This window comes from Neofelis nebulosa, chromosome 7, assembly GCF_028018385.1.
Source record: "Neofelis nebulosa isolate mNeoNeb1 chromosome 7, mNeoNeb1.pri, whole genome shotgun sequence".
Classification (NCBI taxonomy): Eukaryota; Metazoa; Chordata; class Mammalia; order Carnivora; family Felidae; genus Neofelis; species Neofelis nebulosa.
This window is the reverse complement of record NC_080788.1, coordinates 37,799,801-38,088,158: the sequence shown is the minus strand read 5'-3', so window position 1 is coordinate 38,088,158 and position 288,358 is coordinate 37,799,801. Positions and strand designations below refer to the sequence as shown.

Here is a 288,358-nt window from a genome sequence, read left to right as displayed (position 1 = left end):
CATAACAAAAATTCTTTGGGATATCCTCGTTAATTTATAAGAATATAAAAAAGCCCGGAGGCCAAAAAGTTTGAGAACTGTACCTGTACAGATTGTTCCATACTTGATCTTTCTTGCACGTCAGTAAGCACAGGTCTGCCTCACTCTTTTTAACAATTGCATGTTTGGGGCGCCTGGGTGGCTCAGTCGGTTGAGCAACCAACTTCAGCTTAGGTCATGATGTCACGGTCCGTGAGTTCGAGCCCTGCGTCGGGCTCTGTGCTGACAGCTTGGAGCCTGGAGCCTGCTTCGGATTCTGTGTCTCCCTCTCTCTCTGCACACCGCCCCCCCCCACTCTCTCTCTGTCTCAGAAATAAATACACATTAAAAAGAAAAGCGATGGCATGTTTTCTTGTAATTCACTTAACCCACTGCACTGTTGATGGACATTTATATTGATTACAAATTTTCACCAGTATTTGTAATGAACAATGAATTCCTTTTGTACTATATCTTACACATGTTTGAAGGTATTTTTATAAGTCAAGTTCCTAGAATATGTGTTGAATCCAAGACACGTACAAGATTAGTAGACACTGAACAAATTATATTCTGAAAAGAATTTTAAACTTTTATCAAAAACATGCAAGTACCCTTTCTTGCATTTTATGTATTTTATGTTTATTCCTTCTCTTCTTTTTTTTTTTTTTTTAAGTGTTATTTATTTAAGTAATCTTTACACCCAACATGGGACTTGAACTCATGACCCAGAGATCAAGAGTCACATGCTCTACCAACTGAGCCAGCCAGGGGCCCCACATTCGCTTCTTTTTTGACTATTTCTGCCTCAGAAGGGATTAGAGTGGGCCTACACTGAAAGCCAGAAAGAAGGATAAATTAAACAAAAGCTAGGCAAGCAGTGGCCCTGGACTGAGTAGAAGACAGGGGTGGATTTATACTAGAAATCTATATAAGAGAAAGACACTGTAGCAAAGCACTAAGTTTTGCCCTGCTCTATCAGGCAACTGGGGCAAAAAAGAAACATAGTAATTTATACATCTTGCCTTATCCAATAGCAGGAAGTCAATGAGTACCCAAAGAGACAGATATCCATTCTCAATGCTCAACGCTGAATATTTCCTCACAGGGATGTTGTTTTCCCTTTTTCATCTTTAAAGTTTTGTTTTGCTTTGGTTTATTCTATTTTATTGGGTAGACAGTACATTTGTATGGCTTGAAAATCTAAATGATATAAAAAAGTACACACTGCAAAGTGTTACTTTCATTCCATCCCCATCCACCCTTTCCCCCTTAACCAAGAAGTACCCGTGTTTATTTATCGTTTCACCAGGTTTCTGTAAATTCATGCACATTTTTTCATTCTCTTTCAATCACAAGAAATAACATACTTGGTACACCCGTCTACATGTCCTGCATCTTGTTTTCTCCCTAAGGAAGATCATTTAGTCCAAATTGTCAGTCTGTACCCTCCGTGTACAGAAACACTCACGGTGCCTATTGAGGTTGTATTTCCGGATCAGACCGTGCTGGTTTGAGCAGATGCCACACAAGCAAGGACTCCGGCTGAATTTTCACACGTGGCTCCAGTAACGCTACTGGTGATCATCTTGCTTTCAGGGGTGCAAGGAAGCAAAAGGGACATGAATTTTTATAGAAGGGTCCCTGCAAGAACAAAAGCAAGGCGAGATATGGGTGTCATGCAAGGCGGTGATTACCCTGCAGCAAGGATCTCTCCTTTCATGGGTCTATTTAGTCCTCAGTTTTGCAGGTCTGGAAATGCCCAGGCCCATCTCACGTTAGCCACTCTCAGAGGACACTGATGGGCATCCAAAATTAGCAATTAATTGACATTAAATGAAAGTGATTCTTGGACCCACAATTATATGGTCGACTAATCTTCGACAAAGCAGGAAAAAACGTCCGATGGAAGAAAGTCTCTTGGACAAATGGTGTTGGGGAGACTGGACAGCAACATGCAGAAGAATGACACGGGCCCACTTTCTTACACCATACCCAAAAATAAATTCAAAATAGATGAAAGACCTAACTGTGAGACAGGAAACTGCCAAAATCCTAGAGGAGAACACACACAGTAACCTCTTTGACTTTGGCCACAGCAATGTCTTACTAGACACATCACCAGAGGCAAGGGAAACAAAACCAAAAATGAACTCTTGGAACCTCATCAAGATAAAAACTTCTGCACAGTGAAGGAAACAATCAACAAAACTGAAAGGCAGCCTGTGGAATGGGAGAAGATGTTTGCAAAAGACATATCTAATAAAGGGTTAGTATCCAAAACCTGTAAAGAACTTATCAAACTCAACACCCCCAAAACAAGTAATCCAGTTAAGAAATAGGCAGAAAACATGAATAGACATTTTTCCAAAGAAGACATCCCAATGGCTAGCAGACATGAAACGATGCTTAACGTCACTCATCATCAGGGAAATACAAATCAAAACCATGATGAGATACCACTCACACCTGGCTAAAATTAACAACACAAGAAACAACTGTTGGTGAGGATGCAAAGAAAGGGGAACCCTCTTGTACTTTTGGGGAATGCAAACTGGTGCCGCTGCCTGGAGAACAGTACAGAAGTTCCTCAAAAAGTTAAAAGTAGAATTACCCTATGATCCAGCAATTGCACTACTAGGTATTTACCCAAAGGATACAGAAATACGGATTCAAAGGGGTACATATACCCTGATATTTATAGCAGCATTATCAACAATAGCCAAACCTTGGAAAGAGCCCAAATGTCCATCAACTGATAAAGAAGATGTGGTATATATATAATGGAATATTACTCAGCCATCAAAAGGAATGAAATCTTGCCATTTGCAATGATGTGGATGGAGCTAGAGTGTATTATGCTAAGTGAAATAAGTCAGTTAGAGAAAGACAAATACTAATATGATTTCACTCATATGTGGAATTTAAGAAACAAAACAGATAAACATATGGGAGGGGGAAATAGAAGAGAAAGAGAGGGAAACAAACCATAAGAGGCTCTTTACGATAGAGAACAAATTGAGGGTTGGGGCACCTGGGTGACTCAGTTAGTTGAATGTCTGACTTCAGCTCAGGTCATGATCTCGTGGTTCGTGAGTTCGAGCCCCACATTGGGCTCTGTGCTGACCGCTCAGAGCCTGGAGCCTGCTTCACATTCTGTGTCTCCCCTTCTCTGCCCCATCCCTGCTCACACTCTGTCTCTGTCTCTCAAAAATGAATAAACATTAAAAATATTTAAAAACAGGGGCGCCTGGGTGGCTCAGTCGGTTAAGCGGCCGACTTCGGCTCAGGTCACGATCTCACGATCCGTGAGTTCGAGCCCCGCGTCGGTCTCTGTGCTGACAGCTCAGAGCCTGGAGCCCGTTTCAGATTCTGTGTCTCCCTCTCTCTCTGCCCCTCCCCTGTTCATGCTCTGTCTCTCTCTGTCTCAAAAATAAATAAACGTTAAAAAAAATTAAAAAAATATTTAAAAACAAAAACAAATTGAGGGTTGATGGAGGGAGGTGGATGGGGGGTAGGCAAATGGGTGATGGGTATTAAGGAGGGCACTTATGTTGAGCACTGGGTGTTATATGTAAGTGACGAATCACTAAATTCTTCTCCTGAAAACAGTATTACAACATAATGTATGTTAACTAACTAGAATTTAAATAAAAATGTGAAGAAAAAAAAGGAAGTGATTCTTTACATTTACTGAAATACTCACACTCATTTACTGAAATACAACTAGCTGGGATACTGCTTTCCCAGAAGGCATTTCCTACCCAGGGGAAAGAGATAACGCTGACAGATGTTTCATCCAGACCTGATCGTTTCCTTTCCCCCAACCAAGTATGTCTCTCCTTTTATCAGATAACTTGAGTCCACTGGCTTTACCATTGTCTGCACAGTATTTACCCCTCTGAGCTATCTTTTCATAGATGCCTTGGAAACAAGCTCCCTTCTTGTTAACATGCTGTCTTCAGACAGAGCACAGCATGCTTGGGAGATTTCACCATGTTTGGTGGTCGAGTCCTCCTCAGGGTCTTCCATTATATAACCAGAGTATCTTGGATGTTGTTATTGTGATCAACAGCGGTTTTAAAATATGTCCCCCAATGTTTGACTAATGTTCTCTTTAAGAGATGGATTTGCATCGCCCCCCCCCCCCCACCTTCTGCCTTGTGACTTGTTTCTGATGAGTAGTGGTGGCAAGTGATCGATGTTGCCGAAATGTGTCAAAATGTTAATAAATATTGGTTGATTAGTAACGTTTGACTCCAGGGTGGGCCCCACCCCCATCAGCATTATTGGTGGTCCTGGGACAACCCTGTAGCTCAAGAATCAGGATTTTCAAGAAGAACCAGTTCTCCGTGGACGTGGCTGTGAAGACTGCTCTAATTTGGTCACTCACTTCCTCAGCAAGCTGGGAGGGGCTCAGTTTGACACTGACCTGCCCAACAAGAAGGTCTGAATTGACTCTGAGCACAGGGGAGCCGCTGCTGGAGCCGCTGGGGAAAACAGGAAAGGCCATTCCTACCTTGACCTTAGTGGAGGCCTGGGTCCCAGCCCGCAGGATGGACCGAAGGGGCCAGGATGCTGGTCCTCCCCTGGCTTCCGGAGCAACGGGAAACCCAGTAGCCCTGCTCAGCGGTGGGAGTTCGTGTGGAAACCCTCACTGGCTCTGTTCCTCCCTAGCTTCCCGGCAATAAAATCGAGCTGCCAACACAATAATAAATATAAATTATGTTTGGCTAGTGATCGTGAGTGATTTCTCGTCTTCCATTTCCCTTCACTATTAACTGCTGCTCGTCTGCTGTACACTGGGCGGCCAGAGGTCAAGGCTTGCAGCGGGGCGTGCTGCTAGGAGTCAGTCTGGGGAAGCAGCTTACTTTTATTCTTGAGGCTTTAATGCCCATGTGGGGCTCCTTTTGGGGAAAGCTGGCTACTTGAGCCCGCCACTATGGAGGAAAAGCGGGCAGCAAACCCAAGGACAGCCAGCTGTGGGTTGACCAGCAGCCCCAGAAGGACACCTGTAACTAACTGAACCCTTCAGCCCCCCTCTCTCTCGGAGTATTCGAATGTGAGTCTCAAGAGGGCTCCTTCTGCGGATGAAGCAGGGGAGGAGGCAGAAGCCTACAGAGGTGCTGAGAGAGGGTAGGGGGCAGAAGCCCACTTGCTACAGAGCAAGGTTGTAGGAACGGTAATGGCAGAGGCAGAGACTAGCTTTGTCGCCAGAGTCTGAGCAACAGATGCCAGGGGCCTTTTGGCAGGGCTCCAGGCATCAGAGCTGCATGATCCCCTAAACCAAGCCCCGTTTACCTCCAGGACTTTTTAAGGAGAGAGAGTAGGGGGCGCCTGGGTGGATCAGTCGGTTATGCGTCCGACTGCAGCTCAGGTCATGATCTCGTGGTTCGTGGGTTTGAGCCCCACATCGGGCTCTGTGCCGACAGCTCAGAGCCTGGAGCCTGTTTCAGATTCTGTGTCTCCCTCTCTGTCTGCCCCTCCCCCATCCACGCTCTGTCTCTCTCAAAAATAAATAAACATTAAAAAAAAATTTTTTTTTTTTTCAAAAAGGGGAGACAGTAGTGCTCTCGTGTAAGTGGCTGCCTAGCCTGTTTCTGTTTGCTTATTTAGCAAGGTGAACTGTGGGGAGGTAAGGAACTCAGGCTCGCCCTCACCGAAGTATCCTGACTTTCTTGACCTTGATCTTTTTAAAATGTAAGCATTTGATCTGCGGAGCCTGGAATATACATTAAAATTCATGGAAGAGGAGACATATTTTTGAACTGAGGTCCTGTTTTCCAATTTCTTTTCCTTTCACTTCGGGTCTGGCAGGAGGTTTTTATATTGCCTCTCAGGTGTGGGAACCAGCCACTCCGTGGTGCTTGTAAAGAATGGAATAGCTTTTGGGGAAAAAAAAAAAAAAAAGTTAAACGAAATTCCTTTCCAGGATGCTGTTGGCTCTAAAAGTCCTTCTCAGGGTATCAGCTAGCATGACTCAGGTGCTCGGGCCACGGTTATGGGGTTCGTACTCATCTCTGCTCCTCAAACATTCACCGTCTCTCCCTACTTCTTTCGCGGCCTTCTCAGCCTGTCTTGGCTCCTCCGCTCTTTCCTTTCTCCCTGTTCTTCTGGCACGATGTAATACTTCCCGGCACCAGACATTATGACACCGTGTTGATAGATAAGGAGCCCAAAGGGCTGGCATGAGGGAGGAACAGGGCTCAGTGAGGGCAGTCATTGCCAGCTGTCACTGGGGAATGGATGGAGAACATAGCTGTGGGCCCAGGAAAGCCAAAAAAGGAGGGCTTTCTAAACAGCCCCCAAAGAAATCCAGAAACCATAAAGGAAAAATGAATCTATCCAACTACACAAAATATTTTAAATTGTGAGGGGCGCCTGGGTGGCTCAGTCGGTTGGGCATCCAACTTTGGCTCAAGTCATGATCTCGCTGTCCATGAGTTCGAGCCCCGCGTCGGGCTCTGTGCCGACAGCTCAGAGCCTGGAGCCTGCTTTGGATTCTGTGTGTGTGTCTCTCTCTCTGCTCCCCCACTCTCCACCCCCGGTCACACTCTGCCTTTCTTCCTCTCGAGAATAAATAAACATTAAAAAATATGTATCTAAAATTATGCAGTGGTAAAAGATACCATCAATAAAGTCAGCGAGCACATGACAGAGTAGGGAAAATAATACATGTGACAGACAAAAGGTAAATGTCCTTCCTATACAAAGAACACTCTACAACTGAATAAGGAAAAATATGAAAAGCCCAACAGAAAAATAGGTTAAAGGGGCGTCTGGGTGGCTCAGTCGGTTGAGCGTCCGACTTCAGCTCAGGTCACGATCTCGTGGTTCGTGAGTTCGAGCCCCGCGTCGGGCTCTGGGCTGACGGCTCAGAGCCTGGAGCTTGCTTCCGATTCTGTGTCTCCCTCTCTCTCTGCCCCTCCCCCATTCATGCTGTGTCTCTCTCTGTCTCAAAAATAAATAAACGTTAAAAAAAAATTAAAAAAAAAAAAGAAAAATAGGTTAAGGTGTGAATAGGCAATTCACAAAAGAGAAAACACAAACCTCCAAAAGACATAAGATGATGCTTGACCTTTCTTTTAGTCAGAGAAATGCAACATATAATAATGACATGCTACCTTTTGCCCATCGGATTGGGAAAAAACAAAAAAGATGTGCAGAGTGAGGAAATGCTGCACCCATACACTGTTCATGACATATTAAGTGAAAAAAGCAAGTTGAAAATTTAGACAAATAGATAGCATGAATCAGTTTCTGTATTCTAAAAAAACCATGGAGACGGGGTGCCTGGGTGGCTCAGTTGTTTAGTGTCTGACTTCGGCTCAGGTCATGATCTCGCAGTCTGTGGGTTCGAGCCCCGCGTCAGGCTCCGTGCTGACAACTCAGAGCCTGGAGCCTGCTTCGGATTCTGTGTCTTCCTCTCTCTCTACCCCTTCCCTGCTCATGCTCTGTCTCTCTCAAAAAATAATTTAAAAAAACATTAAAATTTTTTTAAATAAGTAGGAGATAACTAATTAAGCGGCACCTGGGTGGCTCAGTCGGTTAAGTGTCCAACTTCAGTCAGGTTACGATGTTGCCGTCCATGAGTTCAAGCCCCGCGTCGGGCTCTGGGCTGACAGCTCAGAGCCTGGAGTCTGCTTCGGATTCTGTGTCTCCCTCTCTCTCTGACCCTCCCCTGCTCATTCTCTCTCTCTCTCTTTCTCTCAAAAATAATTAAGCATTTACAAAATGTTCTTAAAAAGCATGGAGAGAGAGAATGATCAGTGGGTGGGTCCCTTTAAACTTGAAGGAAAAAAATGAGAAATACACAGCAAACTGTTAATCTGGGAAGTGGAAAGTGGGGTCTTGTAAGTCTTAGTGTAGTTTCCTTTTTAAGCATAGTTGGTTTACGGGTGGTTTCACTTTGCGTGTTTTCACTGATATTTCAACCCAATTATAAACTGTGATATCGTAAGGATGTTTGTGGTAGCTGGTCATGAGGCATGCTTATTTTGCTTTAGTCACTGTACTAGGGTGTTTCTACATGTTAGTTTATTTTATCCTTGCAATCCCCAGCGAAAGACACGATTAGAACCATTTTGCGGGTGAAGAAGATGGAACTTGAGTGGCCAAAGTGCCTGGTCCACAGACTTCGGCTGCAGTCATGCCTTACAGGCAGTTGAAAGCAAAGTTGCAGTCAACGTGGGTGACACTCATGTCGTTATAAAGACAGAATGTAAAGCCTCCGATTTGATGAACCCTCTATGAGGCACATGGATGATCTTTAAAAACTGAGTCTCAAATAATACCCTTCCCCAGCTGAGGTCAAGTCTCCTTCCTTTTGACTTTTGATGTCCTGGCTTTGTAGAATTGCGGGGCTCCAGCCAGGGACCCGAGTGAGGGTGGAGTGAGGGCAGAGGTTTGCAGCCCCAAGCGCTAGAAGGCAGCTTCACCCCCGCTCATTTAATCCTGGATTAACCAATGCTAAATGGCAGTCTAGGTGTATCATGTGCTCACATTTTCAACAACACTTCCAACTCTTCCTCCACCCCTTTCTCAGGATACATCCCCAGCTGTGAAGTCTCCAGAAGCCCCCTTCCACAAAGCTGGCAGCTCTTGGCCAGAACTATGGCAATGATTCCAGACCTCTGAAGAGTGTAAACCCCCTCTCCTAAGTTAGTATGTAGAGAGGGGGTGCTAGTCGTCCATGCTGGAGTGGGGGGTAGGAGGTGTGGGGGAGGGGAGGCTGCAGAGGGGTCAAAGCTGCCAGGAGGAACCAGAGCCAGTGGAGCACTTCATACCTGGGAGGGGAGGGAGTAAAGAGAGCAGGAAAGCCAGTGGTTCTGGAGTGAGTCTGCATGGGTCATTTAAAAAGTGGGAGGTGGGGGGTACTTCTGTGGCCACAAAACAGTTCTGGGGAATACGGTAGCCTGGAAAATACAAAATGTTATGAAAGAGACAGCTAGGGGCACCTGGGTGGCTCCGTGGGTTAAGTGTCTGACTTTTGATTTCAGGTCAGGTCATGATCTCATGGTTCATGAATCTGAGCCCCACATCAGGCTCAGTGCTGACAGGGCGGGGCTTGCTTGGGATTCTCTCTCCCTCTCCCTGCCCCTCCCCTGCTCATGCTCTCTGTCTCTCTCTCTCTCAAAATAAAAGAAAAAAAAAAAAGAAAAAGAAAAGAGACAGGTGAACACCTTGGTCTGTGCTTAAATGATCCCAGTGTGTGTTTGGGGGGTGGGAGTGAGCAGTGTGGGAGTCTTCCCAAGTTCTGATGACTTAATTCAAGTATCAGGCCACCTTTCCTGCCCTTGGAATCTCCCCACCTTTCCGTTAAAGAATCTTCCCTCTTTCCTGACTGCAGCCCCCAGCGCAGGTCACAGTTCCAGCTTCGCTGGGGGATGGGCAGATTGCCTGGTTCTGTCCACCGAATCAGATCTACTGCCCTAAGAATAGGAGGCCCTTGGCTCAGCTCAGGGGCTTTCAGAAAGTCCTTGGGGGTTATTAAGCCTTCAAACTTTTTAAACTGCAACCCTTAGTAAGAAATACACATTGCAACCTAGTACACAAGTGCTCACTAGCACGTGCACACACGCACACAGCAGCAAACTTCAACAAACAATACTTAATACTTAACCCTAATTATCCATGGTGCACTTAGATTGTTTTCCGTTCTATTCTTTCCTTTCTTCGGTTTTTGAAATGTTTGTAACTGCTCACAACACTCTCCGTTAATTTCAAGACCAGTGAGTTAAGAAACACAATCAAACAATGCAGTTTGAAACACAATCAAAACAATGGAATTATGCAGACATTTTGGAGAGAATCCGTCAGTTTGCCTCAGCCACGTGTGCTATAGGAGAAACCCGGACGGAGGGCGAGTTGTGGTCCAAGGCCATCTCTCAGGCCCTTCTGGGTGAGACATTCTCAGTCACCATTGGCTTGACTGTGTTGAGTCAGATGGTGAAACGGACCACTACAGTTCTAGAATGAAAATAAGATTAATTACTGAGAGCTTTCTATGTGTTGGACATTGTTCTAAGCCCTTTACTCCAATTAATGCACTTAATTTTCATACCACCATCATGCCATTCATAATATTATTTATTTCTGATGGACAGTTTGGGAACTTAACCTCCTGGAAATGGCTGATAAGTGTTGATGGAGGAATCAAAGCCCATTGGTTCCAGAGCCCCTGACTCTTAAAGCATCACACCTAACTACTCCCTACCCAGACCTTCTCTGGGATTTCACTACCAGTTCATTTTGCCATCTTTTCAAAGCATGCCATCCAGTGCTGAGTTCAGCAGGCTCTGGCCAGAACCCCACAGTGGACTTAGATCAGAGCTGAGACCCCGGCATGGTCACCAATCCAGGAGCCTTTAATCCTGGTGGCTTCAGCAGAGTGTTCTTTCAATACACATTTACCAAGTCCCTCCAGCTGAGAAGATCGAGGCTGGAAGGCATCTCCGAAACTGTCCTTTTGCTGAGGGACTTTCATATGAGATAAAAGGGGCACAGGCTTCCCTCTGCCCCAGGCCTCCACTTTTGTCTGTTTTAGATGTGGAGTTTCTGCATAAGCTCATACTTGAACAAAATAGCTTGCTATTAAAACAAATTGTTGGTTTTCGGAGAGGTGAACAAAAATTTTAGGGAGTTGGTTTTCTTTTGGAAACTAATTCATTGAATGGTTTATTATTATGGTAAAATACATACAGCATAAAATTTACCATTAGTGACGTTGAGTACATTCACAATGTTGTGCAATACTCACCACTATATAGTGCCAGAACGTTCTCATCACCCCAACAGGAGACTTCATGTCCACTAAACAATCACTTATTACCCTGTTTCCCAAGCCCTTGGCAACCACCAATCTACTTTCTGTGTCAGTGGATTTGCATATTCTGGATATTTCCTAAAAATGAAATCATACAATACATTGTCTTTTGTGGCTGGCTTCTTTCACTTAGCATAATGTTTTCAAGGTTCCGTCTTGAAGTAGCATAATATCAGTGCTTCATTCCTTTTTATGGATGAATAATATTTCATGTGTGGATATGCCACAGTTTGTTTATCCATTTATCAGTGGATGGCTATTTGAGCTATTTGAACCTTTCTGCTATTGTGAATAATACCGCCGTGGGCAATTGTGTACAAAGTTTCTGTTTGAACACCTCTTTTCAATTCTTTTGAGTAAACACCCAGCAGAGGAATGGTTGAGTCACAAGTTATTGAGAAACTGCCAAAGTGTTTTCTATAGTGGCTGCGCCATTTTCCTGCCCACCAGCAATGGACAGAGGGTTCCGGTTTTTCCGCATCCTTGTCAATACTTATTTTTTATTTTTAAAAAATTAGAGCTACCCTATAGGGTATAAAGTGGTATCTTACTATGGTTTTGATTTGCATTCCCAAATGACTAGCCATCTTGAGTATCTTTTCATGTGTTTATTGGCCACTGTATATTTTCTTTAGAGAAATGTCTATTCAAATCCTTTGTCCATTTTTCAATTGGGTTGCTTGGCTTTTTGCTGATGAGTTGTAGGAGTTTTTAATATATTCTGGATATGAGTCCCTTCTCAGATATATGATTCACAAATATTTTGTCTCCTTCTATGTGTTGTCGTTGCATTCTCTTTATAGTATCTTTTGATGCACGTAAGTTTTTAATGTTCACAAAATCCAATTTATCACTTTTTTGTTTTATTCCTTGTGTCTTTGGTGTCATTTAAAAAAAAAAAAAAAAAAACCACTCCTGAATCTGAGGTCATGGATATTTACCCATATGTTCTCCTAAGAGTGTTATGTTTTAGCTCTCACATTTAGGTCTTTGATTCATTTTGAGCTAATTCTTTAATATGGTATGAGGTAGGATTCAAACTTCATTCTTTTGCATGTGGATATTTGGTTTTCCCACCACAATTTTCCCATTGAATGCAATTCACATCTTTTAAAAATCAATTGACCCTAGATGTATGCATTTTGTCCTGGACTCACACATCTATTCCACTAATTTATATGTCTACCCTTATGTCAGTTCCACAGTTTTCTTTCCTTTCTTTTTTTTCCCTTAAGTAAGCTCTATGCCCAACGTGAGGCTTGAACTCATGACCTTGAGATCAAGCATTGTATGCTCTACCAACTGAGCTAGCCAGGTGTCCCAGTCCCACTATTTTGATTACTGTAGCTTTATGTAAGTTTTGAAATCACGAAGGGTGAGTCCTCCAATTCAGTTCTTTTTCTTTTTGTTTTTAAATGTTTATTTATTTTGAGAGACAGAAGGACAGAGAATCCCAAGCAGGCTCTGCACTGTCAGTGCAGAGCTCGATGTGGGGCTCAAACTCACCAACCGTGAGATCATGACCTGAGCCAAAATCAAAAGTCAAATGCTTAACTGACTACGCCACCCAGGTGCCCCTGGTTCTTTTTCAAGATTGTTTTGGCTACTTTCAGTCCTTTACAATTCCATGTGAATTTTTGGGTAGCCTGGTCCATTTCTGCAAAACAGCCTTTCAGATTTTTATGGGGATGACGTGGGATCCATAGATTGCTTTGCATAGTATTGCTATCTTAACAATATTAAGTCTTCAGATTCATGAAGCTGAAATGTTTTTCCGTTTATTTAGATCTTTATTTTCTTTCAGCAATGTTTACAGTGTGTGCCTTGCATCTCCTTGGTTATAATTTATTCCTGAAAAATTTTAAATTAATGAACTGTTTTGTGGGGCAGTTTTAGTTTTATGGAAAAATTGAGCAGAAGGTACAGAGAGTTCCAACATACTCTCTAATTTTTTTTTTCTTTGATGCTATTATAAATGGAATTGGGGTTGTTTTTTTTAAATTTCCTTTCGGTGTTGTTAATTGCTAGTGTATAGAAATAAAACTGATTTTTAGGGGCGCCTGAGTGGCTCAGTTGGTTAAGTGTCCGACTTTGGCTCAGGTCATGATCTCATGGTTTGTGGGTTCGAGCCCCACATCGGGCTCTGTGCCAACAGCTCAGAGCCTGGAGCCTGCTTCAGATTCTGTGTGTGTGTCTCTCTCTGCCCCTCCCCCACTCATGCTCTGTCTCTGTCTCTCAAAAACAAATAAACATTGAAAAACATTAAAAAAAAAAAAAGAAATAAAACTGATTTTGGGGCATTGATCTTGTACCCTGCAACTTGCTGAATTTTTTAGCTCCAATTCCTATGGATACCTGACCTTTGCTCTAGTCCACACACTTTCTCCACATTTAACTGTTGATGACACTCAGTAGCTGGGATTTGCTAGGGTCCTGCTGCCCTTTATACCTGAGCTTTGGTCCAGCTTAGTGCTTTCCCTTTAGTATTCAGAACACCAGCTCACTCCCAGAATTGAACCCCGGACTTTTCTGGGTAATTTACAGGCACAAATCTCATCAAGATGCCTCTACAAAGCCTCCTATCTCTGTCTCTCCCTTCCAACTCCCCAATCTCCCCCCCCCCCCCACCCCATTTGCTCCCATTTAACTATTATCTTGAGCTGGGCTGGACTCCCACCCCGACCCAGCCCCAGTTCTGGCAGGTTGGAGGCAAAGATAACTTGGGGTAAGTTAAACCCCAGGACCCTTTGTCCCTGACCTCCCACCTGGAGCAGAGAAGCACCAGGGGCAACCCCTCTGTTCCGCCCCCACTCCCTGGGCCTGGTCTCCCCCCACCCCACCCCACCCCTCACCCTGTCCCAATGAGCCCTTGTCTCAGACCTCCCAGAGCTCTGCACAGGCTGCCTTGGCAAGGTCAGATCCTTTGCCTGCAAGATGCCTGCCAGGAAAACAGTCAAATTCAGCATGCAAACCAGGATTATTTTAGGAGTTAGGGGCCTCCTGCTTGGAATCTGGTTTCCATGCTCACAAAAGGCAGCCCTAGAGGTGGAACTTTCCTCTCCAGACCCAGAGAATCTGTGGGCAGAGACAGTGGGGTGGGAATGCGGCCTGCAGATTGAGTGGGTGAGAGGGAGGGGGAAGGAGGAACTGCAGGCCCAGTGCCCCGCCTGGTTGCCTAGGTGACGGAAAGAGAAGTTGGTGGGGGGGGGGGGGGGTGTGGAGAAGTGGCCGGGTAGGCTGAGTTATTTGAGCATCTCGATCTTAACACCATCTAGAAGTATCCATCTTTGCTTCTCCTGCTCCCAATAGCTCAGCCCCTGCTGGGGAAGCAGGGCTGCCAGAGCCCAGGGGACTCTTCCCCACTCTTTTACCCTGGTACCCAGCGTTCTGCTGCTCTATTTCTTGGAGAAATAGAATGTCAGTCCTGGAAAAGGAATTGCAGAGTCTCCTGGCCCAGTGGTTTTCAAATAGGCTTGTAGCAACACATCCTTGTTTCAGAAGAAATCTTACCCAGAACCCCAATATGCAAAACAGACACGTGGAGAGCTGCTCACCCTCCCCTCCCCTCCCCAGGACTCTAGGGCCGCATCACCCAGAATGTGAAAATCTGTGGTCTGGGCCCAAACCCTCATTGTACACATGGGAAAACAGATCCCCAGACAGCACTGACTTGCTTAAGGACACCCAAAAGATGAGTTCACGGCAGAACCGGGGTGGGAACTGGCCTCCCTAGGGCCATAACAGAAAGAAGCAGACCCTTGAGGTGGTAGGGAGAAGAACAGGGACCACAGGTGTCTTAAGAACCTGGAATCTGCTGGGACAACCCAGTGCCCTCCTTTCACAGAGAAGGAAACTGAGGCCCGGAGAGGGGGCAGTAGCTTGTTAGTGGAGTGATTCTAAAAGGGAGTAATATTCCCTTAGAAAGAAGATGAATTTGAACATTTGGCTTTTTGGCTAGCTCGTGCAGTCTTTAATGAAATTCCGAGGTGCCAGATGGTGTAGGGGGAGGAGCACTGGCCTGGGAGTTTCATCCCCCTCTGTTACAGACAAGCCCCATGACCTTGGGAGATTTATTTTAAAGAGCCAAAAGGATCATCCCCTGGTTTGTGAGAGGTCCAGGAGAGTAATAGGATTAAATGGTGCTTCAGAGTGTTTTATATTGTTTCTAAACGTCAGGCGAGAGGGGAGTAGGCACATTGTTCTTTAAAGATTGAATCTGACAGTGGGTTTTTAAAAGGACCTTTATATCTCTTTTCCATTTTTCATGGCTAATTATAAAGTAACACATGGCATTTCCAGAAAATGTGTAAAGTACAGAAAATGAAAAAAAAGCTGAAAATAAAATCACCCATAAACACATCACTCAGAGCAACCATTGTTCAACAGCATTGTACATATTTCCTTTCAGTCTTTTTTCTATACCTTTTTTCCCTTGTACAGAGTATATCACATTAAAATTTAAAAACTAATTTTGTTTAAGGACTAATAAAACCCTGCCTTTCACCCGGTATATCATGTCCAGCTATTAAGAAAACATTACGAAGCACACCAAAAGGCAAAAAACACACTCTGAAGAGACAAAGCAAGCTTCAGAATCAGACATGGCAGGGGTGTTGGAATGATCAGACTGGGAATTTAAAACAACTATGATTAATATGCTAAGGGCTCTAATAGATAAAGGAGACAGCCTACAAGAACAGATGGGCAGTGTAAGCAGAGAAATGGAAATCCTAAGAAAGAACCAAACAGAAATGCTAAAGATAAAAAATAATAATAACAAAAACAAACAAACAAACCACTGTAACAGACATAAAAAATATCTTTAATGGGATCATTAGGAGACCAGGCATGGCCGAAGAAACAATCTCTGAGGTAGAGGATATATCAGGAGAATCCTTGAAACCTAAAAAGCGAGGAGAAAAAAGGAAAAAAAAAACAGAGTATCTAAGGACTGTGGGCCAATTACATAAAGTATAACATACTTATAATGGGAATATCAGAAGGAGAAGAAAGAGAGAAACAGAGGAGATATTTGAAATGATAGTGACTGAGGATTTCCCTAAACTAATGTCAGGCACCAGGCCATAGACTCAGGAAGCTCAAAGAACACCATGCCAAAAAACTACCTCAGCATATCACTTTCAATTATAAAGGAAAAAAACCAAAACTGCATGGGACGCCTGGGTGGCCCAGTGGGTTAAGCTCCCAACTTTGTCACAGGTCATGATCTCATGGTTTGTGAGTATGAGCCCCTCCTTGGGCTCTCTCCTGTCAGCACAGAGCCCTCTTTGGATCCTCTGTCCCACTCTCTCCATCCCTCCCCAATTTGTGCAAAAATAAAGTCTCTCTCTCTCAAAAATAAACTTTTAAAAAATTAAAAAAAAAACCAAAGATTAAAAAATCCCAGAAGAAGCCAAAGGACAAAACACCTTGCCAATAGATGAACAGAGATAAAAATTACATCTGACTTCTCAGAAACCATGAAATCAAGAAGAGAGTGGAGTAAAATATTTAAAGTGTTGAGAGAGAAAAAAAAAAAAACACGAAAAACCCTAGCCACCTACAATTCTGTACTCTGCAAGCTTATCCTTCAAAAGTGAAGGAGAAATAAAGACTTTCTCAGGTAACAAAAATTGAGGGAATTTGTTGCCGGTAGAACAGCCTTGCAGAAAGAAAAAAAATTTTTTTAAGTTTACTCGTTTGTTTATTTATTTTTAAGTAATCTCTACCCCCAACATTGGGCTTGAACTCTCGACCCCGAGATCAAGAGTCACATGCTCTACCTCATGAGACTGCCGGGTGCCCCTGCCTTCCAAAATATGTTTTTAGAAGTTCTCTAGAGAGAAGGAAAATCATATGGGTCAAAAACTCAGATCTGCATAAAGAAAATAAGAGTGTTGAAGAAGGAGTAAATGAAGGTAAAATAAAACTTACCTTCCTTATTCTTAATTGATGAAACAGATAATAGTTTACTCAAAATAATAACAGCAACAATGTATTTAATTATGTATGTGTATGTATATACCACATATGCATATTTTCTTACGTATGCTTACATGTAAGTGAAATGAATGACGGAAATGATACAAGGGACAAGATGAAGGAATTAGAATTCTTTTGTTATTACAAGGCACGCACACGACCTAGACAGTAATAGAGTGTTATTTGAAAGTGAATTTGGATTAGTTATAAATTTATATTGCAACCTCTAGGGCAAACCACTAAAAAGAAGTATAACTGATATGTTAAGAAAGGAGAGAAAATGGAAGCGTATGAAGTGTTCAACTGAAACCACAAAAGGCAGAGACAGTGGAAGACGAAAATAGGTATAAAGAACAAAGACAACAAATAGAAAACAGTGACAAATGTGGTAGTTGTTAACCCAACTATGTCAATGATCACTTTGAATGTCATTGGTTGAAATATACCAATTAGAAGCCAGATAGTGTCAGAGTAGATCAAAAAAACATAATCCAATTACATGTTGTCACAAGGAACCCACTTTAAACATAAAGACACATACAGTTTAAAAGGCAATGGATAGAGGGGCGCCTGGGTGGCTCGGTTGGTTAAGCGTCCGACTTCGGCTCAGGTCATGATCTCACGGTCCGTGAGTTCGAGCCCCACATCGGGCTCTGTGCTGACAGCTCAGAGCCTGGAGTCTGTTTCAGATTCTGTGTCTCCCTCTCTCTCTGCCCCTCCCCTGTTCATGCTCTGTCTCTCTCTGTCTCAAAAATAAATAAACATTAAAAAAAATTTTTTTTTAAAAAGTCAATGGACAGAGGGAAAATATACCATGCTAACACTAATCAAAAGAAAGCAAGAGTATCTACATAAATTTCAGACAGAGCTGACTTCAAAGTAAGAAGGTTATCAGAGATAAAGAGGGGCGTTATGTAATGATGAAATGGTCAATTCTCCAAGAAGACATAACAGTTCCTGACATGTATGTGTCTAACAATACAGCATCAAGTTACAGGACGCAGAAACTGAGAGAACTGCAAGGAGAAATAGATGAATCCATTGTCATAGGTATTTCAACACTCCTCTGTCAGAAATGGACAGATTGAGCAGGCAGAAAATCAATAAGGACACACCGGAACTCAACAACACCATCCATCAATTGGGTACAATTGACATCTGTAAACGACTTCATCCAACAAATAGCAGAATAACATTTTTCTCAAGTCCACACAGAACATTCACCAAGAAGATAAGAGGAGTAGCTTTCCTTATTTTTCTTGTCTCTGAAAGAGTTTACAGAAGATAGGAATTCCCTCTGTTATTTAGAAAAGTTCACTTATGGTGAAACTCTCCCATAGAACTACCTGGACCACGTATCTTCTTAGCAGATAGATTTTTGACTAATTGTTTCCATTTCTTTTAAGGTTGAGAATTTATGTTTTCCTGTTTCTCTTTCATCTGGGTTTCATATTTTTTTTTGAATCATGTTGTTTTTTATAAATGTAAAATCTCTTATGAGTTAGAAGTCTGTAGCTTTTCCATTTTGTCAATCTATATAATGTTAATTTTGCCTCCCTGTGCTTCACTTGATATACTTTGGAAAAGCTTACCTATTTCTTTCTTTCTTTAAGTGTTTTCATGGAATCATTTTTTTATTTATTAATTAACATTTTTTCTATTTTATGGCTTTTTACTTCAGTCTTTACCATTCTTCTTTAGTCTACTTTCTTTATATTTTGTAGGGTTTTTTTTTTCTATTTATTTGTTTTTTTAAAGTTTGTTTATTTAAAAGTTTATTTATTTGAGAGAAAGAGCGCACACACCCATACATGCCATGGTTGAATACAAGCAAGGGAGGGGCAGAGAGAGAATGGGAGACAGAGAATCCCAAACAGGCTCCCCATTATCAGTGCAGAGCCCGAGGTGGGGCTTGATCCTACAAACACAGGAGATCATGACCTGAGCTGAGATCAAGAGTCTGAAGCCCAACCAACTGAGCCACCCAGGAGCCCCAGAAGTTTACTTATCTAAGTAATCTCTACACCCAATATGGGGCTTGCACTCATGACTCCACGATCAAGAGGCCCATGCTGTTCCCACTGAGCCAGCCAGGAGCCCCTCAGTTTATTTATTTTTTTGGAAGCTGGACAGGGTTCAATAGTGTCCCTGCAAAACTGATGTCCAGCCTATAAATGTGACCTTATTTAGAAATAATTTCTGGGGCACCTGGGTGGCTCAGTCAGTTAAGCACCCGACCCTTGATTTCAGCTCAGGCTGCGATCTCACAGTCGTGGGATTGAGCCCCAAGCGCTAGGCATGGAACCTGCTTAAGACTCTTTCTCTTCCTTGGCCCCTCCTCTGGTTATGCTCATGAGTGCTTGTGCTTTCTCTCTCTCTCTCTCTCACTCTCTCTCAAAAAAGAAAAAACTATCTTAGCAGTTGTAATCAAGTTAGGATGAGTCATACTGGATTAGGATGGGCCCTAAATCTAATATGACTGGTGTCCTACAAGAAAAAAGGAACTTGGACCCAGAGGCAGACACACAGGGAGAAGTCCATGTGATAATGGAGGCATAGAGTGGAGTGATGTGACTACAAGCCAAGGCGTGTTAACGATCGCCTCCAATTACTAAAGGTTAGCAAGAGGCAAGGGAGGATTCTCTGCCGGGGCCTTCAGAGAGACCATAGCCCTGCCAACACCTGTATTTCCATCTTCTATCCTCTGGAACTATGACACAATAAATTACTGTTGAAGCCAGTCTGTTTGAGGTCATTTGTTATGGCTGCCCTACTACAAAAGCTGGGTTCAGTCATCATTAGTCTTTCTTATTTTATAATAACTACGTGAGCAGCACCTGGCTGGCTCAGTCAGTAGAACATAAAACTCAGGATCTCAGGACTTTGAGTTCCATCTTCACGTTGATTGTAGAGATTATTTAAAACTAAAATCTTAGGGGCGCCTGGGTGGCTTAGTCGGTTAAGCGTCTGACTTCGGCTCAGGTCATGATCTCACAGTTCGTGGGTTCAAGCCCCACGTCGGGCTCTGTGCTGATGGCTCAGAGCCTGGAGCCTGTTTCAGATTCTGTGTCTCCCTCTCTCCCTGACCCTCCCCCGTTCATGCTGTCTCTCTCTGTCTCAAAAATAAATGAACATTAAAAAAATAAATAAAAATAAAAATAAAATCTTAAAAAATAATAATAACAATAACTACATGTAAGTCTATATATTTCCCTGAAAACCACTTTGCTTCCCAAAGTAGTACTTCATTTAATTCTCACTCTGTTGTGATTTTTCTTCCATCCATTCTTATTAAGACCTCTGTTTTGAATTTCCAGATGTATGTAAGTTTCTACCGTCTCTATACATCTAATTTCATGTCTGGGTCATCAATAAATGTTTTGTATTACACTAACTTTTAAAAATTTTGGAGACTCGCTGTGCAGCCTAATACTTCAGACAATTTTTGTAAATGTTCTATCGTGTCTGAAAAAAATGTACATTCTCTGCCGGGTTCAAAGTTCTACATGTATCCATTAAATTCACAGTTTGTTAATTTCTGTGTGAAAGGCTGATAAACAGACCAGTTTCTGCCTTCCTCCTGGGTACATAACAAGGCTACATTTCTTGGTCTTTGTAGCCATTAGATATGGCCCTATGACAGAGCTTTGGCCGGTTGAATGTGAGCAGAAATCATAGGTGTCAGTCACTTCCAGAACTGGCTCACATGTGATTCTCCATTCTGTCTCTTGCCATGACTGTCAGCCGGATCTCAATAGCCATTTTTATTTTTTTGTAGTAGGTAATTTTTTTTTTTTAATTTTTTTTTTTCAACGTTTTTTTATTTATTTTTGGGACAGAGAGAGACAGAGCATGAACAGGGGAGGGGCAGAGAGAGAGGGAGACACAGAATCGGAAACAGGCTCCAGGCTCCGAGCCATCAGCCCAGAGCCTGATGCGGGGCTCGAACTCACGGACCGCGAGATCGTGACCTGGCTGAAGTCGGACGCTTAACCGACTACGCCACCCAGGCGCCCCAGTAGGTAATTTTTTTTTTTATGAGCATTTAATTTTTTCTTTATCCTTGATATTCTGAAATTTCACTATGATGAGTAGATGTGGATTAAAAAATTATCTTATTGGTACCTGGTGGACCCTTTTGTTATGAAGATACACTTTTTTTTTTTTTTTAATTCTGGGAAATCGCTGTTTATTATTTCTTTAAATACTATGTCCTATTATCTCTGCCACCTACTTCCGGAACTCTTATTAGGCAATATTGGCACTTCTAAGTCTATTCCCATTATTTTTAACTTTTCTTTTTACCATCCACCTCTATTACTTCAGGCTGTATTCTATAAAAGAATTCCTAGACCTCATCTTCAGGTTCCCTGATTCATTCTTTAACTGTGTTCATCATGCTATCAGCCCCTCTATCTTTTGGTTTCAATAAGTCTTTCTTTTATTACAAGAACTCTAATTGTTTCTTTTTGTTACAACCAGCCATGCCTGTTGCATGAATGAAATACTCTTCCTTATCCCTCTGAGCATTTAGAATTACATTTTTTAATTTTTTTAAAGATTTTATATTTATGTAACCTCTACACTCAATGTGGGGCTTGAACTTACAATGCCAAGATCAAGAGTCATGTGCTCTGCCAACTGAGCCGTCCACACGCCCCAAAGTACATTTATTTTTCAGTCTCATTCGGGTTACCGTATTAACTCTCTTTCTTCAGATGTGTATTTATCTGCTTATTACCTCTACGATCTGTTGTTTGTAATATCGCACACCTCAAGCATTTAGTGATTCTTGACTACGTGTGCATTCTTGCGGTTGTGGCACCTCAGAAGGCCGATGGCTGCCTCTGGTTGAACAGTTTGCTTATAGGGAGTGACAAAACAGCTGCTGGAACTTGTCCTCTATACTATTTTGACGGGCAGGGCCTGCTGCTGGGTGGGAACCTCGGCAGCTGGTCTTCTAGGCCTGGATGTTTCTCATTCCTTCCAGACTTCGACAGCCACTCAGTGCATGGTCTTTTCTCCTTAATCCAAATACTTACCCCCAAGTTCATACACACAGGATACGTGGAGAAATGTGAGTTGGTAGGGCCTGGCTGCTCCTGCTACAGTTCTGCAAATAATACCCCTATCAACTTTCCCTAGACACCCTCTTGTTTACAGCTCTCTCCCATCACCTCTGGACATGGAATGTCTTGATATTTCTCCTTTCTTCTGGGAGGTTCACTTCCACTGTGGCTATTGCTGTACCCCCTTCAAGTCCAATCCTGTCCACTTTCAGTCTTGCACAGATTCCTCACACTTTTGGACCATAAAGAAAGCCCCTACTCATTGTTGAACATACATGTCTTGTCCCACTGTCTTTTCTAAGATTGGGTGTGGACTCAGTCTGCCACAGACATATAATTCTGTGTTTTTCCACTTGATATTGTATTAAAAATATTTTTTCATATTTTTGAGTATAAATGTGCACATGCATGTGTGTGTGTGTGTGTGTGTGTGTGTGTGTGTGTGTGTGTTTCCTGGCTGTAACAGGGCCTAAAGGCAATGATGCTTTATCAGCAGAGAATACACTTATGGCCCAAATCTTGGTTTCTGAATACTATTATCCACTAAAAGTAACCAAAACTGCTTTGGAGAAATGACTGACTCCAGGACTAAAGCATGGACAGTACAAGATAAGCCTGGAACATACTATTGCACAAAACAGTATGGAAGTGCCAAAAACAAAACAAAACAAAACAAAACAACAAAAAATAAAAAACCCAATGGGGTTATGTCAAAAGGACATAGGAGTCAGTTGAAGGGGCTTCCACTGGCCTAATCTGGGACAATTTGAGCATGCAAATAAATAATTATATAACAAATAATAACTCATAAAAATAAAATAAGAATTGATGCTGATATGAAAAATGAACAAATAAATAAGAGGTGGAGAAGGGAAGGAAGGATTGATGGGATCAGAAAACCACCGTTCACTGGGGCACCTGGGTGGCCCAGTCAGTTAAGCATCTGACTCTTGATTTCAGCTCAGGTCGAGATTTCATGTTCGTTGAGACTGAGCCCCTCATCGGCTCTGCAATGAGTGTGGAACCTGCCTGAGATACTCCCCCTTCTTCTCCCTCTGCCCTTCCCCTTCATGCTTTCTCTTTCTGAAAAATAAATAAATAAATAAATAAATAAATAAATAAATAAATAGTAAAATTAAAAAAATTAGTAAACCACCATTCAGCAACCACCATAGTAATAGTTGTCAAACAAGAGTCACCAACAGAGGCTAAACCAGTGGGTACAAATTTAACAAGAAACAGGGTACTTACGTTGTCCCAAAGCACCTCCCCACAAGATGCTGATTAATGATAAAGGGAAAAAGAGACACCACGTACCTCTTGATTTGATAAGGACACGCCATTATCCCTGTCATGCTGCCGACAGAATGCATAACCAGAATCTAATCATGAGGAAACATCAGACCAACCCACACTGAGGGATATTCTACTGAGCTGTACTGTTCGAAGTTACCAGAATCCTAAAAGACAAGAAAAGAGTGAAGTATCAGTTCCAGGCTGAAGCCAACTAAAGAGATGGGACAGTCAAATGCCATGTGTGATCCTGGACGACGTCCTAGACCAGAAGAAACATTCTTCCCTTTTGCTCTAAGGGATTTTACTGGGACAAGAGAGAAATATTTATGTCTGTGGATTAAGTAATGGCATCATATCATTATTAATTTCCTGATTTTGATTATTGTTATGGAAAAAAGTCTTTGTTTTTAGGGAAAAAAACACAGAGGTATTTAGGGATAAACAAAGCAACACATACACACACACACACATTCACAGTGACACGCACACATGCACATACATGTATTTTTATGCCATTATGCACATACATGTATTTTTATGCCACTCTTCCGTGAAGACATCCGATGTAAGGCCTGTATGATACTCTGCCAGCCGGGTACATTGTATTTTACTTTATCATAGACTTCAAGTCAGACATTTCTATTAGTTCTAATTTTCCCCAATGATAAATAATACCGAACTAAACACCCTTCTATTTAGTCCTCTGTCTACTTTACAGATTTCTTCCTTTGGATAAGTCCATAGAAGTGTTGATCACTGTCCAGGGGTCTGAGCATTTTAAGATCCTTTTAAGAAAAATCTGTTTTAATGTTTATTTACTTTTGAGAGAAAGAGAGAGACAGGTGTGAGCGGGGGAGGGGCAGAGAGAGAGGGAGACACAGAATCTGAAGCGGGCTCCAGGCACTGAGCTGTCAGAGCCCAAAGCAGGGCTCGAATTCACAGACCGCGAGATCGTGACCTGAGCTGAAGTCGGACACTTAGCCAACTGAGCCACCCAGGTGCCCCATGATTCTTAAAGCACGTTTGTTTCATAGGAATTGGAACAACTCAATCATGTTCATGCATATTCTCATTCATTTAAAAGTTGTGCTAATTTGAGAGAGAAGAGGGATATTTCATATTGTTCTAATTGTCATTAAGCATTAGACAGGATGTTTTCTCCCCATTATGAATAGTGATTTTTGTGTTTGTTCCTCGTGCCTGAGGGGATTTGTGACAGTCACACATTCCTCTTGGGGGTGAGAATAGCAAAGCTGTTTGTAACTTCTAAGAAGTAATAAATAGTGATTACCATACTAGAGCACGCAGTCAAATCACTTGTGACACAAGCACATTACCATACAAGATTGAATCGACAATTTATTTAGACTCCTAGAAGGAAGAAACGCAATGTCCCCAGGGAAGGGTAAAGAGTGGGTGACAGGAGGAGGGAATTTCCTGGCCTGTTTGTTTGCTTACTCCCTGCTTTCCCTCCTCACGTCTCCCTCCTCTCTCCCTTCTAAGTGTGTGTGTGTGTGTGTGTGTGTGTGTATAATATATAATATATATGTATGTATATATATTATATATACATATGTATATATATTATATATGTATGTATATATATTATATATACATATGTATATATATTATATATGTATGTATATATATTATATATGTATGTATATATATAATATATGTATGTATATATAATACATGGCATGTGTATATATATATACATATAATGTATACATTTAATGTAATGGGGTATATTCTCACTATTAATGTAATATAATATAATCCATCATAATATAATGTATGCATGACTTTGCCAGGCATCAAAAGGATTCAGAGATATGAGACCAGCTGTCTTTCCTCTGGGGGCACCTACTCTCATGAAGGCAACAAGATATGTGCCTCATGATTCCAAGGGAGGGGAGATCAACTTAAGCCCCAGCACCCTTTGTAAGAATCCTCACACTGCCCAGCATCCTGAGCTCTGCCTTTTCCTTGAAAACCTCCGTGCTGGGATGCCTGGGTGGCTCAGTTAAGCGTCTGACTCTTGGTTTCGGCCCAGGTCATGATCTCACGGTTCGTGGGCTTCAAGTCCCGTGTCGGGCTCCACACTGACAGTACGGAGCCTGCTTGGGATCCTCTCTCCTCCCCTGTTCATGCTCTCTCTTTCTCTCTCTCTCTCTCAAAATAAATAAATAAACTTAAAATTTTTTTCTAAAAAAAAAAGGAGAAAAGAAAACCTCCATGTCCTTCTTTCTCAGTATTTTGCTATGCCTGCAGTTTCTTTCACTTATTGCCCTCATTGAACATAACCAGCCTTCAAGGCCCACTCAGATGCCACCTCCTCCAAGAGGCCTTCTTGGATTCCCCACTCTCAGATGCAATGGCATCTGAGCTCTCTCTGCATTCTCCACCTCTCCCATGGCACTTGGCACTTAAGATGTGACACTTCAGCTATTATTGTACTTGTCATATGTCCTCGATCAGGCTGTGAGCTCCTGAAGGACAGGACCAGCTCTGGCACATCTCTGTACCCCAATGTCACCTATCACAGCTCTTGGCATAGGGAAGGTGCTCTGTGAACATTGGGATAAGTGAATGAATGAACACATCCACAGAAAATCCTTCAATTTCACAGTTTCCCATGTCAGCTGCAATGGGCAGTGTGTGTACAAGAGTGGACTTTCAAGTTATCACTTCTGAGAGATTGCACATAGGTCCGTCTGTGGGCAAGTTCCTAAAGGGAAAGCAGGAACTGGGCATGAGTGTGGATAGGGCACTGGACGGGAATCTGGAAGCCTGGGTCTCTACCACTACTGAGTTGTGTGATATTAGAAGTTCATTTCTGGGGCTGGGTGGCTCAGTTCGTTAAGCATTCAACTCTTGGTTTTGGCTCAGGTCATGATCTCATGGTCGTGAGTTTAAGCCCTGAATTGGGCTCTACACTGCTTGGGATTCTCTCTCTCCCTCTCTCTCTCTCTCTCTCTCTGCCCCTTCCCCACTTGTGCTCTCTCTCTCTCTCTCAAAATAAATAAATAAACATCAAAAAATTAAAAAAAAAAAAGAATTTAATTTCTTCCTCTCTGGGCCTTGATATACCCATCAGTAAAATGGCAGTTGGGAGTGATCTCCAAGGATCTTTCCTTTTTGCACATTCACCCTTCTGGCACAAAGCGTGTGGACTGCCCTGGCAGATCCTGAAAGCCCTTGGTACTCAGAGACTTAACTAGAAAAGAGAAAGTAGCTGGAAGCTATTTGGGAACTATGAGCTCTCTGTTTGCTTAAAGGCTGTGCAGTTTTTATAAAGTTTATTTATGTATTTTGAGAGAGAGAGAGCATGGGGGGGGGGGGGGCAGAGAGAGAGAGAATCCCAGGCAGGCTCCACAGTGTGTCAGTGTGGAGTCTGACGCAGGGCTTTATCCCACAAACCGCGAGATCATGACCTAAGTTGAAATCAAGAGTCAGATGCTTAACCGATTGAACCACCCAGGCGCCCTAAGGCTGTGCATTTTAAGTATATTTCCCATGTGATACCTTTTCTCTCTTAGGTTTCATAAATTACTTCACATACTCATACACACATGAGTACACACATGTATGATCAGAGAGGCTGACACATCAAAGCGATAATAATGATTTCCCCTCGGGAGGTGAAGAGGGTACTGAGTTCAGGAGCTCCAAAAGGACTTCAGCCTTACCAGCAACGTTCAATTTAGAGAACAAAATATATGCAGTCAGATGCCAAACTGTGTGGTTTAAATTCTGAGCGTTGACAAGGAAAAGAGGGGTGAGATCCTTGTGGTCAGGGGATGCCAGAGGAGGCTTTAGGGACCCGAATGGTGGGTTCCACAATATGTTTTATGCAACAGTGTTGCTTGTCAAACAAGTTGAAGAGAGGCTGAGTCTTTGATACTTTGATGGGTAGAATGAATCTTCATGGGATCCTGGCATCTTAGACTTTTTCTGACTGGTAAGAAGGATAAGAAAAATTGTTCTCCTGAACCAGAGGGGGAAGGGAGGCCCAGAGAAAATTAGCTTCCGTTCATTTCGACCAATGTCCTTTATGTAAAATTTAATTTGTTAGAAGCTCAGTGTATTTTTAAATGTTTAAAGTACCTTAATGCATGATTAGAATTTTAATAATTAATAACTTTAATAGCTATGATTGAGAGTTAAAATTTGATAAGCTATTTAATTTCTAAACCTGATACCTTTATTTTCTCATGAAGTGAAATGTGATGGGATTACTTGCAGGACAGGCACACCCTCGTTGGCTTGTCATTGAGAAAGTCACCATGGTCGTAATTGTCTCCTCTTTGACGTGCTATTGTCCAACTGAGACACTTCCTGAAACGCTTTGTACTTGTCCGAGGTTTCTAGGCCTGTCAATGTCAGTTGCTTTTGCTTTTACACTAACACATGTTGTCACATGAAAACATGTAGCCCTTCTCGTGAAGGTGACGGAAGTGATTAGGGGTGCCTGCCAAGACTTTGAGAATAAGGTAGCCTGTGGAATGGCCAGGGTCATAGCAGGAAGTAGAATTCACCCCCAGAGAATTCCAATGAAGACACTAGACACAAGGAGATACTTACAGAGAGACCAGCAGAGTTTAGGGAACAACAAGGGATACTGAGGCACTCAGAGGCTAGCATCCGAAGAGGGAGGGAAGCTGTTACGACCTTCAGGCCTGGAGGGACAAGAGAAGTAAGTGGTGTCACTGAAGCCCAGCATTGGCTCAACCTGAAAGAAGGGACTGCCCAAAAGGAGCCATGGAGGGAAACAGCCACTGCCAAAGACAGGCCATCACTTCAGGGAAATCCAGGGAAAGAAAAAGATCTGACCCATATCTCTTCCTGTCCCCAGTGTCCTGCCAACCAGAAGCGAACTGGCAAAAGAGGCTGGGAGGTACATCCACAGAGGAAGGCTTTAGGGCATGGAGCAGGGCAGAGAATAGATGTGGGTGGGGTATGTGCAGTTGTCAGGGATCAGGGGGTAGCAAGCCAACACGCTCCCTCAGAGCCAAACTAGAAAACCCTACACATGATGGATGCCATCGGCCACTCTCAGGCAAGCCTTAGTAGGTGATGGAAAGGGTTGAGTGTCCCCAGGACTCCAGCCACAGTGCCTTTATGTCATTCCCAGGGAGCAGAGCTGGAATGCGTTTCAGTTAAGGGACTTAACTGAAAATTGATTGCATCCTACTCAATCTTGGAGTTGTAAGAACTCCCGCTTGGGGTACGGACAGCCAGGGGTGAGAAAACTCAGAGAACAGAATTTGACCATGTGTCTCAATACTGGTCAGGAGAGAAAGTAGGCTCACCCGAAATCTCCCTGTGAGCCTGCCCCCCAAAGGGGATGGATACATCCGACTCTCATGGCTCCGTGACACCTGCCAAGAAGGCCACCGGCTCCCTCCCAGGGCTCTGCATCCAGACTCCCCAAACAGCCCTGTGTTTAGCATTTGACTTCCCATAGAGCCTACCTGTACAGAGAGAATGTGCTGATCAGCCCATGAAGAGGACAATGACAGCTCGTTGTAAATGAACAAATTAGCCTCTGGTGTATCTGATGCACTTGGGGATTCTGCTTCAGGGCCCCTTCCACGTCTCCCCAAACACCTTCCTCTCTATTTCCAGGGCCCAGTCACACCCAGATTCAATAGCCAGGTGTCCAAAGCTCTGGTGCCGAGGTCCAGATTCTGGACCTGCCCCCGGGCCTTGCCTCTCTGGACAACCAGCCAGCCTCACGAGAGCTCATCTTTAGTTCAGTCCTGCAGCCGTGGTGGGCTTCTGACAGCGAAAACTCCACCTGCCCTTTCAACCCTTGCTCTTATTAGAGTTCAGAACCCAAGGCAGGCAGGGGTCTGTAAGGCCAGCCATTCCCCGTTCTTTCTCCCCCCCCCCCTTTTTTTTTCCAGAGAAGAAGGCATTTGCTAGCAAGAGGGAATGACTTGCCCAGGGTCTTAGCACGTGTTGGTGACTCACCTCAAATCCTTTTTTTTTTTTTTTTTTAATTTTTTCAATGTTTTTATTTACTTTTGAAGGAGAGAGAGACAGAGCATGAGCAGGGGAGGAGCAGAGAGAGAGGGAGACATAGAATTTGAAGCAGGCTCCAGGCTCTAAGCCATCAGCACAGAGCCTGATGTGGGGCTCGAACCCACGAACTGTGAGATCGTGACCTGAGCCGCAGTCGGACGCTCAACCGACCGAACCACCCAGGCGCCCCTCGAATCCTTTTTTATAATAGGATCACATGAATGGATGGATGGAGAAATAAATGGGTGCATAGATGCATGCACAGATGCACGGATGGGTGTTATGGGAAAGACTACTCTTTCATACATACTCTGTCGTGCTTGTGACCGCAGCTCTGGGTATCCTGTGCCACCACTGCAGCCACGATGAATATTTCCACGCACATCTACAATGCTCAGCCGTCTCACCACTCTTTCTGCCAAAACTCTTCCTCCAAAGCTGCAGAAACTCATTCAACCTAATTGCAGGGCAGTCTCAAAGTGCATAGAAGTCAACATCGTGAGGGGTAATCCTTTGCCACAAAGGATGAAAATCGGGGCTTAAATGCCCCCAGCCTCTCATCCTTCGAAGGAGCAATTCTGAACTGCATCCTGTATGATTTCTCAGACATTTGCTAGCAGGATCGAAGCTGGCCGCAGTAACTGACTACCACCCTTTAATAGCTTTCCCCCCTTCCCTGTCTTGCTCTGCTCATTCCCTTACTCCTGCTTCCTGGAATCATCTCCCCCCAAAACTACCTCCACTCAGCTCCTTATCTCAGGCTCTGCTTTTGGGAGAATACAAATTAAGACACTGGTTAAACTGGCTCACTTCTTCTCCCCTGGAAGGAAGATGTCTCTATTTATTCACACATGTGTGCATTCCTTCCCTCCAGATGAGAAACTTAAGGCTCAGAGTGGTTAAGGAGGCTTCCTAAATTCACAAGACATAAATGCCATCACTATGCTTGGTGAATACCAACTCACAGGACAATTCTCCATCATGGCCTCGCACAATCTCATAGCTGCAAAGACTCTTAGAATCATTTAGTGCAATATTTCCAACGTGTTATTACCCTTCCAAAAGCCTTTTCGGACTTTTTTTTTTTTTTTTTGCTAATCACTGCCCCCATGGAATTTTTTTTTTTAATTTTTTTTTTCAACGTTTTTTATTTTTATTTTTGAGACAGAGAGAGACAGAGCATGAACGGGGGAGGGGCAGAGAGAGAGGGCGACACAGAATCGGAAACAGGCTCCAGGCTCCGAGCCATCAGCCCAGAGCCTGACGCGGGGCTCGAACTCACGGACCGGACCGTGAGATCGTGACCTGGCTGAAGTCGGACGCTTAACCGACTGCGCCACCCAGGCACCCCTGCCCCCATGGAATTTTAATACCACAGACATATTGTATATCCATTTATGCAGTGTGTGTGTGTGTGTGTGTGTGTGTGCGCGCGCGCGTGCCCCGGGCTAAAGATTCTTTCCGATATTGTTGACATTTTTTTCTTTTCAGCACCTGACATAATTATTGATGGACTGAATAACTTGGTAGAACGAAACAGTAAAAAATAAACTATTTTTATTTAAATCTCAAAGCCTAAGTCATACACAAAAGCTCTGAAATCAGCATAATCAATACCCACAAGGCAGCTAATGGCAGCCGGTAAGCACACACAGACCATCTCTTATGACAGCACTTCCTGATGGGGCAGGTGACAGACAGAAAGCCCCCCAATCACAGCCATCTGTTCGCCGTACTTTTGCCACACCGATCTTGCATGCGTTTTGTGCATCTTCCCTGAACTTAATGTCCGTGCCGCTCATTTGATACCAAAGAAAATCCGATGAGATAAATCAATTGAACGCTAAGGGATGAGATTTTGCCTGATAGGACTGCGCTTTTGGGGGGGGCGGGTGCCCAAACCCTTGTCGTATCTAGATTTCTTTACCTCTCCCAAAACCAGTCTCCACCCTTCTAGGTGTCATGAGAATGCATGAGTTAGAGTGACGCCATCATTGTACAGATTGGAAGGACGTCTAGAGGAGGTCACATGATGGGATCAGGCCCAACTGGAATGAAAACCAGTTCTTCTGATGCGTAGCCCGGGGTCTATGTTACATCGCCCAAGAACCTGGCTCACCCGTCGGTATGAATTGGCCCTAGACACAGCCAGTTTCGGTGCTCTCTGGCCCTCAATTTTTCTTGGGAACAAAGTCTTCATTTTGCTGTGGAACGTACCGTGATTATTAAACTGCATTTCAGTTGCTCCGCGACCCAGTTTCCGCTGGGGCATATAAAAGCAGAAAGCTAATTATATGATAGTAATTACCTGGAAATTATATGTTTATTGGTTTTTCCACCAGTGGATACTACTATTTTTGAACTTTTCATTGTCCCGCTCAGTGACAGGAGTCACACTGTCTCTGCTCCAAATGTTCCCTCCAATCTCATGATTAGCAGACTTTTTAAATGGAGCCACCGCTGGCAGCACGGAAAGCCTCCGGGTAGGGACGGGAGCACGGTGACTTGGTCCACGCAGGAGGCACCGGAAGTCCTCATTGCCCACGTTCATATGCACCTCTCTTCTTGACAGGAGCCTTTAATGACAAAGTGCTCGACATCTCTGGTCTAAATGAAGCACGTTCCTATCTTTGCTCTCGGGTACTGGGAATAGTATCCAATAGGAAGGGGTTTCATCTGCCACCGGATATATTTATCTACCCTTCAATTATGTGCCTTGGTTAATTGTCCCTTTTCTACCAGCTCTTCTTACGACACAGAGCCTGCGCCTCGCCTATAATTACAGTGAGGAAATGTATCTATGCGCTTTTAAAAGAGAAGCCTAAACTGGGTCGAAACACTGAAGGTGGGAAGGTCAGGGAGCAAGGGTCAGTGTCGGCTTTCCTCTCATGAGCCGGTTTCCAGAGGCTTTCAGTACTTTCTGCCACTTGGGGACTGTCGCCTGCAATTCCACCCATCGTGTGGCTCTTATCGTTACAATCGTGATTGACAGACAACATCTACGGAGGATTTTACAGCTTACAAAATGCCTTTTGCGTCAAGTGCCTCGCTTACCTTCTCCACAAATGCTGCGAGTGGTCAGGTGACTTGGCTGCACTCACTCACTCATCAAAATGCGTGTCCTCAGCCCTCCGGAGGGGCCACAGGGCAAGCCGCCTCCAGTCCTCTCTCTGCTTAGGCCAGCTTACAGCCCTACAGCTCTGCCTGTGTCTTCTATTCACAGCAGGATCTCAGCACCTACAACGATGCCCGACACATGGGCAGATACAGGGAGTGTCTATTGAGAGAGTGAACGCGTGCATCCAGCACAGAAGCGATGAGACTATTATTCATTCATGGGTCCTGCACCCCCACCCCTGCCCCATTCAGTCCATTCTCCCCTCCTTGCCTTTACTGATTAGGCCTGCTTGGAACACCCTCCTGCATATCTCAGCCTGGCCATCAGCTTTGGCATGAATCCTGCTAACTTCGAGACCCTCTCAGGGGTCCCCTTCCTTTTTCCTACTGTTCCAGCCCTCCCCACCCAAACCGTCCCTCCACTCAGCCTTGACCGGAAGTTGGAAACCAATTAATCACCTGTCCAACCACTTCATTTAACAGATGAAGAAACAGGTCTATGGGGGTGAACGGCCTTGCCCAAGCCCCAGATCTTCCGGTGAATCAAGGGCAGGGTTGAAACCAGAACCCAGGTCCTTGGACTAGCTGTCCAACACACTTGCCATCACACCAAGGATAGGAAATAGGTTTCATCACAATTGTTCTGCTCGAGCTGTGGCGGCTGCCCAGAGAGGTGGACTGAGCAGGCCTGTGTGGGAGTAGCCTGGCTTGGTGAGGAAGAGTGCTGTGATTGTTTAGTCATGTCTGCCAGGCAGGAGAGGGGGAGAAGGAGGAGCGTGTGGGACAGTCAAGGGCTCACCTTGCAGCATCAGGGGACTGCACTGAACCTGACCAGGGGCGTCCACTGCAGCCGGGGTTGTCTCCAAGGCTTAGCAAAGTGATGAGTTGACTCAGGGCAACTCCATTCTGCTCACACTGAAAAGAGCGGCGCAGTCCGAAGGCCAGTGTCAGGACCAAGTGAGGACCTCTCTCCTGCTCGGCTTCACGGCTGAGATATGGTGGTATTGCCCACCCTTCCCCACCATCTTGTCCCAACCCCAGAGACAGCTCCAAAGCTTTGGCTGTGTTTGTGTAATCAGAAGAGCAGCGCTTAAGAGACAAGCCGCTCAATAATGGGATTTTTGCATTCCAACAGAGCCGAGGAAGCCTGCTTGGAAGGAGGAAGGGGGCTTCCGGAAAAGGTCAAGGATGATGCCATTGATGATGTGCAGCGCCGACTCCACTGAGAGAGACGCGGGTTTGCAAATTAGGGGACAATCAGGAAAATGTTCCTCTTCTTCCTTGTGGGCTTGGGAGAACAGTTGTGGGCACACAGGCCCGTGGGGCCACACACAACATGAGTGAGCGAATCAGCCTGGTGTGTAGGACAGTGGGGAACAGTGGGGACTGTAACTAATTGAGAAGCCACACATACCCTAGCCAAAGGAGTTCAAATTCGCAAACATTTTTGAAAACACAGCACTGACCACATTAGAAGATGTTTGTGGGTTTCCCTTAGCTTTAGGGCTTTAGATTGAAAACTGTTCTCTGGAGATGTGTGTGCATCTGACCTAACAGTTAACCACTGGTCAATCAGAAAAATAGAGAAGCAGGGTTGTGGGGGGCAGGGCGGTGTTCTAGAGATGACCGGTGAAGTGCCCCCCGACCTCTCTATTTTGTGGAACTGTGCGCCACGACCCTCTGTGGTCTGCCCTAAGGACCATCTAGATATCGTTCCAGATCAAACTAAAGAACTGGGACTTAAGGAATTGCACTGCTGGGGGAGGGAATGCCATGGGGGTGAGGTTGAGCCCTGAGGGTTGGGGTTGGGATTTCCTAAAAAGCGGGAGAAGATTTGTAAGGCAGGGTGGAAAGATTTACAACTCAGTTCTGCAAAATAGAAGTAAAAAGAAGGAAGCTTTCTCGGAGAAGCGGGGGGTGGGGTGGGGGAGTGGGGTTAGGAACTGGTCAGGGCCCAGGTAGGGCTGAGCTGCTCAATGCAGCAATCCTGAGGGCTTGCGGTTCCCACAGACATGCCTGGGATGAAGGGCTTAACTTCTCGGCGCTCTCTCTCAGTCTATGGGGGGGGGGGGGGATCCCATATTTAGTATGCATGCTTAAAAATGTTTCCATTGCTTCATGGAGATTCCCCCCACTCAGCCTACCCGCCTCCCTGGTTTAGCCTCATAGGACGATGGCGGGAGAAAGAGAGAAGGCCTGCTCCTCCGGTTTGGAGGAAGCATCTTGCTGTCAAGGGGGCCACGAGGAAGCTTCCAGGAAGCCCCAGTGAGCTGTCGGGAAGGAATGGGTGGTGCTGGAAGGCCTCTGCCACGGAAACCCTCTCCTCTCTAGTACATAGTGAAAGACTGTAACCCCCAAGAGAGAAGCTGCTGAAGTTCAAGCACCTGCCTGGTCTCTGCCCAAACCTTGGAAGGAGCAGGTGGTAATGAATGTTTAGGCATTTTCCTCCCTCACTGGAGGCCCATGTGACTCAGTGTGGCGGAAACTGTAAAAGGCTTGGGAAAACAGAGAGTCCTATAGATGCAAAATATTATCATGCACCCTTCCTCCCCACACACTTTTCAGCTTCACGAGATGTCTTTAAGGCCCAGTAAGAATGAGTTGAATTATAAGATTATTAAACAGGGGGCGCCTGGGTGTCTCAGTCGATTGAGCATCAGACTCTTAATTTCAGCTCAGGTCATGACCTCACCATTTGTGGGTTCGAGCCCCATGTCAGGCTCCACGTGACAAAGCAGAAACTGCTTGGGATCCTCTCCCGTTCTCTCTGCCCTCCCCCTGCTTGCACACGCTTTCTCTCAAAATAAATAAAGTTAAAAAAAATAAGATTATTAAATGCCCCTGGCCTCACAAGCGAGCATCCGCAGAAACTCCAGGTCCCTGGAGATAGCAGCTCTTGCATTGGTCTTGCCTCTCTTCCCTTGGAGAGAGAGAATGTGGGCCAGTGAGAAGTGCATGGCATGGGGCTTCTGGCAAGCCTGGGCTTGAATCTCAGCTTCATGACTGGTAGGACTTACCCTCCTTGAGCCTCAGTTTCCTCACCTGTAGGAGGAGGTGATGATGACTGACACTGGAATGCTGTGAGGCTGGGGGGGGTGGGGATCATCTTTTTTTTTTTTTAATGTTTGTTTTGAGAGAAAGGGAGAAAGAGAGCAAACAGGGCAGGGGCAGAGAGAGAAGGAGACACAGAACGTGAAACAGGCTCCAGGCTCTGAGCTGTCAGCACAGAGCCTGACACGGAGCTTGAACCCACGAATTATCAGATCATGACCTGAGCTGAACTCAGACGCTCAGCTGACCCAGCCACCCAGGTGCCCTTGGGGGGAATCGTCTTTGAGTCCTTGAAACTTTGAGCAACATAAAATGGTGTAACAGGTGAATTTATACATGGATGGGAAGAAAAGAAGATCTGTTAGATTCTCAGTTGATGTTTATACTTTGGATATAATCCAGCTCTTTCCCCCAGGGACAGACCAGGGACAAATGAGCTGTGTCCCTAATAAGATAACATTCTTTCACTATGAGGATGTAGTGTTTGCCTGTGGCACAGGGCCCTGGGAGTATACCCACGAGGGCAGTTATAGGCTCTGCTGCCCTCAAGTGCCTGAGAGGTCAAAGGTCAAGGCCCAGATAAATGCCTGCGTCCCAGGATTGGGGCAGTGAGACGGCTTACCCTCCCCAGGCACCCTTGATGTGGTCCCCGGATGTTGCTGACGTCTGCACCCCTTTGGCACGCAAAGCTTTCCTGTGACTGGAACACCTGCAGCCCTACTTGGCCCAAGGTGGTGACGTCTGTTCTCCAGTAGCTTAGTCTCTGGGACGTAGACAAGAGCGTAGTGACCGTCACCATTCAGGCCTACCTGGGAACCTGAGGGTTCGGCACCACCCCTCCTCATTTGAAGAGAAGGTCTCCTCTTTGCTTATGGGATAAAGTTAAAGCCCTGGAGCCTGCACCCAAGGCTTCCCCTAATGGCCCAGGCTCATGGTCACGGCAGCCATGACCCTCTATCCCATTGCCCAGCCCAAAACACGCTTCCTGCCTTTGCACACATGTCTCCCTCACTCCCTGTCTCCACCAGCTCAACACCTTTCTATTTATCCATGTCTCTAAGAAAACTTCCCTCCCCCACGCCCCCCAAAAGAGTAATGTACTCCTTTTATCACACCCTTAACCTTCAAACTTGACTGATCCACCCACATATCAGTGCCCCCAACAAGTACATAAAAATCAAAACAGAAGGAGGCTGGAGCGCCTGGGTGGCTCAATTGGTTAAGTGTCCAACCTCGCCTCAGGTCATGATTTCACAGTTCACGAGTTCGAGTCCTGCAACGGGCTCCACACTGACAGTGTGGCACCTGCTTGGGATTCTCCCTCTCTCTCTGCTCCTTTCCCACCTCCCCTCTCAAAATAAATAAGTAAACTTAAAAAAAAAAAAAGAAGCAGACTGAGTGTGCAGCTCCATTCTGGGGGCTCCTGGTGGGCCATCTCTGGCTTCCCAGACCTGGGGCTCTGTGCTCCAACAGTGAGAGTTGCCTCTGAGCCCTTTGTCCTGTCCAGCCTATTTTTGTCTTGTCCACCCTATGACTTTCTGGCTCTGGGCTTTGGCTCTGTGCGTGGATCCTGGCCTTGGTTCAAACTGTGTATGATGGTCGGTCTGGTGGCCCAACTATACCTATGACAGGAAACTCCCTGCCCCAGCCCCGGATTCTCAGGTCCTCACCCAGCTTTCCAACCCTAAAGGAGGAGTCAGGCTGCTCCATCACCAGTGCTCCCCATCCTCTTGTTCTGTAACTTATCAGTTTGTCTTGTAACTATTTGTCTTTGTGACTGAGCCCCTCCCTGGTCTGTGAGTGGTTTGAGGGCAGAAATATGGGACCTTGGGTGTGTAAACATACTTTGTAAATGAATGCATATTCATTACAGAGTTATGGTCACTCTCTTGTATTTTAATATTTGTGTGATATTACTACAAATGATATTTTAGTACAACGAATTCTATAGAAATCATTTTTATTGTCCATGACTTCCATTTCAAGCCCTCTCAAGAGGGAGGAAAAATAATCTCTGCCTCTCTGGCCCCACTTGGAGTCAAAGGAATATTTTAGGCTTTTTCCTTGTATTTCTCTAAAGCCACTACTTTCTTTGAGGCTTGTCTACCTTAGTACCTACAGTTTGACATGTTTTCAGTTTTTACAACATATTTTCTTAAGATATGAGGGAAAAACTGATACTGTAATTTTTTTCATTATCTACAAGATTAAAATTTGACTTTAACACTAGATACTCTGAGCCAGGAAAAAATGGGAATTGTTTCTTCCCTTTCTTCTCACTCTTTGAAAGCAAAACTTTTTTTTTTTTATGAATATGATTCATTGTCAAATTGGCTTACATACAGCACCCAGTGCTCTTCCCAACAAGTGTCCTCCTCAGTGCCCATCACCCATTTTCCCCTCTCCCCCACCTCCAATCCCCCCTCAGTTTGTTCTCTGTATTTAAGAGTCTCTTATGGTTTGCCTCCCTCTCTGTTTGTAACTACTTTTCCCCCATGATCTTGTTAAGTTTCTCAAGATCCGTATATGAGTGAAAACATATGATATCTGTCCTCTGACTGACTTATTTCACTCAACATAATACCTTCCAGTTCCATCCACGTTGCTGCAAATGGCATGATTTCATTCTTTCTCATTGCCAAGTAGTATTCCATTGTGTATATAAACCACAACTTCTTTATCCATTCATCCGTTGATGGACATGTAGGCTCTTTCCATAATTTGGCTATTGTTGAGAGTGCTGCTATAAACATTGGGGTACAAGTGCCCCCATGCATCAGCACTCCTGTGTCCCTTGGGTCAATTCCTAGCAGTGCTATTGCTGGGTCACAGGGTAGATCTATTTTTAATTTTTTGAGGAACCTCCACCCTGTTTTCCAGAGAGGCTGTACCAGTTTGTATTCCCACCAGCAGCACAAGAGGGTTCCCGCTTCTCCATGTCCCCACCAGCATCCCTACAGTTTGAATTTAGATGAAGCCTGTGGCTCAGTTTTCTACTTTGAACTTCATCTCTAAATTGGTCATGGCTCATTGCTATTGCTTCACATCTCACCGTTGTGTTTCTTCTTCTCCTACTTCTATAGGTTGTGAGTTAGGATAATCGAGTCCAGATAAAATCACCCCAAGCCATTTGTAGCTCTGGGAAGCTGGCACCAGGCTGTCAGAAGCTGGCCGGGTGCCATCAAGAGGAGGAAATGTTCTTCCTTTATCGGGACTCCTTAACAGTTTCTTGCCAAAATTCTAGGAAAACGATGATACTCTTCCCTGGAGCTATTCTGTATGTTTCTATAGGTGGGGAATCTTTCAACGAATAGTTTGGCTATAAATGCCTCTCATGGTTTTTCATTGGATTAAGCGTGTAACTTGAGCTCCAGATTGTGAAATACTGACACAGAGATATGAATCATTGTGCATAGTTGAGATATAATTGTCATCAGCGCCAGCCACTCACGTTAACGGAAGGTTTATAGTGTATGGAAACCTGTTCAGGATGTGCTCGTGGAAGAACAATTAGAGACTTTTTTTTTTAAACCATGAAAATGTTCTTTTCTGCGGGGATGAGAAGCAGAGAGAATGGGAAGAGCTTATGAAAAGCTGGTAGGTAATCACAACTCTCTTCATTTGTATATTTACTCTCTCTTAGATGCCCATTCAGATAATGACTCAATGCCGATCGTCAATTTATTTGAACATGTGTGTGTTTTTCTTATTTGGTGGAGGACTTTGTCTCTCTGGCATAGACCAACTGAATTTCAAATTCATGTTTAAGTGTTGAAAAGATACGGCCATAAGCATGTCTTTACTCAAGTCAGTCAATGTATCATCAATCGACAGTGTTTGCTGAGCCCTGACTACATGCCCAGGCCTGTGTTTGGAAGGATCCAGAGAGGAATAAGGCACTGTTTCTTCCTTCTCTTTATGAATTAACAGGCTAATCAGGTAGCCCTCAGTTCAAGTCCTAGTTCTGTAACTTAGTAGCAAAGTGGAATTTTAGCGAGTTGTGTAATACCCTCGGAGCTTCTGTTTCTGTCAAGACGGGGGTGATGGTGGCATCTACCTCACAAGGCTGCTATAGGAATTGAAGGAGATAGAGGGTGTGTGTTGCAGGATGCATCTCTAAGTGTTGCCTTTCTTCCCCTTCCTTGAGTCTGTAGCCTGAAGAAGCTCCAGCAGAAAGGGTAGTCCTAGAAGCCCAGTGTGAGGGCCTTTTTCTCAAGGCCAAGGGACATTACTTCCATGGTCACATGAAAGCAGAGGCTGCACACTGGCTGCCTGCTGGCCAAAGCCAACCTTAGACCCTTCCAATTTGTCCCATGTGATGTTGAAGTTGCCAATGTTTAAATATCATAAAATATCCATAAAACCCAGAATTCAGGGATTCTCTTGAAAATCAGAGATTCTTGGGGGCACCCGGGGGGCTCAGTCAGTTAAACGTGCGACTTCGGCTCAGGTCACGATCTCATGATTCGTGGGGTCAAGCCCGGCATTGGGCTCTGTGCTGACAGCTCAGATCCTGGAGCCTGCTTTGGATTCTGGATCTCCCTCTCTCTCTACCCCTTACCCGCTCACACTCTGTCTGTCTGTCTCTTTCTCTCAAAAATAAATAAACATTTTAAACAAAAATTTTTAAATGACACATTAATGTAATTAAGAAGCATTGCTTGGGGTACCTGGGTGGCTCAGTCGGTTAAACGTCCAACTTTGGCTCAGGTCATGATCTCACGGTTCAAGAGTTTGAGCCCCGCATCAGGCTCTGTGCTGACAGCTCAGAGCCTGGAGCCTGCTTTGGATTCTGCTGTCTCCCTCTCTGTCTGCCCCTCCCCCACTCGCATTCTGTCTCTCTAAAAAATAAAAAAAATAAAATATTTTTTGAAAAAGAAGCATTGCTTGTTAGTTTTTTTCCTTTTTTGTGTTGTGATATTTATTTAGTTTTCCCTGATATGAGTGTCCGTATGAAGTTGAATAAAGGAAAGCTTTTACTGACTGTTTTTTTTTTTTCTGCCCACTAATATTATTTGCTTTACTTAATTACTATTACTGAAAAGATTTTTGTCAAATAGAGGAGGAGAGTGTTAAAATGATCAAGGGTGCCTGGGTGGCTCAGTCAGTTAAGTGTCTTGACTTCGGCTCAGGTCACGATCTCGCGGTCCGTGAGTTCGAGCCCCGCGTCGGGCTCTGTGCTGACGGCTCAGAGCCCGGAGCCTGTTTCAGATTCTGTGTCTCCCTCTCTCTGACCCTCCCCCGTTCATGCTCTGTCTCTCTCTGTCTCAAAAATAAATAAACGTTAAAAATAATAATAATAATAATAATAATAATAATAATAATGTATCAATATTGGTTCATTATTTGTAACAAGTATTCTATAGTAATGTCAAATGTTAAACTGGATTTGCAGTATATGGGAACTCTCAATTTCTGTGCACCTAAAACAGTTTTGAAATTAAAAGCTTACCGGGGCACCTGAGTGGCTCAATCTGTGAAGCGTCCGACTTCTGTGCCTCGGATTCTGTGTCTTCCTCTCTCTCTGCCCCTCCCCTGCTCTCTCTCTCTCTGTCTCAAAAATAAATAAACATTAAAAAAAAAGACACGTAAACCTTTCCAAAAAAAGAAATTAAAAGCTTACTAAAAAAACTAAAGGATCACCTCCAGAGTCAAATATGCCGGGTACATCAAAGATGTATCAAATCCTTAGTTTTGAAATCAGCCAACCCTAGGGGGTCTTCTGTATTCTCTTCCTCCTCTGTCCTCATGCCTCCTTTGTGGCTCCCTAAATTCTCCCTCTAGGCCATAACCCTTTGAGTTATGACGTATCTTATTTTTTTCTCAATCTCTTTCCTCTGGTCCAGCTGTGGTACCATTATGTACTCTCAGAAAAAAAGCCAGATTCCCTTAAGAATGTCCCTAATAAGGGGTGCCTGGGTGGCTCAGCCGGTTGTCTCCCACTTCAGCTCAGGTTTGTGGGTTCAAGGCCCGAGTTGGGCTCTGTGCTGACAGCTCCAAGCCTGGAGCCTGCTTCAGATTCTATGTCTCCCTCTCTCTCTGTCTCTCCCCTGCTTGCACTCTCTCTCTCTCTCTCAAAAATAAATAAACGTTGGGGCGCCTGGGTGGCGCAGTCGGTTAAGCGTCCGACTTCAGCCAGGTCACGATCTCGCGGTCCGTGAGTTCGGGCCCCGCGTCAGGCTCTGGGCTGATGGCTCGGAGCCTGGAGCCTGTTTCCGATTCTGTGTCTCCCTCTCTCTCTGCCCCTCCCCCGTTCATGCTCTGTCTCTCTCTGTCCCAAAAATAAATAAAAAACGTTGAAAAAAAAATTAAAAAAATAAATAAATAAACGTTAAAAAATTAAAAAAAAAAAAAGAATGTCCCTAATGAAGCCATAAAAGTATCCATTTTATTAGATTTTGACTCTTCAGTACACGTCTTTTTAAACTATCCTGTAGGATGAAATGGAAACTATAAGTGATGCACTTCTACTGAGGAATAGCTGAGGAATAGCGATGGTTATCTTGGGAAGCTTTTCTGAAATTGTTTTGCGTTGCAGAGTGAAATCCCCGTTTCCTGAAATGCCGTTTTTACTTGAAAGAACTCAAGACTCACAAAGCGTGGTGATTCAGACTTGAATATTTGGCAGATATTCTCTTAAATATAAACGAAGTGAGCCGTTCGTTTTAAGGAAAACAACTGATAGTAATTTTTGCCAGTGATAAAATTCAAATTTTTAACTGAAAACCAGGACTTTGGAAAACTTCTATTTGCCATTGGGAACTTGGCAGCTTTCCCATACTTAAAGACTTTCTGATGAGTTTGGTGGTGAAGAAAAAGGACTTTGCTGCCTCCATTTTGACCTCGGACTTTTTGGTTGGGTTCTTCTTTACGGATTGTCTCTGGGCTCAGGCTGAAGCCCTCACAGGCAAAGCATCCCCTGATGGAAACAGAAACTCCCACCTCGAAAAACAAAGACCACCCTGAGCCAGCAAGAGCCCGCCCGCAATGGACTCCAAGAGGACTATGGATTTGACCTTCACTGCTCTCCCGCAAGTACACACCCACCTTAGCCCCACATTTTCCTCCTATAAACCTGGAAGTGTTTTCGGAACTTTGGAAACAGGCTTGGAGCGGCTAGTCCCCTGTCTTCTGGGTGTTGGCCTCGCTGAAGTAAATTCCTTTCCTGTTCGGCCACCACACATCTCTTGGCCTCTGGATTTTGTCAAGCAGCCGGTCCTGCTGTTTGGGACCCCTGCGCCCAGGCTACAGCGATATTAATAAATGTGACTTTTTGATATTCTGTAATGAACGATGTCCACGTCTGGAAGGTGTGTATAACTCCGTGAGCCACTATTTTCCAAAGGACCAAAGCATAATGTTACAATAACCATACATGAGTAAAACGATCCGTTCAAAGCACATGGATTTTAACATAAACAGAGTGGGAAAAGTTCACCAATGTGGTTCCATAGTCAAATTTGCAACTAACCTTTAAGGAACTATCACTAATGAGTTTTACAGCGGTAGCAAGAGGAACATCCACAATTATCTGAAAAGGCTATTAAAATACTCCTCCTGGGACACCTGGCCGTGGCCCCGTTGGTGGCCATCGATTCTTGATCTCGGAGTCACGACGTCAAGCCCCACGTTGCACATAGAGTTTACGTACTGGAAAAAAAACAAAAAAAACAAAAAAAAACCTCCTCTTTTGTCCAACCATATATCTGTGTGAGGCTGGGTTTTCTACATGTACTTTGACCAAAACAACATATCATAACATACTGAATACAGAAGTAGATAGTGATGCTGGCAGGCCACGTCTGAGGACCAAGAGAGTCCTAGGGGCGCCTGGAGGGCTCAGTCGGTAGAGCGTGCCACTCTTGATCTTGGGGTTGTGAGTTTGAGCCCCGTGTTGGGTGTACAGATTACTTAAAAATAAAAATTAAACAGGGGCGCCTGGGTGGCTCAGTCGGTTGAGTGTCCGAGTTCAGCTCAGATCATGATCTCACGGTTCATGAGTTCAAGCCCCACATCAGGGCTCACTGCTGTAAGCACAGAGCCTGCTTCAGATTCTCTGTCCCCCCTCTCTGCCCCTCCCCTCTGCTTGTGTGTGCATGCTCACGTGCTCGCTCTCTCTCTCTCTCTCTCTCTCACTCTCTCAAAAGTAAACATTAAAAAAAATTAAAAAATTAAAATAAAAAAAATCAGTCCATATCCATTATTGGCTCCATTTCACAAAGCGTCTTAATTGGGAGAGCAGTTGGGAGCTATCAGACTAAGAAACCACAGGAGTCTTAAGAAAGGGACCAGTAAGGAGAGTGGAAGAAGAATTGATTTGAGAAGCATTTACTTTGGTGGCCAATGGAATGTGGAGGGGGCCAAAAAAAAAAAAAAAAAAAAAAGGAGAGAGAGAGAGAAAAGGAAGAGTGTGGGTGCTTTTGTGAGTGGGAGGATGTTAGTCCCAAGAGGCAAAAGAGAAAGTCAAGAAGAGGGGCCGGACTGGACGTGGGGCAGGTATGGCGACTCCAGTGTGCCTTGTGCTGGCAGGTGCTCCCAGAGCCCCTGGCTTCTTTCAGGCCTTCCTCATGTCAGAACTCAATGCTTCTTCTTCTTCTTTTTTTAATGTTCATTTTTGAGAGAGAGAGAGAGACAGACAGACAGACAGACAGAGGGCGAGTGGGGGAGGGGCAGAGAGAGAGGGAGACCCAGAATCCGAAGCAGGCTCCAGGATCCCAGCTGTCAGCACAGAGCCCATCGCAGGGCTCAAATCCATGTTTGATTATGACCTGAGCCAAAGTCAGACACTTAACTGACTGAGCCTTCCAGGTGCCCCTGGAATCCAGTGCTTCTAAACAACCTTCCTCCCTCCAGAACAAGGGTGTGCTCCCTACTCCACTCTCCACCCCCATGCCCCGGCAAAATTTAATAATTCCATTCTTCTATATCTAATCCTTCAGCCCAAAGATCCCTCATTCCCTGTAACCTGAGACTTCAATTCTGTTCATTCATTTATTTAATCATTTATTCCTATAAACATTTCAACCAGAATTTTTAGAATGGCCACTGTGTTCTAGATTCGGGAATACAGGGGCACCTAGGTGGCTCAGTTGGTTAAGCATCAGACTCTTGATTTTGGCTCAGGTCATGATCTCATTGTTCATAGGCTCAAGCTCCGAGTCCTGCTCTGTGCTGGTAGTGTGGAGCCTGCTTGGGATTCTATTTCTCCCTGTCTCTCTCACTACCCTACCTCTGCTCATACATGCTCTCTCTCTCTCTCTCTCTCTCTCTCTCTCTCTCAAAATAAATAAACATTAAAAAAAATAGATACTGGAATACAAAGATAATGAAGGAATCCTGTCCCTAGGTCACAATCTAACAGGACAATTATTATTATTATTTTCTAACAGGACAATTAAACCAGTTATGGTAAAATGATGCACAAAGACAGAAAAACACACAAATCATAAATACCTATCTTGATGAATTTTCACAAAGTGAGCACATCCATGTAACCAAGAACCTAAATCAAGAAACAGAGCAAGATCAGCATCCCAGAAGTCCCTTTTGGTCATCACCCCTTCCATGGAACACAGATGCATTTGCAAAGGCCCTCTCTAACTGCAGCTGGAAAGGTGGGTCAGGGGAATTGAAACTGAAGGCTGTGAAATTTGTCAGGAAGCAACCTCTAGAAATGGTGAGGCCTGACCCACAATGGTGATGGTGGAAAAGGAGAGGAGGGGTCAGACTAGAAGGGCAGTGAATGTGATAGAATTGACAACGCCCTCTCTGCGGGAATTCACAATATGCATGGAGCCCTCCAGTCAATTGTGAGCTGACCTTGAGAATTTCCAATGGCTTGCCTTCTCATTTAAAAGTACCCAAGGCCTGGGGCACCTGGCTGGCTCTGTCAGAAGAGCGTGTGACTCTTGATCTCAAGGTCGTGAGTTCAAGTCCCACATTGGGTGTAAAGATTACTTAAATAAATAAAACTTTAAAAATATGTAAAAAAAAAAAACAAAAAAAAAACAAAAAACCCAAGGCCTGGTAAGTATAAGCAAATACCTCCAACCTCAAAGAGAGTTGCATCTCAATGCACTGTGGCTTTTAAAGGAAGGGAGTGCTTTGGTCAGCTTCCTGGATTGTTTAAAAACAACAAAAGCCAAATTGGACCTTATAACAAGAGACCACAGATACTTCCTGAGGATCTTCAGCATGGAAGAGTCTTGAGGCCCGTTGGCAGAGCTCTGCGGCACCGACACAAGCAGTTTAATTTCACAAACACCCACACAATATTATAGGGCAAAAAAATTTTTAAGCAATAAAAAAAAACCACAGTATAATTGGAATACATGTTTCTACAATCCTGACACAGTAATAACTTGCCTGTAAACACCTTCCTTGAAGAATTGGTTAATAGGATATATAATACATGGCAAAGGAAATCGTTTATTCCAGAAAGGCTTTAAAAATGGGTCATTGATGCCTCTTGTGAGCCTGTGATGATTCTAGAAGATGATGGTGATGATTCTAGACTAGAATAAAGCAACAACGTTCCAAAGATGTGGGATTGGAGTAGATTTATGCAAAATAGAAATCTGGCCATGGTTGCCTCATCGGCAAAATGAAGGCATTGGGCAAAATCTGTGGTTTTTGATTTTGACTTGTGCAGGCGGGTCTATGGACCTCTCTCGACACCGCGTCTCCTCTGCTTTAACTACAGCCTCTCTGCTCTCACCTATTTAAATATTGGGTCTTCTGTGTAAGATTTTGTTTGAAATAAAGGGATCGTATAACTAAAGCAGAGTTGGAAAACCGCTGGATGAGATGATCTCAATTGTCCCTTTTGGCTCTAACTTTCTAGAAATCCAGCCAACATGTGCCTGACTTGTGAAAGGTGATGAAGACACAAAGATTAAAAAGAAAAACCCTAGAGGCGCTGGCTGGCTCAGTGACTAGAGCATGTGACTTAATCTCAGGGTCGTGAGTTTAAGCTCCAGGTTGAGCATAGAGCCTACTTAAAAACAAAAACAAAGCCCGAAACCAGCCCCTCAAAACTCTCCAATTCCTATCTGTAAGAAATTCACCAGTATAACATGTGCAAGTGGGTATGCAGCTGAGGGTGTGTGTAAAATGCCACGTACAGGGGTGCCTGGGTGGCTCAGTCAGTTGACCATCGGACTCACGGTTCGTGAGTTTGAGCTCCTCATTGGGCTCACTGCTGTCAGTGCAGAGCCTGTTTGAAGCCCCTGTCCCTCTTTCTTTCTGCCCTTCTCCCTCTCATGTTCTCTCTCTCTCTCTCAAAAATAAATAAACATTTTTTAAAAAATACCACATAGGGGGGCCTGCGTGGCTCAGTGGGTTAAGCATCCAGTCTCAGCTCAGGTCATGATCTCCCACTTCGTGAGTTCAAGCCCTGCACCAGGCTCTGTGCTGCTAGCTGAGCCTGGAGCCTGCTTCGGATTCTGTGTGTGTCTCTCTCTCTCTCTGCCCCTCCCTGCTCACTCTCTGGCTCTCTCTCTCTCTCTCCCAAAAATAAATAAACATCAAAAAAAATTTTAATACCATGTAGAATATTAAAAATAGTAACATGATAAGGTCTAAAATGAAGGCATGGATCAAATGTTTGAGAGATGATTTGGGAAGTTGTTTTTAGAGAGGTGACATGTAAGTGAACGTTAACGGAGGGGAGGTGTTAAAGCCAGAGAGATCAGCATGAGCAAGGTTATGGAGGCCACAGAAGGGTTATGGCTGGGGAACTACAGGCAGCTCATTATGTTCCCTGCAAACCCGGAGAGACAGCTAGAAGAGGCCAAGAAGGATGCTGAGGGACCAGTCCCAAACTCAGCTCCTAGGAGTTCTTTTTGCCTTAATGCTGCATTCTGAAAGCACCTGGCCACCTAACAATAAGGTTGTTTAATCATTGACCACACCACTCCTTCCTTCTATGTTGTGTAACTCCAGGGGGTTAAGGAAAGGAGGAACGTGTAGACAAGACCAAGTCTATAACAAAAGGCTAGAACAGGGAGAGTCATAGCTACCTGCAGGCACCGAGGAAAAGGGAGACCCAGCCCAGGGAGGTGACCTGCTCAGACCAGGCCAGGGCCAGGATTCTCCTCTATGCCAGATGAAATGCTCCAGGCTGTCGAGCCAGGTGCCCTGCAGCCGGCAGGATTTTGTGTTGAACTCTGAAACAGGTTCCTTTGGGAGAAGGAAGACTTCCAGGGTTGAGGAGGTAGTCCGTTTCCCCAAGACAGGGAAGGGACTAAGTGTTCAGAGGTAGGAGGCCCATGGGTGGTTCAACCCCTAGGCACCCAGGGGCACTCAGTGCCCCAGATTGCGAATGGCTGTTTGCTATGTCCAGGGAAGCCAGACCCCAGACCCTATGGCGTGGAAGTCTAGAGGAAAGACCTTTGTGACCTGCTTGAATGGAAAGGAATGGAACTGTACCTCACAAGATGGACAAAGGACGTCCCAGCAGTGACAAAAATGGAGCTAGAAGGGTTTTCCCCACACTCCCTGGCCCTTTAAGACTCCTGGGAGTCTTGTCCAATTCTAGGAAAGAAAACTCTCAATAATAAGCCGCTCCCCTGGAAAATGGATGCTCAGAGTGACTTTAATTTGATTCAGAAAGAGAATGAGATGCTACATTTCTGGCATCCAGATATTGTGGTGCAAATGCTTGTCACTCTAATGGCTTTTCAGTGGGTGTTGAGACACGACCAGACCTGCAGTTTGGAAAAATCACTCGGGTGATTGCAAGCGGATGTACTAAAACAGAGATTGTGGGAGGAGAGGTCAAGATGCCGCGGTGGTAATCCATGTGAGGTGGTGATGGAGCAAGGACAATAGAAGTGGAGATGTGCAATAGGTTTAGGAAACATTTTGGAGGCAGAATTGACTGGTCTTTGGCAGCCAGTCAAAATAAATAAATAAATACATGCTGAGAGATCGGGTAAGGATGGGACTACAGTGCCGTGGTTTGCACTTGGCTGCACATCAGAATCATGCGGGGATCTTGTAAGCCCCCCTCCTCCCCCGGTGCTCAGGCCACACCTCAGACTAACGAAGTCTAGAACTGTGGCCCTAGTGCCTGGGCACAGGTATCTTAGAATACGGCCAAGGTGGAGAACGACCGTACTGAGTTGCAGCTTGGTAGGCAGAATGAATTGGGGTGGCGTTAAATGAGATAGGGACAAATCGTTCTTTGTGGTTAGGGTGTAAAATAGGTGGAGAAGGGGGAGGAAGAGCAAGTTCAGGCAGAAACTAATGAGTTTGGTTTGGGATGTGCTGACTGCAATTAATGGCCTGATGTCCCAGAGGAGGTGTGGGAGAGCAGGAGCGTGGGGTGGGGGTGGGGAGCCTTGGAGAGGGTGGGGCATTGCTTCCTCTGGAAGAAGGGTGGGTAAAGATTTAGAACCGCTTCCACGGGAAATGAGAAGGTTCTGAGTTAGGAAGAACAACAACACAAGAATGCACGTGCCAGGCCCTAGCACTGGGGGTTTAGGTGAGGTTACTCTGTATTAGCTATCGTATTAATCGGATAATCGACCTGTTTTTGAATTTGACCAACAAACATTCATCCCAGTTAGTAGTGTGCTGAAACCAACTGGTGCCAGTTTGCAAAAGCAGATAACCAAATTTACAGGAGCTTTGCCAGTTACGAAACACGGCCATTATTCACATTAGCATTTGAATATCCTAAATAAATTACATGAAAACAAGACTAATAAATATTCATTCAGTACTCACCATTTCCTAATACTTCGACTGCATGCTGCTATCATCCATGCTCTGGAGGTGATTTACACCTGTCGTGTGTATATGGTAGAAATACTGTAGGATGGTGTATTACTGTGCGTCTTTTTCTAACTGTGCATTTGCCGACTTCACAGTGATAGCTTGAAATTGGCCATGGATAGAGTATCTACACCTTGGAAATTGGCAAAGGCTGCAAATCAGGGCTCACCTCCCTGTGCCTCGACCCCCCCAACAAGGCCAATAGTTAAACATGTACCAGCATATCACCGATCTTAATTCATCCCACAAGTATTTCTTGACAACATCCTAGACCGTGGTATCCTCTGGACAAAATCAAAGAAGTGTAAGGGTTCAATGTAGCAGTGAGGTGGGAGAATCGTTGAACGACACGCCTGTAGGCCCCGCTGCACCTGGGTTCTAGTGCTGACCAGTGGTGTTAATAATGCCTCCTCTTTCCAAATTCCTATTGCAGTTTATATTTGCCACAACGCGGCCACTGTATTAGTTATGCATCTTTTGACTACTAGATTAAAGAAGATTGGTAGTAGAAAAAATTCGTAGCCAGCACACAGGGGTGTAGGAGCACCTCGCTCCAGGGGTCCCAAACAGACCGGGTCCGGCCCCTGGCCGCTGACAAAATCCAAAGGCAGAGAAATGAGTGGAGATGTTGGAAACAAGAAATATATTTATTTCAGTGAGGCCAACACTGAGAAGACGGTGGACTAGTGGACTAGCGTCTCAAGGACTATCTCTAAAGCGCCAAAAATATTTCCAGGTTTATGTAAGGAAAATGTGGTCAAATCCATCATTGTCTTGGAGTCAGTCGTGGGTGGGGTTTTGTTGGCTCAGCGCAGCCCTTGTCGGTGGAGGGGGTAGTTTCTGTTCCCATCAGGGGACCTTTACACTCTCAGGGTCTTTCACCTGAGCCCAGAGACAAGCTGGAAAGAAGAACCCCAGTAGGATGTTCGGGGTCTAAATGGAGGCAGCTGAAGTCCTCTTTCAAACTGGTAATTTTTTCTAACTGCATTCTGGCTTTATTTGTTCCACAGACCAAATAAATGTGGCAGAAATCACCCCTCCCAGTTCTGCATTTATACGTGCTGTCTGTAAACCAGTCACACTGAAAATGGAATCTCTTAGCCTGGATTGTAGATTCCCAGGGAAGAAACTTATTGGCTCAGCGTGCTCCAATCTCCAGGTCTGGACCCATCAGTCAAAGTCTCATCTCCTATAAAATAAGGCTGAGGGAGATATGAAAGCCAGACAAGAAAAAAAAAAGTCTACACCTCCTTATGAGGAAATACATCATTTGTACCCAGAGTCCACTGGGTGCTGTGAAAAATGACAGCTGTGTCCTAAGACCAGCCATCCAAAACTTTATAGGAGACCTCATTGTTCTTACTGCAGTCTAAGATAAACACCGAGATAATCACATATCTGTGTCATCTCTGGCAGAGAGATGTACAGCTCCAGAGGGCATCAGGCAAACAAAATACATTAGCTTAAGTGGCCATTTGTAATTTTAATGGCCCAACTGCTTGTCATGGTATTGTGGGAGACATTTTAATCTAGCACGGTTTGCTGTGAGTAAGACTGATTTTCCCCCCATCATTCATTGTGAAATGTCTGTGTCTGATCAGTCTAGTCAATGTTTAGGACAGTTGTTCGTTTAGGGCTTGGCTGACGCCTTAGTTCATTAACTTCTCGTTAACCAGCTTGAGGTACAAGGAGAGCAGAATACAAATCTGTGAACTTGAGCAGAAGCCCCGGTGAAGTTTGGGAATGGTGTGCTGCTCATTATCTTCTGGTATTAGACTGTAAACAACTGAAGGCAGGGCTGTCTAGAATCCAGCCTCTAGATTCTCACAGCCGTCTTGAAGTTGCTGCATCTGGCCTCACATATATACTGGGTTCTGGTATGTTTTTAGGAGGAAAAGACCTGTTCCAGCTCCTATAATTTATGAAACATAGAACACCCCTCAGCTCTGAGTCATGGTAAACAATAGGAATTTACGCAGTTAATTCTGTCCCCACAGTAGTCAGGGAGAGATGTATTATGTTTACCAATTACTCAGCTAATGTTTTTCAAGAATTTACTTAGGGGCAATGAGACAAGCCAAAGAATTATCGAGCCCTTCAAGGAGGAATGACGATCTGCTTGTGGGTGGGTGGTGACCAGCTATATTATATTCGAGCTGTATTTGGATTGCCAATTTTCAAGAAATTCAATTATAATAAGACATGCTTGGCACTGAAATTCTCGGGGCCGTAAATGAATCTGTCTTTGATGACTCAGAGGGCATATTTGTACCTCGCTTTATTTAACAGATATTCAAATACTGAGTATCTATTGTGTGTGAGGCCCTGTTCTAGACCTTAGAAATACAACGATAAGCAAGACACAGCCCCTACTCTCCAGGAGCTTGCTAGCTTAGTTAGAGGTAGGGGCTGTAGGGAAGGAGGAGTAGGCTGATGGGCTGGTGAATGGGGGGGGGGGGGTTGCACTTTAGCACTAAAGGGCCAGAGCATGCTTGTTGAGATTGTCCAGAGAAGGAATGTGTCACCCAAATGTTTGTGTGAGGTGTGTTCCAGAAAGAGTCTCCAGAGGAGATGACATCTTACTTTGAGACCAGAAGATCGATAGGAGTTTGCAAATGGAAGGTGGGGAGGTGGGGGGAAGAGTTGGGCAAGATGTTTCAGGAGAAGGGAACAGGCTGTGCCCAGGCTGAGACACCAGCGAGCTCAGCCTTCAGGAGCAGAACTGTCCTTGAAGTCCCAGTAGGGCCTCAGGGCTGGATTATTACATATGAAAGTGCCCTTTGTTAGTGTTCTTCCCAATATTATCCCTAAACCAGACGTTTGTATAGTACAGGTTTTTTTTTAATGTTTATTTATTTATTTTTGAGAGAGAGAGAAAGAGGCAGAGAGAGGGAGAGAGAGGGGGAGCTGGAAGGGAGCCAGGGAGGGGCAGAGAAAGGGGGAGACAGAGCATCTGAAGCAGGCTCTGTGCTGACAGTGCTGAGCCCGATGTGGGGCTTGAACTCACCAACCCTGAGATCATGACCCAAGCTGAAGTCAGATGCTTAACTGACTCAGCCCCCCGGGTGCCCCCCGTATAGTACAGTTTATTTCATCTCCAATTTCTTTCTTTCTTTTTCCTTTTCTTTCTTTCTTTCTTTCTTTCTTTCTTTCTTTGTTTTTTATTTTTGAGAGAGACAGAGTGCGAGCAGGGGAGGGGCAGAGAGAGGAGACACAGAATCCGAAGCGGGCTCCAGGCTCCGAGCTGTCCAAACCAGTTGTGCCACGTGTTAGCAGGTGTATGAACTTAGACAAGTTACGAAAGTGACTCCAAGACAATCCCCCGGGAGACTTGACCTGAGATCTTCCCCACCTCACCAGCAGGGGTGGTGCCACACAGCCCCAGAGTCTCACCCAGTGTCAAGATGGGGGTGGACAGCAATGTGCTCTTCATCAGACGTTTGGTACCACTGAGAAAACCACTGGCTCTCCTCCCTCCGGGCCCAGCCGCTCTCCGTAACCTTTGTGCCACATTGGGGATCGGGGCATCTCTTGCGAGTCTGTTTATGGTCACCCAACCTAGATGTAGCCAGCAGCCATGCCTCTGTGGGAACTTGCTGCCTCCAGAAAGCAGAACCAGGCTCCCCCCTTGACAGGGACTCCCCCCACCAAGAAATTCTATTTTTGCCTCTAAACACTATCTACACCTGCAAATAGCCTTCTTCCCTTCTCTCCTTTGCAAACCCTCTAATTTTCCCTCAAGCTCCTTGGGTTTGGGGAAAACAAAAGCCAGAGAGTTTTGCCTGCTTCTGCCTCCTGTTCTGCTTCAGACCTTCTCAAGGTCTCATCGTTCAGAGTTCACCGTCTGCTTGAATGGGAGGGAAGGAGAGAAGCAAATACGGGGTGGGGTGTGGGGCAGACAACAGATTAAAATCTGAAAATGTAAAATCTAGTTACACAGGCAAGAGACTAGTGAGGATCCAAAACCATAAAAGTAGGATAGGGGCGCCTGGGTGGGTCAGTCGGTTGAGCGTCCAACTCTTGGTTTCAGCTCAGGTCATGATCTCAAGGTTCCTGAGCTCGAGCCCCCACTGGGCTCTTTACTGACAGGGAGGAGCCTGCTTGGGATTCTCTGTCTCTCCCTCTCTCTCTGCCCCTCTCCTGCTCGCTCTCTCTCTCTCTCTCTCTCTCTCTCTCTCAAAGATAAATAAACATTAAAAAAAGAAATATTTTTTAAAAAGTAGGATGGAGGTAGAAAGGATGGATTCCAGAGGTTTATAGGGCTGCCTGGGTGGTTTAGTCGGTTAAGCAACTGACTTCGGCTCAGGTCATGATCTCACAGTTTGTGAATTCAAGTCCCGCATTAGGCCCTGTGCTGACAGCTCAGAGCCTAGAACCTGCTTTGGAGTCTGTGTCTCCCTCTCTCTCTGCCCCTCCCTGCTTCCCCCACTCACTCTCTGTTTCACTCTCTCTCTCAAAAATAAACAAACATTAAAAAATTTTTAAAATACAGATCTATAGAAAAAACCATTCATTTTTGCCTGCCAATTCCCTGTAGGGGTCATGGAAATGCATGTCTGAAGGAGCACAATGACTCAGGTCAATCACACAATGTGATCAGTAGTTGTCATTTTAAGGTGACCTTCAGTTACCTGCAGGTAAATTTGTTGATTCATTATCTATGGATTGCACTCATTTCAGCTGAGCACAGTAGAAATAAATATGTACGTTTTAGATCACTTAGGCTGGGGGCGCCTGTGTGGCTCGGTCGGTTAAGCGTCCGACTTCAGCTCAGGTCATGATCTCACAGTTGGTGGGTTCAAGCCCCTCGTCAGGCTCTGTGCTGACAGCTCAGAGCCTGGAGCCTGCTTCAGATTCTGTGTCTTCCTCTCTCTCTGCCCCTCCCCTGCTCACACTCTGTCTCTGTCTCTCAAAAATGAATAAACGTTAAAAAAAATTATATAGATTAGACTGGATAATGGGTATGTGAGGGTTCATCATATGATTTCTTTGTGTATGTTTAAAAGTTTACACACTAACATTTTTCTGAAAATAAGTACATGAACCCATTTGAAAAGTAACTTTTTATGATCCATCACCTTGTATATTATTACAAGAAATAGTTGAACTCATATTTCAGCCTCAATGTGAAAACTTCATTCTACTAGTTAGATGTTCTCCACAAACCTTAGTTCTGACCTAATGAATTCTTAAAAAAAATTTTTTTTAATGCTTATTTATTTTTGAGAGAGAGAGAGAGAGAGAGAGAGAGAGAGAGAGACAGATCATGAGCAGGGGAGGGCGGAGAGAAAGGGAGACACAGAATCCGAAGCGGGCTCCAGGCTCTGAGCTGTAAGCACAGAACCCGACTCGGGGCCCGAACCCACGAACCAAGAGACTATGACCTGAGCTGAAGTCAGACAGTTAACCGACTGAGCCACCCAGGGGCCCCTGACCTAATGAATTCTTAAAGCTTAAAGACGTCTCTTGCTGAAGAGTGAAACGTGCAAACCAAGAGAACAAGAAACGAGGGGGAAAAGCCTAAAATTGCAAGGAGCCCTGTCTGCACTTTCTTAGAGGGGAAACTAAAGCCAATAAGTAATGGAGATCATTAGAACATGAAAGTACTTGGCTGTACCCTCAACATCATGGGTTAATGGAGGGAGAAGAAGAGCCAGAGCCAGAGGGGATAGAGCTAGAGAAAATGATCCTGCCGTCAGACTAGCCCCCAGAGGAGCCGGCAGCAGTCCAAGGCAGCATCCAGAGGGACATGCCGTACTCAGAATCAGACGGGCAGTAGCACCTTTGTTCTGGGTCATCAGTTGATTCGGAACGAGACTGCAGCCACAAGTTAGGGTTAGAGAACATTGGCCAGTTCCTCAAAGGGAGAGGCTGACAAATGTGGGCAGCGTGTTCCAGTCATGTGGTCCCAGGATCACGGCAGGAAGTGGAAAGACGAGAAGGACGCAAGGCAGATGCTCAGCTGAGTATGGCCCTGAGAGATTCTTTTTTGGTTGGAAGGGAGACAACTCAAGTTACTTCAGCTGATTTTAAGGATGCATTGAGAAAGTGATTTGACCTCTCTCTACTTTTCTTCTCTCTTTTTAATTATGGCACCTGACTTACGAAAAGTTTCTGTAAGGCTGTGGTGTCTGCTACCTCATGGCTTTTGTTCACAGTCTTCTCTCATGGTCTGTAGGCACGCTTCTCGCTCTGTCTTAGGATGGATTCTGTAGCAAAAAGGCTCTTGAGGTGGATATTGGTAGGCAGGAAGTTAATTGGGGAGAACTCTCAGGATCAACATCTGTGAGGAGTGAGGGCTGAGGGAGAAGTTGGACTTTGATGTAGTCAATACAAAGGCTTCAGCCAACCCCTTGGGGAATTCTGGAGCTGGGGTGGCCTTTCAGAGTTTCTCCAAATTGAGATGGTGGGGTCAGGCCTTTGTATGCTCACTACGTATTGGATGCTGGCCACTCTTGGGAAAGGATTACCACTTGGCTGAGGGCAGTTCTAGAAGAGGGACTCAGCAGTGGGTTGCCAACAGCCAATAAAGCCAGCAGCAGAAGAAATGAGTGCCTCAGTACTGAAGGGGAGTGTGGTGGCCCATCACAGCATCCCCTACATCTTCTGTCTGTCCCCTAAGGGTAGTTCTGGTGGGTCCACTGCCTGTCTGTCAGTGTTCTTTCCAGTTTATCAAGATGGCCACAATTGACTTGGACCTGATCCTCCATCTAATCAGTTGGGGGATAGGTTGGAGACCTGACTTAGACCAAGACAACTTTCCCAGAAGGGCCTATAAAAATGGCGTCATGTACCGCCAGTAAGACAGGTGTTGGGGAAGTGTGTAACTGGTGCCCAGAGGTCCCAACAAAGTTGAACGGGCTCACTTAATCCCAAACCCACTTGCTTGAAGGATCTGTGGCTGCTAACACTCTCTCTTCCATGGTCAGTATTGGCCTGGTTCCCGCACACAGGAGGCTGGATGGTCTCCAGCTGAGAAGGCCAGAGGAAGAGTTCTAACCCCACAACTCGCTAATTTTAAGCAAGCCATCGGCCCAAATTGCATCAGTTGGCAAATATTTAGCTAGTACCTATATGCCAGGAATTGTACTTAGCACTGGTAAGTCCCTCTCTGGGTCTCACCTTCTTCTTTGCAAAGTAAGGGTATGGGAATAGATGATCCCAGTGAAGTAAAATGGTGGCTGTATTTTCAGAAACAAAAACCCAAAACACACTGTCTGCCAAGCCAGACTATTTTTTAAAGGATTTTTTAATAATAAAAAATGTTTATTTACTTTGTGTGTGAGAGAGAGAGAGAGAGTGTGTGTGTGTGTGAGCAGGGGAAAGGGAGAGAGAAAAATCCCAAGGAGTCTCCATATGGTCAGCACAGAGCCCGATGCGGGGCTCAATCCTACAAACTGAAATTATGACCTGAGCCGAGATCAAGAGTCAGTCACTTAACCTACTGAGCCACCCAGGTGCCCCCAATACAATATTTTATATTGAGCCTGACCCTAGAAAACCCAGGATGTATGATCTCATTATATACCTACACATGGATTCCATCTCCCCTCCCCACATTTGTTCCCCCCAGACATGCTGTATAGAATGACTTGATCCTCAGGATGAAGGAAGGAGGTTACATAAATTATATATGACTATACAACTTATATAACCTCTTATCTTGCAAATCTTTAAAGTCATTTAAGTGTTTACCCTTACTTTTTGAATTCTTTAGAGTTTACATGGTCTGAGTTTAAATAATCCTGAACACATTCCTCAAACACTCTTATTTAAACAAAGCCCAGCTATGGTGATTACACAGCCAGGTTTTTTCCAACCCTTGGAGGCTTTATAACAATTTTATTTTAGGGCCAAGCATCCTTACCTTCTGAGTCTTTTGCATTTGAATAGCCTTTCAAAGGTTGACAGCAGAGCTGGAGTCCTTCACAGAACAGCCCATAGCAGTTCAGCCAAATCTGGTAAGGTGAGGCCATTAACATCACCTTAATCACGTGCATACCCTCCCCCTAGTCACAGAGACCCAGAGTCACAGAGCTGAATGTTGTCGCGGGTGGAGAGGGCTAAGGATCAGAGACCCAGTATTTGGCTTGCCACTGTGAACAGTGCTCCTTATGACAGGGAAGGGCATGGAGGTGAGAGAGGAGAGTGCTTGTACATGTGAGGCACCTGTCCTAAGTGCTGTAAGAGATATACAGGGAAAGGAAGGAGGAGAGAGACCCATGTAGTGAGCCCCACGTGGGGCTTGAACTCGAGAACTGTGAGATCATGACCTGAGCCAAAATCGGAAGCTTAACCAACTGAGCCACCCAGGCGCATCCCCCAAGGCCCTTGTTCTTCATGACCACACCTCTACAGTCATGTCACATGGACCTTATTATCCCAAATTGCAGATGAGAATACTGAGAGTCCAAGGGGGCAAGAAACTTGCCCAAGATCATGTAGGTCTTAATGACTCCTAACTACTACTCTTATTACTAACCTAGACTAATTCTCAACCTAAAATGGGACTCCTGTCCAGGAGGCGCTTCTGTTGTAGGTGGGCACAATTCTTTCATAATGAGTGCCTCTAAAGTGCCTAGTACTTTCAGAGGAGGCAACAGGCCATTCGCTTGAAGTGACAGAAGACTGACAGAAGGTTTGCTATTTTCCTTTTTTTTTCTTTAGTTTATTTATTTATTTTGAGTGAGACAGAGAGAGAATCCCAAACATGCTCAGTGTTCTGTGCTGAGCCCTGTGCGGGGCTGGATTGCTGGCTGGATCCCAGGGCTCAATGTCACCGGAGCCGAAATCAAGAGTCAGATGTGTAACTGACTGGCCACCCAGGCACCCCTGCTGTCTGCCATTTAGACCTTAAAGAATAGCTAGCTTGCTCTTGGGAAATTCTTACTAAGATCAGGACAGGACTGCTGGTTGGTTCTTCTGAGAACTATTTTGTTTGTTGGAATGAAGGAATGTAGTAACTTAGGAATTGTATCATTTCTCTGTAGCTGAAGAGTCACATGCGAAAAAGCAGTGGAACCCCTCAAGAATATCTCAAAGATAGATATTCTGAAATTTTTTTTTTAACGTTTATTTATCTTTGAGACAGAGAGAGACAGAGCATGAATGGGGGAGGGTCAGAGAGAGAGGGAGACACAGAATCGGAAGCAGGCTCCAGGCTCTGAGCTGTCAGCACAGACCTCGATGCGGGGCTCAAACTCATGAACCACAAGATCGTGACCTGAGCCGAAGTCGGACACTTAACCGACTGAGCCACCCAGGCGCCCCACAAAGATAGATATTCTAATTTTTATCTTTAAAAATAAAAGAAAATTAAATTTTAAAATAAAAACTTACTCAAAATCTCATACTCTGAGATAACCACTGTTTAATATACCAAAGTATACCCCCCAAAAATATATATGTATATCAGAGTATATCTGTCCATATTTTTTCCATGTATAAACACAACTTTTGAAAATTAAATTATAGGGTATATATTACCTTATCGTGGGATTCTTTTCACTTAATATATCTTGAACATTTTTCCACATGATTAAATGTGGAAAGTTAATTCTATAAAATCATTTTTAATGGTTGCAAAGTATTCCATTATTCACTTACTCAGTAAGTAATGATTGAGCACTACTACGTGAGAGGTATTGTCCTGAGCTCTTAGGATACATCAATTCACAAAAATGAGAAAAATCCTCATCCTCGTGTAACTTACATTTTAGCAGGAGGAGATAGACATTTAAAAAAAGAGGTAATAGATAAATAAACGTAGGGCCTTATAGGCTATTGTAAGGATTTTTATTTTTAGTGTGAGTGAAATGGGGAACCACTGCACTGGCCAGTGTGTAAATATGTCATTCATCCAAGCACTGCAGACATTGGTTAGACATTTAGTTGATTTCCAATATTTTGGTATTGTAAAGAACATTTTTATATATAGATAAGATCATACAGTCCATACATTTTTGTTTATTGGATATTTGGTATTTTATTTAATTATTATTATTGTTTTTAATGTTTATTTATTTTTGAGAGAGACAGAGACAAAGTGTGAGCGGGGGTGGGGCAGAGAGAGAGGGAGACACAGAATCCAAAGTGGGCTCCAGGCCTCCAGCTGCCAGCACAGAGACCGACGCGGGGCTCGAACTCGAACTGTGAGATCATGACCTGAGCTGAAGTCAGACGCTTAACCAACTGAGCCACCCAGGCGCCCCAGATATTTGGTATTTAATCATAAAAGTAATATATTGTAATCGTGACAAGCCAAACAGTACTCTATATATATCTAGTATATATCTCTATATATACAGAAAATGTAATAGTCTCCTCACTACCCTCTTCAATTTCACCCTCTTGAGGTAATGAAAGTGAGAAATCAGTCACTAAATGACTAAATCAGTCAGAAAAACAGAAAATACATCAGTATTTTAACAGACAAAAGTTTTATTTAGGACGGACTGGGCACATTGAGGCCCACAGGCCAAATCCTTCCCAGCTCATATTTGTAAATAAAGTCTTACTGGAACACAGCCAAGTTCATCCCTTGCTGCCCCATCTATGGCTGCTTTCATTCTATGATAGCAGAGGTGAATAGTTGTGACAGACACCATATGGTCTGCATAGCTTAGAATATTTACTGTCTAGTCTTTTACAGTAAAAGTTTACGAAATTCTGATCTAGGGGTTTGGGAGAGTAGACAGAATAATAGTCCCTAAAGATGTCCATCTCCTAGTCTCTAGAACTTGGTCACCATGTTACTTGACATGGTGAAAGGGACTTTGCCGATGTGATTACATTAATGGTCTTGAGAATGGGAGATTATCGTAGATCATCTGTGTGAGTCCAATGTAATCCCAGGGTCCTTATAAGGGATAGAGGAGGCAGGAAAGTCAGAGAAGGATTTGAAGGTGCTACATGGCTGGCTTCGAAGGTGGAGGAAGGGGCCATGAACCAAAGAAGGCAGGCAGTTTCTTGAGTGGAAAAGACAAAGAAGTAGATTTCTCCAGGGCTTCCAGAAGGAATAAAGCTTTGTTGACCCTTTGATTTTAACCCGATGAGACCCACTTTGGACTCTGACATCCAGAAGTGTGTAAGATAATACATTTATGTTGTTTTAAACCCCTATGTTTGTAATGATCTGTTACAGCAGCAATAACAAACTTGATAATTGACTGAACAGGTAGTGGAGGACTGAGGGATAAAGGGACCACTGAGGTAAGAGAGTAGCTGCAGGAGGTGGTTCCCACCTCTACATCTGGGGAACAAAGGGAACTGGCTAAGTTATTTGAACCCAGAAACTTGGAGAAGGGGCTTGTGGAGCTGGTACCCAAGACCTCTGAGGAGTGGGCACTCCTAAGCTCATTCTGGGCATGTGGAAAATACTGGAAACTGGAACCAGGTGTTGCTGCCAGGGTGAAAAATTAGTGGGGATACTCTGATAGGAACAGGAAGGGGGCGCCTGGGTGGCTCAGTCAGTTAAGCATCCAACTCTTGATTTCAGCTCAGGTCATGATCTTACAAACAGGGAACCTGCTTGGAATTCTCTCTCTCCCTCTCTCTCTGCCCCTCCCCCACTCACGCTTGCTCTCCACTCCCCTCTCTCTCAAAATAAATGAATAAACTTTAGGGAAAAAAAAAAGAGAAAGGAATAGGAAGCTCTTAGGAAGCAAACAGGAAGTTCCTCCTCCAGCCTTTTGGAACCCCTTATTACTGTTCTGTCACCAGAGTGAAGCAGAGCACCCAACGCTGACGTGTAGTTTGTGGAGTCTCAGCCCTAGTCTCACGAAAGAGAATTAAAGCATTGGTTTGGACCTGAGACAAGAGCCCAATCACAAACACACGGTGTTAACAATTCGGTGTGCAGCATTACACACTTTTCTCTACGCTCATGCAAAGATACAGTCACATTTAATTAGAGGCTCTTCCCCTCTTTCCTATTTAGAAAAAAAAAATGTGGTCCTGTTATACACCCAGAAACTTGCCTGTTTCATTCAACAATATATATGATGCACGTCTTTTCGTGCAAGCATAGTAGAGTATCTCATTTTTAAAAATGGCTCAGTAAAATGAATGAATGAATGCATACATACATAGATACATACATACATATTGCTCAGTAATATCTCATGGAAATGCCAAAATTGACCCAATCATTCCGAAGCTCAATGATTGGCTCAGGGTTTTGGCATGTGACTCAGGTTTGCCAGTCTTGGCACTCTGGACCCCTGCAGCTGCGGGTGTGGTCAAGCTCCTCAAATCACATGCCTGAGAACGGGAGAGGGGCAGTTCCCCCAAAGAAAATCTAGGTGCTTTTGGCAGGAGAAAGACACAGCTGGAGAAGGAAACAGCAAATGTCCACAACTTCCTCATATCCTTTGCCCTATTGTTTCCATTGGCTTGTTTTGTTATCAGTTTATGGATGGCCTTTGAATGTAGCTCAAGTTAACCCTTTGTGTATGTATGGCAAATGTTTTCCCCAGCATATAATTTCTTTATAGTGTCTTTGACCATGTGAAAGTTAAAATTAGAATATTGTCTGATGTAACTCTCTTTCTCTTTCTGGCTTGTGGATTTCCTTTCTTGCTTCATAATGGTTTCCTCCTACAAAGATAAGCACATTTGGTCACTAGATTGGTCAGGATAGGTTAAGGATGCTGTGGGAAGAAAGAAAAACACTCTAAAATTTCAGTGGAGTAACTCAAATCAAGTATTTCTTGCTCACACTGCATGGTAGGTTAAAAGAAAGCTCTCTACTGGTTACAGTCACTCAGGGACCCGGGCTGATAAAGGGGAGGCTCCAGCCCAAGAAATGATTGGTAAGCACTAGCTCTTTTTTTTTTTTTTTTTTTTTTAACATTTATTTATTTTTGAGACAGAGAGAGACAGAACATACACGGGGGAGGGGCAGAGAGAGGGAGACACAGAATCGGAAGCAGGCTCCAGGCTCTGAGCTGTCAGCCCAGAGCCCGACACGGGGCTCGAACTCACGGACCGTGAGATCGTGTTGTGAGCTGAGGTCGGACACTCAACCGACTGAGCCACCCAGGCGCCCCTGGTAAGCACTAGCTCTTAAAGTTTCTGCCCCAGGGGCACCTGGGTCGCTCAGTCGGTTAAGCATCTGACTTTGGCTCAGGTCATGATCTCACAGTTCATGAGTTCGAGCCCCACGTCAGGCTCTGTGCAGATGGCTCAGAGCCTGGGGCCTGCTTTGGATTCTGTCTTCCTCTCTCTGCCTGCCCCTTCCCCTCTCATTCTCTGTCTCTGTCTCTCTCTCAAAAATTAATAAACATTAAAAACAAAATTAAATTAAAAAGTTTCTACCCCCAAAATGATATACATGATTTCCTTTCACATTTTATTGAAAAAATGTAGTCACATGGTCAGAACTAATTTCAAAAGGATTGGGGAAGTACAATCCTACCATTGGGTAGGAGAAGAGAATCAAAATATCTGTGAACAGCCACCACGTAAACAGAAAGAGTTAGGGGTCCCTGGAAAAAGAAAGACAGGCACAGCTTTCTCGACATAAGAAAAATCATTTTAGGACCCTGGCTATCTTCTGAAGGAATGTACGAACAAACAGCCACTATCAGGCCAGGAGGTAGCCTAATCATATCAGGGACAATAAATCAGTGGTAAAATTCCCAGTGCTGATTCAAAAGTAAAGATTGACCTGACACACATTCTTGACTTATCCTTGCAGGATCTAAACCCCCTTGAGCATTCAGATACCCGACCAGCTGGAGCCCAAGAACTGTTGATGCTGACCCCTGCCAGCCTTATGACTTTAACCTGGACTTAGTCACCTAAAGGTGACTTGTGCTTCAATTCTGTGCTGTATTCCTCATTGTGCAAGCCCCTTCATGAATATGTATGCACTCTCAGCTTGAAACTCCCCCCAGTTTTGCTCTTCAGGAAATTTCCCCGGTGTTCTCCTTTACTTGTTGTTCTCCTTCCTTTTCCTATTCTTTGGCTTGATTGGGTCTTTTGTTTGACACCTACCAAGAGGCAAACCCAGTTTCAGGTGACATTAAGGACTAGTATACAGATTTTCCTCACCTTGTGATGAGGTTACCTCCTGATAAACCCATCCTAAGTTTAAAACATCATAAATCAAAAATGCAAATACCAATCCTAACCTACCAGACATCATAGCTCAGCCTAGCCTACCTTTCACTTGCTCAGAACACTTACATTAGCCTATATACTTGGGCAGAATCCTCTAACACAAAGCCTATTTTACAAGAAAGTGCTGAGTACCTCATGTAACTTGTTGAATCCTGTCCTGAAAGTGAAAGGTCTAGAGTGGATGTCCGAGTATGGGATGGTTGTAAATGCACTGGTGGTTTACCCTCATGATGGCGTGGCTGCCTGGGAGCTGCGGGCCCCTGCCCCTGCCTGGTGTCACCAGAAAGGATCACACCACACATCGCTAGCCTGGGAAAAGATCCAAATTCATAATTGAGGGGCAGCTGGGCTCAGGTGGTTAAGCGTATGACTCTTGAATTCTGCTCAGGTCACAATTTCAGAGTTCATGAGTTTGAGCCCCAGGTAGGGCTCCCCAGTTTAGGATTCTCTCTCTCCCTCTCTTTCTGCCCCTCCTCTGCTCACACACATACTCTCTCTCAAAATAAATAAGTAAACTTTTAAAAAAAATGAAATTCATAACTGGAAGTACAGTTTCTATTGAATGCTTTTGCACCATAATAAAGTCAGAAAATCATTAAGTCCAACCATTAAGTCAGAAACCATCTATAATCCACATTTCTGACCACCAAATGCCTTCCCCACAAACCAAATACCCTCACTCACCCTTTCTGTGGCAGTTAACCTCAAAGTCTCATTCTAGTTGAACCTTTAGTCTGACACTTAATCCAGTCAGAAGTTTAATTATTCATTCATTCATTTATTTATTTTAAAAATAGGCTCCATGCCCAATGTGGGGCTTGAACTCACAACCCTGAGATCAAGAGTCACACACTCTACCAACTGAGCCAGGCAGGTGCCCCTCTCAAATTTCAAACATGGATGTAAGGGCAATACTTTCTATTAAATCCTTGTTGCAATGCTGAGTTTTCACTTTTTTAAAAAAATTTTTTATTAAAGTATTCTTGAGAGAGAGAGAGAGAGAGAGAGAGAGCAAGGGGAGGGAAAGAGAGAGAGGGAGACAGAGAATCTGAAGCAGGCTCCAGGCTCTGAGCTGTCAGCACAGAGCCCAACACAGGGCTCAAACCCACGAGCCATGAGATCATGACCTGAACCTAAATCAGACGCTTAACTGACTAAGCCCCCCGGGCACCCCTCACTGTTTTATCTTGTAGCTAATTTGTAATGAGAAGCAGTCTGTCTTCCAACTCTGCAAATCTCTGAATTTGTGGACTCTTTCTTTTGCTTTTCATTTCTACTTGCAAACAAGCCAGTTCCTCTTCCTCCCCTCCCCCCATCTCTTTCTCTTTCCCTCTATCTTTCTATTTCCATCTCTCTCTGATATCTTGTCAAATACAGCCAAGGCACACCATTAATACCATGTTTTCTTTTTTTATTTTTAAGTAATCTCTGCATACAACGTGGGGCTCGAACTCACAACTCTGATATTGAGAGTCCCATGCTCTACCGACTGAGCCCCAGCCGGTACTGGCTCAGTATTAGTATACTATGTTTTCTAATTGTTTCTTCTGGAGCTACAAGTTCATTAGGTACATAACCTACCTTCCAAGTAACTTCGGGCAATACCTTTATCAAATGTTTCACTATTGTGTAATATGGCTCACCATCCTTATCGCTGCCAGTAACACTTTTTCAGGTTTTTGTTCTGACTGCATCTCATATGAGGGATCAATCATGATAAGATAGGCTATGGTGTAGTAACAAACTCCAAAATCTCAATCACTAAAAATGGTACAAGTTTATTTCTTGCCTAGGTACATATCCAGCATGGATCAGCAGGGACATCTGCTCATGGTGGCCACTCAGAAGCCTTAGCTGATGGGAGCCCCACTTCATCATATGCTTCCACAATCATCTCAAAAGGGAGAAAGGGGGACATGTCACAGATCCACGGTGCTGCCTAGAAATGACACATCTTCCTTCTCCTAATACTGTCTCATTCAAAGCAAATCACACAAGTATGCCTATCTTCAAAAGGTTCAGAAAAGTGTCCATCTTATCAGGTTCACAGAAAACAGAACCTGTGGGTTTGTGAACAATCTTAATGGCTATCACAGGGATTTTGTGTTGAGAGTTTATTGCAGTGAAATAAACTGTAGGTAACAATAACAGCCTTTCATTTTCCATATACCTGGGTCTAGTTTTGTAACTCTGCTACTCTATTTTTGTGGTTGTGATGGTAGGCCATCATATTCCAAGTCCACCTTCAAGTACAATTTAATTTTGCTTTAAACCTGAATAAAAATACCTGATCCTTAAGACAGTTCTTTCATGGGGCACCAGGGTGGCTCAGTTGGTTGAGCATCCAAGTCTTGATTTCAGTTCAGGTCATGATCTCATGGTTGTGGGATCAAGCCACTCATTGGGTTCCGTGTTAAGCATGCAGCTGCTTGGGATTCTCTATCTCTCTCCCTCTCTCTCTCTCTCTCTCTCTCTCTGCCCCTCTCCCCAGCTCACTCTTTCTCTCTCTAAAAAAAAAAAAATCTGAATTCCTTCCACAGCCACTTAAGTCACACTCACTCAACATAAGTTATAATTCAGATATTTCCTTATTCTGTCCTCCCTTCCCTACCTGATAATTCCACTCTGCAGTTCTGTCAGAGACTGAAAACCAAAAAATAATAATTTTTTTTTGCAAGAGGGTCAATGCAGAAAAATTACAAATGCTTGTTTTTATTCAAAATGAAGGTTTTGTTTTTGTTTTTAGTCAAAATTTTTAAAATGCCTTGGTTCTAAGATGATGGATATTCTTAAGGTTAATTATCTACTTTGCTGAATGGAAGAATGTTAGTGAGAAAGAAAATAGAGCCGTTGTTTAGCAACTAATATAAATATCTAGGCATATTTGAGAACTTCAGTAGCAACATGAGGCAGCTTTCTAATCTTTCATCCTGAAATTAGATCCCAGGCCTGTCTTGAAGCTAGTCTTACTGAATAGTGACTCTCAAACCATTGGTTGAAAATGCCCTGACAGAAACTATGTCAAGTTAAACATTTTGGTAAAGATGGCTGCTGAAAACCCCTTTCTGTGAATAAGCACACAAGGATGCAAGGTAGTAAAAAAAAAAAAAAAAAAAAAAAAAAAAAAAAGAGACATCCTTTCAACCAGCATTCATTGATTGAGTCCTTGGGTCAGGCCTTATTCTGAGTGCAGGAGGTACCGTGGAAAACAACACAGGTAGGAATTCTGACCTTTGGAACTTACTCTTAGGTATGGGTCAGCACCAAGGAGACAAACAAATGAATTAAATAATTATACACTGTGATAAATGCAATGAAAAAGTGAACAAGAAAATGATGCATCAGTCAGGATTCTTGATTACAAACAGGGAAATCCATTGAAGGTAAAAAAAAAAAAAAAAAGAAAAGAAAAGAAAAAAGAAAAAAGAGGGGGCCTGGCTGACTCAGTTGGTAGAACATGTGACTCTTGACCCTCAAGTGGTGAGTTTGAGCCCCATGTGGGGCACAGAGATTACTAAATTAAAAAAAAAAAAGCAAAGGAAAAAAAAAGGAAGAAAATCGGGAAATTTTAGGATCAAAGGGAGCCTAAATGGGTAGACTTGGAAAGTAAACTAGAACCCTGAGAGATTGGGGGGCAGGCAGCAGGAACCCTGAGAAGGTCATGTTATAAGCTGTTTGCTGCATCTCTGCCCTGGTGTCCCTATGTCTCCACAGAGAATCAGGGCACCTGCATTGAGGCTTGGCTCACACACCTGTCCCTTAGCTGAACCATGAAGCTGTTCTCTCTCAGCTTCTGGCCTCCAGGCTGGGTGGCTGGCTCTCCGCACTCTCCTCCCACCAAACTCCCACAGTGGGGAATTTCCTCTGTGAGGTCTATTCTAGTTGAGGTGACTTAGATGTAGGTCAGCCAGAAATAGGGCAAATGGCGACTCTGGTTGAAATAAAATCTACCACCTACCTTCTTTAGATAAGAAGGCATCCCAGAGAAAGTAACATTTAAGCTGAGCCAAGCCTGTTCCTTTCTTCTTCCCAAATTTGTCACACCATGGTTTTAATGAGTGTTTCCCTGGTGACTGATGAAGTTGAACATCTTTTCACGTATCTATTGGCCATTTGGAATATGCTCTTGAGTGAAGTGCCAACTCAAGTCTCTTGTCTATTTGCTTTATTGGACTGCATGCTTTGTATTTTGTTAAATTGCTGTGAAGTTTTATAAACTTCTAGTATAATATCCCTGGTGATCTCTTTTGTTGGATACATGTATTTCAAATATATTCTCCCACTACTGGCTCACTTTTTCTCTCTCTTAATAGTGTCTTATGATGAAGAGAAAGTTTTAAATATTAACATGCTCTAATTTATTAATGTTTTCCTTTGTGGTTGGCACTTTTTGTATCCTGTTTAAGAGATTTCTGCCTACCTTAAGGTCATAAAGATATTCCCCTGTGTTAACTTATAAAAGATTTATTTATGTTTTTACATTTCATATTTAGATTTATAATCTATCTGGAATTGCTTTCTATGTGTGATTGGAGATAGGGGTCAAGATTCATTTTTTGCTAAGTGATGTCCAATTGACCTGCATCTTTTATTGAAAAGATCATGCTTTCCCCAAGTGTCTGTGAACTATAGCATCTGTTCTTTGCTCTGCTTATCTATCGTCGTGCTAATACTCATGATTCAGTCACTTTAGGTTGATAGCATGTTTTAATTTCTGGTACTATGAGACATCCACTTAGGTTGTTTCCTTTGAGATTGTGTTTGCTATTTCTGAATCATTGCATTCCTGTTGTACTGAAATCAGTTTATTAGTATTTACAACAAATATGCTAGTGTTCTGATTGCAATTACGCTGAATATATTCCAATGAAATATGTATCAACTGGGAGCAAACTGACATCTTTACAATGTTGAGTAGTCAAATCTATGAAAAGAATATAATCCTTCTAGGTATTTGGGTCTTTAATTTCAGTGGCATTTTAATAGTTTTCAATATAGAGGCCTTTTTATTTTTATTTATTTTTTAAATTTTATTTTAAGTGGGCTCCGCACCCATTGTGAGGCTTGAATTTGCAAGTCTGAGATCAAGAGTCACGTGCTCCGCTGACTGAGCAAGCTAGGCACCCTGTAGAGGCCTTTTTTTGAAGGCGTGTTCCAAGATATTTTTTGTTATTCTAAAAATATTATTATAGGGATGCCTGGCTGGCTCAGTCGGTAAAGCATGAAACTCTTGATCTTGGGGCATGATTTTAAGCCCCGCATTAAGTATGTAGCTTACTTGAAAAAAAACAAAAATAAGAGTGTTATTACAATTGGTATCTTTTCAAGAATTATATTATATATTTGTTTACTGCTGATATTTAGAAATAGAATTGATTTTTTTTAATTCACCTTGTATCAAGTGAGTTGACAAATTCACTCACTAATTCTAATATCTAATAGTTTTTCTTAGAATCTTTTAGATGTTCTTCAGGCACAATTATTTTCCCTGTACATGACAATTTAATTACTTCTTTCTAATTCTGATATTTTCATCCACTTACCTTATCACTTTTATCATTCCCATTATCAAAAGGGGTATTTTCAATATTTTACCATTAACTATGTTTTCTGTACATTTTTGGTAGATACTTGTAATCCATTATATGGAGCTCTCTTCTATGACTAGTTCATTAAAGCTGATATGATGAATGGGTGTTAAATTTTTTTGTTAATGCTTTTTCTGCGTCTATCAACATGATCTATGCACTTTCACTCTGTGTCTATTAATGTGGTCGATTAAAATGGCTGGTTTTTATGAGACTGACACATTGCCCACTGCGCTAAGAGGGCAATTAAAATGGCTGGTTTTTAAATGGTAAACAACTTTTTGTGTTCCTAGAACAAGTGCTTCTTGGTTATATTCTATTTTGCTTTTATATATTGCTGGATTCAATTGGCTAATATTTTGCTTAAGAGTCTTGCTCCTATGGGAATGAGAGAGAATTGTCTATACTTTTTCTTTCTCACAGTATCCCTGTCAGGTTTTGTTTTCAAGGTCCTGGACCCAAAGAGTTGAGTCTATCTTTCTCTATCCTTGGGTAGATTCTGTGTAAGATTGATTATTGTTTCTTCCTTAATTGTCTGGAAAATTCACTGGTGAAATCATCTGTGTCTGGAGTTTTCTTTGTAAGAAGGTTTTAAATAATGGATTCAATATCTTTGATAGATGTAGGACTATTCTTATTTTCTATTTCTTCTTGAGTCAGTTTTCTGAGTTATATGTTTTATAGAATTTGTTTATTTTATTTAAATCATCAGCTGTATTGCAGCAGGCTGTTCGTAGTATTCTCTTATAATCTTTTTTAGTATCTACAGTATCTTTAGTGATCGTTTGTTCATACGTGGTAGTGATAATCTCTCTTTTTCTTTAAAGTTTATTTATTGTTGAGAGAGAGAGAGAGAGAGAGAGCAACATGAGTGGGGGAGGGACAAAGAGAGAGGAAGACAGAGAATCCCATGCGGGCTCTGAGCTGTCAGCACAGAGCCTGATGTGGGGCTCAAACCTACAAACCATGAGATCATGACCTTAGCCGAAATCAAGAGTTGGACACTTAACTGACTGAGCCACCCAGGTGTCCCTCGCTTTTTTGCTTCCTGATCAGTCTTATTAAGGGTAACCAATTTTATTAAAAACGTTAAATAGCTGGGGTGCCGGTGTGGTTCAGTGGGTTAAGTGTCCAACTTCAGCTCAGGTCATGATCTTGCAGTTCATGGGTTCGAGACCCATGTGGGACTATGTGCTGACAGCTCAGAGCCTGGAGCCTGCTTTGAATTCTGTGTGTCCCTCTCTCTCTGCCCCTCCCTCACTGATGCTCTATCTCTCTCTCTCAAAAATAAATAAACATTAAAAGCATTTTAAAAAAATGTTAAATTGCCAACTTTCAGCTTTGTTGACCTTTTGTATTTTGTATTTGTTATAAATTTTATTTCTGCTGCCATTTCTATTATTTCCTCACTGCTAGTCTGAATTTGATTTGCTGTTCTCCTAATATCTTTCTGAGATGGAAACTTACATAACTGATTTTCAACCTAAAACATTTTCTAATATAGGCATATTTGACTACAAATTTCTCTCTAAGTTTGTTTGTTACACTATTTTAAAACTTGTGGTAAGGGCACCTGGGTGGCTTAGTTGGTTAAGCGTCTGACCTCCGCTCAGGTCATGATCTCACAGTTAGTGAGTTCAAGCCCTGCACTGGGCTCTCTGTTGTCAGTGCAGATCCCGCTTCTAATCCTCTGTGTGTCTCTCTCTCTCTGGCCCTCCCCCATTTGTGCACTCTCTCTCAAAATAAATAAATAAACTTGAAAAATTAAAAAAAAATTATAGTAAATGATACAAAACAAAATTTGCCACTTGCAAGTGGCAAATTAAACAAATTCAGCAAAGGTGTCAAATATAAAGCCAACACACAAAAATCAGTTGTATTTCTATATACTAGCAATGAACATTTTGAAAAGGAAATTAAGAAAATAACTTCATTTATAATGGTATCAAAAAGAATAAAATTCCAAGGAGTAAGTTTAACCAAAGGATTTGAAAGGGATATTAGTCTATAGTTTTCTTTCCTTGTAATATCTTTGTCTGATTTAAGTATCAGGCTAATGCCAGTTTTACAGAATAAATTAGTAAGTAGTATGTTCTCTTCATTTTGGGGGAATAGTTAATTCATCTTTAAATGTTTGGTAGAAATCACCAGTGAAGCCATCTGGTCCTGGGATTTCTTTGTTGGGAGGATTTTTTTTTAATTATATATTCAATCTCCTTACTTGTTATAAGTCTATTTAGATTTTCTATTTCTCCATGAGTCATTTTGATAGATTGTGTATTTCTAGGAATTTGTCCATTTCATCTAGGTTATCCAGTTTGTTGGAGTACATTTTTTGCGGTATTCTCTTGTAATTCTTTTAATTTCCATGAAGCTGATAGTAATGCCTACTCTTTCATTTCTGATTTGAATCTTTTCTCCTTTTTCCCTTAGTGAATTTAGCTAAAGATTGGTCAATCATGTTGATCTTCTCAAAGAGCCAAGTTTGGGTTTTGTTGATTTTCTCTATTCTTTTTCTACTCTCTATTCAATTTACCTTCACTCTAATCTTTTATTTCCTTCTTTCAGCTATCTTTGTGTTTCGTTTGGTATTCTTTTTCTAGTTCCTTAAGGTATACAATTATATTATTGATTTGAGATCTTCTTTTTAAAAAATGTTTTTAAATGTGTATTTATTTTTGAGAGAGAGAGACAGAGTATGAGCAGAGGAGGGGCAGAGAGAGAGAGGGAGACAAAGAATCTGAAGCAGGCTCCAGGCTCTGAGCTGGCAGCACAGAGCCCGACGTGGGGCTCAAACTCATGAACCGTGAGATCGTGACTTGAGCCAAAGTCGCACGCTTAACTGACTGAGCCACTCCAGCGCCCCTCACCTTTTTTAAATGTAGGCCTTTACAGCTATAAATTTCCCTCTGAGCATTACTCTCATTGCACCCTAGAAGTTGTGCTTTGTCTACATTTGTCACAATGTATTTTTTCATTTATCTTGATCCAGTGGCTATTTACGATTATATTGTTTACTATCTATATATTTGTGTCTTTTCAGTTTCCTTCAGTTATTAATTTCTAGTTTCATTCCATTGTGGTTGGAAAAGATATTTTGTATGATTTCAATATTTTTGAATGTATTAAGACTTGTTTTGTGGCCTAACATATAGTCTATCCTGGAGAATGTTTCATGTGCACTTGCTTCATATATTTTGGGGCTCTGTGAATATGTACATATATGTTTAATGTGTTATATCTTCTTTATGTATTAAATCTTTGTTAATATAAATGTAAATGGATTAGACTCTCCAATTAAAAGACAGATTGTCAGTATGAATTTAAAAAACTTTTATCGATATATAATGTCCTATGTCTTTTTGTTTTGTTTTTGTCCTTCTATGTCTCTTATATCCATTTGTAATTTAAAATCTATTTTGTCTAAAAACAATAAAATCTACTTTGTCTGATAATAAGATAACCACTTTCTTTTAGTTACTATTTGCTTGGAATATATTTTCCTCATCTTTTTACTTTTAGTCTATTTGTGCTTTTGTATCTAAAAGGTGTCTCTTGTAGCATACAAATGGATCATATTTTTAACCTGTTCTGATAATATCTCTCTTAATTTGAGAGTTTAATCTGTTTTCACTTAAAGTGATTACTTATAAGAAAGGACTTCTTTCTGCCATTTAACTATTTCTTTTTCTTTTCTTCTTCTTTTTTTTTTTTTTAAGTAGGCTCCACACCTAGCATGGAGCCCAGTGTGGGGCTCAAACTCATGACCCTGAGATCAAGACCTGAGCTGAAATCAAGTCAGATGTTTAACCAACTGAGCCACCCAGGGACCCTAAGATTTATATACGTTTTATTCCTCAATCCTCCTTTACTGTCTTTTTTTTTTTTTTTAATCTGGTTGATTTTTTTTGTAGTGTTCTGATTCTGTTTTTAACTTTTCCGTACATGTCTTAGTGATTTTGAATAGTACCAACTAAATTTCGAAAATATCCAAGCACTCTGCTCTCATACATTTCTGTTCCTCCCCTTTTATGGTCACAGATTGCACCTTTTACATTATGTGCCCATTAACATAGACTTATTATTTTGTGCACTTATATTTTAAGTCATATAGAACAAAAAAACAAAAAAAAAAAAGAAAGAAAGAAAGAAAAGAAAGCGTTACAGACCAAAAGCACAATAATACTTGAGCAACTGGCTGGGTTGGTCCATGGGGCATATGGCTGTTGATTTTGGGGTTGTGAGTTCAAGCCCGCGTTGGGCATAGAGCTTACTTGATAAAAATATGTAAATAAATAAAAAGTACAATGCTACTGACTTTCATTTACCTATGTAGTTACCTTTACCAGTGTTCTTTATTTCCTCTACATGGCTTTGAGTTACTGTTCACTGTTCTTTCCTTTTAACCTAAAAGATCCCCTTAGCATTATTTCTATGGCAGGTTTATTAGTAATAAACTCTCTTAGCTTTCATTTATCTTGGAATGTCTTACATTCCCCTTCATTCTTGAAGGATAGATTTGCTGGGTACAATTCCTATTTACGGGGTTTCTTCCTTTCAGCACTTTAAATATGGCATCCCATTGCTCTCTAGAGTCTTTTGTTTCTGATGAGAAATTGGCTTTTAGTCTGATTGAGAATACTTGTATGTGATAAATTATTTTATTCTTCCTGCTTTCAAGATGTCCCCTGCTTTCCTCTGACTGCTTAAATATGTTCTTAAACACCTCTAGCGAATTTTTCATTTTATTGTACTTTTCAGCTTCAGAAGTTCTACTTTGTTCCTTTTAGTAATTTCTACCTCTTTATTGATGTTTTCATTTTGTTCATACATTATTTACCTAGTTTCCTTTAGCAATTTGAGAATATTTAAGACAGTGGCTTTAAATTAAAAAAAAAAAAATGTGAGAGAAAGAGACAGAGTGTGAGTCGGGGAGGGGCAGAGAGAGAGAGAGAGAGAGAGACCCAGAATCTGAAGTAGGCTCCAGGCTCTGAGCTGTCAGCACAGAACCCCAGGCGGGGCTCAAACTCACAAGAACCCATGAGATCATGACACTTAACTGACTGAGCCACCCAGGCACCCCTTAAGACAGTGGCTTTCAAGTCTTTGTGTAAGTCCAACGTCTGAGCTTCCTCCCTCAAGAATAGTTTTTGTCAATTTTTTTTTTTCACTGGACTGGGCAATATTTTCCTGTTACTTATTATGCTTTGTGTTTCTTTGTTGTCGTCATAAAAAAAACTGAGCATTTGTATATTATATTGTGTTATCTCTGGGAATCAAATGCTCTCCCTTCCCTAGGATTTGCTGTTCTTGATTGTTGGAGCCTCAGCTTGTGTTCAGCCAGTGTTTTTTACTGAGATTCCCTTCAATACTGGGAACTTAAACAAACAAGCAAACAAACAAACAAACGAAACACCTTTCCCCGTCTTTGTGGTTTGGGTCTTATTTCTTTAACACGTACCTAGACCGTTTGAAATCCTTCCTCAATCTCCCTTTCTGGTTACACTGAGCATGCATGTCAGCCAATGGTGGAATCTGAGGGCTTTCTTAGGTCTCTCCTGAGATGTATCTTGTCTCAGGCACATTCGTGTGGCTTTCTGAATGCCCCTGTGTTCTTGAGCACTTTCTAATTTGAATGACCTAATTTCCCAGTAAATTTCTCTCCCCAGTTTCTACTCCCAGGCTTTAGGTGGTCTATTTAGGTACCAACTGTAATCTTTGGCCCCAGGCAGTTTCAGGTTGTTTGTTTGCATTACAGTGTTTTCGAGCAACACCTGCTGCTTTTCTGTGGCGGATTCCATGTTAAACACAACAGAGGCAGGCCTTGCATCAGTCCTTTAGCTAGCCCCCAGGAAGATTAGAATAGACGAATGATTTCCAGGGACCAGGGCTCCATCCCCGGAAGGTGGGGTGTTGTGGAAGATTGCTACCAAGTCAGGGAGGGAGTAGGGCAGATGGAAGTGATAGTATCATAAAATTTAAAGTTTCCTTTTTGGACTAAGCATTTGCTTGAATGCCGTAAACCTTTGACTGTTTTCCAGAGGTCTGACCAAGTTAGTCTGACAGTTGCCGGGTTTTTTTAAAAATAAATTAAAAAAAATGTTTATTTTTGTAAGAGACAGAGCACAAGTAGGGAGGGGACAGAGAGAGAGGGAGACACGGAACCTGAAGCAGGTTCCAGGCTCTGAGCTGTCAGCACAGAGTCTGACATGGGGCTCCAACTCACTGAGGGTGAGATCATGATCTGAGCAGCCAAAGTCAGTTGCTTAATCGACTGAGCCACCCAGCTGCCCCAAGTTGCTGTTTTTTTTTTTTTTTAAGTTTATATGGAGGTATGGGAGTTTGTAACTGCCCACTTTGCCACTTTGATCATGTCCTTCTCCCCACATTGAGGATACACTGTATCCTCATTGAAGATACAACAATCTTCATTGAAGATACAACAATCTTCATTGAAGATACAGTGTATCTTCAATATTTATATACACATATGTATACTTTTCAGATATACATGTTCATATACATCTGGAAAAAATGTGTACCCTTATTTTGAAGTAATTGTAGATTCGTAGGAGATTGCAAAGAAATGTACAGGGAAGTCTCATGCATCCTCCCCCCCGCCCCCCCCCCCTCCAGTCTCCACAAAGTTACTATTTTATGGAACTATAGTATAATATCAAAATCAAGAAATTGACATTGGTAAGAACCATCCTTCCCCTGCCCCTGCCCCATCCCTAACTCCCTGGCAACCACTAGTCTATTCTCCACCTCTGTAATTATGTTATTTCATTCATGTTACAGAAATAGAATCAGACAATAAGAATCGTTTTGGGATTAGTTGTTTTTTTTTTTTTTTTCAGTCAGTATAATTTTCATGAGGTTTATCCAACTTGTTGTGTGTATCAATAGTTTTTTTGGTTTTGTTTTTAGACTGCTGAGTACAGTATTCCATGGTATCACAGTTGGTTTAGTCGTTTACCCATTAAAGGAGATTTGGATAGTTTCTAGTTTGGGGCTCTTAAAAATAAAGCTTCTATTGGGGCCTGGGTAGTGTAGTGGACAGTTAAGTGTCTGACTCTTGATTTCAGCTCAGGTTATGATCTCACAGTTGGTGAGGTTGGACCCTATGCTGTCAGTGGAGACTGGGATTCTCCATCTCTCGCCCTCTGCTCCTTTCCCACTTATGCACACATTCTCTCTCTCTCTCAAAATAAATAGGTAACTTTAAATCAATCAATCAATCAATCTGCTATGAACATTCTTGTACAACTTTCTACATGAAAAGAAGTCTTTGTTTCTCTGGGATAAATGTCCAAGAATTGTTGAGTTGTATGGTGAGTACATTTCCAGTTTTCAAAGAACTGCCAAACTATTTTCCAAAATGGCTGTACTATTCCTACCAAAAATGTATGTGTGGTCCACATCTAAGAAAGCTTTATCTCACTCAAGGTTATGGAGATTTACTCTTAAGAGTTTTATAGTTTTAAGTCATATTTAGGTCTACGAATAATTTTGAGTTAATTTTTATGTGTTCTGTGGGACCACAATAATTTTAGGGCCCACAAAATGTTTTAAATCTTTATTATTGGAAGAAAAAATAAGTATACTCTGCTTGGATTGCATTAGTCTTTATACCAATACAAACGTAAGATGTAGTTTTTTTAAATGTAATTTTTAAATGTAATTTTATAATATACATTTTTTAAAATGTAATTTTTAAAATGTAATTTTAAATGTAATTTTTTTCATGTAACTCCAGGGGTGTGTGTGTATGTGTGTGTGTGTGTGTGTGTGTGTATAGGAAGAAAGGGCCTCTGAGGTTCTTTCTGACACCAAATATGTGATATCTTTCCACACTAATTCTCCAACACCAACTAAGCATCCAACAATTCAGTTAAAAAAATTTTTTTTTTTAGTCTTTATTTATTTTTGAGACAGAGATAGCATGTGAACAGGTGAGGAGCAGAGAGAGAGGGAGACACAGAATGTGAAGCAGGCTCCAGGCTCCGAGCTGTCAGCACAGAGCCTGACGCGGGGCTCGAACTCACAAACTGTGAGAACATGACCTAAGCCTCATGAACTGTGAGATCATGACCTGAGCCGAAGTTGGACGCTCAGGGACTGAGCCACCCAGGTGCCCCCAACAATTCAGTTTTGACATCAACTCCAGGGGTAAGCTCTGACCCCACAGCTTTAGGGCTGAGTCCCACAAGCCTGCCCCTACTTCAGATGCCAGTTGCCAGTCCTATGGGCCACTTATAGTTCTGTCTGAACAAATTTGAGGATTCCTAGAATTCCTCCTCAGGTTTGATAATTCATTAGAATAGACTCATAAAACTCAAGGAAACACTTTACTTACATTTACCAGTTTATTATAAAGGAAAGAACTCAGGAACAGCCAAATGAAAGAAATGCATAGGGCAATGCATGAAGGGAGGGGATGCAGAGATTCCCTGCCCTCTCTGGCCACCCACTTCCTAGTATTTCCTTGTATTTACTAACATCCTTCTAATCATGTGTTGAGTCTTTGTAGTGACCAGCTCCCAACCTGAAGCTCCCTGGGAGCCACACCCTCTCATCTCATTAGTATAAACTTGGGTGCGGGTGCGGTGGAAAGGGGCTTATTTTGAATAACAAAACACAATCCTATCTCTCAGGAAATTTCTGAGGTTTTAGGAGCTCTGTGACAGGAACCAGGGACAAAGTCAAGTGGTATTTTTATTATACTACAGCCCCCAGAAGGCAAAAGTGCGTAGGGGCACGAAAGTCATAATGTAGTTCTGTCAGTTGAATAGCCTTCTTAGCAATCCAGTTGTAAAATTATGGCATCTTGGAATAGGGTGATGGTAGTGGGCAGCCAGTGAAATGGATAGGCTTGGGATATTGTTTAGAGGCAGAGTCAGCTGGACTGGCTGATGGATTGGATGTGAGAGGTGACTGAAAGAGAGGAAGCAAGGATGATTTCCAGATTTTTGGTTTGAACATCTGGGTGGATGATGGTGCCGTCCACTGAGAGTACTGGGAAAGGAACAGGATCGGGGGATAAAATCCAAGCTCTATTTGACATGGTAAGTTCAAGATGACTAGGAGTCATGAAGTAGAGATATTAAGTAGCCAGTTGGATTTATGAACCTGGATTTGGGTGGGGAGGTCTGGGCTGGACAGAAATTTGAATGTCAAAGAGTTGGATGAGTTCACCTGGGGAGACTTAAATGGAGGTGACAGGTAAGGACTGAGCCCTGGAGCATTACAACATTTAAAGATTGAGCCAAAGAGAAATCAGCAGAAGAGTTTGAAAAGGAGGCTCAGTGAAGGAACAGGAAAATCAGGACAGTGAGATGTTGAAGGAAGTTCAGGGGGAAAAGTGTTTCAGGAGAAAGGAGTCTTGTCAACTGTTTGCAATTCTGCTGAGAGGGTCATTTTAGATAAGAATAGAGAATTGACAATTGGTTTTGGAAACACGGAGGTTGTTAATCTTGATAAGGGATCTTGAGAGAAGTCAAAGCTGGATCAGAGGGGCTGAGAGGGAATGTGACATGAGGAAGTGGGAACAAGGGCTGTAGAGAGATCTTGAAAAACCTCTCGGAGAATTTATGCAGTGAAGAGAGAGAAATAGGGCAGTTTGGGAGATTTTGGAGCCAATGGAGGTTTGTTTTAGGTGGGAGGAATTTCAGTATGTTTATATGCTGATGGGAGTAATCTAATAGGGGAAAAAGTAATGATGTTGGAAGGGCGAGGTGATCGTAGGAGTAAAATTCTTAGGAATGTGGGAGGGAAAGGAATCCAGGTCACTGGTAGAGGGACTGGCCTTCATAGGCACAGGGACACTTCATTCATAGTAACCCAAATGTAACTATGCCTGTAAGAATAGTTTGGATGGGGAGAAGGGAGTTCATGTCTGTTATCTTTTAAGTTTTTCCATGAGGTATGAAGCAAAATTGCTAGCAAAAAGTGGGGGTTGGAGAGGAGGTATAGGAGGCTTCCAATAGGGAGGAAAAGGTGTGAAATAATTCTTTCATCACATCTACTTAAAATGTCAGTTTATTGGAGAAAGCCCTCCTTGCATTAAGTCCATCTCCTTCCAATCGCTATTCTCTCACTGGACCCTTTGTTCTTTTCTAGTACTCATCACCATTTGTAATTGTATCTTTATCACTTGTCTGTACCTCCATTAGAGAACTACAGGAGGGCAGGGACTTAGTTGTATTTAATTTTCCGATGTATATATAAAGAAACAGGACTGGTACATAATCACTAAATAATTGTTGAAACAAAGAGTTAATGAACGAACGTCTTCAGAATTTTTGTCTTAGGTCACCCCCCTGTCAAGTGTTTGGGCAAGTCACTTTCCCTGCCTGAGCTTTCATTTCTTTTTTTTTTTTTCTTTTTTTTTTTTTAACGTTTATTTTATTTTTGAGACAGAGAGAGACAGAGCATGAACGGGGGAGGGGCAGAGAGAGAGGGAGACACAGAATCGGAAGCAGGCTCCAGGCTCTGAGCCATCAGCCCAGAGCCCGACGCGGGGCTCGAACTCACGGACCGTGAGATCGTGACCTGAGCTGAAGTCGGATGCTTAACGGACTGAGCCACCCAGGCACCCCCTGAGCTTTCATTTCTGACTATATACATATGTGTGTGTGTGTGTGTGTGTACACACTGTGTATACATATATATGTATATATATATATATATACATACATACATATATATACACACATATATACCACGTGAATTGTAATCTCTGCTCTGCCCACTTCACCGCACTGTCATGAGCAGGATCTGAGCTAATAAATCTGGAAATGCTTCATCAAGTGATCTTCAAATGTAACGGATTGTAGCCTCGAAGGTAGCAGGTGCTGAAAAGGACTCGCTGATTGGGGGAGGGGGCCATTATAGTTTCTGTGACTGTAGGCATCGAAGCTTTGCAGCAAGGTTCTGCAGGCCGCGGAGGGGCGGGGCTCAGGCCGGCAGCCCACTCGCTCCGGCCTTTCTCTGGAGGAGCTAGCCAGGAGAGGATGGGGGGCGGGGAGGCCGAGGGGGGAGTAACTGTCAAACCTCCCCGCTTGGCGCCATTATTTAAATGGTACGTGCCCGTCTCCCTGCTGTACGTGCCCGGGGCGGGGCTCCGAGCGCCCGGAGAGGGGCGGAGGCCGGGGGCGGGACGGGGAGGTGGAGGGGCAAGAGGGGACGGGCCGGGGCGGGGCCAGGCTGGCTAGAGGGGCGGGTCTAGTGGCGGCCCCCGGCGAGGTTCAGTGCGCTTGCGCTGACAGACGCAAGATGGCGGACAGTGCGGAACTAAAGGTAAAGCGCAGCTCGAATTCACTTCTAATATTCGGCCGCGGAGACGGCGCCGCTGCTGCCGGGGGGGATGGGTCTGACCCTGGGGGGCCGCTCGGGCCTGACTCCACCCGGGCCTGGAGTTGTAGGGAGGAGCGGCGCGCCCGGCCCCAGCTGAGGGGGCCCGGCAGCGGCGGGCCGCGGGCCCCGGGTGCCTCGGGGGCGCTGACGGGTCGTCCCCGGCGTGTTATTGTTGTGGGCGCCTCTGGCGGGGGTGGCGGGGGAAGAGATCGGGAGTCGGGAGGTGGGGGCCTCGGCTGCCCCCTGGGCTCGGCTTCCTCACCTTCCAGCCAGCCTCCCCGCCCCCCCCATGGGGAACGGGGGCTGGGGCAGGGTGCTCGTGTAGGGGGGATTGGGAAAGCTCCCCGCCGCCGCTTCCTCTTCCTCCTTTGCAGTCCCGGGCTGCTGTCAGGAGCTCTCCTTAGACCCCCGGGAACTTGGCTCCGGCCGCCCCGCCCCTCAGTGGCTCCCTGCCGCCCCCACCCCGGAGTCGGCTCTCCCCGGCTGCCTGCCTGCCTGTCAGGAGGCGCCGGGGGTGCCCAGCTTGTGGGCAGCGCGATTTTGGGGCATTGGGGCGGGGATGTGGGGAGAAGCTCCGGTAAAGTTTAGTGAGCCCCGGGCCGGCGTTGGGGTTCGGCCGAGGGGTGGCGGGGGAGTCTGCCTGGGCGGGACGTTACTTTCTCTCTGATTCTGGGCAACCGCGGGGGGGGGAGCCCCCCCCCCCCCGAAGGGTGTGTATTTGGAAGCAGTGGTGGGTGGTGGGAAGCAGCTACCTCTCCCTTCTTTTCCTTCTCTTCCTCTGGCTGGTGCGGAGGGTGAGAGGAGCCTTTGGGGGTCTCTGCACACACCATGATGGCGATGCTATAGCTGATGGAGGTGAATGGTTCGTGTTTATATCCCCCCGTTGCCTTTTGTTTGTAGGGACATCTTGCTGGCCATGTTGATTTGAACGAAATTCTCCCCTCACCCTACTTCAACCCCCGATAAATAGAACGTTCCTCCGTTCCTCTCAACTGTACCAATTACTCACGCCTCGCGAAATTGGATGAAAGGGTGCCCCCTGTTCCCCGCTTTTTCTCCCACCCCAGTCTTCTTTACCTGATGATGGCTTCTTTACCGAAGCAGATATACCCACCACTACACAAGCCGTTGGGGGAGGGCGGGTGGAACCCTTATGATTGGATTGTGACAAATGGGGCTCCGCTTGAATAATTTTGGTTTAGTAGCAGGCAGTTTTAACTAACGCGTATTATTTCGAGGCTCTGAACGCGATATTCCCGTCTGTGGCTTCCTGTGTGTGAGCCAAGCAGCTGGTTTTATCTTGACCCAGAGAACTGACATCTCTGTCAGAGTGGAGATGGGGATACACACTTGTAAATCTTTGGCGGGGGGGGTCCTCTTTCCATAATTAATAAAAATTATTTAAAATTTATTTTCTCTGCTATACTGAAACGACAGCTTCTAGAACAGCCAAGCGCCAGGTTTGTTTCTGGAGAGTTTTTCTCTGGAAAGCTTCGCTGAAAGATCGGTTTCCCCAGTAATTTTGCAATGTTAACATTCCAAAATTTGTATATTAAGTAAGGCACTGGCTTTGAATGTCACTCTTTTTAAATTGACTTCTAATTACAAATTAATTTAAGGGAGAGCAGATTTGGAGTGGTTGGTTTCGTGTTTTTTTTTTTTTAATCCAGTTTCAAACTATTGACTGAAATGAAAAAGCCTCAGGAATTTGAATATTCTGAGGTCATTAACTCTTGAAATGAAAAGTACACAAGTTTAATAAGATACATGTCTTCTGTAGTTTTACTCTTGCGATGTAGTCACTATGTTGCTATGATCTTTACCTTCTAATATTTATTTTGTTTGGAATCCTTTTGAGTGATAGCTAATCAGTTCTGTTGTACACGGGCCACAGAATAAAGCTGAAAAGCTTGGGCTGGCTATATTGTCACTCTTGATGCTGTCCAAAGAAACTGGTATGGAAAGCACATGCTGGGAGATTTCCTCCTTTGTTCTTTCTCATTTTAAGAAAGTGCCTTTGGGGATAGATCAGATCCCTGGTGTGAGTCTTGTTAGGTAAAGTTTCTCTTTGCAAAAATGAGGCTGTATCAGATAAATGCTAAACACTGGGGGGAAACATTATTTTTCTAAAATTGGTCTCCCTTTTTGCTCTTTCAAAAATCTACTTGAATTTTTTTCCAGAGGAAAAACTCGTCTTGTGTTCCTGTAGTACAATTTTTTTCAAATTATAATAACTGTTTTGACATACTGGTTTGTCACTGTGTGTGCCCAATACTTTGAGAAGCTGTGATAAATTGCTTAGCTGGTGATAGCTGTGTTAAAAATTTTAGTACTTGATTGTGGTTGGATTTGCTGTTCTTTTTTTTTTTTTTTTTTTTGAGGTAGATGATCTTAGGAATGCCTACCATAGTTATTTGAGAATGTGTGTATATAATTTTCTGTGCAGTAAGCTTTGGAAGATACTCCTCTCGGAAATTATATTTTCTGATGGGTTTTTGTTTTTTGTTTTGGATGTAAATAGCATTTATTCCTAATAAGATAGGAAAAGTCAGAATAAGATTTAAGAAAAAGCCAGATTTTTTCTCAAAGTTTTAGGTGAAAATACAATACTTACAATGGATTTCCAACTATGAGGCTTTGAGTAAATACCGTGACTTTTTTGTTATCTTACTTCACAACCCACATTTCATTTTGCTGTGGATTGTATTCAAGATTATTTTCCTCATGGCCCATTTTAGTAAGTCCTTTTAAATCTATAACAAATCTACAAAGATCAGATGGGAAGACGGATAGGTCTGTATCTCCTGTAGGAATAGTGCAAGCTGCAACACTTGAAGATACTGCCAATAAAAATTAGATTGTGAGTCATGCATATCAAAAAGAATTCTCTGTGCACATTTGTTTATGAAAAGTGTAATTTTTCATTAGGGGAATACCCGTAAATGACATTTGTAAGAATGTAGAGTGAGCATTTTATTATCTTTGGGAACTTAAAAAGAAGGAGGGTGTGATGGCCAGATGATCTTGGAAGTTAATAATCTGACAGCTTCATGTAGTTTCTCTTAGAGTACTTCTTAATTACAATTTTTTTGCACTAAAACTCAAATCAAGTTACATTGCCATTTTAACTCACAGGAGGAACAGTGGGAAGGAAGTTCATTTTAGTGGAGTAAAATAATGGAATTCAATGGGAAGAGAAGCCATTCTTTTATTATTTATTTTAATATTTATTTTATTTTCTTTTAGAGAGAGGGGAGAGGGGCGGTGGAGGGGGTGGGGAGAGAATCCCAAGCAGGCCCCATGCTCAGCGTAGTGCCTGTCGTGGAGCTCGATCCCACAGCCCTGGGATTGTGACCTGAGCCAAACTCAAGAGTCGGCAGATTGAGCCACCCAAGCGCCTTGAAGCCATCTTTTTAAAACGTTGTTTTTAAAGTGTCTATAAGCATGTCAGTAAATTCTGTTGTCAAAGTCTGCCTCTTTATTTTCAAGAAATAGCCACTTGATTTTGATCTTTGTGGTGTGAATTGTCTGCCTCTCTTTCAGACAGAAGCACATAAATCTGACAATTTATTCATGGATTTGATTTGAATCTCCCTAACTTGGTTTTGTGTCACGTGCCACATTTAGATGACTTTTGTTTTAAGTCACCATTTTTATGAACAGTATTTAAAAACAATTTATAAAACACTTTAGTTTTTAAGGATTTCATATAATTGTTTTGAAATACTGGTTTTTCATCCACAGTTTTCTCCTGGGTCATTGTATTGTCTTTCTTTTCAAAGAGTCTCTTGTAACCACTGTGAATTGTAATAGTGCTTAGTGGTGAGTCCATAGCTGATTAACCTTGGGTTTCTCTTGGTGAACTCCATCAACATGTTGCTCCAGGGTTCTTGCTGAAGCTTTTTGAGTTCAGTGTAATTTGTACCCTTTCTAGGTGGTAGCTAGGGATAAGGAAATTAAATGGCTCATGGTTGTAGTGGGAACTGGGAAGAAGTGTTAGGGTTTCTGAAAAATTGGCTGTTTATGATGATTGTAGCCTTTAAAAACAAGACCCCTGGTTCATTACAGAATTGGTTGTGCTGTTTTCTGAAATAATTTGCTCTGGTGTTATGCACCATTTTTTTTTTTTTTTTTAAATATTTGGATGAATTATTTTTATATGGTAATTTCCAGTTAATAATGTATCACATTATCTCATCTGATCTTTCTAACCGTTCTTTGAGGTAGGAAGGCAGGTAATAGCTCTCTTTTATTGATAAAGTGAGACCAGAAAGAGTAAGCAACTAGCCCAAGGTCATACAAATAAAAGTGGCAGGGGCTTGAACCTAGGTCTTGTGATTTCAAACCCTGTACTCTATAGGCTGTTGTAAAGGTGCCATGTCAGTCCTGGAGACGTCTACGGTGCCTTGCTCACAAAGAATTTTAGTTATGTTGTTGCTAATACTTTCCCTCTTGCTCTATGCCAGGGTATTTTTGGATATTCCTTGGGCTTTTTGCAAGGAAGATTTTGGAGTTTGTTAGTTGGAATCATAGATGTTTTAATTCTTGCAAATGTCATTTTACTTTGAATATTTCAGAGAATGCTGAAAAGTAAGCAGAAAAAATAAACACCTGTAATCCCAGCACTTAGAAATATCATGGTTAACATCTGGGTATCTATCCGTTTAGACTCTCTGTGAGCATATGTGTATGTATATTCATCACAAAAAGAGATCACACTTCTCTTTATTTGTAATCTGCTATTTTCATGGCTATCTTTCTAGGTTAGTAAATATAGGTCTATATGATCATTTGAAAGGTAACATTGTATTTTATTCAGCTAGTACCTTATCATTGAACAATTAGATTATTTCCAACTTTTTACTATTTTAAACAGTGTCTTAACAAACAGCCTGATCTAAAAGTTGGCAAATGTTTTTTTTTATAACAAAATACATTGATATGACAGAACTTTTTCTGTGCTGTAGGCAGCACTGCAAATGGTATTTTGATTAGATGGAAGTGTTGTGAGTGAAATAAGTAATTCTTGATTTGTTCATTGTACTTTTGTTTCTATTTCTGTAAACCTATCAGATAAGATTATTAAATGATGGCAGAGATATATTCTATAAAATATAAGTAAACATTGCTTCTCAATCAGAACTTTTGATAAAGTATGAAATAGAGTATCAAACAGCATTTATAATTTATTTCAAGTGTGCTTGATTTTTGAAATTGTATCACAGTAATCAAATATCGGAAGTTTATGTGCCTTGTGTAGATGTGCATGTGTTTTTAACTGACATTTTAGGAAAAGCAGTGTTCAGCATTAATATAGATAAAGTGGAAATGAGAATTTGCCTTACTCATTTTTAATCTCAAAACTTAAGTGTTGCCTTAGTATTATATTGGTAGGTAACATTGTTTTGAGGTGGCTGTTATAGAAAAGAGATTACATAGTCAATGAAATATTTTTCTATTTTAAGAAACTTTTATGGGTTAAATCAATAAATGCACATATCAGTTGAGTTAAGAATATAATTTATGCGGGGTGCCTGGGTGGCTCAGTTGGTTAAGCATTCGACTTCAGCTCAGGTCATGATCTCACAACGCTTATGTTCCAGCCCCATGTCAGGTTCCCTGGCACCTGCTTGGGATTCTGTGTCTTCCTCTGTCGCTGTCCCTCCCCCACTCACGCTTTGTCTGTCTCTCCAAAAATAAACGTTTTTATGTATATATTTATATATATATATATAATAATATATATATAAATATATATATTATTATATATATATTATTTGTGCAACATCTGAAAACTACTGCAGTGTAGAAGGAACAGTTAAGGGTGTGAAATTGATCAAACTCAAAAGTTGATCACCTAGACTTGAATTTATGTAACAAGTTTTACCATGAGGATTTTAAAAAATAGGTGACAAAGAAATTTTAAGTACTTAGTTGTATTTTATTATCAATTTCATAATTGTCATGCACTTTTTACTACTCTTACTACAAAATATGATTATACTTCCCTTTCCATGTTAAAAATTGTGAGACTTCCATTTCTTTTGATTCCCTCTACTTTTGGTTTAAGTGGTATCACATGAAATGATAGCCCCCCCTACCCCGCCCCCAACCCTTCCTCCCTTCAGAATTTTCTAGTAAAACTTCATTCTTTGTAATGAATATCCAAAACTCAGCAAAATGAAGAAACTATCTTTTTTTTCCTTTTCTGTTTCACCTTAGATCAAGCAAACAAAATACATCTAAACCCTTTGAACACCACCTGGTAACTGAAATATCAGTATGTCTCACGGGATTGTTGCAAATGTTCCTATTTTTTTTTTTCAATGTTTATTTTATTTTTGACAGAGAGAGTGTAAGCGGGGGACGAGCACTGATAGAAGGGGACAGAGCATTCCAGGCAGGGGCTCTGCGCCCATAGCAGTGGGCCCCATGCAGGGCTCAAACTCATACCATGAGACCATGACCTGAGCCCAAGTAGGTTGCTCAACTTACTGAGCCACCTAGGTGCCCCAGCAAATGTTCCTGTTTTTGTTTTTGTTTTTTAATGTTTATTTATTTTTGAGACAGAGACAGACAGAGCATGAACGGGGGAGGGGCAGAGAGAGAGGGGGAGACAGAATCGGAAGCAGGCTCCAGGCTCTTAGCCATCAGCCCGGAGCCCAACGTGGGGCTCGAACTCATGGACCGCAAGATCATGACCTGAGCTGAAGTTGGACGCTTAACCGACTGAGCCACCCAGGCGCCCCAATGTTCCTGTTTTTTAAAACTTCATCTCCTTCTTAATCTTTCCTGCTCAGTTTCCCCCCTTTGGTTGCCAGGTTAATTTTCCCAAAACATTCTTTTCATCCTGTCACTCCAATGGCTTTCCATTGAAAACAGGATAAAGTTTTAGCTCTCACGTATTCAGGATTTTCTACATAGTTTGATCCTCGTCCACTTTGTGTGTGTTTTGTCTCCACTCTATGGCAAAAGTCCTTAACTTAAAGCCAGAGCTGGTAGTTTGTTTCTTTTTGTTGATTAGTGTCGTACTTTGTATACCACTTCATTTTCCCCAATCCCTACCCTGTGGACACAGTAGATGCTTAAGATATATTTGTGAAATGAACAAATTATGTTCAACATTTGTTTCTATTAGTAAAGGGGCTGATGTACATGTCTGTATGATGGTCTAAATTGTAAATATTCACAACCTCACATTTTTTTTTCATGGCTGCTTTGTAGATGAATAATATATCCAGAATAATACAGATATCTTTGATATCTATATAGATAATATATAGATAATAAAAATATAGATATCTTTGAAAGACTGTTTCAGGTTTATCTTTTATATTTCTTTAACTTACGTATCTAATAAGTGAATACATTTCTTATTGTAATGGTATAAAAGTAAGTAGAGTACAATTTTAAGGGACTTCATTATCTTCAAACCCCCCTCTCCCACCAGAGGCAATCACTTTGGTGTCTATTCTTTTTTGGGAGTGAGGAGTATAATAGCTTTATTGAGATATAATTCACATACCATACAGTTCATCTATTTAAAATACACAGTTAAATGGTTTTTAATACATACACAAAGTGGTGCAACCATCACCATAGTCCATTTTAGAATATTTTTCTTATCCCCAGAGAAATCCTACACCTTTCAGCTATTTCCCCCATTGCCCACAACTCATTTCACCCTGAGGCAGCTGCTAATCTGCTTTTTGTCTCTGTAGATTTTATGTCTTTGTAAATTTATATGAAATGTCCAAAATAGGCAAATCTACAGAGACAGAAAGCAGATTAGTATTTTGGACATTTCATATAAATGAAATCATATATAGTCTTCTGTGTCTGACTTATTCATTTTTCTTTGGGCATGTGTGTGTGCTTGTATAATATTTGTAATTTTTTGTATGTTTATATGTCTGGATTCAGAACAGAATAGGCACAGAGAAGGAACTTAATAAGTATTACTAAATGAATGTACATGTACATGAATATATTTTCTAAAAACATAAATGGGATCGTACTATACCTACTATACTTTGACTTGCCTTTTTTTTTCTTTCTTAATAATATTTATTGGAGATCTTTCCATGCCATATCCCAATATGAGATGGTCTCATTCTTTTTAACAGCGCACATATTTTGTATGTATGTTTATAGAGGTTTACCTCTTGAATTTATCAATGTATATGTCTAAAAGTTCTTAACTTGTTTTGATGGTTTTGTTATATTGTTGCTTTTTAAATAGATGCCATAATAACTGTAACATGTATGGTATTAACTTTGGAGTTTCACTGAAAAATAGGAATAAAAACTAAAACAGGTAAGGGTTGTTTGGCTTGAGGAGAAATGGAATGTAAGCTCTTTATGGGATTCTGGCAGTGCACAGCCAAAGCAGTTCATTTTGTATTTGGGTTTCTGAATGTGAGCAAGCCTGTTTTTAGCTTCATGGCATAGTGCTTAAAATAGAATTTAACATGCTATCTTGTGCTTTATGGTGAATTTTAAGACTTTTTCTTGCAGGCATGTAGGTCTAATCTTAAAAAAAGATCTGAAAGATTTCAGGATAAACATTTTTCTCATACATTAAAATCATCATTCTAGTCTCTAGGGTTCTGTAAGTTACCCAAGAATGGGAATATAGAGGCACCTAGCTTATAGCCTCGCTTATGGTAGGTACTTGGCAATCATTTGTTATTTATTCAAGAAGTATCTGCCACATTCTGTCATTCATTATGTTTGGGTTCCCACTGTGAGGTACCAGGCTATCAGTGATTTGAGTATATCTCTATGCATGTGTGTGTATTTTTAAACATTCTTGTTATAACAATATTTATTTAAAAATTAATCTTCTTTAAAGTCATGTATGTAATATATTAGCTATTACAGTGGTTCTCAGAGTCCATTTTCCAGACCTCTAGTGATTCACCAGGCTCTTTCTGGGGGTCCTGCAGGTCAAAATGATTTTTCTAACCAGTAGTAAGGTGTTTGCAAAATCAGCGGTGGGTAAAACTGCTGGTGGCTTAGCATGAATTAAGGCAGTGGCCCTAAACTGTACTAGTTTAGCACATGACCGTGCATTTGGAATTAAAAAATAAATGCCAGTTACACTTAGTGTCCTAAATAAGTCCTCCCCCCCAAATGTACTGATTGATTATGTCTCAGTCCTTGAGTACATTTTAAGATACACGTTGTGTGATGAAATGGTAAGTACCTGTAAAAGCACTTTTACTGAGTACCAAACCCTATGGTTAACTGAAAGAAAAGGTGTTGTTCAGTTGTTTAAGTTGTAGGCTGAACCTAGCTGCTTTTTTAATGGAATACCATTTTTACTTGAAAAAATGGCTGACAAAGTGTGGTTATACAGACTTGGATATTGAGCAGACAGTTTCTGTGCAAGAGAACAATTGACAATATTTGTTGCTGATGATAAAATTCAAGCTTTCCAGGGAAAACGGAATTTTGGGAAACTTGTATTTGCTACTGTGTTTGATAGGTTCCCGGTACTTTTTGATAAGATCACTGGTGGTACTAATGAATGTGATACATTGAAGTTGTGTAGTGGAAGTGTTGACATTTGGAAGAGCTGCGTAACTCAGTGAAGCAATGATTTCTAAATAATGCATGGGATTACAAAATCATGCATGGGTAAAAAGATACATTGGAAATGGAAGATAGACCAATGGATTTCAGTAAATCAGAGTAGGAAGTATTCAGTGATCCGGTTTCAGATTCCATATTGCAACAGCCTTTAAGAAACTGCCACTTGCTGAGTTTTGGTGAAGGATCAAAGAGTATCCATAGTTACTTGAAAAGGCTATTGAAATATCTTTTTCCAACTACATACCTGTGTGAGGCTGAATTTTCTTCATGTACTTTAGTCACAACAACCTCATGCAGCAGATTAAATGCAAAAGCGGATACGAGAATCAGGCTGTCTTTATTAAGCCAGAGGTTTGTATTAAAGAGGCGTGTAAAAATGTAAAACAATGACAGTTTTCTTGTTAATATTTGTCTTGGAATATAGTTCTTAAAATTTACATGTGATTTATGTTAACAAATAGTGAATTTATTATTTTTTTTATTTTTGAGAGATAGAGCATGAGTGGGGGAGGAGCAGAAAGAGAGGGAGACCCAGAATCTGAAGCAGGCTCCAGGCTCTGAGCTGTTAGCACAGAGCCCGACGCGGGGCTCAAACTCACGGATTGCGAGATCAGTTGGACACTTAATGGACTGAGTCACCCAGGCGCCCTGTGAATTTATTATTTTAAAATTATAAATCTTTTAAAAATTTGTTTTAATTTCTAATACAGTAAATATGAATAGATTTAATCAACAAAGATTTTGGGCGTCCTCCATTTTCTAGACTGTAAAAGAGTCCAGAGAGCAAAATCTTGGAGAACCTGAACACTGCTTGTATAAGAGTCACAGTGCAAGAGTCTGTAGCTTAAAATGAGACTAGCCCTTTCACCTTCTCACCCGTGGTATTTTTTTTTTATTATTTAAAAGAAAAAATAGCTTGTTTATAGATAATAGTGATCCCATTTACAAGGCAAGTTTGCAAGCAGAAACTGTTGAATTGTATCTTGCATTTCTGTAGTAAAAATACTAATGCATTGCATTGAATGACTCTGCTCTCAAGTGTTTTAAGTCAGTAATAAAGAGGGAATTGTATAACTTTTTATTTTCTCAAGGTTATGTCTCAACCCTTGATTGGCTTTTTTCTGTTGTAGAGGATAGAAATGGCTTGGATAAATGAAAAATCCATACAGATGTCTCCTAACCTATTTTAGCCAATAATTTCCTCTTTGGCAGATCTTCTTAGCTCTTACCAGGTATCTAAGATGATTGGTTTGCATTCGACCTATTTCATTTTCTTCCTTTCCCTCTTGTGGGATTGAAGTGGAACCTAGAGATTATAAAACTCAGAATGCTTTTCTAGTTTCTTTCTACCTTCTTTAGAGTTGTATTTGAAAAGTTTCAGCCTCTGTATTCCTCAAGTGTCTTTCCCCAGGGTGTCAAGTTAAGACTGGAAAATGAAGATTAAAAAACATTTTTTTTTTTAATGTTTATTTATTTCTGAGAGAGAGAGGGAGGCAGACCGCGAACGGGGGAGGGGCAGGGGGAGAGAGAGAGAGAGCGAGCGAGAGAGCACGACACAGATTTCGAAGCAGGCTCCAGGCTCCGAGCTGCCACCACAAAGCCCATCATGGGGCTTGAACTCACGAACCACGAGATCATGACCTGAGCGGAAGTCAGATGCTCAATCGACCGAGTCACCCAGGCACCCCTGGAAAATGAAGACTTTTGTACAAAAGTTATTCCAATCTGTGATTTCAAAATCAGGTGACATCTTAAAGGTGAAAGGTTTTTTTTTTTTTTTTTTTTTAAAGTGTGCCATTCTTTGTGTAATTGAATACTAATTATTCAATTCAGGGACAGTAATATGAATTTTAGGATTGCCATTATTTTTCACTCCTAAATTTAAATTGTAATCCCAGGAATAGTTTAGACTAATAAGAAGGGGGAAACAGTTAAAGTTAATAACTCTTAATTCCAGACTATTTTTAAAAAATATTTTAATTAAATTTGCCTAATGTTTATTTAGTTTTGAGAGAGAAACAGAGAGCAAGATCATGCATGCGTGGTCAGGGGAAGGGCAGAGAGAGGGAGACAGAGGATCCAAAGCAGGCTCTGCGCTGACAACAGAGATCCCAATGTGGGACTTAAACTAACGGAACCACGAGATCATGACCTGAGCCAAAGTCGGATGCTTAACCGACTGAGCCACCCAGGAGCCCCAGAGTTTTTCCAAGTGGCAAACCTGCTATGCCCAATAGAAAGAATATCAGATAACACTCATTTGTAATTAGCAGCATTATTTGCATATGAAAATGTGCTGTAACTCTGGAATAGTTTGGTTAAGTTCAGCTTTGCTATTTAATGGGTTGATTGATCATTGTTTAGAACATATTTTCTTGTAGGTAAACACTTCATACTGTACTGAGGTATTTTCTGGAATCTGCTGATCTTAACAGGTGATTCTGTTGAGTGTGGAGGGTGATACTGAACATTTTGTTTTGCAAACATATTCCAGTTTTATCTGTAGCTTTAGTAAAAGTGGCTCATTTTTTGATGTTCAAATGTCTTGTCATCATAAGTACATAATCTATTTGAAGGACTGGGTTCTGAGGGTGATGTTTGTATTTGTATGGTGGGGGTGGGGCTGGCGTGGTGAGGATACTGTGAATGTTGTTGGGATTCAGGGAGTTTGTCCTCCATCAAATGTAATTCTGCACATAGAGTTAATCAAGGGAAAAAGTGATATTGGTGTGAAGTGCAAATAGTTAAGCTCTTATTAATTAGCTATGGGTTTGAGGTATTTTTTTTTTTTTAAGATTTTATTTTTAAGTAGTCTCTACACCCAATGTGGGACTCAGACTTATAATCCTGAGATCAAGAGTTGCGTGCTCTACTGATTGAACCAGCCAGGTGCCCTGGTTTAGGGAATTTGATTGAAGTAATATCTTATGAATGAATACAGAAATAATTTTTTTTCACTTGATTTACAAATTAGTTGATCCTGCAATGTTTTCTCTTTTGCAGTCTTTCATAGCTCATTAAAAACATGGATTTTGAAGAGATTTTGTTTTACTTTTTATTTAGTTAGGCCTTTTTAGATAGTCATTTATGTATTGATTAAATATTCAGGTGTATTCTGTGTGCATGGTATTGTGCTAGTCATCATACAGAGATCATTAGAACAATTACTGATGGAAAAGAATTCAGTCTGGTGGAGAGGTGGAGACATATTATCTTGCATCAAAATTATCTGCTTAAGAGCAGTAATAGAGCCATGCATGGCTGATCTGTATGTTTTACTTAACTTTGAATCTCTACGTTTTTGAGTTATTTAAAATTGTTTCTCCTCAACTTTCACATGAGAATACTATAGATAAGTAAAAACAAACAAACAAACAAAAACAAAAACAAAAATTAGTTACCATAACCTAACTCTTTTGGAAAACTTACTATAGTCTTTTGTTCTGAAATTGTTGTATCACTCCTGTCCAGCTGCCTGCCCGCTGCCTACCTCCCGTCCTGCTGGGCCCATGGTTTTAAAAAAGGATAATTCCAGGTGCCTGGGTGGCTCAGTTGGTTAAGCATCTTGATTTTGGCTGAGGTCAATGATCTTACTGTCTTGAGATTGAACCCTGTGTCAGGCTCTGGGCTGGGCGTGGAACCTGCTTAGGATTCTCTCCCTCTCTGTCTCTCTCTCTCTTTCTTTCTTTCTCTCTCCCTCCCCCCCCCGGTGTGCACACATGCTCTCTCTCTCCCCTTCAAAAAAAAAAAAAAAAAATCATTCATTTCAGGTTAGTATTTTGCCAAGCTAAATTAACCAAAATCTATTAGTAGCAAAGGACTTTTAAGTAAAGTAATGATCCTATTGAAAGTTAGTTTACTGTTAAATCTTTGACAGATCTTAGCTTTTCAGAAAATTTCCTCTAATGGCTAGTTTTATCCCTTGAATGAAACTAGACAATTTGAAGTGTGGTAGAATTTCGAACTGTTAAAACAGACATTTTCTATTGTATATCCTTGCCTTCCCTAACATAAAGTAAAGGTTATTTTCACATTATACATGGTACAAAGTGCCATTTTATTTTTGAACCTTTATATGACCTGTCTGGAGGTTTTAGGATCTTTATTCCCGGTGTGGCCAAACTTCATGATGAAATGCCTTGGATGGGTGTTTTTCAGTCATTGTGCTAAGGTGCTTGATGGCACAGTCTGGAGACACATCCCCTTCACTTCTAGGAAATTGTCTTGTATAAATCCTTTAGTAATTTTCTCCCTTTCATTTTCTGTTTTCTCTTGTCAGAGGACTGGATCTGTGCTTTTATTTTATTTGTTTTGTTTTAAACCAGTTGAACATTGTCTTTTGCTCTTTGCGCTTGTGACTTAATTTTTCTTTTTTCTTCCTTTACTGTCATTTTGTTTCTTTTTAGGGAGGGAATGTGATAGGTGTTTGTGTATGGTCAGTTTGTATTTAACTGGTGGACATTGTAAACTTTGTGAAGCTCATAATATGAACCATATTAATATATGATAACCATTCTTAAATAGTTGCCAATGTTGAATTAAGATTTATGAGTGATAATAGAAATTGTGTTCTTTCCTAAAAGGTAGGTTGCTTTAAAAAATGTGTATACAGGGGCGCCTGGGTGGCGCAGTCGGTTAAGCGTCCGACTTCAGCCAGGTCACGATCTCGCGGTCCGTGAGTTCGAGCCCCGCGTCAGGCTCTGGGCTGATGGCTCGGAGCCTGGAGCCTGTTTCGATTCTGTGTCTCCCTCTCTCTTTGCCCCTCCCCCGTTCATGCTCTGTCTCTCTCTGTCCCAAAAATAAATTAAAAATGTTAAAAAAAAAAAATGTGTATACAAAATAATATGTATAATTTTGTAGAGGAATGCATAACTTATAGAGGACTAATAAAACATCACGCTTAATAGAGTATTCCAAAACTTTGAAGCCTTTTTTGCTGTATCCTCATCCTGTCTCCTCTGTAGTTCCTTTTAGGTAATTTGTATTAATAGTTTGCTTTAAAAAAATGGCAGTGAAATATTACTTGTGTATATTATTTACTTGTAAGGTTGTTTTTAAGTTGTTGCTTCTGGTTAAACCATCTAATTATATCATAGTCTTATAAATTTCCAAATTTGATACAGCGTTCTTTGAAGAGGAGGATTCCATAGGTGGAGGTGGAGGGGGAAGGTTTGGAGACCTCATTTTGAAAACACGCAGAACTGTGGTAAATACATATGCCCGTAGAATCTAGCAATTATGCCTAAAGGTGTTTGGGGAAGACAAAGGGACTTAAGTTAATTGCCACAGTGATCAACATTTGGTTAAGTCTTGGAAAGTGCTTAGATTTATATGTGTCATGCTGTAATCCATGAGGAAGTTGAGTTGAAGTGGTGAGAAAAGTCTTATCTTTTTGGTTGGTGGAAGCATAAACCATTAAAGTCTGCGTTACACATCATATATTTTTTCCATTATTTTGCTTGATACATTTTAAAAAGTTTTATGTAAAGTAAACATAATTATTCCTTTACTGGGCTAAATGTAGTCTGTGCTAAATCTTGAAAACACGTATTCTCCCCTTCCTTTTCCTTTTCCTTGCTTCAGGTTTGGCCTTTCATATCCCGGTTACTTAAGGCAAGGATCTCATTCCATCACTAAAAATGAGGGCTGATTTATGTACCAGATACTGTGTTAGATGCTCAGTAGTCATTTGGGAGTGAAACAGATGGAGTCTTGGCCCTTGTGAAACTTACATTCTAGTATTCCAGTCAAGTACATGAAAAATAGCCTGGTTCTCTTGCACCTTTCTGTATCTGAATTTTTATAAAGAACACATGTTTTTATAATTAGCAAAAAAAATGCTGCTTTGAGATTTTGGAAGTTTTTTTTGTTTTTGTTTTTGTTTTTGTTTTTTTTAAATACGAAATTTATTGTCAAACTGGTTTCCATTGAAAGTTTTTTTTTTTTTTTTTTGACTAACAACAGTTGAATGCTTTGTTGTAGAAAGTTGAATAGTTATTTGTTTAAGGTATACTTATTAAAGGTAGTTTTTGGAGAAAGGAGATATGGGAGGAAAAAGGAAAAGATTGACATAATTACCATGGGAAGTTTGATTGCTGGCTTACTGGAAAATTTAGTGGGATGCCTGTGCCCATTGCAATTGAGGATTATAGATGTATAGTAACATCTGTTTGCCTGTGTGCATGGATTCTTCTGTCTGCCTGAGTTGTAAAGTTGGAACCAGTTGAGTGTGCCAGCAATAGGGGGGAAGGGAATTTTGCAAAGGAGAGTTTAATGATGGATCAATGGAATCTTTCTAAGCTGGACCTGAAGAGGGTGGATGGACAGACAGTGATTAAAGTCAGTGAATTGGAGATATTTATGATGTTGAATTGTCGCAGTGAAGGTACTTAAGTAAGAATAGGAGGTGGTAGTTGGAGGATTTAGTGTTTGAATTAGGGATTTTGGAGGTGGTATAAGTTCTGGTAGAAAGGTCCAAGGTGTGGCCACCGGAGTGAGTGGCTGAGGGTGGAGAGTAATGATAGAAAGTTAAGAAACACAGCTGAGGGTATTGGGTTGGAGTCTGGATAGTTGAGGCAGGTGCTAAAACCTTCAGTGAATGACAGGGATATTGTTGTAGAGCTGCACTGTCTGTAACTGTTGCCACTAGTCATATGTGGCTATTGAGCATTTGAAATGTGGCTGGTCCAAATCGAGATGTGCCGGAGGTGCAAATATACAATGGATTTTGAAGACATAGTGTGAAAAGGGGGATGGAAAATAGCTCAGTAATATTTTTTAAGTTGATTATATGTTGGAATGATAATATTTTGGGTATTTTGGATTAAGTAAAATATTAATTTTACCTGTTTCTTTTACTTTTTAAAAGTATAGTTTGCACAAAATTTAAAATTACATGTGTAGCTTGAATTTGGAGCTTATATTATATTTCTTTTGGGTAGTGATTTTCTGGAAGTATTATCACCAATAAGTAGTATGAGGATTAGAAGGGAAGTAGGAGTCTGTAGAACCCAGTATAAGATATCCTTTGGGAGGCGTGCCTGGGTGGCTCAGATTAAGTGTCTGACTTCAGCTCAGGTCATGATCTCACGGTTTGTGAGTTCGAGCCCCGAGTTGGGCTCTGTGCTGACAGCTCAGAGCCTGGAGCCTGTTTTGGATTCTGTGTCTCCCTCTCTCTCTGCCCCTCACCTGCTCAAACTCTGTCTCCCTTTTCTTCAAAAATAAATAAACATTAAAAAAAAAAAAAAAAGAATCCTTTGGGAGAGGGAGTGGATCTTTCTTTCTTTCTTTCTTTCTTTCCTTCTTATTTATTTATTTTGAGAGAGAGAGAGAGAGAGAGAGAGATCAAGAGAGGGGCAGAGAGAGAGGGAGAGAGAAAATCCCAAGCAGGCTCCATGCTGTCAGCACAGAGCCCAGAGCGGGGCTCAATCTCACGAACCGTGAGATTATGACCTGAGCTGAAATCAAGACTTGGACGCTTAACTGACTGAGCCACTCAGGTGCCCTGGGAGTGGATGTTTCTTAGACTTATTTTCATGGGTCCTTTGATGCTTTCACTTCTGCTGTTTTTATGCTTAGAATTTCCTTTTGTTCTCCACACCTACCTCTGCTCCCTTCCCCCCATACCTGACCTCAAGGAGTTTGCCTCATTCATGTGGGGGAGAGAAATGTCTAGAAAAACTATAATGGAAAGTAATATAAAAGAGTAACTGTATGAGTAGTTAACAATGGATTCATAAGAGGAAGAAGTCGCTTGTGCCTAAGCTTATTTCATACTGGGCCTTAGAAGACTTTTGATAGTTGGTGATCACAGGGGGGTTATTTCAAGCAGAGGGAACAGCATGAACAAAGGTAATGAGAGAAAACACTGAGGTATGTTTTACGGAACACGCAGTAGATTCATGTGTGGAGACACATGTAAGAGAGTAATGCAAATTCTGGGAAGATGGGGGTCAGATTGCTATCAGAACTTATCATGTTGGAATTATGAGTTTGAAACTGTACTAAGTTTTATAAAGGAAAAGGACAGAATTCTGTATGTATATGTTAACAAGAAGACCTGACATAGTTTGGGTGCTCAAGGAAGGCTTCCCTGTTTCTAACCTCTGAACTACAAAATTCCCCACATCCAGGTCCTGTCACATCTTTCTTAATGTTATGCCTTTCTTTCCTTCCCAAGTACCACCCTTATTATTTTGCTTATTATTACTACTTATTATTAGTATCATATTGGTGTTTATCAACAACCTCTAAATTGGTCTCATATCTTAATTTCCCTTTTGAATTCACTTACTCTTCAGTCAGATTGACTTTTTGATTATATGCCGTCTCTTCCCCACCCCCTCTAATTCCTGCAATTTGAGCATTTTTTTTAATGTTTATTTTTGAGAGAGAGAGACCATGAGCGAGCAAGGGAAGGGCAGAGAGAGAGAGAGGAAGACAGAGGATCTGAAGCAGGCACTGCACTGACAGCAGAGAGCCCGATGGGGGGGTCAAACTCAAGAACTGTGAGATCATGACCTTAGCCTAAGTCTGATGCTTAACCAACTGAGCCACGCAGGTGCCCCGACAATTTGAACAGTTTGTATATCTCCTCATTCTTTGTAGGACTAAGGCCAACATTCTTTAACCATCCAAACTAAGTAATTTATTGTTTGGATACCAGTAACATGTTGACTAGGCATTGGGCAGATTTATATAATGTCTTTATTTGAGGGAGGTAATGTGTATAATTTCTAATAAGTTTGCATTACCAAAATGGTTCATAATACTTAAGACAGATGCCACACTATCATTACTCATATATTTTATTGACAAGGAACAAGATACAGTCTGTATAGACAGCGTATAGTTTGATAGAGAATAGATAAGTAAACAGGATTTTTCTGCATATAGTATAAGGGCTGTTGGGTTGAACTGTGGAGCATATGGGAAGGTAAATTTACTAATGTTGAGGGTTGCCTGAAGAAAGTATCCCAAAGGTAACAATGTCTAATTTGACACCTGAATGAGTTGAAGTTAGCTAGGAAAAGGTTGGAGAGGGGGAAGAATTACTTGCTGAAAGAACAGCATGTATATACAAATCCTGAATGATGGAGAGCTGGTTTAAGGGGGTTAGTGGCAGTGGCTGAGACTGGATCATCAAGTATATCTTAGGCCATGCTAGGAAGTTTGGCCCACATCTTGAGTGCAGTGGGTAATCATTGCAAGTTTTAAGCATGAGAATGACCTGATAGACATGTTTTAGAAAGATCACTAGTGTGGAGAATGATTTGGAGGGTATAATATTGGAGATAGAACAGCTGAGTCTTTTGTAGACATCTAGGAAGAGATCATGGTAGTCTGAATTAAAGTGATAATAAGGACTTAGACATTTTAAAGTGGTACGATTTGAAATGACTTGGTAAATAGACATGAGTGAAGGAGAATGTGTTGAGGAAGTTTCTGGCTTGTATAGCTGGTTAGGTGGATGGAAGGTTTGACAGAAATTTGATGTATTAGGTTTGGACATGTTGAGTTGAGTACTTGTGGGACATAAAGGTGTTTAGCAGAAGTGGATTTGGGAATTACTGAAAGAGATGGCATTTTAAAGTCATGAGATGGATGAGGTCACTGAGGAAGACTGGTCTGAGTGAAAAGAGAGTCAAGAATACAGAGGAATTCTCAGAGTTAAGACCTGGAATAGTTTTTACAAATATCTTTTAAAACTTTAAACCTCTTTTATGGACTGCGTTAATGTTTTTAGAAATTTTTCTTTCCTGTGATGCTTGGGTGGCTCAGTCGCTTAAGCGTCTGACTCTTTGGTCTTGGCTCAAGTCATGATCTTATGGTTTGTGGGATTGAGCCCTGCATTGGGCTCTGTGCTGACAGCATGGAGACTGTGTGGGATTCTCTCTCTCCCCCTCTCTCTGCCCCTTCCCTGCTTGATCTCTCTCTCTCTCTCTCTCTCAAAACAAATAACTTAAAGAAATAGTTAAGAAAAAAGAATTTTTTTTCCTTAGGATTTGATATAATGGACTCTTTAAAACTGTGCAATTGAAGATATTGTTTGCTGTCTAAATCTGTTTGGTTTGTGAGTTCAGTTAGCAAGAGTTCATTAGTCCAGAGTATTTTGAAAGTATATGTAAGATTGCTAGCACAGAATTCCTTAAGAAGTTTGGGAAAAGGATTAGAGATCAGTCATCATCTACATAACATTTTAACTGCATGCAGTAACATGACTATATTGATTTGACATTTGGTAAAGGTAGTTCACATGTTTTATAACTCATGTTTGGTTTTAGAGTATTAATACTACAATGACCGTATAATTTATCATCCATACTGGGGCACTTTTAAGGGTGGAAGGGGATGCTTTTAATAATTTTGTGAGAGCAACAGGCATAAAAGGGAACTCCTGGAAAATTTGAAGATCTTATAATTTATTCTAGAATCTTCTTTTGTGAAGTGCTAAGAAATGAGATGATAATAGATTAATATATAATAATAAAGAAGGCTTTGTGGATAAGTAAATTTGCAGAATGTTAGATGCAACGTTAACATTTCTGCTGGCCTTCTTAGGACCTTTTATGTGTTCAAATATGACTTGAGAAAGGAGGGCATGATTGAGAATTACAGAATCTTGAATTTCTTGAACTTGTTTTGCCATAGAACCCTATTTCTCTGAATATCTATTAATACTATGAGCCTAGTTTAGAAATTGCTGATTTAGAGTATCCTGTTATTTAAATTGAAGCTCGACTTAAAAATTTCTTTCTTTCTTTCTTTCTTTCTTTCTTTCTTTCTTTCTTTCTTTCTTTCTTTCTTTTGTTCTTTCTTTCTTTCTTTCCTTCTTTCTTTCTTGAGAGAGCGCATGAGCAGGGGAGGGGCAGAGGGAGAGGGAGAGAGAGGATATTAAGCAGTGTCCATACCCAACCTTGGAGCCCCCCATGGGGTTCGATCTCAGGACTGTGAGATCATGACCCAAGCCAAAGTCAAGAGTTGGATGCTTGACTGAGCTACACAGGCACCCCTCAAAGTTCTTTTTTTTTTTTTTTTAATGTTTATTTATTTTAGAGAGAGAGAGAGAGAGAGAGAGAGAGAGAGAGAGAGAGAGACAGAGCGTGAGTGGGGGAGGGGGAGAGAGAGAGGGAGACACAGAATCCAAAGCAGGCTCCAGGCTCTGAGCTGTCAGTACAGAGCCCGATGCAGGTCTCGAACTCACGAGCCATGAGATCATGACCTGAGCCAAAGTCGGACGCTCGACCGACTGAGCCACCAGGCGCCCCACCCCTTAAAGGTCTTTAATGCGAAGCCCAATCAAATTGCATCTTAGTTATAGGTTTTATTTGGGATTTTGATTGGTGATGTCTTGGCAGCTAACTGTATTAAAATAAGTAAATTTTGAAGTATAAAAAAAAAAAACCTCAATTATATTTTCCTGAAAAATACTCCAGTTTTGTTATTAGTGGAAACCTGAGGATTGAATACTGATTTATTAAAAGGCCTTTTCCTTGTTATTTCTTCCAAACTAGGCAGTATGCCTGCATTCGTTTCTTCCTTTTTACCATTTTAGACTTACAATGCTCTGATAGGTATTGTTTCTCCTCTGTCTCAGAAGGTATTGGTACGTTTTTGATCCTCAAGTGGAAAATTATGTCTTCTAGATTTAGGAAATAAAGAATTGAACCTGTACTTTTAAGAATGGTGGTTGCTTTCAGTATTTGGAGAAAGGCTTTGGAACTTGATTAGTTGTATGTTTAAAGAATGGCGTTAAGAATGCATTTCTCCTTATTGTTCTTTTTGATTATTATAAACATTTTTTTTTTTTTTAAATTTTTTTTTCAACGTTTTTTATTTTTTTTTTTTATTTTTGGGACAGAGAGAGACAGAGCATGAACGGGGGAGGGGCAGAGAGAGAGGGAGACACAGAACCGGAAACAGGCTCCAGGCTCCGGGCCATCAGCCCAGAGCCTGACGCGGGGCTCGAACTCACGGACCGCGAGATCGTGACCTGGCTGAAGTCGGACGCTTAACCGACTGCGCCACCCAGGCGCCCCTATTATAAACATTTTATTTCACTTTGTAATGGCAACAGAAGCTAACATACTCTTTTAGCATAACTAGAGTATATTTATTTCTTCTGTTGGCTAGTTTGTAAATTGTCCTTTAGACATACCAGTTAGACATTTTTCCTATTTTTTAAATTTTTTAAAAATGTTTTTATTTATTTTTGAGACAGAGACAGAGCATGAGCAGGGGAGGGGCAGAGAGAGAGGGAGACACAGAATCTGAAGCAGGCTCCAGGCTCTGAGCTGTCAGCACAGAGCCCGATGCCGGGCTCGAACTCACAGACTGTGAGATCATGACCTGAGCCAAAGTTGGACGCTCAACCGACTGAGCCACCCAGGCGCCCCTTTTTCCTCCTATTTTTGTACTTAAAAAAATTACTCCTTCCTTGGCAGTAACTTTAACATTTTGTTGTTGTTGTTGTTGTTGTTGTTGTTGTTGTATTCTGGATATGTTAAAACGGCTACTGTTAAGAGTTTTTGACGTCAGAGATTTAGGAGTAGTTCATCTTTCTTTTCTTTAGTAAATTTCAGGAAGTGTGTAGTGTTTTTCCATGGTCCTCACCTTGAAATGTATTTTTATGTACATTAATGGAATTTCTTGAAAGAGAATATGAGCAGTTTCTTAAACTTGATTTCACTACTATAAAACTTCTGCATATAAATATTAATCATAATCTGTTCTGAAGAATGCTCTGTGTAAGTTTTGCAATAAGTAGCAATTTTATTGTTAACTTTATTGTTGTGAAGTTGTTTCTCTTATCTATAACCAAAGAAATAATCAGGTGAAAGTGTTTTGTGTAGAAAAGGAAGGGTTGTTACAGGTTTCTGATGGGATTTTCTAAAAAAGATTTTAAGTTAATCGCTATAGCCAATGTGGGGCTTGAATTTACAACCCAGAGATCAAGAGTCACACACTCCACTGAGTGAGCCAGCCAGGCACCCCTGATGGGATTTTTAAAAACACTTAGGCAGGCTGTGATTGTAAGACCTGAACAACATTTTTCTGCAACATATTTTTTTTAATTTTTTTAAATTTATTTTTGAGAGAGTACAAGCGGGGAGGGGTAGAGAGAGGGGTCAGAGGATCTGAAGCCAGCTCTGCGCTGACAGCAGCAAGTCTGATGTGGGGCTTGAACTCCTGAACCTTGAGATTGTGACCTGAGCCGAAGTTGGACGTTCAACCAACTGAGCCACCCAGGCGCCCCTATATTTTTTCTTTTTAATATTTTTCTGTAGTTTTTGAGAAATCATTACTAGGGCTTTTATTTTTTATTGTTTTTTAAAGTTAGTTTATTTATTTATTTAAGTAATCTCTACACCCAATGTGGGGCTTTAACTCATGACCCCAAGATCAAGAACCTTTTCTGACTGAGCCAGCCAGGCGCCTCATTCCCAGGCTTTTAGAACATTTGTGTACATCTTTTTCTAAGCTTATTTTTCTCTGAAAAGCAAGTCTGTAAATCAAGACTGAAAGATAACCTTAATTAAGTAGTTAAATAATTAAGGACAAGGTGTTTTGAATAATAACCTTAAGATTGGGGTATCCTGGGGAAAAATAGTCACCTGCATCCTAAGTAGTTGAGCAATGTTGTTTGTAACCTTATTGTTATCTGAAGGGGACTCTCTTAGGATGTGCCACAGGGCTCTGTACTTGATCCTGTTATATCCCAAGTTTTAAAGATGACCTTTGAATATTTAAGAGGCAAAATTCTGATTTTATAGGTGGCACTGGGAAGAATACGTTAGATGACAGAATCAAAGGGAGTTAGTTCATCATCATCTCCTGGGCACTTAACCAAGTGTCATGTACTATACTTAGCCTAGGTGATATGGAGATAAGTGCTTGTCCTTGAAAAGCTCAAAGTCTAGGCAAGGACAGAGACCAGAAAATCAACAATTTTTAACACCATGTATGTACTGCAATAGAGGGTGAAGAGTGCATTTCCTCAGAGGGGTTTTGAAAGGCTAGAATGATGAACTGGAAAAAAAAAAATGAAGTTTAATAGCACCTGATATAAAGTTATAATTTTAAATTTAAAAATTTTGTTTTAAAACATAAGAAGGTTTAACCTAAAAGCAGTTCCTATAAAAAAAAATGAATAAACGTTTCACTTAACTTCAAGTTTAGTACGAAACAACAATTTGATGTAGATGCAAGTTCCCCTCACTGCTGAAACAAAAACATAACACCACATCCTTCCCCTTGCCCAGATAAAACAAACCAGTCAGCTTACAAAGCAAATGCCTTATTAGGTTACATTGGTAGAAATATGTTCAAAATAAGAGAGGTAGTAACACTGCTGTATTCAAGATTAGGCCATTATCTGGAAAGTTTCAATCACTTCAGAGTGTACACAGAAACAGTGGACTGCTTAAGGGCTCCAGAGAACAGTGATCAGGGTAGGATGGGGTCTAGAAACCAAGCCAGTTGAGGGAAGAGAACCCTCTCAACACATTTAAAGAATAGACTCTGTGGAACACCAATGGAACACAACTTCAGAACGATTGGGTGGAGTTAAAGGAAAGTTTTGATTCATAGAGCTTTTGTGTAAGGAAGATCCCTTTAAGATTAGATTGTGAAGTCTTAGAAGAGTTTGAGCATAGGCTGGGAGACCATCATTTAAGGGGGTACAGTAAAACTTCATATAATGGAGAGTTGGACAAGAAGATTCCTAAAATTTTATTTGATGTTATACTCTTAGGATTCTCCTATTTCCAAGAACATCATTTTCAAATTATCAGATAGTGTGTGTCATTATCAGTACTCTGCAACATCGCGTGGACTTTGGCATCTGACTTTTGAGTTGGGTTCCATTACTTGCTAGCTCTGTAACCTTGAGTAGGTTACACCTGTTACTCTGAAATAGTTCTCTTGATAATTTCCCTCTAGGGCTTCACCTAAATGTCTTTTCTGGGACTCAGAAGGCTATGATTTAAATACTTTTTGTTTAGTTAGAGAATACATTTTTCCCCTCACATTGTGTTTTGTTCATACTTGTCTTTTCCTCCTTTTAGGTTTCTTAACGTTCTCTCAGATAGAGTATATTATTTCTTTCATGGCTTCTTACCTTGTTTGAAAACTTAAATTAGATGAGATGTGGTATCTTCCAATTGCAAATGCAGTGTTTTGCTTGTTTTTGGTTAGGGGAGTTTGGAAAAAAATCCTCAATCTTTTATAATATGATAGAATTAAAATTTCTTCAAGTCCTGCTTATTATTTTTAAATTCTAGATTTTATTGAAAAGTGAACGATGGGGGCACCTGGCTGGCTCAGTTGGAAGAGCATGTGACTCTTGATCTCGGGGTTGTGACTTCGAGACCCATGTTGGATGCAGAGATTACTTAAAATCTTACAAAAAAAAACCCCCACAATAAAAGTGAATGATGATTGTTCTCATGATTATGTAAAGTTCTAATTGTTAAAAGATGTAGTTAGAATATTGCATGTGACCTGCAGTTTTTCTTTGCATTATTTCTTGGTCCTATCTCTTCTGTGTTGACTGTCACATTTTCTTCTTACCTTATATATAGATAAATAATTCTTGTTGCCATATATTTTAGCTGGAAATCTTGTTAGTCTTTTTTGTTTCATCTGTCCCATAGGTGGCTACTTGGATAGCCTTAAACATTATTTTTATCACATTTTGTTGCCCCCAAATATGATTGTTTACTCTGTGTAGTCTAAATTCCTTATGTCATATAGTGCCCCCTGTCTCAGTGTAACACACAATGTGCCCTGGCTGAGATTGTGGTAAGATGCTTGTATTGGTTAGTTGTTATGAGCTTAGGCTCTGGAGTCAGGTTGGGTTTGAGCTCTGTCTCCATCACTTATTTACTGTTGGAATTCAAGATTAGCCTCAGTTTCTTATCCATGCAATACGAATGATAATGGTCTGTCTCTTGGGTTCATATGAGGGTTACGTAAGTTAATCACATTTACTATAATTAGTACATGATTGGGATATTGTAAACTTTTAACACATACTAGGTTCATCATTTTTATTCTGCCAGCCCATGTAAATGACACAAAAAATTTGATTGAAAACCTTACTAACCTAGATTCACTAACTATACAGATTGTTTATATTTCCTTAACAATGGAAGAATGGAAGAATGAGAAGAAAGCTTTCCTTTAATAGAGTTATACAGTTATAGAATTTTGATATTTTAAGGAACGTTTGAGAACCTCTAGTTAATCTCTCATGTTTTGAAGTGAGAAAACAGACCCTGTGAAAGATTGCGATTCAGTAAATTAGTGGTCAAGTTGGTACTGGAATCCAAGCTCTGTGTATACTAGTACCATATTATATTATGCATGTACCTAGTAGCACATAGTAGGTGTGTAGTAACTTTTGAGAATCGAATTAATATGATGATTATGTGTTTCTGTTTCTGAAGACTAGCTTATCTCTATGTATTAATTGTTCCCATATTCCCTTTTTCTTCATACTCATTTAGGGGCTGTGCGTTGATCCAAAAAGCATTTATTGAACATCTGTGGGCAGAACAGCCTTTTACTTAAATAAAAGTCATGTTTTCCTACCTCTGCATAAGAAGTTTGGCAATGTGTTAGAATTTCACACTCTAAACTTTGTTTTTTATTAGAAAAAATATTTCATCCAAGTTTTAAAATGTTCTGAGTTAGGTTTGTTATTTTTAGTATCCAAGTTCTCATCTGGAAGGAGCCTTTTGAAGGACACGTCCTTATGTTTCATGAAATGTGATAGAACATAAATGAGGATGATTTTCAAATTATCTATCAAAAATCCAAAGCCATGGTACACCAATTGAACAGTGATAGGTTTATGCTTAAAGGAGAATGGGATCTCCATATTTTGTCATTATGTGGGACTAACTGCACCCTGTATGATGGAATAAAGACCAGAAGAAGAGGAAGATCAACTGGAGGAGTAGGCCCTAGAGGTCACTTTTTAGTTATCTTATATTGAGAAATAAATACAGTGTGAGAAATTGGGTGGAACAAGATTTTGGAGATAATTAGCCTGATTTGTTGCCTTAGTAGAAACTGTCTAACTAGGTTTTCTGGTTGAACTGGACATTGCTGGCCAATTACTACTGCTTATTAACCATTTCAGATGGAGAGGATTAGAAATGATGTAGAAATCATTTTCAGTAGATGAAGCATCTGACTTTAAAAATAATGAATAAAATAATTGTGTTGTACTGTACAAACTTTTTAATGTATACAGTTTTAGAATTATTGATGATTGCTGTTGTGGAGAGAAAGCAAAAGTATGGGGCGGGGGAAGAAAGCAAAGGCATAAATGAAATATGACACTGTTAAATGCCTAATTTGTCTGTGTTCAGAATTCAGTTTGGTTTACTATTGGTTGTTATTTGATACCAGGTAAAGATTCATAATATAGTCTGCTTTATTATGATTAATCCTGTAGACTACTTGCAGTGGGATGTGTGAATGAAAGTAATTATGTTGTTCAATGGGAGGTACCTAATTCTTATTCACAATTTAGTGGTGACCTTTAATAATATAAGGTCATGACTAATGAGACAATAATCCTGGCACTTTTTATTTAATAGCAAAAAGCAGTACTTGTTGATATTGCTTGAATATTATTTTGTATTTGGTCCCTGCCTTTATAGTTGGCATAGTGTTCTCTCTCTCTCTCTCTCTCTCTCTCTGCCTCTCTCTCTCTCTCTCTCTCTCTCTCACACACACACACACACACACACACACGTGTCTGTGTGTGTGTGTGTGTGTATAAAATTTTACATATCTGAAAGGAGATTTAGTTGAAATGTCTTCTTTGTGAAAGGTGAAGACCTCCCCCTCCTCTCTCCCCATTGTCCTGAGAGCACTGGAAGCCAATCTTATACTGCCAAAGCAGAACACTAGAGGATTCCTCTCTGTCAAAAGTGATCAGACCAAAGGAAAAAAGGAATCCTCAAAATAGCCAAGTTCCTGCCTGATCATCCTAGAATGAAGTACCCCAGTCTGCTCACTCAGATCATCTGATCATGTTTTTAGTATCTTACTTTCAGATACAAATGTAAACCAGTGATCCTCTGTCGTTTGAGGAAAATGTCAGGCATGAAAGGCAGGTACCAAAGCAGATAGCAGAAAAGAACCCAAAGGTTACAGAGACCACACAGACAGCAGAAGAAAACAACAATGTCATATATCCAATTTATTTATATTGTCGGAGAGAAAACAAGATACTACATTCATGAAAACTAAGAACAAGACGTAGGGGGAAAAGAAAAGAAAAAAGGCATGCAACAGAGCAGAGCTCATGGGAATGAAAATTTTAATAGGAGTGTTAGAAGATCAAGTTGAGGAAATCTCTCAGGAAATAGAGCTAAATGGAAGAGATGTAAAATGCAAGAGAAAAAAGAAAATAAAGACAAGTTAGAGAATTGGTCTAGGAATACCGGTACCTAAATAATAGGCATACAAGAAAAGGACTAGAAAAAAGACAAAGTAAGAAAACCTCCCAGAATGGAAGGACATGCCTCTCTAAATTTAAAATACTCAGCAATTACCAGTTCATACAATTAGCGCAAAAACAAAAGCCCTACCAAAAAACCCAACCCAACACTAAGACCCAACACTGTAAAATTGCAGAGCATGTAGAAAGAAGCTTCTATAAGCTTCCTGAGGGGTATATACAGGTGACTTTGAAGGATTGGAGATCAGGATGATGCCAGGCTTCTTAACAGCAACACTCAAAGCCAGAACACTTTGAGGAAAGGCTGTTAAAATTTTGACAGAACCTGTTTTCCTGTCTAGAATTCTATACTAAGCCAAACTCACTTATTAATTATGGATAAATGAAGATATTTTTGGACAATGCAAAGAATAAAAAACTGTAGCTTCCAGTTCTTTCTCTGGAATCTAGTGGAGGAAATACTCTACTCAAAAAAGAAAACGAAGAGAAAAAAGTGAGATCAAGGAAATGAGATCCAATATGGAAGAGAGACAAGGGAAATTCCCAAGATATGTTGAAGGGAAATTCTGTGACCACAGTTGTGTCCCAGGTCTAGAGAGTAAGCAGTCCAAATTGGAACCTGGTGGAGAGCTACAGAAGGTTATATATTTAAGAAAGAAATTAAAACAGGTTTACCTGATGTATTTGAATACGTTAGTAGGAAAGTTATACTTTTAGCAGTTTACAGATGAATTAGCATAATTACATAGAAAACTAAGCAAATACAAAAATGGTGCAGTTATTAACTAAGGAAAGCCAGGTCATACAAAAAAGGAAGAGCAATCCTGATGTACTTTGCTCAACTGTGAATATCATTTACAACCATAGTATAATGTAAACAACAATTGATTCAACCAAAAATTATGATGGGAACTTGGGGATAGAGATGTCATAGCGCTAAACCATTATTGTTTATAATAAGTCATTTTTTTCTTGAAGGAAAAATTTTAAGAACACATAAACCTGTTATATAGAATATAGTGAAAAATGCCAGAAGAAATTGCCAAAAAGCCTTGAAAGAGGTTGCCCCAGGGATGTGAAAAATAGGAGCCGGGCAAGGGACATCTGTTTTCTCTCTCTTTGCACTATTTGACTTTTTAAACTGTGTGCATATGCCTGTTTAATTAAAAAAATTAATTTTTTTTATTTAAAGAAAATTTTTTTAAAGTTTATTTTTGAGAGAGACAGGGTAAGCAGGGGAGGGGCAGAGAGAGAGGGAGACACAGAATCTGAAGCAGGCTCCAGGCTCTGAGCTGTCGCCTGACGCAGGGCTCAAACTCACGGACTGTGAGATCATGACCTGAGCCGAAGAAGGACGCTTAACTGACTGAGCCACACAGGCACCCCAAAAATTAATTTTAAAAAGATGCCCCTCACAGAATGCTCTGTGTTCAGAGTATGTACATTTCTCAGGCATTCTGAATTCCCTAGGGTTCTGACAGCTTTATCATTTGGGGATGTAGAGTCAGCAGCATGCTATTTGAGGAGGTAATGATTTCTAGTAGTAGCAGTGGTTGATGTTATCCTCAGTTATAAATATTCATTTTGTTGTAGTGCTAACAAATGGAGATTTTTAAACACATGACAGATTAAAATATATTGCATTTCAACATCTCAGATGTAAGAGTTTAGTTTTCCTCTGTGTTGTCAACACTTTACATTGTGAATTGACTGCTCCATGCTTCTCTGAAGCTTTTTGTTGAGTGATGCTTCAGATGTTTGTGTTTCCTGCCCCCCTTTTATTTAGTTTTAAAAAATACTGCATGCTGGGGCACCTGGGTGGCTCAGTCAGTTAAGCGTCTGACTTCGGCTCAGGTTATGGTCTCGTGGTTCGCGAGTTTGAGCCCCATGTTGGGCTCTGTGCTGACAGCTAAGAGCCTGGAGTCTGCTTCCGATTTTGTGTCTTCCTCCCCCCCCCCCATCTCTCTCTGCCCCTTCCCCTCCCCGACTTGTGCTCTGTCTCTCTCAAGAATAAATAAATATTTTTTAAAAATTCTGTATGCTTACTACAGCCCTTAAGAGTGTGCAGAAGCTGCTCCAATAACAGCAATGGATAGCACCCTATCTTTCACCAAACCTGATTTTAAGGTGCAATGGTTCATTTGAATCCAGATGCATTCTTTTCTTATCCGAACCACCAATTCTTTTAAGCCAAATATTGATGCTTGAAATGGAGATTAGATGTTAAGTCAATTAGTCTTTTAAAAGGTTTTTCTCTTTCCTAATTGAAAAGCTTGTGGTTTGCTTCCTCTAAAAGATGGTATAGTGTAAGAGCACAACATTTGGAGTAGTTGTATAGTATTCAACAACTTTCTTAACCTGCCTAGGTCTCAGTTTTCCTTTTTTTTTTTTTTTTATGTTTATTATTTATTTTGAGAGAGAGAGGGAGAGAAAATCCCAAGCAGGCTCCGCACTGTCAGCACAGATCCCAGTGCCATGTTTGAACCCATGAACCATGAGATCATGGCCTGAACTGACATCAAGAGTCAGATGCTTAACCAACTGAGCCACCCAGATGCCCCAAGTTGTTTCATTTGTAAAATAAGGACAGTACCTCATTAATTGTGATGATTAATTACACATCCTGTAAGAACAAAAAAATTATACTTCTGTCATCAGCCTTTTTCTTTTGACCATCAAGCAAGAGATTTTATTTTATGTGAATTGTCAATATGTCCTTCCATATAAATAAAATGATAATACATCTGTGGTGCATTTAAATCCTTATACCCAAAGAGTAAGGACAAAAACTGTCATCAGTGAAAAGTTTGTGATAATCACTGAATTTCAGGTTTGTTTGTGTTTGACCTAGGAGAATGGAATTGAAGTAGAAAGACATTATTCTCTTTCTAAAATTTTTACTACTGTCTCTGTAAAATGAAGTGTACATTTGACTAATGCCAACCTAAATTTATTTTTAACTGATAATCTTTGAAGCATAATTTCTGTTATTTCTCCAAAAGCAGAAGCTTACTTATTAACGTAGTGCTTTTCAGTTGAAGTCCCAGTTCCTTTTAAAATAAGTCATAAAAATCTTTAAAACTATTTTGTACTCTTAGGACAATTTGGATAGTAGAAAGAAATTGGTATCTTGCTGACATTATAGTAAGTATTGAATTTCTGTTCGTATCTAAAAAAGGAACATTTAGAGGATTTGGGGTAGAATTTGTTTTTAAGGCTTGTAGTATTTCTTTGCATGCCTTGTATAGAACATAAAAGTTTGGGAGTTCATTTGCATTTATGTTATAGTTACATGTATAACTTGTTGTAGATTCCACCCCTGTTCTTTCCTTTGGTGTGATTTTCTTATTTACTTTGTTCTTTCATTCATTCATTTATTCATTGTCCAGGCATTTGATGAGTTTCTACTGTTGTCAGGCTCAGGTAACATTGGCTTGTGCCCTGGAGGACCTCAAAGTGGTCATGGAATTACTTGTACAAATAGAAAATTGTAATAAAGCAAGACAAGTGCTAGTAAAGATATGAAAAGTGGCCAATAAAAGTAGTGAGAAAAGAATCACTAATATTGCCAGGCCCAATGGACTAAGGTATGCTGACAAAAGCTAGAATTTGAAGAAACAGTATTTTTCAGGCCAGAGAAGTAGAGGAAGGACTCACATATGTTTAATTACCAACTATATTGGATCTAAAGCTCTTTATATTGTTTTCTCACTATTTGGATTTTTTATTTAATTATTTTGCACTCTCTAAACAGCTTCAAGAGGATTGGCTGGGGTAGAATGTCCTCTCAGGGAGTGGCAGTGAATTAGGAAAGGCAGGTTATCTTTTGTGTATTGGTAATTGGTATGGGGTGAGGGGATAAAACAGTTGGGGAAAATAGCTGGTGATAAGCTTACTTGTGTCTTCCACCCTAACACCTCCCTGTCAGTGGTGGTAAAGTCAGGATTCTGCTGTTAATACTATATGATCTTGGGTAAGCCATTTCTTCTCTTTGGATTCCTTTTTTTTTTTTTTTCCACTTTAAAATGAGAGGAGTGGTAGAGATGGGCATTTCCTGTTGGTAGTCTCTTAGTAATTGGTAGAAAAGAAGAAATATTGACCAAACAATTTTGGAAACCAAGAGCCTTACACATTATGGCATGTGGATTGAATTCCTAGACTTTTTAGCCTGGGCTTGCCAGTGGAGTGAGTCAATATTATGTTTCCAGCTCTGTCCTTTCCTAATGGTGTAGTGGAAAGAATAGGGGTTAGAATCATACATAACTGTGTTTGAATCCTGACTGCTACTTAGTAGCTTTGTGGCCTTAGGCAAGTTATTTAACCTTTCTTAACTACATAGTTTCTTCATGTGTAAAGAAGGAGCGGGATAACACCCTGTGGAGATAATAAAGATTTAGTGACAACGATATGATATGAAAATATTGATATGAAAATTCGATATGAAAATACCGAATATATCTGGTAAATAATGGGTCAGAAAGGGTATATAGTTTTTAAGTCCTACAAATTCTGAGGTCAGCATACAAGGTAATACCTGATAGTATGTTATTTATACCCTGCTGTGTGCATCTGGTGTTTGAAGTGGGCTGTGTATGTGTTTCGTATATAGTTATGTAATTTCCCCCCAAGAAAATAAATGTTCTTGAGGGCTCATCATTATATTTTGCCATCCACATAGCACTCAGCACTCTCCTGGAGACTCAGTAAGTGCTTGGTGAATAGCTGACAGTTGAATCAACACAGTGGACTGAGGTGAGGTGTGGTTCTACATGGTGAATACTTCATCTTACATCTTTCATAACCCTGGGTAGAAGTTGTTGAATTTATGAGTATTAATTTAAAATTTCTTTGATTACTTATTTTAAGTTTGAAATAGTTAGAATTGACTATAAATGAGCTGGCCTGTAAGCAAGCCATAAGGAGAAAGGGTTATAATAAAGTATTGTTTAATATTGTAAATTATACTATGGGAATACTAACATTTCACATTTTGTTTTGTCTCGAAGCAAATGGTTATGAGCCTTAGAGTTTCTGAACTCCAAGTACTGTTGGGCTACGCTGGGAGAAACAAGCACGGACGCAAACACGAACTTCTCACAAAAGCCCTGCATTTGCTAAAGGCTGGCTGCAGTCCTGCTGTACAAATGAAAATTAAAGAACTCTATAGGCGGAGGTTCCCCCAGAAAATCATGACGCCCGCGGACTTGTCCATCCCCAGTGTCCATTCAAGTCCTATGCCAGCAACTTTGTCTCCATCTACCATTCCACAACTCACTTATGATGGTCACCCTGCATCATCGCCGTTACTCCCTGTTTCTCTTCTGGGACCTAAACATGAACTGGAACTCCCACATCTTACATCAGCCCTTCACCCAGTACATCCGGATATAAAACTTCAAAAATTACCATTTTATGATTTACTGGATGAACTGATAAAACCCACCAGTCTAGGTAAGATTATTCTATGATGGTTATTTGGTTACTTGGGACAGGAGGTGGGGAGACGCATTTTCATTTTAGAGTGTTAATTTGACTCAGTTTATTATTCATCATGAAATTTTCCTTTGGTAGTAGCATTCAGATTACAATAAGGATCTTTTAGTTTTAGACAGAATCAGATACATAAAAGTTATCTTTCAGGCAAAGAAAAAAAGTATAGTCAAGTTTCCAAGGATATAAACATTTAAAGTGTAATATTTTAGGGGCACCTGGGTGGCTCAGTCAGTTAGGCGGCCGACTTCAGTTCAGGTCATGATCTCAGGTTCTGTGGGTTCGAGCCCCATGTTGGGCTCTGGGCTGACAGCTCGGAGCCTGGAGCCTGCTTCAGATTCTGTGTCTCCCTCTCTCTCTGCCCCTCCCCTGCTCACACTCTCTGTCTCTCAATAATAAATAAATGTTAAAAAAATTTTTTTATGTGTAATATTTTAGATTGTTGATTAATATTTTGCAATAATCCTTACAAATTAAAAAATTAAAACCTAATAATTTCTACCAGCCTCTAAATTCAGTTTTTAATTTTCAGGGTTGATGAATTCTAAAACAAATGATTGACTAGTTTTGATTATTTAAATGAGTAAATGGTTTTAATTATTATAAAAGGAAAATTCAGCTTTGATGTGTAGTATTTTAATTTCAGCTGACTTTTTCAAGTGGATGTGTGTGCTTTGCAGGTGTGCACATGATCATGCTTTTATAATATGAATACTTGAAATTTTATTTACTGTGTTTTTACCATTATTTGATTAATGGATAGCATTTTAATAGGATTCAGTGTGTATTAGTCACTTCATTGCTCCAATACTACCATAGTTTATTTAATGCAGAATAAAACTGACTCTGTTGTGATCTCTGACACCTTTGTTGTAATATATTTAAAATATCAGATGTGCAGGTGCTGGTTTATTGTTATAAATTAGTGGTAGACAAGCTGTGGCCGGCAAGACAAATCCTGTGGCCTGTTTTTCGTGGACCTAATAAGCTAACAGTGTTTTGTGTGTGTGTGTGTGTGTGTGTGTGTGTGTGTTCATTCTCAAAGGCTTGTAAAAAAAAAAAAAAAACCAAAAAAAAAAAAAACAAAGAATAATATGCAACAGAGACCATGTTTGTCTGCAAAACCTAAACTATTTATTGTCTGACCTTTACAGAAAAAGTTTGCTGACCCCTGTTACAAATCATTCAACATTTCAGTTAGGGGGATTGGTTAGTGTTGAATTTTGAGAACATACTCGAATTCATTGAATTGGGAAATGTTTGTCTTTAATTATATTTAGCAGAATTTACCTGAATAAATTCAGTTCATAGGAGTCATTTTCAAACAACATGAATTTTGTATCACATTATTTTTTAAAAATAGCTATTGCAGGGCAGCCTAACACTTGTCAAAAACCTGTATGCTTATAAAACGTACACATGCTCATTATAAAAAATGAAAGTGCCAGAGTCCCTTCCTCATTAGTAGTTTGTGTATGCATATATAAACAAATTACGTTTTTGTTTTTCAAGAAGGAATCCTATTATACATCGTATTCTGTGACTTGCCTTTTTCCCCTTACTATAGACATTTCTCCTTGTCTGTCTTAATAATTGAAGTCCATACACATATAGACACACACCACACACACACACACACACACACACGCACACATTCTAGCTCATTTCTTATTAAAAAACTGTATACTATTCTGTGATTTAAATGAGTTCTCTAGTAAAAGACAAGTTTTTCTAGTTTTTTGCTGCCAAAAACTGTGCTGCAGTGAACATCATCTGAAATTTAAAAGGAAAAACTGTTGGTGGCTTTGATTTGATTTGATTCCCAGTTCTCAAATTCTCTTCTGGTCTTAATTACTGTATCTTGCTGTTTTCATTTTCAGTAATATACATTTCAAGTACCAGTGTGAATAGATTATATTTACATATGTATCTTAATTTTGTTATAAAGAGTAGGAATGCAAACTGGACACACATTATACTTATATTGGATAATAGTTTAAATAAATTAAATTAGAATTGAGAGAATTAAGTTAATTATTTTTATTTTACTGAAGTACTTTGCTTGAATATATTTGTTAAGTATTAATTTCTAATTGTCTACACTGATGGTCTTTTCATGCCTTTTTAGCTTAACCTAATATATCATAATTTACATTTTGTATCTTATTGCTTTAATACTTCAGGATACTTTTATCCTTATGAACTTTTCAATGTACCTGATTTTCCTCTAAAAAGATACTAAAAACAGATAGTTCATAAGAAATTATGTTCTTAAAAGCTGCAGTTTTCGATCTCTTTCTATAATGCTTTCCCCCCAGTGGCTGTTTTTAAAGAGTAGGCAGTAAGTTTTAAATAATTTTTCCATCTTTACTCTTTCTGTGAAAATTTATAGACTGCTTCAATGGGGTGTGTTTGTGTGATAATTTAAAAACAATGCCATAAAAATTTTCCCATCTTGATAACCAGTAAGTAAACCCTTGCATTTACAAAATTGACTAGATTGAAATACTGAAGGATTTACCATGAGACTTACTTAATTGGGCATTCTTTGTATTGTCAGTTCTCATTATTTGCACATTCTATCTTTGTGAATGTCTACTATCTCAAATTTATTTGTAATTCCAAAATCACATAATAATTGCATGGTCATTTTAGACACGTGCAGAGTGGTAAAAAAAAGTTGAGTCTTCTGACTCACACTTTCACACCTGTGATTGAACAAGGTGACTCTCGAGGCCTTCTTGTTTTCAGCTTTCATAGTGTAAGTGTCCTCTTCTATGCTCTATTTAGTGCCATGGTTTTTGCATTTTTGTGCTTTTTATTGGTGATTACAGTTTTAAATAGCCCCCAACTATAGTGCTGAAGCTCTGTCTCGTGTTCCTAAATGCAAAAGGCTGTGATATGCCTCATGGAGAAAAAAACATATGCATTCAGTTTTGTTCAGGCATTAGGTAGTGCTGTTGGCGGTGAGGTCGATGTTAATGAATCACCAATATATATTAAGTAAGGTGTCCTTAAACAGAAACACAACCTAAAACAAGGTTACATAGTGATCAGTGGATGAAGATGGAATCAGAGGCTTGTAGGAACTTAGTCCTATGTATTCCCTAAACCTGAATACTGGTTCAGTATTCACTAATTCATTGTTTGTGGTGACTTGTAGAACAATTACCACAAGTGACAAAAATTGATTGTGTATTTAAAGTATAATTTAATTTGAATACTAGTTTTTATTGAATAAATCCATTGTTTATGGTATACATACAAAATGAATAGGTGTTATGGAATTGCTTGGTGGTGTATAAATAGATTTCTAATTTCTCATTGCTATCATAGAATTAAAATAAAAGCCATTATTTTGGTTATGCATAAAGCAGTCTCACCAGAAAATAATTTGTGGAGGTTTATTGATTCAGTAAATATTCAAGGGAGGGAATGCTCAGTGAATCTGAAAAAGATTTATTGAAAAAAGATTTTGAGTAATTTGCAGAGTTTAAGATGAATGTATTTTAAAGCTCTATTTTGTCAATGTTTTTTTTTTTTAATTTATTTATTTTTTTTTTATTTTTGGGACAGAGAGAGACAGAGCATGAACGGGGGAGGGGCAGAGAGAGAGGGAGACACAGAATCGGAAACAGGCTCCAGGCTCCGAGCCATCAGCCCAGAGCCTGACGCGGGGCTCGAACTCACGGACCGCGAGATCGTGACCTGGCTGAAGTCGGACGCTTAACCGACTGTGCCACCCAGGCGCCCCTTAAAGCTCTATTTTGTAAAAAGAGGAATAGAAGAGGGGCGCCTGGGTGGTTCAGGCAGTTGAGCTTCCAACTCTTGATTGCAGCTCAGGTCATGAACCCATAGTTCGTGGGATCGAGCCCTGTGTTGGGCTCTGGGCTGACAATGCAGAGCCTGCTTAGAATTCTCTCTCTCTGCCCCTCCCCAGCTTGTGCTCGCTCTCTCTCTCTCTCTCTCTCTCTCTTAAAATAAGTATATATGGGGTGCCTGGGTGGCTCATTCGGTTAAGCGTCCAACTTTGACTCAGGTCATGATCTCGCAGTTTGTGAGTTTGAGCCTTGCCATTGGGCTCTGTGCTGGTGGTGCAGAGACTGCTTGGGATTCTCTCTCTCTGCCCCTTTCCCTCTTGCATTCTCTCTGTCTCAAATAAATACATAAAAAAAACAAACAAAACTTAGGAAAAAAACTTCAAAAAAAAATTAAAACCCCAAAAACAGAATAAAAGAAAATAATCTAGAAGATTCTTCAATGTTATTAAAGACTGTTTCTTCATTTAATGAAGTAACCACTTCACTTCATCACAGAATTTAGCTTTTCCTTCCTTCCTTCCTTCCTTCCTTCCTTCCTTCCTTCCTTCCTTCCTTCCTTCCTTCCTTCCTTCCTTCCTTCCTTCCTTTCTGGAGTACACACCAGCCTGGCAAGGAGCCCAACATGGGTCTTGAACTCATATGACCCTGAGATCAACAATCAGATGCTTAACCCACTGAGCCACCCAGGTGTCCCACAGAATTCAGTTTTATAAAGGGCTTTTTTGCCACTAGGTCATTTCCGAAAAGTTAAATGTCTCTGGTATTCTCTTTGTTTCTAAACATATACATTTAAAATCATTATAGGCTCATTAGAGTTTAGTTTTGACCTGTAGCCAGCTAGTTTATAACAATTATCACTTGAGACAATCACAATGTGACAAGTAAATTTAATTTTTCATTTCCTCCCCTCCTTTTGGCCTTAGCCCTTAGATTGAAACAGATTCTAAGATGTTCTGAATATAACTTGAATGGTTTTCTGCATGATTTATGTTTCTAGCTAAAATCACAACAATAGTTTTGGTATCCCCAATTTTATTAGTTAATTGTTATCCACTCTTAAACTCATTTTGTTATTATTTCTTTAACAATGAGTAATTTTAAGGTCTTCATTCATTTTGAACCACACATTAAAGAGAATTCTTTTCATTGTCCATAGTTAACTAGAAGAATTGGGAGATGAAGGGGTTGATTTATTTTTTTGCCTATCATATTAAAATCTTGTTTGTAAGAGGCCTATTTTACATGCTTTTTTTTTCAATATATGAAATTTATTGTCAAATTGGTTTCCATACAACACCCAGTGCTCATCCCAAAAGGTGCCCTCCTCAATACCCATCACCCACCCTGCCATCCCTCCCACCCCCCATCAACCCTCCGTTCTCAGTTTTTAAGACTCTCTTATGCTTTGGCTCTCTCCCACTCTAACCTCTTTTTTTTTTTTTTTCCTTCCCCTCCCCCATGGGTTTCTGTTAAGTTTCTCAGGATCCACATAAGAGTGAAAACATATGGTATCTGTCTTTCTCTGTATGGCTTATTTCACTTAGCATCACACTCTCCAGTTCCATCCACGTTGCTACAAAGGGCCATATTTCGTTCTTTCTCATTGCCACGTAGTACTCCATTGTGTATATAAACCACAATTTCTTTATCCATTCATCAGTTGATGGACATTTAGGCTCTTTCCATAATTTGGTTATTGTTGAGAGTGCTGCTATAAACATTGGGGTACAAGTGCCCCTATGCATCAGTACTCCTGTATCCCTTGGGTAAATTCCTAGCAGTGCTATTGCTGGGTCATAGGATAGGTCTATTTTTAGTTTTCTGAGGAGCCTCCACACTGTTTTCCAGAGTGGCTGCACCAATTTGCATTCCCACCAACAGTGCAAGAGGGTTCCCGTTTCCCCACATCCTCTCCAGCATCTATAGTCTCCTGATTTGTTCATTTTGGCCACTCTGACTGGCGTGAGGTGATATCTGAGTGTGGTTTTGATTTGTATTTCCCTGATAAGGAGCAACATTGAGCGTCTTTTCATGTGCCTGTTGGCCATCCGGATGTCTTCTTTAGAGAAGTGTCTATTCATGTTTTCTGCCCATTTCTTCACTGGGTTATTTGTTTTTCGGTGTGGAGTTTGGTGAGCTCTTTATAGATTTTGGATACTAGCCCTTTGTCCGATATGTCATTTGCAAATATCTTTTCCCATTCCGTTGGTTGCCTTTTAGTTTTGTTGGTTGTTTCCTTTGCTGTGCAGAAGCTTTTTATCTTCATAAGGTCCCAGTAATTCATTTTTTCTTTTAATTTCCTTGCCTTTGGGGATGTGTCGAGTAAGAGATTGCTACGGCTGAAGTCAGAGAGGTCTTTTCCTGCTTTCTCCTCTAGGGTTTTGATGGTTTCCTGTCTCACATTCAGGTCCTTTATCCATTTTGAGTTTATTTTTGTGAATGGTGTGAGAAAGTGGCCTACTTTCAACCTTCTGCATGTTGCTGTCCAGTTCTCCCAGCACCATTTGTTAAAGAGACTGTCTTTTTTCCATTGGATGTTCTTTCCTGCTTTGTCAAAGATGAGTTGGCCATACGTTTGTGGGTCTAGTTCTGGGGTTTCTATTCTATTCCATTGGTCTATGTGTCTGTTTTTGTGCCAATACCATGCTGTCTTGATGATGACAGCTTTGTAGTAGAGGCTAAAGTCTGGGATTGTGATGCCTCCTGCTTTGGTCTTCTTCTTCAAAATCGCTTTGGCTATTCGGGGCCTTTTGTGGTTCCATATGAATTTTAGGATTGCTTGTTCTAGTTTCGAGAAGAATGCTGGTGCAATTTTGATTGGGATTGCATTGAATGTGTAGATAGCTTTGGGTAGTATTGACATTTTGACAATATTTATTCTTCCAATCCATGAGCAGGGAATGTCTTTCCATTTCTTTATATCTTCTTCAATTACCTTCATAAGCCTTCTATAGTTTTCAGCATACAGATCTTTTACATCTTTGGTTAGATTTATTCCTAGGTATTTTATGCTTCTTGGTGCAGTTGTGAATGGGATCAGTTTCTTTATATTTCTTTCTGTTGCTTCATTGTTAGTGTATAAGAATGCAACTGATTTCTGTACATTGATTTTGTATCTTACAACTTTGCTGAATTCATGTATCAGTTCTAGTAGACTTTTGGTGGAGTCTATTGGATTTTCCATGTATAATATCATTTTACATGCTTTTTAAAACCTTTTTCATTAATCTTTCTAAGATTTCTCCCTATATATATCTATTCCTTCCCCCGTCCGGAATTGATTTCACTTTTTTTTTCATGTTCTTATAACATTTTGTTGTTAGTGCCTCAAAATGGTAAGGGTTCTGCTGTATTCATCTTGTATATATTCCTGTAATAGCTATCTATGACTTTGTTACATGGCAGTTGTTCAGTAAACATTTATTAGCTCTCCAATTTATTTAAATACAATAGAGTCTTTTACTTCACTCTGATTCAGTGAATTTTAATCATTTTACCATCTGAATACAACTGAGGCATACCACATTATCATAAACAGTGGCTTATGATAAGGATGGGAAATAGAGTTAGGGAGAAAAGAGGTGTCCTTCCTTTTATTATTTCCACTCCCACTCTGAACTCTATAGTTAATTGATGATTTGGATATTTAATATACCCTATACACCCTCCCGCCCCCCAATTATAAAAGATATAACATGTTTTATATAGAATCCATAGAGAACACTTACTTTAGAGAGAAATTTAAAAATACTTCTATTGTGTTCTGGTCAGTCATTGTCTTGTGTGTGTTTGTGTTTCTTTCTTTTCTTTTTTTTTTTTTTTAAGGTTTATTTATTTTTTGAGAGAGAGGTGGAAAGAGTGCAAGCTGGGGAGAGGGGCAGAGAGAGGATCCCAAGCAGGCTCCACACGGTCAGTGCAGAGCCTGGTGCGGGGCTCAAACTTACTCACTGAACCGTGAGGTCATGATCTGAGCCAAAATCAAGAGTTGGACGCTTAACCAAGTAAGCCACCCAGCTGCCCTGCCCCCCCCCCCCTTTTTAAGTTTTATTTATTTAAGTAATCTTTATGCCCAACATGGGTCTCAAACTCATGACCCCAAGATCGAGAGTCACACGCTCTTACAACTGAGCCAGACAGGCACCCCTTGTTTGTGCTAATTTCTGATTTTGTTTTAATGAAGAGGAGAATCTCAAATACTAGCTGATGTAACCCAGCATGTTCTTAGCCACTTACATTATTGATCCATATAAATAATGGGGCGCAGAAAATTTTAATCTTTGTAGTATATTGAGCAACATGTGTTAGAAGTATACAGTACTTTGAAATATCTTATTTGTATAGAGTGCCCCTATTGTGTCGCTCAGCTATGGAATTTACACAATTATAAAAATCAGAAGGACAAATTGTTTTGGATTAAAATGTTATGTCCATTCAGAAGCAAGATATTTTCCCTCAATTCTTTAATATTATTTTTAGAATAATATCATTGTTTAGAATGTTATTGTTTATATTGTTTACACTTACCTGTGTTAGAGCATAATGGTAAAAACACAAAATATTTTCATAGTGATTGAAAGAATATTTGGTTTGATTCAGATAAGAATAAACAGCCATTAATACTTAGGTTTATGTTTGTTAGTAATTTAGTTATTTCTCTTTTCCTTGACTCAGGTAAATTTTCAAAGAGAAACTAGATTTTTTAAAAATGATGCCTTTACATGTTTTTAATAGTTTTAATTATTTCAAAGGCAAACATAGAGAACAAACAGCTTTGCATTCATTTGGAGTACTCATATAAAAGTTTGTTGAGTCATCTCAAGTTTTGCTAAGCCAAATTGTATCTTCTCAAGAGATGTCTTCCTTTTCAAGTTTTTGTTATTTATTTTATTTTATTTTATTTTATTTTATTTTATTTTATTTTATTTTATTTTTGTATTCTTTTAAGATTTTATTTTTAAGTAATCTCTATACACACAACATGTGGCTTGAACTCAATCCCAGGATTAAGAGTTGCATGGTCTATTGACTGAGCCAGCCTGGCATCCCTCTTTTGAGTTGTTTTTTTTTTTTTTTTTTTTTTTTACACATTATTTTTTTATTCAGTTTATTTATTTTGAGAGAGAGAGAGAGAGAGTGGGGGAAGGGCAGAGAGTGAGAGGGAGAGAGAGAGAATCCCAAGTAGGCTCTGCACTGTAAGTGCAGAACCCGAGGTGGGGCTGGAACCCATGAACTGTGAGATCATGACCTGAGCCGAAATCAAGAGTCGGATGCTTAACAGACTGAGCCATCCAGGTGCCCCCTCTTTTGAGGTTTTTCAAGGTCTTAGGCAGTACACCTGAATAAGTTTACATCATGTGTCTATGGATTAGCGATTTCTCATAGATTGGAATGAGGAATAATAATTGTTGTCACTGAGTGTTATTTCTAATGTTCTAAATCAGTGTTCTTCTAGTTGATCAGCAAAGGATACAATGTTTCCTCTTATCCAAATTCGAACCAACTGATAAAAATGACACATAATGACTTAAACATTTTACTTTAATGTAAAACATATTGATGTATATTCATTTGCCAGTCTTTTGGTGTAGTTTAAAAGGCCTTTCCTTTGAGACTGCAGATTTCCTAGTTTTAGTTTTATTTTATTTATTTTAAATTTATTTATTTTTTGAGACTGAGTGTGCCCATGTGCGCGGTGGAGAAGGTGCAGAGAGAGAGAGAGAGAGAGAGGGAGAGAATCCCAAGTGGGCTCTGCACTGCTAGTGCAGAGTCCGGTGTGGGGCTCGAACTGAGGAACTGTGAAATCATGACCTGAGCCAAAATCAAGAGTTAGACCCTCAACTGACTGAGCCACTCAAGTGCCCTGATTGCATTTTTTAAAAAATAGATAATTTTTTCAATGCTTATTTTTGAGAGATAGAGTATGAGCAGGGGAGGGGCAGAGAGAGAAGGAGGTACAGAATCCAAAGCAGCCTCCAGGTTCTGAGCTGTCAGCACAGAGCCTGACATGGGGCTTGAACTCACCAACCGTGAGATCATGACCTGAGCTGAAGTCACACGCTCAACTGACTGAGCCACCTAGGTGCCCCACTCATTGCATTTATTTTTTTATTTTTTTTTATTAAAAAAATTTTTTTTTTTTAACGTTTATTTATTTTTGAGACCGAGAGAGACAGAGCATGAATGGGGGAGGGTCACAGAGAGAGGGAGACACAGAATCTGAAACAGGCTCCAGGCTCTGAGCGGTCAGCACAGAGCCCGACGCGGGGCTCTAACCCACGGACCGTGAGATCATGACCTGAGCCGAAGTCGGACGCTTAACCGACCGAGCCACCCAGGCGCCCCTCATTGCATTTTTTTTTAAGCAACTTGCTTTTGTTGGGGCTTTGCAGAGCATTTGACTTAAGTTTTCATAAAAACAGCAACTCTTTCTGCATTCAAATTTCATCAGTTTTATAGTATTTAAGTTTGTAATTGCAGGTGCAACTGGCATATAAACAGGTTTGAGAAAAAACACCTCTGACTCTGCAGTGCTTCTGCACTGGAGAGTAGTCTGTTGGTGCAGGCAGTCAGCTTGCCGGAGCACCAGTCAGGAAGTGGAGAGGCATTGGGGAAGAACAGTTAATAGCAGGTCAGTTAAGAGGGTGTCTGTGGATTTTCTTATGCAACCATTCTGAAAATATTTAACTCTCCAAAGACCATGAACTTAGAAGTTTATTTGTTCTCTAGCCTGCGAATAATTTAAGTGGCTTCTTCTTTGGAGGAGCAACATGGATCATAAATGTTACGGTTGAGGTGTTTTGTTGTCGTTTGTTTTTAAAGAAACCTACTTTTATCTCCCTGTCACCTCTTTGGGAGGTTTAGATGGGAGGAAGCTTAGGAGAAATAGAGAGGTAGTAAGTGAACGTTGTTTTTTACCATACAGTTTTATGTTTGTAGTCTTTTCTTAGAATTCATTATACTCTAATTCTTTTCTAATTGAGGGCAGTGACCATAAAGAACAAGGACAAAATGAAACCATTTCACAGGCATTTTCTCTTAAATCTGATTCTTGTAAAAAACTGGAAATTGTCTGTGAAGATGGTCTCCTCTTGGTCCTCCTCAGTTCTTAAGAGTGTTGTAACATTTTTTGGGAAGCATTTGGATGCTACAAAGTGAAGTATCTGGAACACTAAGACATTGTGTCATTCTTCAGTTTGGGGTTAAACAAGTCACTTGTTTATGTTTTCTTTTTCTTTCTTTTTTTTTTTAAGATTTAATTTTTAAGTAGTATCTGCACCCAGTGTGGGCTCAAACTTACTACCCTGACATCAAGAGTCACATATTCTACTGACTGAGCCAGGCTGGCGCCCTTATCTTTCTCTTTTAAATCTTGGAAGGTAGCTTCTATTTAAGTTTTAATGTTTGTTAAACAATCTTTTCCATTAAACACCATGAATGTATATTATCTGTGTTCTATTTATTTGGATTTTCCTGAGCTTTGTCACACCGAGTTCTAACTTGATGTGGGACAATATACCGATGCTTCCTAGGGAAAACTGACAACTGAGGTGTACTGGGTTTATAGTCTCAGTATTTTAGAAAGCTAGGTTGATCTCTTTCCTTTTTAAAACAGAACACTTCCTATATAGAAAATTATAATTATTTTAGACTTGGGAAGATGTATGAATAATTTATAGAAAAGGTTTGAATTTTATGTATGTATTTTATATATAGTGTGTGTGTGTGTATAAATTTGGGTTTTGCCTTCGAAAGGCAGCATATGCTTCAGCACTTCTAAATAGTTAAAATGATCCATCTTGTTTTGTGCAACACGGGTAAGGTTTCTGCTATATCTTAATAACGTTGGGTACCAGTGTTTTCCGCCAAGGGCTCCTCTAAGCATTGGATTAGATTTCACAGTTTCCTTCTCCTCTCATTTTTTTATAATTGAGTTTGCCTTCCTCCACATGCCTGATAGCCACTGCCTAGAGATCAGGTGATACAAATTCAAGGACGCAGGCTCTGATAAGTATTGGAAAGGGCATTCAGAGGTTTTGTGATTCACTCTTCTCTGCTTTTAGAAAATTTGCCCTCTAACAATTCAGTACAAGCTGTGCTCTTCTGTACTTGAATTTTGGGAAATCAAGGCACTAATTTTTTCTGTAGGTGGGTTTTTTTTTTTTTTCCTAATTTGGAAGCACTGGTTTCTGATTTCAAAGTAAAATCTAAGATTTACCTTATAACGCTATATTCCTTTGTAGATAATTTAATATTTTGATTATTGTTTTTATAGTGGCTCAGAACCCCAAAGGCATCTAATGTGTTTTTAATAAATGGGTATCTGTGTTCTCAAGGGTTATCTTGGGAACTAAGAATGATAGACTTTTTTGGGTTGGAAAGGAACCTTGACAATAAGAATCAGTAAATCAGAGTCAGTAAAGAACCCTTCTGTGTAACTGTAAATATGAAATTAAAAATCTTAAATTGTGACATTAACAAGCCAGACATTTTGGTGCAGAAGCAAGTAAATACAGTCTAACAAAGAAATTCAACACATGAGATTTTGCTAGGATGAAATTTAAAGATCAGACATGTAGTGTGTACAGTGAAGTGCAGCGTTTCAGATTTCCCAGTGGGTTGTACACCACTTTGGCCCAGTCTCCCCGGCACAAATCGAGTTCCATGTGAGTTGCACCAGCCAGCTAGAGGCACTGCATCTGGTGATCATGGGACAGGTAGGATGGTGCAACAAAGGGAGAACCCAATTTTGGCAATCAATTTCTTTCCTTTTTTTATTATATTATTAAATTTTTTTTTTTTGACGTTTATTTATTTTTGAGAAAGAGAAACAGAGTGCAAGCAGGGGAGGGGCAGAGAGAGAGGGAGACACAGAATCCGAAGCAGGCGCCAGGCCCCAGGCCCCAGGCTGTCAGCACAGAGCCTGATGCGGGGCTCGAACTCACAGACTGTGAGATCATGACCTGAGCCAAAGTCAGACGCCTAATCGACTGAGCCACTCAGGAACCTCTCTTTCCTTTTATTAAAAGGAATTTTGTTGATGGATATCTGGGTGACTGGAAGATAGTTTTAAGCCATTCCCTTTCTTGAGCTATACTACTCTAGTGCTGACAGTACTTGCAGATAGATGAACTCAGTGGTTGTGAGCAGAGATTAGTTCTAATTCTTTGGCACTACTGCTGCTAAATTTATTAAAACTAAAATGTAAATAAGCTTTAGATGTGCCAAATATGAGGATATTGCAGTTCAAAAGAAGCTGGATGTTGAATGTAGTATTAAAATTAAATCACTTTAAGGTAGGTAAAAATATAAAGGCTGAATTATTTCTACCTGTTCTCTGTAGTTCCTAAAATTTTGTTTCACAGTTTATTTTAGAGCTATATTTTTGAATATTTTATTTCTGTTCTTAAATTTTGTTTTTATTAAATTTTTTTTTAATGTTTATTCATTTTTTTTTTTTTAAACGTTTTTAATTTATTTTTGGGACAGAGAGAGACAGAGCATGAACGGGGGAGGGGCAGAGAGAGAGGGAGACACAGAATCGGAAACAGGCTCCAGGCTCCAAGCCATCAGCCCAGAGCCTGACGCGGGGCTCGAACTCACGGACCGCGAGATCGTGACCTGGCTGAAGTCGGACGCTTAACCGACTGCGCCACCCAGGCGCCCCTAATGTTTATTCATTTTTTGAGAGACAGAGACAGAGCATGAGAAAGGGAGGGGCAGAGAGCGAGGGAGATACAGAATCCAAAGCAGGCTCCAGGCTCTGATCTGTCAGCACAGAGACCAGTGCGGGGCCTGAACCCACCACCTGTGAGATCATGACCTGAGCTGAAGTCAGACGCTCAACCGACTGAGCCACCCAGGTGCCCCTTGTTTTAATTTTAAAAGTAATGATTTTAATACATAAGATGGATCAGAAGGGAAATCATTTGTGTATAATATATTCATAACATTTTATGCTTTTTACCACCTCCCCACATAAACTTTAAATGTAAAGTAAGCAATTTATGTTTACATACAACTTTCACAAAGAAAATTTTGGATTAAATTGATTACATAAAAATGTTAAGGGGCGCCTGGGTGGCTCAGTTGGTTAAGCGTCCAGCTTCTGCTCAGGTCATGATCTCACAGTTCCTGAGTTCAAGCCTTACGCCGGGCTCTGTGCTCACAGCTTAGAGCCTGGAGCCTGATTCATATTCTGTCCCCCTCTCTCTCTGCCCCATCCCCACTTACGCTCTTTCTCTGTCTTAAAAGTAAATAAAACATTAAAAAAAATTACAAGTGTTAAACCTCTGTGCATCATGGTTTTTTAAAAAAGTGTGAAAACAAATACTAAACAAAATATCTCAATCAAACATAAGACTAAAGGAAGGAACTCACAAATCAATATCAAAACTGCTAAGACTCTGTTAGGCAAAATATATGAATAGTTAAGTTATACAAGGGGAAATACAACTAGGAAACATGAAACTGTACTCAGTTACTGGTTCTTTTTTTTTTTTTTTTTTGAGTTTTATTTATTTTGAGAGAGAGAGTGAGCGAGTGTGTGCAACCACATGTGGGGGAGGGGCAGGAGAAGGAGGGACAGAATAGAATCCCAAGCAGGCTCCCACACCATCAGTGCAGATCCCAACGTGGGGGTAGAACTCACCAACCGTGAGATCATGACCTAAGCGGAGGTCAAGAGTTGGACCCTTAACCAACTGCGCCACCAAGACGCCCCTCACTGTTACTAGTTCTTAAAGAAAATTCAAAATAAGTCAGTGCGGTTTTAATCTTGTTTGTAGTACTAGACTTAAAAATATATATATATTTCTATCCATTATTGATGAGATTTGTTAAAACGTATGTTCACTGCTGGTAATAATTTGGAGTACAGCTCTTTGAGAGTAGAGTTTGCCGATATGTAGCAAGAGCTTAAAAGTACATTTTGGTCTGTTAATTCCACATTTGGGAATCCAAAGCCTAAGAATATTCAATGTAACATTATTTCTTTTTTTTTTTTTTTTTTTTTTTTTTTTTATTTATTTTTGGGACAGAGAGAGACAGAGCATGAACGGGGGAGGGGCAGAGAGAGAGGGAGACACAGAATCGGAAACAGGCTCCAGGCTCCGAGCCATCAGCCCAGAGCCTGACGCGGGGCTCGAACTCACGGACCGCGAGATCGTGACCCGGCTGAAGTCGGACGCTTAACCGACTGCGCCACCCAGGCGCCCCTGTAACATTATTTCTAATATAAAAATTAGAAATAATCTAAATATCCAGTAATAGAAAATACTTAACCTGTGATGTATCTACTATGTAGAATATTTTAAGGCAGAGTTAAAAATGATTATCATGAAGTCTTGAATATAGGAGGTGGGGAGAGAAATGGGATACATAAATAAAAATTGTTGGGCACTTACTCTGACAAGCATTAAACTAGGAGTTTATATCGGTTATCTCATTTAAGCTTCCAAACAACTTTGGAAGCTTAGACCAATAACCTAAATATTACAAAAGAAGTAGCTGAGATCTGCAGAAGGTAATTCACAAAATGGAAGTGATGGGGCCAGGATTTGAATACAAGTTTGCTTCCAAAGCCAATGTTTTTCCTGTTATATAACAGAAGATATTAAAAATAAAAAGATTTTTTTACGGGGTGCCTGGGTGGCTCAGTCAGTTAAGCATCCGACTTCAGCTCAGGTCATGATCTCATGGTTCATGGGTTCAAATTCCTGCGTTGGGCTCTGTGCTGACAGCTCAGAGCCTCGAGCCTCCTTCGTATTCTGGGTCCCCCCCTCTCTTTCTGCTCCTCCACTGCTCACATTGCATGTCTCTCTCTCTCTCTCTCAAAAATAAAATTAAACATTAACAAATATTTTTTAAAAAAAGAAGGATTTTTTAAATTGTTCCTTGAAGTAATTTATCGGTTTTATAACATCTTTTTCTCTCAGTTTTATTTAGAAAAATCTTGAATTTTTTTTTAGTAGAATTTATTGGATCTACAAAATGGAAGCACTGTTTTGAAATTTACTTTTAGAGGGGCGCCTGGGTGGCGCAGTCGGTTAAGCGTCCGACTTCAGCCAGGTCACGATCTTGCGGTCCGTGAGTTCGAGCCCCGCGTCGGGCTCTGGGCTGACGGCTCGGAGCCTGGAGCCTGTTTCCGATTCTGTGTCTCCCTCTCTCTCTGCCCCTCCCCCGTTCGTGCTCTGTCTCTCTCTGTCCCAAAAATAAAAAATAAAAAAACATTAAAAAAAAAAAAAAAAGAAAAAAGAAATTTACTTTTAGAGTGCTACTGAAGGTGTTTTTGTATTCCATATACATACATTGAAAGAGGGTTTGAGATTTTAATTTTACATGATAATCTTTACCAGTATACATTGTAAATGAAATGGAGTTTTATTTTAACAAATCATTTTGGACCTGTATGAAATTCACAGCACATATGAGGAATTCTGATTTATCACCTCTAGATGTTAGTCCCTAGATTAAGAACAAAAAGTGTGTTAAAATTATAGATCCTTCATAACTCAGTACCTAAATATTTCAAAGAGAACTCAACTTTTTTTCAGTGTTGTCTAGATTTTAGTTTTTGTGCTAACATTTATTCTCTTAAAGTGACACACACACACACACACACACACACACGTGTATATATATATAGTTCAAAATCTTTCTGATGGTTTTCAATATTTTGGAGGAGCAAATCTTCTTTTGCCTTAAAGAAAATAACTTACACTATTTTCTAAGGTGTGGAGAGAGAGACCTTAAAAATAAGATGAAGATTATAAGGCTCATCAAAAACAGTAGAAAAAAGGAATTTTTTTAAGTTCTTCTAAAATTACTTGAATAAAAGAGAAATGAAATAGAGTTATAGAAGACTCACTTATTTTGGTTATTTGGGTTTGTTTTTTTTTGTTTTTTTGTTTTTTGTTTTTTTGCTGATTTTTATCCTTTTCTTATGGATCAAGCCACTATAAAACATTCTAAAAGAGCAAAGATCTTAATAAAGCATATTTTCATTCTTATGTGAATACCCCTGGTTATGGAAGTAGAATCTTCTCCATCCCTTCTTGCCAAGAAATCTGTGACTTTTTAAAAAACATAAATATAAAAATAACTTATTTTTATTTTAAAAATTTATTCATTCAACTAATATTTATTAGGTGCCTTTATGCCAAGCACCATTCTAGTTGCTGAGAAAGAATAACACATGGTTCTTCAAAGAGTTCATGATATGGTGGAGGAATCAAAAATACATTAGTTCATTTAGAAATACAAGACCAAGTAAACTAAAAGGCATAAGCCAGGGATAAAAATTAAAGGGATTTTATTCACCAGGGATCATGAATTTATCATTTTTGTTTTGTGTAATAGTGGAATCAGAATTACTGATTTCTGTTAAATACAGAAATTTTCCATAGCCCGGGTCTTCTGAATTGTATTTATTATCATAGTACAGTTGACCCTTGAACAACATAGTTTATCTCTTTTTTTTTTTTTTTTTTTTTTTTATTTTTGGGACAGAGAGAGACAGAGCATGAACGGGGGAGGGGCAGAGAGAGAGGGAGACACAGAATCGGAAACAGACTCCAGGCTCCGAGCCATCAGCCCAGAGAGTGACGCGGGGCTCGAACTCACGGACCGCGAGATCGTGACCTGGCGCTTAACCGACTGCGCCACCCAGGCGCCCCACAACATAGTTTAAACTGGATGGGTCCATTTACGTGCAGTTTTTTGTTGTTGTTTTTACAAATATACTGTAAATGTATTTTCTTTTCCTTAACATTTTCTTTTTCTTAACATTTTCTTTTCCCTTTATTGTTAGAATACAGTACATAATACCTATAACATACAAAATATGTGCTGTTTATGTTATTGGTAAGGCTTCTGGTCAAGAGTAGGCTATTAGTAAAGTTTTGGAGGAGTCAGGTTACATACAGATGTTCAACTGCGTGAGGGTCAGTGCCCCAAACCCCTTTGCTGGTTAAGGGTCAGGGTATATACATACATTTCCATAAATGTCACTTCATTTCTTTGCACTCCTCTAGAATGTATCATAGTATGATCATAAACCTGAGCTTTCTCCTTTCCGTGAACATACAGGTTATTTCCTTTTTTTTTTTTTTTTTTTTGCTGTTTATACCAGTGAACATCCTTGTGTGTGTGTGTGTGTGTGTCTATAATCCTTATATATAAGAATATGTATTTTTGTATGTATGTATTTCTTTAAATCTTTAGTAGTTTTACTAGGTGAAAGGATATGCATGCTTGTAATTTGCTACTGTCAGTGCTTCCCTGACCCTAAAATAAAGAGTTATACTCCTATGAACATTCTTGGGAGTGCCTATTACCCACAGTTTTATCAGTAATTTAAGAAGTTTTATGAACTGACAAAATGAAAATAATATTTTGTTTTAATTTGCATGCCTTTGCTTACTGCTAAGGTTGAACATTTTTATGATCATTAACCATTTGTAGTTCCTGAATTGCTTGTTCATATTCTTGCTCATTTGCTTAGTATGTTTTTTTTTTTCTTATTGGTTTGTATTTTGTGAGTAATGCATACTAGTCAGCTCTCTAGCATATGTTGTAAATATTTTATCTTGGTCTGTCACTTACCTTACGTAATTTATAACATCTTTCATCACACAGAAGTTGAAAACAATTAAGTTGTCAGATCTGTTAGTTGTTACTCTTATGGTGTTTGGATTTTTAAAATAATAGCTTCATTGAGATATAGTTCACATACTTTAAATTCCACCCTGTTTAAGTGTACATTTCAGTTGTTCTCTAGTATATTCATGGAGTTATGCATCCATCACCACAGTTTAATTTAAAAAAATTTCATCACTCTGAAAAGAAACACTGTACTGATTAGCAGTCATTCCCCTCTCTTCTCAGTCCCTGCAAACCACTAATCATCTTTCCATCTCTATGGATTTGCCTGTTCTGCATGTTTCATACAAATGGAGTCATATAGTGGATGGCCTTTTGGGACTGGCTTCTTTGACTTAGCATGATGATTTTAGGGTTCATCAATGTTATAGCATGCATCAGTAGTACTGCATTCTTACAGTTTTTTAAATAAAGTTTATTTTGAAAGAGAGACTGAGTGGGGGAGGTGCAGAGAGAGAGAGAGGGAGAGCGAATCCTAAGCAGGCTCCATGCCAGCAGCACAGAGCCCGACATGGGTCTTGATCTCACAAACCATGAGATCACGACTTGAGCCAAAATCAAGAGTCAGATGCTTGACGGAGCCACTCAGGCGCCCCATAGGGTATATAATTTTTAGTGAGATGTGTCTAAGTTCCTTTTTAAATTTTAAAAATTGTGGTAACATATTCACCCTCATACATTTTTAAGTGTGCAATTCAGCGATGTTAAGGATATTCATATTATTGTGCAGAAGACTGCTAGAACTTTTTATCTTGCAAAACTGAAACTATACCCATTAAACAATTCCTATTTTCTCCTACCCTCAGCCCTTTGGTAACCACTATTGTATTTTTTGTTTCTAAGAATTGGACTAGTTTAGATACCTCATGTAAGTGGAGTCACTCAGTATTTGTCTTTGTGACTGGCTTATTTCACTTAACACAGCGCCCTCAAGATTCATCCATATTGTAGCATGTGACAGGATTCCTTCCTTTTTAAGGCCAATAAATATTCCATTGTATGCATAGTCTACATTGGCTAAACCAGTCATCTGTAGCTGGACATTTAGGTTGCTTCCACCTCTTGGCTCTTGTGAATAATGCTGCTATGAACATGGGTGTGCAGGTATCTCTTTGAGGTTCTGCTTTCAGTTCTTTGGGGTATATATCCAAAAAGTGAGAGTGCTGGGTCATATGGTAATTCAGTTTTTTTTAGTGGTCACCATACTGTTTTCCATAGTGGCCGCACCATTTTATGTCCCTACTGACAGTGCACAGGGTTCCAGTTTCCCTGTATCCTCAGTAACACTTCTTTTCTTTTTTTTTTTAGTAGCCATCCTAATGGGTGTGAAGTGGTTTCTCATTGTGGTTTTGATTTGCATTTCTCCAGTGATTCATAAGGGTGAACACTTATTCATGTGCGTGTGGCCATTTGTGTATCTTATGTGGAAAATGGTCTATTCAAGGCCTCTGTGTATTAAAAAAAAATTTTTTTTTTACATTTATTTATTTTTGAGAGAGAGAGAGAGAGAGCACAAATAGGGGAGGGGCAGAGAGAGACGGAGACAGAGAATCCAAAGCAGGCTCTAGGCTCTGAGCTGTCAGCACACAGCCTGACATGGGGCTTGAATTCACAAACCGTGAGATCATGACCTGAGCCGAAGTCAGACGCCTAACCGACTGAGCCACCCAGGCGCCCCCCTCTGCCTATTTTTTAATTGGGTTTTTCTTGTAGAGTTGTTGGAGTTCTTTATTTTGGGTTATTTGAGTTCTTTATTTTGAATCCATGACCAGATACATGATTTCCAGATATTTTCTGCCATTCTGTAGGTTGCCTTTCATTCCTTTGATGAGTAGATTTTAAGTTTGGTGTAGTCCCAACTGTCTGTTGTCTGTGCTTTTGGTGTCATATCCAAAAAATCATTGCCAAATGTATTATCATGAAGTGTCTCCCCTGTGTTTTCTTCTAGAAGTTTTATAGTTTCAGGTCTTTAATCCATTTTTAGTTAGTTTTTGTATATGTTGTAAGGTAGGGGCCCAGCTTCATTATGTTGCACCTGGATATTTGGTTTCCCCAGCACCATTTGTTGAAGATACTGTTCTTTCCCCATTGTGTGGTCCTGGCACCTTTGTTGAAGATCATTTCACCTAATGTGTAAGAGTTTATTTCTGGGCTTATTCCTGTTCCGTTGGTCTCTGTGTCTGTCTTTATGCCAGTACCACACTGTTTTGATTACTGTAGCTTTTTTACGTGTTTTGGCATCAGGAAATACGAAGCCTCTGACTTTGTTCTTTTTAAGATTGTTTTGGCTACCTAGAATCCCTTGAGATTTCATATGAATTTTAAGATGAATTTTTTGTTTGTTTCTATAGAAAATGCCATTGGGATTTTGATAGGGCTTGCATTGAATCTGTAGATCACTGTACAGTGTGGACCTTTTAACAATATTAAGTCTTCTAACCCACGAGCATTGGATGCATTTCCATCTGCCGTACTTTGTGATTTTCTCCATACAAGTCTTTCACCTCTTTGGTTAGGTTTATTCCTAAGGATTTCATCCATTTTGATGCTATAGAAAATGGGATTGTTTTTTTAATTTCCTTTTCAGATTGATCATTGTTAGTGTAGAAACACAACTGATTTTTGAGTGTTGATTTTTGTATCCTACAGCTTCATGAATTTGTTTATTCTAATAGTTGTTTTGTGGAATCTTTAGGGTTTTCTACATGTAAGTCATATCGTGTATGAACAGAGATGATTTTACTACCTTTCAAATTAGGATGTCTTTTATTTCTTTGCTTATTTACATAATGGACTTCTGGTATGATGTTGAAAAGAGAGTTGGCCTTGTTCTTAAACTTAGAAGAAAAGCTTTTAGTCTTTTACCATTGAGTATGATGTTAGGTGTGGGTTTTTCACATACGGCCTCTATGATGTTGAAATAGTCTCCTTATACTCCTAGTTTGTTCAGTGTTTTTTTTATCATGAAAGGTGTTGAATTTTGTCAGATGCTTTCTGTTAGTTGGAATGATCATGTGTTTTTTTCTTTCATTCTGTTAATGTGGTATATTACATTGATTAATTTTCATATTTTGAACCATCCTTTCATTCCATGAATAAACCCCACTTGCTTTTGGTGTATAATCCTTTTCATATGCTGTTGAATTTGAAGAGTGGACATTCTCATCTTTCTCTTTAGAGAGAAAGTATCTAGTCTTTCACCAGTGAGTATGTTAGCTGTGAATTTTTTTCATAAATGCCTTTTTTGTTGAATTTGTTTTTTAATCATGAAAATGTGTTGGAATTTGTTTACATGCCTTTTATCCATTTATTAGGGGTGATCCTGTGGTCCATGTCTTTTAGTCTATTAATATGGTCTGTGATTGCTTTTCATATGTTAAACAGTGGCTTTTGGATTTTGTCTGATTTCTGAGGACCCACCCTATCTCTAAGATAAGTAAATTAAAAGTGCCTTGCATTTTCCATTTCTGACAGTGAAATATTTGGGTTTTTTTAGATGAACTCTAGAGATTTTATTTTTACTTATTGAGGGTAAAGCTCTTATTTTCTCCCAAGACTTCTTTTGAATGAATATTTTTTTGGACTTTTTTCTGTTCTACTGATTTGTTTGTATATTTCTCCACCAACATTGAATTATTGTGTTTAATATTTTTGATTGTTTTAAAACTTTCAAATTGGTAATATATTCACTGGATATAAAAACCAAAAGTTATAAAAGTCTTTATAATGAAAAAGAAGTTCCTCTCCTACCTTTATCTCAACCACAGGTGTTGCTTTCAGTTCCTTTTTTGTCTTTCCAGAGAGTTCTTTGCATATGCAAACATTTGCCACATTCTTTTTTTAATATCTACTTACTGTGTGATTGATTGGACTATCCTTTATTAAATATTCTCCTACTGATTAACATTTAGGTAGTTTCCTGCTTTTAAAAAATAGCACTACAGAGAATGTTTTGTAACATGTATCACTGTGCACATGTCTAAATGTATAAAATAGGTTTTTAAGATAAATTCCTAGACGTAGAATGTGTATTTAGAATTTTGATAGTTATTGCCAAATTTCCCTCTGTAGAAGGTTTGTGCTATTTCCTAATCCTCCTAGGCTGTGCAGAGAGTTTTTTCTCCTGTGCCTTCAATAACACCATGTGTTTTTAAACTTTTTGATCATTTAAAAATAATAGGTGAATATTTGTAACTCATTATTTATAGTTTTTTGTTTTTTTTTTAGTTTATTTTTGAGAGAGAGAGAGAGCAGGGAAGGGGTAGAGAAAGCGAGAGGGAGACACAGAATCTGAGGCAGGCTCCAGGCTCTGAGCTGTCAGCACAGAGCCCAACATGAGGGCTTGAACCCATGAACTGTGAGATCATGACCTGAGCTGAAGTCGGATGCTCAACTGACTGAGCCACCCAGGCACCTCTTAACTCATTATATATAGTTTTAACTTACATTTCTCTTTAGAGTGAGAGTGAAGAGTTTTTTAATATATGTATATTATATTGCTTTTTGTTTGAATTGTTGATGAACTTTTCCCATTTAAAAATTGGCTTGTTGGACATTCTTCTCTGACTTATAGAATTAAGGAATTTAGCACTTTGATAAATTGCAGCCATTTTTTGCTCTAGTGTGATACCTTTTGCCTTTATTTATGATTGGTGTTGGAAATTTGCCATCCATTCCTTTTAGTTGTTTAAGTAGTATTTCATGGTATGGATATATCACTGTTTCTCTGCCTTTTCACCTTTTTGCATTTTGGTTTCCGATTTTTGTCTGTCACAAATAATGGTATTACAAGTATTCATGAACAGGTTTTTGTATGGACATATGTTTTGCCTCTTTTGGCCAAATGCTCAGGAGTGAGATTGCTGGGTCATATGTGTAAGTGTATGTTTAGTTTTTTAAGTAAAACACCAAACCATTTTCCAGAGTTTGTACCATTTTACACTTCCAGTGACAATGTCTGAGATCTAGTTTTTCTGCATCCTTGCCAGCATATTTGTTTTCGTCACTTTTTAATTTTAGGTGATTAAATGTAGGTAGGTAGTCAGAGTTGCTTTATGTATTCTAGATACTAGTTCTTAGGTATGTGGTTTGCAAATACTTTTTTCCAGTCTGTAACTTGTGCTTCTTTTTTCTGAACTTTTGATTTTGAATAATTATAGATTTATAGGAAGTTGTGAAGAAGTGTACAGGAAGGAGTGTCCTCTGTACCCTTCACTCAGCCTCCCCTATTGTTAGCACTTTTCCTAACTATAGTGTAGTCTCAAAGCCAGGAAATTGATATTCACAGAGCTTATACAAATTTTACTAGATATTCATGCACTCATTTGTGTGTGTGTGTAAGTCTGTGCAGTTTTATCACATGTATAGTTTCACGTAACTACCACCACAATCGAGACACCGTAAGACTCCTTGCTGCCTTCTTGTTTTATAGCCTCACTCACCCCCTTCCCCCATCCCTAGTCCCTGGCAGCCACTCATCCGTTCTCTGTCTGTAAGTTATGTTGTTCCACCGATGTTTTATAAAAGGAATCCTTATGTATTCTTTGAAGATTGGCTTTTTTCATTCAGCATAATTTCCTTCAGGTTCGTCCAAGTTGCGGTGTCCATCAGCAGTTGGTTTTCATTGCTGGGAATTACCTCATCATGTGGTATACTACCATTTGCTTAACCATCTTACCCACTGAAGGACTTTTAAATAGTTTTCAGTGTTTGGCTATCATGAATAAAGTTGCTATGACCATTTACATACAAGTTTCTGTGTGGAGATAGGTTTTCAGTTCTCTGTGATAAATGCCCGGTAGTTCATTTGCTGGGCCATATGGTAAGTTCATTTTTAGTTTTAAAAGGCACTGTAGGGGCACCTAGGTGGCTCAGTCGGTTTAAGCATCTCTTTGATTTCAGCTCAGGTCATGATCTCAAGTTTGTGAGATGGAACCCCGCATTGAGCTCTGCACTGACAGCGCGGGAGCCTGCTTGAGATTCTGTTTCTCCCTCTCTCTGCCCCTCTCCTCCTCATACTTATGCACACTCTCTCAAAATAAGTAAACTTTAAAAAATAAAAGGAACTGCAAAATTATTGTCCACAGTCACTATACCATTTTACATTAGTACCAGCCAGGTCTAAGTGATCCAGTTTCTCTGCATCCTTGCCAGCATTTGGTGCTATCATTATTTGCTATTTTAGTCATTCTGATAGATGTGTATAGTGATACCTCATTGGGGTTTAATTTTCATTACCTTAATGGCTTTTTATTTGCTTATTTGCCATGTGAATATACTCCTCAGTGAAATTTTTCTTCATCTTTTGTCCATTTTATAATTGGAGTCTTTGGGGTTTTTTTTTAACTAAACTAATGAGTTTTCACAATTCTTAATATATTCTAGATACTATTCCTTTGTTGAGTATGTGGTTTGCAGTTATTTTCTTGTACTTGTTTTTTAATCTTCTTAATAAGGTCTTGTGCAAAACAAAGGTAAAAAAATCTTTTTCTTTCATAGATTGTGCTTTTGATGTCAAGTCCGCATACTCTTTGCCTAACCCTAGATCTGAAAGATTTTCTCTTATGCTTTTTCCTAAAAGCTTTATATTTTTATGTTTTACAGTTGAATTTGTGACTCATGGGTCGTTACATTTTATATAAAGTGAGGTTTAGGTTGGGGTTCTTTTATGGCTGGCTCATTGCTCCAATACCATTTGCTGAAAATGATATCCTTTCTGCAGCGTATGTACCTTTTCAGAAAATAGTTGTCTGCACTTGTATGAGTCTGTTTCTGGGTCCTTTGTTTTGTTCCACTGATGTCTCTGTTTCCCATCTATACCACATGTTCTTGATTACTGTAGCTATCTAAGAAGTCATAAAAATCAGGTAGAGTGATTTCTCTAACTTCATTTTGTTTATAAATTCTTTTAGTGGGGCGCCTGGGTGGCTAAGTCAGTTCAGCTCCGACTTTGGCTCGGGTCATGATTCTCACGGTTTTGTAAGCTCGAGCCCCATGTTGGGCTCTCTGCTGTCAGCACAGAGCCTGCTTCCGATCTTCTCTCTCCCGCCTTTTGTTCCTCCCCTGCTTGGACACGCTTATGTGTGCACTTGTGCGCTCTCTCTCAAAAATAAACATTAAAAAAAAATTAGCTCTGTTTTAAAAGAAAAATTCTTTTAGCCATTCTGGTTTTTTGGCCTTTACCTACAGGTTTTTGAGTTCTGTATCTCTATAAAAAAAATCTTACTGGGAGTTCGATAAGAATTGCATTAAGCCTGAATGTCAATTTAGTGAGAGTTAATTGTTTTTCTGTGTTGATTCTTCTAATATGTGAACAGGGTATGTCTCTTCATTTATTTAGATCTTTGATATTGTTGATCAGCAGTTTGTAGTTTTCAGTATAGAAGTCCTGCACTTGTTTGTTAGAGGTGTACCTCAGAGTTCTACTTTTTGGAGTGATTATAGATGTTATTATATTAAATTTTTTTTGTTTGTTTTCATGTGTTCATTGCTAGTATATAGATGTATAGCTGATTTTTGTTGCTGTTGTTGATTTTCTATCTTGTGACCTTGCTATAAGGTCACTCTTAGTTTTAGGAAGTATTTTGTAAAATTTTGGGGATTTTCTAGATAGACTACTATGTCATCTACAAAACCAGGGACTTTTCTTCTTTTGCCATCTATATACCTATTATTCGCTTAGTTTGCCTTATGGTACTGTTTGGGATTCCAATACAGTATTAATACTGATGAGAATGAAAATCCTTTCTTAGTGTTCAATCTTAGGGGGAAAGCCTCAAGATAAATTGTTTTGTTTTTCTTCTATTTTTGGACTTTGTCCCTTGAAGTCTACCTTGTTTTTTGTCATTATTCTTGCTTAAGTTTTTTAACATCTATCTGCCTAATAGAAACTTTATTCTTTGTTTTTTCACCCTTTTGTGGCATTTTGTTTTAGGGTGCTTTATGTTTTTTAAATAACAGTTTCATTGAGATATAATTCACATATTATAAAATTCACCTTTTTAAAGGGTACACAATTCATTGGTTTTAGTATAGTCACAGGGTTGTGCACCCATCACCGCTATCAATTTTAGAATATTTTCATCACCCCAAAAAGAGACCCATTATCAGTCACTCCTCATTCTCACCTCCCCCTGCCCCCCTGGAACTACTGATGTCATTTCTGTCTCTATGGATTTGCTTGTTCTGGACAGGTTATATAAGTGGTATCATACAGTATGTGACCTTTTGTGACTGGCTTCTCCTAACATGTTTTCAAGGTTCATTCATGTTGTAGCTCGTGTCAGTACTTTATTCCTTTTTTATGGCAAAATAGCATTGTATGGATATACCACATTTTAATCCATTCATCAGTTGATGGACATTTGGATTGTTTCTGCTTTTTAGAAATTATGAATATTGCTGCCATGAATATTTCATGTACAAGATTTTGTATGGATGTACATTTTTAATTCTCTTCATTATATACCTAGGAGTGGAATTACTGGGTCATATGGTAACTCTGTATTTAACATTTGATGCACTGCCAGATGTTTCCAAAGTGGCACCATTTTACATTCTCACCAATAATGTGTGAGGGTTCCTGGTTCTCCACATCCTTGTCAAACCTTGTTATTGTATGTCTGTTATTATAGCCAATCTAGTGGGTATGAAGCGGTATCTGATTGTGGCCAGTTTCTCTCTTATGCATAGCAAGCCTGTGGCTGGCTTTTTAACAACTCAATCTAAAAATGTAACTTATTCTCATTTTTATGCTATCACTGTTATATTTGTTCTTTGTTCTGCCGTCTTTGTTTTCTTTGGTCATTTATTTTTCTTTCTTGACCTCTGTGAGATGAATTATGTATGCTCTCTTTGCTTCCCTTCCATTTTCTAGTGTTTTATCAATTCTCCATGCTATTTCTGTTTTACAAGTAGTTACCGTTTGAAATTTACCAAACACCAAGTCAATACCAGAGTTTAAACTTAAATTTTCCTACGTACATCAGTAAAATTTCAGTGTAATCGGTGTGTCTTGTTTCTCTTTCCCCCTTCATTAATTTACTCATTGGTTTGTTTTACTAGAAATGTGTTAGTGGCTTATTCCTCAAGTTTTCTATTAACAATTAAAGCTTACATTAGGAGGTACTGACAGAGAAAGCATTTTCCTTCATTGCATAAGGATCTAAATCTTTAAATAGACTGAATAATTATGGTCATGAAAAGAATTGCTGCCAAATGGAAAAATATACCTTCATCTTTAGTGCTTTACTTGAGATTATTTTTAGAGGACTGTGTAGAGTCCAAAGCTATGAAGTAGTCATTCAACTCAGGGTAGGTGGGGAGGGGATAAGAAAGTCCGATGGATACATTGAGAGATTGAGTTAAAGTTCAACCAAGAGAGTGGAGCTCTGATAATATTTAACACGTCAAATCACAACTGTATCCATCTAGCAGATTAGGAAATTCAGATTTTCACATTCACTCAGGATGTGAATCGTTAACTCCCTATTTAGTATAAATAATACATTATTGCTTAATAGACAACATTGATACTATTTCCTGTATTTTTATTTTAGGTTGAAGTTTCTCCAAAATTCATCTCATGCTTACTTTTAGGTAAAGTCAGTCAGGCCATATGTCTGTATTTATCATTTGTGTTTTTGTGTGTCATTTGCTTACGCTTGTATAGATCATGGAGTACTTTTGAAGTCAATTTCAAGACAAGATTATATTTATGTATGTGGTGGTTTTTCATATTAATTCTCACCTTCCTGCCATAAGATGTAGATTGCTAAATCAGAATATTTGGAGAAGAACGATACTTTACTTAGTGTGACTAGAATTAAAATACTGGAGCTTTTGCTACCTCATGAATAGTCTATGTTAGCCTTTCTAAATCTGCAGATTCCTTTTACTTTGCTCCCTGGCCTAATATATCACCTCTAGTTTTACCCCTGTTGTGCTTTTAACTTAACCTCTGAAATGTGTTTTAACTTCATCTAAAATGAAATTACAGTTTTTAATGATAGTGACTTGTTGTCGCCCTCATTGCTTTACATAGATAGATTTTCTTAGAGGATAGACACTAATTTTTTTTTTTTTTTTGATACCTAAGGAATCACCTCACATAAGTTAAACATTTTACTATTTTGAGAAAATGATAGTTACCAGTCTAACTCAGTTCTTTAGCTGAGGGTCATTGCATGGCATACTTTTGCTGTATGGCGAACTGCAGTTCAGATACCGATTCAATTAAAGGTATTAATTTCTTTTTCCAGTTGCTTTTTTGTAACTCTGGTTTGTCAATACATGCATTTGCAATGCATTGCAATGACTGTGTTTAAGAGACAGAGTGCATTCCTTCGCACCTAGAGTTAGGGAAAGGAAAACAAACGAGAATGTGCATATTGGAGATATTAAACTCTTTGTACTCCCTTTCCTCCACCATCAAAGCTAAAAGTGATGGTTAAACATCTATCTCTGTGCCCGCGAAGAAAGTAACTTTTGCTCCTAGACCTTTCTGTATTACAAGTAGTGGAGGATTTGTGGTACAGGAAGGTGAACTCTAGGAGCGAGCAGAAAGTATTCTCTTATCTGTTACAAAACTGGCTCAGGCCAAATTTCAATGGAAAGTTGTCTTTGACATCTTCCTATTTGTTGCTTTGTGCTCCCCCCACCTCTTTCTGCCCCCTTCTTAGGTGTCTGGTGTCTCTAGTTCCTCCCTGTGGCATTTTTCCAAGGCCTGCACATGTACCTCTTTTTAAACCCCACAGAATCCTTCCATTTTGCTTGTAATATTATCTGCAAGTATAAGAAATCAATCTGATTTATAGAGTGAAGCAAGTTATTCTGACAGTCAGTGTTAGAGCCGGACTGCTGAAAATTCCTGCTGTTGTTCATCAGTTGCAGTAGTGTGTTGTATCTAAATACTGTAAGCTTTCATCCAGCATTGGGTCCGATTGCTGTTTCTTTAGTTGAACACAGATGAAGTTGGCTTATGTTTAGGGACACATTGTGTGAAAATCATTACTGGATCTTTAAAAGACTAACATATTCAGCATCATGAGATACTCTCCTTAGGAAGAAGGTATAGAGAAACAGACTGACTGAGGTAACTACACTTTTCTGCTCACCGGGAAACTGTGGTTAAACAGAATGTCTGGCATTATTTATGATTATTTGGGACCATAGGGGAAAGATGGTTTTGAGCAAGGAGCTAAATCTAAGAAACCTACACTTGCTTGAGCATTCTTCTGGCTCAGCTTCATTAAGATAATCTTGCTATTCATAATATTTCTACTTTTGAACCTATAGACTCTCTACTCAGGGATGGGAGTCCAGGACAGTAGTAGCTATTTGTAAATGTTTGCTTATTTGTAATTTAGGTGCTTGTCAGGGATCTTCCATTAAGTAACTTAGGTGTTTATCAGGGATCTTCCACTAACTTCGAGCTATTTTTCCTCTGATCACTGTTCATAGCAAGTATGCTTCAGTTTGGGTTCACCACCACCACCATCATGTCATGAGTTCTCTTAATCCTTATCAGAAGGAAAGTCATTTCTTCGTAGAGGAAAGTAAACATAGTAGTTTGTAAGATTGGGTTCTCTTAAGGAGTGTATTTTAGGGGGATAAATCAGTATTTACCCAAATGCCTAGAATTTCTAGCTTGTCTTTTGTAAATATAAAATTAGTTATGGGTAAATGTTATTAAATGCCTTATGTTTACACTAGATAATTCTAGTCTTTGGAACCTTTTCTGGGTTCATGAATTTAGGCCACTACTCACATTTTAATATTTTACCCTTATTGTTTTTTTTTTTTTTATAATTTTTTTTTTTTTTCAACGTTTTTTATTTATTTTTGGGACAGAGAGAGACAGAGCATGAACGGGGGAGGGGCAGAGAGAGAGGGAGACACAGAATCGGAAACAGGCTCCAGGCTCCGAGCCATCGGCCCAGAGCCTGACGCGGGGCTCGAACTCACGGACCGCGAGATCGTGACCTGGCTGAAGTCGGATGCTTAACCGACTGCGCCACCCAGGCGCCCCTACCCTTATTGTTTTTTAAGAAAGAAAGGATAGGGTAGAATGGATTTGAAAATGACTATTAAACTGTATGTAAGTGCGATTATACAATGGATAGTAATGTATGATGAAAAATAAAGTGGCCAACATTTATTTATTTATTTGTTTATTTATTTAGAATGTTTATTTATTTTGGGAGAGAGAAAGTATGTGTGGGGAAGGGGCAGAGAAAGAGAGAGAGAATCCCAGGCAGGCTCCATGCTGTCAGCGTAAAGTGTGATGTTGGACTCGATTTCTTGAACTGTGAGATCTTGACCTGAGCTGAAATCAAGAGCTGGATGCTTAGCCGACTGAGTCGATCAGGAGCCCAAAATGACCAACATTTATAAACAGGAAAAAATTTGACAGTAAATACTTAATGCTTACGCTTAGCTAAAGACAGTACACATCTAAGAAAAAAACTTAAGCACAGCCATTTAGTTTCCGTTTATACCACGTAGATAGTGAAACATTACTTAAAATAATTTCCCTTTCTAGTCTAGCATTACAGTGTTGCCAGAAACTTCTAGATACTTTTATACAAGAACTCATGTACAAGAAAACTACTAGAAAATCAACAGTGAGGATGTGTTAGAACTAATTAAAAGTTCAGCATGAGAGCTAATTAAAAGTTAATGTGAAAAAAATCAGTATTCTTTTTATTGCAAATGATAGAAAATCTACCTAATTAAAAGTTAATGTGAAAAAAAATCAGTATTCTTTTTATCGCAAATGGTAGAAAATCTCCCTAAATCTGGCATTAACATAAAAGCTAATCTATTAGTTCATAGAACCAAAGAATAAGGGGCTTGATGCTGAGTTCAGCGAACACCAAGATCCTTTTCTTGACCTTCCACTTCCTCTGCCAGCTTTGCTGGCTCCATTGCTTTGCTCCTCATTATGGCACAATTCCATGAACAAGTCTTTTCTAGTATGTCTCCAGTTCCTCACCTTCCATTCACCTGTAAGTCCATTCCAGTCCAGCTGTTGCTCCAGTCACTCCACTGAAAGCTCCCTTGTCAAGAAAATCTGTGATGTCAAAGCCCAGGGTCCCTTCTCAGACTCAGCTTATTTGATCAGACTCAGCAACATTTGACACAGTTAATCAGGTTCTGCTGCTTGCAGCACTTTGCCACTTGGCTTCCAGGATCCTGCCCTCTCTCTCGATTTTCCTTTTATCTCACTGGTCATTTCTTTTTATACTTCCTTGCTTGTTTCTTTCCTTCTCCCAGTCTCTTTTCTGTTTACACTTCCTTGGTGATTTAATCTAGTCTCAAGCCTTTAAATAGTAATTAAACATTGGTGACCCTAAATTTGTATCTTTAGCCAAGACCTATTTCATGGGTTATAGAGTCTCATCATCTACTGTCTATATAGAAAATCACAATTCAGATGTCTGTCTCAAAACTTATTATGTCCAGAAGTAATTTTTTGTTCTTTTGTCTCAAACGGATGGTACCCAGAGTCTTCTCCATCTTGGTTAAGGGAATCTTCATCCTTCTAGTTGCTCAGGCTGAAATGTGTAGAGTCCTCCTGGTGTTTTGTCTTCTATTGTGTCCCAGTCTAATTAGTTGGGAAGTCCTGCTGGCTCCACCTTTAAAACATATCCAGAGTTTCTACCATTTCTCATAACCTTGGCTGCTACTACCCTGATGTGAGCCACCATGATCTCTTACCTGGATGATTACATTAATCCCTGCTTCAGCGTTCTCAATTTAGCAGCCAGAGTCATACTTTTAAATGTAAGCTAATCATGTTACTTCTCTGTTTAAAACTCTTCTTTGGCCTCCCATGTGACTCAGTAAAATCCAGAATCCTTATGATCTAGCCTTCATTTTGTTATTCATCTGATACCATCATCTGCTAGTGTTTATTCTCTTTGTTAACTTGGCTCTAACTATGCTGGCTTTCTTGCCGTTGCTCAAATATACTGTGTGTTCTTGTCTCAGAGCCTTGGCATGGGTGTTTTCTTTACCTGGAATGCTGTTCCCACAGATATTCACATGGCTCTCTCTTTCACCTCTTTCAAGCCAAGGTATTACTATTTTTTTTTTAATGTTTATGTATTTATTTTGAGACAGAAAGCACGAGTGTGAGCAGGGGAGGGGCAGAAAGAGGGAGAGAGAGAATCCCCAAGCAGGCTTCACACTTAGCACAGAGCCTGGTGATGATGTGGAACTTAATCTCATGACCTGAGCTGATATCAAGAGTCGGATGCTTAGCTGACTGAGCCACCCAGGTGCCCCAAGGTATCACTATATTTAATGAGACTTACCCAGACTCCCTGTTTTAAAATTGCACCTCATTCCTTCCAATCCCCATTTCTTTGCCCAACTTTTTGTATAACGTTTATCACCTTCTAATACACTTTATTATGATATTTATTTATCTTTCTTTGCCCATTAGAATGTAAGTGTCATAAGAGCAGAGGTTTTGATCTCTTGCTCGTTGATTATATCAAGCACCTAGAATGGTATCTTAAAACATATTAGGTGGTCAGTAAATATTTTTTGAATGAATGTTTGTGTAACAATCAGATTCATGTTCTTCATTTCGTGGTTCTGCTTCCTTGAGGTTCCTCCCAATTTTTGAGGCATTTATGTGGTTCCCAGGAGTTCCTTTCAGATTCACATCTACCTGAAGAGAGGAAAAGTCTTTGTCTCAGCATTCCCAAGGGAAGTCCTGAGGTTCATTATGATTGAACTATTTTAAATGCCTTGTCTAGCCCTTGATCAATCAACCCTGGCAGGGGAATGTAATGTACTTTTTGGCCTAGACTTTGGTCATATGCTCCATTCTGAGACGGGAAGTAAAGCCACAAACAAAAATGTCTGTTGGGAAAACAGAAGCTGCTAAATAAGTATACAAGAAATGTCTACTCGCTTATATGCCACTGTTTCACAAAATGTGATCCTTGGATACTGGTTCCATGGGATGCCATTAGCCATTCTTGGACCATGTCCCATTAAGTTTGGAAATTTAAATTTAAATACATTTCGTTACAACAGAATTTCTCAGGGCTTTAAATATGATCATGTGCTCTAGGAATCTCTAAGTGGGAGATATTTTATGCAACAACTTCCCAAAATTCTTTGAACATGTAACCTTTTCCCTTTATAGAACATCTTTTCCTTTTCAGTGCCCTTTTAGAAAATCTCAACGCATATTCTTGTGGACCATACTATGAGAAATTTTGATATACTTGCTAAGAACTAGTTACCAAATTGAAGAAAAAGCTCATGTGACAATTAAAAAAAATACAAAAGAATACTCCTCAAATATTCAGGACTTATTTGAAGACAAAAAAATGTTTACAGACCCCTAAAGACGTTAATATATAGAAAGACAGTTTTTTGAAAGATGTTTATTCTCAGTAATTTAGTGTAGTTGTAATTAAAAATCCAGCTTAATAGGGAGGGGGTGAAGAGAAGAGGAAGATAGCTTTATCAAATGACTCTAAACTTCCTTTGTTGTAGGCTTTTTTGATGACAAGGAAGGTAATACCTCAGGTCACCTAAAAAAAGTTTAATGTAAAGATATATATGAATTAAAACCAGAATCAGAAAGTTATGATTATGTACTTTCTCTGTATGGTTACATGCCTTCTTTTCCTCTGTGGCACCTCTCTATCTCTTTAAGCATCTATTTTGTTTTTTGCTGACTACTAAGAGTCTCGGAGACCCTGCATGTTCCACCCTCCAAATCCTGGGCGAAGCTAGTTTGAATTGATTTTAGTTAATATGTTGATAATGGATGGATTCCTTCAAGCCTAGTCATTTTGTGGGTTGCCCAGAAGTCAGTGGATAGCCCACCCCTGGGAAAATATGCTCCCCGGTCCTATCGATGTTCAATATAGAAAACAGCTGAGAACTGTTTCCCTGGTAGGAGACGTGAGCTGGGAAGATTCAGCTAGAAGGGGAAGTTGGATGTGGTATGGGTACCATGACTAAAATGTCCAGTATAATTGAGAAGAAAAAATAAGAATAGACGAAGGATTCTGACAAAGGGGTGTGTGCCATGCCACATATAAAATACACTATCCTTATATGTGGCAAAGGTATAGTAATTGAAACTGTGTGTGGAGCTGGTGCTTGAATAAGCAGTTAATGAAGTAGGAATACAATTTAAAAATAACATGAAAGTGAAATTTCTAATTAGTTGCATGAATTAGATATTAAATTGTTCAGGAGTTCTTAATTAACCATTAAAAAGTAAGATTCCTACCTTGCAACTTACCAGAGTAATGTCAAGATGGTTTAAAGATTGAAATGCTTAGAAATGAAACTAAAACAATGTAAGAGGGAAATATAGGTTGCATTTAAATAAATGTATTAGGGGTGCCTGGATGGCTTAGTTGGCTGAGCATCCGACTTCGGCTCAGGTCATGATCTCACAGTTCATGGGTTCTAGCCACGCAGTGGGCTCACTGCTGTCAGAACAGAGCCCGCTTCAGATCTTCTGTCCCTGTCTCTCTCTCCCCCACCCCCACTTGTGCTCTCTTTCTCTCTCCAAAATAAATTAAAAAAAATTTTTTAAAACAAATAAATGCATTAAAGTACATAAATAATACTTACATAACATGGGAGTAAGGAAAGAATTTTCCCTAAAGAAAGAAAACAAGATTTCCTAGTGAAGACTCAAACTCCAAAAACACCTTATCACATTAAATGGCACAAACCAAGGGAAACTATTGACAATATCTGACCATATCCTGTATCTTTAATATGTGAAAGGCTATTGGAAATAGTTTGTGTGTGGATAGTAGTGCTTAATCATACTCAGCCATCACAACAGCATTACTGTAGTCCATGTGCTCTCCCACTTTGCTAGGTGACTGTTCTGTTCTTATTCTTTCACAAACAACGGTTCTTCCACTGTTTGCTGATGCCTTTCATTTTTATTTCTCCTTCACTGAGTTGATAGGACAATCAGAAGTTAACTTTTATAACTATCATAAGTAGCTTAGATCTACCTACCTGTCTCTCTGCCTAAATGTTCTTTATATGTTTTTTCTGTGACCTTGGATGAACTCTTTGGGCTAAGGCCAATCCTTAATACTTTGTACATCATCAATTTTTTGCCTCTTTACTAGATCATTCCCGTTAATATACAACTTTATGCTAACTTTCCCATCTTAAAACAAACTACTTTTCTTCTGATTTCCCTGCGGCTATACCCCATTTCCTTTTCCTTCATCACAGAATTCCTTGCCAGGGGTGTCTCAATTTACTGTCTCCTGTTTCTTTTTTCCCTTTGTTTCATGAACCGTTTCCAAGTAGGTTTTCATCTACCCCATGCCAAAGAAACTGTTGTTATCAAGGTCATCAGTGACTATAATGTCACTAAAAGCAGTGGTCATTTCTCAGTTTTGAAGCATCAAGAGAAAAAAATTAAAAGATGATAGGGGCGCCTGGGTGGCTCAGTCGGTTAAGCGTCCGACTTCGGCTCGGGTCACAATCTCACTGTCCGTGAGTTCGAGCCCCGCGTCGGGCTCTGTGCTGACAGCTCAGAGCCTGGAACCTGTTTCAGATTCTGTGTCTCCCTCTCTCTCTGCCCCTCCCCTGCTCATGCTCTGTCTCTCCCTGTCTCAAAAATAAATAAAACGTTAAAAAAAAAAATTTTTTTTTTAAATAATAAAACAAAAAAAGATGACTAACACAGCAGAATAGTGCCATTCACAATACAAAGAAAGCCAATAAAGGATATGAAAAGCAGTCAACTTACAGAGTAGCCAAAGAAAGGCAAATTTAAGACAATAAGATGTTTTTCACCTACTGTCCAGTGTTGGCAAGTGAATCTAGCACTTTCACATACCACTTACTTATGCAAGTGAACATTTTTGGAAGCAAATTTGCACCTTGTACAAAAGCTTTAAAAATGTGTCTGTCTTTTGACCCACCCATTCCTTTTCCAAGAGGATGTCCTAAGGAAATAAAGATCATATAGGTACACACATGGACGTACACCCAGGGAGGAAGGAAAGACATTGATTGTGGAAGGAAAAAATTAAAAACTATATAAATGTCCAGCAGTAAGAGATTGGTCAAATTATGGCACATCTGTATAATAGAATACCATGTAGCCATTTAAAATGATGCCAAAGATATGTTTCTTAACATGGAAAGATTTTTGTTGAACGTTTTGAAGTGAGAAATGTATTCATTGCAATTTCTATGGGAAACTGCATCTTACACTCATTGGTGTACAAATGTACGTATGTGTATATATATGGGAAAATGCCTGGAAGAGTATATACGAAAATGGTTTTTGTTTTAATTTTTAAAAATGTTTTTATTTATTTTTGAGAGAGACAGAGCAGGGGAGGGGCAGAGAGAGAGGGAGGACACAGAAACTGAAGCAGGCTCCAGGCTTTTTGGGCTCGAACTTGTGAACCACAAGATCGTGACCTGAGCCGAAGTTGGATGCTTAACTGACTGAGCCACCCCGGCACCCCCGAAAATATTTTTTATCTGCTATCATCAAGTAGCAGACTTTTGGATCTTTTTCCTAACTTGGAATGGTTGGTTGTATTACCAATAGCAAAAAAAAAGAAAAAGAAAAAGAAAATGAAATTTTTGTGAAAGAAAGAGAAAACTAACTTCTTAATTATAGTCTTTTCCTTTTCTGTTTTTGCATTTAAACATTGATCATCAGACATCATTCATAGCTGGCTGGCTTGATTTGACCTAGTCCTGTTTCTTAACCCACTGGACTTAAAATAGCCTGGTGGCCTGCCAGCTGGGAGAGAATAGATGGGCCAGATAAAATATTTACCATACTTTTAGCTTTAAAGTTGCCCAGGAGTCTGTAGGCTCATTTGATTAAGTCTATCAGGAAACCAGCTACTAACTCTCAGTAAGCTATCAAAAAATAATAGAAAGACTAAATAGGAGTTGAACTCCCAAGGAGAAAGATCATGAAAAGCATAGGCAAGTATACTGAAAATGAGTTTATTAGGAACCTCCAGTTAGGGTATGATAAAATGAAATTAAAAGGTTTTATAGAGCTGAAGTCTAATAGTATTGCATGTTACAATTGTTTCCTATTTCTTAGTATTGGTAATTTTTGTTCGTATGGGTGGACAAATTCACGTATAACATTTGTTGTACCCCAAAGAACTTTAAGCCAGAGTTTATCATGAAATATTTGTAATCATGAAGATTCTTAAAATCTAGCAGTAGATTTAATGTATGTGTGATAATTACAGTGGTTTTTGTACAAAATATGTAAAACAAATTATTACAAGAGCAATACATAGTGCAGTCTGAAGAATTCTAAAGGTAAAGTTACAAAGAAATCAACTCTTGGTGCCTCATTTGGTCTTTCAATAGTGAATATATTGGGGCACCTAGGTGGCTCCGTCGATTAAGCATCTGACTCTTTGTTTCACCTCAGGTCATGATCTTGCGGTTCGTGGTTTCATGAGTTCGAGCCCTGGGTCAGGCTCTGCGCTGATAGTGTGGAGCCTGCTTGGAGTTCTTTCTCTCCTCCTCTCCCTGCCCCCCCCCCCCCCCCCCCCCCCGCCGCTGCAATGAATAAGTAAACATTTAAAAAATTGTGTGTGTGTGTGTGTGTATACATACATATATATATATATTGCTTATGCTATATATTTCTTTTACATGTCTTTTCTCTTAATATTTTATGACTGTGTTGTCATGTCATTAAATATTGTTTACTTAAAAAACCTCCCATTTTAAAGATAAAGTAGTTAGTCAAAGCAGTGTTTGTTGATGATTCAGTGTATCTGCCTTTATTGGAGGAAATAAATTTTCTGCAACCTTCTGACTTAGCAGCCTAATGCTGAAAATACATCATTTCAGCTCCATTTTCAAAAATTACATAGTGGTCCAGGTTTTTGTTTGTTTGTTTGAATAAACTAGAGATCTTATTAAAGATTTTAAGGTTGACATTTGTAGATAGGTACTTTAGTTTCACTTTCCCCAAGACAGCAAGAAATATTCTATAACAGAAAGATGACTATTTTTAGCTTTTCTTTCTGCTGGTGAGGTGGAATAGTGAATATTTTTAGAGCAGTTGAAAGTACAGCCACTTAGACTAGCTCAGTGTTTCTATCATCAGAATCTCAATAACCTTGTTTATTTTATGTATCTAGGTTTTACCTTCCAGTGTTTTCAGTTTATGTAAATTGCAACATGATTCCTCTTTCTCTTTTTAGTCTAGTTCATCTCTCTGGAACAATATGTAAAAAAAAGATGAAATTTTAAAGCCTAACTTTCTTTCTGCACATTTTGTGTATTTTGAATTATAATTACATCCTGGTTATTGTGGGCAATGCTTTTCTTTCTTACAGATGAAAATTTGGTAATTAATACAGGGGGAAGGTTGTTGAAAATCTCCCATGAATACCTTAAGCTCTTAATATTCATAAGAGATATTCCCCTATAACCTTTGTAAGTATTCTTAATTATGAGCACCACTAGAACATTTCATCTTTTTTCTAAATTGGAGCATTGAGTAAGTGAAAACCCGAATGACTTCTCTTTTACCTTCAATGACTACAAGTATACTATAATTCATGTCACATTGAGAGGCTGAGGTGCTACCTCAAACACTAATCCTGTATCGCCAACATTCAAATTCCAGTCTTAGCAAAATTTCAAAAATTTCAAATTACTGTACATTCTAGAACTTTGGAGACCTTCAAGATTAATTACTGTGACTCAAAATAGTATAGTAGTTAATGCAAAACCCTGAGACATTAATATAATTTCCTATTGCAGATATGAAAACAACTGAAGATCTCATATTTAAGTGTTAAAATCAGTGATTTAACAAACCATTCACACCTGAACCCATTGCACTCTGACCTTTGCTCCTCCCATTCCCCTGAAACACATCCAGCCAAGATCATTTATGACTTGATAGTTGTTAAGTCCATTTCTGAACTCTCATCTTACCTGTCTTTTGAGTATTTTAACACTATCCACTCTTCCCTTGAAATTCCTTCCTTAGTATCAGGGACACCATTCCCCCCAGCTTTTCTTTCTGAATTCTTGGCTACTTCTTCCTTGACTTGAGGCTTTAATGTTGGTAGTTCTTCAGGGTTCTTTTGTTCATCTCCATCCCCCTCTGCCTCCCCCCTCCCCATTTTGCTTTAGTCACTTTTTAAAACAACTTTATTGAAATATCCTTGTCATATCATAAGCTGTACATATTTAAAATGTACAATTTAATACATTTTTCTCATCCCATTAGTAATTCTTCCCTGCTACCCCTTCAGTTCTCACCCTGCCCCTAGATTGGATGTGCTTTCTGTCATATTATGAATGTCACATCTATAGATCAGTTTGCATTTCCTAAAATTTTATGTCATGGAATCATGGATTATATACTTGGTGGGGAGAGGTTGGTCTTCTTTTACTCACGATTGTATTCTAAGACTTATCTGTGTGTTTGTGTGTGTCAGTAGTTTATTCCTTTTTATTGTTGAGTAGTATTTCATTATATGGATGAGCCATTTTATTCACCCATTAATAGGCATTTGGGTTGTTTCTCCAGTTTTTGGTTGTTGAAAACAAAGCTGCTATGACAATTGAGGCTCAAACTTTTGTATGGGTATGTGCTTATATTTTTCTTGAATAAATTGTTTAAGAACGGAATAAATTGGTCATATGGTAGACGTAGGCTTAACCTTTTAAGCAGCTCCCAAGCTGCTTTTGAAAGTGTTGGGCCATTTTACATTCCCGCCAGCAGGGTATGAGCTTTCCATTCGCTCTATATCTTTGTCAACACTTCGTGTTGTCATTTAAAAAATTTTAGACATTCCACTAGGTGTATATCTCATTGTGGTTTCAATTTGCACTTCCTAGACTAAAGATGTTGAGCATCTTTTCATGTGCCTTTGGCCTTTTGTGTATATTCTTTAGAGAGGTATCTATTCAAATTCTTTGCCCATTTTTTAAGTTGGGTTATTTTTGTTGTTTAGGAATTCTTCATATATTCTAGATATTAAACCTTTATCAGATATATGATTGCTCATATTTTCTTCCATTCTGTGTTTTGTCTTTTAACTCTTTTTATGTCTTTTGATGCGCATTTTTCATTTTAATGGTGTTCAGTTTATTTATTCTTCTGCCTGTACTTTTGTTGTCGTGTTTAAAGAAACCATTGCAAAATCCAACGTCGTGAAGATTGTTTCCTTCTAAAATTTTTATATTTTATCTCTTTAAATATAATAGATAATAAATATTTGTTAAACATATTTATGCAGTAAATATGTATTTATTAATTAAATATAATTCTATATTAATATAGAACAAACAAAAAATATGTACTCGTTACCTAATAAATATATTTGTCTTTGATCCAATTTGAGTTAAATTTTGTATATGATGTAAGGTAGGGGTCTAACATCATTCTTCTTGTGTATAACCAGTTTTCCTATCATTTTTGAAGAGACTCTTCTTTCCCCATTCAATATTCTTAGCATGCTTGTAGAAAATCAGTTGACCATAGATGTGAGGGTTTGTTTCTGGGCTCTCAATTGTATTCAGTTATTCTCTATGTCAATCCTTACAATTTTTTGTGGAGAACTAGCTGTTTTGAGTATTTTAGTATGCTAACTGGAAATCAGATTCTCCCTCTCTTCAGTGATTGCTTTTGTTACTTGTTGGGGGGGGGGGTGCAGCTGTCTGTTTCGTACAGTGACTTTTCTACACTATTTCTGTAAAGTCTCTATTCCTTGTTGTGTATGGTTGGTGAATTTTCTGTTCCATTGTGTCTTTAGTCAGCTTGTGATCTGACAGAGATTTCTCCAGATGTCTGGATCTAAAAAAAAACCAAAGTGTGTACATCTCTTTAAATCTTCTGTTAGATGCTGGTGGGGAAGCTGCTGAACCTAGAGCAGGTCTTGAAACAAAGAGAAATATCTACTCTGGTCCCTCAGAGAACCACCAGACCACACAAGATGCACAACCCCACATTTTTGGAGGGCTAGGTTCTTACTGTTCGTATGAGCCCAGCCAGCCTCTCCAAGAACTCAGGTCATGGTTCCCACAGCCCAGTGAGTCCCAGAGATGGTGGGGGAATAGTTGCTAGATCACTCACACCGCTCTCTTAGCAAATTTCAGCAATCTTGTTTTATCAAACACTCCCGTGGTTGCTGTAAGTGTCTCATCAGGTTCCAGAGTTCTGAAATCATTGGTTCTGATAGATTTTTTTCCCCCCAGCTTAATGGTTATATTAGAGGAGGGACTAACCCCTGGATGTTCCTCCATGATGTCACTTAAGACCTATTTTGAATTAATTTTTATATATGGTGTACTATATTATTTGAAGCCCCTTTTTCTCCTGCATACATGGTGTCCAGTTGTTCCAGTATCATTCATCGATAAGACTTCTTTTTCAACTAAATTACCTTTGTACCTTTGTCAAAAATTAGTTCTCTCTATATCTGTGGGTGTACTTTGAGACTCTGTTCTGTTCCATAGATCTATTTTTATACTGTCTGGACGCCAACATCATATTGTCTTAATTGCTGTAGCTTTATAATGTCTTGAAATCAACTATTGTTAGCCTTTCAGCCTCCTTCTTCAAAGTGGTTTGGTTCTTCTAGGTCCTTTGCATTTCCAAGTGAGTTTTAGAAGCAAGCACCTTGTCAGTTACTATCCCCTCTCCGCCCCCAATCTAGCTAGGATTTTAATTGCATTATATTGAATCTACTGATCAGTTTGGTAACAACTGATAGCTTAATAGCACTGAATCTTCTGATCCACAGACACTGTATATCTCTTCATTTATTTGGGTACTTAATTTCTCTGAGCAGTGTCTGGCATTTTTAAAGGCCTTGTACCTCTTTGTGATATTTGTCCTTAAGTATTTCATTTTGAAGGGATGCTATTATAAATATGTTTTTAAGATTTCAATTCCTAGTACATAGAATACAACAGATTTTTTGGTGTATCATCTTTACCCACTAAATTCACTTTTCTAATAGCTTTTTATAGACCTATGTACATAGGTCATCATGTATTGTCTGTGATAGATCGTTTTACTTATTTTCCAATCTTGATTTTTTAAAATTTCTTTTTCTTGCCCTGTTGCCCTAGCAAGAACCTCTAGTACATTGTTGAATAGAGGTGATGAGTGGTTATCATTACCTTGTTTCTAATTTTTTAGTGATAGTATTTAGTTTTTCACCTTTAGGTATAATGTTAGCTATAAGTTTTTCATAAGAATCCTTTATCGGGTTGAGGAAGTTCACTTCTATGCCTGGTTTGCCCAGAGTTTGTTTTTTGAATCCAGAATGGATGTTGAATTTTTGTCAAATATATTTCCTATGTCTATTAAAATGACAATATGGTATTTCTTAGTTAATGTAGTGACTTGAATGTTGAACATTGGTTCCTGCATTCCTAGGAGAAATCTTACTTGGTTGCAGTGTACTATCCTTTTTTAACATATAGTTGGATTTGATATGCTAAAGTTATGCTGAGAATGTTTGTGTTTATGCTTATGTGAGGTATTGATAATTATCTTACAGTATTTTTGGCTTGTTTTGGTACTGTAGTAATACTGACCTCATAGAATGATTTGAGATGTACTCCCTTCTTTTTAATTTTTTTTTGGTGGGGAGAATTTTTTAGAGCTTGTATTCCTTTTTAAATGTTTGATTTTGAAACAATCTATGTAGAACTGTTTCCTACAGTTAGAGAAATCTAACTGTAAGATACCAAAACCCAATGAATCTATAATACTTAAAAAATAGCACCAGGATAAAAAAGACCAATGGGAAAATAGCCCAGAAATGGAACATATTGGATATAAGGATTTAATATATGAGAAAGGAAGCACACATATCCACAGGGAAGGGAAGGATTATTTAACACATGGTGTTAGTATAACTGTTGGAGTAACAGAAATTTAGATTTTTAAAAATACCACATACTAAAATAAGTTCCAGATGGATTAATAATTACATAGAAACAAAAAGCCAACGAATTGAATTGTATGTTGATTGAAACTTAGAAGGGGAATAATTAGAATTTGCAAAGGATATGGTTGACAGATTAGACTACATAAAAGTTCAACTTTTATATCATCCAAAAATGTAGCCAAATGAAAAAAATATAGCAGACTGGGGAAAATTTTTGCAGCAAATTTCCAAAGATTAATGTTTCTATGTATGCAACCCTTATGCAGATATAAAAATGGGTGAAGGACAAGATTGTACAATAAACTAAACCGGAAAATAAGCAAAAACAAAGAGGGAAAAACTCTTTAATGCACATTAAACTACTAAGGAGTTACTATGGTCCCCGCGCCCCCCCCCCCCCCCCCCCATTGAGTTAGCACAACTCCCGTGCAGGCCAGGGTAGAGTGTGATTAGTAGATGCATAAATTGCTGGTGGTCTTATATATAATGTTATAACCATTTGAAAACCACTTTCACAGTATGTCAAGATTTATAAACATCTTTATACTTTTTGACCTAGAAATGCCACATCTAGGAATTGATCCAAAGAAAGTAATAGCTACCCCACCTTTCAAACAACAAAGGTATGAGCCCAAAGATGTTCAGAGTTGTTTCAAACAGTGAAAGATTAGAAACAACGTAAATAGCTAATCAAGGGAGTAATTAAAGTTTTCATTATACCCCATAGAATACAATGCAATAATTAAAATATGGCAATAGAGATTATAATTGAAAAATGTGATAAGGGTAATTTTTTAAAAGTGAGCTTTCAGATTGTGTATACAATTCAATATAAAAATGACTAGAAGGAAATATGTAAAAATGATAAGCAGTTATGATGAAGGGATAGTGGGTCATTCTTTTCCTATTTTCTGTGATCCATATAACGCTAGGTTGCATTAAGAGAATTATACCACCCAGATCAGGGGAGTTAATGGACCTGTATTGTGAGAAGGCTTTGGAGATGTTTAGATTTGAGTTCCAGTCCTGCTGCTTCTTACCTGGTATGAGGCCTTGACATAACTACTTTGAACCTCACTTTCTAAATCTGACAAAGGAGTGGATACCTTTTCTTCATGATTATTGTGTAGATTAATAATAGTAGATGGTAGTTGTTGATAAAAATACTCTTCTAGTCACATCACATTTGGAATAATGTATCAGTCAGCTTACAAGCAACCATAAATCTCAGTGGCAAATGAGTAACGTTCATATCTGCCTATGTTACTTATTAGCTGCAGATTGGCTGTGGCTCTCCTTTATGTTCTTCTCACTCTACAGTCAGGGTGACCTGGAAGGAAAGATGATGAAACCAAAGGATAACCTATAAAAGTCTGCCCAGAAGTGGTACACTTCCACTCACATTTCATTGGCCAAGGCTAATGTCAGTGGTGCTGGAATAATCCTCCCATAGGGAGGATGGGCCAGTACAGAGTAACAGCAGATATTTTGAATAAATAATATATATTATGACAGAGTATGTCCAGTTCTTGCTGTTGCTTTAAGGGTGTGACAACCTGGAGTATGGCCAGAGGATCAGGATGGTGAGTAATTTTGTAATCTCCCCTGAAATACAGTGGGAAGAGTGGAGAAAGAGGGGCTTATTAATGCCATCTAAAATATTTGAAGATTGGCTGTCCCTGAATATGATGTATGACAGCGATGAGTAGAAATTAAAACATTATGTATTTGACTCTGTATAAGGGCATAAGGAGGAAAGCGGATAGAAAAGGACATTGTTGACTGTTTTAAATACCTTACCTCATTTATATTCTTCAAAATAACCCTATGAGGTTCTGTGTGCATGTGCATGTTTATGTTTAAATATCGGAGAGTATCGGATAAGAACCGAAGGTTATATGGCAAGTAAGTGGCAAAACCAGTTTGGAATCCAAATCTGTGTGATCTCCTCTTTTTCCACTAAGTTTTGCTACTCTCTATAGGGCTGCACACTTTCTTACAGTTAAACTATTAATACCGGCTATCTTCTGCCTGACAAGGTAATGGCCACTCTTCCTCCCCCTCTAAAATGATTCAGAGTGTGAGGAAGGGTTGAAAGGAAGGTTGAACTCTAGATGGGTAGTCTGCAAACTTCTGTGATCATATGCATCCCCCCCAGTAGAATAATTTAGTATATACATATGTTACATCTTTTAAACTATCATATTAATATTGTATTTGTTATAAAACAAAAATAGAAGTAAAAAAAGGTAAGATTTTACATCCAATTTTAGGTATTTTATAAGTTAGATTTGAGATTTCTTGTAAAATCTCAACTTTTTAAAATTTTTTTTTTTTCAACGTTTTTTATTTTTATTTTTGGGACAGAGAGAGACATAGCATGAATGGGGGAGGGCCAGAGAGAGAGGGAGACACAGAATCGGAAACAGGCTCCAGGCTCTGAGCCATCGGCCCAGAGCCTGACGCGGGGCTCGAACTCACGGACCGCGAGATCGTGACCTGGCTGAAGTCGGACGCTTAACCGACTGCGCCACCCAGGCGCCCTTTTTTTTTTTTTTTAAAATTTTTTTTTTTTTTCAACGTTTTTTATTTTTATTTTTGGGACAGAGAGAGACATAGCATGAATGGGGGAGGGCCAGAGAGAGAGGGAGACACAGAATCGGAAACATCAACTTTTTAAAACTTAACGTTTTATAGTTAGGTAGATACTTTTCTTGTATCCTTGTGGATTGTCTTTATGTACCTTTTGAGATATGTACCCCCAACATTGGCGGTCATTGCTTTGGAAGACATGTTAGACTCCTTTTCCAGGATGAAGATTCTGTGATTCTGTGTAGCCTGAGCTTTTATAAAGATGATAATAAAGCTTAATTGACTTTCAGAAAAGTTTTTGAGGTAATCTGTTACCTGAGACCAAAACTATAAATTCTTCACTGGCGTTCTTTATAGAAATTAAGCCTGAAAACCACATAGATGAATGATGCTTTTCCAGATAAATACTAATAACTTCGTGAATATTACAGTCTAAAAAGAGTTTGTAAATGGGAGTTATCACTAAGCAATAAATCTCATTTCCATGTGAGGCACAAGAAACTGCCTGTTTATTTCAGTCATGTCTTCTCTATCTAAATCTGCATGTGTGTGTCCAAAACTTACTGTACTCATTTATTCTAAAATGAATCTGAAATTTTGCCTAAAGAGAAATACGAATTTTTTGTACTTGGGAAATTATTTTAGGGCTATTTTAGAATGGAGCCAGAAATCTATATTAGGCTAAGCCCACTGGACTTAAAATCTGCATAGAGATACATTCTTTAAGAAGCAAAGGAGTTACTTGCATTGTTTGACAGAGGAAACTGTGCTTTTCTGCATTCTCGTCCTTGGTTATCAGCCATTTGCCAGGTTGGTGCCTCACAATCAAGATAACTTTCTGGTTAATAACTCTTTCTTGGGGATAGATTATTTAAGAAAAAACCTTCCCAGATCACAGAAAGCAGAAATGCAAATCTGGCCTTTAAAAGATAGTTCTATATTGAGATGAAATTGTAGATCAGCAGTGATCTTTTCCATTTTTTTCTCATCGTGATGCATTTGTACAGATTTTTCAGCATGACATACTGCAGTTTGGTGGTAATTGTAGAGGAAGTGTTGCTTACAAGTAGAATCAAACCCAGTTTAAACAAGAGATGGCCAGTTCAGCTCCTTTTTCTGCATGGGTTTAAGTGGCCCACTGGCCAGGATTTCCTTGGTAATAGCTTTTAGTGAGCCTTTTGTCCTAGAAGATTTCCCTTCAAAGTATAGTTTAAATAGTTTAATCTGACATTGAAAAATTTTCATATTCTTTTATTCATTCGGCAGTCAATGGTTGCTTCTTTGTGCCAAGCACTGAGGAGACATTAGTGCTGATTTTTAAAATCTATCTAAAACTGGTCTAAGCCAGGAGGACCCTTGCTGCTCACAGCAGGTACTGTAGGAGTCCCTGCTCTCACACAGACTGTCCTTGCTTGCTTGCTCTCCTGCTCTTTTCTCTCCCTACTTCCCTTCCCCTCCCTCCCTTCTCTTCCTTCCCTTCCTTCCCCTCTTTTTGTAGCTCTTTCCTTCTTTGAGATAGTGACCACAGCCAAATTTTGAAGTTAGATCATCTAAGCTTAGGAGAAACTAACTACTTGTGGTATTTACTGTATAACACTTGCATGGTATAATTAGACAGGAGATGATAAAATTCTGATTTTGCCTTAAAGGCCAAATGTCACCTCACCTGTACAGGTATGTATATTTGTTACTTAGCTCAGAAACCATGTATCTTTAAATGGCTTTATACTTTTCTATTTTAAATAAAACTAATACCGACGTGTTTTTACGCAAGTGTGCTTTTTAGATGGGAACATTTATATGATTAGGTACTTTTCTCTTAGTGTTTCTTTGATTATGTATTTTCTGAATTTGAATCCTGATACGGCTTTTGGAATTAGCCATTTTGGCGCTCATTTCTGTTAGGTTACAACTGGCATATTTCTGATTTTTTAGTGGTTTAATTGCCTCGTTATCCAGACTCTAGAATACATTCCAATTAATTAAAGTCATATGAGTGATTGAGGTTGTTTCTGTTTTTTTCTGGCTGTTGTGCTCTCTATTGAAGAATTTGAAGATGATTAAAAGTATGATTCTTTTCTTCTTTAGCATCAGACAACAGTCAGCGCTTTCGAGAAACCTGTTTTGCATTTGCATTGACACCACAACAAGTGCAGCAAATCAGTAGTTCCATGTAAGTTCTCTTCAAGTATAACTTGCAGTTTGGCCTTTGCAACCAGTAATGGCTATAATAAGTGACTTTTAAAAACAGTGTATTGGGTGAGTATTAGTGTCATGCACATATTAGCATTGAAAATACTATAATAGTGTTAGTTATCCTAAGAACACTTAGAGCTCTGATAATTTGAAAAACTTCTGGAGTAACAGTATCTTTGAATCAGCTTTCATGTGCATATTTTAAAAATAATTGTAGTTCTTACCCTGTCTTTTATAGGGATATTTCTGGGACCAAATGTGACTTCACAGTGCAGGTCCAGTTAAGGTACAGTATTGACTATAGTATAGTATTAAAAGTTAATATTCTTTAAAGGTTGTTTAAAAAATTGTGTCATTTTCAAGAAGTATATTGAAAGTATTGGGTTTAAATGTTTGGATGAGGTAAGACCTTCTCCTGTTATGAAATATCCTAATTTTTATCCAGTTTAGATTTTAATATAGCAAGTCATGTGCCATACCTCTAATCACATTTCCCCATTTTGTGTGCCTTCAGTTGGTTGAGAAGCTCCAGCTAATGATACCTTTAAATGACGATAGTGTCAGCTCTTTAGAACTACACTTTTATGAAAGTACAAAGGCCTTACCTATATGGATGACAAACTACTCTAAATAGAGAACTAGTAATGGGGCGCCTGGGCGGCTCAGGTGGTTAAGCATCCGACTTTGGCTCGGGTCATGATCTCATGGTTTGTGAGTTCGAGCCCCGCATCAGGCTCTGTGCTGACAGCTTGGAGCCTGGACCCTGCTTCAGATTCTGTGTCTCCCTCTCTCTCTGCCTCTCTCTCTCTCTCTCTCTCTCTCTCTCTCTCTCTCTCTCTCTCCCTCTCTCTCTCTCTCTCTCAAAAGTAAAAGAAAACATTAAATTAAAAAAAAAAAACTAGTACTTAGGTTAAGTGTATAGTTATGGACTAACAAAAACCAAAACAGTCTAATTTGCTTCATCCTGTATTTTAAATCATTAATTTAAAAGCAGTCTATTCTAGACATCTCTTGATAGTTTTGCAAAGAGGAATGGAAAATTTTCCAACATGGCTTCACAGTTTCCCCTTATTCAGCTTCTTTTCTTAGCTCATTTCTTCTAAGGCTATCTAAGAATTCTTCTATGTTAATGTCTCTCTGTCTTATATAAACCATCTTCTGGTACTCTTTTTACTCCATGACTATCCATGTGGGAAACTAACTGCCCCAAACTGTTCTTGTTGCAATAGGAATAAAGAGGAAATAACAAGACAGTTGTTTTCCTCAATAAGCTGTTTTCCCTAAAGTGGGAAGGATAAGTCAAACAGATAGCCTCATCTCAATAACTGGATCCTAAGTTGTATGTGCAAATTATAGCTACATTAGAAGGTCAGCAAAGAGGCTAAAGCGCCTGCTCAGCGCTTCACAGAACAATATGAAAACCTCTGATCGTGACTTAAAAATAGGGTGCTGAAAACAAGTGAGAAAGCAGAAGGGAGGTTGAAGTCTTGATTTTAGAAGGCACTGACAAAGATGTTCCTGTGTAAAAGGTACTTTATCCTCTCTCAGGAGCAGAACGTGGTAATGACTGAATAAAGTAAAGGACTAAAATATGATGCCATCATAATTCTATATTGCTCTTATCTTGCTTACTTCCTGCATCAACAGTTTTCTGTTTTGTTCATACTGATAATGTGACATTATCGTTGAAAACAGTGGTCTTTAAACAAGCTTGGAGCTACCCTGAGGGGTCTATATCGTGACTGCCCTCACCCCACACATACTCTGAGCCCAAGTAGTGCTGCTTTGAGCTTTGATCTATTTTGCATGTTTGATGTGTGGGTTGGTTTTTCACTTGGAGAAAGAGTCCCAAGACTAAAATAAAGTTTGCAAACCATAGCTCTAGAACAAGAGATCTAGTTCCTGTCCTCAGTATTTTATATTAGTATACATGCATTCTTTAATGCAGCAGCAGCTGTGGTTCACATTCCAAAGGAAGGTTTTCTTTCTAAGATAGATCAACTCTATTTCAGAGATTCCAAGGGAATCTTGAGGGTTAAAAAAATGGTTTAGCCATTTTCAATTCAAATATATCTCCAGAACTTGAAAAAAAAGAAAGGAACCATATTGTATTATATTTGGTAATTGTTAGGTGGTTCTTTGTGTTTTGATAAAATGGTTATTTTTCATCCTTACTCCCATACCCCCATTACTACATCTATAAACCATCCCAGTGTATTATTTAAGTTGGGAGTGTATACCTATCTGCCATCCTAATTATAAATTTTTATCTAAAGCATGAAAATAATTTAGGGTCAGTGTTTTCTCTATTAGATTAGGGTCAGTGTTTTCTCTATTGGATTCCTAGTCTGTTTTCATTTATGTCTGTTTTCCCTCCCCACCCCCATGAACTTCACAGAAATTTTCTGCTATTCCCCCTTTTTTCTTCTTTTCCCTTTGGCTTGTTAGGGTGGCTTAGATTTTCACCTTTTACTTAAATGAATAGTAGGAGTCAACTTGTCATAAATCTTTCTTTTCCTATAGCTTCAGGCAGCCAAGGTCCATGTTTTAAATTTATCACTGCATTGGAATAATTTATTAAAAACTTTGTGGCATACTCTTACTGTTGCAATATAAAGAACCTTCTTTAGGTTTTCTTGGGGTTGGAGATGATCATGTGAGCTTTGACATCTCTGTATTTTCATCTTTGTAGCTATGTATATTTCAAGAAAATCTTTGTAGATCAGTAATATTTAACCCTTTCATGGATCCCTTATCCCTTTGAGAATCTGATGGAAGCTCTAGATTGTTTATTCATAAAGATGAACATATATATGTACACAGAAAATTGTCCCAATTTGTGGATCTTCCTACACACAGATTCTACAGCCGGCAGGTCAAGACCCTACACCACAGATGTTGAGGGAAGATGTTTGTGCAGGATGAATATGTCACAGAATTCAGATAGGGTTCTTCTTGACATATAACTCACAGATGCTGTGAACGTTCTCTAAAGGTGGCATGAGCCTCAGTTGTATATTGGGAATAAGGAAGTTATTAAGATGTCTTAAATAGCAAATTAACAATTTATTTCTTTATCTGTATAAACATGAACAGAATGAGAATTTACAAATTATGTAGCCCTCTATAGTTTTGCCAAAAGATTATGCATTTAATTTAGAAATAAATGTTTTCATGAGTATCTAAAATAGTATTTTAAATGATAATGCTATTTTTCAACATCTTTAGTTTTCAGGGAATAATGGAGTACCTTGGCTTAGTGGATAGAATTTGGTCCTGGGATGGACTTACAGCCTTTTCAGTATGCTCTGCTAAGAACCAAAACAAAAAGTTTTATAAGCAGATAAATTTGGGAATACTGTGTATTGTATCTCCCTCCTAGAAAGTTACAGCGCACGTTACCCTAGCTCTGAGAAGTCTATATTAAGGAAACTTAATTTAATTTTTTGATTCAGAATATCTTAAATTTATTCCACTACCGAGCTTTTTCTTTTTTTTTTCCTCTTTAGAACATGCTTAAGCAAATGATTGGAAATAATTAGGAAGACAACTACAGGTTGATGGTCGTGATCACTGAAACTCTACATTGACAGAATTATTTACTTTCAATTTGTTTAAATATGTGAAATGTCTAGCGTTAAGTAGTTTTTATTGTTGTTAAGTTTGACAGCCTTTTAGATTAGCTATTGAACAGAAATATTGAGGTCATCCTTTAAGAATGGAAGTTAAACTTGTCCTTTATTGTTTAGGTTTTGTTTATCAGAAACCAGTTGTCCACAAGAAGATCACTTCCCACCCAATCTTTGTGTGAAAGTGAATACAAAACCTTGCAGCCTTCCAGTAAGTCCTAAAAGTTATTTTTTAAATGCATTGCCAGCATAGCATGCATAAGTCATGACAGCTGTCGTTAAATCATAGTTTTTCATTAAGAAAGCATCCTTAGTTTGGATATATATTCATGTGACTGAGTGAAACACTTGTACCAATTGTGTACAATTAACAGCTGTGACATTAACTATGGAGACCAAGTTGAGGAGGTGGAGTTGGGTGTGGTAACTTTAGTGTCATTCTGGATTTGAGGGGACAAGAAATTGTTGCAACAAAACCTCAGCGGCACTCATGTGAATCTGGAAGCCTACAGTAGAACAGAGGAAGAATGCTGTGGGGGGGATGTTTTCTGTTACGTTTAAGACGTTCTTTATACCCTTATCTGAGCTCTTAATGAATTCATCCTGATTCTTAAGTTTTAGACATTTTTAAGTTCTATCGCTAGTATTTTTCTCTGGCTTACTATAGAATGAGATGACAGGGTTAATGTAAACTCTTGTAAATGTTTGCTTCTCTACTCTTTAATGACAATATTCATATTTTCTAATATGTAGTTTGTGGGGTTTTTTCGCTTGTTTTAGGAATAGAAGTGGAAATGATTGTGGAAATAAGTAGAAATAAATTACATTTTATTCTTAGGGTTATCTTCCACCTACAAAAAATGGTGTGGAACCAAAGCGACCCAGCCGACCAATTAATATCACCTCACTTGTCCGATTGTCCACAACAGTACCAAACACCATTGTTGTTTCTTGGACTGCAGAAATTGGAAGAGTAAGTAAATTTTTATTTCTACTAGATCTTAGTATTATGAGGAAGGGTTAATCTCCTTGGCTACCTGAGCTTATATGTAAATTATATTGTAAAGTGAGTTGCAAAAGGCTTTATTTTTGTCTCACAGTGAATTTTCAACATGTTCCCATTTGAAACATGGGATCATACGCTGTTCAGTGTTTTATAACCTGATCCTGTTTCACTCAGCAATTTATCATGAATGTTTTTTATGTCATTACATGTTCGTCTGCATGATTTTAAATGGCTAGATCGTATTCCAATATGAGTATGCCACAATTCAGTCTATTCCCTGTTCTTGAGCAGTTAGTTGATTTATTGATTGATTGATTCAGTGCTATTTCAACGACCATGCTAGTCGCTATAGCTTTGCCTCCATCCATGATACTTTCCTTAAATTCCCAGAAGTGGAATTCCTGAGTCAAAGAGCCTGCAGAATTTTAAGAAATGTTGTGTACATTGACAGATTGCCTTACCAGAAGACATGCAAATTTCTTCTCTGACTTTCAGTGTTTATTTGTGTGCCTGTTGACCCATACCCTATCAATACTTCTTTAAAAAAAAAAAAAGTCTTCTTTAAAATCTACCAGTGTTAGTAGGTAAATAATGGCACCAAGCTGCTTTGATTAGTGCTCCTTTTATTATTACTGAGATTGAACATATTTGTCTGTGTGATTTACATTTTAAAATTATATCACTTATTTTTTCTCTGTTGCTATTTTCCTTACTATTTATGAATTCTTTATATATTAAGAGTTAAACTCACATATTGGAAATATTTGTTTTTAGTTTCTTTCCCTTTTATTTTCGTTCATGTAATTATTTAATGTTTAGAAGATTTAAATTATCATAGAGACAGTTTTTAACTAGTTTTTTTTAATAGTCTTTCCCCCTTAGTCCCGTCACACTTAAGTCTGTCTGCCCTTCCCAAGCTTACATAAATATTTGTTTCTATTTTCTTCCAGACTTTTGAGTTTTCTTGTTTTACCTTTAAATATTTAATCCATCGCAAGTTATGTGTGGTGTGAAATAAAAATTTACTTTCATTTTTAAATAGCCATTTGGTCTAACACCATTAACTAACAAATGCTGGTGCAGATGTATCTGATTTTTATTTATCCTATGTGTGATCCTGAACTTTTTCTGTATTGTTTCTTCGTCTTGCATTCTTTTTCCAGGACAGTTTCAGAATGTCATTGATTATTTCAGTTTTATCATGTGAGCGCATATCTATTCATTAATTCATTTGAAATTTATTGAATGCTTCCTGTATGCCATGCACTATACTGAAAACTGGGAGTACCATAGCAAGGAAAGAAAGTCCTTGTTCTTTTAGAGCCTGATATCTGGGGGCCGGGTGGTCACACACACAAAGGTGAACAGTTTTTAGAAGGACTATGAAGGAGAGGTATGCATTGATTTTAGAATATATTAAAGGGCACTTTGAACTAGAGAGAGGTCGGGCGGGGCTTCCCTGAGGAAGCAGTGACTGAGCCAAGAGAAGAGTAGCAGGAAGCAATTTGGGTGAAAGGTTCAGAGGAAACAACCTGCACAACAGCCAGTGGCAGGGGACAGCCTGGTTCTTTCCAGGAGACTGAGAGGGAGCCTCTGGGGCTAGATTGCAGAGAGTGGAGAAGAGCCATGTACAAGATGAGGCTACAGAGGTAAGGAAGGGCCAGGCCATGAAGGGCCTTTGAGGTGTACTGTTAATGTTAAAGATATTCTCTTCTTTAGATTTTTTTCTTTTCTTTTCTTTTCTTTTCTTTTCTTTTCTTTTCTTTTCTTTTCTTTTCTTTTCTTTTCTTTCCTTTCCTTTCCTTTCCTTTCCTTTCCTTTCCTTTTCCTTTTTCTAATGTTTATTTACTTTTGAGAGAGAGAGAGAGAGAGAGAGAGAGAGACACACACACACACACACACACACACACACACACACGAACTGCAAGTGGGGGAGGGGCGGAGAGATAGGGAGACACAGAATCCAAAGCAGGCTCCAGGCTCTGCCAGCATGGAGCCCAAAGCAGGGCGCAGCCTCAGGAACTGTGAGATCATGACCTGAGCCCAAGTTGGACACTTAACCAGCTGAGCCACCCAGGCGCCCAAGGATATTCTCTTTTTAAATGAAAATTTTACAGGAGTAAATATTTCTGTGTACAGAAGGTCACTCTTCAGAGTGGTAAACGGTTTGAATAGTATCCAGAATCGTGCAGAGAGGTCACTCTTAGGAGCATGCTGTTGCTGAAGTGTTAGTGGAGGAGGGCGTGTATTAGCCTGAAAGTGAGGGAGGCTCTGGGGAGAGTGGAGGTGTTGGAAAAGTAATTATGGGGAGGGAGCCATGTTTTCCTGCTTCACCCCCCCAGATCTTTCTGGGAATGTGAATGAGATTGCTTTAAGTTAGTATATTAAGTTAGGATTAATTTATACTATTTAATATTTCCATTCCGAGAACTGTATGTTTCTCCATTTATTCAAATCCTCTTTTATGTTCCTTGGTAATTTAATAGGTTTCTTATAAATCTTCCATTTTTTAAAATTAATTCTGTGTTGTTTATTGTTATTATTTCTGTTGTAAGTAGATCTTTTTTCTATTATATTTTCTAAAGAATGTATTTGTTGTTGGTTTATTTAAAAGCTGGTTATTGTTGAATATTTACTTAATACCTGAATTTTCATATACTGGTTCCAACAGCTTTTTAATTGGTTTCTTGATGTTTCCAGGTAGGCAGTTTGGAGTTTGAGATGTATCATTATGCAGATAATGATAATCCTAGTACTTATGTCATAATTTCTGGTTTTTGTTCTAGTGTGCTGACTAGAACCTTCAGAACAATGTGAAATAATGAGAGTGCCAGTGGCACGCTCAACTTGTTCCTTACGATAATGAGGATACTACTAGTGACCCAAGTCTTCATTAATTTTTGATAGAGCTTGCTTACATCAACTGTGTGCTCCTATATTGCTCTTTTACTGGATATCTTTGTGAGACGTGGATTGTGAATTTTATCAGCATCCCTTTTGACAACTATCCAGATTATATTTTTTCCTTTGCCTAATTAATATGTCACCATTAAGTTTTTGAAATCCTTTTAAATGTTTTACTTCTAGTATACCTTGGGGTTCCCCTTTTGGTCTCCCTTTTTGAAGAGGGCATTGAAAATATTTTTTGTTTTGTTTTGTTTTGTTTTGTGTTTGTTTGTTTGTTTGTTTGTTTTTGCCCATGTGTGAAAAGCATAGCCTGTTGGGGGTGTTTGCAGTAAACTATGACTGTGGGAGCGCAGGGAGATGTGCTGATATGTATGGGATTAGAGGAGAGAGGAAAGCCTTTCCAACCTCAGAGAGAAGACAGTATCTTCAGTGATTTGATGGTTGTCTAGTCTTACCTAGGAGGTAAGATCTTCATGGAGACCCCAGTCTACAAGTTGGAGACCTTTTTGAAGTAAAACATTGAAAGACAGTTGTTCTTTTTTTTTTTTTTTGAAAGAAAATTATACTTTACCAAAGCCCAGAAGATAACTTATTAGATTGTTTTTCCATCACTAGTTTTAATTCAACTTGTAAAGATGCTCTGATTAGTGTAGGATCTCTTTATAGAAGTGTATCAGATCAACCTGTTGTGTACCTTAAACTCACATAGTGTTTTATGTCAGTTATATCTCAATTTTATTAAATTTTTTTTTTAATTTTTAAATTTTATTTTATTTTATTTTATTTTTTGAGAGAGCAGGGGAGGGGCAGAGAGAGAGGGAGAGAGAGAATCCCAAGCAGGCTCCACACTGGCAGCGCAGAGCCTGATGCGGGGCTCAAACTCAGAAACTGTGAGATCATGACCTGAGCCAAAATCAAGAGTTGGACATTTAACTGACTGAGCCACCCAGGCACCCCTATATCTCAATTTTAAAAAGACAGTATTTTTTGAAACAGAAGAGCTAGCACAGTGCTGGAAGGAAATAAGTGAACTGTATTGTAACTTTTTATCCTGTCAGGGTAATCACTGTATTTAGCATTTATTAAACTCTCTTTGTTTAGAGAAAAGTTATTTAGATACTGGTATAAAGGGCACTTAATGAGTAGATTATATCTTAATTATGGAGAAAATGTCCTGTGAACTTGATACACAATTTTGAAGACTTTTGAGAAGGCACTTGACAAAAACATCAGTGTAATGCAATATATATGAGTAGTTGGGAGGTAAGTAGTAATTGAAGGGTTAGCAGAAACAATGTATTATCATTTACCTGAAGGAGATATTATACCACTGTAAAGTTTGGGGGATTTTTTGCTGCTGAATCTCTTTCAAGTGCTATAGAATTGAATTCTGTATTATCAGTACAAATGGCATTTGTTAATAAATACCTCACATTCTTTTTCCTTCTGCTTTTTTTAATTTGTTACATGTTTCAACTAGAGTGAACATACCTTTTCACTAAACTTGTAGTTGTGGTTTGTACTTGATCTCCCCTTAAAAAATTATATAAAGCCTGAGGGTAATTTCTAGTACTGAAGACTCAAGCTGTCAGTACATAATTTCACAGTGTTAATTAGCATTCCTCTAGTGTCTGTCATATTAATCAAATAAATAATAAAGGTGAATAAGGGTTTTTCCCCCCAGAAGAAGCCTTTCAGTTTTACATTAGATTGATACGTGTGCTCTAAAAATTAGGCAAGTTTTAAGATTACTTGTAAATTAGCTTCTTCGACCCTTCATTTTTTCCCCCCAGAAAATATGTAACATGTGATAGGTTTCTGAACTCCAAATGAAAATTTGGCCTACCAGAGGATACATGGGATATTTTCTCTTGTTAAAAGAGAGGAATGCATTTTTGAAAGTCTGAAAGTTGGAATATACGTTGGGCTAGGTTAGGAGAGTCAAAGGAAACAAGGTGCACAAAAGCAGGAATGGTAGAGAACTACACTGGCCTTGGCCATTAAGTCCATTGTCCTGATATCCCAACTCTTTCTTCCTGGTTTCTAGTGCCAGCTCTGTCACCAAACAGATGCATGATCATGAGCAGATGACATATCTTTTTGTGCCTCCATTCCATGAATCCTTTACTTAGAAAAACACTTATTCTTGTCTTTTATATAGGCCTTCTGTGAGATTTAAATGAAGTAGATAGTATATGTTAAGAGTGCTTCAGAAACTGTATGTAGCTGTAAGCTAGAAGGCGGCAGTAAGTATTTTTCCTTTTGCTTCTCTCCAAACCTCTTGATCTTCCTCTTGATCCCGACCCAAAATGGAAAGTGGGCCTTCTCATTTAGATCTCTCTCCTGCCCTTAATAAGCCTCAGCTGTCTTTTCTCCCTCTTGTCCAGTCATGTACCCTTCTCTCTGCCTTGGCTTACGATGAACTATTTTCTTGGTTACCTTCTCCTGCTACCATCTCCTCTACCGGTCCTCTGCTGGTAATGGATCTTCGTCTATTCATCTGCCAAGCCAGCAGCTTCTCTTTGAGAATCTTCAATGTTCCCTCTGTTTGTGATAATGGCTCACATAGGGTCTTTTCACAACTAGTTAGAGACATAAAGAGAGATGCGGTGGTATAGATTAGGAAGCCAAGCTAATTTGTAATTTTGTAATAGGTACTATTATTTAAATATATCTGTTACCTACCAAATGTGGTTTATAGTGACTTTGACATCTTATTGGCCTTGGTTTAGGTTTAATTTTAATAGTGTTTTTTGTTTTTAATATAGGTGCCACAAATCGATTAGCTTCAAGTGTAGGTAGTCAGGTAATATGGAAGCATGACAGACTTGGCTTTGTTGCTTGAAAGTTGCAAAATTCTTTTACTTTTCTACACTTCACTTCCTCGTCCATAAAAATAGGTTTATGACCACCTCAGCGGCTTTTTGGTTAGGACTAAATTAATTACTGTTCATAAAAACACCTAAGATAGTGTCTGGCCACACAGTAGGTGTTTTAAGAAGTGTTAGTTTTCTTTCCCTATCGTTGCGAGATTAAAATAGATGTACTATATACTTACATATGTTGTTTGTTTTCTACATCTTTTTTTTTTTTTTTTTTTTCCAGAACTATTCCATGGCAGTATATCTTGTAAAACAGTTGTCCTCAACAGTTCTTCTTCAGAGGTTACGAGCAAAGGGAATAAGGAATCCGGATCATTCTAGAGCTTTAAGTACGTATAATAAACTTATTTCATTTATGTAGCTGAACTATTTTGGTAAAGGTTAGAGTAGTGTGCTTTCTACTCAATAAATTTTCAACAAAAGATATTTCTTTTTCACTAGAGATTGTCATAGAAGATTCGAAACACTGAAAACTTGTTTTCTGAGCAAAGTAAATCAAGCCTTAAAAATAGTTTTAATATCTTTATTATGACCTATATTTTATCTGTAATATCTTTTAATATCTTTATTATGACCTATATTTTATAATCTGCATTTTACTGTTCTTAAAATGAACTTTGGAAAGCCAGTAAATGAATACAGAAGATTATTTTACTAAAATTGCATAAAATAAATAAATGTTTAAGGGATTCTAGGAGACGGGAAGGAAATTTTGGTGTGTATTTCATGAGAATTATTTTATATTTAAGGCTTATCCAGGAAAAATGTGCAGGGATATGTGAGGACTGTACCCTTGCATTAATAAAGTAAAAAGAGAGTCTGTGGGATGGTAAAAACAATAATGAAATAGGTTCCGTTAGTCAATTATGTGACCTTGGACAAGTCCCTCTAGTCTAGACCTGGACAAGTTACTCGTCTGTAACAAGAGGTTGTTGCCACATGATTTCTAAAGCTCCTTCAAAGTCTGGGTTTATAGTTACAAATAACTAGATGGTTCATTTTGTCGTGTTGAATTTGAGATGTAGTAAGGTCTGCAGATTGACTGTTCTGGCCTCGGTTTTTGAGGGTTAAGGCCAGAGGTTGGCAGCCTTTGCCAAGAGGTGAGCTTAGTTCTTTTATGCTTTTCTTTGTGAGAGAAAGATTCTTCATGGATGGATTCAGGGATGGGGCTGGACACTTTAGGGAACAAAACTTTATAGACAGGGGTTAGATAGCTATTCTTGAAGGATTCTTGATGTGAGTTGGTTAATGAAATCCACTCTCAGATTTGTAGTTAGGCACACACACGCTGGTGGAAAGAACTAATAAGGTAGTAAGGCCGGCCTTCCCCTCACTTTCCTTTGTGGCATAGCTTTTATCTTTATTTCTAACCTGTTTCTGTGCCAGAGTAAAAGATCCCACTACCTCTGAATAGCATTATACCCTCAATAATAGTTCATCGAAGGATTTTTCTGCATTAAAAGGATCCTTTTTTTTGAATGCAAGTCATCCTGAGTCAAGAGGAGCATGATTTTGGCTAATGCCTCTGTAGACGTGCCTCAAAAGACAGTAGAGAGCTAGAATGACAGCAGTGTTCGAGGTCTACGGGAGAGGAAGCACCGGTTGGCAGAGACAGAGAAAAAAGGGACAGACATCTGCTTTCAAGGAGAGCGCAGGAGAAGAACTTCTCTTTTTCACATTTGTTGAAGTCCATTTCTGGTCATTCTACTGAGACTCTCCGTGTCTGCCACATAGTGCTAGAATCTCATGTAGTCAGTGCTGTGGAATTATGTGAGCTTGTGTGGAAAAAGTAATACCAACAAATAAGGCAGATGAGGCTGTTCTATTGAATAATAGCGGTGGTGGTGGTGGTAGTCGTAGCAGCAGTAAGGCAAGCTGTTTTTTGTTCCGGCTGTTAGCTCTTCTCCACTTGTGTTTGTAGCACCGTCTGCGGGGGGAGTGGGAAGGTGAGCCTAGAATGACTTTATTTTCTGGAAGGAACCACTATTAGCCACTGTTAAATAATCAGAACTTCTTATTTCAGAGGCTATTTATTCCATCTCTGATACAATGCCAGGAGTGGAGAGTAGTTGCAGATGGGGTAGGGTTTTTGTGGCGGTTTTTTCTTATCTTACTTACTGGCCTGGAGAACCAATAAAACATTAATTTGGATCCTACCAGTAAGGCATTCGTTGTAATTGTCTAAGGAACAGATTGTTTGCCTTTACACTATCTATAAAGAAGTAACTTTCCCAACAAATTAATTGTGTAATTAAAAGATTGTATAAAACAATTTGACAGAAGAAAATGTTGACAGATTTCTCAGATATTTTTGAAGAATCAAATTACCTAAAAATATATTCACTGTAAGTCATTCTTAATCTTATCAGTAAATTCTGCTGGCAAAGTTGTATTCATCAAATCAGGCACTATTACGTTCTTGAAAGAATAAACTCCACAATATTGAGACTTTTCACAGAGAAATCTACTCTGGTTCATTTGATTTAGTAGAGTTTTGCCTTGTGGTTTCCACCTTTGTGTAGAGTTGTCCCCTCAATCACAAAGACAGCCCTTTACTTATTTCTTATCACATTCCTATTCTGTCCCTCTTCCCTGCAGCAGTCATTTTAAACCTTGGTCACACTTTACACAAACACTATTCCCCCTCTCTTATTAGCACACTGCCATTGCAAGAAAATTGGCACTGCAAGGTGTTAATTCTCTGAACTGCCCATTGCTTCCTTAATCTCGTGCCACCATAACTGCTCTTCAGCTTATCTACATTTGTAACTACCCTTACTTATTCTCTTCAGTCTCAGGAGTAAATGTCCCTTTTTCTGCTCAAAGGTAATCTTACATTCATTTATTCTTCTCATTCAAGAAATTATATTAAGAGTCTACAGTGTTCCAGGCACAGGAGAATATAGCATTAAACAAGACACACACTGTCTCTGCATCCCTTAGAAGTTTGGAGTCTGGTGGGAAAGACAGAATTAAATGATTGAACAAGTCATTAATGAATTACAGTTGTGACATGTGCCTTAAAGAAGAAAGACAGGGAGCTCTGGAGGTAACAACAGAACATAGTCCTCTCTGGTGCTGTGATGTTTAAAGACAAGATTATAAGGATGAGGCAGAGTTAAGCCCAAGAAGAGAGGGGAATATGCTAAGAGACAAGGCCAGTGGAGCTGGAGAAGAGAGAACCAAGGAGGACAGTGGCCAGAGAGATAGCCATGGGGTGAGTTCATACAGATGACATAAAGGTGTCAAGGATAGAAAACCCTTAAAAGATTTTTAAGCAGAGTGACATGATCAGATTTGGGCAATAAAAAGATTGCTCTTGGGGGCACCTGAGTGGCTCAGTTGGTTTTGAGCGTCTGACTTTGGTTCAGGTCATGATCTCACGGTTCGTGAGTTCGAGCCCCGCATCAGGCTCGCTGCTGTCAGTGCAGAGCATGCTTTGGATCCTCTGTCCCCGCCCGTCCCCCCCATTCTCTCTCTCTCTCTCTCTCTCACATACACATACACACACACATTCTCTCTCTCTCTCTTTCTCTCTCTCTGTCTCTCTCTCTCTCTCTCTCTTTCTCCCTCTCTCTCAAAAATAACTAAACATTAAAAAAAAAAAAAAAAAAGATTGTTCTGAAGACTGAGCTGAGGAGGGGCTGGACTGATGTGGTGAGGCCAGTTAGGAACCTGTTGTCCAGGTAAGAGGTGATGGTGTCTTGAACATAGGTATTGACAATGGGCATAGAAATTGACAGTTTGAGGGGCGCCTGGGTGGCTCAGTCGGTTAAGCGGCCGACTTCAGCTCAGGTCATGATCTTGTGGTCTGTGGGTTCAAGCCCCGCGTCGGGCTCTTTGCTGGCAGTTCAGAGCCTGCAGTCTGCTTCCAGCCTGTGTCTCCCTCTCTCTCTCTCTCTCTGCCCTTCCCCTGCTTGCTGTCTGTCTGTCTCTCTGTCTCTCTCTCTCAAATAAACATTAAAAAAATTAACAAAAAAAAGAAATTGATGGTTTGAGAATTGATGAAGGGTAGCAATGGTGACGGATTACATGTGGGGAGGGAATAAAAAGAAGTCAAGGAGGAATTCTAGGCTTCTTAAACTGATTACATAGTAGTGCCCTTTACTGAAATAGGAAACAATGTGGAGAAGATTGGAGGGATCAGAGTGCGTGCTTACACTGGTATTTGAGATGTCTGTGAGACATCTGGGTGCAGATGCCCAGAAGCAGTATTATGAGACCTCGTTCCCTCATTTATCTGTTCTCTGTCCTGTACTTTGGTTCACCCTCTCTATTAGCTCTTCCTGTCAGCCTTCTTTGTCAGGTCTTTTTCATCGTTTAAAAAATATAAAAACAAGCTATTCTCTATCTAGATAGAGTTCTGACTTCTTCCTGTTGTGTCCTCCTACTTTTTTCAAAGAGTAGCCTACACTTGATCTGTCTCCCTCCTCACTGCAACCCAGTGTGCCCTTTAACCTCCTATCATTCCATTGAAACTTCTCTTGCAGATGTCACAAGTGACAGTCTGATTGCCACATTTAAAGTTTATTTTTTCAGTTTTCATCTTAGATATTTTTGCTACATTTCATACCAACCACTTTATCCTTGAAATTCTCTTCTGTTTCTTCTCAATCACTTACCTTCAGTAGATTCTCTTAAGAGAAGCATCCTGCTTAAGAGAAGCATTTCCCTGGGGTGTCATCCTTGGCCCACTTTTCTGCATACTTTATCTGGATATAATCACATCTGATCTTGTGGTTTAAATTAGCACATATCTCATCTGGGACCTTCCCCTGAGTTTCATATATAGATATGCATAGTTAGCTAACCACCTTCACAGAAACATTCTTTTGGGTCCTCAAATTCAAGTATTTAAAATTTTTTTAATGTTTATTTATTTTTGAGAGAGAGAGAGAGACAGCGCGTGAGCAGGGGAGGGGCAGAGAGAGGGGGAGACACAGAATCTGAAGCAGGCTCCAGACTCTAAACTCGGGGACCGCGAGATCATGACCCGAGCCGAAGTCAGATGCTTCACCGCCTAAGCCACCCAGGCGCGCCCCCCCCACCCAATTCAAGTATTTAAAACTGAACTCCCTGAATCCTATCAAACTTCCAGCCTAAATACTTTCCAAATCTGTCTTCTCTCTCTCCCTACTGTCACTGCTATCATTTAAGCTCTCATATTCTGCCTTTATTTAAAAAATCTATTCTTAAGTAATCTATCCCTCTTCTTTCTTGGTCCCTCTTCCTATCTTTCTCCTGGTAGCGACCTAAGTGATTAGTACAGACCTAATCTTACATTCCCTTGCAATCCATGGCTTTGTAACATCGGTAGAATAAAAACTCTAACTTTGTTAGCATGACAAGTGCAACTTTCCATGTTGTGGCACCTGCTTACCGCTTTCCACTGTTCTCTGTGTTCACCCTTACCCTTCCTAGTGTCATTTCTATTTACCCTTACCGCTTCCCAGTGTCCTCTCTATTCACCCTTACCCTTCCCAGTGTCCTCTGTATTCACCCTTCTTGTACTTTATATTCCAAAAATACTGGATTCTTATCTTTTCTGCACGACTTTTGCCAGCATTGTTCTCTGTGCCTCCGAACTTCCCTGTTCTTTGCCTCACTCCAGTTATCCTTCCTGTTTCACTTTTTCCAGGAGGCATCTCAGAACCTCTGGAGTAGATGAGTTCACTTTCAGCTAGCTTCCTGAACACATTTCTTTTAGAGCACATTAGAGATGGTCCCACTGAGCAGCTCAGCTCTCAACTAGACTCTGAGTTTCTCTGGACAGGAATTTAATCTTATTTATCTTTGAATTCCTCATGCACAGTTCCTAGCACATAGTAGATCCTCAGATTTTTGTTGAGGTAAACTGATTTAAAGAAATCCAGAATAAAAATTTGGTCTCTGTGCCTGTTTCCTTGCCTAAATAAAGTATTGAATTTAATATATTCAGTTGTTTACAACCTTTAAGTTCTAAAAGGATTACTATAAAATAGTCTGATATTAAGGAACGATAGAACTTATTAAAAAAAAAAGCTAGAGCAACAGAAATAGAAAAATCTGTGATGATGGAAATGTACATCTGCACTGTCCCATGGGTTAGGTGCCAGCAACATGTGCCTGTTGAGTTCTGAAATGTGACCAGTGCAACTGAGGAACTGAATTTTAAATTATATTTAATTTAAACTCACATATAGCCATGTGTGACGACTAGTTGCTAACTCTCATAGGTCATGGCAACAGAGGTTTTTAAAAAGATTAATTTTAATGTGGCTAGCTATAACTTCATTATAGGTCATATAATAAGATACTGTTACCACTGCACTCACAGTGACACAGGAAAACTTTAATTCCTAGAAGACTTGCCCCATGTTGTTTGATGTTGCAGGGTAAAATATTGTAACCTGTATTTATTTTTTCCTTCCTTGCCCTCACATTATAAGGACTTTGCTTATTTTATTTTTCCTTACTTGCTGTGACTAAATTTAACATGATTTTCTTTCCTGTCTCTCTTTTTTCTTTTGGTTTTTTTTATTGAAGTATAATTTACAAAAGTAAAAATTCACCTTTTGAATTGTACAGTTTGATGAATTTTACAGGTGTATGTAATCATGAACCACTGCCACAATCAAAATATAGAATGTCCTTCATCCCAGAAAGTTCCCCTGTGGCCCCTTGCAGTTCATCTCAGCCCCTTATTCCTAGTTCCTATAACCATTGACGTGATTTCTGTCTCTGTAATTTTGTCTTTTCTAAAATGTCAGGTATCTCAAGGCCTGCAGCATGGACCTTTTTATGTCTGACTTCTTTAACTTAGTATAATGGCTTTTGAGGTTCATCCATGTAGGGTTTTTTTTCTCTTTATTACTTAGTATTCCATTTACCTGAATCATCATTTGTTTATCCACTTATCAATTGACGGACGTTTAGGTTGTTTCTAGTTTTGCACTGTCATAAATAAAGCTGCTAAAATGTTTACATTTTCCATATGGATATCCCACTTTTGTGGACATATGTTTTTATTTCTCTTGGGTAATTAGGACTCGGATTGCTGTCACATGATACGACTGGCAGTTTCTTATAAAATGCATATGCCATTTTTGCATTCCCACCAACAGTGTATGCAATTTCAAGTTTTTTCTGCATCTTCACGACCACTTGGTATTGTCAGGTTGCTTTGCGTTTCAGCTGTTTTGGTCAGTGTGTAGTTGTATCTCATTGTGATTTTTAATTTACGTTTTCCTAATGATTAATGATGCCTTCTGCTTATTTGCTATCCGTATAGCTTCTTTGGTGCAATGTCTGTTCAGATCTTTTCCTCATTTCTTTTTATATAATAGTTTGTGCTTTTTGCATACTGTGAAGTCTTTGCCTAACCTAAGCTCACAAATATTCTTTTTTTAAATTAATTTTTGTATATGATACAAGGTAAGGTTAGAGCTTCATTTTCCCCATATAGATACCCAGTTCCAACAACATTTTTGAAAAAACTGTCTTTTTCTGCATTTAATCACCTTTCAAAAACCCAATTTGACCATAGATGTAGAATCTGTTTCTGGACTCTGTTATTTTTCCTTGACCTATATGTCTGTTCCTATGCCAATACAACAGTCATGATTAGTGAGTCTTGAAGTCAAATAGTCTTCCAACTTTGTTTTCAGAATTGTTGGCAAAGTCAATTCTAAGTCGATATGTAAAAAGATTATGATACAGTATGTCAACTACACTTCAACTAAAATTAAAAAGACAATCTATATTAACCAAATAGAGTTCATCCCAGGAATATTAGGTTCATACAGTATATGTGAAAATCAATCAGTATAATTCACCTTCTCAGCAAACTTAACAAAAAGAAAAAAATTACATGATCATCTCCATTGATGCAGGAGAAACATTTGGTCAAAATTCAGTATCCATGATAAAATTCTCAGCAAAATAGAAGAGAAGGGAGCTGTCTCAGTGTAACAAATGATATTTACAAAAAGCCTTTAGCTAATATTATAGTTAGTGGTGAGAAATTAGAATGCTTTACCCCCATGATTGGGAAAAAGGGAAGAGTATCAGCTCTTAATATTTTTGTTCAGCATTGCCTTTGCGATCCTAGCTAGCACAGTAAAGCAAGAAAAAAAGCACAATAAAGCAACAGATTAGAAATGAATAAATAATTATTGTCTTTATTTGAAGATGACTTCATTGTCTGTGTAGAAAACAACTTAAAGAATCTATTAAAAAGCAACTAGAGGGGCGCCTGGGTGGCGCAGTCGGTTAAGCGTCCGACTTCAGCCAGGTCACGATCTCGCGGTCCGTGAGTTCGAGCCCCGCGTCAGGCTCTGGGCTGATGGCTCGGAGCCTGGAGCCTGTTTCGGATTCTGTGTCTCCCTCTCTCTCTGCCCCTCCCCCGTTCATGCTCTGTCTCTCTCTGTCCCAAAAATAAATAAAAAACATTAAAAATAAAAAAATAAAAAAATAAATTTAAAAAGCAACTAGAGCTAATATTAATTTAAGCAAGGTTGCAGAATGCACAATTTATAAATCAGTTGTATTTCTGTTAGCACTGAACAACTGAAAAGTGAAATTAAAAAAACAAAGAGTTTACTGTAACATCCAGAAGTATGAAATACTTAGGAATATGTCCCACAAAATATTTGTATTCTGAAAACTTCAAAACAATGCTGAGAAAAATTAAAATAAGACCTGAATAATGGGGAGATATAACATGTTAATGGATCAGAACATTCAGTATTGTTATTGTAAAGATGTCAGTTCTCTTCAAAATGACCTGTACATTAAATTCAGTCCAATTAAGATCCTAGTAGAATCTTGAAAAGTATCTTTACATGAAAGGATTGACTAAGATTGAGTCTATAAGGGCAAAGGCAAAAGCAAAGCTTTTTTTTTAATAGAAGTTGACAAGCTGATTCTAAAATAATTTCATAAAACTCTGCCATCTCCTAGAGAAAGTGAAAATACAAATGACATTTTTAAAAAGAGTAGCAGTAGCTAATATGTATTGAGGGTGATATTAGGTTATTTTAAAGCATTTTGTGTGTATTAACTCATTTAATGCTTAGAACATTGCTATAAAGTGCTGTTGTTACCATTTACAAGTTGATGCAACTGAGGCACAGAAATGTTAAATGACCGGACTAAAGTCTGAATTCTAAGTTAGGCTGTATTCTTTCTTTTCTTTTCTTTTTTTTTTTTTTAAGATCCTGTATTCTTAACCACTACTTCAGGTTGCCTCGCCTGTTTCAATTTCTTTGGGAAGTACTAAACACTGAACTCTGTTTTGCATAAGGTTGATATTATGGTCTGTGTTACTGCTTCATTTCAGTGAAAGTTTAAATAGATCAAGTCCATATTGTTCTCATTGCTGTTTGTAGGGTGGTGATAGGGTGCTGCAGGTATGCGGAATGGTCAGTAATCACATTACAATTCTATTTACATGTTTATGTTACTTTTAAAAAGATACTGTTTGTTAAATGTATCTTTATAAGAAAGGATTGACTAAGATTGGGTCTATAATGATACAGGTATAGTCTCCGTAATTGACATATGATATATAGCATAAGTGATATGATAACTATATTTCCCAAACTAAAACCCGGGGATTTTATGCCTGTTCAGGTGTGGGATGCAGACTATGAGTTATATATATTTCAGACACTTGGAATTTCCAGACTAAATGAAATGACCTTTAAGCTTGGCATCAGAATCACATCTGGAGCTTTTAAAAAACAACCAGTTGGTGTCCCTCTTCCCCATTCTGACTCAGTGAGCAATTATAAGTTACAGAACTCTATAGGTAGTTCTAATATGCATCATAGTTGAGATTCACTAATTTATGGAGATAGATAGACTATCTAAAATGTAGACCATCTCAAAAAAAAAAAAAAATCCAGATTGTAAAGATCACCATGTTTAATAAAGGCAGGACTCTTCATTCTCATAAATGGTTATCAGCACAATAGACATCTACTCTGAAATCATTCTTCCTTATCTGAGTACTTTTCTGCTCCCCATTTTCTTAATTCTACTATATATTAACTTTCTAGTCACACTTAGTTGTGCCACAGCTCTGAACTGGAATTGACTATATACACAACCACTCCCACTTGGGCCTCCCCTTACACATACAGACTTCAGAGTCATTGTGGAACAATGTCTAAAATTATTGGAGTACTACCATTTAGGCATTTCCAGTCTCAACTCAATGTTGAAATTTAATTAAAGTTCCAAATTGAAGTTTTCAGAAGTAAATATGTGTCTCAGGATTCCAGGCAAGAAGTATAAAGGTTCTTTACACTCCTTTAAGACTGACAGAAAGTAGCAGAATAGCCATTATTACTAGTGCCCTATCTCTTAAGAACCTCAGGAAGTTTGAACTGAAGAGACCCAGAGATTATCTAGTGTGTGAGTTCTTATTTGTTAGAAGCAAATAAGGAGAGGAGAATTGACTTGCCTAAAATATTAGCATAATTAGTTTATGGATAAATAAGTATAAAACTCAAATAATTATGTGGAAGAAAAGAAATTGAGCTTTTTTATAATTTGAAAATAGAATTAATAGAAAAATAGAAAAATTAAATAGATAATGAAAAATAGAATAATTAATATAGTGTATAAAATGTATTAATTATTTTATAATCTGAGCTTTGGAAAAATTTATAAATGTTGATAATTCTATTATCTACACTATTGATTAATTTCTTATAATATTGGTCATAATTTAAAAGAAAGAGCAACTTTATCCAGTTTCTTAGAATTATAAAAGGAAAAGATTCTGCCGTCAGTTGAATATGTCAGTTTACTATACAGATTTCCTTTATGTTAATGCAATGCAGTTTTTGTTCCATGGATGAGAAGAAGTTATAAACCATGTAATTGTTTTTATCTTTCCATTCAATTAATTGGAAATAATTGAACGGATTATTTTTGAGTTCATTTTTTTTAAGCTTCCTCATTTTAAGTTCCTTATTCTTTTTCTAATGTTGCGTCACTGATGTATCTTTAATCAATATGTTCTGTTTGTTTGTTTTCTCTTCAATGAATGTCAGTTAAAGAGAAATTGACTGCGGATCCAGACAGTGAAATAGCTACGACCAGCCTAAGGGTTTCTCTACTATGTCCAGTAAGTGTTAACTAATATTTGCCTTTCAGAAGATTCAACATACATTTTTCTCCTTTCATGAAGTATTCCTGGTATTTGCAGTATTATGTTTTACTTTTGAAATATGCCCACTTTTGTCACAGTTTCTGAAAAGTAGAAAGACATTATTATTTAGTCATAGGATTTGGAATCTAACCAAATTTTTAAATCTATAAAAATTTTCTACTCTTAGTAAGATATATTTAAATATTGCCTGTGACTCATGATTGTCTCTCAGACTCAAGTGTAAAGTGTTCAAATAAGGAATATGTATTATCTTGGTGTATTTATTAAAATTGCATTTTTTAATGTTTGTTTTAATTTATTTTGAGAGAGTGAGTGAACAAGCAGATAAGAAGCAGAGAGAGAGAGGGAGAGAGAGAATCCCAAGCAGACTCTGCACTGTTAGCAAGGAACCTGACGTGGGGCTCCGAACTCACAGTGAGATCATGACCAGAGCCGAAATCGAGTCGGATGCTTAACTGACTGAACCATCCAGGCACTCCTAAAATTACATTTTTAAAAATAATATCCTTTCGAATAGAAATCTAGCCATGACTTACTCACACATTAAGTTTAACCATTTTGCCAACAATGTCTACGTTGTAAGAATCCACCAATTAAAAACTATTCTATTTAGCCTGAATAACTGAATTGATTATGCATGAAAAAACAGAAATATTTTTAAACCAGAAAATGAGGCCAAAATCATTTGTACAAAATGAATATAAATAAGGCCCAAAGCACACCAGGATGATTAAATGTGTAGTGAAACAGTTTCCCCCAAAGATGTGATAAGATTTATTTCTTGGGGGCACCTGGGTGGTTCAGTCGGTTAAATGTCCAACTCTTGATTTCGGCTCAGGTCATGATCTCATGATTCATGAGATTGAGACCCATGTTGGGCTCTGCGCTGATAGCATGGAGCCTGCCTGGGATTCTCTCTTTCTCTTACTCTCTCTCTCCCTTCCTCCCTCCCTCTCTCTCTCTGATCTTCCTCCACTTGTGCACTCTCTTTCTCTCTCAAAATAAATAAGTGAACATTTTTTCAAAAAGCTTTATTGCTTAACTAGTTTGATGTTAGGCCCACCAGTTGTAGGAGTGGTAATTGAATGTGGTTTTCATACAAAAATATGTGAAAAACTAGGAGTAAATTACTTTGACATTTTAATTACCATTTTATAATTAATCAAATTAATCATACCTAAATTAGGGAGAAAGTGTGAAGACTAAGAGGACACAGCTGTTTCCTGATTTGCCTGGATTGTTCAGGCAGACTTGATATTGAAAGCTTTGAATATTGAAATCCGACTAATCTAAGACAAAGATGGAAGTTATTGTATTCTTAAATAAACAAAGAATTGAAACAAATTAAATGTTATTTGTCCTACATCTTAGTCTTTTATAATTTATAAAATCTCAAACACAAGATGAAAAAGTCATTAGCTCTTGAATTCATTTATAATACTATATTTGATGTAGCTCTTAAAAAACTTCTTGCCTTATAATTATTGCTAAGGGAACCCATCTTCATTATTAAGCTTTTGCAAAATTACAGAAACACAGTGGAGTTAATAAAACCCACCAAATCCTATCATTTGGCATATATCCTTCTACCTTTTTATTCCTTATTATATCTAGTCTTTCTTAGGCAAATTGTTTTGACTCCAGCCTTTTTATATTATTATTAAAATTATTTCCCAAATACATGATGTAATTGCTGACAGAGCTAAAGGGAGAACTAGAAAGCAACACAATAATAGCAGAAAACTTGATACCCCACTTTCAGTTATAAGTAAAATAACCAGCCAGAAAGTCACTAAGGAGGCAGAGGACTTAAACATTATAGACCAATTGGACCTTACAAAGTAGGTCCAACAACAGTAGATTACATAATCTTAAGTGCAGTTGGAACATTCTTCAAGGTAGATCACGTGTTAGGGCACAAAACAAGCCTTAACAAGTTTAAGTCATACAAAGTATCTTCTCTGACCACAGTGGGATGAAACTAGAAATCAGTAGCAGAAGGAAAACATGAAAATCCACAAATAGATGGAAATTAAACAACACACTCTTAAACAACCAACGTGTCAAAGAAGAAGTCACAAATAATCAGGAGACAAATGAGAATAAAAACAAAATATACCAAAACTTATGGGATGCAGCAAAAGCAGCAGGAAGAGGGAAGTTTATAGTAGTTAATACTTACGTTAAAAAAGGAAAGATCTCAAACAACAACCTAACATTATGCCTCAAGATACTAGAAAAAGAAAAGAAAAAAAAAAAAAAAAACTAAACCCAAAGTCAGCAGAAGGAAGGAAATAACCAAGATTTGCAGAGAGATAAATGAAACAGAGAATAGAAAAACAATAGGAAAAAAAAAAAAAACCAATGAGACTGAGAGTTGGTTTTTCAAAACAATCAACAAAATTGTCAAACCCTTAGTTAGACCAAGCAAAAAGAGGGGAGACTCCAGTAGCTAAAATGAGAAATGAAAGAGAAGATACTACAACTGATGATCTAATATGACAGAAATAAAAAGGATTGTAACAAACTACTATGAACAATTATATTCCAACAGACTGGATAACTTAAATAGATAAATCCTAGAAACATACAACCTACCAAGACTGAATCATGAAGACATAAGAAACCTGAACCTATACCTAGTGAAGCAATTGAAGCACCAATCAAAAATCTCCCAACAGAGAAAAGAAGTCCAGCACCCCAGTGCCCTCACCAGAGAATCCTACCAAACGTTTAGAGATAACACCAATCCTTTTTAAACTTTTCCAAAGAATTGAAGAGGAGAGAATACTCCCGAACTCATTCTCTGAAGTCAACATTACCCTGATCCCAAAACCAGACACATTAAAAAAAATCACACACCATGACCAAGTAGGATCTGTAGCTGGAATGTAAAGATGGGTCAGCATACAAAAATGAATCAATGTGATATGCCACATTACCAAAATGAAGGACAAAAACCACATGATTATCTTAATGCAGAAAAGCATTTCAATACCCTTTCCTCCTAAAACCACTCGGCCACCCAGGAATAGAAGGAAGCCTTTTCAACATAATAAAAGCTGTACCTGAAAAGCCCACAGTGAACATGGTACTCAGCACAGAATGACTGAAGGTTCTTCCCCTAAGATCAGGAACAAGAATGCTCACCCTCATCGCTGCTGTTCAACACAGTACTGGAAATTCTAGCCAGAGCAATTACACAAGAAAAAGAAATAAAACATATAAATTGGAAAGGAAGTAAAATCATCTCTGTTCATAGATGACATGATCTATTGTATAGAAAACCCTAAAGATTCCACAAAAAACTGTTAGAATTAATAAGCAAATTCAGCAGGATACAAAATCTTAGTTGTGTTTCTAAATACTAGCAGTCAGCAATCCAAAATGGAAATTAAGAAAACAGTCCCATTTATGATTACATCAAAAAGAATAAAATAGGAAGAACCTTAACCATGGAAACAAAAGACTTGTACACTGAGAACTATGAAACATTGCTGAAAGAAACTAAAGAAGACATAAGTAAATGGAAAGACATCCCAGGTCCATGGATTAGAGGCTGAATATTGTTAAAATATTCTACCCGAAGTGATTTACAGATTCAGTGCAATCCTATCAAAATCCCAATAGAGCGGTGTCTAGGTTAAGCGTCTGACTCTTGATTTCGACTCAGGTTGTGATCTCATGGTTCGTGAGTGCAAGCCCTGTATCAGGCTCTGTGCCATCAGCACAGAGCCTGTTTGGGATTCTGTCTCCCTCTGTCTCTGTAACCCTCCCCTGCTCGTACTCGTGCTCTCTCTCTCTCAAAAATAAACATTAAAAAAAAAAAAAATTTCGGGGTGCCTGGGTGGCGCAGTCGGTTGAGCGTCCGACTTCAGCCAGGTCACGATCTCGCGGTCCGTGAGTTCGAGCCCCGCGTCAGGCTCTGGGCTGATGGCTCGGAGCCTGGAGCCTGTTTCCGATTCTGTGTCTCCCTCTCTCTCTGCCCCTCCCCCGTTCATGCTCTGTCTCTCTCTGTCCCAAAAATAAATAAAAAACGTTGAAAAAAAAATTAAAAAAAAAAAAAAATTTCAATGGCATTTTTTGCAGAAAATGGAAAGAAAATCTTAAAATTCCTGTGGAATCTCAAAGGACCCCAGGGAGCCAAAGCAATATCTTAATGAAAACAGAGTTTGAACCCTCACATTCCCTGATCTCAAAACATACTACAAAGCAACAGTAATTAAGATAGTGTGGCATGGACATAAGGTAGACAATGTAGACTAATGGGACAGAATAGAGAACTCAGAAACAAACTCTTGTATTTATGGGCCAAGTTCCTTTTCAACAAGAGTGCCAGGAAATGACAGTCTCTTTAACAAATGGTGTTGAGAAAACTGGGTATTCATATGAAAAATAAGGAATTGGACCCTTACTTTACACCATATGCAAAAGATAACTCAAAATGAATTAAAGGCCTAAAACCTAAGACCTTGAACTTTTAAACTCCTAGAAGAAAATGTAGGGAAAAGCTTCATTGAATTTCACAATGATTTCTTGGATATAACACACAAAAGCACAGGCAACAAAAACAAAAATAGACAAACGGGCTACCCCAAACTTTAGAAACTTCTGCATGTCAACAAAACAAAACAACTGAGTGAAAAGACAACCTGTGGAATGGAAGATCATTGCAAATCATATATCTGATAAGGGGTTAACATCTGGAATATATAAGACACTTATATACCTCAACAAGAACAATAACAAAACAACCTGATTTAAAAATGGGCAAAGGACTTGAATAGAGAGTTCTCTAAAGAAGATTTACAAATGGCCAATAAACACATAGAAAGATGTACTACATTGCTAATCACTAAGGAATTGCAAATCAAAACCGCATGAGTTATCTCTTCATACCCATCAGGATGGCCACTATTAAAAGAAGATAGCAGGTGTTGGTGATGATGCAGAGGCACTGGAACTCTTGCGCACTGTTGGTGGGAATGTAAAATGCTGCAGCCCTTCTGGAAAACAGTATGGAAGTTTCTCAGAAAAAATTAAAAATAAGATTACCCCATGGTCCAGCAATTCCTTTTCTGGGTATATATCCAAAAGAACTTAAAGCAGGATCTCGAAGAGGTAATTTGCACACCCATGTTCATTACAACATGATTCGTAATAGCCAAGAGGTTCTTATAATCCAACTGTATATTGAGAGATGAATGGACAAAGAAAATGTGGTATATACATACAACGGAATATTATGTGGCATTTAAAAAGAAGAAAACCATGTCATGTGCTACAACGTGGATGAAACTCTAAATCATTCTGATAAGCAAATAAGCCAGTCACAAAAAAAGGAATACTCTATGATTCCACTCATATGAAGTATCTAAAGCAGTCAAAATCATAGAAACAGGAAATAGAAAGGTGATTGCCAAGGGCTGAGAGGAGGAGGAATCAGTGGTTATAGAATTTCGGTGTTGCAAGACGAAAAAGTTCTAGACATCTCTTGCACAACAATGTGAATATACTTAACACTACTGAATTGCATGCTTAGAAATGGTTATAGTGTTAAATTTAATGTTACATGCTTTACCACAGTAAAAAAATATAGGCTGCAGAGTCATGGGGTGGATTCTTAAGTAACTAGGTAAATGTTACAATAGACTGTGGTGTAAAGGAAGCTGGCATTTTTTAACATTTAGGAAAATGGCTCACAAACCAAGTGAGTGGAAGGTAGGAAGAAGACAAAGATTAAAAACAAACAAAAAAAGATACCTGCTTATCCTCCCCTCCTTCCCCCAAGCCCCAATTTATCTATTTTCCCCCTCCATGTGTTTTCATGTCATCTCATTTCATTACAGAATACCAGGTTAGAGACTATGAGAAATTTAGAAAAGTGCAGAAGCTTCATTTCCCATTTAAATCACTGGAAGAAGTCTTGTTTTTCTACAGTCTCCTTTTAAAAGTGTTTACAGTTCTAATATATATGATGTTTATATCATTAGATGAAGCATTTATTCACATAAATGAGCACTGTAATATAAATCTTGATGTTTTTACTTATAGAACTAGTTCTAAATGTTATAGTTCAGGTGATCTCTATATTATTAGAAAATGTTAATCACGTCTTGCCACTTGCACCTCTTAATTTAGTGCACCAGCTTTTAATTTTTCTTTCCATATCACCACCGTTTCTTCCCTTTTTAGTTTCAACAGTTTTCGCAGTTCATTTTAAATTGACATCTGCTTTTAAAATTCAGGATACAGAAAAAAAAACTATGTATATATAATCCATAATTATAATACTTTTATGGATTTCTGTTTGGCTAAAGGGAAAATCCCTTTACAATTATTCTGGAACATTAAGGCAGTATATTTTAGGTATGTTTTTATTCTAAAAAGTAAAACTTAGTAATGACAACTCATCTATATATCAAATTTATAGAATAATAAAAAAGATTTGTTCCCTTTGAAATATGTAAATATGATGTCTGACTGTGCATTTGAATTGCCCTTGTTGTGATATACACAGCTCAAAATAAATGAGTTTCTGTTGTTTGTGAACATTTAGCTAAAGGCAATGAAAATAATTAGAAATGTTTTTGTTCTTTGGGAATTTTTTAGTTCTGATTTATTAAAAATACAGCTGGAAGAATGTTTGAGAACCTACTTTGTAAGATATTCCCCAGACCTATGAACTTCAATACAAATGACTTGGAGTTGATAAAAGAAAAAAATAAACTCCTTGGGAATTTATGAAATGATGACAATGAAGAAAAAGTGAAATTATTCTTGATATCACTATTCCTTTCTTTTTACCAGATTTAAAAATACATATTGTTGACTCTCTAAGGTCCTTTGGACATAAGCTAGCTTGAACATCTCTAGGATATAGGGCATTTTCTCTTACAGCGCCATCAGTTACTAAGTAGTACAATTATATATTATAGTAGGGCTAGTGGCATTGGAAAACTTGTTTGGGGGTTGCGTACAGAGTGTTTATTTGCAAATGATGCAAATATCCAATGTCCTATGAAGGACAAAGGGGAATTTGTAATTATGAGATGAAGATGTTTAAAGCCCTGCTTTTCTCCTAATACCATGTTAGAGAAGTCAGTGTCCATTTGTAGATAAATATTTAGGATTTAGAGATTGTTTTCAAAATCAGAAGTATGGGGAGTATTACCACATAACAGTTACTTCGTGATTCTTTGAAGCAAAGAGTTTTGTGACAGCTAATCAACAGTGCATTTGCAAGGGAACTTTTCTTTTTCTGTCCCCATTTATAAATGTGTTTCCTGCAGCATTCACTTAGCAGTGTTCCTTAAAAATCCTGTAGACCAATTTGTCAGTGTGGCTGATCATTAGGGCTTGAGAGTTACTCTCTCACCAAAAAGGTGAGCTGACCAAGTGAGGATTATGAGGGGGGAGGGAGGCATGTGAGACGATTGTTTAGAGAGTTAACTGCTTTTCAGAGTATAAGTTCTGTGGCTGTGTGGCTTGCATTCTGAAAATAGTCTTCTTCCTTCGCATCCATTGTCTTCATAAACTATCAGAAGTGGCTCACTAGTTCTGTGCTACATGGACTTTATCCACAATTACTTTATTTGTCTAGGATTTTCAAGTCTGTGATTTCTCTACTTAGTATTTAAGCGGTAGGAATTTGTGTTTCACAGGTAAGTTAAGGTGTGCTTTAAGATATAAAAAATTAATTTAGCATCACCATCCAGATTGTTCTTTGGAAAATGTTTCTAGACTAATGCAGCATGTCTTGGCTAACAGCAAATAGGTATTCTTCTGTTATAAGAACTAGTTTGTCCTTTTTGGCCTTTTTATCAGGTGCTTGTGTAAATCAAATCATAAAAATTGAATCGAAGAGTAGAAAGGAGTAATGAGTTGCCTAAGCTTATGTGAGCGCAGAATGGAAGAAGTACTGAGCTGAAATGGGGGTGTGTCTCCCACTAGCTGACAAAGTAATTGGAAGCAAATAGTGGTTCTGTAGTTTTATTGTAATGGGGGAACATATACTGAGCACTCACTATGTGTCCGGCAGCACACAGTAAATACAATTTAAATCCCACAGTCTTAAGATGTAGATGGTATTTTTATCCCCATTTTACAAAGCTGAGGCTCAGGGAGACTGAAAGACTTTCAGGATTCACACACTACCTAGCGTGGCCAGGATTCAAACCTAGGTAGTCTAACTCCAGAATTCGTACTCGGGACAGGCTCATAAAGTGCTGTGTAGGGCCTCACACTCTCCATGAGTGCTCCCTCCCAGAGCTGCTCGGTGAGCACAAAGCCTTAAGTGTCCACACACAGGACCGTCTTCCTGCTGTATATAGCACATTTCCAGGTGCCAGGGCTGAGGAGCTGAGTCGGGTGTATTTCTGGTAGAAGGCGACAGATACATAAACAGATAGTACATTATCACGCACAGGGTGGGGTGGGCACCCACAGAAAGGAGCTATCAGTTTTCTCTGTGTCTGCCCTGTCCATGCTTCTGACACGGAGCTGGCGCTACTCCCTTCTCACAAGTTTATGGCACATTCTGGGTCCTGTTTTGTTCCCGATCACTACATCCTGTTGAAGTGAGGAGGAAGCAGTGTTGCTTTGGAGATAGAAAAAGAGGCCCAGAAAGGTTAAGTGCCTTTCCTAGAGGCACAGTAAATCATTGGTGCCAGAACAATAATTTAGGACCACAAATGACAGTTAATTTCCTTGGTAGACTAGGAAATTGCACATTTTCCTGAAATTCTTCTGAGCCAAAACTCTTTTCCTCTTTTTTTCCGCATTTAACTCCTACCCTTTTCGAGCCTTTATATTTTTCAAGCTTGCAGATTATGTCCAGAATCTTTTCCTGGTTCGCAGTGTGGTTATTGAAAGTAGATAACTTTCATACTGTATAGCCATTGTAGCCTTTGGGCAGGGGGGCAGGGAACGGTGGCAGCCCAGCTGCACCGTGTGAGGTGGCCTCCAGGAAAGGAGTCGTGATACGGCAGCTCGCAGTGCAGCTTCTGTGCCCGGGGCGCAAGCTACCATCTCAGGGACCGGATGAAGTAGGTTTCATTTTTCATAGGCAGGCTATTTAACCTCAGCTTAAGGCGAGAAGAGGAAGTCTCATAACATGGTGGAGATGCTAGGTCTAGGGATGTTTGCCGAATAGTGTGTGATAATGCCCAGGGAGGGGACAAGTACAGAGAGTGCACACACTCGACTTCCTTCTCAGAGCTGCCATTTGGCAACTATGCCAGACATCCTAGGGATCTCATTCAGAGATCAGGTTGAATGTCTTCACATCTGTTATCTTGCAGTATTTAATGTGACATTCTTTTTTCATTTCCTCAAATCCTTTGTAAAGTGGTTTATAACTTTTTTAGATGAGGGACTACTCTGAGAATTTGGTGACAGCGCTCTTTTTGGAAAAATGCACACCCTTACAGAATTTGGCATACAATTTTAAGGGATTCATGGTTCTTTCTCCCAAAAGCTAATCTGTGAGCTATGGATGTGAGGTGGAATAACCCTTGATGTAGACTTTTTTTATCTTATTTTATTTTTTTAATGTTTATTTATTTTTGAGAGAGAGAGAGAGAGAGAGAGAGACACAGACTGTGAGTTGTGGAGGGTCAGAGAGAGAGGGAGACACAGAATCTGAAGCAGACTCCAGGCTCTGAACTGTCAGCATAGAGGCTGACACGGGGCTCAAACCCATGAACCGTGAGACCTCAACTTGAGCCAAAGTCGGACGCTTAACCAGCTGAGCCACCCAGGTGCCCCTGTAGACTTTCCAGAGTCACTGTGTTTAATATCTAAAGAAATCCTATAATTTTTTAATATGTAGGGTTCATAGGAAATGTATTTAATGTTCTTTCATATTGATGAAAAGTAAATACAATATGCTTTAAGTCAGAATACATACACATTGCGTTTCAGGAGATTTTTATCAAAACTTAAATTGAATGACCATTGTCTAATATTTGCTTTTGTCTCTCTCTTTTCAAGCTTGGTAAAATGCGGCTGACAATTCCATGTCGGGCCCTAACATGTTCTCATCTACAGTGTTTTGATGCAACTCTTTACATTCAGATGAATGAGAAAAAACCAACCTGGGTTTGTCCTGTCTGTGATAAGAAGGCTCCGTATGAACACCTTATTATTGATGGGTATGTCGATTTAAAGTGTTTCCTTATACCTTGGAATGACCATCTATTATCTGAATTTGTGATCTATCAGGTTTGGATGAAAATTCTGCAGGTAGTGTTTTCTAAGTAGTACATTTTTAGAATTTCCATGATTCTCGAAATTAATACTTTTCAAAGTAAGTAATTAATATTGTGAGCATTTTTCCCTTTTAACTTCATGTCCTCCGTTTGGGAAGTGTATGCTTTACCGTCTGTCTCTCCCGACTTTTACCATTTAAAGTAGCACTGGCTGTAAGCAGGGTATGCTTACACCTTTTCCTAACATGAGTCCCATCTGTCCCAGCCATGTAGGCCATATTAGAGAAGGAATGGCAGGACTGTGACACTCTGGCTAATTTCAGCACACCCCCATTAGGCTTTTTTAGTAGAAGCTAACGTATTTTTGCAGATTTTTCTCCTTCAGTCCTGGTTCATCATACCTGTTCCCCACTGTAAGGGCTGTAAGGGCTTCATAACTGATCAACATGCTGAATAGCAGCTTTCTTTGTTTCTGTTTCCTCTGAAGTACTTGTCTTTGTCTTTCTTGTCCGCCTACGGCATCACAATAGTCAGTTATCTTTTTTTTTTTTTTTTTAACACTCCTGTGTTTTCTCTGTCCTTCCAGACATCTTGGAGTGTTTCTCTAAATGCACCCCTATTCTCTAGACTCCTTTCTTGTCCTTTTTGCCGCTGAACAAGGATAAATTGTGAAAAGAAGGATCTTCTTGATATTTCCTGTACTCTAGCAAGACACTTAAGGCAGCTTATCTACAGCATTTGAGAAAACATAGGAGCCTGGAGATGTAACATAAGGAGCGGAATACATTTAGCAATACAGTGTAACCTAGAGCTTGAAAGATGTCAGGCCAAACGTGGGAAAAGAGTAAACATGTAACTTAGATGTTTTATGTTTAATTTTTTAGAAATGACAGTGATCACTGATAAATCTAAATTGAATGATATTTTACCAACTCTGTATATTATATAGCTCTAGATCCCCTCCCCCCATCAATTGGGATTTTTCTTTATTTTAAAAACCATATACTCATGTGCACATATCTATACACACATTTAAGAAAAACTGAAAAACATAGGAAAATGAAAGGGTTTTGTGGTGTATTTTCTAATTTTTGTTTTCACGTAATTGTGATTGTACAGTATTAATATTTTTTAGCCTTTGGTTTCATTTCAGAATTTCACAATTTTATCCACTGTCTTGCAAATCTCATTTCTTAATATCTGCATGTTATTTTTCAAGAAGACTTAACATTCAGTACATATTTTTTGTATGTATGGCTTCAGTTTATCAAATAAGATGTGCTTATTGTAGATATGCACAAGAATATAAAGGAGAAATAGAACTACTCATAATGTCACCAGTCAGAAATAACTGCTGTTTATATACCACTCACACACAGAATTTTATTGTTAAAATGAAGAATTTTATTTTCTTGGCCTCTTCCCACTTTCTGTATGTATTTTCCCCTATTATTAAAAATGTTTGAAAACTTCATTTTTCATAGTTACATAATATTTGCTCATATAAGGTACCATAATTTAAGTAACTATATTCCTATTTAGCCCTAGAATTTGAGAACAAATATAACTTATCTGTTCTGCTTTCTTCTTTCTCATTTATACTTGTACAAAATATAGGAGGTCTGAATGTTTTTTGAACAGTAATACTTCTAGTCTGTTTTCATTTAGAATGTGATATTCAAAGGACCAATTGCTTTTTATAGCTTGTTTATGGAAATCCTAAAGTACTGTACAGACTGTGATGAAATACAGTTTAAGGAGGATGGCTCTTGGGCACCTATGAGATCCAAAAAGGAAGTACAGGAAGTTTCTGCCTCTTATAATGGAGTTGATGGTGAGTGCTGGTTTTCCAGAAGGGTGGGGCAGTCTCCCTGTTATTGTGTAGCCTTGATTTTTACTATTAAAATGTATATATTTCTGGGGGTGCCTGGCTGACTCAGTTGGTAGAGCATGCGACTCTTGATTTTGGGGTTGTGAGCTTGAACCTCCTGTTGGATGTAGAGATTACTGGAAAAAAATAAGTTTTTTAAAAAAGTACACATTTCCGAAAAACTCAGCAGTTTATGGGTAGCTCAATAACTCTATTAAATTATTGATTAAATGTTCAGAAGTAGTAAAACTCCTTTTAAATTCACTTTGCTAGCTTTAAAATTTTTCTGGTGTAAGATTTCAAAGTAACAAACAAACAAGTCATTTGTAAGGTCATACTTTTGAAATGGTATCATTTAAAAATTTTAAGAGGTTTGGTAAAGATTAGTGAATGTTTCTTTTCCATTTATGTTATTTTTCTGGTTTTTAGTATGTTTTTGCTGGAAGGATGCTATGACATTTAAAAAGTGTTAACCATACATTTCCTAAGTGTCCTAGGTACATATGTAATATATGGTCTTTACCCTCAAACTGCTTTTATGTTGAAGTAGACATACATTTTGATTGTTTGCCCTAATTCAGAATTGTTTTTTTGTTTTTTTGTTTTTTTTTTTTTTGCTTTTAAACAAAGCGGGGGGCGGGGGGGTGGGCACCTGGGTGGCTCAGTTGGTTGAGCATGGACTTCAGCTCAAGATCAGGTCATGATCTTCAGGTCATGATCTCATGGTTTGTGGGTTCGGGCCCTGTACCCAGCTCTGTGCTGACAGCTCGTAGCCTAGAGCCTGCTTCGAGTTCTGTGTCTGCCTCTCTCTCTGCCCCTCCCTCTCCTGTACTGTGTGTGTGTGTGTGTGTGTGTGTGTGTGTGTGTGTGTGTGTGTGTGTCTCTCAAAAAATAATTAAAAAAATTAAAAACAAAAAACTTTTAACAACCAATAATCAATAGTAGTTTTAAGCTTAGGGGAACAGAGCCACTGTTGGTTTTCTATTCTACTCTCTGCCCCTAGCAATATTGTAAGTCTAAACTGTAACTGATAAACTAACCCATAGACATACTGAGGAAAAAAGAGACGTGTCGTCATGGGTCTTTTTTACCTTGTGTTTTACTCATTCCTACACAGGATGCTTGAGCTCCACATTGGAGCATCAGGTGGCTTCTCACCACCCGTCCTCAAATAAAAATAAGAAAGTGGAGGTGATTGATTTAACCATAGACAGTTCATCTGATGAAGAGGAGGAAGAGCCTTCTGCCAAGAGGACCTGTCCTTCCCTGTCTCCCACATCACCACTAAATAATAAAGGGTAAGTAACTGAGACCTTAACAAGTCATTGGGAAAGTTAATTTTGCAAATACAGTTTAAAAAAATCTGCCAGTAGGGGCTCCTGGGTGGCTTAGTTGGTCGAGTGTCCGACTTCGGCTCAGGTCATGATCTCACAGTTTGTGGGTTCGAGCCTCACATCAGGCTTGCTGCTGTCAGCTCAGAGCCCGCTTCAGATCTTCTGTTCCCTTCTCTCTCTGTCCCTCCCCGCTCACACTCGCTCACTCTCTTTCTCTCTCTCCAAAATAAACATTAAAAAATAATAATGAAATAAAAGATCAGCCAAATGAAATGATTATGCATGATTGTGAAACTTAGTAATCAGAGAATAGGTTGGAGTTTCCCCAGGTGTGTGATGTATTTGAGGGTCTGGGACAATGCGTTAAAGGAGTCCCTTGGACGCAGTATTTATCATTCCAGAAGATAATTCTCGAACATTGGTTCTTAAACTTTGGTGTCTGGCAGAATCACCCAGAGCACTCATTAAAACACACATTGCTCCCCTATTCCCACACATCTGATTCAGGAGTTGGGACTGAGAAAACTCGCATCTCTCATCCGTTCTTAGGTGATCTTAATGCTGCTCGTAGGATTGAGAACATTTACGCAATGTGTGCTTTAAGGTTAATCCTAGGTTGAGTATTTCAAGTAGAAAGCAGAGGAGGCCCAGAGGAATGCATTAAAGCTGCCTCAGAGTGTGTAAGGTGGGCAGTGAAAGAAGCCAGAGACTAAAGTTGCAGTGCCAATGCTTTCTGTTTTGCAGACTCATTTCCCATAGTTCCCATTAGTCCCCTATCAGTACCTTGGTTATGCTTCAGTTCTGTTTAGCAAATACTGTTATCTGCTTTATGTAAAACACCCTGTGCCTAACCTGGGTGATAATAAAATGGGTGAGCACGGTCCTAACTTTCAAGAGTTTCACAGTTTGTAGAGGATGGTAAGACAAGGAGCTGTGCTCTTTAAATGGACTGCCTCATGAGACACGTCGGAGATTCTCAACAAAGAAGACTTCATGTTTTGCTGAGGCACAGTTGTAGCACACCAAAGAGAAGTCTAGAAATAGGCGTGCCCCCTTTTAGGTATATATCGGGAGAATGATGTGGCCTGTTGTAACTGAGCAGGAGCTAGTCAAATAATCTCCTTCCAGCAAACACTAGTGCCTGAAGAAAGAATGTTAAGTGAGAGAAGGCACTGTTGCAAAATTTCAGGGTTCCAGAGGGAAAGTTAACACCAGACCAAGGGCAGGCATTCCCATGCATGGAGTCAAATCATTGTCAGGTTTGATACTGTTTGATAAGATAAAAGATTTTCTATTTGGTAATAGTTGTAGTTACTTGAAAGGTAGAAGTTGCAGCAGTAAAAAGAGCATAATTATGATAAAGGTAACTTGCTTGTTAGAAACTGACTATTTCAGGAATCTTCATAATACAATCAAACCTGTTACACAGGTTAGTATTTTCACTCCAGAGTAGCTTATCAGCACACGTCAGACAGAAATGAAGACATTTATAGCAGTATCATTATTCTATGTAAAAAATAAAACACGAATATCTAAACACTAATTCCACTTTAAATCCTACCTTATGAAGATTTACGTCTGATGAAAGCCTACCTGGATGCCTGTTACCCAACAAACCTGACCTTGTTTTTACACCAACTTATTTTATAAATCTGAGTGGGAGGGGAAAAAATGTCAAATTGCCAGAAGTCAGTATAGTTAGAACAAATATCTGTAGAATCTTGATCCCAAGATATTTTATATTTAATATCAAGTCTTATTATGACCAAGTACATATTACCATATTATTTCTTTAAATACCATAATTGTAACGTTAAAAGGTATTTCATAAACCTCTGGGTGTATACCTGATGGATTAAATGCACCATTATATATGTAAGTTGCTTCTACTCTGTAGAATATTTATAGTAGTCACATATATATGTAAACTATGCAATAATTTTGCTCTCTGACTATACATTTTTCCTTAAAGGAAACTTTTTGGAGTGTTTTAGAAATCTGGTATTTCAATTCTTTGGACATTTGCTTTGCTGTTTTTCCAAAACTAGTTGTGTTTATTATGTTTGGAAAATTACATTAGGTGCATTAACTGCTTCCTGAGCTTACCAGTGACCAATTAAACCCAGATAAAGTATTTACCAATGCCAGACCTTTCTCTGTTTTCGGATAAAAACAAGCAACCTGCAAGTTTATGGCATTTTTAGAAGAATAATGCCATATTCAGCATTCGTGGCCATTTTACAATAATGACTAGCCAATAAATAAAAACCTCAACCCTAGGCATATTGTATTTGTTATTGTGCAGTGTAAAGGTGGAAATGCATCTTCAGAATAATATCACAAAATTGAAAGAAAAGGAGCCAGCCAGGAATTAGAGGCAAACGTCAGTAAATGTAAAACATTTTGCTGTCTTCAGCCTGTGAGTGTTTAGTATTCATCCAGAAGTTTCCTTTGCTGTTTGGTATACCAAGATATTTTCAAAGGCTAGCATTTCAACTGCTTTCTTCTGTCTTATAATCCCTTAGGCACTGTCAGAGGAGACAGCTAATGGAAAATGGTACTTTTTATAGATGTAAGAGGTTTAATTAAGTTTCCATTAGACAAAACATTTTTTATGAGGCAGAAGAGAGTATATTTTATGTTTCATATCCCATTCATGAAAATGTGGCGGATGGTCATAACTAGAACTCTATTCCTGGAAATCCAACCTTGGCATCTTTTGAAATATTCTGAACTTGCATTGCACCATCGAAATTGAATCTCCACACCCAAGTACTTTATATGAAGTTTTAAAAGCAAAAAAATAGCCTCTTTATACCTTCTTTGTTCTTTATTTTCTATGACTTATATGCCTGTTAGCCTCTTGGATGATTGGGATAGCACATGACCCTCATGTTTGCACTCAGAACTATTAGAATTCTTTTTCTTTTTAAGATCATTTCAGTTCTTTCTTGTCTTTTTCATCTTTTTCCCTCCATTTTGCTTTTTTAATTAATTTTTTGTAAGGAAAAAAAGATTTAATTTCTCAGCTACTTAAACATTTCACTTTTTTCTTCCAGAATCCCTTTTTTTTGTCCCATTCTCTCCCCCCCCCCCCCCCCTTATTCTTTTCTCCCTTTAAAGCCTACCCACCACCTGTTCACTTTGGAGCACATCTTCTTGTCTTGCTGCCTCCTTTCGTTCAGCAGGCTTTGTATGCAAACAGTGTGCCGACAAGTGTGCGGGGCATTGGGAATACCAAGATAAACAGTACCGTGTTTCTGTTCTCGTAAAGATTACAAGTGTGGGGGCCAGCTGTTAGCGCCACTGCTCAGATTGCTGCCATTTCCCAGGCTTGTCTGTGTGTGTTTTCTTTGTGAGGACATACCTATACTTTTGACTAGACAGCATTCCAGTGCTTATTTTTAAAAGGTTTCCAAATTTTGGCTGCTATAGATATCTTTCATTCATATCTCGCTGAAGTGGCTCAGCCATGCCTTCCCCCTGCATTCCAAAAGGGTAGATGAGACAGCATGTGGCTTATGAATGTTGGATATATTGTTTACCCATCCATTTCTCCCTATAGCCCCTGCAAAGTGCTACTCTATATACAGATTATTTCCGAATAATTATGATAGTTTAAATTATATATTGCTTTGCTTGTCTTTTTATTTTCAGCACAAAAGCTAGGACTCATTTTGCAAGATGCGGTCCCCTTGTTAAAATTAAAAGTTCAACTGACTCATGAAAATTATGCGAACCTTTCCTTCTAGCATATTAAGTCTTCCACATCAAGCATCTCCAGTGTCCCGCACCCCAAGCCTCCCTGCTGTAGACACAAGCTACATTAATACATCCCTCATCCAGGACTACAGGCATCCTTTCCACATGACACCCATGCCTTATGACCTACAAGGTGAGTCACTGGTTCTTCTGTATTGTCACATAGCGTTATGAATGCCTTTGATCTACATAGACTTCCTCCGGGTGAGTCTAGGGAAGAATGGAAAGATTGAAAAAACAGGGGCTTGGGCCTGGTGAACTGAGAGAAATTAACACGGTGGTCGTAAATAAATACAGACCCAGTTCCTTGTTTGTACCTTCATTAGTAGCCAATGTTTTACTACCAGCGGTGAGGCTAGTACAAGGATCTCAAGGTTTTGTGACCTTCACTGATCTACAAGTTGTTTTTGGATGACTTTCAATATGTTGCTTTGCAATTTGATATTTATGAAAACTATTTTTTTTTTTTCCTGAATCCAGTTAATAATGCAACTGGCATTGTGGGTAACTGTGTTGTATTATGTTTTAAATAATGCTGAATTAAGACATTGGGAAGTTTTAATTTTTGTTCCAGTGAACCTGATTACTCTTTTTAAAAGTAGTTTGAAATGTCAGTATACTCGCTGCACAATGTATTTGGGGTTGATAATAATCACTTACATTATCAAAAAATTATTAGTTCTGTGTCTTTGTAATTCAAGAATTTGTACATCTAAGAACATTTTTCTTTTTTATTCCAAAAAGCTGTGTGTGCTTACTGTAGAGAATTTAATACAAAAATATAAAGTGAAAGATTCCCTCCATCCCCTCCCCTACGGAAAAATCCGGGGCCACTGGCAAAGATTCTTGGAGGCTGAAATAGTTGAGTAGATTCTTAATGATTGTTATGAAAACCCTGTTTGAGCTCTGTCCAGTAGAACTTTCTGCGAGGAGGGAAATGTAATTTACAGTGGCCACTAGCCACATCTGGTTATGGAGCGTTTGAAACATGGCGGTTGTGACTGAAGAACTCAGTTCTTCATTTGACTTAATCTTAGTGAATTTGGGTCCCCGCATCATGTGGTTAGTGGCTACTCTGAGACAAGGCAGCCCTATTTCTCACTGAGGCTACTGCCAGATGTCCACATGAGGAACCACAGGGACTGTACATTTTGCAGATCCTCGTGTTATAACCTGTTCCAGTGTAGACAGTGGATGGATCCTCAGAGGATTTGTGTCGTCATATTTTTATCTACATCTGCTTGTTATCCGTTCCCCCAAGCTTAGATATCAGAATGAGGCCTTTTATTCACATGGGTTTCTTGTTCTCCATATCATACATTGAGCGATGCGGACGAGAGTGGGAATTAGAAGGAGCAGCTTGCATGGACTCCATGGCAGCCAAGGACCAGACAGTCCTTCCGTGACACAGCACCCCAGCAGTCACACCCCTCCCATCTCTCCCCGCCCTCATGCCACTGGAGGATCTCTGAGTTGGAATCTGGTACAGATAGTGGCGAGTGAACAAATTTGAGAAAGAAAAAGAAAATCTGTGCTACAGCTTGCTTAACTTCCTTCTACGTATTCCTTCTACGTAAAACTTTCTCACCCACAAAATGAGGCCAGACATAATGACATACCTCACAGGTGCTTGTGAGGAGTACATTAGAGTAGTTTGAAATGTTAAGAGAAGTCAAGAAAAATTGGTGAAAAGTACTCTGTCCGTGTAAGGGATCATGTTCGATCCAGCAGGGTGGCAGTGACCCAAATCCCACAAATGGAGTTGCAAGGAGGGCAAATCATGGCTAAAGCTTGAACTTCAGCCTTGGTAATCTAGAGATGGGAGAGACCAACAGTGGGCTTCTGCTCTTCTTTTTAAATTCTAAATGAATTTAGAATTAGCATTTAAGATTTGTATTGGTTTCTAGAGTATTGGGGCATTAGGGAGGGTTTTTTGTTTTGTTTTATTTTTCAAAACTAAAATAATTTTTTTTCTCACAGGATTAGATTTCTTTCCTTTCTTATCAGGAGACAATCAGGTATGTTATATGAAACATATTGCTGTTGTCTTAATTGAACATTAAAGTATTTGTAAGTATATTATGTAGCTGCGAGAGAAGATAAATTTCTTAGAAAATTCAGAGTAGTCCTCATTATTGTTAAGGTTTTAAGCATTTAAATAAAAATCCCCTTGTTTCACCTGTGCCTGAGTATATAGTCAGAATAGTATCTATTTGTTGGTTTCCAGTCTTTTTTATATAAAAAAGAAACAGGGCAGTAAGTCAGTTGATAAATCCTTGGCCAGATATCTCCATTAGAGAAAGAGGGTGGACTGTCTTCTTTCCTGCTGCTAATGAGCATATGCCTCTTTGGAAATAGAGTTTTGAGAATTGTTTGCATTACAAATTAAAACAAAACACAGCACAAGTTTTACTTTGGTTCTCCTCCCCGCCCCCACCCCCACCCCCAGTTTCAAATACAAAAATGTTCTCAAGATCAAGAACGTGATCATTACATACGGCCATGTGACTGTGAAATGTTGCAGTAGATATTTCAGGCATACCAGATATGCAGTATGTATTAAGTTGAGGACTTTGTTCTGCTGAGAAGGTCTATGAATTTAGAATTGATGGGTGTTTTGTCTTCTGTCTTCCCTCCCCAGCATTATAACACCTCCCTCCTTGCTGCCGCCGCAGCAGCGGTTTCCGATGATCAAGACCTCTTACACTCGTCTCGGTTTTTTCCGTATACCTCCTCACAGATGTTTCTCGATCAGTTAAGTGCAGGAGGCAGTACTTCTCTGCCAACCACCAATGGAAGCAGTAGTGGCAGTAACAGCAGCCTCGTGTCCTCCAACAGCCTGCGGGAGAGCCACAGCCACACCGTTGCCAACAGGAGCAGCGCGGACACGGCGTCCATCTTCGGCATCATCCCAGACATCATCTCGTTGGACTGATTCCCTCGCCCCTGCTGCTCCCACCCCTACCCCAGATTAAATGAACTTGGCAGAAAGAAGAGAACTTTGTGCTATGTTTTACCTTATTCTGTTTAGAAAAGTACACAAGCGTGTTTTTTTTTCCTTTTTTTAGGGAAAAAATTAAAAGAAATGTACAGAGAACAAAACTATATTTTCAGTTTTACTTTTGTATATAAATCTAAGACTGCCTGTCTGATAAAACACTTGTAAAAAACAAAAAAAAAGGAAAGAAAAGAAAAAAAGAAAAAAAAAGTACCCACAAACCACCTTCAGTTCATTTTTTTCTGGATTCTGAAGATTTTTTTTTCATCATTTGTCCTATGGTTTTGGTTTTATTTTACTTCAATGGCATTATTTTATTTGCAATAACAGAAAAGGAATTGCATGTATGAAGTTTTAAATTGTGGGCTTTTCTTTGTTGTGGGGAGGGGGCTGGGGGGAGGTCGTTTTAATTTCCATTTTCTAAAAAGGACAGACTTGGATTCTGTTTGTGCGTGTGCATATTTTATTCAGCCTTAAATTATAAATCTCATCTGTCCCACTGCATTCCCTGTGTATTTTCAGGACATAGCTCGTGGGTGTGTGTGTTCAGTGTGTGTGTCTGTGTATATTTTTCTGTCGTTACTGTTCCTTCTCCTCCCGAGTTTTCTGCATTCAGTTGATAAATCAGTTGCCTGCTTCTCTCAAAGTGCTTTGAAGGTCTTGAACTCCCGTATGAGCATCTTTATTGCTGTCCCAGTTGCATGTTCCCCATCACATATTCTCTCTTATTTGCTAGATACCCCCTGAGAATATGTTCTAGAGATTTGGAGTAAAGCTGTCTGGATAAAGGAGGAGGCTTGGCAGACCTGTGAATAATACACTTTAGTCTAGTTCTTTCTTCTAAATTTGGATTGCCAGTATTATGTATTTAAACCAAGTCTGTGAACACCTGCCTTTTTGGCCACGGGGTAACAAGTTTTCACGAAGATCTTCATGCCAAAGTAGGAAGTAAAAATAGCTTCAAAAGCCCTGTTGGGTGTCTTGTGCAGCTGACAGAGGTAAGGTTACATCGCTTCGAAAAAGAAAGCAAGACAGTCGATTACCCTAAAAGTAAATTCTCTTTGCAAAATACAGTGCACCACACACGTCTGTCTAGAAATCCACTATCTGATAAGCAGTTAAAATGCAAAATAGGCTTGATTCTTAGTCAATTTACTCCCTGGTTCTGAGTGAACTTCTTTTCTTAGCCTCGCTGTCTTGTTTGTTTTATTTTTTCTTCACCTTTTAAAGACACGCATGACATAGGAAAGTCAATATTGTTTCCTTTTTTCTTTTTTCTTTCTCTCTCTTTTTTTTAGAATTCATGGATCAATCTAATCTTATTAATAATGGAACATGTAAATATAGTGAGAACTGTTTTTCAGGAGATGAGTGTGGGTTGGAGGGAAGGAAGGTGGTTCTACTTGTGTTCCAGAATCCTCATCAGAGAAGGTATCTTGTCCTTCGGGGAGCACCTGAAGGTGTGGAGGGGTTTAGCCAGTTTAACAGAAAAGATGGAGGAAGGAGCGTAACGCTTACCAGTTTCCCAGCCTGGATTTTTATATCACTGTTTATGTTCTCAGAGTTGGTGAAGGACCACCTTTGTGTATAAAAGTGTCGCTTCAACCTTGCAATGGTAACAAAATGACCTGCTTTATCCGGGTAGAATTCAAGATGGCTGTATCTTCAGTTGTATGATAAAAACGGTTCACATGACTGTGTGGCATCTAAAAAGAATACCTGTTTTTACAGCATCTCTCTGCCACTAAATTGTTGACTTGAATTTTGAAAAACAAGTTGGTGTTGATATGTATATGTGTGTGTGTATATATGTATTTATAGACAAGTGTGTGTGAGTGACACGTGAGTTAATAGTCTTCCCCTACGCATGTGTATCCACACACACATGGCTGAGTTATAGTCACTAAACAATTTGCAATAAAAACAAAAGATTCATTGTCGGTGAAAACAGGAATTAGTTTTTTAATAAATCTGCTCTTATGGTGAGTAAACTCTTTAAGAACGCTCGTTGCCATATTAACTTAGGCTAAGATTTAAGAGTACCATAATTTGTGTCTAAATTCAGACTGAGATAGAAATCACTCAAGTTGTGGGGTGTTGCTTCTTATTTCACACTGTAATAGGAAACATCATTTCTATTAATTCAGCTACCTAAAATGAATAGTTTTCTGTATCCTCTTTTGTTTTTCTGTCATTGTTGTTAGTGGTCTCAAAATTCTGATCAATAACTTTGTGTGTAGTGCTGAATCCCAAACTCTGAATGATCCAGTTGAAAACCCATCCCTGTCCTTCCTTCAGCTGAGGTTTGGGGATGGTGAGTTTCCCTCAGTATCCTGCGTTATACCAGACTAAAGGAAGAACAGGTAATAAATAGGGAGAAAGAAATGTCTGTCTAGTGGCTTTGGTCATGTCTCCACAGGAGAAACGAACCATTCGATTGTCTTTCGATTTTAGTTCATTCCACTCTGAGGAGTTTGTTTCTTTCAGTTGTTGGCTTGCCAGAGTGTCACAGTAGCAGTAGCTATCCCTCTGTTGGTCTCTTGGTCAATACTGGTCCATCAGACTGTTTTGATCGGTAGTCGTTATTGGTAGAGTCATGCCCTGCACCGTTATCTTCTAAGTTTAAAAAAAAAAAAAAAGTGCACAGGCATTCATCGGTTTTTCCTTAACCCACCCTCACCCCACGCCGACACTGACATGCTGTCTGTGGACGAAGAGCGATTCCCAGAATCTTTAGGCAAGCTGCCACCATCCCCTTGCCGTGGGCTTTCCCAGTAGGTGCACATATGTTTCTGTTTCTGTACAGTACTCTGTATTTTTTGATAAAATAGCTATTTGACTTAGCAGGGTTGAAGTGGCTTTTAATTATCTTGTGGGCATTATTGGACACATCTTTTTAAAAACAATCTGACCTTAATCGTGCCACACTTGGTTGACTAATTTATTTTGAGCATTAAAGTTTTTCTTCTGTTAATGTAGACATTATCACAATTCTGTATCGTTACTGACTTAGGAAAGATTGCACTTAAGCTTCTGTTAAATGTGATTTCTTGGCAGATTTTCCTTTGAGTCAAATGTCTGAAACAATGAACATATATCCCAATTTTAAATTAACTAATTGTGGAAGGAACATTTTTAAACAATTCCAAGTTTAAATCCATAAGACACTTCAAGATCTTCAGAACTTTAAAGCACATTTAAAATTATTTTAGTAAGAATTTTGTTTTATCAATACATGTTGAATTCTGTTTTTTAGTTAAAAAAAAAAAAAAAACACAAAGCTTAGATTTCAGAAAGAGGGAGGGAGAATAGCTGGTGGTCCCAGAGTGTGCTGCTGTTAATTGTTTAATTAACAAAGGGGAAATGTATATAAACAGATATAAAAGTTACCATAAATTCCATGAACTTAAATCTGTGATTCATTGCCTTAAAACTTTCTCTCTTAGAATTTCCATACCGCATGCCAAACCAGTAAAATGGCTTTTAAAAATGTATAGTAGACCAATGTCAGTTTGTATAAAAGTACCAAGTGAAAATATTTATTACATGCATTGGAAAAAAATTGTTTACCTATTGAATGTTACCTGTTTATGTAGAGCTCTTTAGATGTAATAAAAGAAAAGCCTTCAGTTAATTTGTCTTCTGTAAAATATACTGTGGGTATGCAAGGGACCATCCCCGTAAGAAAACTGATAATGCTTGGTGTTTCAGAGCACCATTCATCCAAAGATTTCAAAGCATGGCAGTTAATTCCCTTGCAACATGCTTTGAGGTAAGTAATGCATATACAGCCATCATTCCCCCTTTCTTACTGAAATATGGCAAGCTTTGTACTGAAACCACAGCATCTGTTTAGTTTTAAATCTATTTGATAACCTGCAGTTTGAGTGCTAAGAGAGGTGTGGCCTGTTTTTGTAAACAACGCTAGGTGCTAGGTAAACCAACTGGGATTTCAGGAATGAACAAGAAACGGCCTTGGGGTGGTAAGAAGAGGCCTTTCCTGGGGTAGAGGTTTCAGTGAGAAGAGTCACAGGGTCTTGGAGTCCTAGCCACTGAACACGGAGTCGGTGCAGATGAGCCCAGGCTCTAACGACCAAGCCACTCAGGTGCTTTGGGCAAGTGATACTTCCTGGTAGGAAAATGAGATTGATAAAACTTTGCTTTAAAACCATCCTGGGACCATTCAGTGACAAACATTTAAAAAGCTTGGAGGGGAAGTACCCTTGTTTATTATTTTAGCCCAGAACTTCCTTTCCTGTCCTAACTCCTAGGTATCTGCTGTATCATCCATGGTATTCCAGATTGGCTGTGCAGGACTTGCTTCCTCATGTCCATGACGAGTCAAAAAGAGATGTGGGGCCAGGACCCCTAAGCCTTGGCTGAAAGTGAAATGTAGCAGTTCTCAATGGGGTACCGCAGAGAAGCCTTCAGGTAATGAAATTTAAGCACCAGCACACATACAACACACACACCCCCCCGCCACGCCCCCGCCAACTTGCTTTGGCCTCTAAAAGGGCCCTGGGAACAGCCCTAGCAATTCTGTATATTTATTTATGTTTTTTTTTAAATGTTTATTTACTTTTGAGAGAGATGTCGGGGAGGGGCAGAGAGAGGTGGGGGGAGACACAGAATCCAAAACAGGCTCCAGGCTCTGAGCTGTCAGCACAGCCTGATGCGGGGCTGGAACTGGTGAACTGCGAGATCACCACCAGAGCCACCCAGGCGCCCCTCTCTTCATGTATTGTTAAAAGAAGGCCATCGAATTGTATAAGCCTCAGGCCCCACAAACCCTGGATGTGCCCCTGCACCATGTGAACCTGGGCTCCCCAGCCAGATGGTCACAAGTTCACCTACTTGGTGTTGGGGCCATTTACTGCCTGCCCCCAAGAGTGCTCGGAAAATGACCTTGGTTAGGTCTGAAGCCAAAGCATCGGGAGATGGTTGCAGTAACACGGGGACCCATCTGTCCCCTGCAGTTTCCCTTGTGCCTAGCCCTTAGATTTGTGTTTTGTGTGACCTCCCAAAAGACACACCTCCCTCTGAATTTAGTTTTCTTTTGCTTTGGCCACTAAGGTACCATTAAAAAGCCACAAGCCCACAGAGCCCAATTTTGATACATATAAGGATGAAAATCCCTGTACTTAGAGCTCTGCCCTGCCCCGGCTTAAACATGCTAGTGTGTGACTCCAGCCCTTTTTAGGGCTGTGCTGACACTGCCAGTGGATCCACAGATTTGTTGAGCACACGGGCAGCACCAGCCTGGCACCTCCTGGGTACATGAGTCACTTAAAAATCTCCAGCTGGAAGAGGTCCCAGCAGGGCTCTCGCTGTGTCCCGGCCATGGCCTGTTGCTCCCCTCATTACTTGCCATTAGTCTTGGGGGGAAATGGCTTGAAGCCATGATCAATTTGGCCCACTTGAGCCGACCCCTCCTAGTGCCATGACCCTCTCCGATAACAGTAGAGCTCGAAATTCAGACAGGAGCTCCTCTCAAGCTCTGCGGGGTCCTGATGAATGCAACGTGTCACATCTCATGTCCTGTGGTGTGGGCTGTAAAGCCAGATCACTCTTCCTGCTGTTTAGCCGATGCCGCCCTGTTTTAACACGACGGTTTTCACTCTATGGTCTGTGTTTATGAATGAATATCCCGAACTGTGTCACTATGTGCTGAGCTGGGAATAAGAATTTGTAAGCGGCCCCGTGGTGCCACAAGAAATGTTAACCATGATCTTTCGTTCATTTGTTTTAGCTCTTTGCTTGATGCTGGTTCTCAGCTAGCACTGGCTTTGTCTTGGAAACGTGGAAGATGGTTCCAGCACCCAAATACAGAATAGTGTCTTTTGGTAGATTGTCCTTTTTAGGAGACCCACCCGCATGGTAACTCAGGACCGCACAGTGCTCTGCAATTGGCAATGGCGGTTTCAAGCCACTATTTCAGACCATCCTCAGGGGGCTCTGTGAGGTAAGAAGTAGGAATCTAACTTTAGGAATCCAGCTGAGGCTTTGAGGGGGTGCAATGACTTACCCAGAGTCCAGAGTCACATAGCTTGGCAAATGGCAGAGTCGGAACTGGAACCCGGGCCCAACTCCAAACCTTGGGCTCTTTCGATTCTATAAAGGGCTGGACTAATGGTAGTTATTAAAATCAGTATAAATCTTTTTATTAAAGGCCTGCTGATGCCACGGCTGAGATCCTTTAGTCTCAGAGCCAAGCTACCCTCTGGTACCGTCGGGTCATGTCACCCTGCTGCCGTGTTCACCATTTCCCCAGAGGGAACGGAACACTTTTCTTTTCAGAAACTCCTCAGTCTGCATCTCCAGGGCCGGGGGAGGCTCCCTCACACCCTCTTCGCTCAGTAGTCCTGCACAGGGATGGTGATCTTGTCGATAAATTCATCATACTTCACTTTGCCATTTGGTTCAATCTCTGCTTCCCCGAAAAGATCGTCCACTGCAAAAAATCACATTAATTCTTCAGGTTGGCCATAGTGTTACATGATAGGACATCGAGTCAATTACTGGGGGGCTGAGGCTCCCCAGAGGACTTCCCTTGTGTCCAATGGACCGTTCCTGTAGACTAAGAAATAAACTAGTGAACAGAACAGGACAACCCATCCCCTGTCCCTGAAGGCCACTGATTCAATTTTGAGCTAATCAGGCTTTCTGCAGGGGCCAGGATAGAGGGTAAGGAGGCGTACTAAGTGAGGATTAAGCCACTGAAGCCACTTTGTGCTTGTTTTTCTCTTCATCTTTTTTTAAGAAAAATGTCTGACCCCTGTGCCTGTATTTCCAGAAACGTTTGGTGTGGATTTTACCTCCTATAGCCCACCCTCTCAGCCTCCCAGCAGAACAGACAGCCTCAGCAGCCCCATCCTGGGCCACCCAGTCCCTGGCTTTGGCCTGCCAGCTCTCCCTTCCAAATTGGCCTGCGCCACCCTAAGAAGGGACTTGGTGACAAGTGGTGTCGGCCACCATCACCTCTCTTTTAGGACGTGTGCGTTTTAGGGATGGGGGTAGTAGGAGAGAAAATAAATTCAACTGTGTCTAAAGCTCATAGTATACAGGGCGCCTGGGTGGCGCAGTCGGTTAAGCGTCCGACTTCAGCCAGGTCACGATCTCGCGCTCCGTGAGTTCGAGCCCCGCGTCAGGCTCTGGGCTGATGGCTCGGAGCCTGGAGCCTGTTTCCGATTCTGTGTCTCCCTCTCTCTCTGCCCCTCCCCCGTTCATGCTCTGTCTCTCTCTGTCCCAAAAATAAATAAAAAACGTTGAAAAAAAAATATTTAAAGCTCATAGTATACAAAACTGTCATTGTTCTCTGACATTGCTAAAAAAAAAAAAAAAAAATCATTTACTTGTTTCTTCTGGTTCTGGATTCCTCAGACAAAATACTAGCTTGTCCCAGATGTTGGCAAGAAAGGCCATTTCGGCTTACGTTTCTCCACACTGGCCTCCTGGGGCCAGCCTACCTTTGGCTCTTTGGGCCATCCTCATCCTCTTGCAAAAACCGCTTCACTGCCCTGTGTCAACTTCCCTGGCACTAGATGTCCCCGACACATAATTCTGGGCAGTTGGGAAATATCCCGTGATTCTCTGCTCAACCGTCCATCCTCCTGTAAAATGTAATTACTCTGCTGTGTGCCTAAGCTGATGGTAATTCTGAGTATGTTTAGAATGTTGCAGAGACTGTAAATTTATCTTGTTTCCTGAAGAAGCTTCTACCCATCAGCCATTTGGTTCAGACCTTCCCAGTGGACAGGCCCAATACCAGCTTGCGACATCAAGCGCTGCAGCCTTCTCCTGTCCAGAGAAGGGGCCGCGCTTCATGGCCAAGCACTGATGATGCCTTCTGGGTAGAGCGGTGGGTCCCTCTGACCCCATAAAGAACCAGGGTGCTGAAATTCTAAGCCTGTCCCAGGCCTTCGAATGGAGGCCTCCCTGGCAGCCTTCTCCAGCTGTTTGGAGGCTGCTTCCTAATAAAATTGAAGATTTTCTTTCAGTCATCCAGGGTAAAAGATTCCTGCTCCTAGTATCATCTTTCCTCTCTCCCACAACGAGAGGAAGGGAAATCGGGCTTCCCGCTTGTCTGGAACACATTACCAGTTTGTTTGAAATGTCACTTCACTGGTTAAACAAACAAGATGCGTGTGAGTTTGGGGGCCATGGTGTTGCTTTAGACTGAGATCATTAACCGTAAGAATTAAGGTCCCAGCCGGCCCCCTCTGCCAACACGCCGCCTGGAACATAAAAGGCCGAGCGGTGTCCTCAGAGCCTGAGAGCGAAGGAGAGCCCATGTTTTTCCCCGGTTCACATTAACACAGCTACAGTGAAAGATGGGATCGTGATAGCTGGCAGCCTGAAAAAGCGGGGGAAAGCTGAATCTGCCGTCTGTAGCGCTATTTTTAAATGTGCTGTGCCTTAGTGACTGCGGATAAAATCTTAAGTAGACTGCTTTACAGAATGTTAGCTCTTGGGAGGATCTGAGGGACTGTCTATTGTAACATTGTTTCCCAAAGGGAAAACCGAGGAGAGTGAGAGAGGTTAAGAAACTCATCTGAGGTCCCGCAAATGAGGTGGGGGGGGGGGGGGGCGGACCAGGAGTCCAATCTAATTCAAACCACAACCTTGCAACCCCTCTGCTGGTCCCTTATGATTTAACCAAAGGCTAAAAGGTCCACGGTTACTGAAGCCTTTTCCTCCGGCCTGCTTGTGTCCTAGCCCAGCCCTCCCAGCCCCACCATAGGCAGGCCCAGGGGCCTAACTGGAAATGCCAGCCTCTGGTGGCCAGCCTGGGATGGCTGGTGTGGCAGGGCCCAGGGGCTAGGCTGGAAGATTGCCAGAGGATGGCCCAGCATTGGGGTCATCCCATAGAGCGTCCAAAGGGCTTTCCCAGAAGACCCTGGCCCCTTGTCCTGCTCTGAGGTAGGAAGGCACACTGAGCTGCTAGAAGGTGCCAGGTGAAGGCCACCACAGACGCTCCTTATGGATGAGCTGCTGTTAGGAAGGAGGGACCCAGGCCTTTACCTTCCTTGTGGGTGAGCTTCTCCCCCAGTGTCATGAGTTTTGACCGCAGCTCGGACGCCATGATGTAGCCTTTCTTCTCCTTGTCTGCCATCAACATGGCCAAGAGGATTTCTTTCTTTGGGTCCTCTTGTTTTATTTGCGTGTGCATAATGGTCAGGAACGTGGAGAAATCCAGCTCCCCGTTTCTGTCTGGGAAACCCACAAACACAGCAGACTGAGCAGGGAGGGAAGAGCTAACTGGCCCCCTGCCCAAGTCTTTATGGCCAGTTCAAGGGCCACCTACTTCAAGGAGTGCCATGATGGTGCTGGTGGTATAGTGAGGATGCGGCTGAGATCCCACCATGGATCTGCCTCATTCAATCCTCCCAGTAATCCTCAGTGACCATGGCTACCATTGCCCATTTTGCCCACTAAGGAGACAGAGGCCCCAGAGCGTGGGGTCATCTCACAGAGCAGTGGCAGGACCAGGATGGAGCACACTTCCTCTGCCCCTCTTCCAGGTGCTTCCCTCCTGCCCTGAACTGGAGGGAGGTACCCCATGCGTCCATGCTTGCAGCCACTGCAGTACATCCACAAGGACGCACAGGTGACCCACCTGGAACCTCAGGCCCCAGTCCCACCCGCTCACCTGCCTTTCCCCTCACTGCAGCCTCCGGCCTAGGCTCCCCAGCCCAGGCCCCTCCTCCAGGCGCGCCTGGGCCCCTCAGCCCAGGCCCTGGCCGGCTACAAGTGCAGGAAGTCAGAACTTCCCCTCACCACAAGTTCCTGTTTGGAGGAGACAGAAGCCAAAGGAAACCACCACCCCTTCAGAGCTGGAAACAGGGGATCTCAGTCACGAAGCACCCCATCCCCAGGCTCCAGATCTTCAGAGGCCTGCCTCCAGGATGGGCTCCTAGCGCTGCCACAGGTATGCTCTGCTGGGACCCCAGGGTAACCCTAGCAGGTGGTGCGAACCCATCTGCAAGACGAGCAACGAGGTGCAGACACCGAGGCCTTTCGGCTTCAGGTCAAGTGCTCTTTCCGGTCTACCTCCTTCCTCTGGGCCAGTCTTTCCTTCCTGTGTGTCCAGCTACCAGTGCAACATCCATCCTGGCCTCTGACACCTCTCTTTTTGGGTTTTCTTATTTTTGTTTCTTTAAAAAACAAATTTAAAAAAAATTTTTTTAATGTTTATTTTTGAGAAAGAGAGATAGAGCATGCGTGGGACAGAGGCAAAGAGAGAGGGAGATACAGAATCCGAAGCAGGATCCAGGCTCTGAGCTGTCAGCTCAGAGCCCAACATGGGGCTTGAACTCACGAACTGTGAGATCAGGACCTGAGCTGAAGTCGGACGCTTAAGCGACTGAGCCACCCAGGCGCCCCTAAAAAATAAATTTTTAAAATTTAATTAGAGAGAGCATGCACAAGTGGGGGAGAGGGGCAGAGGGAGAAAGAGAGAGAATCTTAAGCAGACTCCGCACTCAGTGAAGAGCCTGATGGCAGGCTCAGTCCCACGACCCTGGGATCATGACCCAAGACAAAATCGAGAGTCAGATGCTCAACTGACTGAGCCACCCAGGTGCCCTTCCCCCCAAAAATAAATTTAAAAAAATTAAAACTTGTTTCTAGTTATCAAAGTCCTGTATGTTCCCACTGTCAAACAAACAAGAAACAACAATAAAGGGTATACAAATCATCCCTAATCCCATCTCCAGAGAGAACAATTTGGTAGCATCTTGGGTGGGTTTCCTTCTACCCTTTTTCTCAGAGTGTTGCATCGTTTTTAGGAGGTCAGTCTTTGGAAGAAGAATCAGGTCCCAACCCTGATTCCACCATTGGCTTAAGAACTTGGGCAAGTTACCTAATGGTTCTGACCCTTGGTTCTTACCTATGAAACAGGATGATGCCTACTTCACAGTTGTTCGAGCTAAGCACGTGACAAGTACTCAGCCAAGGGAGACACAGGGGATCGCTGTTGGCCCTATCTGTATGGCAGGTTTGTGATGACCTAGTTGGAACGTCTAGATCCCGTGGTCCTCTGTGCGAGAATGGGGGGGAGGGGGCACTGGTTGCTATGAGGATTCAAGGAAGCCTGAGGGATACACTGTACACCTGGCCAGATGTCTCCACAGCTAGCACTGGTGAGTTCTGACTCCCACCTGCCCCTCCACCGGCTGAGCTGTTCACACCCCCACCCTCTGGGCCACCCCCTGCTGGGCCCCTCCCCAGGACCAGAGCTGGGGGGCTCAGGGCCCACCCACCAGCCCAGATAGTGTATTCCCGTCCGGCAAGCGCCCACTCACCGATCCCGTGAGTCTGCAGGTGCCGCTGCACCTCTCCAGGTGTCGGGCTGGCCCCCAGGCACCTCATCACCACCATGAGGTCAGTGGCTTTTATCTTCCCCCGCTGCTGCTTGTCATACAGGGAGAAGCATTCCTTGTACTCTGTGCACAGCCCAGAAGAGAGAGTCAGCCGCACATACTTGCTCTCCACCCCCATGCCCTCTCTGTCCTCCCTTTCCCTTCCCTCCCCCTTCCTTTTGCTGACTCCCTCTCCTCCTCCCCTCTTAGAGTTGCCAGATACAGCAAATGAAAATACAGGACTGCCATATCCTATTGACTAGAAGCAAGTTACGGTTTCCACCAACACTCAGGGGTAGGGGATCATACTGGAACATGATTACTAGGAGATGGGGATCCTGAGGGCCACACTAACATCTATCCAACACACCACGTGTTGCAAAGAATCTAGGGTGACCATGTACATCCTGCTAGACATGCACCAGGGGCTTTCTGCTTTCAGCGCATCATGTGTTGTCTGTGCTATTCTGTGACAATATTTGTCGTAGCATTGCTTGTTATAGTAGAAGATTGGAAACAACCTAACTATGTATCAATGGAAGATTGGCTAAATATATTCCATTATAGTCATAGCATGGACTATTTTGCAGCTGTTTAAAAAAAATGAAGCAGAATCGTATACACAAATCAAAACAATCTCCAAGAACAGAGCTAAGTAAGACTAAGGCAAAGGACATAATAGTCCATCTAATATGCTGCCATTTGTGTTAAAATAAATAATGGGGGAAAGGGAGGGAAATACCACTTAATGATAGAAATAATTGGAAAAATTGCCTGAAGGAAAATGGAAGACTGAGGAATAGGAATGGGAGAGAAATTTTACACTGGACATATTTTTTACTTATTTTTTAGCTATGTGTATCCTGCCTATTCAAAAATAGAGTAATAAGAATTTTTTAAGGAAAAAAAATTACAGGGCTGCCAAGTTAAACTGAACTTCAGATAAACAGTGAATACGTTTTAGTATAAGTATGTCCCGCATTTTGCATGGGATATACTTATACTAAAAGGTTTTTGCTGTTTATCTGAAATCCAGATTTAACTGGGTGTCTGGTATTTTATCTGGCAACCCTATCACCCTCCTTCTCCTGACTTCCCTTCTGTCTCCTCCCTCGCTCTCCCTTCCTGCCTCTCCCTCCTCCCTTCCTTCTCTTTTCTCTTCTCTTTTCTCCCCCTCTCTAACTGAATAAAACCAGAGGAAAGCAATCCTACCCTCCAGGGCCAGCCCATGGAGACCAGGAATCTACAGCAGGGCGTCCAGGCTCCAGGGCACCTTGGCAAAGACAGCTTATGTGGGAAACCAGGGAAATAATGCCTCCGGGTTACTGAGACGAGCAGAAATCCCTTCTGGGAAGGCCTGGCAGAGAATAGCTCTCCTATGTGGCGACAGTTATTATCACAACTGTGGGCACTGCTGTGTCCACTCTCCAGCCCGCCGCTTCCAGGCTGCTGAACCCTCAAGCTGTCCTCTGACACAAGCCCTGGTCCTTTTCTCAAAGACTTCAAGGGGTGCTGCCAGGACGTTGTCCCAGGCTCTGACTAAATCTGGCTTGCTGCTGTCCTCAACCCTTCCTCCCTGGGGGAGACACAATGGCTGCCAGAGCTGAGGCTTCTCTAGACCCAGTCTCAAGGCCCAGGGGAGCCCGGCTCTCAGCCCTGAGGGCACAGTGAGGCCAGCAGGGAGCTGGGGAAGATCCTGGGCCCCACCACTGAGATTCCCATTCAGGCTGGGGTGGGGCTGCCATCAGAATTGGTCAAAAGCTGTCCGGGTGACACTCTCCAATCCCTGAGGCCCACAGGGTGGTGCCCCCCCCCCCCCCCCCCCCCCCCCCCCCGTCAGGGCCTCTCAGCATCCAGCTCCTCTGTTCCTCATACCACCTGGCTGGTGCCTCAGAGGCTGGGCCCTATTTGTAATAATAATAACAAAACAATGGCGGCTCACAGTACTGAGCACTTCACCTGGGCCCGTTTCATCCTGCAATGACCCTGTGATGCACCACATGGTACCTCTACCCTTCCCATTGTGTAGAGGGGGCCACTGAAGGCTGGGCGGCTGAGGGCCTGGCTCCTGAAGTTCAGCTCCACCCTCGAGGCCACTCTGGATCCCAGATTCCCAGGCAGAGGCCACCAGAGGGCAGAAGGGGATGAGGGGAGAGGGACGGAAGGTCCCCAGTTCAGCCCCTTCAGCTCCCCGATTAAGGCCTCTCCTTGCAGCCTAGGATTTCAGCAGAGCTGCTAATAAAAGGCAGCCTCCCCGGTGGGGTTTAGAGACAATCAGTTGCCTTTGTGCCTGTGGAAAGGTTGAAGGGGAAGGCCTAGCCCTTTCAGAACTTTCCAGAGCCTGGGCTCGAAGAGGGCCAGAACACATATGTGACCAGGGAGCAGAAACTGAAGTGTCCCAGGGAAGCAGCACCAGAGCCTGGCCTAAGATCCCGCCTTTGGTTCCTGCAAAACCTAACTCCCTCCAAGAGGGCCCAGTGCCATCACCTTATATGGAGGGATAGAGCGGGGGCTGCCCTGCATGTAGGCCTTAAAACTCCCACAGCACCCTTCCTGGGGACCTCTCACGGCCACCCCACCTTGTCTTCTGTCAGTTTGCCCTCTGAGACCTCATCCTATGACAGGTTTTCTGACCAGTGCTGCAAGGCAGTCATCACAGGTCATGGGGCCTGGAATCAGACAGATTCTACAGATGGGCAAACTTTCTCTCCCACTTGGATCAGTAACTGGGACGGTGCCCCTGACATCAGCAGGGCTAGGGGCAAATGGAGTCCCATCGCCTAACAGACTGTTTCATAAAATACGTTCTTTCTTCCCACCTTGACAAATATACCATCGAAAGATCTGGAAGGCCAGATCTGAACTGGATCTCCCGTGCTGGAACAAAACAGCAAGGCTGTTACATTTATTTCCCAATAAATGTAATGTCGCTAAATCTGATAAGTGAGCTACTGTTACACTATTTCTCACCCTTGGACAGATTAAATTCATGAAACTGAACCCTCTTTCAAATCTTTAGCACTACTGATTGCAATAGGGCTATTTTAAAACATTTGCTGTATAGATGCAGGGATTGGAACACTGTTTGATGCTACATTACTCAGTAATGGCTCATTTCAACAACCAGCTCAGAGTACTCCTAGAATTATACCACCTGGCTCATGCTAGTTAGAGCAAGTCTGGGTGACACCGGCCCGAGGCAGACCCAGGGTCGTGTGTATGACTGACCTCCTCTCTGTCCCTTGCTCACAGCAGCCTGGTGAGTCAGCGTCATTCTCCCTATTTCACAGATGAGAACACTGAGGCTCAGGGGTGACTGGACCCCAGGTCACTGCCTCTAAAACCCCTGGCCTTTCCACTCCAGCGGGCCACATCTGCCCAATCTCTCATTTATTAAGCATTAGTGGCCACTTTCTCGGTGTCGGGTACTGGGATGCAAAGGGAAGATTTCCTTCTTCCCTTCTGGGAGCTCCACAGGTCACTGAGCCTCGGAACCAGGCGTGGGTTGGTGGAGGGGGGTTCACGAGACTGACAGCTGGACTCCAGCCTTGAGTCAGCATTCAGTCTGCCCTTCAGACTTGGGCAAGAGAGGTCCCTGCTCTGGCCCTCCTCTTGGGGTGAGCATGTCGAGCGATCTAAGACCAGGTGCTCTCCTGGAGCCTGCAACCCACCCACTTACTCTAGACCAAGCTCCGGGGACCTAGAACTCTGGAATCCCTGCCCAAGGAACCCTAAGCACACCTCCAGCTCCTGCAGTTGCTAGCTGGGCTCTGCTGCCCACCCCCTGGCTTGGGTCCGGGTCCCTGAGTTCTGTGTAAGCCAGATCTCCCCACCTGGCCTTGTGGAAACACCACGCTGTGCTGTGCCAACAGTGAGGCCGGCTGGGTGGCAGGCGGGCTAGGGGACTTGGGGAGTAAATGCTCCAAAACTAGGCTGGCTGTCAGGGCACAAGTGACCTCAGAGGCCACCTTAGCCGATCCCCATTTCACAGATGGGGAGACTGAGGCCCAGGGAGCAGAAGTGCCTGCCCAAGAGTGCAGACCAGGGCTCTTTTGCCTCTCAGCTCCTTTTGTTTGACTCTCAGCCATAAGCAGTTAATGACCGCACTCTCCACCTCCTATCCCTCCTCCCAAATCTAGCTATCAGATCCCAGGAGAAAAACCTCCAGAGTGCCCGTTCCTATCTCCCTAACTTGTAAGTCACACCGACAAATGTCATAGCCACACTTCCACCTCTGAGCCCTACCCCCACCTTCTCGGCTGTGGTGTCCCCGGCAGCAGGCGGCCCCTTGCCTGTGGGTGGGCCCGGCTCTCCCACCAGCCGCTTTCCTTCCCACCGATAAAAAAACAAAACAAAACAAAACAAAAAAAAACCGGGCAGAGCAAATTGCCTAATGAGACCCATATTTTGCTGTGAGTTGCTAATTAAAGAGCAAAGCCAACCTACCATTAATTTGGTCCTGGGAAAGAAACTTGGCCTGTAGCAGAGAGAGGAGAACAGTCAGGGAGGGGACTCCAGGAAAGCGCCTCCCGCCCCCCAGTGCGGGGTGGGGGCAGCCTAGCTGGAAGACACAGCCCCCTACTCACCATCGCGGGGCCTCAGGCTGTCGCCCGTGGGCTCCCAGCTCCCACAACCGCCTGTTCTGTCCCTCTCCTCCCGGCTCCAAGTCGAAAGTCCGCCAAGCTGGGTGGAGGCCCCAGTAATAAATCCGCGGCTGCCATGGAGACCAGGCCCAGTGCCCGGGTCAGATTCCAGCTTCCCCGAGCACAGCTGATGCCCCGCCACCGCCCGGCCAGGGCGACAGGTTTCACTTCGAGAAAATGAGGCTGCGGAAAGGGCTCCCCCAGGACTCATCCTGCATCAGGACGCTGATGCTCTGTAGTAAACGGACACGTGCTCTGGTTCCTTCCTGGGAGCCCTCCACGGACACCGGGAAAGTGTCGGTGAGTACACAGAAGGGGGTCCCTGCCCTGGGGAGGGAGTGGGGGGGGTGGGTCTTTTCTCTCCCCTGGGACTAAGCTGGGGGCTGACAACTCCTGCTTGGTGCCTGGCACTTTGCACCCCGTCTTACTTAAGGCCCATCACACACCATCCTGGAGGCAGCAGGGAGCCCTGCCATGGTGGTGCAGCCGGGCAGTGGGCACCCCGCTGCCCAGGCCTCGCGGTACAGAGTGAGGAAGGGACACGGGCTTCCTGCTCTTGGGTTGGATTCAAATCCTTCCCTTGGGTTCATTTGCTGAGTGACCCCGGAGCATCATCTCACTGCTCTGTGCCTCAGTTTCTGCACCGGGCATCATCACAGGACTGTTGAGAGAATAAATGACTAGTGCACAATCGGGTGGTTCCCTTCCCTCCTTCTGGGGACCCTGAGAACAGGGGTGGGGTGATGCCTGCACTGGGGTCTCAGAGCCCACAGCGAGCTACCCAGGGGGCTCAGGGGGAGGCCTCTTAGGTGACTTTCCCCAGTCAGGAAGGCTGCTCTTCATTTCCCTCCTCTGCCACCTAGAACTCCCACCCCTCTGGCAGAAGCTGCTGACATTCCTGCGTCCTCTCACTGGTTTGTGCTGCGCTCCCCCCACCCCCGGAAGGGGAGTGTTTCCCCAGGGTCCTCTGCAGCTGCTGGCTCCCTGTGGGGCTCCAACTCCAGGGTGGCACCCACTTTGTTAGGTTTGGCATGGGTGGCCCCACAGGCTGTGCTCTGCACAGGGGCCCCCAGCTCAGGGGATGAGTGGGGCCTGATGAGGGGCTGCACATGCCTGGAGGAAGGCAGGGGGGGCTCTTGCTAATGTATACAAGGCACGTGGACAGGGGGCCTGCCCTTGGTCCCGCCTCCTTCCCTCCTCGCCTGACCGCCTCCACCTGGAAGGTTCTCTTCCCCCAGATGGAGTCACTTCTTCACACCTGTTTCTAGGCCCAGAGAATTTTGGCTGGAGGATTTGACTATGTTGGGGCTGAGAAGAGGAAAGGCAGGCAGGAGGCAGGAGAGGAGAGGGCTCCTGCTAATAGCCTCGTGGGGAGAAGAGGTGGGGCAAAGTCAGGTGGGGCCTTGGAGGCCAGGGGTGGGGGCACAGAGCTGAGGCTGGTGGGGAGGCCTGCAGGGGCGAGGCCAAAGCACTCGCTCGGAATCACCCTGTGTTTGGGAAGGCGCTCATGTGGGAGACAAGACATTTTCAATCCATGAAGCTGTATACTCACCATGAAAAATAGAAACCCCGCCCAATACCAACTGAGGGCTGAGACTTTGTTCACCAGAGGTTCTGATTCGGCAGACAGAAGGGGCCAGTTTGTATTTTCCTCTGCCATCCTTGTGTGCCAGTCAGGGCCACACTTTGAGAACCACTGGCCTACAGGTAGCTAGAGGGAGTGAAGCCAGGTTGTAATTAAGAAGTATTTCTGGGGCGTCTGGGTGGTTCAGCTGGTTAAGCATCTGACTCTTGATATCAGCTCAGGTTGTGACCTCACAATTCATGAGCTAGAGCCCTGCATAGGGCTGTGCTGACAGTGCAGAGCCTGCTTGGGATTCTCTCTCTCCCTCTCCCTCTGCCCCTCTCCTGCTCTCTCTCTCTCTCTCTCAAAATAAATAAATAAAAACTTAAAAGAAAAAAGAAGTGTTTCTAGGGAAACGTTTCCAGGAAACTACCCAAAGAGACCTCTGTCAAGAGAGACACCAAATTTCCAAGACTCTAATAATTTGCTGTGATTTCTTTTCCATTCTAAACATTCACTTTCGTACCTAATTTTTTATTCACTTTTTCTTGCTTTTTGTTTTTAATCAAGGGCTCCCCAAGTTGTATAAGCTTCAGCCTCCACACAACCAGGCCCGTGCCTGCTCCCGAGACCTCCAGCAAAGCTGTGCCGTGGAGAACAGGTCAGAGGCAGGGCTGGAAGGAGCGGTGTCCTCGAGGCGAGGAAGGAATCAAATGTGGTTGCCGGGTAAGTGGAGGCAGGGCCTGTGATGGCGCGAGCATCTCCTGTCCGGTGTGGCCCTTCCTGTGTTGTCTGGTAACAGTAGCCCCAGCCAGTCCCTGGTGGCTGTGTGGTGTGAGACCCTGAGGGAGTGACTTGCCCAAGGCTCAGTGCCAACCCCCAACACACCAGCTTCCCCACCCCTCAGAGGGCACCCTCTCTGTTTCGGCCTCTGGGACGGGCTGGCAGCATGGCTGGGAAGCTCGATGTGCCATCTCTGAGAGGCAGGCCTAGAGATGCCCTACCCTGGCTCCCCACCCACCCCCCCCCACAGCCCCCAGACTCCTGTGAAGAGAGCTAGGACTGACTGGGTCCCACTGAGTGGCATGGAAGGCCAATGAGCAGAGGCAGCACCCGCTCTGAGCCACACAGGCCTCAGACCAGTCACTCCCTCCCCTGCTCCAGGGGACTCCCTCCTGCCTCCCCAATTCAGCAAGAAGCAGCCACCAGCCAGGCTTGGCTCCACACTGGTCTTTATTGATACCTCTCTCCACCCATCTGACCAGGGACCGGGGGACCTCTAAGGGGGCTGCAGAGGGACCCCAACATGAAAGGAAAATCGGAGGCACGGGGCTCCCTGAGAACACAGGAATGGAGGCAGGGCCCAGGGAGAGACTCACAAGCTCACAGAGCCAGCGCTGGCTGGAAAATGGGGCTGGGGGGCCGGCAGCTGTGTGGGCAGACCTGGCCCCGATGCCTGGGGGAAGGTGGGCCCGGGGAGATCCTGCTGGGAACGAAGCCTCCCTTTTCTGGGAGCGGGCCCGCCAGCAGAAGGCAAGAGATTCAGGCTCAGACAAGGCCTCCGGGAGAGAGTCTCCAGCTCCCCCCAACATCTCCCAAAGGCCCCTGCCCCTATAATGGGGCTCAGGGAATACTGCAAGTGTTTGAGAACTCAGCCTTAAGCTGCAGTTCAAATGCCCGGGTCAGGCGGAGGGGAAGGGGTGCTACAGTTCTGCTAGGGGGCAGGGATACAGCTTCTGGCAGAGGGAAATGGCTGGAGAGACCCCAAGATCAGGCTGTGGTTAGGGGAGAGGGCTGGCCTCTGGCTCTCCAGGGGCAGGGGGCAGGGCGCTCAACACTCCCTGTGACCTGAGGTTGGGTGAGGTCTGTCGCGCACGTACCCTTCCTAGGGCAGCAACAGAAGGGGATGACTCAACCATCCCAAGGCTGCCCCAAGAGGGGCCTGCAGCCGGCCCACTGACGCACTTTGGGCCCATGCTCCCAGCTAGCGCACGCGACGCCTAGAGAATGGATGTGCTTCCTCAACAACACCCGGAAAGTTATCGGAACCTTTGTGATCTGGCCTTCGGGGTCAGGGCAGGTCTGAGGGGTGAGCCAGGTGGCAGGTGACGTGCCCAGTACCCTCCTTGCTGCTGCCCCACCCACCAGGCGTCTCCGGGATGGCGACCAGAAGACATCCCGGGAAGAGTCCAGTCAGGTGCACAAGAAGGCAGGGCCCAGACCTCGGCCTGGACACACTGCCTAAGACGACATCCCATCCTGAAAAGATCGAAGCCACAGAGAAACTTGATCCAAACGGTCGAGTATTATGATGATGCACTCTGCACGCGCACGCACACACACACACCCGTCCGTGTGCAAGACGCCTACCCCCACCAGTGTTGTCACGATTGCACACACGGATGGACACACGTGTGTGCATGCACGCAAGCACCCGCCCACCACACTCAGACACTCTCTGTGGCCCGTCTCCCGCCAGGCAGAGCTCCAGCGGCTGGTGCCAGGGACTCAGTGTCGGCTGCTGACGTGGAGGGTGTAGAAGGCCCAGGGCTCAGGGACGTAGATGACACCCGGGTACTTCTTCCTGAGTACAGGGTCATTCCACAGCCAGGCGACCCACAGTGCCACAAGCAGGAGGGTGAGCGCAAAGGAGTAGAAGAGGAAGAGGCCGTTGCTGTCCAGGAAGAGGTGCTTCCGCTTCTGGTGCAGGACAAGGGCCAGCATGGCGAAGAAGGTGAAGATGAAGAGGAGGAAGATCTGGCCCTCGGTGACCAGGTACCTGAAGGGGCCGGGGGGTGAGGGGAGGCGGGCGGCATGACAGCTCTGTCCTGCCTGGCAGCCCTCCCTGGACCCTCATACCAGGCTGCCCTCCCGCTCAGTCAGGGTGGCTCATCTCACGAGAGGCCCAGGGAACCACGCTACCCTGAGCCCAGCCCACGGACAGCATATTTGTTTTAAATGTTGAATTCGTTACCAACGTTTAAATAACAGGTTAGCTGCAAATGTGGGTTTCTGGTTTCTTTGGTCACATTAGGCCTATAATCCCGCATGACAACAACCAATCAGAGGATAAAGCAGCTGTGCCCTTTGGAGAGTGCACGGTTCTGCAGTTTGCCACAGTCCCCACTGCTCACTATTGCCTCACTTGATGCTGCTTGATGCATTTCTGTCACCGGCTTGGTTCCTAGAGGCATTTGAGTTTGGGAATGCAGTTGTAATTTACAGGCGTTGTCCTCACTGTCTCCTCGGGGGCTGGGACAGTCTCAGACCTCCCGGGGTTCTCCGCAGCTCCTAAGGCACTGCCTAGCACATGGCCGGGGCATCTGAGAGGCTGTCGCCTCCGATCCCCTGCCTCGAGAAAGAACCACAATGCTGACCCATTCGGCTCAAGGAATTACACAGCTCTGCAACTTTGTGGCTGTGTGGCCTTGGGGGGATTTACATGATATCCTGGGGCTTCTGTTTTCTTACCTGGAACAGGGACATAAATGGCCCCGTCTCCCGAGAGGTAAGAGACCTGACAAGAGCTGTGCACACCTCTTACTTGAGAAAGCATGCTGCTGCTCCTATGCGGCCGTCTCTGCACTAACACAGCAGTGGGTGAGGACTGAGCAGGAAGTCCTCCCCGAGCCGAACCGCTCTCCCTCTTGCTGTGGTTGCCACCCATTTCTTTTTAAGCCTGTCCTTAGGGGGCACCCTCTTGGTGAGGCGGGGACAGACCCTGCAAGTGGCTTGGAGCTGGCCCTAGGGAAAAGTGGCTTTTTTCATTCTGAGGCAAGCTTCCCATCAGAGAAGGGTCCAGTCCTTCCTAAGACACCCATGATCCTCAGGTGGAGCCTATCCTCGGGGCAGAATTGAGAGGAGGGGGAAGAGCCTGGCTGAGGCCTGAGTCTACTCTCTGAAATGGGATGAGAGCGCTGGAAGGCACAAAGAAACCAGACAAGAAGCTCCGGAGGCCATGGACTTCCCCCCTTTATCTGTCCTTGTCCCCTTCATAGTGCTTTATAGTTTGTGAAGTCCCTTTCCCTCCTTCTAGATCCTCACCATCCTGTGAGAGGGAGACAGGCAGGTATTGTCCCCATTTCACAGAGGAGGAAACTGAGGCCCACAGGGCTCTATGGGCTTGGTGTTCGAGGTGGAGTCTATTGGGACCACGGTGGCACTGGAGTTCTGGGAGGTAGGGCAGAGGGGCATGAGGCCAGAGAGACCACACTTGGGCCTGGCTTCCTGGTAACAGAGAGGGGACCACAAAACACAGTCACAGTCCCCACTACACAGGGGAGGAAGCAGGAACCCAAGGAAAGTCATGGAGCAGGACCTTGGTCAAGAGCACATTTTTACTACCTGGCTCACTGAGTGCCCCCGCCCCTTCCCCAGGTCCACTCACCAATAGTACAGGCCACTGGGCATCACCAGGAGCAGGGCCACCCCCGGCGCTGAACTCTCAGCTTTGGTGGGAGTGAAACAACCACTGAAGTACATGAAGAGGATGAGGAAGAAAGGGATATACCTGCAACAGGGAGGCCGGTGCCCGTTTTAGAAGAGGACAACTTGGTTCTCTTGGCTGTTGAGTCCAGCCTGTTCTAAACGGGCCCTGGAAACACGAGTGTAGGCCCGGTGTGACAGGAGCCAGCCACCGCACTCAGGAGGGAGGGAGGCCACCGGGTCCCAGGCTTGCTGGCCGCCCCCCCACCCCCCCACTCCCCATCGAACCCCTCCCCTGGCCCGGCTCCTCGGCTCCTCGTGTAAGGCAAGGGAGAACTGACGGCTGACTCCGAGGGGGGGATGGGGGATGGGGGAACCTGACTCTCCCGCAGCCGCGCACATCTGGGAGGTTTCCGCCGCCTTTGGGGTGAAGGGGGCCCTCCCGGGAGTTCGAGGAGCAGGGCACTGGCAGCCCCTCCCCCATCAGGTCCAGCCGGCCCTCCTCGGCTTCGTTCCGATCTCCATTCCCAAAGATCAAGTCCTGACACGGTAGGGGTCCCCCTCGGTGCCCTCCCCCCGCACCCCAGCACGGCGAGGGGGCGAGAGTAGGTCCGCGCCACGCCCCTCCCCCCAGGCCCCGGCAGGGCCCGGGAGGGACAGCCGCTCGCTGCCCTCTAGTGGCCGCCGCGGGCACTGCCGCACTGGGGCGGGGAGGGCCCAGAGCCCCGCGCCAGCGCGGGAAGGGTAGGCCTTTCCAGTGGCTCCGCCTCACATCCAGAGGCTAGTCCAGTGTCCCTGAGGCCCCCCCCCGGCAGAGCAGGGCGGGGCCGGGCCCAGGGTCCCTGGGGAGACAGTGGGGCTGTTGCTGCCCTCCTGGCTGAGACAGCCCCATCACTTACCACATGGAGTGGCCCAGGTACTCGTCGTAGTAGTAGAGCAGCTCAAAGGAGTCGATCTGAGGGCGGCAGGGCACGGCAGGTGCTTCAGGAAAGGTGCTGGGGCCCACGCAGCCCACCCTTCCTCAGGCCTCCCCCAGCAGCCCTCTACTCCAGGGGGCCCAGGTGGGAGCCAGTCAATGTGCCGCTTCCTGAAGTGTCACCAGCATCCTAGCTTGGTGGGTCCAGTGCCCTCACCCAGCAGAATGCCTTTAGCAGGCCAGGCACAGTGATGGGTGGGGCGATCTCTTTGGCCTCCAGGACAGACTGTGCCCATAGGGCTTTACGAGTACTGGGGGAGGCGGCCTCACCAGTGTCTCCGGCTTGAGGTTCTTGATGATGGGATTCTCACGGACAGACAGGTGGTGCTGGTAGCCACTGAAGAGCAAGCGGTGGTTCACGGAGTCGCCCACCAGGTGGATGCTGGCCCCCATGACGAAGGTGATGATGCTGACGTAGATCATGGAGCGTGGCAGGGTGCGGGGGGACCGCTCGACGAGCTGAAGTCGGAGGGAGGCCTGACTCAGCCTCTACCACAATAGGAAACGCCCCTCTAGTCCCTCCCTCACGCCTGGGGCGGGATAGATGTGCCAGTTGAAGAGTCACTCAGAAATTGACTTTAGCAGGCTAACCAGGCCTCCAGAGTCTCATATGATCCCTGTGGACCCAGCATGACCTGGGAAACAGCACCCCCTTCTCCCAGAGAGGAAACAGACTCAGAGGGGCTAGCTCAGTGCCCAAGGTCACACACCAACCGTGTGCTAGAGGCAACAGCTAGGCCTTCAACACAGGCATCCAGGCCCCAGACCTGGCCCTCTGCCGGGTCCCAGGTGTGCCCCTGGGTGGCTGGGCTGGTTCGATGGCATGACCCTCTGATTTCTGAGCCACTGGTCCATGGTAAACACAAAGAAAATATCAGGGTTTTTTTTTTTGGGGGGGGGATACTTTGAAACTAAATTATTTACCTTTTAGACTCCTCTGAATTCTGAGATTATACCCTTCATAGTTTTGGAGATTAGAAATGTCTTTCTAGAAACACAATGATGGGGACAGTAGACAGCAATAATTGTTTTAAGACCCTTATTTGGATGTTCAAAGCTAGCTCTGTGCTCCCAGTGACTTCTCAAAGTCAGGGATCTCCAGGCTAGAGTATAGGTCACCTTCACTACGGCCGTTCCTGCCACCTGGACCCTACCTGCCTGCCCAACTGTCCTTGACTTCTCCCCAGGCAACCACCTCAGTCACTCCTTCTGCCTCAGTCTCCCCAAATGTATTTGGTTTCTCAAGCATGGCCCTGTCTTCAGGTCCTTTTGCCTGACCACTGCTCCCACGTCATCCCCTGACGCACGAGACGGAAGCCCAAATCCAACACCCCTCCTGGGGGAGGCCTGCTCCATCCCTCCATCCCAGCCTTCATCCCTCCGACTCAGGCAGGGTAGGCCTGCTTCCTCCAGCTTCCATGACTCCTAGGGCGTGGTACCAGCTTCCTGCTAGGGGAGGAAGAAATGAGGGTGGGAGGGGAGGGCAGGGAACCGAGGACTGTACCTTGAGCAGGAGGAAGGGCGTGATGATGTTGTAGGCCATGTGGAAGTAGTCCCCCACGCTGGGCTTGTTGAGCGGAAACCATTCGAGAGGGAACACCAGCTGGGGAGCAAGGGGAGGGATGGTGTTCACCCAGGCAGAGCCCCATGAGCCCTCAGGGAGTCAACCCTCACCTCCTCCACACACATCTAACTCTTTCTGTGATCTCTGGGGATCCTCTTGGCAGCCCTGGGGGACCCAAACAGAGAAACTGACTCCCAGAGAAGGTAAATGGATTTGTTCCTGGATACACAAGCAGCTGCAAATCCAGGGCCTGACTCTGGGCCCCTCTCCCGGTGGGTACTAAATAAATGTCCCTGGGGACTGGTCTGGGAGTTGGAGGCTACCTTGGGACTTAGTGGTGCCACACACTTTCTGGGTGACCCCGGGCAAGTCCTTCTGCTCTCTGGGCCTTGGTTTCCCCACCTGCAACACGAGAGATGTGACCCAGGTGGTCCACTTGGGCCCTTAGGGGTCTGGCACTCCAGGTGCTATGCTGACGAAAAGATCTCCTGACCACTAGGCCCCATGTTCTGGGCCCTGAGCAGATGGACTGCAGACACTGCTTCCAGATCAGGTCAGAAGTATAATTAGGAAACAAAGGAGAAAATACGTGAGTTCTACCACGAAAAAGAAACTTCAGTTCTTTCTTCCCTCTGTTCCCTGAGACAGAAGGCAGGCCAGGACCAGTTTCTTGGCCTGCCATGCCCTCTGTCCTACTGGTCTACCCCCGTGAAGCCTGGCCTTGTCAGGGTCCGTGTGAAAATCCCTGGGCGAGGTCAATACATGTGACGACCCCCCAAACTGTACTTCCAATGTCTGTTGATTGAGAATACAGGCAATGACCACACATTTCAGTCAAAAATTTAAATGTTTATCTCTCTTAATTCAGAAATGCCATGTTGGTGAAAACTAACCTGCACCATATAAAAAACCCCCAGGATACAGGTCTCTCTTTTCCTCTCTTTCTCTCTTATTCAGTGTGTATCTCTAGATCTTAATCTATATCAAGATATAGGTGTTGGATACACGTACCCCATCTTCCTTATCCACGTACTTCTTTATTCATTTACTGATGGACACTTGGGCTGCTTCCATAACTTGGCTATTGGAAATAATGCTGCCATGCACACAGGGGTGCATGTATCTTTTTGAACTGGTGTTTTCATTTTCTTTGGGTAAATACCCAGTAATGGGATTACTGGGTCATTTGGTATTTCTATTTTTAATTTTCTGAGGGACCTCCATACTGTTTTCCACAGTGGCTGCACCAATTTGCATTCCCACCAACACTGTAGGAGGGTTAGGTTTTCACCACCAACACATTACTTAGCCATAAAAAGAATCTTCCCATTTGCAACATGGATGGACCTAGAGGGTACTATGCTAAGTGAAGTAAGTCAGAGAAAGATAAATGCCATGTGCTTTCACTTATATGTGGAATCTAAAAAAACAACCAACCAACAAACAGAAAACGGATCATAAATACAGAGAACAAATGGGTGACTGCCAGAGGGGAGGATGTCGGGGGATGAGCAAAATAGGTGGAGGGGATTAGGAGGCACAAACTTCCAGTTATAAAATGAATAAGTCATGGGGATGAAAAGTACAGCATAAGGAATGTAGTCACTGATATTGTAATAATGTGGTATGGTGACTACACTCAGGGTGGTGGGCACGGCATAACATATAGAATTGTCGAATCACTATGTCATGCACTTGATGTGACATAAACTTGTATGTCAACTGTACTTCAGTTTCTTTTTTTTAATATTTTATATTTGAGAGAGAGAAGGGGGGGAGGGGCAGAGAGAGAGAGAGGAGACAGAGGACTCGAAGCCAGCTCTGCGCTAAGAGTGAAGAGCCCAATGTGGGGCTTGAACTCGCGAACCGTGAGATCATGACCTGACCTGAGCAGAAGTCAGACGCTTAACCAACTGAGTTACTCAGGCACCCCTATACTTCGGTTTCTTAAGAAAAGATATATACATGGTGAAGGAGCCACTATCAGAAATGATACCTTATACATACTGACATGGAAAGACAGCCATGATATGTTCTAAAATAAAGCAAGCAAGCTGTAGAATAAGGTGTAAAGGAAAATCCCATTTGGGTTAGAAAGGGGAAAAGAGTGTATATACGTTTGCATGAGCAGAGAAAGGAGTGGGGTTGCTGTGTCTCAAACCTCCAGGGGTGGGACTAGAAAGGGAGACTCCAACACTTCTTCATACGCCTGGGTATTAGTTGACTTGTTACATACTACTTTTATAACTTGTAAGACTTTGTTTTTTGCGATTACAAATTTGGGACTGCTATGCCTACATTTCAGAAGCTCCAGTGTATATACGAGCTTTTCAAATGTCTACTCTCCTAACAAGCCCACTTAGGTTGCTGGGCAGGCTGGGGAAGTGATTTGCCCTGCAGGAGACCCCCACGGCCTGTTGTGGCTGGGTCCTAATGAGTGAGGGAGCCATGAGCCTGCTCCTGGCCTCATTTCTCCCTCCCCCATGGCAGTTCCTTTGGTCCCCAATATATGGGGCCTTCTTTCCAGAAGGGGGATCAGAGCAGCCAGGCCAACCAGCATTCTTATGAATGAGAGAACCAAAGCCCAGTAGACACTGACTTGCCTAAGGTCACCTACAAACCTGATCGCGAACGCCGACTCAGTCTCTTTTCTTTCTCCCACACTTCAAAACGACATGTACACCCTATGGAGAGTCTGCCCAAAGGAGAAACAGCATCCACCATAAATCCGCTCCAACAGTGCTGCCAGAACAGCTTTTCTTAATCCCCTTCAAGCCTCTGATCCCATGTGTACAAGATGTTAAGACTGTCACTGACTTGCAGTCAGGCAGGATGCCTATCACTTCTATACCTTTATGCTCCTTCAACGTCCCAGGTTGCTCTATAGTATCTATGATTCCTGTTTAAAGGCCAGATAATGTTCTCTGTACTGGATACAAAAAGTTGATTTACCCAGTCCCTATGCTGGACACTGAAGTCACGTTCGAGGTAAACAACACTACAGGGAACACCATTGGGTATAGAGGCTCTTGTCTTCCTGCTGATTATGTCTTCAGGGCAGATTCTTGGAAGGGGTCTTACTGGGTCAGGAGGGAAGGACACATTAGGGTCCTGGATATACACAAGACAGGAAGGGGGTAGGCTCTGGGGCCAGAGTGCCGGCAAGCAGATGCTGGCTCTTCTTCTTGCTACGTGGGTGGCCCTCTCTACCCTTGAGTCTTCCCATCTATGAAATCAAGATTAATAAGAGTGTTGAGGTGAGGATCAAATGAGTTTAAACACTTAACAGGTTTAGAACAGAGTAAGCACTCAATGTATGTTAGCCACTATTTCTACCTTAATGTTGTTATTATTATTAAGTCAATAAAAGTGCATATGCTAGGCTCTTCCTTTCTTTCTTTCTTAAAATGTGTATTTGTTTTTGAGACTCTTTCTTTCTTTCTTTCTTTCTTTAAATGTGTATTTGTTTTTGAGACAGAGAGAGACAGAGCATGAACAGGGGAGGAACAGAGAGAGAGAGGGAGACACAGAATCCGAAGCAGGCTCCAGGCTCTGAGCTGTCAGCACAGAGCCTGATGCGGGGCTCGAACTCACGGACCGTGAGATCGTGACCTGAGCCGAAGTCAGACGCTTAACCGACTGAGCCACCCAGGCGCCCCAACTAGGCACTATTCTTTAGGTGCCTAGTTATCATCTTGACAAACTGCTTTCCAAAAGGGCTTTGCTATAGGTCACCTGGCTGACTCAGTTGGAGGAGCGTGTGACTCTTGATCCCCCGGTCGTGGGTTCGAGCCCCATGTTAGGTGTAGATATTACTAAAAAAATAAATAAATAAAAACTCAAAAGGGCTTTGCTAATTTGCATTATCACTAGCATGTGCAAAGTGTCAGTTTCAGCATCGGATGTTGTTATTGTTACCACCCACACGCAAGAATGAACAATTTGATGCAAGGTGGTACATCACTCAATTTTTCACATTCTGTTATCTATCTATCTACCTACCTACTTACCTACCTACCTGCCTACCTACTTATGACAAGCCAGGAGTTTCAATACTCTTCCAGTATTGATCTCTGTACAGACTACCCTTGTACACTGATGCATGAACTAGCCTTGGAGGGAAGGGGATGGTTTCACAAGATAGCACTAAAAATTACCCGAGGCTCAGAGCCATGCAAAATCAACCTATACTCTTTACCTCCAGAAAAATAATATACCAAGGCTGTGGGGATGCTCTGTTTTCTTTCCCATTCCCTGTTGTATGGCTTGGTGATTTGGTTAAACCTGGGTATGGGATGGTGGGATGGAAGAAGGGCACGGTATCACTGTTTAGGGCCACCAGTTCCCCTATGAGAGTCAGGGGACAATATGACTATTCAGGCCCCAGATCCCCACTTGTTGGCACAGTCATGAGCTAAAGCACATGAAAGCATCCAGGCCTATTCTTGCAGTTTACTGGTAGGGGAAGCGCCTTGTCTAAGGTCACTCAGCTAATTCACGTCACACTGTGTTCTCGCTGCTGGTAGGGGCTCTGTCCATACTTTCGCACTCACCATGGCAATGGGGCGGCCAAAGTCCAGAACCCAGTTCTGCAGGGTGAAGTAGAACCAGAGGTCAAAGTGGAAGGGAGCTGTGCCGGCAGCTTCATCAGCCTTGACGGAGCTGTGCCTGGGAAGGAACCAGACAAGAGGGGTCAGCTCTTCTCTCCTCCCATGGGAATCTTCCCCCTGAGATGAGCCAAAGAAAGGTATGGGGATTTGAGGGCAAGAGGATTAATTTCTAGAAAATGAGTTTTGCTGGAAATACTGGCTCCGGGGCCAAGGGGGACGTGTCCTGGGAATGGATTCCAGCTGTCCTGGAAGCTTAGCTTCTCTGTGATTCAGTAAGGAAACTGCCAAACAGGTATAATAACCATTGGGCATTCTCACCTATAGCATGATGGGGACATCTAATGGGGCAAAGATGCAAATGTAGCTGGAAAATGTGAATCATGATGATAGATGACAATAGCGAACCTTTATTGAACACTTACGATATTCCAGGCACATCATGGCTGTTTGCATGCATTATCTCATTCAACGCTTTTACTCCTCACAGAAACCCTTTGAGGTTGGAATATTACCCCCATTTTACAAGTGGAAAAACTGAGGTGTAAGATGTTAAGTAACTTGCCCAAAGTTACACAGCCAAATATTGGAGCCTAAATGACTAGGCTCCAGAGCTTGTATTTTTTACTTCTATGCCATCATCATGTTCACAATGATTCGGCCACCAGATGGGCATGTGACCTGAGCTGGACCAAGCACAGCCCTTCAGGGAGATCAGCCTCCTAGACCATAGATTCAGGTCAACAGTCTCTTTCCCTCCTTCCTGAACCTGGAGGAGGTGAGAATAGGGCTGCTGGTGTACCCCGTCTCACTAATCCACAGCAAGAGCAGCCAGCGGAGACAAGCTGATGCAAGAGACATGGCAAGAAGTGGAACACCATCTGACAACATATCTTTCGATGCCCGTCCCTCCTGCAAAGTCGTTAGCCATCTGTTTTTCACAGATGAGCTGAAGTTCAAGGGCCAGTGCCTATGCCACTTCCTCCAGGAAGCCTTCCTTAATAAGTCTTTTCCCAAAGCCCCACCAGCTCCAGTACAGGGAGTGCTTCATCACTAACTCCCTGTCTAGCCATGACCTCATGGGTCCGGAGCTTTGTTCTTATGTACACCCTTAAGAAGACGGATGGCTTTTAAGGTTCTCTTCAACTCACCCACCACCCTATCAGCGTCCAAATCCTCCCTGAGACCACTTGCACACCTCCAGTGACAGTCTGCTACTTCTTACGGTGAGTGAAGTGTGAGTTTTATTGCTCTGTTTGTGCTGAGAACAGAAGCTGTGTGAATGGTCCATGTTACCCAGCGTTCTTGGCTCAGTTCCTGGTTGATGCTTAGTGATCACTGGTTGATTTTAAACAATCTTGATTACCAGTTACTCATTGTTTTTACTGGCAAACATTAGCTTAGAGGCATCGTGAAGGTTTTTTCCTCTTCTCAGTGCTACTATGGCGTCCGTAACTTTCTGAGATCCCTTTCGGGCAATTCTAACAATGGTCCACAGTGGGCTGGTAGAGTAACCCAGAGGCAGAGGGCCAAGCTCTGGGAGATCTCATCATCCTCTGGTGGCAGGTAAGAGGTGGGGTGGGCCTTTCTTGGGTCAACTAAGCCTTCCCCTCTCTTCTATTGAGTGCCCCACCACTTACTGAGTGCTGAGTGTGTGCTGTGTTAGGAGCTTCACCTACACCATCTCACTGAATCCTCACAGCAATACCAGGAGGTTGTTCCCCTCGTGTGTTACAGGGCTTAAGTGCTTACCCAAGATCACCCGTGTGGTATGGAGCTACAGCAACTATTCCTTTTGTCGGCCTATTTCCCACTCCAAGCTGCTTCTAGTAAGAGATGAGGTTTCCTTAGTCACAGGGAGGGCCAGTGACCTAAGCCAGCCCGGTGGGATGTTTCTAATTAGAGCTGGTGGAAAGAGTCCCTCCCTTTCTGGCACTGGGATGCTAAGGATGCAAATCCAGGGCTATGTGTGACTAAGGGGCGAGCCTTAAAGAACAGCCAGGTGAGAATGAAGCAACCCTGCAGAGAGGACCAGGGGAAAAAGAAGAGGAAAAGCCCTGAGAGTTCTAGGCAACCCCAAGCTAAAGGTTTGGCCACATGAGCCAATACATTCCTTTTTGCTAAGGGTGCTGCCATTCACCCTGGCTTTATGTCACTTGTAACCCATGAGTCCTGAACAGCATAAATTCAAATCTGTGTCTATATGAATTCAAGATCTGTGCTCTAAATAGTTTGCTATCCTGTTTCTATTATAATAAACTATGTGACATATGAGGAGGTCAAGACAGAGAAGGCTCAGTAAGGCCTGGAGCAGTATGCAAAGCTGGCATGAAGGAAGAGAGCCAGGAAGCATGGATGGGTGGATTTAAGTAGGCAGAAAAGCAATAGGAGGGCAAGATCAAAGGCCTGGAGGTGGAAGTGAGAAAGGCACTGCATGGAGTTGAATGCCTGGCTTATTGGTGAAGAGGAAGAGAAGGGAGGGACTGGAGGGGCTTTAGACTGAGCAGATACTCAGAAACTGTGAGGATTCATCTGAGATGGGTCTGAGATGAGGGACTGGCTTAGAGGTCCCCACCTGCCCTTCCCCTTAGTGACTATCAGTCAAGGCCTGAAAAAGCAGATGGTGGGAAACTCCAGGTCTGAAGAACTTGCTGGAAGAAAGAAGATAACAGCCCTCAGTGTTTTATTCTGGAAACTTCCAAACTGGGCAAAGAGTAAGATGTTTGGTACAGAGAAGAAAGGTATTTTGAAAGCCTGGGGAAGCACTTGGGTATGGGTCTCTGTAAGCTGTGGATACCTAACAGATACTAGAGGCTCAGTAATTATTTCCTCCTCTACCTAAGGGGGGAACCTCAGTTAATGGGAATCCCTGTCATTAGTCCAGCTGGCTTAGTGGGGCAGGAAAAAAAAGAGCAGACATAGGGCACTCAACTTGGGAATCAAGATTGGTCAGCATCTGATGGTTTTTTTCTGTTGGGACTCTGACCACAGGAGGAAGATCATGGAGAATGAAGGCCATCCTCTTCCCCAGTCCTTGTCCTGGGGATGAGCAACCTCAGGCCTGTCCCAAGTTCCTGACTCCACAGACTTCACAAACTGAGCCCCTGGCCTGTGCCAGCTCTACATCTCAGTCATCAGAAGCTGCTGCTGAGAACACTAGTAAAAGCACAATGGCAGGTAACCCAAGACAAGGATGGCCTTTTCTCTCCTCCACAGCTTTATAAGTCTACCATATGGGGGAACTGATACCATGACAGTTGGGAAACACATAACATACAGTTGATATATTAAAAGCAGTCAGCATCTGTAGGACTCCCTGGCAGAAAAGGAAGGACTCAGCCAGGGACCCATAAATGGGAACTATAGAGGGACTGATTTACCATAAAGAATGGTAAAGTACCTGACATGATGGAAAGTTCAAATGAAAAATGAGAAAATGAAGGCAAGTATAAGAGGGGAAAAAAGAAAGGCAATTAGAAACCCCAGGAAAAACAAAAGCAATATAAGAAAGCATATGGTACTGTTAAATATTCCTTGGCTTTGTAGGGAATAATGTTCACATGGCTTAACTAATAAAAATATTGTATACTGATTTTTTCAGAATTTAGAATCCATCCACACACAAAACATGAACACAATTATGGCTGAAAAACAGCAGGTAAATACCATTAACCTCGAGAACATGAAAGTAAATCTATAGAGGAAAGGAGCTGGGGAAAGGGCAAGAAAAGCTGAACATTAGGGTAGAGGACTAATATTCACCTTTGAAAAAGGAAGCAAGAGATACTGCCTACAGTTGCCCAAAAAAGAAATAATGGTGTATGCATGTTCCCTGAGGCTAACAAGGGTAACAAAGAGAAAAACTAAAAATAGTTTAAAAACTAAGAATAGATAAAAATAACCATCTTGTGACTATGGGGGAGGTGTAAGTGAGCCAAATCATAACAGGAAATCGGGAAACATTATCTTAGAAGCTACAGTTGATAAACCAAGAAATGGCAGTTGAGCATAGCTTTTAAGAATATAGACTTTAGACTGGGTGGCTCAGTCGGTTAAGCATCCGACTTCGGCTCAGATAATGATCTCACAGTTCATGAGTTGGAGCCCTGCGTTGGTCTCTGTGCTGACAATGCAGAGCCTGGAGCCTGCTTCGGAATTCAGTGCTTGTCTTCTCTCTCTGCACCGCCCCCTCCCCCCCCCCCGCCCACTTACACACACACACACACACTCTCTCTCTCAAAAATAAATAAAACATTAAACAAAAAAAGAATATAGACCTTAGAGAACACCTAGGTTCATATCCCAGCTTTGCCATTAAACAGATTTTGAGCAAGTTACTTAATCTCTCTTGGGCCTCAATGTTCTCACCTGTAAAAAATAGTAGATCCTATCTTGAGAGTTGTGGTGGAATTATTATGTGCAAAACTTTAGAGCAGGACCTGGTCTGTGGAAAGTGTTACATAGTATTTGTTAATATCATTTAAAAATATGAATTTAATTCTAGTACAAAGAGCTAAAAGAAGGTTGTCTCTGGTGCAAGGGAAAGGTGGAACACAGAACCATTGATTTTTTACTCTAAGTCCTCTAGTGCTATTTAATGATAGGCATTATTATGTTGATTGCAATACAAAAACTGTCAACAGAACAGGTGGAAGCTGGAATGGGCTACCTTGAAAGGTAGTGAGCACCATGTCATTAGAGGTATGCAAGCAAAGCATGGATGCAGCAGAGGAAATCCAAGCATCTTAGGAATTGGACAGGATGATGGTACCTACTGTCTTAAACAACAATGATACTGAAAATGATCCTAGAGGTACCCAAAGATGGTGGCAGAGATACCCTGGAAGTGAGTCAGCCCTCATGCCATCCTCAGGGAACACCCTGCTGGTAGTGAGCTCATCAGGAATGAAGGGGAACATTACCCCTCAGCAGCCAAAGTGGAATAGTAGGAGCAGAAGCCTTAGGTGTAGACCCTGGGTCTTGCCACTGAGAAAGATACTGCATATGGAAGCCCTGCACATAGGATAAAGTGGTGATCGTATCTGATACCCACACATTGTTCTGACTGGACTTCCACAGTTCAGGGCAGTCAAAGACCCCCAACGTGGAAGGAGATCCAGAACAGAGATGTCCCTCAGTAGCAGGAGAAAGGGCTGCCCTCAGCCAAGTCCCTGGGATTTCTTCCCTCATCCCTAATCATACCACAAACTTCCTAAAATTGACTCTGAGCATACTAGTGCTCAAAAACTTTCCATGGCTCCCCTGTGCTTACAGAATAAAGGCTGCATTCTTAACCTGCCATTTAGGGCAGGAACTAGGGTGAGGCAAGTGAGGCACACAGGGCCCAACATTTAAGTAGGCACAGAGTTGCCACAGAGTGAACATCGCCTTAAATTTCCTTAAATTGGGAAGTCTAGGCTTTCACCCCAGCCCAGCTGCCAGGAAAGGCCCTTCCCAATCAGTCCACATCTCTTGCCACTCTACACCAGAAAGCTCCAGCACCCCTGCCCACCTGACTTTCCTCAAGCTTTCGCCCTGGCTGGAAGAACTTTTCGTCCCTGAGTCACCTACTGAGTACTCTGAGACCCGGCTCAAGTGCCACTTCCTCCCCGCTGCTCTCCGCGATGACCTCTCAGCCCCTTCCGCACTGTGAGCCCCTCCCGGCTTCACAGCACTGGGCACAGCAGAGGCGCTTAATAAAGGCCTGCTCAACGCAAGGAATGTTTCTGGCCTATAGGATAGGGTGAAGGCAGAATGGAGGGAAAGACTAAATGGTGGTTTCCGTGCCTCTTCCTCGGCCACTCCTGGTCTCAACTACATAAACCAAGAACTTCTTCCCTTTGGAGAGAGAAGGGAGCAGCACAAGAGTGAGAAAAGCCCTCCCTCATGGAGGAAAGCTTCCACACTTCCCAGTCCCTGGCATTTCCATTCTCAGTCTTGGGATAAGGAGTGAGCTTCCCGATTAATACCAGAATCCAAGTCCTATTCAGCTTGTAGGGACCCCGAGAACTTGGAAATGGAGCCCGGGGCGGGCAGCTGAGCTGGGGGCAAGGTGAGCGGAGGTGTCTTGTGGCCCGCCGCCCCCCACCTCGAGTCTCTTGGACCCCTGGAGAGGTCTCCCCAGAGCAGCGACTGTCCTCCAGCCGGCCCGGGCCCGGGGCACCCCCAGGAAGAGAAAGGGAAGTGGAGACGGGGCCCAGGCGCCAGGGCGCAGCGAGGGCAGCCCCCGGGCCGCCCCGGGCTCCTCCAGCGGGGACCCCGCCCCCGGGTCCCGGGTCCCCGCGCCAGCACGCGCCCACCTGGCCTGCAGGAAGGACGCGCCCGGCTGCGCGCCCGCGCCGCCCGCCGCTCCCGGATGCTGCCGCCTCCGCGCCGCTGCCTCCATGGCTGCCCCGCCGGCGGCGGGCGCTGCGGCCCCGCTTTCCAAGTTGGGGAAGCGGTCCCCTGCCCCGGCGGTGGCGACAGCGGACACCCGGCGCGGGGCGGGGCGGGGCGTGGCGGGCCGGCGGGAGAGCGCTCAGCCCGGGGGGCGCGAGCGGGAGGGGCGGGACCCGGGGCGGGGCCGACGCAGGCGGGGAGGAGGGGAGGGACGCGAGGCGGACGGAACCAGGGAGGCGGGGCGCGCCCGGACGGGGGTAGGAGGTACGCGACCGAGGTGGCGTCCCCGGAGGAGAGCGGGGTGCAGTGCGGACCTGCGCGCGCAGCGCGTGTGTCCCTGTGGGGGCTGGGCTTTGCTGGGGACGTCGGCGAGGTCTGGGCGGGAAGCTTTGCCTAGGCTGGCCGAGGCCCGGATACTGGTCTGAGTCGGGCCGGAGAAAGACTCACCAGACCCAGATGCCCCCGGGGGAGGAGGCCAGGCGGGATTTCCCTTGTCCTTGGAGATAGGGACGGCGGGGGACGGAGGGATGTCCTCCCCAACTGCGTTGCGCGCCCATCTTTCAAATGGAAGATGTCGCTTTATAAAATGTCACTTCTGTGGCCCGTGACGCTAAGAATTAAATAATGGGCGGGCTAAGAGGGTAATACGGAGAGGAGTAGCTAATTGTTTCCAACTTGGGGTGGGGTCGGATGAGTTGGTGCAGATTCCAATTCTGGATTTGTCACTCTCTTAGACTTTGTGGCTTTGGAAAAGTCGCTTGCCCTCTCTCCCACTCAAACGTCTATTAACTCCCCGCTGTGAATAGGGCACCGTGGGGCCAGAACGCACAAACCTTGCTCTAGTAAGGCTTACATTTGGTGGCTGAAGGGGGCGTTGGTAAATGGTGTGGTGGGGAAAGTACTCAGTGTTGTGGCCTCAGAGACTTGGAAGGGTGGGGTCAGACCAGGCATCTGGCGACTTTGGACTTCTGAGCTGACAGTGAAGTCTGAGCAGGGATGGAGGGAACACAGTGAGTGCGGAAGTGTCTGAGGCAGAGGGATCCGCCAGCCAGGAGGCTCAGCATCCAGAGAGAAGCTGGTGTTTGGAGAACAGAAGGAGGTTCAGTGAGAGCAGCAGAGCAAGAGGAGCTGGCCTGGGGAAGGGCGCAGATGAAGAGGGCCTTTGTCCTGGGAAGGACAGCCTAGGAAGTGGCCCCATTATATTTGCATTGTAGTGTTAGGCGGATGAGAGGAGGCAGGACTGGAGACCACCACGGGGAGTATGTGGTGTGCCGGTGTTCTAGTGAGGGGCCTGCTCTGGTAGGAGCCACCGTGGCAAGGAGAGATTTGACAGCCTCAGTTGTATGGAGGGTACCATGCGTGTGACTTGGATGTCAGGGGTGAAGAAAGAAGAGTCCAGGCTCTGGCCAGGTTCTGCAGCTGGGTGGATGGTGGAGATGCCCTCTGGGAAGTGGGTTGGAGCAGGTTTAGGGTAAGTGAGACTTCTTCCTTGGACGCATGCTTGAGGTGGGTCGGGAAGGCTGTTGGTCCTGTGGATCTGGAGCTCAGGCCAGATCTGGGACATTGGCAGACTGACTTGCGAGTCCGAGGAATACAGATGACAGTCAGAACCCAAGAGGCCGCCTGGGGAGACGGCGTCCCTGTGAGAAGAAAGAACAAAGGGCAGATCCCAAGAACAGTCTGCGAGCAGATGGCCTGGGTTTCAATCCCGGTACTGTTCCTAACTTGCCGTGACACTTGGGTGAATTCTTCAACCGCTCCCAGCCTCAGTTTACTCATCTGCAACAAGGAGAATCCTGTTGCATCTACTGCATCGCGGGGTGTGATCATTAAGTGGAGTAGTGCACGTGGAGCACTTGTCCTAGAACCTGGCACTGGTGGGTTGCTTCTTTACTGCAGTCTGCCCCTGGACCTGATGTGTCCTGTGTGACCTGAGGGGTCCCAGCTGTGCCTGTTTCAGTTCCATTTTCCTTCCTGTCTTTTCTGCTGGGAGACTTGCCGAGTTTTTATTCCTTCTCGTTTTGATCAGAGCCCATGTCCTATCCTGGCTGTGACTGGTGCCTGCCCCGGGGTCACTTTCCATCAGCCCCATCCTGGGCGCCAGCAGCCCACAGGCCACACCCTGGCGCCCACTGCAGCCCCACTAAAGGGCAGGTTGGCTTTATAGCTTTTCTTCTCTCATTTGCTCCTCACCAGGTCATGAGCAGAGTTGGCAGTGTCCCTGTTTCGCAGCAGAGAAAGCCAGTGTCCTGAGCCGAAGTAGCATCCCCAGGGTCAGCCAATGACAATGCTCAGACTGGATCCCAGATTTAATTTTGGTGAGTCTGATCTTCCTCCTACAGATTGATCTATGTATGTGCCAGCTCTGACCCCAATCTCTTATTCCCTGCTGGCTTTGCAAGCCTGGCTTCAAAGGAAGGGGTATGAAGTGCCTATGATGTAATATCAGTTTAATAACACCCAGGGTTGGGCTTCCAGCCATTAGAGGATGAGGCTGTGTGGAGGAAGCTTCTCTGGCCCATTTAATCCTCCAATCCCTTAAATACCCACAAATCTATCTCCCGTCTGGAGCTGGCAGCTGCCCCCTGAGTGGAAGGGATCCCAGGCTGACGGGGGGCCAGGCCTTCCTGAATGAACATGATGAAACCCGCCCCCCCCCTTGCCCCAGCCTGGAGGGATTATCAGTCCCTCTCTTTCCTGTCTCATCAGGATTCTAAGAACATCATCTTCATGTGCTCTCAAATTGCATGGACATTTGGGGGCCGAGGGGCAGAGCAAAGTTGGCATCAACCCTTGGGCACTGAGTGGCACACGTTTCCAAGGATCTTGCTTGCAACTCTCTGGGGACATGGTTCCTTCACCCAAGAAGGGTGGATGGTCTCAGCCCTCTGAGCTGCCATTCCACTGAAACATGTCCCAATGAACTTTTTAGCTGGGAAGGTCCTTTGGGATTGTCCAGCCCAGTGGCTTCAACTTTTATGTAGCAGATGTTCACACTCTTTTTCAATTACTGCCATATCAGTTACTTTCTGGTGCGTCACCTAAGGTCCCCTCAGCCACGCCTGTCTTCCAGGTGCTTGCCACCTGTTTCATTCCAGCACAAGCCAACTGCACCCACACCCCCTCCGAACTTCTGCTTTCAGAAGTTCAGGGGTGTCGGACACAACACGGAGTGAAACTTTGACCAACAAGAAACAGGGTTTGGCAGAGAAATCTTTGCTTCCTCTTTCTGGATGAACTGTCCTAAGCTTCACAGAGCCTCTTTAGAGAAGGTCCCACCGGATCTAGCATAGTTGACGCTCATGGCGGCCAGCTCGGCAAAGCTCTCTGTCCTCGTCTGTCTCGCCCCCTTTTCCTCACTGCAGCTTCCCTGGCTGCATCCCTCTCCCAGTGGCGGCACACACACATATCCTGCCTCGAGCTCTGCTTCTAGGGAACCTGGGCTAAGGCAGCATCTGGCAAGGGGGCCCGGGGTAGAAAGCGGATACAAGTGGAGCCACTCTGAGTGAAGAGAAACAGGGCCCCGGGTGCCATCCCTTTGCCCCCGATATGGTTTCCAAGGTGATGACCCAGGCACCACACAGGGCTCTCTGGCGAGCCTTTGATCTCACCTATTTCTGTCACTCAGCAGCTAAGGCAACTGAAGTCTAAAGTCACACAGCAAGTTAGAAGCAAAGGCAGACCCGCGTCCTGTCTCCACACTCTAAGCCAGCACTCTTTCTTTTAAGTCTATTTAAGAATTTCTGAGGGGTGCCTGGGTGGCTCAGTTGGTTAGTCGTCCGACTCATGGTTTCCGCTCAGGTCATGATCTCCCGGTTCGTGGGTTCGAGCCCCACATGAGGCTCTGTTCTGGCTGCCGGGAACCTGCTTGGGATTCTTTCTCTCTCTGTCTCTCTCTCTCTCAATACATACATACATACATACATAATTAATTAATTAATTAAATATTTTAAAAATGGTTTAAGAACTGTTAGCCCTGAACTTTGTGTTGTCAGACTTTGAAATTTAATCACCTACAAGAATGTTACAGAGACCCAGAGCTATTAGTCTTTAGAAAATCTTGGCTTTCTTTTTATTTTTTTTAAGTTAAAAAAAGTTGTTTTAAAGTAACTCCCTGCCCAATGTGGGGCTCAAATTCATGACCCCGAGATCAAGAATCACATTCTCCACCAACTAAGCCAGTCAGGTACCCTGAATATTTTCACTTTTCAATGTATCTTCATAGGCCTGATCCTTTAAAACTAGGCGAGGGGAACCTGGGTAGCTCAGGCAGTTAAGCATCTGACTCAGGTCATGATCTCATGGCTTGTGAGTTCGAGCCCCGCATTGTGCCCCGCATCATGCTCTGTGCTGACGGCTTAGAGCCTAGAGCCTGTTTCAGATTCTGTGTCTCTCTCTCTCTCTCTCTCTCTCTCTCTTTCTGCCCCTCCCCCACTCGTGCTGTCTCTTTCTCTCTCAAAAATAAAAAACAAACAAAAAAAAAAGTAGGCGAGCCATTCACCAAGTGGACCATGTGCTGCCGAAAGTGAGGGTTTTGAAGAGAGAAGACTTAGGTAGGATGTGGCCCCTTCTGGGTGGATTCAGGGCTGTGTGATCCTGGAACAGCCACCCAAGCTCTCTGAGTCTCGGTTTCTTCACCTACAGAATGGGGGTGATCACCACAGCTGCTTTCCAAGGTCTGTGGGAGGCCAAATGAAGGTGGTAGAAGGTGGACAACTTGTGATAATCATGCTGGTGGCAAGAAATATGTTTCTTGGGTGGGAAGCTCTGGGAAGGCGGTGCTTATATCCAGAGGAAGTTAAGACCAGAAGCTCAGTCATCTGAAGGACTTCTGGGTCCCCTTGAGCCCCACCAGGGGGGGTTCGGTAGCCTGTTCCACATCCTAGGAAGGACTTGAATTCCTTTCTGGGCTTTGAACCTGTGGGATTCTCTGTCTCCCCTCTCTCTCTGCCCCTCCCCAGCTCTCTCTCTCTCTGTCTGTCTCTCTCAAAAATAAATAAATAAACATTAAAAAAATAAAAAATATATTTGAGAGAGAGCATGAGGAAGGGGCAGAGAGAGAGAGAGAGAGAGAGAGAGAGAGAATCTGAAGCCAATTCCGTGCTGTCAGCACAGAGCCCAACACAGGGCTCGAACCCACGAACAGATCATGACTGAGCGAAAGTCAGACGCTCAACTGACTGAGCCACCCAGGTGCCCCCACCTAATTTTTTTTTAAATCAGCTTTATTGAGGTACAATTTACACACAATGAAATTCTTTCATTTTAAGCACAATTCAATGTGATTCGTAAGTGTATGTTTTCATGTAACCACCACCACGGTCATGATACAGAATAATCACATCATCTCAGAAAATTCCCTTGTGCCCCTTTGTAGTCACTCCCTCCTGCCACCCCCAACCCCTGAAAACCACTGACCTTCTTTATGTCATTATAGTTTTGTCTTTTCTTTTCTTATGCTTATTTGTTTATTTTTAGAAAGAGAGATAGAGAGCAAGTGGGGGAGGGATACAGAGAGAGGGAGACAGAATCCCAAGCAGGCTGTGTGCTGTTAGCGCAGAGCCTAATGTGGGGCTCGAACCCAGGAGCTGTGAGATCATGACATGAGCTGAAACCAAGGGTCAGTCACTTAACCAACTGAGCCACCCAGGTGCCCATATAATTTTGTCTTTTCTTAAATTCCATATAAATATAAATCATCTAGCTTTAGTGTGATGCTTTTGAGGTTCATTCATATCATATATATCAAGAGTTCCGTTGTTTTTATTATGGAGCAGAATTCTATTGTCTGGATGTACCACAGTTTTCTTAATCCATGTTCCAGTTGAAGGACGTTTGAACTGTTTCCAGTGTGGGGCTATCATGATAAAGCTGCCAGGAACATTCAGGTACAAGTCTTTGTGTGGACAAATGTTTCATTTCTTTAGATAAGTACCTCTTTGGTAAATGGCATGGCTGGGTCATATTGTAAATGCCTAGTTCACTTTATAAGAAACTGCAAACTCCTTCTGAAGGCAGCTGAACTCTGCTTCGCATAGGAGTTCCGAAAGATTACCTTCTGGACTGTAGGAGAGGCAACCACAGCGATATCATCCTAATGATCAATCAAGTGTTGTGTGTTCAACTCCGATGGCCTGGAGGTTCCTCATCCCTGCAGTGTGAGAGGGAAGCTCTAAATTGGGTCACTCACCCCCACCCTCGCTCTCATCCCCACCCCCCTTCCATGATCTTCCTGTGCTGGGCCCTGGCTTGAGTGCCAAGCGTAGAAGCAGGTCAAGGCAGTCTATACATAATGTATGGATTGTCTGGGAATTAAGTTTCCACCTAAAGCAAAAAGCCCTAGTTGCCTGACTTCCAATTAACTATTCATTTGTTTGGCTACAGGATCCCCCATTGAACAATGGGCAAGTCATAATTCTAAATGGACCCAGCAGACAAAGCTGGATCCCATTAACCAGAACCAGTTCTCAGTTACGCAGTCAGTAAACATTTGTTGGGCTGTACCCGGATAGTGTATACGGAACTAATACTTTTTGCAACCTTACTGTCCCTGCCCAACCACTCCATGGGGATTGTCATTGCTCCTTGACAGATGATTCAATGGATGCTTTTATTTGTGTTTAGAAAAGCATTGGGAGAAAAATCCCAATGGCTTTGTCCTCTTTATAAAAGCTGGGCCGAGATTTTTGTATGGGACCTTATTTCTCTTTGGTCAGGTTCTTACTCTCCGTGACTAGGGTCTGAGAATGCGCATCAGGGGTCTTTAAACCACCTGAAATTGTACGCAACATGTGTTGAGGATATATTTTTTCCTTTCATCAGATCCTCAAAGGCCTCTGGGAAATAGCCACAAGTTTGAATCACTTCTTTCTTTCTTAGTTTTTTTTCTGTTGCCAGCAATGGCATCAAAAGTACTCCACTGACTTTAAAGGAGGGTTCAGAGTTAGAATTATCCTTTTAAAAAGTAGCCTGGATCATCTGCTTTTGGCAGTGTGATGGACTAGATTCTCTGAAGGGCTCCCTCCCTAAAAACCAACTGGATCCTGGGGAGTGGGGGAACCCAAAAACTTTTAATGTATTGTTGGCTGTGCAGAGAGTAGGGGAAATCTCCAAGGTCCCTCAGCACTAAAATCCATCAAACCGAACATCCCGGACTTGAGATCAGTAGGGGAGCCTGACTGGAAAGCAAAGGGAAGGGTGGGTGACCCTGAGGGCAAATGCCCATTTCAGCGGTTACTGGGAAGCCTCCCTTGGACAAGTGTCAATGTGGGGGATCTGACTCAAGACTCTGCTTTAGCTCAGGTCTCTAAGGGATTGTGTCTTGTCACTGTCTCCACCTTCTGAGGTCTCCTCTGTGGCACGGAGAGGCAGAAACTACATTTCCCAGAACCCTCTGCCCTGTGGCATTCCAGAGGCCCTTGTGAGAGGCTGGGAAGGCAGGTGAAAGGGAGAGGGCACAGTTCTCCAGAGGTGTTGCAGACTGACTTTATGGGCAGATGTGAGCTCACATCAGCTTCTGGGTGTGCTTGAGAATCCCCAGCAATGTGCGGCCGCTGGAAAGAGTGGGCAGGTGCTTTCAAGAGGCTCCTGAGATTAGAGTGGACTCAGAGCAAACCTTGAGAGCCACTCACGTGGGAGCTACAGAGGGAAGTTACAGTTGAAGTCCCCTTTCTTTTTACTTCCCTTACCGATCCAATGGTCATATAAACTTCTTTTTCCCTGTATTCAAAACTTAGGTACTTGGTGTGCCAATCATGAATTTATGGACCGTCAGCTCCAAATTCAGTTACCAATACCTCCTGTAGGATAATGGGCAACATTCCTTGAGACAGATTACCTTACAATGAGCATGATAAGTTTTTTCAGTAGGGGGCGCTGGAAAGACATTAGGGGAGGAAGGGGCTTCTGCTGGTTCTGGAGCTATACCTTTGGAGGGTAGTCTTGATGAGAGGACTTCCAGTGGTTGTGGTGTCCCAGAATGCACAGTCTCAGTGAACTTGTAGCCCCTGTCCAGCCTGGTGATCACCTTCCTGTGGCCCTCTCACATGGATAATAGATGCTCTGGGCCTCCATCCAGCCACGGTACCCACACTGCTTCCGTGCACCTGTGTGCCTGTCTACCTGTCCCCTGAGAGAAGCTCATCTGTGTCCCAGGAGGTTACTTCTTGCCTTTCCAGAGACTGAGGACAGGCTGTGACCCAAGCCACCTTGCAGTCTTCTCTGCCATCCAGTGGGCTGCAACCACATCTTCTTTAGTGAGGTCTGAACCTCAGCTTTGGGACGGGTGCCCCCCCTTCAAAGTTTGTGTTCCTTGGGTACATTCCCTCAGTCCTCTAGGTTTTTATATGTCTTATAGTATGAAAATATACATCCACACAAAAACTGGTAAATGAATGCTCGTATCAGCATTCCTCATAATAGCCAAAAGCAGAAGCAGCCCAGATTTCCATCGACTACATTTCCATCAGTTTAGTTAGTAAATAAATAAACAACATGTGGTATATTCATATAATGGACTGTTATTTGGCACAAGAAGGAATGACGTACTGATACTCGCTACAACATAGATGAACCTTAGGAACATTATGGAATGTCCAGTATAGGCAACTCTATAGAGACAGAAAATAGATTAGTGGTTTCCGGGGGAGGGGGTGGAGGGAAGTTTGTAGTGACTGCCAATCAGGCATGGGATTTCTTTCTTGGGGTGACAGAAATATTCTAGAAGTAGATGGTGGTAATAGTATCACAACTTCTGTGACTATATTAAACACCAATGAATTGGGGGCACCTGGGTGGCTTAGTCGGTTAAGTGTCCTACTTCAGCTCAGGTCATGACCTCATGGTGCATGAGTTGGAGGCCCGCATAGGGCTCTCTTCTGTCAGCCCAGAGCCTGCTCTGGATCCTCTGTCCTCCTCTCTCTCTGCCCTTCTCCTGCTCGTGCTCGCTTCCTTTCTCTTTCAAAAATAAATAAACATTAAAATTAAAACACACACACACACACACACACACACACACACACACACACACAGAATGAGGGCGCCTGGTTGGCTCAGTTGATTAAGAGACTGACTTCAGCTCAGGTGATGATCTCACGGTTTGTGAGCCTGAGCCCTACATCAGGCTCGCTGCTGTCAGCGTGGAGTCCACTTTGGGTCCTCTGTCTCTCTCTCTCTCTCTGCCCCTCCTCTGCTTGTGCTTTCTCTCTCTCTCTCTCTCTCTCTCTCAATGAATAAATAAATAAATAAATAAATAAATAAATAAACATAAAAAAATTAAAAATAAAAAAACCCACAATGAATTCATCCCAAAGGATGAATCTTATGGTTTGTGAATTATATCTCAATAAGACTGTCATTAAAAAAAAATAAGCAAGGTAAAGAGACTATTGCAAATGTCTAGACATCTTCAAAAAAGAAGCAAATGGAATTTAATTGTTGATATTAAAAATTCATCGGATAGGCTCAACAACAGATTAAACAGCTGAATAGTGAATTAGTGAACTGGAAGACATATCTGAGAAAATTACCTCGAGTGCCGCACACGGAGTCAAGGAGATGAGAAATACGAAGGAAGGGTTAAGAGAAGGGAGGATGGAATGAGGAGGTCTAAAAAATATCCAGTCAGGATCCCAGAAGAAGAGAAAAGGGAGAGTAAAGGAGAAGTAGTATTTGAAAAGCTAATAATGACTACAAATTTCCAGAACTGATGAAAGATGTGAACCTATGGACAGAAGAAACACATACATCAAATAGGTTTAAAAAAAAAAAAAAAAGAAACCCATACCTGGACATATTGTAGAGAAACCACAGAACACTACAGGCAAAGATCTTAAAAGCAGCTAGAGAGGAAAGATAAATTAACTACAAAGAAACAACAATTAAGATGGCAACAGGAACATGAATCTATAAGATAGAAAAACATCTTCAAAGTACAAGAAGATGGAAAATAACCATCAACCCAGAATTGTGTACCCAGCACAATTACCTTTCAAGAATGAGTGTCAAATAGAAACATGAAGGTGTACCAGGGATATTTTTAGGAAAAAAACCTGAGAATTTTACCATGAACAGACTTTCTCTAAAACAAGTACATCTAGAAGATGTACTTCAGGAAGAAGGAAAATGATCCCAGAAGGAAGATCTAAAAATGCAAGAAGAAATTGTGAGCAAAGAAATTAGTAAACATGTAGATAATTGCAAACAAACACTGTCTGCATAAATATAATGAAAGATGATGATGGTATATGATATGTGGGCTTGACAAAGGACAGGAACAAAGGCTGGATAATAATGATTCATAGGTGAGGGGAGGGGAGGGGAGGGGAGGATGATGAGAGTCAGTGAACTTCCTTGTATTTTTCCTGAGAAGGCTCAGGGACTGATTTACTTCAGACTTTGTTAAATGTGCATGGTAAAATTTCAAGGGTCATCACTAAACCCAGAGAAAGTATCACTTCCACACCAGTAGAGGAGAAGACAGAATAAGAAAGAAAAAACCCAACAGCTCAATTTAGCAGAAAAAAAAAGGGGGGGAAGAAAGAAGTTTAGAAAAGAACAAATAGAAAGTAAAATGATGGTAGAAATGAAAATACCATCAGTAACCACTGGGAGTATAAGTAGATTAAACCACCTATTAAAAGACTGATTCTCAGACCTACATTTAAAAAAATTTAGACACACCTAGGGGTGCCTGGCTGACTCAATGGGTACAGCATATGACTCTTGATCCCAGGGTTGTGAGTTCAAGCCCCACATTGGGCATATAACTCACCAAAACAAACAAACAAACAAACAAACTTAGACACACTTAAAGTAAAAGGACACAGAAAGGATGAAGGTAAAATGATTTAAAAAGATATACCAGCCATATACTAAGTAAAAGATAGCAGGTGTAATTATATTGATTTTAGACAAAATGGAATATAAGGCAAAAAGTATTACTAGGGCCTTTTATCATTATGACGATAAAAGGTTTACATCATTAGGAAGATATAATAGTTCTAAAGTTGTGGGTACCTATTAAAATAGCACCCAAATATATACAATAAAAATTTATAAAACTATGGAGAGAAATTGAGTAATCCACTAACAGAGTGGGAGATTTCAGTACAATGCTTTCAATTATTGATAGGTCAGGAAAGATTTGAGTAATATAGCCAAGCAGCCCAACTTAGTGGATGTTTACAAATTACTCTGCATCCATCCATCAAGGAATAGACATTATTTTCAAGTACACACAGAACATTTCTTAATTTTTTAAAAATGTTTTTATTTATTTTTGAGAGAGAGAGAGAGAGAGAGAGAGTGAGCAGGGTAAGGGGTGCAGAGAGAGAGGGAGACACAGAATCTGAAGTAGGCTCCAGGCTCTGTGCTGACAACCAGGGCTAGAACTCACAAACCGTGAGATCGTCACCTGAGCTGAAGTCGGACATTTAGCCAACTGAGCCACCCAGGCACCGCCACACGGAACACTTCTAAAAATTGACCACATAAAAGACCATACGGGTAGTTTCAACACATTCAAGTCATGTGGCTTACATAAACCACATTTTATGACCTATGATCATAGATCTATGTTATGCAATTAAACTAGAAGTCTGCAACAGAAAGAAAAGTGATACTCCCCCCCCCCAGTTTTGGAAATTAATTAGAAAGTGCACCTCTAAATAATTTATGAGTCAAGTAAGAATTCATCATAGAAATTGAACAGTGCATAGAGACAACAATATGATATGTGATAAAAATTCTACATATCAAAACTGGTAGATGTGGCAAAAATGGTAAGCATAGGGAAATTTATAGTTTTAGATACTTACATTAGGAAAAACCCCCTGAAAATTAGTGAGCTAGAGGAAAGAGGAGAGGAAGGGAAAGAAAGGAAAGAGGAGGGGCACCTGGGTGGTTCAGTCAGTTGAGCATCTGACTCTTGATTTCAGCTCAGGTCATGATCTCCCGGTTCATGGGTTTGAGCCCTGTGTTGGGCTCTGCACTGTCCATGCAGAGCCTTCTTGGAGTTCTCGCTCTTCCCCTCTCTCAGCTGCTCCCCCCACTAATGCGCACTCTCTCTTTCTGAATAAATAAGAAAAGAAAGGAAAGAGGAAAAGAGAAAAGAAAAAAAAAAACCTCGTAGAATAAACTCAAAGCACAAGGAAAAAATAAAGATAAGAGCAAAAATTAATGCCAGGGACAGCAAATGTACAATAGAGATGATCAATAAGCCAATGCCAGATAAAATAGACCCTCTGGAAAGATTCAGTCAGAAAGAGGGTAGTAGCATGCAAAAGTAGGCAGTAATTGAAATAAAGAACAGAAGAAAGCGACAAATACAGAAGAAGTTAAAAACATAAGATGAACATATCACGGATAACATTAGATCAGTGAATTCGAAAACTTCTTAGAAAGGGAAACATTTCTATATTTTATTTTTTTTTAAGTTTTATTTATTTCAGTCATCTCTATGCCCAACGTGGGGCTCGAACTCACAACTCCGAGATCAAGAGTTGCACACTTCTCCTACTGGGCAGCCAGGCACCCCGAAAGGGAAACAATTCTAGAAAAATATAATTTGTCAAAGAAGTAACAAGAGAAGCTGAGTTTCCAATGGCATGAAAGAAATTGAATCAGCAGCTTTAGAAGAAGAAGAAGAAGAAGAAGAAGGAGGAGGAGGAGGAGGAGGAGGAGGAGGAGGAGGAGGAGGAGGAGGAGGAGAAGAAGAAGAAGAAGAAGAAGAAGAAGAAGAAGAAGAAGAAGAAGAAGAAGAAGAAGAAGAAGAAGCAGCAGCAGAAGCAGCAGCAGCAGCAGCAGCAGCTTAGCTGGTTTTTAGGCAATTCCTAGCAGGTTTTCATAGGATAAATTACCCTAATTTTATAACAACTCTTACAAAGACTATCAAAAGAAGCAATACTCCCCAACTCAAATGAGGTTAGTACAACCTTGAAGTAGAATCAATGAAGGACTGTATGAGAAAGAAAATAACAGACCAGAATCCCTCCTGAACATAGACGGAAATGTTATAAACAAAATATTAGCAAATCAAGTCCACCAGTGTATGATAAAGATAATTCATCATGACTAAGCTGGATTTATCCCAAGAATATTAGGATGATTTAACCTAAAAACTCGTGACTTTAATTCACCACGTTAATGGCTTAAAGGAGAAGTTATATGATTATCTATCCCAGTGGATGTAGTAAAGGCATTCAGTAAAAGTCAACATCCAATCATGCAAAAAGCTCTTAGTAAAACAGGAATAAAACGAAACTTCCTAACATTCAAAGGTTGTCTTTTCTAAAAAAGTCTATAATAGCCATCACTGTTAATAGTGAATCATTGAAAGCTACTGTTCCTTTTAGAGCAGAACAAGACATCTGCTCAATAGGGCAAGTATAGGACAGATATAAGGAGAAAGATGGAAATAATACGGTCATTATTTGCGGCTAATGTATTGCATACGTAGCAAACTAAAAGAATCCACAAATTAGATTATTTGAATTAACTCTTAGAATTGTACATTGGTACAACTGTGAGAGACACTTTGGCAATATTTTGTAAAGTTGAACTAAATATATGACACAGAGATTCTTGCACATGCATAAGAATATTCATTGCCGTACTGTTTACAACAGCAAAACAATTGGAGACCACCAAATGGCCACTGACAGGAGAATGTATAAATCAAAAAGCGATATATTCATATAGTGAAATGAACTACAGCTACATACATAACCTGGTCAAATACAATGTATGAAGAAGGCAAGTTGCAGAAAACTACATAAAGTCATGATACCACAGAGTGGTCATGAGACCACTAAGTCAGTTGAGTGTCTGACTCTTGATTTCAGCTCAGGTCCTGATCTCATGATTTGTGGGTTTGAGCCCCACACTGGGCTCTTTGCTGACAGTGTGGAGCCTACTTGGGATTCTCTCTATCCCTCCCTCTCTGCCCTTCCCCCTGCCTCAAAATAAATAAGTTTGTTACTTACAAAATAAGTTTATTACTTAAAAAAAAAATAAAGTCATGTTTCCACATTTATAAAGCTCAAACAAGTAAACTAAAAAATATTTCGTTTAGGGATGCATACACATATGATAAGGCTACATATTTTTAAAAATTAAAAAAAATGGTCAACATAAAATTCAAGCCAGTGTTACCTCTGGTTAGGAGGCAGGGCAAGATAGGAAAGAGGCGTACAGGTGGATGCATCAATAGATAATGTTCTTCACTTGAACGGTGGGTCTCCAGGAGTTTATTTTATGCTGCATTTACTCTTTTGATGTATCAAAATACTAGACATGAAGCTTTTTATAGAGTGGCCTGTAGTTACCCTCTTTCACCACTACATGACAGGCTAGTCCGTCAGTAAAGTACCTCCTAAAAGGAGAAGGCTGGTGAAGACGGAAACACTACCTCAAGGCAGCGTTCTTGCGGCAACTACCCCACAGGGTGATTCTCAGAGTGTTTACACGCACAACCAGGATCGCGCAGGTGCACAGAACTCTGGCTAGCATCTTGAGGCGAGGTGGCCAGGTTTTGTTTTTTCCTTTCTTTTTGCCTGGTTATGTAACCATTTTGCAAAGTTAAAAGTGTGTCTGCTTGAATGTTGATTTTGATTTCTCAGAATTTTCCAATACTTCCCAAGGCGTTCGTCCCTAAATTAACAATATGGAGCATGAGATCAACTACTCGGCCTCCTTCATGGCAACTGACACATCTAATTGCCCCTTCTATGTTTATTGATCGGGGGCTATGTTTTTCAGTACCGGCATTAGAACCACTGTGTAATGAATTTCCGGATGGCACTGTTATATACAGGGATATTTAAATTTTCATTAACAGTGTTAAAATAGCAACGTAATAGTCATCAGAAACACTCACAGGAATTCTGGTGCCGCACAGCTTCTTCATGTGATGTAACTGACAAATGTTGGTAGATGTTTGTTTCAGCGGCCAATGTTATGCCACCAGGGGCAACAGCACACATGGTACCCCAGCCACCTCCTACTTCTGTTTTCATTCTGCAGACCTGCCCTGTCCACTACATTAGCCACCGGCCACACATGTGGCAGTTGAGTGCTTGGAATGCGATGTGCCCTAAGTGTAAAATAGCTCTGAAGTTTGAGGACTTGGTATAAAAAAAAAAAAGTTGAGTGCCTGTTAATAATTGTTCACAGTGATTACCTGCGGAAATTATTATGTTTTAGATATGCTAAATAAAATGTACTATTGAAATTAATTTCATCTGTTTCCTTTTACTTTTTTTATGTTTATTTATTTTTGAGAGAGAAGGAAAGAGAGCACGTGAGCGAGGCGGGCAGTGGGGAGAGGGAGACGCAGAATCCGAGGCTCTGAGCCGTCAGCATAGAGCAGGGCTCGAACTCGTGAACTGCGAGATCATGACCTGAGCCGAAGTCGGTGGCTCAACGGACTGAGCCACCCAGTCGCCCCTCCTTTTCCTTTTTCATGTGGTTACTAGAAATTTTGAAATGACGTACTATGTGGCTCATATTGTTTTTCCACTGGACAGCACTACGTGAGATTTTGCCACCAACGCTTGTGATCCCTGCATAGAGCCAGCTTCATGGTTTGTGGCCATAGCGGTAGCCCTGCTCTGTGACTGCTGCCACCTTCGCCAAGGGCAAAGGGTCCTGGGCAGGGTTGTGGGGAGGGGCAGGGCGGGGTGCGGTGGGGGCCATCCATTCCCAGGGCTAGCAGCGCCGGGTCTCTTGTCCATATTCCTACCCAGGGACGGAGTGCAACTGGCGCCCCACGGAGGCGACGGTACCATTGGGAGTTGCCTGTCTGCCTGGTTTGGGCAGCGGGCCTTAGGAAGGCGAGACAACTGGCTGGACTCTCTCCAGACTCGGCCAGGGTGTGGCACCGTCGTTGGCGGCTGGTGGGAGCACACAGGTCTGGGCTGGAAAAGAAAGCATGCCCTAGTCTGGCTTTGAGCTTAGGGGGAAGGTGGGGGGGGGGGTCTTCCCCCTCCCCAACCTGCCTCAGGTTTTCTTGTGTTTGTCTCTTCTGTACTGCTCATGGCACTCCCTAGAGATAAGCCACACCATGAAAATTGTGCAATTTCTGATTCCACATGCGAATTAAATACTATGATATTTGCATTTACAACTGACACTACACAGGGGCACCTGGGTGGCTCAGGTGGTTGAGCACCGGACTTCGGCTCAGGTCATGATCTCACCGTTCCTGAGCCCGAGTCCCTATGGGGTGAGCTGGAGCCCCGCTTCCAGTGAACACAAGCCCCACTTCTGGTAAGCCCCACTTCTGTGGGATTCTCTCTCTTGCTGACTTGCTCCCCCCCCCAAAAAAAAAACCATAACACAACAACAAAAAAAACCCCAAAACTGGCACAGCACAATACAAAGAATGGTAAAATTCATGCTAATAATTTAAACCTTAAAGTTTTCTTTACATTTTTAAACGGTGGAAAAAAGTTTTTAATTTGTAATTGGAAACACCGTATCACATGACATTTACCATCTTAACAATTTTAATTGTACAGCTCAGTAGTGCTATAACACAGTCATGTTGTGCAACCAGTGGCTCCAATTTTAGTGTGTGTGCTGTGGGAGCAAGCACTGTGCGACGAGGCCCGGACGTTTTTCATCTTGCAAAACTGGAACTCCATACTCATCAAACACTACCTTTCTTCCATTTTTTCCTCCTGCCAGGCATGGCAACCACCGTCCTGCTTTCTGTTTCTATGAGTTTGACTGAAGTTGTATTGCATTTGTCTTTTTGTGACTGGCTGTGCCACTTAGCATAATGTTCTTAAGGATCATCTACGTGGTGGCATGTGTCAGAATGTCCTTCCTTGTTAATATCGAACAACTTTCCACGGTATGTATATACACCACATGTTCCTTATCCATTCACCCATCCAGGAACATTTGTGTTACTTCCACCTTGCGGCTACTGTGGATGATGTTGCTATGAACATGGGTGTACAAATATCTCTTTCCAAATTTTGGCTAAAGTAAACAAGGCTGCAATTCATATCTTTGTACATGATCACTTTGTGCATGTGTGTGTATCTATAGGTCATGCTCTTAAAGGTAAAATGTTGGGTCAAGGGAAATGTACATTTTATAATTTGTTAAATATTGCCAAACTGTTGTCCATAGAGATTGAACCATTTTGCACAGCCTTTGTGTGTTTTCAAACTTTGATCTTTGACAATATGACAGATTAGAAATGGAATTTCCGTCAATAAAAATGAGTGGAAGCATGTAAAATATATTTAAGTCCAGGAGTTTGTAATGACACCATAAAAACTCCCCAAATTTTAGGGGCACCTGGGTAGCTCAGTCAGTTAAATGTTGGACTCTTGATTTCAGCTCAGGTCATGATCTCACAGTTTGTGAGTCTGAGCCCCACATCAGCCTCTGCACTGACAGCTTGGAGCCTGCTTGGGATTCTCTCTCTCCCTCTCTCTCTGCCCCTCCCCTGCTCCTGATCTCTCTCTCTCTCAAAAATAAATAAATAAACATTAAAAAAAAAAAAAGCCTCCCACAGTTTCAAAATTCAGCTTTGAAGGATACTAAGGAAACAATTCACTATTTTGAAAACAAACAGATGAAAACAAAAGGAATCAAATGTGACCTGCCTTTTCTTTTTTTGTTTTTAAAAATTTTAACGTGTATTTATTTTTGAGAGACAGAGACAGGGAGGGAGTCAGAGACAGAGGGAAACACAGAATCTGAAGCAGGCTTCAGGCTCTGAGCTGTCAGCACAGAGCCTAACGCAGGACTCAAGCTCATGAACAGTGAGATCATGACCTGAGCCGAAGTCAGATGCTTAATTGACTGAGCCACCCAGGTGCCCCCTGCCTTTTCTATGTAAACTGTATATCAGGATAGCCAAATAGTTGATGAGAGGAAATTTCTCTTTATAAAAGTATTCTCATTGTTAAATGGAGAAGGAACAATGTAACCATTGAAAATACCCACAAAGATAATGATCACCAAAGATTGCAAAAGAGAGACAAAGTGAGAAAGAGATAGCTAGACATTGTGGTCCCCCCGATATGAGATCATTGCTCTATCTCTGAACTCTACTTACCTAACATCTAAACTTGAATCTGATCAAGTCACCAGGTCTACCTGCCAACTACAAAGTTACAGAAAAAATAGAGATAAGAACAGGTTAAGCAAAATATCAAGGGGATGTGATCACAAAATCCAGACTCTAGGAAACTCAAGTGACCTAATTTCTTCTATAAATAAATTAAAAAAAAAAAAAAGAGAGAGAGGGTGGTGGAGGGATCTCTAAATTAAAATAAATTTAAGGTTCATAGCAACCAAATGCAATATATGAGCATTTTAACATCCTGACTCAAACAAGCAAACGAAAATGTGCTATTATTTACGAGACAGCTGGGAATTTGAACCCTGATTCAATATTTAATTACATTAAGAAATTATTGTTGATTTAAAAAAAATTTAATATTTATTTATTTTTGAGAGAGAGACAGGGTGTGAGCAGGGGAGGGGCAGAGAAAGAGGGAGACACAGAATCTGAAACAAGTTCCAGGCTCTGAGCTGTCAGCACAGAGCCTGATGTGGGGCTTGAACTCATAGACCAGGAGATCATGACCTGAGCCGAAGTCAGACGGTTAACCAACGGAGTCACCCAGCTGCCCCAAGAAATTATTGTTAATTTTAAGGCACTATGATATTGTGCTATTTTATCACGTGATGTTTTAGGTATTAAGGTATTATTTTCAAGATTTGTGGCATTATAGTTAGGTTAAAAAATCTTATCTTCTAAAGATATGCTAAAATAATTATTGGTGAAGGGAGACAACGTTTGAGATTTGTTTCAAAATGACACAGTGGGAGTGTGTGCTGGGATGGGGTGTGGATGAACCAAGACTGACTATGAGCTTATGATGAATCTGGGTGATGCATACTCTACAATTCTCTGTATTTTTGTTCATTTTTGAATTTTTGAATTTTTCCAGATAAGAGTTTATTTCAAAAGGAGAATGAAAAGAGAGTAATTAGAAACAATAGGTACAGATTGTTCTTTGTAGGAATTTTAATGTAAACAAGGAGCAAAGAGGAAAAAGAATCAATAGCTGTGAGTCAAGAGAAGGTGGTTGTTTTTTTCCTTTTTTTTTTTTTTCCAACTAATCTCTCCGCCCAACATGAGGCTTGAACTCACAACTCCTGAGATCAAGAGTCACATGTTCTACCAAATGAGCCAGCCAGGCACCCCATTAGAAGGTTTTTTCTTTTATTTTAGAGAGAGAGAAAGAGAGAGTGTGTGTGCAAGTTGGGGCCAGGGGCAGAGGGGGAAAGAGAGAGAATCTTAAGCAGGCCTCATGCTCAGTGCAGAGCCTGACGTGTGGCTTAATGCCATGACCCTGGTATCATGACCTGAGCTGAAATCAAGAGTTGGACATTTAATTGACTAGGCAGCCCAATATTAATTTTTTTTTTTAAAAAAGCAGGCAATATTAACAAAGGCAAATGTTACAAATAGTACATATTAAATGTTTTGAATACAAATATATGGAAAGCAAACTAATTCCACCTCTGGGACTATAAGATTTAACCCTCACCTATGGTAAACTCACAGTATGGAAAGGATAGACAGCAAAAATAGGCAAAAGGAGGCAAAAGGAGGCAGGCCTCCACTTTTCTGAGAAAAGGGATTTCAGTCTAAGAAGTTGGTCTTGTTGAGTAAGAACTGACACCACCCATATCAACATGACGCAACTGTTCCAGAAAATTCTTGCCCAGGAAGATAAATGGATTAACTGCTAGCTCAAGAAATTAATTTATCTGGGCAAATCGTTTGCTCATCTGGGACAGGACAGATGACTGCTCTATCAAGACCACAGAATGCACACACAGGCAAAGAGCTCACCATAATGACAAAGTCTATTTATCAAGATTTGTTTTAAGACCCTTGCTTCTCTGGGGCTGTGTATGCTAAACTGTGCCCAATCCCCATCAATTTCTTGCTTTGAAAAACCACCTTAAATCATGTGAGCCCAGACCCCCAAATCCTACAAATCTCTTTTCTTGAAATCCCCTTTCTAAGATACTACCAAATCTCAGTCAAGGTGTTATTTTCCCTTGCTGCAGTAAATACCTAATAGCCTTACTTTGCTTGATCAACAGGTTTTGCTGGTGTTCTTTTGGGAAGCCGGCAGCAGACAAGATCTGTGAACTCAAATGAGGAAAAAAACCCTGACATTTATTTTCCTAAACCTGTAACTGAAATTTAGCATTTCCTTTAACTATGAATATAAGCAACAAATCCCAGTGACTGTAGCCATGTCACCAGTAACAATTATGACCATTTGTCACTGGTAAAAATGACAGGTATTTTTGGTCTGAGTAACAGCTGTTGCCTGTATCTCAAAATATCATTTTATGCTTACCACTACTTTGAAATTAATGTGGGGTCAGAGCTGTGAAGGCTCTGAGGTTTTGCCCGACTTACAAGCTACCAAGTCAGCTTGCCACAGTTTCATGGATCATGGCAGAAGTCACAAAAGTCCTGGATCTGAGATGAAAGATTGTATTAGTCACAGCAAAAGGGGTAGAGCCAGAGTGTCAGTGGATTTGTGCTGTTTCCCTAATTTCTATTTCCACCAGGCATGCGGGACCAGGTCACAGGAGCACGTGAAGCAGATTTTGTTAAAAGACAGGACTTTAGGCCCCAGGGCCGGTGCACTCTTTGAGCAAGCGACAAATGTAGCAAGCAGAAAATAAGCTAGACTGGTTGCCTAAGTGACCAGCTACTGATGCTGCTCAGAATCGAGCAAGGGATAAGCCTTGCAGTCTGGCACACTCAGCAAGAATGTACAGGACACTCAGGACTCGTGTGGACTGCCTCTCCAACATGCAGTACTAGACTTGGTATTAATGCATTTACAAAGGAGCAGATACAGGGGTTCCTGGCTGGCTCAGTCAGCAGAGTAGGTGACTCTTTTTTTTTTTTTTTAATGTTTATTTATTTTTGAGAGAGGGGATCCGGGGAGCGGGGAGGAGAGGGGCAGAGACAGAGGGAGACATAGAATCTGAGGCAGGCTCCAGGCTCTGAGCTGTCAGCACAGAGCTGGATGTGGGGGGCGAACTCATGAACAGCGACATCAGGACCTGAGCCGAAGTCAGATGCTTAACCAACTGAGCCACCCAGGTGCCCCAGAGCATGTGACTCTTGATCTCCAGGTCATAAGTTTGAGCCCCGCATGGGATATAGAGATTACATACAATACAATACAATACAATACAATACAATACAATACAATACAATACATAACATAAAATAAAATAAAATAACATAATAACCGATTTCCTTATTTTATTTAATACATGTATATACGTACGTAATTCCGAGAAGGGTTGGTAGGCTTAACCAGATTGCCAAAGGAGTCCATGGCACAAATAAGGTCAAGAAATGGGAGATTTAAGCAAATACTTTCTTTTTTTAAAAAAAAAAACCTTTTTTTTAACATTTATTTATTATTGAGATAATAATATGTCTCTCTGAGAGAGACAGAGCATGAGCAGGGGAGGGGCCAAGAGACGGGGAGACACAGAATCTGAAGCAGGCTCCAGGCTCCAAGCTGTCAGCACAGACCCAACTCGGGGCTCAAACTCACAAACCGTGAGATCGTGACCTGAGCTGAAGTCGGATGCTTAACTGACGGAGCCACCCAGGAGCCCCAACAAATATTTTCACCAACAAGTATTGACATAAAAATAAATTTTTATACAGCTCCATTACTCAGGAAAACCTGTTCAGAACTCTCCTCATCAAGAAGGCAGAGTGGGAAGGGCCCTGGTGTCAAATCCAGGAGACTAGAGTTTGGGTCTCAGCTCTGTGAATGCCCCACTAGTTACTTAAACTTTTTGTGTTCAGTTCTCATCTGTCATGTGATATGCTTGTTACCTAACTCACTGGCTCATGGCTCAAAACAGAGACTTGAGAGGTATACTCTCACACATTGTCTGCAGGAGCGTAAACTATATTTCCTGGAGAGTAACTTGGCCTTATGTACTCAAAAATATTCAAATCCTTTGAGCTACTACATCCATTACTAGAAATTTAGTATTAGGACATAAGCAGATCTACACACAAAGACGTAATTGAAAAGATGTTCATGGCAGTATTATTTATAATCATAGTATTTTTGCAAACATCTTGAATGTCTAATAATTAAGGCATGGCTACAGAAATTGTGGCACATCTATACTGATAAATGCGGTCATTGTGAATCTTCAGAGCAGAATATTTTGTAACATTAAAAAATGCCTGTGATTTTATGTTAAGTTATGCAAAACTCTGCTGAAAATGTTATCGCTAGTGGTATAACGCATACATATTTGCAATTTTTAAATTTACATTAAAATTTTTTCTCCTATATTTCTCAATAAGCATATGCTGCTTTGTAATAAGAAAAGCAAATTATCTGAAAAAGCAACTCAAATTTAAGGTTTTTTGTGTGAAAGTGTTTTGACACTCACATTGTATGACGTAAATGTGAAATGTTATCAGTATTTTTCTGGGAATTTAGAAGCACAGTTGGATTCACGTTTAAATCAATAGATTTGGCTACATGGAATATAAATTGGTCAGTGGGTGGCCGTGTTCTGTGCAGCTCTGGAGCAGGTGGGCTCCCTCTGCTTGCTCCTCCCCCCCCTCCCCCTGCAGCCCCATTCTCACTCCTGTTTTTCTTCCTCTCCATGTACCATCCAGCCCTCCTTCCTCTGAACGAAGGTGTCTGGTCTTGTCTCCTGGGCTGAATCATGCCTCAGAAATGGAAAAAGCCCCAAGGCCAGGGCCTGTCTGGCTTGAAGAGCAGGGGCTCAGTTTTGAGTGTCACATCAAAGGGCATAATGAGGGCTGTGTTGCAGGTTCCAGGCTAGAGGGCAGGCGTGGGTGGCGCCATGGTTATGGGCTTCGGGGCTGTGGCCCTGACGGAATGCTGGAGCCGTATGGCCAGACATATGTGAGGAAAAGACTGCTTTTCCTGCGGTACGATTTGAGGGCATCCTGTGGTCCCCCTCACTCCGAAGCTTCTGGTGCGAACTCACTGTCCCTTCTCCTGCAATCTCCAACATTAATGAAGGCTCCTGTTGAAATGTATTTGGATCATCTGGGGCAGCAACCTAACCTAATACTAGGATTGAGGCTTTGGAATCAGGCAGACCTAGTTACATGCTGATCCCCACTCCACTGCTGCTTGGAATAGTCACTCCAGGTCTATGAGCCTGGGTCTCGTCATCTGTAAATGATGACAAAAGTACTTACATACAGCAAGCATATGACAGTTCCGGGTGCCTTTCTTATAACAACTCATTTGATGTACACAACAACCTTAATAGGCACCTGCTGTTATCGTCGTGCCCATTTTACAGATTGGGAAACTGCAGCCTGTTTGGTTAATTAACTCGCTCAAGGTCCCCTCAGGGTCGGCACCAGGATGAACCCAAGCAGTGTGGTTCCAGAGTCTATGTTTTTAACAGCCATGTTGGGAGCCTCACGGTAAGATGCGGCAACTATAGTAACTATGATTTATTAGGAGCTTACTTAGTGCCAGGCACTATGCTAAATGCTGCAACAGGCATTTCTCATTTGTTCATCCCAATGCCTGGGTGAGGCAGGGACTATTGTTATATGCTAACACTGACCTGCAGGACCTGGCCCAGTGTAGACAAGGCCCTCTGTTAAAGGCGGGGCTTTTAGGAGGTCGTTACAGGGTAGAAGAGCTAAGATGTGTCCATAAATCAATGTGATTCACGGTAGACTCAGAGCTTGATGGAGCTGGAAGAGAGCTTCGAGATGGTCTAGTTTAAACTCATTTTTACTGATGACAAGAACTGACTTGCTCTGTTTATTCCCATAGAGTTTGGGGGAGGATCCAGTGAGATAACAATAGGCAACACTTACTGAGTTCGCTTGCTGTGTGTGTGTGTGTGTGTGTGTGTTTCATTCAACCCTCACAACAACCAGATAGGAGAGGCACTATTATTATCCTCATTTCGAAAACAAAGGAACAGATGTGGAGAGGTTAATAAGCAACTTGTCCCACATCACACAGCTAGCAAGTGGCAGAGCTGGGGTGCTGGCAGAGTGGGTTCCAAAGCTCGGTGCTGAACCACCATGCTCTGTGCCACCCCACTTACAGAAGGTGGTTAAGAAGCCTAGGAGGAGGCGGGTGGATCAGGTGGGTCAGAAAGTGCTTCGTAGACTACGAAGTGCTGTACAGACATGGGTTATTATCAGAAAGAAGGGTCCCAAGAGAAGCGTAAACTGGTATAAAGCTCAGGGCAAAACCAAGCATGATCTCTAGGATGAGATGGACCCGCGTTCCTAAGTATGAGTGAGGAGCATCCAGGGTGTTATGAGGTGGTGGTGGGGAAGGCTTCGTCTAGTCCTCCCTCATTAGCTCAGAATGGCCGATCAGATTAGCCAATTGGCATGTTGGCCCTGGTGAAGTGGTGATCAGGACCAGAGAAAGCCTTGGGGACCTTCAGAGAGCAAGCTGGGTGGGGGCTACTCAGAGGGGGATAAATGGAGGCACAGAAGAAGGTCGGTAGCAGGGACGGGGGTGGGGGTTAGACAGCCCGAGTTCAAACCCTGATGTTTTACCACACTCTGATTATGAGGCCATGGGTAAGCGATCTCTATCTGAGTTTCCTCATCTGAAGAATGGGAGTGATAATAATGGTATTCTTCAGAGGCTTGTGCAAAATGGACACGCTAATTTGTTTAAAGTGTTTGCTCTGATGCTTGGCACCCAGTAAGCACTCAATAAGAGCTAGCATTGTTATTTCTTGTATTACTATTATCCCAGATACCTGATTGGTGTCATGATTCAGGGAGGAGTGGCGTTAGAAGAAAGCAGATACACGTGTCTACCGCCATCTACTCTTGGTAAATCTAAGTCTGCTGGGGTGAATTAGTTTGCAAAATAATGCAGACTAGATTCCCCCCTTCTCACCTTAGGTTTTGTTTTTGAGAATCATTAGATCTGCATCTCAGGTAAAGGTAAGGAGTGGGAGGAAGAGGGGATAAAGGCCAATGGGCCACCGGGCCTCTGGGCTAATTAGAGAAGGGTCATCAGTGGTTTCTTGGTTGTCACACTCACTGATTTCTGATGCCTTCCCTCTGTGTCTCTGTTGGAATTTCCGAACTCTTGTTAATTAGCCTCCTCACCCCTTTGCATAGTATATGGATTTACTTTCTTCTTTTTTTAAAAATTAATTTATTTATTTTGAGAGAGACAAGAGACAGCACGAATGGGGGAGAGGCAGAGAGAGAGGGTGAGAGAGAGAATCCCAAGCAGGCTCTGTGCAGACAGGCTCAAATGCACGAAACTGCCAGGTCATGACCTGGGCCAAAATCAAGAGTTGGAGGCTTAACTGACTGAGCCAACCAGGCGCCCCTGTGGATTTGCTTTCCATTATAAGAAGCAAATGCATCCCTGCAGGGAACATGCAGATGGGTGGGAAGTCATTTCTTGAACAGATTAATGGCACGATAGAAGGATGGCTGTTGGATGGGAACTAGGGAGAATGGGAACTAATATGTACTGACCTGCACTCCTCTGCAGGACCAGGCTGGGTGAAGGAGCTTGCATGTTGCCATCATGCCAACCCTGCAAGAAAAGTATTAACTCCATTGTAGAAATCTGCCCAAGGCCACAGCTAGCCTATGGAGAAGGGAGTCCAACCCAGATCTATTCAATGCCAAGGGTCATCCTTTATACAAAATCTGAGAAACTCCACTGACTCAGAGCTATAAGGCCAAGTCAACCTGGCTTGGGGAAAGGACTGCTCCAGGGAGGGAAGGTATAGTTTATTCCGCTTTAAGGCCTCCTCCCAAATCCCCCAGGAGATGAAGCACTGGAGGTGAGTTCTGTCTTTGGTCCAGGTAGAAGATTGCCGTTTGTTGCAAAAAAATTGATCTCCATCAGGCTGTTACTACTTGTGGTTATATTTAACTATTGTTCAGTTGCTCAGTAGCTTTTTGTCATGGGGGTGGGGAATAGGTCAGAAGCCCAAGGAAGTATTTCTGGGCTCTGGCCTTTGGGAAAGCAACCTTGTCCTGTTTACACATCCTCCCTCCGGATTTGCACAACCTGACCACAGAAAGGTCACCCTCCAAGCCCAGGTAAATAGAGGCAACCAAATAGTCTCCAGTTAGCCAATGGCTATTGAGCAACCAAGGGAGCCCAGAATCCTATACGAGGCAACTATGATAAATGTAGAAGAAAAGAGCAGCATCAGACTCCTTGGACTGCTGGAGCAGAAGCATAGTCCTATCTGGGGGCGGAGGTCCCACAGTGCAAGTTCCAAGCCCCTCTCTCACATGACTCTTGGGCCAGTCACCCCTCCTAGCAACCACCCAGTAATACCACCAAGCTGAGGTGTCAGCACTAGCATGAACCCTAGTTTATCTTGTAGGGTGAGAGGAGGAAGAAGGAAGTCTCTTATTCAGCAGTGAATAATAGATGGATGAATCAGGTCTCCTTCAGAAAACAAAACTGAAGGGAAGAAGGGGCCTGTGTCTGTCACCTTCTTCAAAAAGTCAGGTGGGAAAAAAAAAATGATGTAGGACAAGAGGCTGGCTCTGGGGGAGAGAAGGGATGCGGAGCCTGGTTGCTCTACAGAGCTCAGGAAGGAAGCCAGTTGGAAGGGAGCCCCCAGGTCACACATCTGAATATGTCACTGCCAAGTCCCCAGAAACCAAAAAGCCTGCATCAGCCTGTCAGGAACTGGATATTCTGCCAATCCTGAACCCCCAGAACCAACCTGCTTCCTCCTCTTTTCCACCAGCTATTTCAGACTCTACCAGTGGAAGCTCATCTTCAGCCCTCATTTTCTTTCTCAAAATTTTTTTTTAATGTTTTATTTATTTTTGAGAGAGAGAGAGAGAGAGAGAGCGAGCGAGCAAGGGAAGGGCAGAGAGAGGGAGGCACAGAATCCAAAGCAGGCTCCAGGCTCTGAGCTGTCAGCACAGAGCACAATTCAGGGCTCGAACCTGTGAACGGTGAGATCATGACCTGAGTTGAAGTCAGACACTTAACCGACTGAGCCATCAAGGTGTCCTTGGAGGAGAGAATTTGAGAAGTGGCCAAACCCCACCAATAGCTCTGTAACTGAGGGGAGGTCTTCACCAACTAGGATTGGGATGGGGACTAAACAGAATATGTACACTTGTTGAGCCCAGCGCGGTCCCTTGGGACCAAATACATGTATTTGTTCTTTCTCTGTGATAGATATTGTCCTTTGGGGGATCGGGGGGCGGGGGGAGAGAGAAAACTTCTCTATTGAGTTTGCACATTTTGTGACTGCCCCAGGAGCTTCATCACCTACCCTTCTACCATCGTAATCCAAGACCTTTCTTCCTAAATGGACTTCCTGCTTCCTATTGGGTCCTAGAGTTTATTCTCCATACAGCAGCCAGAGAGATCTTTTTAACAACATAAATTATGGGGCACCTGCGTGGCTCAGTCTGTTACGCGTCTAACTTCCGCTCGGGTCATGATCTCACGGTCTGTGAGTTTGAGGTCTGCATTGGGCTCTGTGCTGTCAGGACAGAGTCTGCTTGGGATACTGGGTCCCCCTTTCTATCTGTCCCTCCCCCGCTCATTCTCTCTCCCTCCTCTCAAAATAAAGAAACTTAAAACATAAATCCTTACCATGTCACTTTCTTGTTTAAAACTGTTCAGATGCCCCATCACACCTAAGAGTCGAATTTAAACAGTTCGCCATGGGTGACGGAGCCCTACGGTGACCTGCACCCCGCTGACTCCACCTCCCATCATTCTTCCTCGGGCCCATTCTGATGCAGCCACACAGACCTTTGTGTCTGAGCTCACCAAGACTATGACCTCTTCAGGACTTTGGTACTAGCTTTCCCCTTTGCCCAGAATACCCTTTGTTTCTACCTGTCATGGAGGACTTGTCTGACCACTCAAACGAATTGGCCCACCGCCCCCCACCCCCACTCACCCCCATGAGTGATACTGACTCAACCAGTCTCGTCTAGTATTCGCTTACTCGTTCATTGTCTGTCTTCCCCACAACAACACAAGCCCCAGAAGGGAAGGCACTGTGTCTATCACTGAATCTCTAGTGCCAAGCAGAACCTGGCGCGTAGATCTCTAGTATTCGTCAGATAAATGAGCTTTTCAAATCTGAACAATCCTGAGAGGTATGTGAGAAGACGGAGGTTCTGTCAGACTCTGGATCAGAGTCCTGGTCGGTCTGAATACAGTCCTCGCCTTCCTTCCAGACACCTCGTCCCTTTCCACCGCGGGAGCAGCTCCCCTACCCCTCCTCACTTAATCCCCCTCTCCTGGAGGGATAGGCCGGAATTCCAATCTTGTCTCCGAGCCTGGTGCCAGCTCCCAAGTCCTCTCACGTTTCGGGGGCTCAGAGACGCCACCCTTTTCTTAAAACGGACCCTGTCGGGTGCGTGCAGCCCCCCTTCCCTGAGTCCCCAGTCAGGGCAGAGAGGAGTCCCGCACCGTCTATGGTAAAACCGGGCGGGCCCCCTAGCCCACCGGTGGTATCGCCTCAACTCCCCGACTCTGTCCCTCTCCCTGCTAGGGAGCCCCTGGGCCGCGTGGGGGCGAGGAGGAGGCTCCAGGCGTCAAGGGCAACGAGGACATTCAGGCCCGAATTGGGGATGGGCCAACTTGGCGCAGTAGAACCTTTCTTCAGCGAGGCCTCGTTTGCCGGCCGGGCGGCTTTGGAGGAGACACCCGGCTTAACCGTCCCTCCCGCTCGCACCCTCCCCCTCCCGGCCCAGTCTGCGGAGGCGCGCCTTCCTGCCCGCCCCGAGTTCGGGGGCTGCTGCCGCGGGAGCGTTCCGCCTCGCTCCGGAGGCCCCCCCCCCCAGGCGTGGAGCTCCGAAGCCTTCGGCAGCGTCTGGCGCTTCGGAGCTGTGGTGGGCGAGGGCCCGCGGGTTTCCTCCAGCTGGGGAGGACGCAGAGCGGAGGCGAGGGCCGAGGAGGTTCCAGGCCCGAGGCCCGGCGGGCCGGGGCGAGGGAGACGCGCCCACCATTCGCCATCCCGGGCGCGAGCGGTCCTCTAGGGACCTCGCCGGCGACCCGTAGCTCGGGCACGCGCCTGTCGCAGCCCGCAGGAAGGAGGGGTCCGGCCTGAGGCCCAGGGCGGCGGCCGCCATGGAGATCCCCTCGGCCCAGGGCCGGCGCCTGGGGCCTTGGGGGCGGCCCTGACCGCCCTCCTCCCTGCCCGGACCGGGTCGCGGACGTGCCCCCTGCGGCATTCGGCCACCTCTGCGTCTCCGCCCTCCCCGGGCCGCGCTGCTGCCTGGGCGCGGCGGCGGCGACGGCGCCCTGTTGAATGGGCTGTGAGGGCCCAGGTTTGAAGCGCTGGCGAACGCGGCCTCCGGGGGCGCAAGGCAGCAGCAGCGGTGGCGACCAAACGGGTGTTGGAGTTGGCGGCGGCCATGGAGGGCCTGGCTGGCTATGTATACAAGGCGGCCAGCGAGGGCAAGGTGCTGACCCTGGCCGCCTTGCTTCTCAACCGGTCTGAAAGCGACATCCGCTATCTGCTGGGCTATGTCAGCCAGCAGGGAGGGCAGCGCTCCACGCCCCTCATCATCGCGGCCCGCAATGGGCACGCCAAGGTGGTGCGCTTGCTGTTAGAACATTACCGGGTGCAGACTCAGCAGACGGGCACCGTCCGCTTCGACGGGTAGGTACATCCCAAACCCTCTCCAAGCGCTCCGAGAGCCCCCCGCTCCCCCCGCCTCCACTGTCTCTTCCTAGAGGTATCACTGCTTCCTTTCTGTGCATCCTCCTGCCGCATTAATGACCACTTCATCTTCCAGGGCTAATACTTCATCCCGTGTGTTGCTCATCCTCCTCGGTGCCTACCCCTCATTCCCTCTCCTCTGTGCGTAAATAGCCACACCTCTGTCTTGATACCTGATCGGTATTCTTCTCCACTAGAGAGTCTGTGAGCAAGTGGTATGGAGGAGGTGCACCTTTCCAGGTTTTACCTTTGTCGATGGTGGGGGTCGGAACCGAGAGCAGAAATTAACGCGGTCGGCAATTAACATCGAAGACTTCTGTTTGATGACTTAGTTGGTCACCCCGTTTTTACTCCTTCAAGTGATGGTCCCTTCAGGCAGGTTGCTGGGGCCTTCATGTCCAAATAAGCGCCTAGAACTCCAGCGTCTGGAGGGGTGGTCGGGCAGCCAGACGTCCCAAGACATGATTCTGACTCTTCCACGTTCCTCGGGGTAGAGATGTTGGCTGCAAAAATGGCCCTGGGGCTGGTATAGCAGATGATGCCATTGTTAATACACGTTATCTTGTGATATTGTGAGGAAACTTGATTGCTTGCTCTTCTTTGAGATGGGGAGTTAAATTCATATTGTCGCAGTTAAAGTTTGGTTTTTAGGTCTAATTGTACATATTTTTGGGGTGTGATAATAGTTAACGCAGAATTGTCAGGTTTGACAGTGTCTGCTGTGCTGGATGATTATAAAGTGTTTTACAGATTACAAACTTCATTGATTGCATTTGTATTTGTTGACTTTTGTGCCAGTATATGAGCCATTCTAGCATTTTTATTTTTTTTCTTTTTGAGGTGGATGTGGTCCAAGCACAAAGATATGTGTCTTTAGTTTTGGTGATTGAGAACTGCTTGGTTAAAACCGCATTGAAAAAGCACTTCTTGGTGATGACTAGGGCGTTGTTGAATTTTGGTTGATTCTTTTTTACGTTTAAATAATAAAAGCTTTTTCTTCTGTTTTAGATGAGAAGAAAATATTTTAGAGTATTACATTTTAATGAAACGATAGCCTGTGTTGGTGGTTAATCTACGGTGCCACCTCCCTAGACATTCAGGAGATGGTCTTCTTCCTGTTGATGAAAGATGGCAACCTGATTCGTGTTTGCTTTCCCTTACTGGCTTCTGTGTCCTTTCTATAACTCCCTGCATTCCCACAGCCTTTCCTATACCTGGAGAAGTGCCACAGAATGACCCCTGAACTTCCAGCACCATTCCAGTTGTACAGGTGCATGCATTCATTGAGATATAACAGCTCCTGGGAACACCGCAGCTAAGGAACTTGCTGAGGCCTGTTGGGAAGAGGGGAGAATAGTGGTGAGAAAAAATAGTTTCCTAAAGTATTTGGAAAGGCTTTGCTTACTGCTGTCTTCCTTAACTATCAAAGAGAAAGGTATTTTGAGATGGAATCAAAAGAACTTGAAATGACTAGAAATGATTAGAAATACAGCACTGAGCCTGTATAGTAGTGTATCTTGCCTGGTGTTCTCCCCCGGCCAATAAAATCAAAGAGTTCAGTGGGCAAACACTTACCGAACTCCCGTGTGCCAGGCTCTGTGGTAGGGATTGGGTATGCAGAGGTGAGTAACGTACTGTTCCCACCGTGGGGGAAGACAGTCTAGTGGGGGAGACACAAATAGCTATATAAATGAATAATTACAGATGCCTTGCCATTTAGAGTTTTAGAAGTCTTTGGGACTGCTGAGGGAGCCATAAGTAAAGTGCTCAGCTTTGCCTGGGGGAATCAGGGAAGGCTTCCTGGGTAAGGTGATGTCAGAGTTGGATCTTAAAAGAAGTGAGAGAGAGAGGCAACAGCCTGGCGAACTTGCAGTGACCAGTGTTTCAGTGTGTTTCAGTGTGGTCATAGGAAGGGATTCAAGCCGGGGAAATTGAGAAGAGATTGTGGGAGACTGGAGAGAGGTGGAGGCCAGATTTTGATGACCCTTGTGGGAAACAGCGAGTCGGATTGGTGAGGCTGTAGTTGCGAGCGGTTCTGCGTTTGAGATTTTGGCCAAGCGTTCTTTGTGTTCTTCAGTCTGCCTTTTTGGTTTGTGGATTGTTACAATTATGAATTTCTTGGCTGCTATGTAAAGGCAGTGGAGAATTTTATTTATTAAATGCCCGCAGTGGGCCTAGCCCTATTTATTACATCTTCTGTGGAGGATACAGAAAAAAATGCAAGGTTTCTACGTTTGAGGAGCTTACCAATTAATTAACAAGGGAGAATTGAAGTTCATGGCCACCTTTCTGCCCACTCACAGCACTCTGAGATTTTGCGGCTTATTCCCGTCATTTTGGCATTTCAGAACTAGATAAAAAAGAGTGTTATTTGCAAATGTCATGATTTCACTTTGCACTCATTCCAGACATTGTGAAAATGGCCTGAATGCGGTGTTAACAATATGAAGCTCACTCATCCGTTGGGGGCTGGCTTTTTGAGAAGTACTTAGCTAAAATCCCCCCTTAGGTTCCATTGGCACTTGAGAACCATGGCCAGGTGGGGACTAGCAGGTTCTCTCTGTGTGCTGAGCTAGATTGGTGTTTCCTAGTTTTGGGTCACTTGTGTACCGTCTTCACAATTTTTTGTCAGATTGTTCATTATTCTGTTATTTGCTCGATTTTTTTTTTAAGTTTCACTTCTTATCTTCATTCTAAGCATCGGTTGTCTATGTGATTATGGGTTTGATATAGTATGTATTGTGTGTGTGTGAGAGAGAGAAAGACATTAAATATCTTATTTAAAAAAGTTATTTTTAAGTCTATGTTCTGCCTAAAAATTTCTGTTATACCTTAGGAAACTAAAGTGGATTCATAATAGAGTCTCAAGGAGGAAGGGACTACCTACACCTACCTAGATCAAGCCCCATGGTGATATTTGAGCCCTTGTTCATATTTTTAGGAGGAACATTTGAGATTATTTTACTTATGGCTTAATATGCGAAGACTAAAATTGACAGACAAGTAGGCAAGAAAAATTACTTGAGTGGAAATGAAAGAACCTTTAGTTGGAGAATGGAAAACTATTAAGAATGTTACAGAAATGGAACAGAACAGAGGTGAGGTGTCACGTGACCATGGAATATTGTGTTGGCCTGAGTTCCTAGGGCCCACCGCCAGCTCTGGGCCAGAGTTTGTGGGGAACCCTTATGCTAAAAGAGGTTTGCTGACATGGATGGGAAGGAGAACAGGACCTCTGGGAATTCTGAGGCTCTTTGTTGAGTTCTCTTATTTTAAAGTTGGTGCTAGTACTAATACTTTCAATGTCCTGGTAGAGGGCAGGCATGAGGGGCACATCATCATTTGACTTCATTTAAAAGTCATTGTTGGGGAGTATATATTTTAAGAAACTGCACTTGATCTAGTAAATGATTTTAAGGACTTTGGTTAAAATAAAGTAGTGATCATTTACATTTAATGAATTTTTATTTCCATTTCAAATGCTTGAACCAGACATTTTTATTTCAAATTGAACCAGGAAATAGTTCAGTTTAGTTTTGTGATCAGAAAGGTTATCTTTTATTGTGAAATGTTTCTGTGTGTGTACAAAATGTGTGTGTACATTTTGTTTAAAAAGGTGAATGTCAGATTTAGTTTCTTGATATTTATGTATTTACTTACTTAATTTTATTATTATTATTTTTTTTTTTATGTATCTCTACCCCCAACATGGGGCTCGAACTCACGACCCCAAGATCAAGAGTCGCACGCTCCACCCACTGAGCCAGCCAGGTGCCCCGGTTTCTTGATTTTTAAAATGAAATACATAATAGGGAGTTTGCATTGCAGTTTGGACTGAGTCTAGAAAGATCATTGTTTTGTAGTGCTTCTCCCATATGCACTAAGTACATATTGTGTTAATTTTATTATATTTTTATTTTCTGTTATAAATGTGTTTGGTATGTTGTTTTGAGGCAGTCTGTGCTCATAATTTCAGCTGAATTTTATGGACAAAGGAACGTCATAGATTTTAGGCTTATAATTCCCTTTAATCTGTTTAATTTTTTGTTTAGATGTAGAAATGCAAAATTTACTAAGGCTAGTGTTTCCGAAGGACTGGTCATTTTCTAATACATTCTGCAGTGAATATTTTGTCCTAAACTATTTATTTATTTATTAAAAATTTTTTAAGATTTATTTTAAATTTTTTCAACATTTTTTATTTATTTTTGGGACAGAGAGAGACAGAGCATGAACGGGGGAGGGGCAGAGAGAGAGGGAGACACAGAATCGGAAACAGGCTCCAGGCTCCGAGCCATCAGCCCAGAGCCTGACGCGGGGCTCGAACTCACGGACCGCGAGATCGTGACCTGGCTGAAGTCGGACGCTCAACCGACTGCGCCACCCAGGCGCCCCTAAGATTTATTTTAGAGTGAGTGAGTGGGGGGAGGGGCAGAGGGAGGGAGGGAGGGAGAGAGAGAGAGAGAGAGAGGGAGAGAGAGAGAGAATCTCAAGCAGACTCTATGCTCAGCAAGGAGCCCTACGTGGGGCTTGATCTTACACCCTGAGCCAAAATCAAGAGTTGGATTCTCAGACTGACTGAGCCACCCAGATGCCCCTGTCCTAAACTATTTAAAAATTTTAATTGCCTCAATAAAAATAGATAATTGAAACTTTCTTGAGGCTTCTGTCACATCGTTATATGGAAAAATGGAAATGATTAGGCTGCACCACAGAAAGTGTATTTTTAAAGTGCAAGGGAACTGGGGCGCCTGGGTGGCTCATTCGGTTAAGTGTCCGACTTTGGCTCAGGTCATGATCTCGCAGTTCATGAGCTCCAGCACTGCGTTGGGCTCTGTGCTGACAGATCGGAACCTGGAGCCTTTTCAGATTCTGTGTGTCTCTCTCTCTGCCCCTCCCCCGCTTGCACTCTTGTCTCTTTCTCTTTCAAAAATAAACATTAAAAAAAATAATAAAGTGCAAGAAAACATTTAACTATGTAAATGTAACTATATATTAACTATGTATTCATTTTTGATAGACGAATCATCAGTTTCAAAATGCTTTTTAAAGTTAAGTGTTTGAACAATGTCATGTGTTATGTTTCCTTACGTTTGATGCATTTTATAGTTTCTAGAGTAATATTGTGTTTCAATCTCATGTAAACCTTTTAGTTACATATCTGTAAAATGAGCATAATAATAATATCGACCTTGTAGGGTTACTGGGAGGAGGGCATCGTGAGGATTGAATGAGATACATTGCATGTTGAGTACTTAATACAGTGAGTGCTTGGCACATGGAAAATATTTATTAGCTATTTTTGTTCATTTAAACTTTTGTTCATTTAAATTTTTTCTTTAATTGTGTCTCATTTTTGTTTTTAATTATGCATATTTTTAGTTAAGGTATAATATCTAGTAAGCTGCATAAAGTTTAAGTGGATAGGGGCACCTGGGTGGCTCAGCTCGTTAAGCATCTGATTCCCATCTGGCCTCAGGTCATGATCTCTTGGTTCGTCAGTTAAAGCTCGGCATCAGGTTCTGTGTTGTCAGTGAGGAGCCAGCTTGGGATTCTCTCTCTGCTCCTCCCCTGCTCACTCTGTCTCTCAAAATAAATGAGTAAACTTAAAAATAAAAAAGTTTTTTAACTGTACAATGTGATAAAATTTTAATATGTTTACATCCATGTAAACACCTTCTAGATCAGTATGCAGGACATTTTAATCATTGTTTCCCTTGTGCCCTTTCTCCATCAGTTCCTCTCCTTTTCCTTCTCAGAAGTAAAGATTATTCTGACTTCTATTATTATATATTAGTTTTGCCTATATTTGAACTTCCTATAAAGGGAATCATACAGTATACTCATCTGTCTCTTTTTTTGCTTAACACGTCATCTATGAGATTCGTCTGTGTAGTTGCATGTTTCGGGGTTTTTTAATGCTCTGTAGTATTCCATTGTATGAACCTACGGCAGCTTATTTATCCTGCACCAGATATTGTAGGTGTTTCCAGTGTTTGACTTCTACAAATAAAGCTGCTATGACCATTTTTATGTAAATGTCTTCACTGGTGGATATTCGTGTTCATTTCTCTTCAGTTATATGCCAAGGGGTAGAATTGCTGGGTCATGGGGTTGGTGTATTGCTAAACAGTTTTTCCAAAGTGGCTGGAAACATTACATTCCTACCAGCAATGAGAGTTTGAGTTGCTTCATATCCTGGCCAACACTTAGTATTGTCATGTCAGTCTTACTAATTTTAGCCATTCTGGTGGCTGTGTATTGGTGACTCCTGGTTTTAATTTGCATTTCTCTCGTGAGTAATTATCTTGCACATTTTTTTCATATGTTTATTGGTCACTTGACTATCTTCTTTTGTGAAGTGTACTCATTTAGTCTTTTCACCCATTTTTTAGTTAGGTTGTTTGCCTTTTCTTATTGATTTGTGAAATACATTTAATGGAAATATCTTCTCCCAGTGAGTGGACTGCATATTCACTTTCTTCACAATATCTTTTGGTGAATTGAAGTTCTTAATTTTAATGAAGTCAAATAAATCAGTTTTTTCTATGATTAGTGCTTTTTTTGCATTCTGTTTAAGAAATGGTCATTAACTCCAAGGTCATTAAGATAGTCTTTTTTTTTTTTTTTAGAAGCTTTTATTGTTTTGCCTTTAGATATAGATGTATGCCACTTCTCTAATTTTTATGCATAGTGTGAGGTAAAAGCCGAAGTTACTTTTTTCCCATACAGATACTTAGTTGCTTTAGGACCATTTTTTTAAAAAGAGACCATACTTTCTACCTGATTTTCAGTGGAGCTTTCGTCATAAATCAAGAGACTATGGGGCGCCTGGGTGGCTCAGAAAGTTGTGTCCGACTCTGGATTTCGGCTCAGGTCATGATCTCAGGGTTGTGGGATTGAGCTCTGCTCAGCGTGGAGCCTGCTGGAAATTCTGTCTCTCTTCCTCTCCTTCTCCTCTGCTTGTGTGTGCTCTCTCTCTCAAAGATTAAAATAAAATAAAATTAATTTAAAAACTATGTGTGTGAATCTACTTCTGGATTTTTTTGTTCTATTGATACACTTGTCTATCCTTGTGCCAGTGACACATTATCTTAATTACTGTAGTTGCCCTTTTTTTTTCCTTTCAAGATCCTCTTGGTTGTTCTAGGTCCATTGCATTTCTGTATTCCTTTTAGGATTAATTTGTCAATCTCTACATGTGTGGCTATGCCCGCGTGCACACACACACACACACACACACACACACACACTGTCTCTCTCATCCACCCCTGCTGGGATTTTGGTTGGAATGCATTGACTCTATAGATCATTTTGGTGGAGAATTAACATCTTAACACTATTGAGTCTTCTAACTATGAACATGGAATATTTCTCCATTTATTTAGACCTTTAATTTATCTCAAGAATGTTTTGTAGTTTTCAGTGTAGAACTCATATATTTTTCATTAGATTTATTACTAGGTACTGATATTTTCTGATGCTGTCACAAATGATATTTTTTTGGTAGTGAAAGAAAAATGTTTTGAACTTCGTATAATCATGACAATAAAAATGTTAATGAATTTTAATTTTACTGAATTGTTTGCAAAAGCTACAGTCGGCAGCCATTAAAACCATCACTGATGTATTGTCTTCTTTTTAGGACTTCTACTTTAGTTTAAAAAATCAATTAACAAATGGCACTTACAAAAAATAAAATTTAGAAAAGAAACTTCAGAAACCTGGTTTTTTCTTCTTCGAGGTTTGTCTTCCATACAGTAAAAGGCACAGATCTTAAGTGTGCACTTTGATGAGTTTTTTTGCCCTAAATATCCACCCATGTAGCCACTACCCAGGGTCAAGATATAGGACATTTCCAGCAGCTTTAAGCCTCTTCCCAGTCAGTCCTACCCCTTTCCCATAGGTAACTGCGTAAGTCCTTGTTAGAAGACTTTTGTGTCATTTTATGTCACTTGAAAGTGAAGAAGTAACTGCCTGAATTGTTATAAAGTGGGTCTTTTGTTTTTAGCAGAAACAACAGACCGATGGTGTTTTGGGGGTGTTGTTAATTGGAGTTAAACTATGATGTTTTTATTATACCAGAGGAATTATACTCTTCCATTTCATGGACGATATAATTTGACCTGTGTTATAACATAAGGCTGTATAGTGAGGAGCTCAGCAGTGAGGTTTTTAGTATAGATTCTTAACTCTAGTAAATATTGCTTTTGTTTGATCTTTTTCCTTAACACTTCCAAGTATACTTATTTCAGTGGTTCAAGCACAGTAGATGTAAGTATCTGTAGCAAAAATCTACTTTTTAGGGCTGATGCTTAGTAACGCGATAAAAAGTTGAGAAATTGACGTTGGGGAAAAATTGAAGGTAGACAGATCGACAAGATTGGCCTCCTTGCACGTCTGATTTTATGTAAGTAGTGAACCTCGTGTATATGAGGCAATAAGTAAGTGGTGACTATGAAGCCAAAAAGTGCAAGCACAGACTGAAGGTCAGGGAAGACGCCCACCTGTTTTTAGGAAAATGCTAATTGTTTCCTGCTCTTAATATTTTCCCCCAGTGATTTTGTTGAAGAACATACATAAACCCCTAATGTACGCACATATATACATGCATATTTTTAAGACTTTTACATTTTTTAAATTTATTTTTATTTTTTGAGAGAGCTTGTATGTGCACGCACATACGCACAAACCGGGGAGGGGCTGAGGGAGAGAGAGGATCTTAAGCAGTTTCCATGATCCATGTGGAGCCAGACTTGGGGCTCGATGCCATGAACTGTGAGATCACGACCTGAGCTGAAATCAAGAGTTAGCACAACCCACTGAGCTAGCTACCCAGGCACCCCTTGAGACTTCTTTTTATTTATTTATTTATTTTTGAAAGAGAGAGACAGAGCGTGAGCAAGGGGAGGGGCAGAGAGGGAGATACAGAATCTGAAGCAGGCTCCAGGCTCTGAGTTGCCAGCTCAGAGCCCAATGCGGGCCTCGACCCCACGAACTGAGATCATGACCTGAAGTGAAGTCAGACGCATAAGTGACCCAGCCACCCAGGGCACCCCAGAGACTTTTAAATTGGAGTATAACAGAAATGCACTAATTGAACGTGTTTTTTCAGAAAGGGAACATACTTGTTTAATAAAGTTCCTTTTGTGCTTTCTCCCACTCTCTACTCCCCTTAAAGGTAAACAGTGTCCTTCTGACTTCCGACACTACAGATAGGTATATACATGTAGTAATATAATATGTACTATGTTTGGTTGACTTTTGCTCAGCATTATGTTTATGTGATCCTTCCATATTGTATGGAGCGGGAAGTTTTTCATTCTCACGGCTGTGGTAGAGGTATATATTTGATTAGCTCAGATAATCTTAGGAAAAAGTTATCTGCTTAAATCCTTGTTTTCCTAAAGCAGTTTTCTAACACAGCGTCAATATAGGGATTAGGGTAGCTTTCTTACTGACATATAGAGAGAAACTCTGGTCCCTGAAGGATCCTGGGAAGGAGGAACATGCTTTTTCTTAAGAGCCAGTGCATCAACTGGGTGGTAAAGAAGTTACGAGCCTCCGTACATTTCCTCTGTGTTTTCTGAAATGTATTTACTTTTGCTAGTAAAAAGTTGGTGATTTTTTTTCTTAGGGTTATATACGTTGGTAATAACAGTAATAGATAGCTAACATTTATTGAGCTTATACAAGGTATAAGTACAATGCACCATGCTTGACTTAAGTCACCTGATTTTATTTTCACACAAACTAATGCTTTATTTGCATTCTGTAGATTGAGGGTTTTGGTCAGTGCAAACGAATACATTCTTTAAACTTCTCTCAGGGCACGTGGCCTCCATTTTCTGACGGTTTGTTCTTTTCACGAACAGGTATGTGATTGATGGCGCCACTGCTCTTTGGTGTGCAGCAGGAGCTGGACATTTTGAAGTTGTTAAACTTCTAGTCAGCCATGGAGCCAACGTGAACCACACCACAGTAACTAACTCGACCCCCCTGCGAGCGGCATGCTTTGATGGCAGACTGGACATTGTGAAATACTTGGTTGAAAATAATGCCAACATCAGCATTGCCAACAAATACGACAACACCTGCCTGATGATTGCAGCGTACAAGGGACACACTGACGTGGTCAGATACCTTTTAGAACAACGTGCCGATCCCAATGCTAAAGCACATTGTGGAGCCACAGCCTTGCACTTTGCAGCTGAAGCCGGGCACATAGATATCGTGAAAGAGCTGATAAAATGGCGTGCTGCTATAGTGGTGAACGGCCATGGGATGACGCCATTAAAAGTAGCTGCCGAAAGCTGTAAAGCCGATGTCGTCGAACTGTTACTCTCTCATGCTGATTGCGACCGAAGAAGTCGGATTGAAGCTCTGGAACTCTTGGGTGCCTCCTTTGCAAATGACCGCGAGAACTATGACATCATGAAGACGTACCACTATTTATATTTAGCCATGTTGGAGAGGTTTCAAGATGGTGATAACATTCTGGAGAAAGAGGTCCTCCCACCAATCCATGCTTATGGGAATAGAACTGAATGTAGAAATCCTCAGGAACTGGAATCCATTCGGCAAGACAGAGATGCTCTTCACATGGAAGGCCTTATAGTTCGGGAACGGATTTTAGGTGCTGACAATATTGATGTTTCCCATCCCATCATTTACAGGGGAGCCGTTTATGCGGATAACATGGAATTCGAACAGTGTATCAAGTTGTGGCTGCACGCCCTGCACCTGAGACAGAAAGGTAACCGGAATACCCACAAGGATCTTCTTCGATTCGCTCAAGTTTTCTCACAGATGATACATTTGAATGAAACTGTGAAGGCCCCAGACATAGAATGTGTTTTGAGATGCAGTGTTTTGGAAATAGAACAAAGTATGAACAGAGTAAAAAATATTCCAGATGCTGATGTCCACAATGCTATGGACAATTATGAATGTAATCTCTATACCTTTCTGTATTTAGTGTGCATCTCCACCAAAACACAGTGCAGTGAAGAAGATCAGTGCAAAATTAACAAGCAGATCTACAACCTGATTCACCTGGATCCCAGAACTCGGGAAGGTTTCACCCTGCTGCATCTAGCTGTCAACTCGAACACCCCGGTTGATGATTTCCACACCAATGATGTCTGCAGCTTTCCAAATGCACTTGTCACAAAGCTCCTGCTGGACTGTGGTGCTGAGGTGAATGCAGTAGACAATGAGGGGAACAGTGCCCTTCACATCATCGTTCAGTACAACAGGCCCATCAGTGATTTTTTAACCTTGCACTCTATCATCATCAGCCTGGTTGAAGCTGGCGCCCACACTGACATGACCAATAAACAGAATAAGACTCCGCTAGACAAAAGTACGACTGGGGTATCTGAAATACTACTTAAAACTCAAATGAAGATGAGTCTCAAGTGCCTGGCTGCCCGAGCAGTTCGGGCTAATGACATTAACTACCAAGACCAGATCCCCAGAACTCTTGAAGAGTTTGTTGGATTTCATTAAGTGACTGGATATGCAAAATCGTTTAATGTGGTGCTAAAAAGTAAAGGACTTTAATCACAGACAATAGAATTATGTGTTCATAAATTCTGCTTTTCTTTCCATTACCCTTCCTCCCTACCCATCCTTCCTTAGTTCTGTATTTGGTCTTTTTGCCTCATGACGTTGACTGATCTCAAATACACTTTAAACAACGCCACATTGTTTAGGTGTAACTATAATCTAAGGTGTCTGGATATTGGTCACTTAATCTATCTATCTTTCTTTCTTTCTTTCTTTCTTTCTTTCTTTCTTAATTGAAGTATAATTGAGATACATTATATTAGTTTCAGGTGTACAACATAATGATTTGACATTTGTATTTTTTTTTTTAAGGAATGAATATGAAATATTTTATGTAACAAGGGACGTTTATGATTTGAAGTCAATGTTTTAAAAACTGCCTACAAAAGTATTTCTGTTAAGCCTGTGTCAGCGTGTTATCCTTGCAGCAGTTTTGAGGATTTCATGAAGAAGAACAACTAAAAAGGACCATAAGAGTAACGGGATACCCCGGTGTTCTGCGTGTGCCCAACTGCTGCACGTAGGTTTTGCTCTTCCAATATTTATGCGGAGTGATACGGCACATCGTAACATCAGGAGGATTTCAAAAACACAACTGCAGATTAATCTGAAAATGTGCTAATTTCATAATAGCTATAAATGTATCAAGTTAAATCCATTGGAATTATTGCATTATGCTGGGTGGTACACACAAAGGAGTAATAGTCTTAAAGCAATTTTTCAGAGAATATCGATGGACTCTTTGCCATCAGGCTTAAATTCTAAAATTCTTTGGTCTCTGTTTTAAGGTAACTTCTCTAAATTGCAGTAGCCTGCATTTGAACTCAGCTCACAGACATGTAAAAATTATGAATACTGTGTTTTCTTATGAAACAAATTGTCATAATATAGTTACACCTTCTATTTTTGTCCCTTTCTCCCTTTCCTCCTGTGTGGTCTCTTTTAAAAATTGGAAACTACTTTTCCAGAGGGCACTGTTTGTGCCCCCCTCATAAGGTGTTTATGATGGATGAAAAGGAACAAGGATGTTTTTAATTTTTTCACTTTCTTTACTTTGTCCCTTATAATTAGTAGAAAAACCACTAGTGTGGTATAGGAAATGAAATGGTTTTGATGATAAAAGTAATTTGCAATGCTGTCTGGATGGTATTTCTGTCTTGAGAGCTGAAAGTTCAAGCACAAAATGTCACTGATTCTGATAGGCTGTGCAGAGGTCTTTTTGTTTTGTTTTGTTTTGTTTTGATGGCAGCATTTTAAGTGTCAGACTAAAAGAGTATTCTGTGATTATCTTTTAAGCATCACAGAAATTCAAGTAAAGGGTATACACCTATTTCTATTTCTATTGATGTTAAAAAATGATAAAGTAAAATGAGCTATATCTGTATTTTTTCTCTCTAGTGCCAAATGAATGCCTTAGCTACTCGTAGTGCATGGTACTGTAAGTGAAGACCAGCTTTTTTTTCGTTAATGAAAAGCATTATGATGCTGTAACATCAGCTATAAACTGAAAAAAAAACAAAAACAAAAACAAAGAAACCCCAAATCTGTATGGTTTCAGTGAGCATTTTATGTCTGCATATTGTTTGGTGAAGTATAAGAGAAAGGTTGCAGTTGAAACAGTATAAAGCATAAATGACCAAGCCAAAATTAGCACCTAGGGCCTTAAATAAAAGATACCCCACAAAATGAAATAGTTTGAAGGGTGGGAGGGATTGGAAGGGGGGGAACCTTAAAAACTTTTTCCCCTAAGGATGCAAGATACCTTTATGGCCACCGTAGTTCTCCTTCATGCTCTTGTTTCAGCTAGGAACGTTTTGATGGCAAATTCTGTCATGGTAACATATTTCTGTTTTCCTAACCTGAGGTCTTTACGAGGAGGGTTTTCAGGATGGTTTGAAGGGAGATACTTGAAAGAGCCCTAATTTGAAAGTTACTGGCCTTGATCCTTCCGGTGCAAATCAAGGAAATACTGTACCTTGCTCTTGGCAACTCTCGTGGCCTGAAAGAGAAAATGCACGTCCTTGAGGTGAGTGAATCACACCTTTTCCACAGCTTAGGTCAGACCCTGTATCTTTCAGACTTCAAGGCCTGTGTCTCTGACAGTCTGAGGAATGGCTATGATACTTGGTATTCAGTTGGTTCCATTATGAATGTGTATGATTTTTAAACACCAAAACTTAAAATACCAGATAATGTTGCATGTTTTAAAAACCATCCCTCTGGCTACCCAGGACCAGCACTCTTTTAGATCTTACGCATTCATAAAATGAGGATGATGATTATATGTACATATTCAGACGTCAAAATTTAATGACAGTGCTTTTGAGAAGGGATGCATGCTGGAGAGCGCAGCTGCTGACTGGAGTGCCGACAAGGTTGGAGAGAGAGTGTGAAGACAGTGGGAATAAACTGTGAGCTCTGCTAATGGTAACATACTTTTCTACTGTAGTGTCGTAGTATGTTGTGCACTCCATTGCTAAGGATCTAATTCTGTCTTGTAAAATAAATCCAAATATGTATTGTGAAACATCTGTATAAAACCATTCTTGAAACAAGTGATCTACATGCCTGTTTTATTTGTTTTTGGTAGAATTATTTTAAGTATGTTTAGCCAAATCCTTCCCAAGCTTAAATGTTTTGTGTGTTTTTAAAAATTTATGATTATTATTATTTTATTTTATTTTATTTTTTAGGAAAATAAATCGGTAAGAAAGGTCAATAGTTCTGTATCTCAGCTCATGAGAACTCCAGGCTGTCTCCATTTTCCAGCCACTTTTGTCATTTTCTGTTTATTATTGGTAGAAGTATGCTTCGGATCGTAAGTCTTCCTTGATAATATTACAAATTCAGTCAAAACTTCTTTGTCTTGCTCAGTAATTGTCCTATAAATTTGGTTGAACGAGAGGCCCAGGAGGATGGATATCTGGGCAAACGAGGTGAAACTTAGGTGGGTTTTCTGCTTTTAAATAAGAGTTGGTGAAACTGAACCCTTGAATTTAGGTGACTCTTCAACTCAAGGAATGGGCAGCAAATCCATCCCCTCGATTAAAGAAGGGGGAAATTTTTGTTGTGAGAACTCTGACACCACATGGTTTTCTTCACTCTACTCTGGATTGCTCCAGCAGGCCGCAGTCCCACTACCTTAAGGTTCTTTGCCGTGGGAACTTCAAACAAACGAGCCAAAAAAGCAAGCTTTGGTCTTGCTTGTTTCTGGGAAGGGTTTTGTTTCAGTGTACTACTAGTTGATTAATAACCGATAATTAGGGAACACCTAGGTAGGTATGATAGCGCTGTTTGAAGTAACAAACCATTCGGGGGGGGCGCAGCTCCCTAAGTATCAACTCTGTGTCTGGCGAGTGGTTTTGCAAATTACATATCCCAAGGGAATGACAGCCTGTTCCCAGTCTCCACTGCAGTTGAGGCAGCTACTTTATGGATAGGACCATTTTGGATTACTCGTGCAGAAACTTTCCTTTTTGGGAGCGGGGCGCGGTGAGGAGGTGAGTTGCTGGCCCTTGGGTTAGTTTTCTGGGTTTAGAAGCAGCCAGTGATTGAACTAGTGAGTAGGTGGACAAAAGTAGAAAGGGCTTGTTTTTCTGGTAGATTTTCTGTAAAAATCCTAAATGTTCCTTTTAGTCTAGCCACAAGTATCTGTGTACAGATGACTCTTCTGTTTTCCTCACTGACTGTGCTGTAACACTGAAATGGGTTAAAGAAAACAAAACTCTGCCTTTTGCTCTATGGAAAGTTACCAGTCCATAGGATGTTAAGCTGGGTGTTTATTTCCACTCTGAAAACGCACAGCTCTGCTCTGGATGCCCTTTCTGGAAGGTAGAAAGCTCCTAGGTACGTGTGGCACCTTGCAGGGCTTTGTCATACACGTCGGGCAGACTTGCCCAAGTCTTCAGATGGCCTGGGTTCTACGTACAGCATCCTCTCTCCCAAATAGGGGATCTGGAATAAGTCCACGGGGTAGTGATGGTAGATACATTAATTTTTAAAACTGTAAAGTAAATGTGGTCTCTAGTCCTAGGTTTGTGGTGTGTTCATTTGTGTTAATGTGCAGGGAAGGGACATTGACTTGATGGTTATGGGGAGTATATCTTGATGTGTGTACAGGGGTGAGTATTGCTAAATTATTAACAGCTTTTCATTTAGGGGTGAGTCATGTGATGAGTGGCCTAATCAGCAAAATGAAGGAGCAAAGATGCAAGCTTTGCCCAGTGGTGAAGTAAACAAGGTTTTGTATCTGTCTTTTATCAGGTGTTGTAAAACTTGCGCATGGCTTTTTTTGTTGTGGCTTATTAGTAATTGGTGGAGGAGAAAAGATGAGGAAAACCCCTCAGCTTTGCTAACCACTCTTTTCAGAGGTACATCGTTGGGGAGTAAAATCTGACTGGCCTAATGTCTTGAAAAGATCCTATCCTTTATAATATTCACCCCATCCTGTAATCCTCCGCATCGAGGAACTACATTGTTGTATTCTAGTAATTCACTGTGATTTATAACAAACCAGTGATGTCATTCTCTTGTGCACTTTTGTCAAACCATTTACGTGACTTTAATAAACATAGTGAACTTGCTGACTGCACCAGAGGTCTGTTAGTGATTATATTGCATGACATTTTCTATTTGAGTTTGACATGTAGAATCATTTTTAATTTCGTGGCAATTGACAGTCCTAATAGCCCAGCTAATTTGAAACTAACAATATTGCTGTGTAAAAGGAAAAAAAACCGGTGTTTGTGTTCAGTAAATGTTTGAAAAAAAAAAACAAACCCTGCCTTGCAGTTTGTGTCTTTATTGTTCAGTGTGCCTTAGTTGAGATGATCTTTTGTTGAATTTATTTAAAAAAGAGTTGTCAGAGTTATATGTGCCTGGGGAAAAAATTCAGATAGTAAAGAAAAATTCAAATTGTAAAAAAACAAAACAAAACAATGCCCTTCTCATCTCTACCTGCCTCCTTCTCATTTAGACTCTTAAGAGGGCTGTCACTATTACTAGTTTTTTTGAATAGCTTCCCAGAATTTTTCTGTGCATATATGTTTTTTTTCTCCTTTTCATTTTTTTTAAAAATGCAAATGGACTTTTTCTTATTCTATTCTGCATCTTGTCTTTTACATTTACTATATCTTAGGCTTTTTCATTTTGGTGTGTACTTTTGTTTTGTTTTGTTTTTTTTAAGCAACTGTATAGATTTAATTCTGTGGGTGGACTTAACATTTCTTTAGCCAGACCTTGTTGTTGGACTTCTAGGTTTTCAATTTATTGATATTCTAAGTAACGCTTCAGTGAACATCCTTATGTACTATGTTCATAGAACAGATACATTCCTAGCACTGGAATTTCTGGTTTAGTGACTGAATATTTAGAATTTTGATAGAGGACATTTAATTGCCTTCCATCTACCTATACTCTTACATCAGATTTTATCTAACCATTTAGTTTTTGCCAAGGTGACTAATGAAAAATAGTATTTCATGGTTTTGATTTGTGTCCCTTTATTATGAATGGGGTTGACACTTTCATATATTTACCGGTCCATTTGTATTTCTTTGGCTTGCTTTTGGGTTGTAGTCTTTTTCTTACTAGTTAGACATTCTTTGGAAGTTTTGGGAAATATATTTTGTCGTATGTCACAGTTTGTAGTTTGTTTTTTGACTTTGAATATAGTCGCTTTTATATCAGAAGTTTCCATTTTTATGTAGCCAAATTTATAATTTTTTAAAATGGATTCTGAGTTTTGTATCTTGCTTATAAGGTTGTCTCCATTCCAAGATGATAAATCTTTTTTACCCATGTTTTCCTCTAATGCTTTTATGGCTTCTCCCTTCCATGTCTCCTCTCTCTTCTTTTTTCCTCCTCCTCCTCCTCCTCCTCCTCCTCCTCTTTTTTTTTTTTTTTTTTTTTTTAATTTTTTTTTCAACGTTTTTTATTTATTTTTGGGACAGAGAGAGACAGAGCATGAACAGGGGAGGTGCAGAGAGAGGGAGACACAGAATCGGAAACAGGCTCCAGGCTCCGAGCCATCAGCCTAGAGCCTGACGCGGGGCTCAAACTCACGGACCGCGAGATCGTGACCTGGCTGAAGTCGGACGCTTAACCGACTGCGCCACCCAGGCGCCCCATCCTCCTCCTCTTTTAACTATCTGAGGGGCGCCTGTGTGGCTCAGTTGGTTAAGCATCCAACACTTGATTTGATTTCGGCTTTGGTTTGTGAGAACAAGCCCCGTGTCGGGCTCCCTCACTGACAGTGCAGAGCCCGCTTGGGGTTCTCTCTCTCTCTCTCTCTCTCTGCTCATCCCCCACTCATGCACTCTCGTTCTCTCTCTCTCTCTCTCTCTCAAAATAAATAGCCATTAAAATAAATCAATCTTTTATCTACCCAGAATTTATTTTGATATAAGGATCCAGCTAGCCAAAGACCTCCTTAATTATTTTCCACTGATACCAATCATAAACTAAATTTCCATTATGTAATGAGATCTTTTTCTGGGTTCTCTGTTTTATTCTGTTGATCTCACAGTGTGGTGGACTGGGGATTATTGTCACGGCTCTATCATTTCCAGGCTCTGTGGCCTTGGGTAAGTTACTTTTCTGTCCAAGCCTTAGTTTCTGTAAATCGGGATGATAATATTTAACTTGGACTGTGATGAGCAAACAAGAGAATCAGGATGCTTACCTAACAATAGCAAAGTGCTTGACACATAGTGAAGTGCCTGGGTAATGTTAAATGTTAATACTACCGGGGCTAATTGTTCATTTGTCTTCTTTTGGGGAGGGGATATAGTTTTTTTTATTATTGTATATTTATTTTTTGCAGATGAATTCCGGTGTCATGTCATGTTGAAAGCTGATTTTGTTTAGCATTGAGTTAAGAGATTAATTTAGGGAGACTTGCTGTCTCTGTAAGTCTGAGCCTTTTTATCCAAAGGAGAGATAGTCCCATTTAGTGAAGTCTTATGTCTCTTAGAGATTTTTTAAGGTTTGTTTTTTTTTTTTTTTTTTTTTTTTTTTTTTTTTTTTTTTTTTTTTAGTGAAGTTCTTGCAAATATATTCCTTTTTCTATTAGGTTCTTTGTTTATATTATGGGTAGGAGCTTTTTTTTTTTCAATCACATATACTTCTAAATGTTAATGTTTTTACATAGGCATTTTATTTTATTTATTAAAAAAAATTTTTTTTTTATGTTTATTCATCTTTGAGAGACAGAGAGAGCATGAGCGGGAAAGGGGTAGAGAGAGGGAGACACAGAATCCGAAGCAGACTCCAGGCTCTGAGCTGTCAGCACAGAGCCCGAGGTGGGGTTTGAACTCACCAACTGCGAGATCATGACCCCAGCTGAAGTCGGACGCACAACCGACTGAGCCACCCAGGCGCCCCATTTACATAGGCATTTTAATGGATTTGCCTTTTTTTGAAAAATGAAATTGTTCATTGCTTTTGGATGTCGCAGATACACTAATCATCATTTATAAGTGAAGCTTATTTTGCCTTCTTATTTCAGTATTCATATTCTATATTTCTTATAGAATTATAGAACCAATTAATACCGGTTAAGATTATCCAAAGAGTATTAAGTGGTGGTATTGGAGCACATCCTTGGCACATGTTTGTTTTAAAATTTAGATTTAGGGTAGCCATTCCAGTCCCTTCCTAAAGACCTGAAAAAACCATGTAGTTCAAGTTTCTGTTTTATTGCTGAGGATGGAAACCCAGAAAGAAGTGTTC

General features: G+C 41.5%; 4 protein-coding genes across 16 annotated transcripts; 2 read left to right on the top strand and 2 right to left on the bottom strand.

The window, feature by feature from the left end:
* The first annotated feature begins 76,121 nt into the window (after positions 1-76,121).
* On the top strand, positions 76,122-207,404 carry PIAS1 (protein inhibitor of activated STAT 1). 7 transcript variants are annotated; one of them, XM_058737271.1, is made up of 14 exons: positions 76,122-76,213; positions 113,319-113,763; positions 161,903-161,987; positions 162,249-162,296; positions 165,760-165,850; positions 166,478-166,612; positions 172,658-172,763; positions 183,477-183,550; positions 193,589-193,749; positions 195,510-195,640; positions 196,794-196,974; positions 200,763-200,905; positions 202,753-202,790; positions 203,513-207,404. In XM_058737271.1, the coding sequence occupies exons 1-14, from the start codon at positions 76,157-76,159 to the stop codon at positions 203,705-203,707; spliced, it is 1,890 nt and encodes a 629-aa protein (XP_058593254.1). In that variant the 5' UTR covers positions 76,122-76,156; the 3' UTR covers positions 203,708-207,404. The 7 variants fall into 7 exon arrangements, with proteins under 7 accessions (XP_058593254.1, XP_058593249.1, XP_058593255.1 ...); XM_058737266.1 differs by having other exon boundaries at positions 203,414-207,404; XM_058737269.1 differs by lacking the exon at positions 76,122-76,213 and adding an exon at positions 79,866-79,962 and having other exon boundaries at positions 203,414-207,404.
* Positions 205,706-221,365, bottom strand: CALML4 (calmodulin like 4). Of its 6 annotated transcripts, none has more exons than XM_058737277.1 (5): positions 219,717-220,066; positions 215,074-215,214; positions 212,792-212,980; positions 210,113-210,221; positions 205,706-206,386 (listed from the first exon to the last, which is right to left on the bottom strand). In XM_058737277.1, the coding sequence occupies exons 1-4, from the start codon at positions 219,982-219,984 to the stop codon at positions 210,124-210,126; spliced, it is 696 nt and encodes a 231-aa protein (XP_058593260.1). In that variant the 5' UTR covers positions 219,985-220,066; the 3' UTR covers positions 205,706-206,386; positions 210,113-210,123. The 6 variants fall into 6 exon arrangements, with proteins under 6 accessions (XP_058593260.1, XP_058593261.1, XP_058593264.1 ...); XM_058737278.1 differs by lacking the exon at positions 205,706-206,386 and adding an exon at positions 207,977-208,149 and having other exon boundaries at positions 219,717-220,069; XM_058737281.1 differs by lacking the exons at positions 205,706-206,386; positions 219,717-220,066 and adding exons at positions 219,577-219,607; positions 221,326-221,365 and having other exon boundaries at positions 209,904-210,221.
* Positions 221,366-221,375: 10 nt separating this feature from the next.
* On the bottom strand, positions 221,376-239,412 carry CLN6 (CLN6 transmembrane ER protein). 2 transcript variants are annotated; one of them, XR_009264033.1, is made up of 8 exons: positions 239,209-239,412; positions 232,856-232,970; positions 228,243-228,341; positions 227,009-227,197; positions 226,662-226,717; positions 225,725-225,847; positions 223,483-224,116; positions 221,376-221,484 (listed from the first exon to the last, which is right to left on the bottom strand). XR_009264033.1 is itself a non-coding variant. In XM_058737275.1 (7 exons), the coding sequence occupies exons 1-7, from the start codon at positions 239,292-239,294 to the stop codon at positions 223,846-223,848; spliced, it is 939 nt and encodes a 312-aa protein (XP_058593258.1). In that variant the 5' UTR covers positions 239,295-239,412; the 3' UTR covers positions 222,553-223,845. The 2 variants fall into 2 exon arrangements, 1 of the variants encoding a protein (XP_058593258.1); XM_058737275.1 differs by lacking the exon at positions 221,376-221,484 and having other exon boundaries at positions 222,553-224,116.
* A 29,335-nt stretch (positions 239,413-268,747) lies between these two features.
* FEM1B (fem-1 homolog B) lies at positions 268,748-285,218 on the top strand. Its single transcript, XM_058737274.1, has 2 exons — positions 268,748-268,996; positions 278,932-285,218. The coding sequence occupies exons 1-2, from the start codon at positions 268,749-268,751 to the stop codon at positions 280,565-280,567; spliced, it is 1,884 nt and encodes a 627-aa protein (XP_058593257.1). The 5' UTR covers position 268,748; the 3' UTR covers positions 280,568-285,218.
* Positions 285,219-288,358: the final 3,140 nt, after the last annotated feature.

Coding starts and splice junctions, on each gene's coding strand:
- FEM1B (XM_058737274.1), top strand. CDS start 268,749: ATGGAGGGCCTGGCTGGCTATGTATACAAGGCGGCCAGCGAGGGCAAG. Junction 268,997..278,931: donor GGCACCGTCCGCTTCGACGG/GTAGGTACATCC, acceptor TTTCACGAACAG/GTATGTGATTGATGGCGCCA.
- CALML4 (XM_058737278.1), bottom strand. CDS start 219,984: ATGAGTCCTGGGGGAGCCCTTTCCGCAGCCTCATTTTCTCGAAGTGAA. Junction 212,981..215,073: donor CCTGCAGACTCACGGGATCG/GTGAGTGGGCGC, acceptor TGGGTTTCCCAG/ACAGAAACGGGGAGCTGGAT. Junction 210,222..212,791: donor GAAGCTCACCCACAAGGAAG/GTAAAGGCCTGG, acceptor GATTTTTTGCAG/TGGACGATCTTTTCGGGGAA.
- PIAS1 (XM_058737273.1), top strand. CDS start 108,820: ATGAGATCCAATATGGAAGAGAGACAAGGGAAATTCCCAAGATATGTT. Junction 108,952..113,318: donor CTGGTGGAGAGCTACAGAAG/GTTATATATTTA, acceptor TTTGTCTCGAAG/CAAATGGTTATGAGCCTTAG. Junction 161,988..162,248: donor CAGCAAATCAGTAGTTCCAT/GTAAGTTCTCTT, acceptor TGTCTTTTATAG/GGATATTTCTGGGACCAAAT.
- CLN6 (XM_058737275.1), bottom strand. CDS start 239,294: ATGGAGGCAGCGGCGCGGAGGCGGCAGCATCCGGGAGCGGCGGGCGGC. Junction 227,198..228,242: donor CGCCCTTCCTCCTGCTCAAG/GTACAGTCCTCG, acceptor CTCCGACTTCAG/CTCGTCGAGCGGTCCCCCCG. Junction 226,718..227,008: donor ACCTCAAGCCGGAGACACTG/GTGAGGCCGCCT, acceptor TGCCGCCCTCAG/ATCGACTCCTTTGAGCTGCT.